Here is a 288,358-nt window from a genome sequence, read left to right as displayed (position 1 = left end):
CTTAAAAACACTACCTGAAAGTCTATTTCACAAACATATTCCACAGCTAGTGCTAGAGGACAACATTTTATAGCTGCTCCATTCTACTGTAGGTACGCATGGACATTACCTATAACATGGAAGCAAAATCTTTTATTTGGAAGAAGGGATGCTTACTTATTGCTTACTGGTAGAATTCCATTCCCAAAATGTGGCGCTAACTCTTTGGTTGTGCATCATACATGACTTCCTTGGGAAGAATCCACTCTGCATTGTGTGACGGCATAACATGAGGCTTCATTGTGATGGATGTGAGTGCTCAGGGTTTTCTGTGATAAAATTGTGGCACTTTTCTGACCTCCCCTACAGGTTTGCAAATCTGGCATGGAAATCCTTGTGGCTGGAGGTTTTATATCCTTGGTGAAAATACAAAGACAACATAGAAGGAAAGACAGTGATTGCTATTTTGTTAGCAAGCTCAGCAAGAATATCAACATCTAATGGCTGCCACATAACCTCCAAAAGGAGAAGAAGCAACTAAAGATGCACCAAAGGAGATTGATGAGACACCACATTTATAGTCTTTGCTGTCATCCATTAAGGATTAATGCTGATTAACGATTTCCTGGGTCATCATCACAGAATGGTTTCATTTGCTACAGCAGGCCTGTGCTCAGAAGGACTGGGTAGCAATCCCATCCTGATAGCCACCAAGGTCATGCATGCCTACTTACGACAATGGAGTGTTTCAATGAGGCATCTCCTGAGCCTCAACCCATAACTGCATCCATTTTCTTCAGAGCACATCTCTTCAAAGTTTTCCCCACAAAACGAGGAGGTGAGAAAACTGGCCTTGGGATTTTCAACCATCGTTGGCTTCCCCTAGTACAGGGTACTGCCAACTGCACCCACAGTGTTTGGAGAGCTTCCTACCACCAAACTGCAGAATTCATCAACAGGAAAAGCTTCCAAACCATCAATGTTTAAATTATACGCGATCACTGATGTATCAAGTTCAACCTCGATGGAGTGTCCATTTATTTCCAGTTTGGCATTCCAGTATTTATTTCAAAGTCACCGAGTTCACCCAAACAAGATGTGGTGGTGTTTCCACCACCAATGTATCATTGTTTGCAGGATTTTTCCCTTTGTTTTACTGTTATTTGTATTTGAAAGAACATGTTATTTTAAAGCGACCCATTTTTCAACAGATTGTGAAACCTTGCTCCCCTTGCTGGGCAATTTGCCTATTTCCCTCCACACAGAACACTTCAGAATAATGATTGGCACACTTTGCTCTGTTTTGTCAGTTTATACGTGCTTTCTACTTTGCAGCATATGGACTGAATTGCCTCTTCCAATTTTTTTCTCATAATGCATCATTTTCCCCATAAACAGACACCCTGTTCTGCTTTCAAAGTTCCAATTAGCAAAAGATCTACATCACTTTCTCTAGTGTTAAATCATCCCTGGATTTGATAAGGTTTCATTTGATTCAGTGATGAATTAATGTGGCCTTCATCCTTTCCTATATGTAGCTCTCTGCCAACTGTTAATCATCATCTGTGAACAAATCTGTGCTTTTACTGGGTTTCTGATGCATTCTATTAAACTTCAACTTCACTAAATTTATTTTTCCAAACACTGAGATAAGCATCAACATTTATAATACCGCTTCATTCAATGCTGTGTTCTTATCAATGCCCTGTCTCACGAATAACTCCCAAGCAATGATTCTCTGGCGTTAATCCTGAAAATTAGTACTTTATAAACCTTCTCTTTTCAATATCCCATTCCTGGGCCTGGTACAGTTTGCAATTCTGAGAGTGGCAGGTTATCCTTCTCACCTCACCTGTGACTGCTTGATCCACAACATAGTGCTCGGGGTAGTCTTCACTGCAGTCTAGTCTCCATGTCTGGTCTTCAGCTTTCTGCTGTGCCCCATTTTCTTTTCAGTACAAAGATGTGCAGCTTTGGTGGTTGGTCCATGCTAAATTGTCCATGGTGTCCGGGTATGTACAGGCTAGGTAGGTTAGCCATGAGAAATTCAGGGTTACAGGGATAGGGTAGGGGAGTGGATCTGAGTGGGATACTCTTCGGTGGGTTGGCATAGACCTGATGGGCTGAATGGACCACTTTCACACTGTAGGAATTCTAGGATTCTTGATGATGAGCTACACATCAGTTGCTGAATTTTAAGTTTTTTTTTGCCTTTTCTGCTGCATTTCTACTGTTTTATAGGTGGGTTTGGGATCTAACTCTCTTTAATCTCCCAGACTAAGACTTTTGGTGTCTTTGCAATGGAAGAACGCTTGATCCTAAGGGAGGATTCTCAGCTGGCCTGTTGGTGGTTAGTGGTAACAGCACTAAACTAATACTCTGAAGACCTATGCTAGTGCTCTGGGGATGGGAGTTCAAATGCCCCCTAATGGAATTTAATGCAATTAATTTATCTTATGGTCTTATGGGGAGAAGGCAGGAGAATGGTGTTGAGAAACATATCAAGTTGGGCTGAATGGCCTCATTCTGTAACTATATCCTATGATATAGCTTCAGTTTAGAAAATGGGAGGAATTTTGAGTAAAATTTGAATCTGGATTGCTACTTGAGCTGAAACAAGAAGATCTGGGGGTAATAAAAGTGATTATGAAATGGTTCTCGCATCTAGTCTGTTTATGGCAGATGGTAGGATAGGAAGCTGCATATTAATGAAGTGAGATGTGCTGTTAATAGGATTGTTTGCAAAAAAAGTTCTCTTCCAAGGCAACCTGCCACAACCTAGCGAAAATCTCAACCCAACACTGAGATAGACATCACCTGGACTTCTTGTGTGATTCCTTGCCATGACCCATGTCATTCAGGCTTCGATAAGCTTTGACCCTGATAAATTCAATCTTTTTATTTATTCAAGAAAACCTGTTTAAATTAACTCTTTTAAAGACGTATATTAATTTAGTCCAGGAGAAAGTTATCCACAATGGAGGTGACCTTTTATGCACTAAATGTGTTGTGACCAACCGAGGATTGAATGAATAAATAAAGGGATTCAGTTCCTTATCTGGCCATTTGGTGAATCTAAGTCTGAAACTTCAAGAATTTGGAGAAGCTCACTCAGATTCTGGTCGTGACAGATTGCATTGATTCAATCATCTTCACAGGGCATTGAGAGATGAGATTAAATCCTAGCCTTCCTAATGCTCCATCCCCCAAATAAATTGAAAAAAAAACGAGACAGTAAACATGACAAGTTATTTGACGTTTACGAATGACCTTGCTTTTATGTTGAAATTTTCCCTACATTCATCAGAACTATTGGCTCTGCATTTTGGTCTTAAATCCAAATCAAAACTTTGCCTTGCCAATCTAGAACTTCTTCAGTCAATCTGTCCCTCATACCAGTTTCTTTATGGTATGTCCCTCTAGTCACAAATCGTGACCTCAGGACTTTTCAACGTAGTGGATATGGACAGACAAGCTAAGAAAAACATTGGTTATTGTTAATGTTTGAGGAAGACTTTTTAGGAAGATATGTATTTAGTATATTTTGCCTTTTGTCAATTGGATTTTAAATCTTGTGGAGATAAACTTAGCTTTAAAAATCCAAACATGGAAAAATGGTAAGACACATCTGACATTTGGTAATAGTCATAGTTAAAAGAAAGAACAGAATTTGTATATTATTGTTTCTACACCATTTACGGAGGATGCTTTTATCTTTTTAAACTTTCTACATGCACATCTTTACTTTTACCTGCATTGAGTTTAAAGTGATGCTTCTCTGAACATGCATTGTTTTGATAATTTGTAATTTCTGAACTGTGTCCTTTCAGTTTCGGTACCCTCCTAATCTAGTAGCATCTGGAGGTTTGGCCAATGTGTATTTAATGTCTAAATTCAAATCAATGATGTAACTTATATAACAATAATTTTATAATTATTCACACTGAACTCCATCTGTCATATACTAGCCTAGTTTCAGAAAAGACCTGAGTCCGCTGAATTTGTTTATATTGTTCAACAATTATCCTGCTCCACATCTTCAAACATTGCTGTTTGGGGTCTACGGTTACCTGTGGGCCAGACCAGACATTTCCTTCCCTAAATGCTACTAGTCAACCAGATAGATTTTAACAACAATTGACAGTGGTTAAATGGTCGCCATTCGGTGGGCCTTTTATTCCAGAATTTTATTAAATTGGACCATCCTCCATGCTGAAATTCAAACTCATGTCTCTGGAACATTTTCTTTAAGTTTCAGATGATGGTCTAGTCATCACCCCTACTTCACCACCTCCATCCATATTAATCTCTTGTTATTTGAAACTGCCCAATTCCTTCTCCAACATTACTGAAAATCTGACTTCAATAACTTACCCCTTCATCTGAGAATAGTTGATAGTCATTGAGTCATAGAAATGTACAACATGGAACTGACCCTTTGGTCCAAATCATCATGCCAATCAGATATCCTAACCTAATCTAGTCCCATTTGCCAGCACTTGGCTCATATCCCTCTGAACCCTTCCTATTCATATATCTATCCAAATGCCTTTTAAATGTTGTAATTGTACCAGCCTCCACCACATCTTCTGTAAATATTTCCATATACGCACCACCCTCTGCATGAAAAGGTTGCTTTAGATCTCCTTTAAATCTTTCCCCTTTCACCTTATAGCTATGCCCTCTTGTTTTCCCCTACTCCAGGGAAAAGACCTTGTCTATTTATCCTATCCATGCCCCTCGTGATTTTATAAACCTCTATGAGGTCACCCTTCAGCCTCCGACGCTCCGGGGAAAACAGCCCCAGCCTGTTCAGCCTCTCTCGATAGCTCAAGTCCTCCATCCTTGTAAATCTTCTCTGAACCTTTTCAAGTTTCACAACATCCTTTCTATAGCAGGGAAACCATCTGAAGAAACAATTTATAGATTGTTTCTCATCAATTTTAGTTTTTTATTGGCATATGTAACTCGACTGACAATTTCTTTCATTCTTTTGCTTACTATGAAAAGCTGAAAAGCTCGTCACTGTTACTTGAGATGTTATCTACTTTGTAAATATATTATCATCTTATTGCTTTCCTGTTACATGCTTTTGCTTGCCTTTAGAGCTTTCCAAATATTTCTCTTTTTTTGCATATTTCAAAATATTCATGATTTACACACAAAGATAAAACCGAAATTTGTTTCCAAATTACATAACAAACCTCCAGGACAGAAGTCACGTCTGTTTCACACTACAATGGAAAGTATTGTAATGTTTCCGCATAACCTGTTGAATCTTTGATTCAGGTCCTGATTTGATAATTATGTTTCCTAGAATGCCAGTGTAGTTTTATAGCCAGAAAACAACAGTTCCAAGCCCCAAGTTTGCTCAAACCCATTAATCATCCCAGGATGGATCCTGCCAGCTCTTGGCAGGGCTACGTTATAATATGACTTGGAATGGATGAATGTTTCATTCAAGAATTCGGGCAAGCAACGTATTAAATTACAACGAGGAGTAGACTGTCTATAATAAGGATAGATTTGACTTGTAATAAAAAAATTTCAGAATGTTATACAATGTAGTTTATGTCGTGGCATGTTAAGTATAGATGAGGAAAGTCCAAATCATGAACATATTGGCTAATGGAACAAACTTGATTTAAGATCATAGCTGAGAACTCACAGAGAAAATTATAAATCCAATCTCAGGTGTGTAGTTGAGGTGAAATCATTTTATTCTGCATGGATGGTTCATAAACACCATATATTCATAACAGTATATTATTGTTCTATTGATCTCTTGTTTTCATTGCCAATTGCTTAATCTTCACTGCTGGCTTCAAACACATCATGTTGCAGCATAAAATCCAGTGATACATTTCAATGAGGTTAACTCTCATTCCTCTAAACACCGGGGACTATGATTACAGTAAGAATTCTTTGTTCTTAGGCTCCAATCTGTTTATAATAAAGGCTAATGTACAATTTGCTTTTCTAATTGCCTGCTGTAATAATGTTCAGGAACTAGCTACACAACTAATAATGAAAATAAGTGGACAAACACAGTGACATGCTAATAGACTATCACTCTTAACATTACGATAAAAATGTTATGGTTGCTATATTACTGTTCACAGATGAAAAGTGCGCATTCAACGTGTCGGTACCATTACTTGTTAAGGAATAAAATATAATACAATCTATTTCTTGATGATGTATCCTATCTTTGTGAAGGAATAATTCATAAGGATAAAGGAACAGGAGTCGGCGATTTAGTCCATGGTATTTGTTCTGACCTTCAATGCGATCATGACTGATTTGTGACCTAACACATTTGCCACATTTTCCTTGCTATTTTTGGTTAATTAAAAAATCTATGAGGCAGGAGTTGAACCCAGCTCTCTGTCACTGTGAGGCAACAGTGCTAACCACTGTGCCATCGTGCCGCCCAAAATTTACTTAAAGGCTCCGGGTCTTAAGACAGCTGATCAAAGGATGATACACAAAGCTGGAATGAGAACATCATCCAAGATGAGAGCAACACACTACTCTACTCAGCCAAAAGCCTCCAGAGAAAGCTGCTGGCGAGAATGCCACACCAGGCCATTGGATCACTGGGCTGGGGCAAGACCATGAAAGAAAACAACATGCCAGGAGGTCAGAATATTGAACTGGAAGCACTCGCTGAAGATCATGTCAGACTGCCATCAAGACCCCACACCAGGACAAAACATTAGAGATCACTCTGCAAAGGCTGAGACCAACACACTGGGCAAGACTACTACTCTGGACCATGGAAAGCAACCCGACGCACAGGAGAAGATCTCAGCCGAAGCTGTTAAATGAAGAGAGGATGAATTTGATGTTATACTAACTGAAAACATTAAAAAAAAGGAGGAAGAGAATGAAAAATAGTAAAGGCGAATGGAGTTAATGAGCAATGGGCTTTGGGCTGAGGAACCCAGATGCTGCACTGCTCCTTCACCACCGCCATCTTGGTGTTCATCCACAGGCATTCCACTCAGAAAACAATAGTGTGGGAAATCAGTCATGTATCAAAAATTGTATCATGACTATGTATTAGCAAACAACTAAAATACTCTGCAACCTATTTTCTTTAACTCCACACTTTTTGGCCAGTTCCTTGAAAACTTCAACAGTCCTTGTGAATGCATGCACTTTCCGCACAGTTCTAAAGTGTGTCTTACCTCAAACAAAGATGTCCTGGGACAATATTGAAAGGAATACATCACCTCTCCAAAAGAGGAGAAACATAACATTTGCCTCCAACCCTCATTCTTCACATCCCTCACTCCCTCAGACCCGGACACACTCTTCATGCCACACCCCCATGCAACCTTATGGTCTCTAACCATCCTCCGTAGCCCCTTATACCATTTGGCAAACTGATGCCTACTTCTACCCCACATTCCTTCCCCCTTCACCTACTGTGTCAACTCTGAGATTCTACTGCTGCCCATGGAGAAAGTATTACGCAAAGATTCATTATGCGGATGACATTCTGTTAACAAATTATTCATGAAAGCATGTTGACACTTTTTGACATTTAGGCTGTCATTTGTTACCGCTTCCACACAATTCGGTAATTTTATTACTTTAATTTTCTGCATTTGTGTTCTATGTTTTGGTTTATTTTTCTGTGTTTTAAGATGGTGTCAGAGAGTGACAACATTGTACAAAGCTTTTCATTGTATTTTGTAACAACATGACAAAGATAGGTAGACAGACAGACAGACAGATAGATGGATAGATAAATACTCCTTGAATCTTTTGAATGATTTTGACAAGTTGGACAGTTTCGAGGGATTTGTGCACCTTTTACTCAAAATCTTCTCTACAATTAACAGTATCAAAGGGCTTCTGGTATAAACCCTGAACCAGATCATTGACCCTACCCAAAGATGACTTGACATCATATCTGCAGAGGTGCCACAGCTCTCCGAAGAGGTACCCTGGTTATCCAAAAAAAAATACACTAAGATGTACTCCTTAGATTCGAACCACCAGAGGCTCCAAACTCCCACTTCACTAGGGTTGAAAAGTGTGGTGCTGGAAAAGCGCGGCAGGCCAGGCAGCATCCGAGGAGCAGGAGAATCGACGTTTCGGGCATAAGCCTGAAGAAGGACTTACGCCGGAAACGTCGATTCTTCTGCTCCTTTGATGCTGCCTGACCTGCTGCGCTTTTCCAGCAACACATTTTTCAGCTTAGAGGAGAGACTTCCTGAAAAAAGGCAGGCTCTCTATACTTTGTGAGAAGGACATAAAATCCAAATCTAGCAGATAGAGGAAAATCCAGGCATCATAGCCTTTATTTTAACTCAAGTTGTCCTCACCAAAGAGAGAAGAAGGAGCTTGTTCTAAGTCAAAATTAAGGCCCGGATCCTTTAGTTCAAGGTAAATGCTTTTTAAAGGATTTATCATTTACGATGTACAGAGGGACCTCGATTATCTGGCATTCGATTATCCGAATTTTGGATTATCCGGACAAGATCTCAAAGTCCCAATGCTTGGCTAAACTGTGTTATCTGGCATTCAATAATCCAGCATTCGATTATCCGAACAAAATACTCCCCACCCGTGTTGTCGGGATAATCAAGGTTCCTCTTCTTCCGTGGAAGAATGGAAATATGAGATACTCCAGGTAGAATCCAGAGTTATATTCAATATTTTGAAAGCTTACTCTTCCACCTCGTTAAGTTTGTCTTTCCCAGTTCCCACACTCAGACTTAACCAATCATAGTCAGAGACCATAAACTAGACACCCATAATTCAAACACCAAGCAATTGAACACAACACTGCCTGATTTTGTTTTTGAATGGCTCTTTATGTTGTATAATGTTGTCTCTTCTGGTGGACAGGTATACATTATGAATCTCCCTCTGCAACCAAACACCCAGTAATCATAGCCTCAGCCCCCCTCTGAGCTCACTAAATTTAATCCAATCAGTTGTGGCACCCAGCTAAGAGAGTGGAAAAAGAAGGAAGGAAAAACCCTCAAGTTCACATCCAAATTGCCAAATTGAAACCCAGTAAATTAAAGAATCAGGGTCAGAAATCTCATTAGCATCGATCAGCAGAATAATGAGTGTAACTGCAAATGTGTAATCAGATCGCAGGCAGTCATGTGTAGATAGTTACAGCCTCGCTTATTTTCCAGTGAAGAGTATAAGATCACCTTCAATAAATCGCTGTTGTGAGCTGGCTGGCAGAAGTAAGCAGAAGGTGGATGGATCTAACAAGGATAGGAGTGACAAAACTCGTGTGAAGAATTAAAGCCTTTCATCAGTACCCAAAGCAAATGTTAAAATATGGGTCTTGGATTCATTGGTTGTTTATGACTTTGTAGTTCTACTCATGGCCAGTTTTGGTCAGTTTTTTTCTTCATAATATGTGCATATTTTATTCAGGTAGAAATAAAATCATTCATTACTTTATGTTAAAATTACTAAAAAAATCAGGATCTATTGAATATTCAAAATCATGGCAATATAAAACTAAGCTTGCCCAACATTATACTGAACTCTGAAAGTGTATGAGGCTTTTATTGAAGTCAATTAATTAGAACTCAGATGCATAATAGAGTGAACATTTATACAATATTTTATCATTTGTTATCAATTGTTATTAATTTCAGCAGCCAGTTTACACTTGTAAAGGTCTCAAAAACATAATGTTCAATAGTTGACCAGTAATTCAATTCTTGACACTACTGTTGAGAGTAAAGTTTGACCACGAGAGCCCCCTGTTCTTAGAATCATTGCCACAATTTTATTTGTGTTTCTGAGCCAACATCTCATCTAGAAAGTATCACTCTAAAAATACAGCATTGAATCAGAACTGGGCTGATGATTTCAAATCCTGGATAGGACTTTGGTCCCATAACCATCTGACATTGAGGGAATGGTGTTAAATTAACTGGATAAAGCTGGCATTAGCATCATAGAATGTCTGAATGAACTTTTTGTGAATAATGAAGTAGTAATTAGCAATGTTTATAACTGAGATAATGGTATGGATTATAGCAGTAAATATGATTTTGTCAATAGGTCATGTGCCTGAGTTAACTAGCTGACTAGCAGACCAAGACCTGACTGATTGTAATGCTTGGATTCAGGGAAATCCTGTAAATTGTCTTTCCATTTATTCCAGGAAGGAAACTCATGGAAAATGAGAAGTTATTGTGCAGTTATTCATTTTGCAGTACAAAAGCAGAACATTTCTTAAGTGGAGAAAAGTCAGAAAGTGTAGCTGTGTGGACCTGGGTACCTTTGTTCATGATTCACTGCAAGTTAGCATGCAGGTGCAATGTGCAATTAGGAAAGCAATTGGAATGTTCACCTTCATAGGGGATTTGAGTACAGGACTAAAGATGCTTTGCTTCAGTAGCATAAATTCTTGGTGAGCACTTACCGGTATTATTGTTTACAGATTTTTTGGTCTCCTTATCTAAAGAATGCAATGGAGGTTCACAAGATTAATCTCCTGAGATTATCTTCAGCGGAGGGATTCAAGAAAGTGGGTCTGTATTCACTTTAGTTTTGAAGACCGAGGGATGACACGATTGAAACAGAACATTCTTGCAGGGTGTGACAAGGTGGATATAGATAAGGCGGTCTCCTGGTTGGTTAGCTTAAAATCAGGGGACACAATCTCAGGATATGTCTAAAATGAGGAAGAATGTCTTCACTCAGAGGGTGGAGAATCTTTGGAAGTTAAAAACCCAAAGGCGGTGTAAGCTCAGCCATTGAGCAAGTTCGAGACAGAAATTGATAGATTTCTGGAGACTAAGGATATGGTGCTAATGTTGAAAAGTGGCATTGATTTCGATAATTAGAAATTGCAGAACAAACTCTACAGGCTGATGGCCTTTTACCATTCCTATTTCCAGATAGCCCCTGCCAGAAGGTGGTATTTGGTGAAATTGGCTGTCATGCCACAAGGCTTTGGCAATTGTGGGGTCAAGGGTGTGGAGAGATTTCAGTTGGAAGGTGCAATGGTTTATTTGAGGGTCCCAGAAGTGTACTTCTGCTCACAACGAAGATGATTTCAATCTCATATTTTTGGGTTATCTCCTGCTCTGATCCTCTTCACCATTACTTTGCCTTGGTGGGAGTTGGACTGGTGCTGTCAGGCCCCCTAGTCAAGATTATAATCAAGATCCGAAGATGCCATTTGAACTCTACATGCGTAATGAAAGCAGATCTTATTGACTTTGGGTGTCTATGCAAGAGCACAAGTAAAACTCAAGCCCTGTCATCCTCCAGTGGCTCATGGGTATGCAGTTATTTTGCATGATCTAAATTATCTTGCGTGCACCTAACTGTCAAACTCAACCCCAGTTAAAATTTAAATGATTAAAGTATGTCTAGGATTGCCATTTAGATCATCTTACCTCATTGTTTGTGTATATAAGATTTTAAAGCCTAAAAGTGATATTTCCTGTAATAATCTTTAATAGGTTTAGGGATTATATATGAAAGGATTGTCATCCTTCCTTCCAATTTCGGTTGTGAAACTAATCCCTTGGCAGGGGAATGCTGCATGGTATAAGAGACCAAAGTTCTAAATAAGAAAAATGAGGAATTAAAAAATCAGGAAAATCCGATTCTCAAAAATCTTTGCACCTCAGTCACCATCTGGAATAATAGTTATTCTGCTGTAATTTTTGATCAGATTAGATTAGATTAGATTCCCTACAGTATGGAAACAGGCCCTTCGGCCCAACCAGTCCACACCAACCCACCGAAGAGTAATGCACCCAGACCCATTTCCCTCAACTATTGTACCTAACACTATGGGCAATTTAGCATGGCCAACTCACCTAACCTGCACATCTTTGTGACTGTGGGAGGAAACCAGAGCACCTGGAGGAAACCCACGCAGACACTGGGAGAATTCACATGTAGAGGTAGGCATGGTTTTGGATTCAATTGTTTTAGAATGTTTTTATCAGTAATAACTCTATAAACCATGCCAGGCTATGACCATCGCCAATTAGAGTCTAGATTAGAGTGGTGCTGGAAAAGCACAGCAGGTCAGGCAGCATCCGAGGAACCAGCACCATTCTAAACTAGACTCTGGTTTCCAGCATCTGCAGTCTTTGTTTTTACCATCACCAATAAGAGTCAATCTAACCATTGCCCCTTGACATTCAATGGTGTTACTGTCACTGAATCTTTAATTATTAACATCCTGGGCATTACCATTGGCCAGAAACTCAACTGGACTCACCACATAAACACAATGGCTACAAGAGCAGGTTAGAGGCTCTGAATACTGCAGTGAATCACTCACCACCTGACTCCCCAAAGCCTGTTCACCATCTACAAGGCACAGGTCAGGAGTGTGATGGAATACTCCCCATTTGCCTGGTGAGTGTGGCTCCATCAATACTCAAGAATCGTGACACCATCTAGGTCATAGCAACCTGCTTGGTTGGCATTCACTCTCTCCACCACCACCAATGCTCAGTAGCAGCTCTGTATACTTTCTATAAGATGCACTGCAGAAATTCATCAAAGCTCCTCAGACAGCACCTTTCAAACCCATGACCACTTCCATTTAGAAAGACAAGAGGAGCAGATAGATTGGAATAACACCTCCTGCAAGCCACTCACCATCCTGACTTGGAAATATATCACTGTTCCTTCACTGTGCACTGGGTCAAGATCCTAAAGGCATTACAGGTCAACCCACAACAGGTGGGCTGCAGCGGTTCAAGAAGGCAGCTCACCACCTTCTCAGGGGCAACTAGGGACGGCTAATAAATACTGGCCAGCTGGTGATGCCCGTATCCCACAAATAAATGTTTAAAAAGTCCTGGCTAGTTGAGTTTAGATGTGGTTCTCCATTTCTCCTGAACAGTGTAACCAGGTGGAAAGCTGAAAGCTACCCAGGTAGCAGCCTTGGTTCACTTGGAATCATTCTCATCTCTGGGTTCAAAGGTTATTAATTTGATGACTTATGCATACAACCCAGCCTGTCACTTTGGGAACTGCAACTCCAATGAAGCTGTCATGTCTAATATGAGAGATTAAAGTTCCTCAGTGAATATAAAACACTGTAAGGGGAGTTGAGTGGTTTTCAGTGTTATGGACCAGGTCAGATCCCCTTAAACCATTTCAAGAAGTTAGCTCAGACCCTAGAAGGTGAAAGTGTATATTCCAGGAGTGATGCAGCTGCCTCAACCACATTTTTTAAAACAAAACAGAATTTATTTATACATGAATAAAAGAGAACAGAATATAGAAAACATAACTTATCTGAAAACTCTATCACAGTTTAATGATGCTGTTCCAAAGCCTTGCAACATTCACATAAACACCCCCTTAGCAAAAAACGTATGTCGAACACTGGGTCTTACAGGAGATATGTCCAAGAGAGAGGATCAGCATGGGCCTGCTTCTTTAGGTCCAGCAGCTTCTCCAGGTTCCCAGCTAAAACCTGATCAGCAGATGCACCACAGCCAGACTGCTCAAACCAAACCAAACCAAACCAGAGAAAGGCTGAGCTGGGAGAACTGGCCACTTCCCTTTCATTGGACAAGTGTTTTTTTTCTAAACTTAAAAGCTTCTTCAAGTAGATAAACCCAGACATATCTGAACCTCTATATTTATGACACCTCTGAAAAATAAACAAGACAACATAAACTTATTAAAAGAGCAGCATCATCACATTGGGATGATGGGCTTTTGCCTGAAATGTCGACTCTCCTGCTCCTCACATGTCGCCTGACCTGGTGAACTTTTCCAGCACCACCCTCCCGACTCATCACATCAGGTTCCTAGCCAATACTCCGCCCTCACCACAAAAGCAAGAACAGACTAGTTGGCTTGTGGGATCTTATTGTGTCCAAACTGGTAGCTGCATTTCTTAACCTAATAGCATTTACTACTCTTGAAAAGAGTAATTAATGGATTGTGCAGTGCTTTGGAACATCTGAAGTTGAAAGTCAGAGGAGGAAATCAATTTTTAAGATGTTTTCAGTGATTGTGACTATGGTTTGGCAGCCTTCTTCATGTTTTTGATCTGGTTAAACAGATCACATTCCTCTCATGCTTCACCTCTGTTGCCCAGCTCAATGAGACACTCATTTGGTTTCACTCCAACCTTGGCCAGATTATCTCGAGCACTTTCAGAATTCTCCAAAACTTCAACCTGTAATTCCTCATCTAAAGACTGCCTCTGGTGACCTAACCGACATGTCTGCTGATGACACTGAGATCTGAAACCCCAGTTGCTCTTAAGCCCTCAATATCGCCCGCTATACTTCCTGGTGGTCAGTTGGCGAAAGATGAAATCAAGAGCAATTTCTTACTTTGAATAGAGTCAAAGAATGAATTACCACAGGTATTATCTCCAGACTCCATTCTAACCCTGTGTCAGTAAGAATTGTTATTTTCAACCAACCTGTTTGAATGTATTAAAACATATATCTCCATGGTTTCCAGATCCTGAGGTGGGACTTGAACCTACAGCTTATAGGTCAGTGCTCAGAAAAACTTCCACTTAACACCCTTCACCTGTCTGTGTGTATCCTCCATAGATACAATTAACACTGCTCCAAAATCTAATCTTTCATAAGTCATAACTTCCTTAATCTTAAAATTGGGATAAGCTAAGATCGTCTGTCCCCACACCACTTCCTCCCCATTCCATGCCATTCCCTTTCTGGGCTACTGTATAAAGCTCATGTAGAATGTTTTTAACCTGTATAGCTTCATATTACCTAAATCATAAAACTTACCTAATTCCATGTTCAAAGTCACTCATTATGGTGTTTATACTCATCCATCCATTTCCTATCCTACATCAAATATGTCAGTAATATTAGCTGAAGTCTGGGAAGAGCTCAAATTAAAAATCATTAAAATTAATTAAACATTTGTATTTAAATCAATTCTTTGCCTTTCTCCTCCTTATATCTTCAAACTGCATTACCAATCTATCATATTCTGCCCCATCTATCCAACACCAACGTTGAAATCTCTCTTCCTTAAGACCACAAAAAATAGGAACAGGAGTCAATCCTACTCCACCATTCGGTGGGATTAAGGCTGATCTGATATCCCTCATGTCAATCTTCCTGCATTTTCCCCAGAACTCTTGATTCCCCTACTGTCAAAAATCTGCCAATCTCAGCCTTAAATATACGCATGGACTCTGCCCCCACATCTCCCTTTATCAAGAAGTTCCAAACACTCTCAACCCTCTGAGAGAAGAAATTCCTCCTTCCCTCAGTCTTAAATTGGCGCCACTTTATTCTGAGATGATGTTCTGTGGTCTGAGGCTCTCCCATGACTCTCCCATCCTCTCAGCATTTACCCTTGAGAATCCTGTATGTTTCAATGAGATCATCTCTCATTCTTAAGTCCAGTGAGTAGAGTCCCAATCTGTTTAACCTTTTGTTTATAAGACAATTCCTCCATACCAGGAATTATCCTAGTGAACCTTTGCTGAACTGCCCCAATGAAACAATATTTTTTCATAGTTACAGGGACCAAAATTGCAGACACTATTCCAAATGTGGTCTCACCAGTTCCTTGTACAATTGCAGTAAGCCTTCCCTACTCTCATACTCCAACCCAACATCCCATTAGCCATCCTGGTTCCCTGCTGCACCCGTGGGTTGGCTTTCTTTGTTTTGTGCACAAGTATATCCAATTGCCTTTGAGTTGTAGCTTTCTGTAGTTTCTCTCCATTTATATAACACTCTGTTCATTTATTCTCCATTCCAAAATGAACAACTGCCCATCTTCCTCTAACTCTGACCTCTTGTGCCTCATCAATTATGTTTACACTTATATTAACAGCTCAACTTCCAGTCATGTAGACCTTAAAACTTGGAATTCCTTTTCTAAATCTTTGTGAATTTTTATCTCCCTTTTTTCCCTTGAGATCTTTCTTTGACCTTGAGACCAAGCTTTTCACCACCCTCTCAGTCTTTCCCAATTGGTTTTTACCTCATGGCCCTGTGAGTCTATAAATAAATAACTAAATGGAGCAGATGCCAAACTGGGACAACTCAGCAACTACCAATGATAGACCAGCTTTATTTTAAATTATATTTGTTTGAAAAGCCTTCATGTCTGGATCTGGAAAGTCTTTTGTGCCACCATTATCCTGCCAATTCCCCAGGTGTTAGGATGATCAACAACATCCCACTCTCACTGACACACTTCTGTTTCTTTGAAATGAGGTCGAGTTAAGAACACAAGGTTACCCAACACTTGGATTATCATTATAAAAATCTTCAACAATAATTCTATCCCTTAGCCTCCCTGAATACTCTTTGTCTAAAAGTGCTCAGAAACTTCTAAAGTTGGCATTGAAATCCACTCTATTTGAATGTGTCTTCAAAGAGGAAATGTCCCTTGTAAAACTCTTATGGCCATTGCAATGCCTAGGAGATCTCCCTGGTCTCAAACCTAAAAAGTATTTGTACTAAAATTCTCAGCTGGACATCACTGATGTGGATGTGAGAATCCGGAGTCACTCATGCCCTTGTATTAAGATCCAGAAGGGCTTTTGCCCGAAACGTTGCTTTCAAAGCTCCTTGGATGCTGCCTGAACTGCTCTGCTCTTCCAGCACCACTAATCCAGAATCTGGTTTCCAGCATCTGCAGTCATTGTTTTTACCTTTAAGATCCAGTGGTAGAGTTGTCAATTTCTGTTAAACCTTCCAGCTTTTTGTAAATGTTTATGGATACATCTTGTGTATCTAGTAGCTGATGTGTGGAGAAGCAAAACTGGAAACAGGCACAGGGTGCCATTGCCAAGCCTTCCCCTCAGGAATGTCAGCTCTTTTCCTCAATGACACCATTTTTGTTAGAGAGTTGACATTAATCAAAAATTGTCAGCTCTAGCACTTTCCAGGAAAGGAAGATAACCAATTACCTCACTTGTTGCTGTTTTCCAGTGGGCGATGGTTTAGATTACTGAGAGGAATGACTTCATTTGACATCCCCAGCATTTCGTTCAGCCATTCCTCCCACAAGAGTCAAGTTGGTACACCAAATATGAATTTATGTCGCATTCTGCTGCTGAATGTCAAATAAATATTTATTTTTAAAGTTTTGCCGTTTTGGATAGAACTCAATAGGTTTTTATAAATATGTTTTTATAAATGCATTTATATGGCACCTTGTAAGATTATCAGAGATCAACAAGCACTCTACAGCTAATGATGCACTTTTGAACTAATGTACACACTGTATAGGGGTCTGAGGGATATGGTGACATATGTGGCAGAATTAGATGGGATATTCAGCACAAAGGCGATCTTGACATTGTGATCATCTTGCTGCAAGTTTACACTTTTTTTCAAGTTGAATCGTGAGATTCTCGCTGGGCAGTGTCACCTTCCTTATGCCTTTAATTCAGCTATGCCAGATATGTTGGCCAATGTCCCAATGACTAGCGAACTGTACCTAACAGCACATCGTGTTGAACATTCGCACTGGATAGCTTGTTACTTATGCTCAACCAGCCTGTGCTTACAAGTCTTCAAGAAGGGAATCCACCATTTGATGCAATTCTGCTATCGGAAATAATTTGCTCGATAATCTGGACTATGCTAAGAGTTACAGTGGAAAGCAATTTAAGATCATCAATCGAGCTCGCAGCATGATGCATTTACACGCACTGGAAGTTACATACATAACTAAACAGGATCTCTGTTTTGTTTAGGCCAAAGGACTTTTTATGTAATTGCACCTTTTTTAAAAAAAATGAGTCAAGGGACAGTCAAATCTGCTGCATCGCCATGGCAATCTACCTGGATGGTCAGTGAATTAAGATTGGTTATTAAATGCTCTTGCTTCATCTCTATGCTAATCATGGCTAAACCGATCAGCACCCTCACTTATGCAGTACAAAAATGTCTCTTATTTCAAGTCTGTTTCTTGCATCCTGACTTTAAACTTCTAATCTCCTTTGGGCAATATTTAAGTTCTGTACTAATAAGCATTTATGCTACTTTTTAGTTAACGTCTCCCTTAACCTTCTCTCTCTGCAGCATTTCTTTTCGTAACCTCTAACCCAAGCATTCTTTTCTGCTCTGACAGATTCGGAGATGAATCCAACAGGGGCAATTCTGCTTTTAAGGACCTTTTCTCTCTGAATGAATTTTGCAAACTTGATTTCTTCAGGATGTTTCTGTTTATTTGTGTCATTGGACACAACAGCAGCTCAATTTCAATACCTTGTTTAAAAAAAATCCAATTCATGGAACTGTTAAACCCAAGATCTACTCAAAGTTTGAAAACCTTTTATTAAAAACACACATATATAAACAAACATGAAACTTACCAAAACTCTCAAACTCAAAAATGAAACTTCAAACAACATAACTCCTGAACACAGACAATGCAGAAATACAAATCAAACTTGAAGTTTGCATAATTCCTCTAATTTAGAACTAATGTTAACAAACAATAATAACGTTATATTAGTGGCATCAGATCTGAGAACAATAATAAAAATCATTATGTGTAAATGATGTCTGATTTGCCTTTTTTAAAAAAAAACAAACTTCAGCAAAGGCAGATATAAACTCTTGCCTGAAATTGCTACAGAACTCATTGATCTGAAGAGATTGTTTCTTTGTTTTCACATGAAAGCATCTACACTGGGTGGGTTTAGATTGAAAACTTGACACTAAAGGTGACACATGTTATATTTACAGCTGAATAGGATGGGTCAAATAAATAGTGCTTAAGTAAGCTAAAGAAAATATTAACCGGGCTTTGTTTTCATTTAAATTTGAAAGCACAATCTTTGGGATACTCAAAACACTAATCCTGCATCATTGTGCAATCACTTACCTTCAGCTATTTAATCTACAAAACGTCTTTGTTAATGGCACACTTGGGATTACTAATGATGTAACATTACTTCAGGTAAAGCTTATTATCACGGCTTGTGTATTTGACATGCTAGGACATTTCTACCTCTGTGTGACAGTACGTGGACTGAATAGAAACATTGTTTACATTGGAAAGAAGGCATAAATATCAGCCAGCTGTCACAGTGTAAATGGCTGGTCTGTTTTAGTTTAATGAATTAAAGCCTATTGAATTCTATCCAAAACAGCATGTTTAGCCTTGTCGAAGTAAAAAAGAAACACTGATGTTCAGCATAGGGGTGATTTATTTCAGAACCTGTTGATGATAACCTATTAGTTTATTCTTGTTTCTGACCTTTTTTATATGTGGAAAGCTGGTAGCACACTCCAAATGAAGGAGGCTTTAACACAACCTAAATATTTGACATGATTTGGAGATGTCGGTGTTGGACTGGGGTGTACAAAGTTAAAAATCACACAACATCAGGTTATAGTCCAACAGGTTTAATTGGGAGCACACTAGCTTTCGGAGTGATAGAAGGAGCGTCGCTCCGAAAGCTAGTGTGCTTCCAATTAAACCTGTTGGACTATAACCTGGTGTTGTGACTTTTAACTAAATATTTGACCTCTGTCTGCATTAGCATATTGTTAGCTCGCTACCAGACCGCGTTCTGAATTACCCAGCCCTTTCCCAACTGAGATACACTGTTTAATGATATCACTGAGATTTGTGCATCCTGAATTAGCTTGAATGGAACCACTGGGAGCTTAAAAAAAACTAAAACGTTTTATTCAATGAGACATTGGGTGGCAGCACAAGGGGCAGTTATAAAGGTCGTGATGTTATTGGAAGTACTGTAGGCAATGACCTCACTGAGGCTGAGGACATACAATCATTGCTGGCATCAGTAGCATTTAAATTTAAACCGCATTGAAATAAAAGTGCAGCGATCTGGTCAGGATGACAGCCGAGCTGAAGAATAAGAATGCAAATGTTGCAGCAGCATCGGCAGCCATGTGAGTCGTACTCAAGAGTGACTGAAAGTTTTGACTGAAACCAGACCCAATCGCAGGAGGAGAATGGAAACTTGGAAGTAGGAGACTCTGGCCTTAATCAATGCACTGATGTTGCAATCATTGGGGAGAAGAGGGAGAATCCAGCATACCAGTTCCAGAATTTGGCTCCTGGCAGGCTTGACTGACATAAGAACCAGAGCTTAAAAATGTGTTGCTGGAAAAGCGCAGCAGGTCAGGCAGCATCCAAAGAGAAGGAGACTCGACATTTCGGGCTTAAGCCCTTCTTCAGGAATCTCTCCTTCTCCTGCTGCGCTTTTCCAGCAACACATTTTTAAGCTCTGATCTCCAGAATCTGCAGTCCTCACTTTCTCCTCCTGACATAAGAACCAGCATTATTGCGAATTATCCCCCCACTTTCACAAACTCTGCACCCACATTCAACTCCACACTGGGTCCCTGCTACTCTCCTGCAGGGTCAGATCCACCTGCTCAAAGAATAGGTTAGGAGGGGTACTTTTCAGAAGCAAAGTTACAATCATTGATTTAACACTCTGCCAACTCAGCATTTAATTCAATTAAAATCGGTCCCAATTTCCATTTCAGACATTTCTAAAGTAACTGAATGTTTTGCTTCCCACTTGTGATTATGTTGCTTGAAAACCTCGTGCATTCCTCAATTTCATTGAATAATGACTAAACAGACTCGGTGGGGATATGGCATTGAAGTGGTTACATCGTACCCAGTCATGGTGATTATTTAGCATAAATAGGAATGTCAGGACTCTAAGAAGGAGAAAGTGAGGCTTACAAATGCTGGAAATCGGAGTGTGGCGCTAGAAAAACACAGCAAGTCAGGCAGCATCCGAGAATTGAATTGAATTGAATTTATTGTCATATGAACCGAGGTACAGTGAATTGTTTTGTCTTGCGAGCAATACAGGCAGATCAGAGTTAAGTAGCATAGATAAGTAAATGATAGGTAAACAGCGACAAACAAAAACACAGGTACAGGTGAATGTTAAGAGTTTGTGAGTCCATTCAGTATTCGAACAATAGTAGGGTAGAGACTGTTTTGAAACCGGCCGGTGCATGTGTTCAGGCTTCTATACCTTCTCCCCGATGGTAGAGGTTGTAGAAAAACATTACCAGGGTGGGATGGATCTTTGAGAATGCTGACGGCCTTTCCTTAACAGCGAGCCTGGTAGGTGGATTCTATGGACAGGAGGTTGGCCTTTGTGATTGTCCGGGCCAAGTTAACTGTCCCAATCTTGAATGGTACAGTTGCCATACCAGGTAGTGAGCTGAAAAATGTGTTGCTGGAAAAGCGCAGCAGATCAGGCAGCATCCAAGGAGCAGGAGAATCAACGTTTCGGGCATAAGCCGTTCAGGAATGAGGAAGGTGTGCCAAGCAGGTTAAGATAAAAGGTAGGGAGGAGGGACTTGGGGTAGGGGCGTTGGGAATGCGATAGGTGGAAGGAGGTTAAGGTGAGGGTGATAGGGAGGAGAGGGGGTGGGGGCAGAGAGGTCGGGAAGAAGATTGCAGGTTAGGAAGGTGGTGCTGAGTCCGAGGGTTGGGACTGAGACAAGGTGGGGGGGAGGGGAAATCAGGAAGCTGGAGAAATCTGCATTCATCCCTTGTGGTTGGAGGGTTCCTAGGTGGAAGATGAGGCACTCTTCCTCCAGGCGTCGTGTTGCTATGGTCTGGCAATGGAGGAGTCCAAGGACCCGCATGTCCTTGGTGGAGTGGGAGGGGGAGTTAAAGTGTTCAGCCACGGGGTGATTGGGTTGGTTGGTCCAGGTGTCCCAGAGGTGTTCTCTGAAATGTTCTGCAAGTAGGCGGCCTGTCTCCCCAATATAGAGGAGGCCACATCGGGTGCAGTGGATGCAGTAAATGATGTGTGTGGAGGTGCAGGTGAATTTGTGACGGATATGGAAGGATCCCTTGGGGCCTTGGAGGGAAGTGAGGGGGGAGGTGTGGGCGCAAGTTTTGCATTTCTTGCGGTTGCAGGGGAATATGCTGGGAGTGGATATTGGATTGGTGGGGGGTGTGGACCTGACGAGGGAGTCATGGAGGGAGTGGTCTTTCCGGAACGCTGGATAGGGGAGGGGAGGGAAATATATCCTTGGTGGTGGGGTCTGTTTGGAGGTGGCGGAAATGACGAAGGATAATACAATGTATCTGGAGGTTGGGTGGGGTGGTAGGTGAGGACCAGTGGGGTTCTGTCCTGGTGGCGATTGGAGGGGCGGGGTTCAAGGGTGGAGGAGCGGGAAGTGGAGGAGATGCAGTGGAGGGCATCGTCAACCACGTCTGAGGGGAAATTGCAGTCTTTGAAGAAGGTGGCCATCTGGGTTGTACGGTATTGGAACTGGTCCTCCTGGGGGCAGATGCGGCAGAGGCGAAGGAATTGGGAATATGGGATGGTGTTTTTACAGGGGGCAGGGTGGGAGGAGGTGTAATCTAGGCAGCTGTGGGAGTCGGTCGGTTTATAGTAAATGTCCGTGTTGAGTTGGTCGCCAGAGATAGAAATGGAGAGGTCTAGGAAGTGGAGCCTGCTCCTGCCTCACCGAACTCATCTCTGTATACCTTGACACAGTCCTGTCCCCCTTAGTCCAAGAACACCCCACCTACGTTCAGGAAACCACTCACGCCCTCCACCTCCATGATTTTCGCTTCCCCGGCCCCCAACGCCGTATCTTCACCATGGATATTCAGTCCCTGTACACCTCCATCCTTCATCACAAAGGCCTCAAACCCAACCCAACCTCCACTCCCGGCACCTTCCCCTGCAACCACAAGAAGTGCAAAACTTGCGCCACACCTCCCCCCTCACTTCCCTCCATGGCCCCAAGGGATCCTTCCATATCCATCACAAATTCACCTGCACCTCCAAACACATCATTTACTGCATCCGCTGCACCCGATGTGGCCTCCTCTATATTGGGGAGACAGGCCGCCTACTTGTGGAACGTTTCAGAGAACACCTCTGTGACATCCACACCAACCAACCCAACCGCCCTGTGGCTGAACACTTTAATTCCCCCTCCCACTCTGCCAAAGTGTTCAGCCACGGGCGACCAACTCAACACGGACATTTACTATAAACCGACCGACTCCCACAGCTGTCTAGACTACACCTCCTCCCACCCTGCCCCCTGTAAAAACGCCATCCCATATTCCCAATTCCTTCGCCTCCGCCGCATCTGCCCCCAGGAGGACCAGTTCCAATACCAAACAATCCAGATGGCCTCCTTCTTCAAAGACTGCAATTTCCCCTCAGACGTGGTTGACGATGCTCTCCACCACATCTCCTCCACTTCCCGCTCCTCCGTCCTTGAACCCCGCCTCTCCAATCGCCACCAGGACAGAACCCCACTGGTCCTCACCTACCACCCCACCCAACCTCCAGATACATTGTATTATCCTTCGTCATTTCCGCCACCTCCAAACAGACCCCACCACCAAGGATATATTTCCCTCCCCTCCCCTATCAGCGTTCCGGAAAGACCACTCCCTCCATGACTCCCTCGTCAGGTCCACACCCCCCACCAACCCAATATCCACTCCCAGCACATTCCCCTGCAACCGCAAGAAATGCAAAACTTGCGCCCACACCTCCCCCCTCACTTCCCTCCAAGGCCCCAAGGGATCCTTCCATATCAATCACAAATTCACCTGCACTTCCACACACATCATTTACTGCATCCGCTGCACCCGATGTGGCCTCCTCTATATTGGGGAGACAGGCCGCCTACTTGCAGAACGTTTCAGAGAACACCTCTGGGACACCTGGACCAACCAACCCAATCGCCCCGTGGCTGAACACTTTAACTCCCCCTCCTACTCCGCCAAGGACATGCAGGTCCTTGGCCTCCTCCATCGCCAGACCATAGCAACACAATGCCTGAAGGAAGAGGGCCTCATCTTCCGCCTAGGAACCCTCCAACCACAAGGGATGAATGCAGATTTCTACAGCTTCCTCATTTCCCCTCCCCCCACCTTATCTCAGTCCCAACCCTCAGACTTAGCACCGCCTTCTTGACCTGCAATCTCCTTCCCGACCTCTCCGCCTCCACCCCCTCTCCGGCCTATCACCCTTACCTTAACCTCCTTCCGCTTATTGCATTCCCAACGCCCCTCCCCCAAGTCCCTCCTCCCTACCTTTTATCTTAGCCTGCTTGGCACACCTTCCTCACTTCTGAACAAGGGCTTATGCCTGAAATGTCGATTCTCCTGCTCCTTGGATGCTGCCTGACCTGCTGCGCTCTTCCAGCAACACATTTTTCAGCTCTGATCTCCAGCATCTGCAGTCCTCACTTTCTCCTGGTTTATACCAGGTAGTGATACATCCAGACTGAATGCTCCCAATGGTGCACCTATAAAAGTTGACAAGGGTATTCATCATAATGCCAAATTTTCTCAGCTGTCTGAGGAAGAAGAGAGGTTGTTGGGCCTTTGTAACCAGTGCATCCACATGTAGAGTCCAAGAAATTTGTTGCTGATGATCACTCCCAGGAGGTTGACACACCCATTCGTTCCACCTCTGTGCTGTTAATGTGCAGGGGGGCATGAGTAACATTCCGCCGAAAGTCAATCATGAGTTCCTTGGTTTTGCTGGCATTGAGAGCTCGGTTGTTCTCAGTGCACCATTTTTCCAGATCTTCCACCTCCCATCTGTAGTCTGGGTCATCGCCATCTGAGATTCGACCAACTATGGTGGTGTCATCAGCTAACTTGTAAATGGCATTAGTCTGGTATTTGGTGACTCATTCATGGGTATACAGTGAGTACAATATGGGGCTGAGTACATACCCCTGGGAGGCTTCAGTGTTGAGTGTTAGTGACAATGAAATATTGAACCCAATCTTCACTAATCGTGGCCTGTGGGTCAGGAAACTGGGGATCCAGTTGCAGAGTGTGGGGCTTAGTCCGAGATCACTAACTTTAGTAATCAATCTCGAGGGGATAATAGTGTTGAAGGCTGAACTGTCGTCAATGAGTAGGATTCTTATGTCGCTGTTCTTGGTGTCAAGATGTTCTCAGGAGGAGTGAAGGGCAAGTGATATGGCATCTGTCATGGATCTGTTGTTCCAAAAGACAAAATGGAGTGGGTCAGGAGTAATGGGGAGGCTGGAGTTGATTAATGCCATGACTAGCCTTTCAAAGCACTTCATGACCACTGAAGTTAGACGCAGGAGAATTGATGTTTTAAGCATAAGCTCTTCATCAGGAAGAAGAATAATTAGCGTCAGGACTTGAGGCTGATTTATAATAACCCTGCACAAAGAGATTGTTCAACATTAGGAAATATTAGTTTTAGTGCTGCCTTCTGCAGCAGATCATGAAAGCATGCAATATGTGTGTGATCTGCCCAGTTCAAAATTACATTGGATTGTCTTTTGTTCTCAGTGTATATGGATGGGTATGGGACCTACAGTCCAAAACTTGCTGATGACACAATAGTAGGAGTTTTGGCTAACTATGAAGAAGGTTTATAACAGACAGGAAAACATTGACTGAAAGGAAGAATAGGCATTCATGCACGTAAAGGGAAGATATCAAGTATGCCAGTAACCAAATAGGCTTCAAGGTTCAAATACGTATTTCCCTGAAAGTGCAAGTATCAGTGGCCGAAACTATGAATAAAAGTAAGTCACGTTTTGATTTGTAAACAGGACCACAGAATAGAAGGGTATATTTAAATTGTGTCCAAGCATTCCTTCAGACCACAGTCAGAGAGTGAGCAGTTATCGTAGCCTGAGAAACTAGCCATGCAGTGACTGTGGCCTACTTTATGATCTTATCCAATATATATAAAAAAAGAGCTGGCATCAAAAGAAGTGACCACAAAGTTGTAAAAAGCATAATTCGCTTTTTCAGAGGAGACATTAAATTGAAGACCTATCTGTCTTTTCAGGTGAATGCAAAAGATTCAATGGCACTATTTTGAAGAAAGCAGCAGTGTTATCCCAGTGCATAAAATTTATTAAAAAAAAATCAGATAATCCGGTCATTATGACATTGCTATCTGTGGCAATGCTTATTTTGTAAATTGGCTGGCATCTTTCCAACACATTAACATCTACACTTTTTTTTTGTCCAGGTTGCAATGCAGTTACATAGAGAGGTTCTTCCTGGTCTCCCGTAGTCATGTTACTGTTACCATGGGGTGTACACACACACGACGGCAACTATCTTACTGGTGCTTCAATAAAGAATTCATTCTGAACAGACTGCTGTCTGGTGTCGAGAGTGAGGTGCTGGAAAACCACAGTAGGCCAGGCTACAGGTCCGATGAGCAGGACAATTGACGTTTCGGTCAAGAGCCTTCCATCAGGTTAAAGCAGACATGACTGTGATCGCTTGTGCTACAAAGAGAACAGGGGACTGACAACTCCCTAGTCAAGTGCAAGCCATCCACTGCAGATTATGTCCAAAACTGCAGACACATATTGTGCTTTTCCCTTTAAAGAATACACAAGGACAGGGGGTTAAAAATCAGCTTCAATTCTGCTGGAGTGCTAGTAGGATTGAATATTCTGTGTATCACCCCGGTTTAAGCAATAGCATACTGTGAAGGTCACAATTGAGGCACTATTCCCTTGTTGCCCCAGTGATGCACTTCTCACTGAGTGCGAGAAGTCAACTATTTAACAGGCCGACAGAAGGAAACTGGATAACAAAGGCTTTGTGACAGCCACTAATAACCTTTACCGCAATGGCTTCCCTCTTAACTATCTGTTCTTCGGGAACAGTTCAGAGACTTATCTGTATACTTTTAAAGTTGATCTTTTTAATGCTCACTTTTTTTTTATTTCTAATCTTTGTGTATAATTGGTGCATGAATAATACTTTCATTAAAAATGGAATAAATAAAATTTTCTCTTTTTGAAACATAATTCCATTGGGCTCTGGAGGAATGGCATCCTCAAGGGAAGACTTAATTAATTTCTTAATTAAATTTGTTTGCAACTAACCAAGGAGGTGTGTAGGGGTGTTAATAAAGCAAGAACCAGTTCACCCTTTTGCACCTAAAGAGCCTAACACTCTGGATCATAATGAACTGGGGAAAATTTTGACTGGGGCTTGGTTGTAATAATAAGCATCTGCACATGTAAATGTAGTTTAACACTGCTTGTACTCTCTGTAGTCTGATCCTGATACTCTCTTTTTAAGGGCCATTTGACCAAATTGGAGCAATGACAACTCTAACTTACAAATACAGTCTGTAATGTAAAATAAGATACCATAGCTTTATCATACATTAGAACAGATTGCCCCATATCATGGAGCCTGGAATAAGAGCATGTACCATTTGGGTAAGTAAATTTTTCTTTAGTGTAACTGAAATAGTTCCAATGAAGGAAGTGTTTGAAAAACCATCAATGTACCATCAACATGCTTTATCTCCTCCCGAAAAGGCTATGAGAGATCACACTAATGCATACCTATATCAGGAAATTTGCATTCAAAGGGATTGTGTGTATGTGTGGCTAGGTGGGGTGGAGGATGGGGGAAGTGTATGACTTCAAGATTATTTCTTCTCAATGAATAGAAGGACAGCACCAGGGATCACTATCCCAAACCTTGGTACGGGTTTTGGCGATTGCTGATGGGTTTAAGGTGTGGGGCTGAAATCTTTCTTGCAGAGGATAGTGGTCACGTACAAATTCGAGTTAAGTGGAAAATTGACAGGAAGAAATTCTGGGTCGGACGCAGTGGTGCTGGAAAAGCACTGCTGGTCAGGCAGCATCCGAGGAGCAGGAGAATCAGGAATGTGGGGGTGGGTGGGGGGAGACCCAAGGGGGCTGAGATCTCTCCGTACCCCTCCACTGCTGAGCCAGGTCAGACTACATTTGTCTGACTCCATCTCGGGAATATTGTGTTCAATTCTGGTCCTCCAGCTATAGGAATGATTTTGTTAAAATTGAAAGGGTGCAGAAAAGTTTTACAAGGATGTTGCCAGGGTTGGAGGGTTTGAGCTATAGGGAAAAGCTAAATAAGCTAGGATTATTTTCCCTGGAACATCAGAGATTGAGGGGTGGCCTTTTTTTGAGGCTTGCGAAATCATGAGGGTCACAGGTAGGTTAAATAGCCAAGGCCTTTTCCTGGATTAGGGGAATACAGAACTAAAGGGTTTGGCTTTAAGATAAAAGGGGAATGATTTAACAGGGACCTAAGGAACAAATTTTTCATAGAGAGTAGTTGCATATATGGAATGAGATGCCAGAAAAAGTGGTGGAGGCTGGTACAATTACACCATTTAAAAGGCATCTGGTTGGGTATATGAATAGGAGGGGTTTAGAGGGATATGGGCCAAGTGTTGACAAATACGACTAGAATTGGTTAGGATATTGTTCAGCATGGATTAGTGGTGCTGGAAGAGCACAGCAGTTCAGGCAGCATCCAAGTAGCTTCGAAATCGACATTTCGGGCAAAAGCCCTTCCTTCGAAATCGACGTTTGGGATGAGTTGGACGGAATGATTTGATTTTGTGCTATAGAACTCTGACTCCATGACTTATTCTTAATTATTTAATCATTGCCAGCAAATCATTTACAATAGCTTCTCTTTCTGTCCCTGTTCTGTTATCTTCAGTATCTCCAAAAGATCTATCCTTGAACTCATTTTTTTCTTGTCTAATTGCTGTCCCTCAGGTGACATAAATCTTTATGTGTACATTGATGACACCTAGCTGTATCTCTCAACCACCAAACTTGATTCGTACATGTTTGTCAAATGCCAACATTATGTATTGGATGAGCAGAAATTTCCTCCAATTGTGAAGATTAAAACCATTGTCTTCAATTCCTTATGAAGTTCCCTTCCCGTGCCACCAACCCTAACGTTGTGACACAATTAAAAACTAGAAAATATCTCATAACCATCTCTGGGGAGGCACTGATGTAGTAGTTGTGTCACTGGAAGACAAATACAGAACTCCAGCCAAATGTTCTGAGGACAATAGTTTGAATGCCACTCTAGCAGATAATGAAACTTGAACGTAATTTTTCAAAAACCTGAAATATATAGCAAGATTAATGGGAACCTTTAAACTCTGCCAATCTTGTAAAATTTGGTTCACTAATGCCTTTGAGTGAAGGAAATCTGCCATCTTTACCTGTTCTGGTGTACATGTGACTCCCACAGAACCACAGCCAACTCATTGAATTTTAACTGCCATCTAGGCATTAAGGACAGCCAAAAAATGTTGGACTGGTTAGGGACACCCAAATCCCATACAGCAAGTTTTAAAAAAAGTTTTCTTCACTGACCAGGCACCTATAATCCTCACCTGGTATTTTACTTCCTCATCCATCTTCTATCATACCTATCCATCTGTGTCCCCACCCATGTGTCATCCGACTCCCTCATCAATTTATCACTTAACTCCTGCACTTACATTTCACATTTATCTTCCTGCACTGCCTGTCAAAGTGACATTAGAACCTTGAGACATGGAATACATCAGCTACTGCCATAAAGATTTTCCATGCTTTCTGTGATAATTGACTCCACTCTTGGTGGAATGGTTTGCTGGACTGTTTTGCAAGTTCAGCCTGAAAACTCCTGGAAGGGTAATTGAGCAACATTGTGTCTGATCTGAGTTGGAAATAGGGATTCTCAATCTGAGGATCAGAAGCCTATGAAATATGTGTTGCTGGAAAAGCATAGCAGGTCAGGCAACATCCAAGGAGCAGGAGAATCGACGTTTCGGGCATAAGCCCTTCTTCAGGGCTTATGCCCGAAACGTCGATTCTCCTGCTCCTTGGACGCTGCCTGACCTGCTGTGTTTTTCCAGCAACACATTTTTCAGCTCTGATCTCCAGCATCTGCAGTCCTCACTTTCTCCTCCCCGATCAGAAGCCTATGCCAATGTGATGAACCCGAGGCAAAATTAAGAATGAGTCATCAAATAAGTGAAGCTTATGATACACATGATAACCTGAATGCTAAAACCAGAAAAAAAAAGCACATCATAAAAAGTTAATGGGATAAGATGAAGCATTGAAAAGATGAAGAATTTGCTCTTATGCAGCAGGTCAGGATGGCCCTAAGAACATTACAGTCACAAAAACAGAAATTGTTGGAGCTTATCTTAAAAATAATGGGCTCATTTTTACCAGTAATATTGGGATCAAAGTTTAAAGCAATAAGACAAAGTTGGGAGAAGGTTCAAATTCCATAGGAAACTTTTTTTGATTAAAAATTACAATGTACTTAAATGTGAAAGAGTGTGAAATGCCACTTTGTAGAGGAATGAAAGCGTGAATCTGACCTTATGTTGTCCGGAAGGTTATCAGTGAAGCAGCTGAAGATGGGCCAAGGAATTTACCCTCCAGCAACTACAACCATCTTCCTTTGTGCAAGGAGTGACTCCATCAGTCAACTGAGGCCTTGACATCAAGGGCAGTCACTGTCACCTCACCTCTGGAGATTAGCTCCGTTTTTTACTGGACCAAGGTTGCATTGATACCTGGAGCTGAATGGCCCATATGAAACCCAAACTGAGGAGCAGTGAGCAGGTTATTGCTTTGTGAGAGCCACTGGATAACACTGTCTATAATCCCTTCCATTACCTTGCTGATATTGAAAGCAGACTGATGTCGTGGTAATTAGCTGGGTTGGATTTGTCTTGCTTTTTGTGCATTTGAATAACTTTCCATATTGTCAGTTAAATGCCAATGTTGTTGCTACACTGGGAACAGCCTGGCTAGGGGCACAGCCAGTTCTGGATCACACGTTTTCAGCACTATTGCTGTAACGTGCCAAGTCCCATGGCCTTTGCTGTGTTCAGTGCTTTCACTTATTTCTAGAACTCACTTGGAGTGAATTGAATTGGTTGAAGACTGGCATATGTGTTGCTAGAAACCTCTGGAGGAGGCTGAGATGTATCATCCCCATGGCACTTCTGGCTAAAGGTTGTTGCAAATGCTTCAGCCTTAGCTTTTACACTCATGTGCTGTGCTTCCCCATTCACAAAGTCAGAGAGTTGTACAACAGAAACAGACCGATCGGTCCAACCTGCCCTTGCCAACCAGATATCCTAAATTAATCACGTCGCATTTGTCACCATTTAACTCATATCGCTCTAAATCCTTCCTATTCATATAACCATCCACATATCTTTTTAAATGTTGTTAGTGTACCAGCACTTCCTCTAGCAGCTCATTCCATACATGTACCACCCTCTGCATGAAAAGGTTGCTCCTTAGATCTCTTATATATCTTTCCCTTCTCACCCTAAACCCATGCCCTCTAGTTTTGGACCTCCCTAGCCCAGGGAAAAGACCTTGTCTATTTACCCTATCCATGCCCCTCATGATTTTATAAACCTCTATAAGGTCACCCCTCAGCCTCTGACGCTCCAGGGAAAACAGCCCCAGCCTATTCAGCCTCTCTCTATAGCTCAAACCGTCCAACACTGGCAACATCCTTGCACATCTTTTCTGAACCCTTTCAAGTTTTGCAACATCCTTCCTATTAGCAGGGAGACTGTTGTTGCATGCTGTATTCCAACATTGGCCTAGCCAATGTCCTGTACAGCTCCAGAATGACCTCCCAACCCTTATACTCAATGTACTGAGCAATGAAGGAAAGCATACCAAACGCCTTCTTCACTATCCTATCTACCTACGACTCTACTTTCAAGGAGCTATGAACCTGCACTTTAAGGTCTCTTTGTTCAGCAACACTCCCCAGGACCTTACCATTAAGTGTATAAGTCCTGCTCTGATTTGCCTTTCCAAAATACAGCACCTCACATTTATCTAAATTAAACTCCATCTACGACTTCTTGGCCCATCTGATTAAGGTCCAATTGTATTCTGAGGTAACCTTCTTTGCCATCCACTACACCTCCAATTTTGGTGTCATCTGCAAACTTACTAACTATACGTCCTATGTTCACATCCAAATCATTTATATAAATGATCTAAAGCAGTGGACCCAGCACTGATCCTTGTGGCACACCATGGTCACAGGCTTCCAGTCTGAAAAGCAACTCTCCACCACTGGCCTCTGTCTCTTACCTTTAAGGCAGATCTGCATTCAAATGAGGATATCCATCATTGTATCCATCATTGATGATCGGGATACTTGTGGAGCCTCCTCCAGTAAGTTGTTTAATTGTGCACCATCAATCACCACTGGATGTAGAAGATTTGCAAAGGTTGGAGCTGATCTGTTAACTGTGGGATCACTTAACCCTGTCAACTGTATTTTGTTTCCACTGTTTGGCTTGCAAGTAGACCTGTTTTGGAACTTCACCAATTTGAAAGCTCATTTACAGGTAACCATGTAGATGCTCTGATATGCCCTTTTGCACTCTTTATTAACCAGGGTTGATCTGCCAGCTTAAGGATAATGGGTGAGGGAGAAATGTTAGGCCATGCCATTAAAGATTGAATACAGTTTTGCTGCTGCCAGTGGTCCACAATGCCTCATGATTGTTGAGTTTTGAGTTGTTGGACCTGTTCAATATCTGTCCCACTTAATATGGTTTGTTTTGTCACACAACACAAGGAAGGTATGCTCATTGTGAAGACAGGATTTCATCTCAACAAGAACTGTGCCATACTGTCATGGATGGATGCACCTGTTACAGATAGATTGGTGTGGATATTATGATTGTTCCCTTCAGCTGGTTCTCTCACCAATAGCTATGAGACTGGTCTGTAACACTGTCCTTTAGGACTTGACCAGCCTTGTCAGCAGAGGCTAAGGTAACCATTCTTGGTAATGTACATTGTAACAGCCACCTATTGTGCGTGCTGTGTTCTTGCTACCCCCAGTTCTTCCTCCAACCTGTGCTAAATGTGGAGAATTACTGATACATCAGCCAAAAGCTTTGTAGTAAGTAGTAATCAGCAGGAGATTTCCTCATGAATCTTTTTACCTGATGCTATGTGACTTCATGGACTGAAGAAAATGCAAAGGACTCCCAGGGTAATTACATCCTGACTGTGTGTCACAGCACTACCACCACTTGGGGGTCTCTTCTGTTGATTGAACTGGACATCCCAGGGATTGTAGTGTCTGGACCATTGTCTACCAGACATGATTCCCTGCATATGACTATATTATGCTGTTTCTTGACATGTCTGTGGGACAACTCACCCAATTATGGTTCAGTCCCCAGGATCTTGGTAAGGAGGACTTTGCAGGGTCAACAAAGCTGTGTGTGCCACTATCATTTCTGGTGTCTTGCTTGACACCAGCTGATCCATTCAGATTCACTCCATTCTTTAGGTTTCTTTGCAATTTGATACAAATGAATGACTTTCTAGATAAGCTGCAGAGCTAGGTTGAGAGGTGGCAAATGGAGTTTAAAGTGGATAAATGTGAGGTTGTTCACTTTGGAAGGAGTAACAGGAATGCAGAGTACTGGGCTATTGGTAGGATTCTTGGTAGTGTAGATGAGCAGAAAGATCTGGGTGTCCAAGTACATAGATCCTTGAAAGTTGCCACCCAGGTTAATAGGGTTGTTAAGAAGGCATACTGTGTGTTAGCTCTTATTGGTAGAGGGACTGAGTTTTGCAACCATGAGATCATGCTGCAGCTGTGCAAAACTCTGGTGCAGCCACGTTTGGAGTATTGCGTACAACTCTGGTCACCGCATTATAGGAAGGACGTGGAAGCTTTGAAAATGGTTCAAAGGAGATTTACTAGGATGTTGCTTGGTATGGAGGGAAGGAAAGGCTGAAGGACGTGACGCTGTTTTCTTCAGACAGAAGAAGGTTGAGTGGCGACTTAATGGAAACATATAAGATAATCAGAGGGTTAGATAGGGTGGACAGTGAGAGCCTTTTTCCTCAGATGGTGATGGCTAGCATGAGGGGATATAGCTTTAAATTGAGGGGTGATAGATATAGGACAGATGTCAGAGGTAGTTTCTGTACTCAGAATAGTAGGGGCGTGGAACACCCTGCCTGCAACAGTAGCAAACTCGCCAACGTTAAGGGCATTTAAATGGTCATTGAATAGGCATATGGATGAGAATGGAATAGTGAAGGTTAGATGTTCTTCAGGTTGGTTCCATAGGTCTGTGCAATATCAAGGGCTGTACTGCGCTGTAATGTTTTATGTTCCATATTTAGGCCCTTGTTGTTGGTCTGGAGTCACGTAGGCTTGACCAGGTAATGATGGAAAGTTTCCTTCCTTAACAGGACATTTGGGAACGAAATCTGTTTCTCCAACAATTAACATATGTTATGTATGGTCATATTAGTCTAAATTATTCCAGTTTTACTGGACTCAAATTTCCCCATCCTCCATGATAGGACAGTAAGCTATGTCCCCAGAACATTAGCCTGCGACTATGGATTATCACTGCAGTCACATTGCCACTATGCCACTGTCTCCCCTCATTGTAACAATGAGCACTCCACTTGAATTTTCTTCTGTCACTGGACAGAATCTCCAGCTCTCTCCCATTGCCTACCATAGCTGAAGTACGTAATGTCCACAGGATTCATTACAGCATCTCTGTGCAGTCTAACATAATGGAGACTAGGAGCATTAGTTTAATGGAAAACATATTGTCTTGAAGTTCCCTTCAATGCCATATACATTCTGAACTGAACATATTTCACTGCTTTTTACTTGTTGCTGGTTTAATCAGTAGGACTCCCAACCTTAGACCTCACAAGAAGAGTGTGATAGAGCAAGCCAAAAGGTCCATGGCCACTCATTCAGGGTAACAAGAGACAGCAAATTAATTGAGTTGTGCTAGTGTCACCCATAGTAAAAATAAGAGAAATACATTTTCTCTTTTGACCAATTGAGTTTAAGATTATTTTGTTAAATCATAACTTAGCTTTGTCACTATCACTACACTGCCAAATGAAAGTTATTTTCCTTTACCTCAATTCCAAAGCTAAGCTGAATATTGGACTCAGGGCAAATCTCAGCTACACCAGACCTCATATTGTCCAAACTCAATTTTGAACCTGACCAAGTCTTAGGAATAAAAATCAGTGAAAATTATAAGATTTGTTTAAACCACATACTTTTTATTTTGCTCTGTAGGCAAATATTTCAGAAATTCTCATCACCTTTACTCTATTTTCTCCATTAAAAATAAAACTGGATTTCTCTTCATATATATCAATACAGTCATACAATTTTTCAAAGGCAACCACCTCAAATATGTTATAGTTAACATTCCTCTCTAAAGGCACATGACAATTAATACATTTTTTGAAAGGTTTCAACAGCATACTTTTGCTACATGAGCCTGCAGCCCCTAGTTCAACAATTAAAATTGTACAAAAGTTGTGTGAAAACATTCGCTTGACAGCTGTCAGTTTTTGCCCGGACACGTTACAGTAGCAAAAACCTATATGTATTCTTGCTTTTCAGAAGAACAATTTATTGATACCAAAATGTGCACTTAGATCTGCATTTGTTTATTTTCAGAATACACTTTGATCTGGTTGAACTCTTCCTCGCCCTGATCCACTTTGCTAAGAGAAATGGTAGCAGATTCCCTGAATAAAAGCTGAGAAATCCTTTTGTAAATCCATGCCTCCAATGCAAAAGTCCACCAGCTCATTGCCTGTCTGAAATACAAACAATTGGAATGTAAGAAAAAAACCTTGCTGCTGCAAACACACTAATCAATGCAAATGTATTTACAGTTCTGGGTAGGTTACAGTCTATCAGTGAGATAGGGCAGAGCTGAAGAAGGGTCCTGCTGCTTAGTTGATCACCCCACCCCATTACTTGAGAATGCACAGTGATGTGGTGCCACTGATCAACCAAGTTATGAGAGTATTTGATTGTTTGTGTTTGATTTATGCATGCCTGTTGACAGTTGATCTCTCCACGCTTCAGGCTCACTGCCTTTATTCCTGATGAAGGGCTTTTGCCCGAAACGTCGATTTCGAAGCTCCTTGGATGCTGCCTGAACTGCTGTGCTCTTCCAGCACCACTAATCCAGAAGTTGATTGAGCAAGGTGCTCTACTAGTTAAGCCTGGGTATGGTTACTTCAGAGACAATTCTGAGGCAGGTTACTATAGGAATGTGAGCAGACATAATAAAACATTGTGGATAATGTTATAATCCCTGTGCATTAATAACCCAGAGTGTATCACTTCTACATATCTCCAGAATATGAAATACTCATCTGGACATGAGGATAGTGGAGAAAAGTTTATATTTACCATTTCCTGCACCCATCTTTCTTTGCTGAGAGATCAATGCCACAGGATTTATGATTTTCATGGTTCAAAATTACTTCCTCCCATGACACAAGAGAGGTGAGTATACACAATGATAATTACCAGAGTCCAAGCCTTCAAAGTCGTGTCCCCCACATGGGTGGAACACCCCCTCCAATAAGAGCAAGACTCTGAGAATCAGAATTGGTGAGGAGCTATTTCTGCAGCTACAGGCTGTTTCTTTCATGTGGTTGTTGCTGACAGGTTCAGTAAAGTGAACCAGCTTATCATCGGAGAAGCAGGTTAGAAGGTGAGTGCTGAGCGAGTGTCTCTAAGGTGTTTCCAAGCAGAGGCTCAGGAATGACTGAGTGCTGCACCAGCTCCCAGTGAGTAGCCAGACACCACTACGGGCCTTAGTATGCTCATGTGCGGTTGTAGGCCTCAGGGCTAGTTATAAAGTTCTGACTTTATATAAATGTAATGGAAATATTTAAGGTCACTATTTAGCAGATGATGTGTTTAGGGTGAGGATGGCTTTTATTTGTAAATTCTGAAAGAACATTTTATGTGAAATTATGCCTGTTGTCTTGTACCTGTAAATACTGTGGCTGGAAGGAGGGTTGTTAATTGAGGAAAATGATGAATTCTTCTAATTGTGTTTTTGTGTGATTCCTATTGCCAATTCAAATACGAAAGTTTTAAATTCTATGTGACTTTATAGCTGTTAAAGGGGGCATTCAAAGTAGCTCTCTAAAAATCTAAAGAAGAAAAACAATCATTTTGAAATAGCGCCAAATTCAATGAAGTAGAGAGAGTTGTAAAATATGAACAACTAAGTCGTGTATTATTGTCTGATAAAGCCGCAGATATAGTCAATGAACATTCAATGGGCTATATAAATAAAGGCGTAGAATACAAAGGCAAAGAAGTTTCACTGAACCAATATGGAAGAATTCAACTCCACAATGACAATGGTTTACAATTATTGGCATCAGAAAGGTGTATAGGCTTTGGAGAGAATTTTAAAAATATTTCCTGGACCAGATCCAGGGATGGTGGATTACAGAGAAGCTACGATAGCTCTCAAGTGCTAAGAGGTTGAGGGGATTTGGTGGAAGTGTATAAAAGTTTGAAGGATTTGGGTAAAATAAATTAGCGGGATAAATTGAAACTGTTTCCAATGTCTGAACGATCAACAATCAGGTGACCTAGATTTAACTTCATTTAAATTGATTGGCAAAATAAACTTGAGGCTTTTGGACAAAGTAACTGGTTGTTTGAAAGAACTGAAAGGGACTCATTGGACTGAACAGCTTTCTTCTGTCCTGCATTTATTATTTTTGGTTTAAAAGGCACTTGACAGAACCTGTTGAGATTTAAAAAGATGTACGGGTGGACAGGTGAAGAACAGAAACCAACTAATCTATATACTTCAAAATGGAGATCCAGTATACCCAATATGTTCATTTCCAATAGTTATCATTGGGGCGGCACGGTGGCTCAATGGGTTAGCACTGCTGCCTCACAGCGCCAGAGATGCGGGTTCAATTCCTCTGGTGATTATGTGGAGCTTGCATGTTCTCCCCGTGTCTGTGTGAATTTCCTCGGGTGCTCCGGTTCCCTCCCACAGTCCAAAGATGTGCAGGTCAGGTGAATTGGCCACGCTAAGTTGCCTATAGTGTTAGGTGCATTAGTCAGGTAAATATAGGAACTTACCATTAAGTATATAAGTCCTGCCCTGAGAGGGGAAAGATGCAAAAGGGACTTAAAGGGGCAACTTTTTCACGCAGAGTGTGGTGCGTGTTTAGAATGAGCTACCAGTGCATGGTGGAGGCTGATACAATTGTAACATTTAAAAGGATTCTGGATGGGTGTAGAATAGGAAGGGTTTAAAGCGATCTGGGCCAAGTGCTGACAAATGGGACTAGATTAGGTTAGGATATCTGATATCTGTTCGGCATGGACGAGTTGGACCGAAGGGTCTGTTTCCGTGCTGTATCTCTCTATCACTCTACAAAGAATGGGCATTGGAGTGGGACTGTTAAGAGCACATACCTTTCTCTGGCTGCATGGCTTCTGGAAGTGGAACATGTGCAGCAGTGTGACAATCAGTGTATGTATGGATGACTAAACGTAGGCAGGTGAGATTGACTGCTGGGAGATAAGCAGTGTGGAAATATAGATGGATGATGAAATTGACCGTGATTACCCAGTCAATTGTGAGCTATGTCTTAAAGGCCAAGATTCTACACTGGTTTCTTGCAGTTTATAATGCTTGTTAAGTTGTTTATCAGATTCAAACTTAGAAATTGTCCACTACACACCAAGACCTTGATGACTTATGTATACACACTATATAAGCAAAATGCCAATACCAACTCCTAAGAACTCAATTATAATCCTTCCTCCAACCCAAAAAATATCTGTGATTCTTATTGTCTCCATCTTATGACTCAGGTGTTTTGGGATCTATGTTGCGACTGTCCTTTCCATTCAATGAGCTATAACTTTTCTCACCAGTCTGTTGTGTGACACTGTACTGAAGTCAACCCATTGCTGGGGAAGTCACAATTTGTCTGAGAGAGAGCCGAGCCAGTTTTCCAGGTAGTTTCCTGCTGTGTAAGTGATAAACAATGTTCACAGAAATTAAATTCGGAGCACGTTAGTTATTGTCAGCACCCTCAGCTTAAGTGGTTCCGGGCTCTGAAAGCGATAGTGATCTTCCTGTTTCCAACTGCTCTGATGGCTTTCTGTCTCTTACGAGTACTTTCCGGCATTGTTTACAGGAGAGACAACCTTTGATTTCCCATTTGCCATTCAACATCATTAAAGTGACATTTGTATACATCACATAATCTCTGATAACGTTCCAGAGTGAACTAGTATCAGTTGGTGAATATATCTTTTTCATCTAATTGTATATGACTGTGTGATTATTGAATTAATACAATAGTGATCATTTGTAATGTGTTGCTGGCGAAGATAAGTGTTCGGGTTATGGTTGACACATTTGGAAACAAGTCGTATTATCGTTTCTTAGGAAGAGAAGGGATGTCATGTAAAGTTGTCGTCGGCCTCCTGTTTCATTGGAGAGTGATGACAGGATGTTGGTTTAACCTGCGGGTCAGCATACCTCAAGTAAGGAAAAAGGTTGAGAAGGAGAGTGCTTTGTGGTAATCTCAGCCAGTGCAGCAACAGAATCTACTCTGTTGGCATTACTCTGTTTTGTGAATCCATCCAGGCAACTTAACAAATCAACACACACTAGGATGTGGCATATTCAGGATTGTATTGAGACTTTGTCCGCCATCGTGGGGACCATTGCCAGTAAATAGAATCTTGAAGAAGAATTAAGGGAATCCACAGTTTGAACAGAATGTGCAGTTCTCTTCCTGAATGCTGCTTTCTGCTTTCTCGTACCATTACTTTCCAGAACCTTCACATGTAGCAAGATTCCATAAAATGTACAACAAATGAATAGAGCTATGGGTTCTCTAACATTCACTGAACTGGAACAGGCAATCGGACCTCTAGTGAGTATAAGTTAGATGCACAAGCACCATAGTGTTTTATGAACTCCTTATCTAACCAAATGTCAAGATTGATACTCAGTAACAAGATTGCAACTGACAACAAATTTAACATGGAATTTGATAGTGTAATAAACTAATTGCTTTAAAAAAGGGCGGCACTTTAGCTCAGTGGTTAGCACCGCTGTCTCACAGTCCCAGAGACCCAGGTTAGATTCCACCCTTGGGCAGCTGTCTCTTGAAATTTGCACATTCTCCCCATGTCTGCGTGGGTTTTCTGAGTGTTCTGGTTTCCTCTCACTGTCCAAAGCTGTGCAGTTTAGGTGGATTGGCTATGGGAATTGCAGGGTTACAGGGATAGGTAGCGTGGTGGGTCTGGATGGGATGCTCTTCAGAGAATTGGTATGGACTGGATGGGATTCTATGATTCAATGAATATCAATGTATAGGGATGTGGGTGGTGTAACACTCTGGTTGTCTACCTGGAGCAGTACCTGAGGTCTGGTCTAATAATGAGGAAACTTAAGCTCAACCTTCAGCATGGCAGCTAGGGAACTTAAAATTTAGTTCAGTAAATAAACCTGAAATGAAAATAAAAGTAGTTTCAGTAAGGGAGACTATGAAACGACCAGAGACCCATCTGTTTCAGTTATGCCCTTTCATGAATGAAATCAGACACACTTATCAGATCTGACCAATATGGGGGAATCGGATTGTGGGATGTTTTGCTCTTGGATTGAGAATCCGGCAGGTATTATGGAAAACGAGAGTGGGTGGCACAGCTATGGTTATTGGTGCAAATGAGGAAATTTCCCAAGTGAATGAGTAGGATATGCAGGATTAGTGCAGCCAGCCATTGGGATGGGTGACACCAAGTGCAGAAGATTTTACAGGAAATAGTAAGAGTGGGAGAGCATGAGGCTTAATGAGAAATGTGTGCAGTTGCAGACATAGAGTCTACATAGATCTGGCCAAAGTAAACTGGAAACAGCTGCTTCCACAGCTGAACAGTGTTGGGCGTGTAGGGCTGGGGGAACATTCAAAATGATATTGGTGACAGTACAGGCCCAACATGTTCACTTTTTTAAAGCTGGAATGTAGGAGAAACAAGCACAGACAGACCTGAATGTCCAGAAATGTTCAGAACAAGAAGGCAAAGAGAGGGTTTAAAAGGTGCAAAGAGAGCAAATTAATGGAATTCCTTGTCCCGTCTGGAAAATGCAGGAGGGATCTGAAGAAAGCAATTAGGACAACAAAGAGTGGACACAGAAAATCACTGACAAGTAAGATTAGAGAGAATCCCAAGATTTTCAATAATCCTATAAAGGGGAAGAGGATAACCAGAAAAAGAGTAAGACCCATTAGGGACGAGAAAATCTGTGCCAGAAGATGGTAAGATATTAAGTGATTATTTCACATCTGTCTTCACTTTGAAGGAGAATGTAGATACAGAATTTAGGAAATGGGCTGTGAGGTTCTTGGGCAGTTAGACATCAGAGTGAGGAGATATTGGAGGCTTTGGCTAGTTTAAAAGTAGACAAATCCCCAGGTTGAGGTGCATTTTATCCCAGGCTAGTTTGGAAGACAAGGAAGAGACTTGGAGCACTAAACTAGATTTTGAATGCCTCTCTAGCCACAGGGGAGATGCCAGAGGACTGGAAGACAACTAATGTTAGGGATAAACCAGACAATTATAGACCATGACTCTCATCAGTGATAGGGAAACTATTGGAGAAAATTCTACAGGAGAGAATGAATCTCCACTTGGAGAGGCGAGGTTTGATCAGGGATAGTCAACATGGTTTTGTCAGAGACCAGACATGTCAACCAAGCATAACTGTATTGATTTGAGGAGGTGGCCTGTTATATAGAGAGTAGTGCAGTTGATGTAGTTTATATGGATTTCAGCAAAGTCTTTGACAATGTCCCACATTGGAGATTGATACAGAAAGTATAACCATGTGGTATCAAGGGTAAAAAAATGCTAGATCCAAAATCACCTTACTGATAGGAGACAGAGGGTAGTGGTAGTGTTTGTGACTGGGGGCCATTGTGCATGCCACAAAATCCTTGATGGGTCCCTTATTATTTGTGATATAGGGTCATAGAGATGTACAGCACGGAAACAGACTCTTTAGTCCAACTTGTCCATGCCAACCAGATATCCCAACCTAAACTCGTCCCACCTGCCAGCACCCAGTCCATATCCCTCCAAACCCTTCCTATTCAAATACCCAACCAGATGCCTTTTAAATGCTGCAATTGTACCAGCCTCCACCACGTCCTCTGGTAGCTCATTCCATACACATACCACCCTCTGCAGGAAAAGGTTGCCCCTTTGGTCTCTTTTATATCTTTCCCCTCTCACCCTAAACCTATGCTCTCTAGTTCTGGACTCCCCACCCCAGGGAAAAGACTTTGTCTATTTATCCTGTATATAAATAACATGGAAGTAAATTTGGGGGAGGATGATAAGTAAGTTTGCAGGCAACACAAAGATTGGCCAAGTGATTGACAGAGACGAAGAAGGCCTTTAAAGTACAGGCGGATAAATACACATTGGTCAGGTGGGCAGATCCAGAGGCAGATGGAATTTAACCCTGATAAGTGTGAGGTGATGAATTTTGGAAGAGGGAACAGAACAAGGAAGTTCTCAATTAATGTCCAGCACAAGGAAACTCAGAGGAATAGAGGGACCTTGGGTGCTTGTTCAGAGATCCATGAAAGCCATAGGACAGGTTAATAGGTTAAGGAGGCATATAGAACACTTGCCTTTATCAGTTGTGAGATAGATTATAAATGTAGGGAGGTTAGGTTGGAAGGAAATTTTGGTTTGCTACAGTTTGAGGTCTGTGTGCAATTCTGATCACTGCACAAAAGGAAGGATAGGATTGCACTGGAGGGGGTGAGGAGAGGCTTCCCCAGGATGTTCCTGGGATGGAACAGTTTGGTTATGAAGAGAGGCTGGATACGCTCAGGTTGCTTCCTTTGGCAGAGAAGGCTAAGAGGGGGAGTTGGTTGAGGTGTATAATATTCTGAGGAGCATAGACAGGAAAGACAGAACCTAGCTGTTCCCCTTCGATAAAAAGTTAGTGGCACGGGAAATAATTTTAAGGTGAAAAGTAGGAGGTTTAGAGGGGATTTGAGGATTTTGTTTTCCTGTAGAGGATGGTGGGGATCGGGAATGCAGTGCCTGGTGTGTTCGTGGAAGTAGGGGAAACCTCACATCCTTTAAAATGTATTTGGATGAGCACTTGAAATGTTATAACCAAGTACTGGAAAATGGAAGTGGTTTAGGTTTACGGTAGGCTTTGTCAGGGCAGACTTGATGCACTGAAGGGCCTCATCTGTACTATATGATTCGAAGATTCTATAAATGAATATTAGGTATAGGAGAGAAGATGGTGACACTAGTCCTGGCAGAGTGGGGAAAGTAATTGATCTTCTTCCTGTAGTGCTGTGCATTCCCCCAGATTGACCTGGGTAGCAACCTTGGACCAGGCTGGTGTGAGCTGGTGTTGTAGCCTCTGCTGTTTGTCCTGTAGAAGAGGACATCCCACCACTAGTCTATGTCTGGGGAAAATGTCAGGAACCATGTAGGGCAATTCCAGGCAGACAGTGCTTTTCTGGGTCCGCAAACAAGTTTTGAAAAAGGACGCCTGAGCCAGTCAATTCTGGGATCTCGGGTGAGTGATGGGTTGCTCCGAGAACCACACGTGGTGTGGTGGAGTGGAAATCAGATGAGATAATCGTCATGAGATATCAATTAATACAGTGAGGCTAGTATAACATGGTAAGAAAATCACTTAGCCTCAGGATGAACATCATTCCACCAAACTCAACGTGACTTGCACTTAACCAAACAAAATCTTATCGGTCAGCCCTGTGCCATCTTTCTTTTCTTTAACTGATGTCTAGCTAATTTGACTCTTTTTTTAAAAAAATTAACAAATTTGGTAAGGGAATGAAGGAAGAGACCCTTTCTAACTTAATCTCGTGCCCAACTGAGAGAGGAATTGAGTTAAGAAAGTGAGTCACTTCCTTTTCCTTATCCAGGAGTAGAAACATTTGGGAATACTTTGTCCAGAGGGGTAATGAATTAGGGACACTTTCCCAGAGACCAATGGTAAACATTGATGCTGAGACATATGGGCCAAGTGCTGTAAAATGAGATTTGAATAATTAGATGGCTGTTTTTGACTAGTTCAAAATCGATGGTCCAAATGGCCTTTTTCTGTACTGTAGATCTCTGACTCAATTAATTTTTGGTGAAGGAAGTAAGTAAATGAAAGACAAATGCTTGTAAACTTGCAGTTCCAAGTTTAAGGTAAAATTACAGGCATTGTTTTTCTTTTCGTTTTCATATTTTGACATTTTAACAGATAGCATCTGAAGTATGATGTTGATCAAGTTTTCACAATTTTGTTTTAAGAGGCCATCCAATCACTTAGAGTCATAGAGATGTACAGCACGGAAACAGACCCTTCGGTCCAACTCGTCCATGCCGACCAGTTATTCTGACCTAATCCAGTCCCATTTGCCAGCACCTGCCCCATATCCCTCTAAACCCTTCCTATTCTTATACCCATTCAGACGCCTTTTAAAATGCTGTAATTGTACCAGCCTCCACCACTTCCTCTGGCAGCTCATTCCATACACGCGCCACCCTCTGAGTGATAAAGTTGCCGATTAGGTCCCTTTTAATTCTTTCCCCTCTCACCCTAAACCTATGCCCTCTAGTTCTGGACTTCCTCACCTTTCTGTTTATCCTATCCATGCCCCTCATAATTTTATAAACCTCTATAAGGTCACCCCTCAGCCTCCGACGCTCCAGGGAAAACAGCCCCAGCCTATTCAACCTCTCCCTATAGCTCAAATCCTCCAACCCTGGCAACAGCCTTGTAAATCTTTTCTGAACCCTTTCAAGTTTCACAACATCCTTCCAATAGGAAGGAAACCAGAATCGCATGCAATATTCTAAAAGTGGGCTAACCAATGTCCTGTACAGCCGCAACATAACCTCCCAACTCTGATACTCAATGCTCTGACCAATAAAGGAAAGCATACCAAATGTCGTCTTCACTACCCTATCTAGCTATGAACTTACACTCCAAGCTCACTTTGTTCAGCAACACTCCCGAGGACCTTACCATTAAATCTATTACTCCCGCTCTGATTCACTTTTCCAAAATGCAGCACATCACATTTATCTAAATTAAACTCCATCTGCCACTCCTCTTTGTCCATCTTTAACTAGTACAGCAAACCTCATCATGTTATGCTAGCAAATGGAGCTGAATTAGGTTAGGATATCTGGTCAGCATAGATGAGTTGGACCGAAGGGTCTGTTTCTATGCTATGCATCTCTATAACTCTAAGATAACTGTTTCCTTACTAAGATTAAATCGTCAATTCATCTAAATATTTGAGTACAATCTGTCTTATCATCATAATCCCAGAAATCTATCAGAAAGCCAGATTCTAAAGGAACAAATTTTATGAAAATAAACTTGCTGACAATTTGTTAATACAAAGAACTATTGCATGTGCCTAGCAATATAGATGTACATTTTTGCAAATGCTCGTTGTACAGGGCAGACTAGCAGAAAAATCTTTTTTCAGAACATGGTGAGCTGATTTTCTAAGTTTAAGTTTTGTTTTCATTTTGAATAATTTACTATTTGAAGTGTTCTAGCTGTTGATGTCCTCCATCTCTCTGCCAGTTATTTGCACTTCAGCAGCTGGGACTCCACAGCGATTCAATAAAGAATTCCAGAATCTAGGTTTTGTTAGAAACCATTCGGGAGACATGAACATTTCCAACTTTTTCCATCTGTGTTTGTAATGATTTTGATTACAAGAAGAAAATACTTAATAGCCAGGGAGAATTCTGCAAGTTACAGAGTACAGAACATAGTTAAATCTAAATACCATAAAGGATACACACCACCGAGCTCTTGGATTCAAACCTAATATAGTGCTGAATTATCTAAAAGGAATGATATGGTTATCTTTAGCATACTGGGCTAACAAGAGGAAAAATAATCAATCAGGTCTTGCTATTGATGAGTATTCATTGTGTACAGAAAGTGTGAATATGTAAACAATGAATGCAAAAGGATGAGCATGGTCTTGTCCAGAAAGAACTTGCTTTTTTATAGCACCTTTTACATTCATATGAAGCATTCCAAATCTTTCCCAATCAATTAAATTATTTTCAACTCTAGTTACTATTGTAATCTAGAGAAGTGCATAGAATCTTAGAACGCCCACAGTGTTGAAACAGGCCATTCGGCCTATTGTGTTCATACCAACTCTCTGAAGGACATCCCATTTAGACCAAGCCCCCTACCCTATCCCTGAAACCCCGCATTTCTCATGGTTAATCTACCTAGCCTGCACCACCCAGGACACTATGGAGCAATTTAGCATGGCTAATCTACGTAGCCTTCACATCTTTGGACTGTGGGAGGAAACCAGAGCACCCGAAGGAAAGTATACAGACACAGGGAGAATGTGCAAACTCCACACAGACAGTCGCCCAAGATTGGAATCAAGTCTTGATCCTGGTGCTGTGAGGCAGGGTCTTTGTTTCCGACCTCATCTGAAACTACATTTCTGACAGATCAGCAATCTCAGCCTGGACATGTTCTCAAAATGCAGCCGTTACAATTGAACCCATGACTTTCTCATCCAGGCATAAAAGTGCTATCAGTCAACCAAGACCAACATGACCAAGTGGTAAATGACCTGCTGACTGTCTGACCTTGAGTTTAATCCCCTTTCTCCATTGGAATGGCGTGAAAAGTGATTGACCTTACGCTGGGTCCAATTAATGGTCACTCTCTTCCAACCCAATATCATTTCATCTTTATCAAGTCAGTGAAGGCTCCCACAACAGGCATTCTGGAACTGATTCCAAATTTAAAAGTGAAGTTTGTCCTAGTTTCATATTGGGCCAATCCTGTGAGATACTGGAGTGCTTGTGTTAATTGTAGAACTGTCCCCATCATGAAAGCAGAAAATTGCAACAAGGAAATGTCCCAAATATATGAGAGAAGGAAACATTTCAATTTAAAGCCTCATACATTCAAACTTCAGAATCACTAAATGACCTCACTTATTTAATGACAAAAATAGACTGCTAACAAAAATTAAATGTGAGTATTTATTGTTTCTCATTCAAGATAGATAGTAAATTCTAACTGCATGTGTAAGAGAATGGTGTATGTACATAAAACTCATGTCAGTCCTGCTGGAAATAAAAGTTTAATTGAACTGTATTAAATATGAAATGGAAACATGAGTACAAATATATGGAGTTCCACCAATAAACCATTAGAAACTGCACATCAAATTACACATATGCAGCTTTTCATTAAATCATTAGCTACATAAAATACATATTCTGTTACGTCTGGAGTGTATTTTCGCTGTCAGACTGCAATCGTATAGGTCAGCTAGCTTCTTCTAGCATCACCCTGAAGTAAAGTTGGGAAGTTAAAAATCACAGAACACTAGATTATAGTCAAACAGATTTGTTTGGAAATACAACTTTCAGAGTGCTGCTCCTTCGTCAGGTGGGGCAGGATCTTATGATCAGCTACCTGACAAAGGAGCAGCGCTCTGAAAGTTAATACTTCTAAATAAACCTGTTGGACTATAACCTCATGGTGTGTGATTTTTAACTTTGTCCACCCTAGTCCAACACCAGCATGTCCTCATTAAAACCAGAAAGAGATCGCTGCAATAATGTTTGCTGCCAACTTTTATGTTATCAGTTGGAAATTCCAGTCACAGATCAGCACAGCAACTAGTGAAATTGCATAAATGAAAAACAAATGACCATGTGATCTTCTGTCAAGTTACGTTAGGAGATTGAGAGAATTCCATGAAATATAAGTCCTTCTTTCTTCATTATAAATGTTGAAATGGTTTGACAAATATGCAGGGGGTTGAGACCTGCTTTCCCTTAGCAACACATCAATACAGATTGGAACTAAATTGTTCTTGGACAGAATAGAACTTGCTGCATACAGAACACTTGCATTGCTACTTTGACTTCATTCAAGTAGCCATTAAAATTACACAGCAAAATAGCACTGTATTCATTAATGCTAAAGGTGTTTTGAAAGAGCTGTGCAACTATTTGTAGTAATGTGTGTCTAAAGGTGTGGATACTATGTCTTTAAGTTTGAGCAGCAAGGATGTTTTACATTAAGAAATGCTTGTTGTTTCTGAATCCACGTTATCAATCATAAATTTGTCATCTGGTGAACATGTGATTATAGTGTATGCTCTGACACTCATGCTCTTTTCAGTTAGCTAACTGAGAAAGAATTGTAATGTGCCCTCACAAAGCCAAAGGCTTTGAAATTACTCTGAGATAAGAACTGCAAACACTTATTGCACTCATTTGAAATTCCACCCTGTTGTTTTAGCACAGGCAGCAACTCTTTACTGTAAATGGGCTAAAATTACTGAGACCAAATTCAGAGGGTATTGATGCACACGTTAAAATACAAATACTGAATTAACCCTTTATATCTGTTAATATGCAGAGTGATTCCAAGTGCAGCAAGTTCTATTCTATCCAAGAATGCTCTCTTCCGTTAATCCAAAGTACTTTCATTGTTTAGGATTAAATAATTTAACTTGACAATAATTTCACTCAAGTAACAATTGATCAGAAGCTGGCTAGGTGGCAGTTGTTCTAAATATAATGGATTTTCTGTTTAGCAACAAAGTGAATCCTGTACGTAACATTTACTTGCAATTTCAAAGTTTCTATCTCGGTAAATCCTGATTCTATGACCTCTCTTGTTCTGCATCAGAACTGTTCCCAATATCTGATTGTGTGTGAACCTTGATAGTGCTGTTGAAAGCTTATTAGACTGTGCTAGCATCTCCATTGTCTCTAGTTTAACCTCTGCCAGATGTAAATTGTCAGCAGGACCAGATATTGAGCAGGAGTGACTCAATGACTGATTTCTCCTATTCCTAAACAAGGAACACTGAGGTCAGTTGTCATACCCCTTATCGCATTCCAAGATGGGTTCAACTACACGAGTATGTAGTAGGAAATATAGATAGGACATTTTAAATTGCACAATCAGATGTCTTTACTCAGAATATACTTAAAACAAATTGCATTTCAATGTTTTAAATTGTTTACTGTAATTTGTATGAATCATACAATTGAAAAACTTTGAATAATAAATTACATTTTTAAGAAGTCCAGTCTATTCTGAATTTAGTTTGCAAATTCTAATCCCTTTCATCACAAAACAAAAGCAACACTGCCCTCTTTTGGTGAAATTCAGCATTGGCTTACCCCATCCATAATTCATTAAGCAATGAATATGATTTCAGAAAACCAGAATGAGAAAGAGTGTTTGTGAGGAATTAACTGCTTAATTGCATGTTTTGGTAGCCTTATTTGAAAGAAGCACAACTAGAAAGCATACTGCACCTAGCAGATTATTTTTCATGTGGCTTGGAAAGTCAAGCCACCCATAGAAAAGCATTTTTTAACTTTGTAATTCATCCCCTAAGATTTGCAATCCTTGTTCCAGTTTTTCCAACAAAGTCACCACGCAGCGAAGCAGGGTGTTACGGGAGGAAATATTCCGGATAATATCTGCAATAAAAAGAAAACCAGAATCAATTTCCTGCCTCCCTTTAATGCCTACGTGCTCCTGAACAGTCTCATGAGTATTAAATCAATTGATTGTTACAAGACAAGCAGGATCGCCAAGCCATCGTTAACATACACATTAAAACAACTCTTTTCTTTAACCCTTTGTACAACAATAAATACATTTTGGAATTGGATTTAGGATGAAGATAACAGATTTTGTTCAGTCAAACCTGCTGTAAAGCTACAATAAGCACAGCATATCTTTTAAATTATTCACTCTCAAAATTGTTCAAAAAATTAATTCGAAAAAAATATTGCTTAATACTTTATATTTAAGAACCTAAAACCAAATTGGAGTATCTTCTGTTGTCCATTTTGTTTCACAAATCTAACCCAATGTCATAGATGTACAGCACAGAAACAGACCCTTCGGTCCAATTTGTCCAAGCCAACCAGATATCCTAAATCAATCTAGTCCCAGTTGCCAACACTTGGCCCATATCCCTCTAAACCCTTCCTATTCATCCAGATGCCTTTTAAATATTGTCACTGTACCAGCCTCCACCACTTCCCCTGGCAGCTTATTCCATACACATACCATCCTCTAAGTTGCCCCTAGTTCCCTTTTAAATCTTTCTCCTCTCATCCTAAACCTATGCCTCTTGTTTTGGACTCCCCTAACCCGGGGAAAAGACCTTGTCTATTTATCCAATCCATGCCCCTCATGATTTTATAAACCTCTATAAGGTCACCCCACAGCCTCCGATGCTCTGGGGAAAACTGCCCCAGCCTGTTCAGCCTCTCCGTATAGCTCCATATATCCTTCAAACCTGTCAACATCCTTCTAAATCTCTTATGCAACCTTTTAAGTTTCACATCATCCTTCCAATAGCAGGAGAGACCAGAATTGCACACAATATTCCAATAGCAGCATAACCATTATCCTGTACAGCCACAAAATGACCTCCCAACATCTGTACTCTATGCACTTACCAATAAAGGAAACATACCAAACGCCTTCTTCACTATCCTATCTACCTGCGACTCCACTTTCAAGGAGCTATGAACTTGTACTCCAAGGAAAATGGCCAATATTTACTTTAGATTGGTTTAGCTTGCATAAAGACATGATTATGTTAGAGTGAGAGGAGTGAAAGATGCCAGAGCTGGAAGCATGTGTAATTTGCAGAGAATTGTTGAACTGGAAGAGATTGTGGAGATAGAGTGTCTGACACCATGGACTGATCTGGACACAATGATGAGAACTTTTAATTTGTAGTGAGGGTGTACCATTCTAAGTCCTTCAACACAGGGGCAATGGATGAACAGGACTGTGTGCACAATGCTGGCCACAGAGTATTGTGTGACTTCAGCTTCATAGTAGGTGGAAGATGAAAGGCCAACTGACACTGTATTCAATAGCTGAAGCAAGATAAAACAGAAAACATTGACAAGGGCTTCAGCAGCAGACAGATTAAGGCAGAAGCAGAGATGAACAATATTGCAAAGGCATGTACACCTGGACAAATGTTGGTAATCCTGTGTTGCCCCTCACTGCAATGTGATGCCACAGCAACCATGAAGCCAAGTTACCATGGCACATGGATAACATGGTTGGCACTCCCTCGCACATACAACTGCATGCTCTCATTCTGGTCACTGTTTAACCATTCTGCATGCATTGCATATAAATGAAGAAATGATTGCTAATGAAATGTAGCTGGTGTTTGGAAAGCGGGCATCATGATTTTGCTGCCACAATGTCCTAGCGCCCAGCAGATCTGAATGCTGCACTTGCCCACACCAATGTGGAACTGACCTTGTGCGTTGCCCCAGCCATGTTTCAGATGCATTTCTCACCTGGAAAATGGCAAATGATGACAGGGTAACAGCTCACGGTGAACACCATCTGCACCAGGCTCCCCATGGTCACCGGCTTCTTTCAGAGCCTCTATGTCCCTTTTGCCGCACTCTGCCCCAACAGCCCATCTCCCTCCAACCAAAAAATATAGTTACTCCTAAACTTTGACTCCAATGTCCTTCTTGACTACTGAACCCTGACATTAAACTTCATGATGCATATAAGGTCCTCTGATCCTCATTCCTGAAGAAGGGCTTATGCCCGAAACATTGATTCTCCTGTTCCTTGGATGCTGCCTGACCTGCTGCGCTTTTCCAGCAACACATTTTCAGCTCTCATCTTGTTCCATACATCTTGAGTTTCCCTCATCATCCTCCTCGGTCCCAGTCCCACAAATATCTCTGTTTCCCTCAACAGTCTTGACTCCACCAGCTCTTCTGGAAATGATTCCCCTGCTGCAACACTGCACCCCCTCCACACCCCTCCCCCCTCCCCACCAATGCTTCATCAACCCCACAGGATTGTATTTGACCCAGACCTCTGGCTAATCTCTACCAGAAGCCCCAGGACATGACTGAGCTGATCTCTGACTGTTGTAGAGCAGCTCCCTGACTGCTATGTGACTCCCCGCCTGGAATGAACACACACACACACCCCTTGAATAAGTGAATGAATAGCCCTCAAACAGTTTCCAACATGGACATTTGGCAGAATAAGGGTTGCAATGTATTTGCTGTGCAGGCAGCTGGCACATGCTGTAGGCCAGTGTCTCAATGTGCTTTACACCAAGATGGCAGAAGTGAAGACTGCAGATGCTGGAAACCAGAGTTTAGATCAGAGTGGTGCTGGAAAAGCACAGCAGGTCAGGCAGCATCCGAGGAGCAGGAAAATTGACAGTTCGGGCAAAAGCCCTTCATCAGGAATGAATGATGTAAAGCGCTGATGAAGCACATTACAGCAAGATGTCCCAACCTCCAGGCGGATCCAACTGAGGTGCATGAGAGGCAGCCAGTCTATGTGTCTACACGAAAAGTAATGTATTAATATTATATCAATGTAACATCAGTAGGGCAGCAAGACACAGCGTGGCCTGGCAAGGCAGGGACACAGTGAGCAGCCTGGTAGGCACTGCATGCCCGAGTACTCAGAGAGCAAGCAAGCAGCCCTGAGGTGGACCCCCGTACAACCCATAAGCTGGGCACTTGTTCCTGTGTGCAAAGTGTTCTTGCAACAGCCTTTCAATGCTAGTTGCCTGTTCACTCTGCATTGATAATCTGTGCTTCCCATGTGGCATGTAAATGAATTGGAGAAGAGTGGGGGGGTTGGCAAATGTCAGATGCCAGTGTTCATGGATGAGGACTGCATGAGGTGGAATCATGGGTTATGCCCTATGAGGCTGTTTGTCTTTGGGTAACAGGGGCGCTCCTTACAGTCATTAGCAAGCTGAAGTCGCTAGGTAACCACTCTGACTTCCATATCGAGATTGTTCAACATCTAACTTATAGAGTCATAGAGATGTACAGCAGGGAAACAGACCCTTCGGTCCAACCTGTCCATGCTGACAAGATATCCCAACCCAATCTGTGCCAGCTGCCAACACCCAGCCCATATCCCTCCAAACCCTTCCTATTCATATACCCATCCAAATGCCTCTTAAATATTGCAATTGTACCAGCTTCCACCACATCCTCTGGCAGCTCATTCCAAACACATACCACCCCCTGCATGAAAAAGTTGACCCTTAGGTCTCTTTTATATCTTTCCCCTCTCACTCTAAACCTATGCCTTCTAGCTCTGGACTCCCCAACCCCAGGGAAAAGACTTTGCCTATTTATCCTAACCTTGTCCCTCATAATTTTGTACACCGACATAAGGTCACCCCTCAGCCTCCGATGCTCCAGGGAAAACAGCCCCAGCCTGTTCAGCCTCTCCCTGTAGCTCAGATCCTCCAACCCTGGCAACATCCTTGTAAATCTTTTCTGAACCCTTTCAAGTTTCACAACATCTTTCCGATAGGAAGGAGATCAGAATTGAACGCAATATTCCAACAGTGGCCTAACCAATGTCCTGCACAGCCGCAACATGACCTCCCAACTCCTGTACTCAATACTCTGACCAATAAAAGAAAGCATACCAAATGCCTTCTTCACTATCCTATCTACCTGCAATTCCAGTTTCAAGGAGCTATGAACCTGCACTCCAAGGTCTCTTTGTTCAGCAACACTCCCTAGAACTTTACCATTAAGTGTGTTAAGTCCTGTTAAGATTTGCTTTCCCAAAATGCAGCACCTTGTATTTATCTGAATTAAACTCCATCTGCCACTTCTCAGCCCATTGGCCCATCTGGTCCAGATCCTGTTGTAATCTGAGGTAACCCTCTTTGCTGTCCACGACATCTCCAATTTTGGTGTCATCTGCAAACTTACTAACTGTACCTCTTATGCTTGCATCCAAATCATTTATGTAAATCAAAAAAGTAGAGGACCCAGCACCAATCCTTGTGGCACTCCACTGGTCACAGGCCTCCAGTCTGAAAAACAACCCTCCACCACCACCCTCTGTCTTCTACCTTTGAGCCAGTTCTGTATCCAAATGGCTAGTTCTCCCTGTATTCCATGCGATCTAACCTTGCTAATCAGTCTCCCATGGGGAACCCTGTCGAACGCCTTACTGAAATCCATATAGATTACAACTACTGCTCTGCCCTCCTCAATCTTCTTTGTTACTTCTTCAAAAAGCTCAATCAAGTTTGTGAGACATGATTTCCCACGCACAAAGCCATGTTGACTACCCCGAATCAGTCCTTGCCTTTCCAAATACATGTACATCCTGTCCCTCAGGATTCTCTCCAACAACTTGCCCACCACCGAGGTCAGGCTCACCGGTCTATAGTTCCCTGGCTTGTCTTTACTGCCCTTCTTAAACAGTGGCACCACGTTTGCCAACCTCCAGTCTTCAGGCACCTCACCTGTGACTATCGATGATACAAATATCTCAGTAAGAGGCCCAGCAATCACTTCTCTAGCTTCCCACACAGTTCTCGGGTAAACCTGATCAGGTCCTGGGGATTTATCCACTTTTAACCATTTCAAGACATCCAGCATTTCCTCCTCTGTATCTGGACATTTTGCAAGGTGTCACCATCTATTTCCCTACAGTTTAAGTCTTCCATATCCTTTTCCACAGTAAATACTGATGCAAAATATTCATTTACTATCTCCCTCATTTTCTGTGGCTCCACACAAAGGCCGCCTTGCTGATCTTTGAGGGGCTCTATTCTCTCCCTAGTTACCCTGTTGTCCTTAATATATTTGAAAAACCCCTTTGGATTCTCCTTAATTCTATTTGCCAAAGCTATCTCATGTCCCCTTTTTGCCCTCCAGATTTCCCTCTTAAGTATACTCCTACTTTCTTTATACTCTTCTAAGGATTCACTCGATCTATCCTGTCTATACCTGACATATGCTTCCTTCTTTTTCTTAACCAAACCCACAATTTCTTTAGTCATCCAGCATTCCCTATACCTACCAGCCTTACCTTTCACCCTGACAGGAATATATTTTCTCTGGATTCTTGTTATCTCATTTCTGAAGGCTTCCCATTTTCCAGCCGTCCCTTTACCTGCAAACATCTGCCTCCAATCAGCTTTCAAAAGTTCTTGCCTAATACTGTCAAAATTGGCCTTTCTCCAATTTAGAACTTCAACTTTTAGACCTGGTCTATCCTTTTCCATCACTATTTTAAAATGAATAGAATTATGGTCGCTGGCCCCAAAGTGCTCCCCCACTGACACCTCAGTCACCTGCCCTGCCTTATTTCCCAAGAGTAGGTCAAGTTTTGCACCTTCTCTAGTAGGTACATCCACATACTGAATCAGAAAATTGTCTTGTACATACTTAACAAATTCCTCTCCATCTAAACCTTTAACACTATGGCAGTCCCAGTCAATGTTTGGAAAGTTAAAATCCCCTACCAACTACCCTATTATTCTTACAGATATCTGAGATCTCCTGACAAGTTTGTTTCTCAATTTCCCTCTGACTATTGGGGGGTCTATAAGACAATCCCAATAATGTGATCATCCCTTTCTTATTTCTCAGTTCCACCCAAATAACTTCCCTGGATGTATTTCCGGGAATATCCTCCCACAGCACAGCTGTAATGTAAAATAAAATAACTTAACCTTTGTACTCAACTCACTGCTATCCAGTGAAGACATGAAGACAAAGTAGAGCTGACAATTCACAAGTCTATGAAATTCTGCATTCGGAGATGCCTGGATACTGGGTTATTGAACATATTCAAGCTGAAATAAACACAAACTCAAACCAAAAGGGAGTGAAGGATTTCTGGGAACAGAGGGGGAGTTGCAGTTGAGGCCAGGATCATACCAGTCATAATCTTATGAGATGGTATAGCAGGCCCAAGGGACTTTATGAACAACTGCTGCTCCTGTTATATTCTTATTGGGAATGTGTAGCCAGTCAACAGGCAACATCATGGCAAATGGCAAATTCAGTCATTTTGAGGTTAGGTTTTTCCAGACACTTTAGGCACTAATGAGCCCAAAATAAGATTTGAATCTGAAAAACCAGTTTAACTCTCACTTCATGTACGATACCACTTTGGTAAAGAACATGTGTGCTAGGAACAAGTGCCCAGAGGATTGTAAGGCACCAGTTACCATTTAACTTGCCAGCTAGCACTCATTAAAGAGGCTGGGTAGCATTTTGATGGATAGTGATGGACCAATTCTAATAGCAACTTGCTGATTAGAAGCTCAGTAAGCAAGTCGTTCAAGATTTAATTAGAAGGTATGTCACCCTTTATTGTCCATTTGTTGTTGAAGCCATCAGCACCTCTGATTATCTCCTCAACAAATTTGAGAATAGAATTTAGAATTAGCTCTATTGTCACATGTACTCTCATGTGAAAATTTGCAAGTCGCCAATTTCTCTGCCATCTTAGTTACCAGGCACCCAGGTACAGATATTTAAGTACAAATTCTTAGGAAACAAAATTATAAAAATAAAGAAAGAAAAAGTTCACAATCAAAAAGAAATAAGAGCTCAGAATTTATCAAATATAAACTTTCAGAAACACTTTTTGTTAAGATTTGATAAAAAAAACTATATCAACATTGGACTAGGAATTCTCTGAGGAGTTTGCCTCAGGATTTTGACCCAGTGACAGTGAAGGAACAGTGTTACAATTCCAAGTCAGGAAGGAAGTTGTGTGATTTGGGATGAACTCATCGGGGGTGGTATTCCCATTCATGGAATCAACAGCTCTTTTTTTTTATATCAGGAGCCATATTTTCAAAACTTAAGTCACAAAAGGGGGAACAAACATTTTTTTTTTATTTTCACCGCCCCTCCCTTCCATTATCTCAGCAGCATACTTATCTCAGTGAGAATGGATAGCATTACTTGAATATTGTGATAGCCTCAGAATGTACAACTCAATATATGTGACATTTTCCAGTCAGAATGAAAAACATTAGCACTTTCCTGCATCTGTTGACTGCTTCATTTTCTGTGGTTGGAGAAAAGCCTGCAGATTATTATTTGTTGGATCTTGGCATGTTTGTGTTAATTCCTTGAATTTGCCTTCCAGTGAGAAGTTGTTCCTGGCAACAGCAGATGTGGTCAGTTCAACTTCTTACTACCAACAATTTTCTTTGACCATCAATGTAAATGGCTGAAAAGATCATGTACAGTACTGGGCCAAGTTTTAAATATGAGCCATTGAACTGAATTGATTCCCACTGGAAGGGCATAGCCAGACTATCAGGCAGAAGATATTCAGCAACACCTCATATTGTGGGAAACAAATGAAATTCCAAGCCGATAACCATTTTCTCAGGGCTGCTCACTCCATTCCAGTGTAATTATCCAGCAAAGTGCTAGTACACCAGTCATTGTTTGTAAACTTAATTTCTGTCTTACTTGTGGCTATGTTCTGACAGTGGAATGGGAACAGATAGAGTCATAGAGATGTACAGCATGGAACAGACCCTTCGGTCCAACTCATCCATGCCGACCAGATATCCCAAACCAATCTAGTCCCGCCTGTCAGCACCTGTCCCATATCCCTCCAAACCCTTCCTATTCATATACCCACCCAAATGCCTCTTAAATGTTACTATTGTACCAGCCTCCACTACTTCCTCTGGCAGCTCATTCCATACGCGTACCACCCTCTGCATGAAAAAGTTGCCCCTTAGGTCTCTTTTATATCTTTCCCATCTCTCCCTAACCCTATGCCCTCTAGTTCTGGACTCCCCCACCCCAGGGAAAAGATTTTGTCTATTTATCTTATCCATGCCCCTCATGATTTTATAAACCTCTATAAGGTTACTCCTCAGCCTCCAACGCTCCAGGGAAAAGAGCCCTAGCCTATTCAATCTCTCCTTTTGGCTCAAATCTTCCAACCCTGGCAACATCCTTGTAAATCTTTTCTGAACCCTTTCAAGTTTCACAACATCTTTCCAGTAGGAAGGAGACCGGAATTGCACACCATATTCCAACAGTGGCCTAACCAATATCCTGTACAGCTGCAACACGACCTCCCAACTCCTGTACTCAATACTCTGATGGATCTGAAGTAATTCCTGAGGCACATTCTGTTTTCTGCCTTGGCTGGGTGTTTAGCTTCTTCACCAACAGTATACCTGCCTATGGTTTATTTTTGGTCAGATAAGTCATTTGTATGCTGCACGCAAAAATATTTTACTGCCTTGCAAAGGCAGTCATATTTATCCTATTTGTACTATGTGAAACATTATTGGAAGTCATAATAACACATTACTGTCAGCATTAATAATTTGTTGCCTCCTGTAGACAATAATGATTACATCAAGAATTTATATTTCTGCCTGAATTTTGTTATCTGCCATGTTAGAATTAGAATTAAGTTTATTGTCACATGCACATGGGTGGCACAGTGGCACAGTGGTTAGCACTGTTGCCTCACAGCACCAGAGACCCGGGTTCAATTCCCACCTCAGGCAACTGTCGGTGTGGAGTTTGCACATTCTCCCCGTGTCTGCGTGGGTTTCCTCCGGGTGCTCCGGTTTCCTCTCATAATGTGTTTCCTCCCTCCAAAAATGTGCAGGTATGGTGAATTGACGTGCTAAATTGCCGATAGTGTTAGGTGAAGGGGGTAAATATAGGGGAATGGGTCTGGGTGGGTTACTCTTCGGAGGGTCAGTGTGGGCTTGTTGGGCCGAAGGGCCTGATTCTACACTATAAGTAATCTCAGCTAATCTACTCAGGTACAGGGATAAAGGAGTACATTAAAAATTTTAGAAAGTTGCCATTTCCGGTGCCATCTTAGGTCCAAAGGTATCTTGGTACAAAATCTTATGTACAAAGTAGGAAAATAAGTAAGTTAAAATTTAAAGATTGCAGTCCTTCTTAACATAAAGTTTGAAAAAAAGAATTACAGTCCTTTAGCCATGGACCTACACACAGTCCATGCTGGGCTTCCCCCCAAAGGCTTGTGCTCCCGAAACCTTTGTCTGGTATCTATACATCCACATTTTCCCATATTACTAAACATTGAGTTCTTAACCTCAGTGTTCCCTCCAAAAGCAGCAGGGAGGCACATTTGTTTGAGAACGTTTGCTTTAAGTAGCAAAGGAAATTGTGCTTAAGTGGATGTCAGAAAAGAATTGAGTTGAGCTGTGTTTAAGTGTTCACTGATAGTCACCACTCATGCTCACATAAGAAAAATGTAGTTTTATATGTTACTCTTTGAACAGGGTGTAACTAAATTTAAACAATGTGGTATCATTACTAATTAATCACGATGAGAAATCTAAAATCAAGTTATGCTTGACTCATTTGTACCATACGAAAGTGAGGCACGTCTAATACAGAATTACGTGGTCTGTGACTCAGAGATATCTAAGATAAGTAATGTGTGATTCAGTGAGGACCACTGAATGGCTGACAGAGAAAGTCAAATGACAGTTGAATAACTGAAGAAATGCCAACATTGGCTGTTGCCTGACTCAGCACTTCTGACATGAATGAAGATATCCTAATAGTGGAAAATGTAAAATGAACTACAAGATGTGTGCCATATGGACACGGCTGGAATGATATCTTGGTAGGATATTAGAGGCTGGGGGAATGGGCATAATCTACTTGCCATCTTTGAATTCCTTAATCAAGCAACATTGATGATACTTCTGATAATATCTCTGTGTGAGATTGTTCTTTAGACTTTGATGGGGATTGCCAATGTCTGGGACTAAATAAATGAGATGCAGAATATGGAATATAATCCACAAGCACGCAGACTGAATACTTTGGAAAAGGTGATCAAGTGCACCATCTCCAAGTCAGGATAGTGAGTTGCTTGGTGTGGAACTTGCTTTGTATTGAGCTTCTTGAGTATGATTGGAGCAGATTCAATCCATGCAAATGAAGAAACTTCCATCACACTCTTGACTTTTGCCTCATAAATGGTGGACAAGGTTTGGGGAGTCAGAAAGTAAATTATTCACTGCAGAGTTCTGTTATTGTCATTACATTATTTATATAGCTCAACCAGGTCAATTTGATAATTGGTATCACCCAGGAAGTTGACAGCAGAAGATTCAGCAATGGTAATGTTTTATGTATGTCTACCCAGCTTTTAAGACAGTGTCCTTAACAGGAAACTATGTGCCATGTGTATACAATGATAAGAATTTCTTCTTATGCTAGTGAATCTGTGGAATTTTTTTACCACAGAAGTCTGTTCAGACTGTACCATTAAGTTGTTGTGGTTCTGTTCGCCGAGCTGGGAATTTGTGTTGCAGACATTTTGTCCCCTGTCTCGGTGACATCCTCAGTGCTTGGGAGCCTCCTATGAAGCGCTTCTGTGATGTTTCCTCCGGCATTTGTAGTGGTTTGTCTCTGCCGCTTCCGGTTGTCAGTTCCAGCTGTCCGTTGCAGTGGTCGGTATATTGGGTCCAGGTCGATGTGCTTATTGATTGAATCTGTGGATGAGTGCCATGCCTCTAGGAATTCCCTGGCTGTTCTCTGTTTGGCTTGTCCTATAATAGTAGTGTTGTCCCAGTCGAACTCATATTGCTTGTCATTTGTGTGTGTGGCTACTAAGGATAGCTGGTCGTGACGTTTCTATCAACAGATTCTATCAACAAACACATCGACCTGGACCCAATATACCGACCACTGCAGCAGACAGCTGGAACTGACAACCGGAAGCGGCAGAGACAAACCACTACAAATGCCAGAGGAAAGATCACAGAAGCGCTTCACAGGAGGCTCCCAAGCACTGAGGATGTCACCTAGACAGGGGATGAAACGTCTGCAACACAAATTTCCAGCTCGGCGAACAGAACCACAATAACGAGCACCCGAGCTACAAATCTTCTCACAAACTTTGTATCATTAAGGCTGATATAGACAGGTTTTTAATCATTAAGGGAATCAAGGCTTAAGGGTATAAGGCAGGAAAGTGGTGTTGAGGATTATCAGATTAGCCATGATTTTATTGAATGGCAGAGAAAAGTATGGGTTGAAAGACTTATTTCTGCTCCTATGTCTTAGGATCTTAAGACTTTGCTTCATAGTCTGCTGTGGGTTTATTAACTACACACATAGAAATCAGTTAGGTTGTTGCATTGTTTACTTAATAACATATAACGTGTTTTACTGACTTGATTAAATTAATCCATGGAGTTGAATTAATCCCTGATAAGTGAATGATTAATAGACTATTATCAGCTCAACCCTGAATGTTGTTCAAGCTTTGCTGCATATGGACATAGTTTGCTCTGTATCTGAGAAGTTGCAAATGATGTTGAACATTGTGCAGTTATAAGTGGACATCTTTATTTTAAATTTGTAATTGAAGGACAATCACGCAATGATGACGCAGGTGAAGATGTCTGGGCCTAAGATATTATCCTGAAGAACACCAGCAAAAATGTCAGGGGACTGAGATGATGAACAATCTCAACATTTTCATTTGTACTGGGTATAATTCAAAACAGCTGACTGTTTTCCTCTGATTTTGTTAGGGCTTTTTCTGTCACACTCAGCCAAATACTGCCTTGATATCAACAGCAGTCACTCAGAGATCGTGATTGGAATTAAGCACTTTTCTCTATATTTTCACAAACTTGATAATGTGATCAGGAGTTGACAGGCCCTGACAGAACCCAAATGTTTGTTAATGAGCAGTTATAGAGTCATAGAGATGTACAGCATGTAAACAGACCCTTCGGTCCAACCTGTCCACGCTGACCAGATATCCCAACTCAATCAAGTCCCACCTGCCAGCACCCAGCCCATATCCCTCCAAACCCTTCCTATTCATATACCCATCCAAATGCCTCTTAAATGTTGCAATTGTACCAGCCTCCAACACATCCTCTGGCAGCTCATTCCATACACGTTCCACCCTCTGTGTGAAAAGGTTGCCCCTTAGGTCTCTTTTATATCTTTCCCCTCTCACCCTAAACCTGTGCCCTCAACTTCTGGACTTCCCAACCCCAGGGAAAAGACTTTGCCTATTTATCCTATCCATGTCCCTCGTAATTTTGTAAACCTCTATAAGGTCACCCCTCAGCCTCCGACGCTCCAGGGAAAACAGCCCCAGCCTGTTCAGCCTCTCTCTATAGCTCAATCCTCCAACCCTGGCAACATTCTTGTAAATCTTTTCTGAACCCTTTCAAGTTTCACAGCATCTTTCTGATAGGAAGGAGATCAGAATTGAATGCAATATTCAACAGTGGCCTAACCAATGTCCTGTACAGCCGCAACATGACCTCCCAACTCCTGTACTCAATACTCTGACCAATAAAGGAAAGCATACCAAATGCCTTCTTCACTCTCCTATCTACCTGTAATTCCAGTTTCAAGGAGCTATGAACCTGCACTCCAAGGTCTCTTTGTTCAGCAACTCTCCCTAGGACTTTACCATTAAGTTTGGGATTTGCTTTCCCAAAATGTAGCACCTCGCATTTATCTGAATTAAACTCCATCTGCCACTTCTCAGTCCACTGGCCCATCTAGTCCAGATTCTGTTGTAATCTGAGGTTACCCTCTTCGCTGTCCACTACACCTCCAATTTTGGTGTCATCTGCAAACTTACTAACTGTACCTCTTATGCTCACATCCAAATCATTTACGTAAATGACAAAAAGTAGTGGACCCAGCACCGATCCTTGTGGCACTCTGGTCACAGGCTCCAGTCTGAAAAACAACCCTCCACCACCACCCTCTATAATATTTATCAGTTCCACCCTGGATGTATTTCCGGGAATATCCTCCCTCAGCAGAGCTCTAATGCTATCCCTTATCAAAAACGCCACTCCCCCTCCTCTCTTGCCTCCCTTTCTATCCTTCCTATAGCATTTGTATCCTGGACCATTAAGCTGCCAGTCCTGTCCATCCCTGAGCCATGTTTCTGTAATTGCTATGATATCCCAGTCCCATGTTCCTAACCATGCCCTGAGTTGATCTGCCTTCCCTGTTAGGCCCCTTGCATTGAAATAAATGCAGTTTAATTTATTAGTCCTACCTTGTCCCTGCCTGCACTGACTGTTTGATTCACTTCTGTTCTCAGCTGTACCCATCTCAGATCGATCTCTTTCCTCACTATCTCCCTGGGTCCCACCCCTCCCACCTTACTAGTTTAAATCCTCCCAAGCAGTTCTAGCAAATGTCCCTGCCAGTATATTAGTCCCCTTCCAATTTAGGTGCAATCCATTCTTCTTGTACAGGTCACTTCTACCCCAAAACAGATTCCGATGATCCAAAAATGTGAATCCTTCTCCCATACAGCATATCCTCAGCCATGCATTCATCTGCTCTACCCTCCTATTCCTGCCCTCACTAGCTCGTGGTACTGGGAGTAATTCAGATATTACTACTCTTGAGGACCTTCTTTTTACATTTCTGCCTTAACTCTCTGTAATCTCCCTTCAGAATCTCAAGCTTTTTCCTTCCTATGTTGTTGGTTCCAATGTGGACCATGACCTCCTGCTGACCCCTCTCCCCCGTGAGAACATTCTGCACCCTCTCTGAGACATCCTTGATCTTGGCACCAGGGAAACAGCACACAATTCTGCTTTTTCTCTGCTGGCCACAGAAACGTCTGTCTGTACCTCAGACTACAGAATCCCCTAACACAATTGATCTCTTGGAAGCCGACGTACCCCTTGTTGTATTAGAGCCAATCTCAATACCAGAAACTTGGCTGTTCATGCTACGTTCTCCTGAGAATCCATCACCCCCTACATTTTCCAAAGTAGCATACCTGTTTGAAATGGGTATAGCCACAAAAGACTCCTGCCCTAGGTGCCTACCTCTCTTGCCCTTCCTGGAGTTAACCCATCTATGTGACTGTATCTGAGACTTCCCCCCCCTTCCTATAACTGCCATCCATCACATACTGTTGCTGTTGCAAATTCCTCATCGCTTCTATCTGTCTCTCCAACTGATCCACTCGATCTGATAACATTCGCATCCAACAGCATTTATGGCAGATATAATCCGCAGTAACCCTTAAACTCTCTTTAAACTCCCACAGCTGACAAGAAGTACATATCACTGCAAAGGCCATTTTTGCTCCTTCACAATCTACAGACCCAGAAAATAACACTGTCTTATTCCTCTACAAAACACTGCACCAGGTTAAATTAAGAGCTATGGCTTATATTTTAAGTTTAATCAAGAGACTTATCTCCAAAAACATATAATCAAGAAAGAACCCACTGTACTCACTAATACAGCCTTTCTCTTGGACAGACTTAAAACAACAATTAACTTATCTGATTCTGTGTTGTGAACTTCGCCCAAACCAGTTCCTCCAAGATTCGTTGTAAAATTCACTGTTTGTTAATTTTCCCAGATGCACTCCGATGTCCAGCGGCACATTAATTCAAAAACAGCAAAGGCAGTAACTGTGCAGGCTCGCTCTCTCTCTCTGTCTCTCTGTGTGTGTGTGTGTGTGTGTGTGTGTCTGCTGCACTGTCCTCACCATGTGCTTCCTTTGTCTGCTCTTCTCCCTTTTAAAACTGTTGTCGTTTTGACTTTTTTTTCCCAAAGTTCCAAAACAATGCAACAGCATATAAAACAGTAATTGCTGCTCCTGGAATTCGAGGAAATCACCTCCAACACCTAAAATACCTCAAAAAAAGGAGCAGCTCTTACAGCCAGAAATTTTTTCCGTCCTCCATCTTGAATTACCCAGAATTCTCTTATTGCTGAGCAAGAGCCACTTGTTAGTACTATCTGTGATACCTTCCATCACTTTGCTAATGCATGACGGGGGTGGGGGGGGGGGTGGTGGGGTGGGGGGGAGGGGGTGCAATCGTATAGAAACATATAAAATTATGAAGGAAATCAATAAAGTAGAAATAGATAGGATATTTCCACTAGAAGGTGAGACAAGAGGGCATGGCCTCAAGATTAGAGGAAGCAGGTTTAGAACTGAACTGAGAAAGAACTTCTTCACTCAGAAGTTTGTTAATCTATGGAATTCCTTGCCCAGCAAAGTAGTTGACACTACTCCAATAATTGCTTTTAAAGCTAAGGTAGATACTTTTTTGAAAAATAAGGGAATTAAGGGATATGATGAAAAGATCAGCCATGATCTTCTTGAATGGCAGAGTGGGCTCGAAGGGCCAGATGGCCCACTCCTGCTGCTAGTTGTTATGTTCTTCTGATTGACAATGGACTGATGACGTGGTAATTCGCTAGGTGGGATTTAACCTGCTTTTGCCTGAATGTTTTCAGGGTCCATAGCTTTTGCAGGATTTAAATTCTGCTGCATGGCCGAATTTTATCAATACCATTGTGATCCAGGTCTGCAGTTTGAGAAAATTAGATTCACGGTTTATGGTTTGGATGCTGAATGATAGACTCTGTGATATAACAGGAAATGACAAAGTTACCTGGATACCTAGTACCTGGAGGCAGTGACAATACTTAGGGTCTTCTAATTTAGTCAGTGGTCAGGGACATTGGAGTGCTACCATAAGAGAGGCAGGTAAGAAGACATGGGTAAGGAGTGCACCAATGTCAACCACTCCAATTATTCAATAGGTTTGAGGTTCTCTCAGCCTGTCTGGCTAACAGTAGAGTCTGGACAAGTTAATTACCATGGCACTTGGATACAGGAGGTCATTCAAGCAAGCAATAGGAAATATAGTAGAAAGAGGGGATATACCGGGATGGACACCATTCTCTACAATGAAGAGCGAGAGCCCAAATGGATATGCTGTGTGTTTGGTGTCAGGGCTTGAAAGGAACTTGCAGTGGGAGGGGAAGGATCTTGTGGTTGTTATCCATGTAGATACTAATGACACAGACCGAACTAGGAAAGAGTTCTGCATAGATAGTATGAGGTGTTAGGCACTAAATTAAAATAGAGAAATTCAAAGACTATAATCTCTGTATTGTTGTCTGAGCCACATGCAAATTGACATCAGGTACAAGGCTGGGGAACTTGTAGGCTGTAATGTTCCAACAGTCGACACCTGAATCATGTTGGAGCCAGTGGCCTTGTGAACCACATAACTAAGGAACTTGAAAGGGGTTCGAATGTAACAGTGGGGGCAAGAGATTAAATATTCAAAGGCATGGTATATCAAATAATAGAAACAAGGAAGGAGCAGAAAATAGTAATGTGGGAAATGAGGGTCAGAGAATGACAGGAAGGGACAGAGGGAAAAAAGTGAAAATAAACCAACAATCAAGATGACAGGTTATAAAGATAATAAAACACAAAACTAAAGGCTCTGTATCTGAGTGTGTGCAATATTCATAGGAACGTAAACAAATTGAAGTAAATAAATATGATCTAATAGGCATTACAGAGACATGGATACTAGATGTCAAGGATTAGGTGTTAAATATTGTGTGATATATGACATCTAAGAAGAAAGGAAGCTATGCAAAGGTGAAGGGGTTGCACTGTTAATCAAGGACAGCATTTGTGTAATAATTAGAGATTACCCTGTTCAGCAGCTGAGGATGTAAAATTGGTTTGAGTTTGGATGAGGAATAGGAAGAGAAAGATGCCACTAATTGCATGGTCTGCAGGCCCCATAAGAGTAACCACAATATAGAACAATGTTTACAAGATGAAATATTGGGTGCTAGTAAGAAGGGGACATCGGTGACTTTAATCCACATATATCAGATTGGTAATAATAACCTGGATAGGGAGTTCATAGAATGCTTTGAAGTTGATTCCTTGTGCAGAATGTTTTTCAGGAACTTTTCTTTTCAATTATTCATTTTGGGGACATGGGCATCACTGTATGGACCAGCATTCATTGTCTATCCCTCGTTGCCCTTGAGAAGGTGGTGGAGAACTTCCATCTTTAACACTACAGTCCATGTACTGTACATTGACCCACAATGCTGTTAAGGAGGGAATTCCAGGAGCTTGAACCAGTGACAGTGAAGGAACTGAGCTATATTTCCAATTCAGGATGGTGAGTGTGCTTATGGGGAACTTGCAAGAGATGGTGTTGCCATGAGGGACATAGATAGGGTAAATAGACAAGATCTTTTCCCTAGGGTAGGAAAGTCCAAAACTAGAAGGCATAGGTTTATGGTGAGTGTGGAAAGACTTAAAAGGGACATAAGGGGGAATCTTTTCACGCAGAGGGTGATGTGTATATGGAATGAATTGCCAGAGAAAATGATGGATGCAGGTACATTTATAACATTTAAAAGGCACCTGGATGGGTAAATGAATAAGAAGGGTTTGGAAGGATATGGGCCAAGTGCTGGCAAATGGGACTAGATTAATTTAGGATATCTAGACAATATGAATGAGTTGGACTGTTTCCGTTCTGTACATCTTGATGACTCAATAGACAATAGACAATAGGTGCAGGAGTAGGCCATTTGGCCCTTCGAGCCAGCACCACCATTCATTATGATCATGGCTGATCATCCACAGTCAGTATCCTATTCCCCATAACCCTTGATTCCACTATCTCTAAGAGCTCTATTCATCTCTTTCTTGAAAGTATGCAGAGACTTGGCCTCCACTGCCCTCTGGAGCAGAGCATTCCATTTATCCACCACTCTCTGGGTGAAGAAGTTTCTCCTCAACTCTGTTCTATATGACCTACCCCTTATTTTTAAACTGTGTCCTCTGGTTCGGCATTCACCCATCAGCAGAAACATGCTTCCTGCCTCCAGAATGTCCAATCCTTTAATAATCTTATACGTCTCAATCAGATCCCCTCTCAGTCTTCTAAACTCAAGGGTATACAAGCTCAGTCGCTCAATGAATCTACTCTATGAATCTATATATCTGCTACCCTGGTCATTCCAGGTGGCAGTAGTCATGGGTTTGGAAAGTGATCTCAAAAGAAATTTGGTGAATTTCTACAGGGCATTTCACTGATGGTACACACTGCTGTTATTGAGTGTCGATGGTAGAGGCAATGGATTTTGTAGTTGTGGTGTAAATCAAGCGGACTGCTTTGTCCTGGATGGTGTCGAACTTCCTGAGTTTTGTTGGAGCTGCACCTACCCAGGCAAGTGGGGTGGATTCCATCACACACCTGACTTCTGCTTGGAGATAGTGGACAGAGTTTGGAGAGTCATGAGGTGAGTTATTCACTGCAGGATTCCTAGCCTCTGATCTACTCTTGAACGGCCATAAAAATGCAATGGCTGCCAGTTCAGTTTCTGGCCAATGGTAAATCCCAGGATGTTGATAGTGGGGGATTCAATGATGTCAAGTAACAGTGGTTAGATTGTCTCTTATTGGAGATGGTCATTGCTTGGCATTGCTGCGGTGTGAATGTTACTTGTCACTTTTGGATAGAAAATTCACTGGCTGGCAGAAAACAGAGTTTTCTTTAATTTCTTGTGGGGTGTCGGTGTTGCTGGCTGCACCAGTATTTATTGCCCATCCTTAGATCCTTAGTTGTTCTTGGGAAATTGGTGGTGTGTTCTATTCTTGAACCACGTCACATATGTACTGTGGCTAGACCCACAATGCTATTAGGGACGGAGTTTCAGGATTCTGACACCGCAATAGTGAGGGAAGGTTGATAAACTTCCAAGTCAGGATGGTGAGTGGCTTGAGGGAAACTTGCAAGTGGTGGTCTTTCTATATACCTGCTGCCTTTGTTCTTCTGGATGGAAGTGGACATTGGTTTGGAATGCCAATCAAGCAGGCATCTTTGCCCTCAATGGTGTCAAGCTTCTTGAGTATTGCTAGGGCAAGTGGGGAATATTCCATCATGCTCCTGACTGTGTGCACTGTAGATAGTGGGTGGGCTTTGGGGAGTCAGAAGGTGAGTTACTCACCATAGTATTCTGAGCCTCTGACCTGCTCTTGTAGCCACTAGGCTTATATGGCTAGTCCAGTTGAATTTCTGGTCAATGGTAACCCAAGGATGTTGATAGTGGGGATTCAGTGATGGTAACACCATTGAATGCTAAGAGGTGGTGGTTAGATTGTCTCTTATTGAAGATGATCATTGCCTGGCATTTATCTTGCACCAATGTTACTCACCACTTGTCACCCCAAGCCTGCATATTGTCCAGATATTGTTGCAATTGAATGTGGACTTCTTCAGTATCTGACGAGTCATGAGTGGTGATGAACATTGTGTAATCATTAGTGAACATCCCCATTTCTGACCTTACGATGGAGGGAAGGTCATTTTTGTAGTAGCTGAAGATGGATGGGCCTAGGACATTACCCTAAGGAGCTCCTGAAGTGATATCCTGAAGCTGAGATGACTGAACTCCGACCAGCACAACCAGCTTCCCATGTGTCAGGTATGACTCCAACCAGCAGGAAATGTTCCCTCGATTCCCATTGATTCAAGTCTTGCCAGGACTCCTTAATGCCACAGTTAGTCAAACATGGCCTTAGTCAGTATGCATAAATGGATAAATGAGCCATTGCCTAATTGGCAAGATGTGATGAGTGGAGTTTCACGGGTGTCTGTGCTGGTGCCTTAATTTTGAGTGATTCAAAGGTATCACCATTTTAGGACAGAGATGAAGAAAGTAATTTTTTTCAAAAGGTGATGTGACTTTGGCATTGTCTGACTTGGAAGGCAGTGAAAGTGAGGCCAAGGAATATTTTTAAGTCAGATACAGGTAGATTCTTCTTAGACAAAGGAATCAAGGATTTTCAAGGGTAGTTGGGGTGTGCAATGTGAAACATATACCGATCTTCTTGGTTGGCAGAGCAGGTGTAAGGGGCCAAGTGGAGATTGGAGTGGTGCTGGAAAAGCACAGCAGGTCAGGGGCCAAGTGGTCTACTTCTGCTGGTCCTTTGAATGTTCATGCCTGCTGCGCTGAATGTGAAATTGCTTGGCCTTGTTTATCCCAGCTTAGCACGCATGTAGTCCTGTGTTGTAACTCCCCCCAGGTTGACAACTTCATTTTTATGTATGTACAATGTTGCTCCTGACTTGCACTGCTGCATTCTTCATTGGACTAACCTGATCTCCTGTCTTGATAGAGTGGGGTATATTCTGAATCACAATGTTACAGATTATGGTTGAATAATATTCATTGGTTCACAATGTCTTATAGATACTCATCTTTGATTTGCTATGTCTGTTTGAAATCTATTCCATTTGGCATGATGGTAAAAATTAGAGGCAACACAATAGACGATGTCCTCAAAGTGAAGGTGGGAATCATCTCCACAAGGACACTATCTATACTGTCAAGGACAAATGTTTGTGAAATATGTAGATTGGTGAAAGTGACCAAGTAAGGCTTTCCCTCACCACCAGCTGCAAACCTAATCTAGCAGCAATGTCCTTTAGGATTCAGCTAGCTCAGTCAGTACTGGTACGACTGAGCCACTATTGGTGATAGACATTGACATCATGTAACCAGAGTACATCCTGTGCCCTTGCCATCCTCAGTACTTCATCCACTTAGTGCTCAGCATGGAGTAGTAATGATTCATCAGCTGAGTATTGATCAGCAGGAGGGTCCCTTGCTCATGTTTGCTCTTATGCTGTGAGATATCATGGGATCTGGAGTTAATATTGCAGATTCCCAAGTTAACCTCCCCAAATGTGTACCCCAGTGCTGCCACCTCTTGTGGATCTATCCAGCAGTGAGTCAGGATTTACCTTGGGATGATGATGGTGGTTTCAGATATTGAGTGTAAGTTTGAATGTGTGAGTAGAACTACGTCATTCAGTACCCTGGCCCAATAAAATGAAAAGTGAATTCAAATCTGGTCAGGACAGTTTGAGAGCTTGTATCCAGTTCCTTTTCCACCAAAAAATGAAAAACTGATGTTGTATTAGTGATCATGAAATTGTTGTATTGTTACAAACAACTAACTAATTAATTAATGACCTTTAGGGAAACAACATTGATTTTATTGATCTAGCCTAACCAATCCCATGCGAACATGGCTGACCCTTTGTTTTCCTTTGTCATTTTGGATGGAAACTCTCAGGTGTAACAAATAAAAGCAGAAAATTGTGGTAAAAACTTAGCAGGTCTGGTAGCATCCATAAAAAAAGAGGAACAGTGTTAATATTTTGAGTCCAACATAATCTTTATTCACCAGCACATTAGAAATCTTAGGGTTGATTAGAAGCTGGTTTAGGAGCATTGGTGTAGAGATGATTGAAGAGAGTTGCCAGAGAGTGTCGGTGAGGTTAGGTGTAAATGAAAACAATTGCAATTGTTAGGAAAAGAAATACAAAGATTTTAAGAAGGAGAGATAGGAGGAAGGTTGAGAGGAAAGACTGAAAGGGGCAATGTGGGAATCTGAGGGTTTAATGAATGGAAAGGGTGAAGAGAAAAAGGAAAGGATGGGAAATATGAAAGATAGGAGCAGATAATTAAAGTGTGAATAATACAAGACTGAGGGAGAACATAGAAAAGGAATGGAGCAGAGGGTTGGACAAGGGAAAGACATCAGGAGCAAAGAAGAGAACAAGAAAAATAAGAGAGGAGAGGGAAAGAGGATTTGTCGTGCAAACTAAAAACAGAACTGAGGAAAATGAATTTGATGAAACTGGATGATTCATTAATTTAAAACAGCCTTTCAGAGAATGCTTAGAATTGGCACCACAGAGATAAAGACCACTAGTGTTGAGGAGATAGTTTTAATTAAATAAATTGAGAAGAAATTGATACAAGTAACTGAATAAAAATTAGCTGTTTGGTAGTACAGAACTTGAGTATTACCGTACCAAGCCACATTTTGCAAAAGATTTTCATCTGACACTCATCAAGACAATTTGTAAGAATATCAATTCAGGTGGAGAACTAACATTTATTCTGCAGGAAAGGAGAGTGCTGATTGGTTGGCAAATGAAATTTGATTTGTTGAGCTGCTGCTACTTATTAAATGTTGAATAGCAATGGCAACCAATCAGGACTCTCTTCTCATGCATTACAAATGTTGGTTTTCTCTTGGGGGAAAAAAAAACAAATCTTGGTTTTTGAATAAAGATTTGTGCACCTTGTGTCTTTCACTGTGTCTCACACCTGCACACACACAGCATGGGTGCTGGGGTGAAAAATAAGCACTACCACAGTTAAGCGGTGGTGTGGGGAAGAAAAAAAAAACAAATGTTGGTTTTCCTTATGCACTGGTATTCTTGAGAATTGTCCTCAGAAGTAAAAGGCAAAAAGCTTTCACAAAAATGTTAACTACCATTGCCATCAATAGAGAATTAGTACTATACAAAGTAATACTAGCAGTTAGCACTGCTGCCTCACAGTGCCAGGGATGTGAGTTCGATTTCAGCCTTGGGTGACTATCTGTGTGGAGTTTGCACATTCTTCCTGTGTCTGAGTGGGTTTCCTCCGGCTGCTCCGGCTTCCTTCCACAATCCAAAGATGTGCAGATTAGGTGGATTGGTCATGCTAAATTGCCTGTAGTGTTCAGGGATATGTAGGTTAGGTGCGTTAGTCAGGGATACGGGTCTGGGTGGGTTACTCTTTGGAGGGTTGGTGTGGACTTGTTGGGCTGAAGGGCCTGTTTCCACATTGTAGGGTTTCTAATTCTAATCTAATTCTAATGGGACTAAAGGCAAACAAGTCCCCTGGCCCTGAGAGCTTGCATTGTAAATAGCTTCAAAGATAATGGGTACATTGGTGGTACTTCTCCAAAAGTTTTTGGATTCTGGAGAAGTACTGGATGATTGGGAAACTGCCAATGTGAAACCCATGTTCAAAAGGTGAGGGAGGCAAAACACAGGTAACTGTAATCTGATTAGCCTAATACCGCTGTTGGAATCAATTATTAAGGAAGTAGTAACAGCACATTTGGAAAATCAGAATCTAATCAAACAAAGTTAGCATAGCTTCATGAAAAGAAAATCAGAGTTTTTCGAGGAATTCTCAGCCAGAGTGGAGCCAGTGGATGTGCTGTATATGGGCTTCAAGGAGGCATTCAACAAGGTAGCTGGCAAAACATTAAGTCACAAGATAAGAGCCCATGGTGGTGGAGATAAGATTTTGGCATGGATATGGAACTTTGGACAGAGAATTGTCTAATGGGCAGAAAACAATGAGTGGGGATAAGGAGTGTTTTTTCAAGTTGATGATCAGTAACCAGAAGAGTTCCACAGGGATCAGAGCTGGGACTGGAATTGATTGCAATATTTATTTATGACTTGCAGGAAGGAAGCAAATGTACTAAAGCCAAATTTGCAGACCTCACAAAAATGGGTGGAAAGACAAGTTGCATAATGGACACAAACAGTTACAGAGAGATATTGATGGGTTAAGTGGGCAGAAAATTGGCAAATGGAGTATAATTTGGGAAAATGTAAAGTTATTCAATTTGGAAGGGTGAACAAAAGAGTAGAGTATTACTTAAATGGAGAGAAAAATCTGCAGGAAGTTATAACCCAAAGAGACATGATGATATTTATGCACAAAACATAGAAAGCTGCCACACAGGTGCAAGAAGGTGAATGGAATTTTGGCCCTTATTTCAAAGGGATTGGAGTAAAAGCGAAATCTGACTGCAATTACACGAGGTGCTGGTGAGACTACAATTGGAGTACTATGAAGTGTTTTAATTCCCATATTCAAGGAAAGATATCGTTTCATTGGAGGCAGTTCAGAGAAGGTTCACAAGTATGATCCCCATATGGACATAGTGACTTATGAGCAAAGGCTAAACAGGTTGGAACTCTACATACTGGAATTTAGAAAAATAAGAGTTTATTTCATTGAAACATATAGGATCCTAAAGGGGCTTGACAGAGTAAATGCTGAGAGGATGGGAGAGTCATGGGAGAGAGTTGGACCAGAGGGCATAGTCTCAGAGTCAAGGGACACCAATTTAAGACTGAGATGAGGATGAATTTCTTCTCCCTGGTTGTGAGCGTTTGGAATTCCTCGCTTTGGGGGCAGAGTCCTTTTGCATATTTAAGGCTGAGAGAGATAGATTTTTGATCAATAGGACAATCAAAGGGAAAAGGCAGGAAAGTGGATATGAGGAATGTCAGAACAGTCAAGCACTTCTTGAATGCTGAAGCAGGCTCGAGAGGCCGAATGGCCTATTTGTGTCCCCATTTCTTATGGTCTTAATTACACTTCATGGTTTATATATTGTCATGATGAAGGTTCAAGCTAACATAGGAGTGGATGAACAGTTCAGCAACACATTAACTCCTTATATGGACAAAATCATTTGGAAATAGCAGTCTTAGTAGTGGTGCAGATGTATGAGAGGATCATTTTAGCGTCACCATGATATGAAGCCAGGTTTGCAAAAGGCTTACTTTAGCCTCTGTCACCTGCCATGGCGAGGAATGAAGAGTGTGGTGAGGGAATATAGTTTACAATGTGGTCGAAAGTCAATGGCTTCTCTGTTGTCAATATTTAAGTGGAGGAAATGTCTGCTTAGCTAATATTGGAGGTTGGCAGGCTGTCCGACACTGGGGGAAATGGGGTATGGTCAGATAGATGGAGGAGAAGTAGAGTTGGTTAACAGTAGTATACCTCTGAAAACTAATGACATGATTTCTGATGATGTCTGCAAGGACAAGCATCATGATGAGCAAAAGGAGGAAACCAAGAGTACACCCTTTGGGGACATCAAGGGTATTGGTGCAGAAATGAGAAGCAAATTATTAAACTGGTTCAGAAAAGAGTTCCCAGGATGTTGCTAAGAATGAAGTGTTTGCGTTAGGAAAGGAGGTTGGATAGGCTGGGACATGTTTCACTGGAATGTAGGAGATTGAGAGGTAACTATATAGAGGTTTATAAAATAATGATGGGTATAGATAAGATGCATGGCAGGTCTCTTTTCCCTTGGGTGGAGGATTTCAAGACTAGGGGTCATATTTTTAAGGTGAGAAGGGAAGGATTTACAAAGGACACGCGGAGCAATTTTTTTAAACAGAGAATGATTCATGTGTGAACTTTCGGATGAAATGGTGGTTGCAATGTTTAAACGATATTTGAAATGAATAAGAAATGTTTGGAGGGATATGGGCCAAGCAGAGGCAGGTGGGACTAGTTTAGTGTGGGATTATGTTCAACATGGACTGGTTGGACCAAAGGGTCTGTTTCCGAGCTGTATGACTTTATGATTCTGTGAGAAGCCATTGTAAGCAGTTCTCTGGATGTAACAGGATATGCACAAATGAACACAGACAAGTTGAGTGCAACATGCCAGGAGCTGATAAAGAGGAATTGCAGCAAAATTTTATGACAAAGCAGATCAAATGTTGCAAGAAGGTCAAGGAGGATGAGGAAGGATAGTTCACTTTTATTAAATCAATTAAGATACAACTTGAGACTTCAACAAGATTTGCTTCAGTAATATGATGGGATGAACATTTAATTTGAGTAATTCAAACAATAACTTTTGGAGTTTGGGGATCCAATTGTGTGAGCCAATTTTAGGCTCTGAAATATTGCACTCATCCTCAATGGGTGAAATCTGAACTCATGTCAGGATATGTTGTCCCATTTTTTGAAATGCACTATTTTACCTGTCTGATATAGGAATAAAAATATTAGGCAGATTCTGTAGTAAAGATAATTGTTTGGCTATCTACCCGTACTGCGATTAAAGTGTAATTTGGAAAGCAGCTTCTAGTGAGCACATGTCGAGTTAAACATGTTCCAAGTTTCCACATTACTGCAGAGTCTCTGTTAAATGAGTATAACACAGAGGAAATCAGCATTGAAATACATGGAGGGTGTGAATCTGCTGTACTAATCACTAGATCTACACTAAACATCCCACAAATCTCAGCAATTGTCCCTTCAAGCTCAATCCTGATTTTAGTGGCATGGTACATGGTAACTAAAGAAAATACATTCGGTGGTACTGAAAATTTATGTGAGGAGTAATGTTCCTTCATATTTTAATGCTTGTTGGAGACATTTTACAAAAATAATACGTTTGGTTTTGTATTTTATTCTGTTTCTTTCTCTTGCTTAAAGCATCTTTCTTTCCTTCATGCTCATTTTGTTTTCTGTAAATGTGTTATGTATTGAATTAACTATTCTAACTTGCAACTCTAGTTCAGGTTATAAGATGCATTAAAAAAAAAATTCAATCCAATTGGTTAAGGAGATACTCAATTATTTTCCTTGTTCACACAAGTCCCAAAATCCCTGGAAAGGGCATCGTGGTAACTGAATTTCAGATCACTGCAATTTCTAATCCAAAAGTTCACAGAACGTCTATGAGTGATTAGAAGCAATTATAAGAGTTGGTAGATTCTGGATTAGTGGTGCTGGAAGAGCACAGCAGTTCAGGCAGCATCCAAGTAGCTTCGAAATCGACGTTTCGGGCAAAAGCCCTTCATCAGGAATGGGTAGGTCATGCGGCTGTGCAGGACATTAGTTAGGCCACTTTTGGAATACTGCATTCAATTCTGGTCTCCTTGCTATAAGAAAGATGTTGTTAAACTTGAAAAGGTACCAAAGAGATTTACAAGGATGTTGCCAGAATCGGAGTGTTTGAGGTACAGGGAGAGGTTGAACAGGCTGGGGCTGTTTTCCCTGGAGCGTCAGAGGCTGAGGAGTGACCTTATAGAGGTTTATAAAATCTTGAGGGACGTGGATAGGTTAAATAGACAAGATGTTTTCCCTGGGGTGAGGGAGTCCAGAACTAGAGGGGATAGGTCTAGTCTGAGAGGGGAAAGATTTAAAAAGGACCTAAGGACAATGCTTTCACACAGAGGATGGAACATGGATGGAAAGAACTGCCAGAGGAAGTGGTGGAGGCTGGTACAATTACAACACTTAAAAGGTGTTTGGATGGGTATTTGAATAGGAAGGATATCGAAGTAAATGAGCTAAGTGCTGGCAAATGGGACTAAATTAATGTAGAATATCTGGTTGGCATGAACAAGTTGAACCAAAGGGTCTGTTTCCATGCTGTATGTCTCTGTGACAAATGTAATGAAAGGCTGGTGGCATTAGTTTTGCCACGGAACACATTGATACAAAAAAGACATATTCTGAATATTTAAACTTTCTTTGCTTTTGCATGAGCCAGGGAGCTACACTGCACATCAGAAAAATTAGACTGAAAGCATGTGATAAATGTCTTCTTTGGCCTTTTCAGTTACTAACCTCCATGGGTGGAACCATTTTTATTATCTCAGCTTGATCATGTAATTTTATAAACAAAACTGAACAGAGAGAGTGACTAGTACTACATTTCACAATCAAAAACCAGTTGCCACAGCCGAATTTTCCATTCAGAATGCTAATTGAATCCAATGTATAAATGTCTAGGACATGTCAAAACTGACAAGAGTTCAGTCTGAAGAGCAGATCTGCCTTTGGCTAAGAAACAAAAGTATTAAGTTATTCTGAGCAAGCTGCATAAAGCACTAATTGCCAGAAACTTGGCGGGGAAGTGCTTACCAGTAAAACATGTACCTTGTACCTGCTAGCGGTTCAGTTTATAATTGTAGTAAAAACACTCAGGGTTTATGCATACGTGCAGATTTGCACACAAATCTTGTGTATATAAATGATAGACTTGTAATACACTATTGGTATTTCTGCAATCACACTTAGAGCAACCATCCATTCGGCTAACGTTTAACAGAGCTTCCTGACCGTTATCCCAAGTTCTGTTTGCAGCATTTCAGACGTTGGCTGTGATTATATGACAAACCTTTTCCACAAACCCTCTTCCCCATCAGCAATACTGATGTGCTACAGCATAAACAGGCAGCAGACTGAAACTTTGATACCTCTCCTCTCATCTAGATCAGAGCTGAAAATGTGTTGCTGGAAAAGCGCAGCAGGTCAGGCAGCATCCAAGGAGCAGGAGAATCGACGTTTCGGGCATGAGCTCTTCTTCAGGAATGAGGAAAGTGTGTCCCAGAAGGCTAAGGTAAAAGGTAGGGAGGAGGGACTTGGCGGAGGGGCGTTGGGAATGCGATAGGTGGAAGGAGGTTAAGGTGAGGGTGATAGGCCGGAGTGGGGGTGGGGGCGGAGAGGTCTGGAAGAAGATTGCAGGTTAGGAAGGTGGTGCTGAGTTTGAGGGTTGAGACTGAAACAAGGTGGGGGGAGGGGAAATGAGGAAACTGGAGAAGTCTGAGTTCATCCCTTGTGGTTGGAGGGTTCCCAGGCGGAAGATGAGGTGCTCTTCCTCCAGCCGTCGTGTTGCTATGGTCTGGCGATGGAGGAGGCCAAGGACCTGCATGTCCTTGGCGGAGTGGGAGGGGGAGTCTAGCATCATGATGGCTGGAGGAAGAGCGCCTCATCTTCCGCCTAGGAACCCTCCAACCACAAGGGATGAACTCAGATTTCTCCAGTTTCCTCATTTCCCCTCCCCCCACCTTGTCTCAGTCAAATCCCTCAAATTCAGCACCACCTTCCTAAGCTGCAATCTTCTTCCTGACCTCTCCGCCCCCACCCCCACTCCCGCCTATCACCCTCACCTTAACCTCCTTCCACCTATCGCATTTCCAACACCCCTCCCCCAAGTCCCTCCTCCCTACCTTTTATCTTAGCCTGCTTGGCACACTCTCCTCATTCCTGAAGAAGGGCTCATGCCCGAAACGTCGATTCTCCTGCTCCTTGGATGCTGCCTGACCTGCTGCGCTTTTCCAGCAACACATTTTCAGCTCTGATCTCCAGCATCTGCAGTCCTCCCTTTCTCCTCTCATCTAGATTATTACATTTCAACTGAAATAGGAAGTCGGCAAAAAGCTTCACATAAAATTAGGTTAGTTCTATATTTTCTCATCAACTTTGGTGAGGGGTTCGGTGGTGGGGAGGAGGAGGGGTAAGGAGAGATCTTCTCCAATCACTTTGAGAACGAAATAATTGTATTATTTTCTTTGGCAAACAGGAGACCATCTTCACCAGGGAAAGAGGTGTGGCAGCATGAAAGTGTTTATTCCCACTCAGTCTCACTTTCTCACATCTGGATGTCACTTCTAAGTGATTGTCTCTGCCAACTTTCCAGCAACGATACTGAATAATTGTGCTTCAGAATTGGCCGTGAACCTAGCCAAGCTATTCCAGTGCAGTTACAACATTGCCAACTACCCAGCAGTAGGGTTAGGGTCAGGAAAATTGCCCAGGTATATCCTGTATTCAAAAAGTAGGACAAACCTACCCCAAACAATTGATGTCCTTTCAGTCCATACTCAATCAAGAACAATGTGATGGAAGGTGTTATTAACAGTGCACTCGTTCAGCAATAATATGCTGATGGACAAACAGTTTGAATTCAACCATGGCTAATCAACTCCGAGACTTGTTCCTGTTTGGTCCAAACATGGATGAAACAGCTGAACTCCAGAGGTGAGGTGAGAGTGATTGCCTGTGACATTGAGGCCACATGTGATCAAGTGTGACATCAGGAGCCCTAGCAAAGCTTAAGTCAATGGGAATCCCCTGATTGGTTGGGGTCATAGCTGGCACAAAGGAAATTGGTTGTTGTTGGAAGTCAATCATTTCGGTCTCAGCAGACATCTGCAGGAGTTTCTCAGGGCAGTGTCCTAGAATGGACCATCTTCAGCTGCTTCATCAATTACCTTGCTTCCATCATAAGTTCAGAACTGGGGATGCTTGCTGATGTTTGGCCAATGTTTAGCACCATTCATGACTCCTCAAATACTTAAGTAATCTGTGTCCATACTCAGCAAGAGGTGGACAACATTTGCACTGTGCAAGTAACAAACAGCAACTATCTCACAGAAGGGAGAATCTAATCTTCTCCTTATCATGCTCAATGGCATTACAGTCACTGAACCTCCCACTATCACAGCCTAAGCATTACCTCTGACTCAAAGCCATGTGGAAGGCCACCATGAATAGGTATGTGTACAAAGTAAGATGGCAAGTGAGTGAAAGGGCTGAGTACTAGATGAGTGGGGAGAGGGTGGACGTTATGTGAGGGGTATAGGTGCCAGGTGGGTGTTGGGAGGAGGCTAGAGTGCCATATTGGTAGGGTGACACATAGGTAAAGGACTATGGTGATAGGTGAGTGGCGTGGCATGTAAGTGGGTAAGACTTTGAGATGGATTGCAACCAATGAAGGGAAGATGGGCAGGGTGGATCTAGAGGCAAGTCAGGTTAAGTCAGGTCAGTTCATGGAGGCATTTGTTGGGGAGTAGCTGAATCTGTGAGCAATGCTGGGGAGTTGAAAGTCAGTTTTAGGAGAGTATCGGGGGAGGGTATGGTTGTGTTTGTGGTGGTCAGTTGTCCTTAGAGGTTTGGTGAGTGGGGGTTGGGTGTCCATGGGTTGGTCCAGTTCACCTGGAGTGTTGGATTTGGGACAGAAGAGGCAAGGGGTGGGTGTCTATATGGAGTGGGATGTATGTGGTCAGTAGAAGAGTTGAATTTTGGATCGGGGTGTGAGGAAGTGGCCAGTGGTGGGTCAGGGAAAGGTGTCACTTTAATAGTTGACCAGCAGTTAGAGTACCTTTTAATTGTTCTAACATTTTCTGGCTAACTATTAACTTAAGGAAGTCAGATCCCTCTGAAGTCTCTAATTTCAATTTAAAAATTGGAGAGTTCCTTGGAGGTTTCCAGACACTAGATAAATGTCCATTGGGAGCTTCTCCATGCCTTGCAATTCCTTTGCAGTAAACTAGCATGGTCTTGATTCATAACTTCAGTCTGCACTTCAGCAACAACTATCTTGCTATCAGAAAATCTGGGCCATTAGATTTTCAACCACCTTCTTCCTAGTGATGGTGATTGTTAAAAGGTCCTGCCTCCTGTTGATCTTCATATTATTTTGGAGGGATTTTGACATCTTCTGCAGTGAAGGAAGGCTGACACCACATACCTGTTCAATGCCTCTGTCAATTCCTTGTTATCCCAGATTTACCCTCCAGAGGACTAACACTAGGGTTAATTACCCTTTTCCTATTCATATATTTATGGAAACTCTTATTATTTAAAAAAAATACTGTTAGATTGTATTCTGTCATCTTCACTTCCATTTATTAGCTATTGTTTTTTGGTTTCTAACATCTGTCCAATCTTCTGATCTACAATTTGCAAATTTAAGAGTGTTGTAGTGTTTTGATCCTACTCAGAATTTCCTTGATTGCCCATAGATGATACATTCATCTGTAGGAACCTTTACTTTTTACTGGGATAAATCTTTGCTTTGAGATATTAAATAGCTTATTAAAGTTCTGCAATTCCATCTGTATTATCTATGGTTAACTTAGTTTCACGTTAGTTTCCTGATGAAAGGCTTTTGCCTAAAACATCGATTTTCCTGCCCCTGAGATGCTGCCTGACCTGCTGTGCTTTTCCAGCACCACTCTAATCTTGACTCTGATCTCCAGCATCTGCAGTACCCACTTTTGCCTTAGTTTCACTTTAGTTAAATCCTTCATATATTATTACTTATATTCAAATTTCCCTTAGAAAAAGCATGAAATTCTATGATGTTATGATCGCTGTTAACTCAATGTTCCTTCACTATCAGGTTATTGATTAATCCTTCTCAATGTTCATGACTAGGTCTAGAATAATTTACTCCCTGGTTGACTCTAGAGCATACTGCTTTAAGTAATTGTCCTGAATATATTCAATCAATGTGTTTCAGGCTACTTTTGCCAACCTGGTAAATTAAATTCACCCATGATTAATGTGGCACATATCCTAAAAGCTCCTGTAAATTGCATCAGTAACATTGATGAAATGCCCATGAATTTTGATCTGCTCAGCTGTAGAGTGGAATAGATTGAAAATGACAGGACAGGAAAAGTCAAGATTCCCAGTGATGCCCACAACACTTGACGAACAAACTTAGTCGATGAGAGTTTTCAAATGTAACACCATACTGACTTCCAAGTACACAAAAGAGTTTTTGTTCATGTCGATGATAATGGTTGGATGGATGAAGGTGGAGTGAAGTTATAGACCCATAATTTATGGAATGAGGGATCCAGTGTCGTTCATAAATGATGCAGTTTATTGGTGTGGGACATGTTCAGATCTCATACAGCCAATGAATTTGTAAAGTGCCTGAGAAGAAATAACATCCATATTGCAGTTACACTGGGAACTAATTTTGGATTAGTGGTGCTGGAAGAGCACAGCAGTTCAGGCAGCATCCTGATGAAGGGCTTTTGCCCGAAACGTCGATTTCACTGCTCCTTGGATGCTGCCTGAACTGCTGTGCTCTTCCAGCACCACTAATCCAGAATCTGATTTCCAGCATCTGCTGTCATTGTTTTTACCACTGAGAACTGATGCCTGTAGTGTTATCATTGGATGTGTGTCTCTGTAAGCCATTCAACAACTATATTCTCATTGAATGAAATAGGTAGGTGGCTGATGGAGCAAAACCCTGTATCAAGATTAGAAATATGCATGCTTCCCCACTGACTGGCCATGTCAAGTTAGAATTAGATTATTGGTGAGCTCTTACAAAGAGAGCACCAGCGACACTTATAGTTGAGGACTGAGAGGTGGCACATAAATCCCTAGTAGCTCCCTGAAATGATCTCTCAAATTAAATGTTAGCTGGAACATTTAGGAGTACCAGGATAGGATTGCCATTCAGTTCTTGTGACCGCAAGTTGTTATCCAGCAGTGGGTGTAGGTATGCAGCAATGGTTCAGGATACCATCAGTCTTCACCTTTACCAGGTCTCACTCATATTCAGATAGGTGCACTGAAGCCTCTAGACCCTATTCCAGACCAGAGCTCTCCTCCTCTATACTGGATTTTAATCTGCTGCTCCTTTTTCTGGTGATGATGGAGAATGTGGGGAAATAAATAGTGACATCCTGAAAAATGCCTATATTATAGAGGAGGAGGTGCTGGACATCTCAAAGTGCACAAAGGTGGATAAATCCCCAGGACCCGATCAGGTGTACCCTAGAACTATGTGGGAATCGGGGGAAGTGATTGCTGGGTCCCTTGCTGAGACGCTTGTATCATCGCCAGCTTCAGCTAAGGTGTCAGAAGACTGGAGGTTGGCTAACATGGTGCCACTATTTAAGTAAGGTGGTAAGGAAAAGCCAGGAAACTAGAGACCAGTGAACCTGACATCAGTGGTGAGCAAGTTGTTGGAGGGAATACTGAGGGAATGTATTTGGAAAGGCAAAGGCTGATTAGGGATATTCAATATGGCTTTGTGCATGAGCAATCATGTCTCAATAACTTGATTGAGTTTTTTGAAGTAACAAAGTGAATTGATGATGGCAGAGGAGTGGATGTGATCTATATGGGCTCCAGTAAGGCATTCGATAAGGTTCCTCATGGTAGACTGATTAGCAAGGTTAAATTACATGGAATAGAGGGAGAACTAACTATTTGGATACAAAACTAGCTTGAAGGTAGAAGACAGAGGGTGGTGGTGCAGGATTGTTTTTCAGACTGGAGGCCTGTGACCAGTGGTGTGGCACAAGGATCAGTGCTAGTTCCACTACTTTTTGACATTTATATAAATGACTTGGATGTGAACATAGCAAGTGCTGGTAGTAAGTTTGTAGATGACACCGAAATTGGAGGTGTAGTGGACAGCGAAGAAGGTTACCTCAGAGTACAACAGGACCTTGATCAGACAGGCCAGTGGGTTGATGATTGGCAGATAGAGTTTAATTTCGATAAATGTGAGGTGCTGCCTTTTGGAAAGGCAATCAGGGCAGGATTTATACACTTAATGGTAAGTTTCCGAGAGTGCCGCTGAACAAAGAGACCTTAGAGTGCCGATTTATAGTTCCTGGAAAGTGGAGTCTCAGGTAAAGAGGATACTGAAGAGGCATTTGGTATGCTTGGCATTATTGGTCAGAGCATTGAGTAAAGGAGTTGGGAGGTCATGTTGCGGCTGTACAGGACATTGGTTAAGCCACTTTTGAATTACTGTGTGTAATTCTGGTCTCCCTGCTGTAGGAAGGATATTGTAAAACTTGAAAGTGTACAGAGAAAAGTTACAAGGATGCTGCAAAGGTTGGAGGGTTTGAGATATAAGGAGAGGCTGAATAGGTTGGGGCTATTTTCCCTGGAGTGTCAGAGGCTGAGAGGTGATTTTATCAAAGGTTATGAAACCATGAGGGGCTTGGATAGGGAGAATAGACAAGGTCTTCTCCCTGTGTTTGGGGATTCTAGAACTAGAGGGCGTAGGTTTAAGGTGAGAGGGGAAAAATTTAGAGGCAACTTTTTCATGCAAACATAGTGTATGCATGGAATGAACTGAAAGTGGTGGAGGCTGGTACAATAACAACATTTAAAAGGCATCTGGATGGATATATGAATAGGAAGGGTTTAGAGGGATGTGGGGAAAATGCTGGAAAATGGGACTAGATTAATTTAGGATATCTGGTTGGTGTGGATGAGTAGGACCGAAAGGTCTGTTTCCATGCTGTACATCTCTATGATTCTATGAGTGTGCGGCGACTAATGCTATCTGCTGTTGATGTTGCAGATGCAGTAGTTTCTGATTTCTCCCAGCAGTTTCTTTGCAGTAACAGGAGAATAATTGCTGGATTGATCTCTGCCACTTTTTTTTTAACATGCAGCAGATCTATGAGATTGATGAGAGAAAGTAAAGTCTCAGTAAAGACCTCCCATCCCATCCTGGCACCTTCCCCTGCCACCGCAGAAATTGCAAAACCTGCGCCCACACCTCCTCCCTCACCTCCATCCAAGGCCCTAAAGGAGCCTTCCACATCCATCAAAGTTTCACCTGCACATCCACCAATATTATTTATTGTATCCATTGCTCCCGATGTGGTCTCCTCTACATTGGGGAGACTGGACGCCTCCTAGCAGAGCCCTTTCGGGAACATCTCCGGGACACCCGCACCAATCAACCACACCGCCCTGTGGCCCAACATTTCAACTCCCCCTCCCACTCTGCCAAGGACATGGAGGTCCTGGGCCTCCTTCACCGCCGCTCCCTCACCACCAGACACCTGGAGGAAGAACACCTCATCTTCCGCCTCGGAACACTTCAACCCCAGGGCATCAATGTGGACTTCAACAGTTTCCTCATTTCCCCTTCCCCCACCTCACCCTAGTTCCAAACTTCCAGCTCAGCACTATCCCCATGACTTGTCCTACCTGCCTATCTCCTTTTCCACCTATCCACTCCACCCTCTCCTCCCTGACCTATCTCTTTCATCCCCTCCCCCACTCACCCATTGTACTCTATGCTACTTTCTCCCCACCCCCAACCTCCTCTCACTTATCTCTCCACCCTTCAGGCTCTCTGCCTGTATTCCTGATGAAGGGCTTTTGCTCGAAACGTCGATTTTACTGCTCCTCAGATGCTGCCTGAACTGCTGTGCTCTTCCAGCACCACTAATCCAGAATCTGGTTTCCAGCATCTGCAGTCATTGTTTTTACTCAGTAAAGGTCTGTTTCACCACTGACATCTTTTCCAATTGAACTGCAGTTTATGCCCTTTCAGAGGGTAATGTCACATCTGGTCAAGGTCTCAAACAAAATGCACACCAATCAATTCTGCTTTGTTGTATATGTTGAGAGATCTGGTCCTTGCCACCCACTGCATAGGAGCCTGGACATACTACTGCAGGATTATCTTCAACAATCAATCATCCATCCCAGGGGAATTATTGATCCTGACCTCATGTATGGTGGCCCAAGGAAGTATGCGTGTGGTCTTAGTGTGAAGCAGCTGTCTGGAGGGGCCCCCTCCAACATTAACCCCTCCAACTCCAAACCTACCACAATAATTCTGATCTAGCAGGTTTTGTCTTTTGTGTGAAGATATCGCAAGTGTAAAGTGATCTCTTGAGACTGTGTGTCCGAACCAATTGATCTCTGCCACTTTTTTTTAACATGCAGCAGATTCGTGGGCGGCACGGTGGCACAGTGGTTAGCACTGCTGCCTCACAGCGCCTGAGACCCGGGTTCAATTCCCGCCTCAGGCAACTGACTGTGTGGAGTTTGCATGTTCTCCCCGTGTCTGCGTGGGTTTCCTCCGGGTGCTCCGGTTTCCTCCCACAGTCCAAAGATGTGCAGGCCAGGTGAATTGGCCATGCTAAATTGCCCATAGTGTTAGGTAAGGGGTAAATGTAGATGTAGGGGTATGGGTGGGTTACGCTTCGGTGGGGCGGTGTGGACTTGTTGGGCCGAAGGGCCTGTTTCCACACTGTAAGTAATCTAATCTAATCTATGAGATTGATGAGAGAAAGTAAAGTCTCAGTAAAGACCTCCCATCCCATCCTGGCACCTTCCCCTGCCACCGCAAAAATTGGTGAGGTATTCAGTGAATGTGCCTTTGTCTTGTTGACTTCAGAGATCACATGATGTATACCAGGGGAACTTCATAACAGCAGTTGAGAATTGGATGTTAGGAGGATTGTTCCCTTTGGATCCATTTTACCAGTGCTATTTTCCTTCACAGCCTTGAGTCATTTGCTTCTTTCTTGTGAACATTTGGGTAATTGCGATTAATCACACAGGACTGCCTTGAAGCTTGACATATTTGGCTTTGCATCAATACACATTCATCCATTGCATTCAGAGTCACCTCTTTGAAAGAATTCCATAGTTCCTCCATTCTCATCATTCATATTTGAGTCTTCCATGTCCACACCAACAATCATTTAAAGGTTGGCTATCCCAAAGACTGGGAATGTTGTTTGGGTTTTATTTTCCTCCCTGGTTACTGTAATGTCAAACATGATCACGTTACAACTACTGGAGTTTAAAGCCTTTTTGCTGGAGAACTGATTATGCATCTTCCTCATAATCAAATCCAGAATGATTTCTCTCCTTTTTGGCTCTTTTACAAACTGAGTCATGAAACAGCCTCTAATCTTCTGTTAACTCTCAAAATACTTTCACCATTATACAAGTTGAGGTATTAATGTATCAGTGCTGAGCTGAAATTTTCAACTACTGGATGTTTCTAATCAACCCTGTTGAGGCATATTACGCCACACACCTGGAACTAGGTCGGACTGAACTCAAGCCTCCTGGGTGGAGGTGGCTACTGCAGATGTTGGAGATTACAGTCAAGGTTAGAGTGGTGCTGGAAAAGCACAGCGGGTCAGGCAGCATCCGAGGAGCAGGAAAATTCGACGTTTCAGGCAAAAGCCCTTCATCAAGCTTCCTGGCCCAGAGGTACACCACCAATACACAAGCAAAACTCCTAAATTTGCAACGATTACAATTAATCCCTCATCAGTCATCATTTGTATCTCTTTTTTGTAATGAAGATTTTCACTCTGGCTAAGTAGTCTTTAGCATACCACCAGCAATCATTTATTATGTTATTAATCATTAGCTCAACCAAAAGCAATTCTGGTTTACCTGTTTTGTCAGGTTTCTCTTGATTGAACCTCAAATTCATACACAACACCAATCACCTCCTTTTCTCTCAGTGGTGACTTTTCTGAACAACGTATATCTATGCAACAGGAATCATTTTGCAATGTTTCTGTGATGCTAACATTGTCCAATAAATGCCTAAAGCTTCTTCCAGATCATGTACATTACTTTTTAAACTTGTTGCACCAATAAAAACACTGTTTACTGTTATTTTATCTGTCAAAACATGTCAGAAGGGGAGTTGTTTGTTTGCTGAAAGCACAGTGTTCAGCTCTTTTTAAATGTCTCCGATAATGAGACTGACTGTGTTCACATAGGGCACAAGCCAGTGGAAGTCTGATATGATGCAGATTAATGTGCTGTGAATTCATTTATAATGCAGAGTCTCTCAGCTCTCTGGCCTGCCCTGACCTGACCACCTCCCCATCCTACAGCCCCTTTCCAACCAGACTCCCTGCACCCACTCCCAATCCTGAACTCCTTTCGCCTCAACTTCAGCCCCACTCCCTCTCTCAGTCCAACTTGACTGGATCCTGATCCAACTACACCCTGGAAACATCTACCCACGCACCCACCTCTGCCTAATAAACTTACTTTACATACATGCTATCTCTCTGTGGATTTTCACATTGCATGAATGGGACATTGTTTGTATTTTAGTCCATTTCACTCTAAGAATATGCATCCTTTGTAATTCTAACATGCCTGCAAATCAGAAATGTAAATATGTAGCTGTGCAAGTAAACAAACCTCAGAGTCTGATCAAGATACATCTAAAATCTTTAGAGGAAATTGTAGAGAAAATTACAGGAAGTCTGGCCTAATCCTCCTAAAGATCACCAAATATTAGGAAGGTGCCTAGCAGCTAAAAGAAGGCAGATACTACATCTATTTTTATTTCTGTCAAGAAAGAAAAAATGTTACCTAGGAACAAGGCACCAACGAGTTTGGAATACATTTTGGGTAAAGTAATGGAAACCCTTACTAAAAATATGATCATGAAAGATTGGGATAGAAATAAAATTCTAAAAGATTTGGGTTCACAGAATCCCTACAGTGTGGAAACAAGGCATTTGACCCAACAAGTCCATACCAACCCTCCAAAAGTAACCCACTCTCCCATTACTCTACATTTACCCCTGACTCATACACCTAATCTACACATCCCTGAACACTACGGGCAATTTAGCATGGCCCATTCACCGAACCTGCACAGCTTCGGGTTGTGGGAGGAAACCAGAGCAAACAAGTGGACAAAGTGCAAACTCCACACAGACAGTTGCCAGAGACTGGAATCGAACCCAGATCCCTGGCACTGTGCGGCAGCAGTGGTAACCACTGAGCCACCGTGCCAACCATGGAAGGGACATAGTTTTCTTTGAAGAATTTGATGAAGGAGCATAATAGGAATAATGAAATGGATGTAGGAAACTTGGTTTCCATTAGGTATTTAATACAGATCCTCTGGAAAGATTGCACTGAAAATATAAAATCAGTCCAAATATTAACAATGTAATATTTACATGTAATTGATTGACTGGTAGAATGCAGAGGGTAATAGTTGACAGATTGGTATCAGCATGGGACATTGTTGGCAGTCCTATTCCACAGGAGGTCTGATTTAGATTGTCTCTTGCTTAACATTTTCATAAAAGACCCACAGACACAGCAACAAAATTTGCAAATGATACAAATCTATAGATAGTGATGGGCTCTAAAGCGGAACAGAACAAGTTTGAGGAAGATTTGAAAATATTTGGGATTTGGATTGACAGGTGACAAGTTCAATTCAGTACAGAGAAGCTGGATTTTATACAGGGACAGAAATTGAAGAAGAGGTTATAATTTAAATAGAAATAATTGTGCACAGAGAAATAAAACAAAATCCTCTGTTTTCTGATTGGCGTTAAATTGAAACTATCCCAACAATATATGCTGGGGTTCTAAAACATATATCTATTTTTAGGGTGTATTAAAAGGCTTAAAAAGGTAACCTTGACAATTTATAAATCCTTAGTCTAACAAGCATTGCAAATAGCTCTGATTACCACAACGCAAATAGAACGTTTCAACTGTTGAAAGAACACAGGAAAGAGAAACCAGAATGGAGAGATTGGATTGTGAACAGTGTTCATATGTTCTCATTGAAAAAGGGAAGGGTGAAAGGTGACATGATTGCTGTTTTAGGATTTTAAAGGGATTACACATTGTCGACCACAATTTGCCTTTTTTGCTTTTTTTTATTTTGCAGAACCAGATGATGCTCAAATAGGGAGTCAATTGCAGAATTATTATCAATGTGAGATGGTAAGTGCATAGTGATTGAGTCGATGCAGTTGATAACAAATCATTGAATGCAAATTGAATACATTTATTTCAGAAAATAATATTTTAGGACACAAGATATGATACATGATAGCTAGTAAGTGTATTATGCTTGGGACAAAAAGAAGAGGTGAGTTTGGATTGATTGTGCCCAAAGCTTTCCGCCATCTTGTCTCTTGTCTTGTTCTCTGGGAACCTAACAGTTTAAAGTTTGATCTCCATGATAAGTGAACAACTCCATTATTATTGTTCTTTTTGTATTGTACAAGGCAATCTAGATATACACTGGCTTTTTGAAAATCTGGTAATTTCTCATAAAAGAAGGCCATTATATTTAGCTTTGCATTCTGTCTTGAGGAAGTCATGCAGCAATATTCTGAGACTGGGATAACTGGCCTCCAATAACTCCATCTCCAAGTTTGTCAATGAAGAACTTCCTCTTTTCTCTTTGATATCAATTAAATTAGGTGAGGGGGTTGTGTTTCAGAATCAATACTGGCTTCCTGCAGGAGGCAAAAATGTTTCTGGGTATGCAGTTGGTGAATGACAGAATTAGGGTTCTTGCCTTGTTTCTCTTAAAGGAGAATTTGGAGAGGTCCATTATACTGCCATGTCATGGTGCCCATTGAGCACTGCTGGTATCCAGGTGGAATTTATGTTGCATGTTGTGACTGATGATGTTTGTTAGAGATGCTATTAAGTTGATTGGAGGAAGTCACCAATAAAGCCACATGTTAGCTATCTGCCTTTATATTGTTCTGCTTTTGCTAAGGATCTTTTAGGGAATTTATTCAGTTATGTAGATGAGTAATTTGGATAGGGATTGTGGTGCGCATAGTGGTGGTGTCAGCAACTTGTACAGTTTTTACTGTTATTTTGTATAGTGATGAACTACAAACATTTTATTTATTTACATGAGGAAGCTCAAATGTATCTCCCTCTGGCTGTTGGCATAAATGACGTGGAGGAAGCTCATGGTTTAATGCCGATCCCAAAGTTCAAAGATCCAGGCCATAAGCTCAGTCTACAAACCTAAGAATGACCTCATGCCTATCAATTCTGAGGCTTTTAAGATTCTTTGTTCTCTGCCAACTCACCTCCAGGCTGAAAGCAGGAACAGGAATCGAGTTGGACGATCGGTGATTAGATTGAATGGCAGAGCAGACTTAAAGGGCCAAATGGCCTTGTCTTCATGTTTTTCTATGATCTGACTTTATGCGGGGCTTAGTTTATGAGAACTGTCAAATTAAGGAAAAACCAACTCCAAAACTGACCACACCCTGTACAAATTCTTATTCTTATAAGAGACATTGCCATGCTCAGATCTGGCTTCTTGCAGAAAGCACAACTGATTTCCAACAGCATTGAGGGATACCCAGTGCAGGTTAGATTTTACTTGCAGCCCTTCTACTATTACTTTGATCAGTAGTGAACATTGATTGGCCACCCAATAGAGATCTCTTTCAATTTATAGTCAATTCAAATGAAAATGAGGAAAGATGCATAATCGACAGCTGATCCAATATCTCCAGTTTTTATACTTTCCGGCAATTTTGTGAACGGAAGGAGGAGGAGCAGAAGTACATCACTCATCCTCTCACACCTGGCCTGCCACTTAGTAAGATCATGAATGATCTGCTTGCAGCCTCAAGTTCCTGCCTATCGCCAATTATTTACCCTGTTGCCTACAAAGAATCTATCTGCCTTACAAAAAATTCAAAGACTCTGTTTCCACCCTTTATGAAGAAGTGAGTTTGAACACTTACAAACCTGTGAGAAAAAAGACTTCACCGACTTTCAGTTTGAAATAAGTGAGCCCTTATCTGGAAATAATGACCCCTTATCCTTAATTCGCCCATAAAGGGAAACATCCTCTGCCCATCTACCATGTCGTGATCCCTCAGAATCAGCCAAGTTTCAATCATGTCAGCTTTTACTCTTCTGAATTCTACTGGTTATAAGCTTACCCTGTCCAACCTTTCCCCATCGGACAACCCACCCATTCCAGGTATTTGTCTGGTGAACTTTATCTGATCTGTTTCCAATGCACTTAAATTGTTCTTTAAATAAGATGACCAATACTGTATGCAGGCATCCAGTTAATTGTTGGAATTAATTTGAATTGTGGGAAAAAAAGTTAATACCATCCTCATTGGAGTTGTGTCAGGAAGATACTGAGCATTAATTTCTATAGACTTTGATGTCAAGCATGTTGAAACTACTCTGACAAAATATAGATCTCGAAAGAACTCACTATCTTGAAGTGAGAGTAACAGTTGAGTACAACTTAGTGATGAGGTTTTGGCCTGGGTGATTCGGAGACAGCTTAAGATGGCACAACCTCGTTTTATACAGTATTGTCATAAATAACATAAATTGGATTCAAATCCTAAGTCTGGGAATGAAAGGCCATTGTAACAATTCACCTCATCAACTAGCCTTCCAAAGCGTGTGAACATATATCCAAGTCCAATAATGAAGTAATGGATTTTCTTTTGGTTACTTTTAATTTTATGAATGAAAAGAATTTTTAGTCGTATCACAAATACTAACATCTCTGCCATGAAATCAATTGAATATTTGAAGAGGATTGGCATTGTATGAGAGGACATTTTTGTGGCCTAGATTATATACACAACATAAGGCCAGAGGCAATTTTAGTTTTGATTGAAATTAGTGTATTGATTCTTCCATCTCTTCTGCATCTCTTCCACATTTCACTGAATTAAAATCAATATTATCCTAGAGTTCTAAACTGTAATGTTTGCTAAAAATGTACTCACTACAAAAAAATTAAATGAATATCAAGTTTAGAACAAAATAAATGCATGGAATTTGAGTTTTACACAAGCATCCACTTCTGCTTACTGTAATATTAAAAACTGCAAATATTTTTTCCAAATTAATGTTAATTATTTTATAGGTAACAGTTGACAGCTTCATACTGCAGGAGCTCTCTCAGCCATGCAGTAAACAACCTCAGTTCAGCTCTGTATGAAAATTTTGGAACTCCTAAAAAAAAGCACTGGTTGCGTGCGTGTTAACAACATAGCATGCTAAGGAAGTCAAGTGCACAGTGGCAGTTATTGAGTGCTTAACCTACCATCATTGGAGCATTATAAAGAAGGAAACCAGCATTCAGTTGATCAGCTATTGCGTACAGGAGTTACTCCGAGATACTGTTGGGAATGGCCATGAGCTGTCAATGCCTTGAGGAGAGTTCCCAATGTCACCATCTAACCCCTCCCAGCAGCAAAGGGGTGAGTGAGCACCAACGAGACTCCTCCTGCCAATCCTCTGGAAAGAAAACCTGCCTCTGTGCCCTTATAGATTGCTCCATCTCCCAAAGTGACAGATGTGTAAATCATGCGGCAGACCTTACCACTTTCGATTTATTATTTTGTTTAAGTTCAAGTTGCTCATGGAATATAATCATTGTTGGCTGGGCCAGCATTTATTGCCCACCCCTAATTGCCCTTAACTTGGTGGTGGTGAGTTAGTTTACTGCAGTCTTTATAGAGTCGGTACACCTACTACTGCTGTTAGCAATTGAGTTCTGGGATTTTGACCCAGTGACAGCAAAGGAACAGTGACGTAGTCCCAAGTCAAGATGGTATGTGACTTGCAGGGGAACTTGCAAGTACTCGGGTTCCCAACGATCTGTTTCCTGGTACTACTAAATGCTGGTGGGCATGAATTTAGAAGGTGCTATTGAAATAGCCTTGGTGGATTGTGGAGGGTACAGACTCACCATCCCAGTTGTGTTTTGCACTTCCTACATATTCAATCACCTGCAGTCATTATTGAACTGTGTTTAACTACACCTCATCAGCAAGGACAGCAATGTAATAAAATGCTCAGGTTTTCCATGATGCTACAGCCTAGTCTCCACACCAATAATAATAGGATCTGCTGGAATGGAGACTTGATTTCCCCATCTAGGACCCGGCTGCAATTTTTAGAAGTCTCTTGAGTTAACCTGACTCCATTAAAAAAAATCGAACCACAGCCAGTAGTTGAAAGATTACAGCTTTAAGTGACCAACTTCAATCATGCCCAAGGTCAAAGGTTGAGGACAATATTCCATCTGCTAATTATTTCCTCCGTTAACAAAAAAAACAATGCACATACTGACAGTACTCCTGAGCAACCTTAATGCAATAAACCCTTCAGACTCCTACCTTTCTCAATCCAGCGTTTATGTTTGTTTATTTTTAAAAATTAAGATGGCAGACAATATCAAAATTATTCATGATATAGAAATTAGATTAGATTAGATTACAGTGTGGAAACAGGCCCTTCGGCCCAGCAAGTCCACACCGACCCGCCGAAGCGCAACCCACCCATACCCCTACATTTACCCCTTACCTAACACCATGGGCAATTTAGCATGGCCAATTCACCTGACCTGCACATCTTTGGACTGTGGGAGGAAACTGGAGCACCCGGAGGAAACCCACGCAGACACGGGGAGAATGTGCAAACTCCACACAGTCAGTCGCCTGAGGAGGGAATTGAATCCGGGTCTCTGGCTCTGTGAGGCAGCAGTGCTAACCACTGGCCTAAATGAATGGTCCAGTGTAACTGGACATTGAACAGATATGATTTGTTACCATCAGTAAATGAAAAGGAACCTGGACTTTTTCAAACTGGCGATCTTGGCAGTCATCTTCCGAACTTTTGCATAGTTGACAAAGCCTCTTGTGAAAAGCACAAACCCTGTAAGACAGAAGAGGAAGGGTAAAGGTACACGTATGACTCACTCTTCAAAAATCACAAGAAGTACATCAACAGCGTGTGAGGCATTTTTTATTTTCTGCTGGTTACCATGCGTCCAAGGTGGCGCTCTCAAATTGAAACGATAGCTTTACCCATACGTAAGTTAAGACATTTTTTAAACAGGAATTGAGGTTTATGTGAGGAACAGTCACCTGCTGGAGCATTTAACAGCAGATTGTCACCTACATTGCCTCCCAGCACTCTGTAATGAGCTTGCACAGCTTTTTGTTGACTGATGCTTTATCTAATGCCCCCTCCTAAAAGTGATCAGCTGCTGAGGGATCTATATGTTGCAGACAATTTTGAATGCTATTTGAAGGTACGTGACAATCACGGTTTATTTACTGTTGGAGATTTAACACATATATGGGAAGCCTTGTCAAGACTAAACCAACAATCTATCAACATTTATTTGAGTATTTTTCTGAACACTTCACCTTTAAAGAGAAGAAGATGTGCTACTCCAACATTTTCAATGTCTTTGCAGAGTCACCAGGAGAAAGGGGAATGGTGAAGGGAGGATTTGTGGCTAAGCTGCTTCAGAAGAGAGGGGCTGTCCTCAGTTTGGGTACAGAACATCCTTCATCCTCTCGATCTCCTCTTCCAGGGCCTCCCATCTGAGAAACTGTGTGCCATCTGCCCTTGCAGAAACATCCCTGAACATGTCACACTTTTGGTGAAGTGAGTGAGTGGAGACCACATGTACTGTTCCATAAACATTGAATTGAATTGAATGAGCTTCATTGTCACGTGCACTCGAATGAGTGCAGTCAAAAGTTTGCAATGTCGCTGCTTACAGTGCCACCTTAGATAAAAGATACCTAGGTACAGATTCTTAACTGTTTGGTACAAAATTGTAAGAATAATAAATAAAAGTGCAGCATGACAGTAAAAAGGAAAAACAAAAGTACTTGGTTTACAATCTTTTCACCCCAGTCCATTCCAGCACCTAGCTTCCAAACGATAAGTCTCCAGATATGCCAGATTTCAAAACTCAAGGTTTCACCTCCAGTCCATAAGGGCCTCACCTCCCCATGCTGGCCTCTAGTCTGGGTCTCACCTCCCTGGGTTGGCCTCCAGTCAGAGACTCACTTTCGCCTATGCCAGCCTCCAGTCCACAATGGCTTCACCTCCCCATGCTGGCCTCTAGTCTGGGCCTCGCCTCTCAGTGACTTCCTCCAGTCTGGGACACACCTCCATGTGATGGTCTCCAGTCTGGGACTCTCCTCCATGTGATGGTCTCCAGTCTGAGACTCACCTCCATGTGATGGTCTCCAGTCTGGGACTCACCTCCCTGTGATGGTCTCCAGTCTGAGACTCACCTCCATGTGATGGTCTCCAGTCTGAGACTCACCTCCATGTGATGGTCTCCAGTCTGGGACTCACCTCCATGCGATGGTCTCCAGTCTGAGACTCACCTCCATGTGATGGTCTCCCGTCTGGGACTCACCTCCATGTGATGGTCTCCAGTCTGGGACTCACCTCCACGTGATGGTCTCCAGTCTGGGACTAACCTCCCTGTGATGTTCTCCAGTCTGAGACTCACCTCCATGTGATGGTCTCCAGTCTGAGACTCACCTCCACGTGATGGTCTCCAGTCTGAGACTCACCTCCACGTGATGGTCTCCAGTCTGAGACTCACCTCCACGTGATGGTCTCCAGTCTGAGACTCACCTCCACGCGATGGTCTCCAGTCTGGGACTCACCTCCATGTGATGGTCTCCAGTCTGGGACTCACCTCCACGTGATGGTCTCCAGTCTGAGACTCACCTCCATGTGATGGTCTCCAGTCTGAGACTCACCTCCATGTGATGGTCTCCAGTATGGGACTCACCTCCATGTGATGGTCTCCAGTCTGAGACTCACCTCCACGTGATGGTCTCCAGTCTGAGACTCACCTCCACGTGATGGTCTCCAGTCTGAGACTCACCTCCACGTGATGGTCTCCAGTCTGAGACTCACCTCCATGTGATGGTCTCCAGTCTGAGACTCACCTCCATGTAATGGTCTCCAGTCTGAGACTCACCTCCATGCGATGGTCTCCAGTCTGGGACTCACCTCCATGTGTTGGTCTCCAGTCTGAGACTCACCTCCCTGTGATGGTCTCCAGTCTGGGACTCACCTCCATGTGATGGTCTCCAGTCTGGGACTCACCTCCACGTGATGGTCTCCAGTCTGAGACTCACCTCCATGTGATGGTCTCCAGTCTGGGACTCACCTCCATGCGATGGTCTCCAGTCTGGGACTCACCTCCATGCGATGGTCTCCAGTCTGAGACTCACCTCCCTGTGTTGGTCTCCAGTCTGGGACTCACCTCCATGCGATGGTCTCCAGTCTGGGACTCACCTCCCTGTGATGGTCTCCAGTCTGAGACTCACCTCCATGCGATGGTCTCCAGTCTGTGACCCACCTCCACGTGATGGTCTCCAGTCTGAGACTCACCTCCATGCGATGGTCTCCAGTCTGAGACTCACCTCCATGTGATGGTCTCCAGTCTGGGACTCACCTCCATGTGATGGTCTCCAGTCTGGGACTCACCTCCATGTGATGGTCTCCAGTCTGGGACTCACCTCCACGTGATAGTCTCCAGTCTGGGACTCACCTCCATGTGATGGTCTCCAGTCTGGGACTCACCTCCATGTGATGGTCTCCAGTCTGAGACTCACCTCCATGTGATGGTCTCCAGTCTGAGACTCACCTCCCTGTGATGGTCTCCAGTCTGAGACTCTCCTCCATGTGATGGTCTCCAGCCTGGGAGTCATCTCCATGTGATGGTCTCCAATCTGGGACTCACTTTCTCCCACGCCTGCCTTCCTCCCATCTTGGACTCACCTCCCCATGACTATCTCCTGTCTGGGACTCACCTCCAAGTGACAGCATCCAGTCTGGGACTTGCCTCCAGGACATGCTTCCCACACTGACCTACCGTTTGGGACTTGCCTATCCGCCTCAGCTTCCAGTCCTGGGCTCGTTTCTCTGCAACAGTGGGCGGCACGGTGGCACAGCGGTTAGCACTGCTGCCTCACAGCGCCAGAGACATGGGTTCAATTCCCGCCTCAGGTGACTGTGTGGAGTTTGCACATTCTCCTTGTGTCTGCGTGCGTTTCCTCCGGGTGCTCCGGTTTCCTCCCACAATCCAAAAATGTGCAGGTTAGGTGAGTTGGCCGTGCTAAATTGTCCGTAGTGTTAGGTGAAGGGGTAAATGTAGGAGTATGGGTCTGGGTGGTATACGCTTCGGCGGGTTGGTGTGGACTTGTTGGGCTGAAGGGCCTGTTTCCACACTGTAAGTAATCTAATCTAAAAACAGCCTCCAGTCTGTTTATTAAACTGTGTAAGTTTCGTGCTGCCTGAAGAGCTCATAATTAAGCTGTGGAATATGAATGGTCTGTACAGTCTGTGGAACTGGATATTATCCTGTGAACTTTGCATTTTGTGGCTGTTCATTGCTTGAATAGTAAACTTGTAAGGCGTCTATAAAAGCTGATCCAGACCAGTTTAAGATTTGATAATTACCAATCACATTACAAGTAAATTAAACCAGAATTTTAAACAGGTGAGACTTATTAGCACAGTGACAGGTTGATTAGGAAAATAGGTTTAAATCTTTTCATCAAAATAATCCCTAGTGTTTAAAATGACACTATTTTAATCTTTATAATGAGGGAGTTAAATGAATCTTCATAAAAGGTACACAGCAAATATGCCTAATGTAGAGGTAGATATTATACAATTACTCGGAATCTTTATTGCTCAGAGCATTGAGTATAGAGGTTGGGAGGTTATGTTGTGGTTGTACAGGACATTGGTTAGGCCACTTTTACAATATTGTGTACAATTCCGGTCTCCTTCCTATCAGAAGGATATTATGAAACTTGAAAGGGTTCAGAAAAGATTTACAAGGATGTTGCCAGGGTTGGAGGATTTGAGCTATAGGGAGAGGTTGAATAGGCTGGGGCTGTTTTCCCTGGAGCGTCAAAGGCTGAGGGGTGACCTTATAGAGGTTTATAAAATCATGAGGAGCATGGATAGAATAAATAGACAAAGTATTTTCCCTGGGACTGGGGAGTCCAGAACTAGAGGGCATAGGTCTAGGGTGAGAGGGGAAAGATATAAAAGAGACCTAAGGGGCAACTTTTTCATGCAGAGAGTGGTGCGTGTATGGAATGAGCTGCCAGAGGAAGTGACGGAGGCTGGTACAATTGCAACATTTAAGAGGCATCTGGATGGGTATATGAATGGGAAGGGTTTAGAGGGATGTGGGCCAAGTGCTGGCAAATGGGACTAGATTAAGCTGGGATTTCTGGTCGGCATGAACGAGTTGGACTGAAGTGTCTGTTTCCATGCTGTACATCTCTATGACTCTATAATAAAAGTCCCTTCAATTGTGTTGCATAGTGAGTTAGCTTGTCAAAGCACCTTTCCTGAAGACAATGGAACAGGGTTCATGTGCATCAATCAAAAGCAGAATTATAAACCTGGCACCTGGAGGTGCCAATGGGAAAGGAAGAACTTTTCAAGACAGAAGGACTGTTGTTTAATTATTTAGTTTGCTTTTCTCTAAACAGAATATACTAAAAGTAGCCTTAAAATGTCCTTAATGTAGTCCATATCAGAAAAGCAGTTTAAAACTCTCTTTTTCCAGGGAGGAACAAGCCTATCTCACAAAAGTAGCTAATTTCAAAACTACACTTCCTTGGATCTGAAAAAAATAACAATTTAGTCTTAAACTATATTCACTTTTTGATGTACACAAGACATTGACAGATGGTACCGTTAGTAATTTGAAGTATGAGTTGGTCAGATATTTATAAGACAAAAGATTAAAATCAAAAGAAAATTAAAGAGAGATTCGGATATTGACGTTGCCACATGTGTCTTCTATGTTTTGCTTATTCCAATGTTCCTTCAGGAAAATTATGCAAATAAAAATTACAATTTAGAGGAAAACCCATTATGGTTGAGAAGCTCTGATGATCAGAACGTTGCAAAGTCGAGTGAATGTTAAGAATAAAGTGAATTTAGCAAACACTGATACTGAAGGAGTTAACTTCCTAACAGAAGTAGTAAAGCTGAGCTAAAGATACAATTGATAATGTGCAAAGCAGAATGAATCTTCATGCATAAGTCTTTAATCTTTTTCAAACTGAGAACTTGGCTTGGCTTTGTGAAATCCAGAACCCGAATCACCCCACCCTCCCAATACCTGAGGCTGCCTACAAGATGATAGAGCCTCCCACCAATACGGGTGACATTCAGTCTAGATTTAGGTTTTATTGTCACGTGTACTCAAGTATGGGATACAGGAGAACAGTGAAAAGTGCACAATGTCACCACACTCAGCGCCATCTTAGATACAAAATACCTAGGCACAAAATCTTAGTTACAGAAATAGAAAAATAAAGATACAAGTGAAAAAATTCAGCACCACAGTTTTCTTTGTATAGAAGTGGAAAAATAAAGAAATAAAGTTTAAGAAGTCAAACATGACAGACCTATGTTAAGCCATGGGCCTGCAGATGCTCCCAGCTGGACTTTCCACAACAGGGTTCACTCTCCCCTGTGCTGGCCATGCTTTCCCACACTGGGCTGAGACCTGCCTGTGTTTGCCAGCCACCTTCACCTCCAACCACTGCTGCTGGTCTCCATCTGGCAAGGCTTCGACTCTGACCGCCACTTTGCCAATGACCACTGCTGCCATCATCCTTCACTGGGCATGGCCATACTCCATTGCTACATTATATGCCTCACTACAAAGTCCTGCTCTGATACTGCAGTAGGGCACCTCTTACCTTTATCGATAATAAAACAGAATGCCAGCAAGTCAGCAGTGTATTTCACACTTTTTTTAAACAATTTTAATCTCAATTAACATCAAATTTCCTTATTTTTTTCGAAGAGAAGTGAGTGTTAACAGTGACTGGTCAGCTCATTGAGGTTGCAGAGCAGGTAAGTGATCTGGGCAATTTGGAAAGCTCACCTGCCTGGTGTCCAGTGTGTGGATAGGGTTAAAATGACCAAGTACTTGCACGAACTCATGCAGAAATGGACAAGTTGAAAAGGGTTGTGCGTGATGTCAGCTGAAAAGCAGGACGAACCTCCCCATAAACCAACCCCGGTTCAGTTTGTGTTTTCAATCAAATCCAGAATTTTTTGGTATGTAATAAGCAGCACATCTATTGAACACATGAGTCAGCCAACCGACAGCAGTTGATTGTTCGCCAAAAGACACCACAAGATGTGTCATCTAGGAAACTCCAAATCAAAACCAGCGCAAAAAGGAGGAAACCACAAATGACTATTTGAGAACACAACCACAAATTGGTAAGTAGTCACCCACAATAATACTGACAATCACCTTCATTAAATGAAAACAATTTGTGCTGGAGGAAACCACGGTTTTAAAAAAAAATCACAGTGCAATTTTTTCCTAATAAATTGTTCCCAGTTTTGCTCAGATTGCAGCCAACATTCTTGTTTTCTTAACAAGTACAACAACTTAATAATTTGAAAAATATTCAGAATCCCCAGCAACAGTGAATAATATGATGACACAGTGAACCATGATCATGAGCTGGTCCAAGGTTACAGATGTGGTACATTAGCAAGAACCATATTTTAAGATGCAGAGTGGCAAGCACTTATTGTCAAGGATTCGAATTCACCGAATTTTTCTGAAGAGTATAGTGCAGAATGCAACCTGCTGTGTCAAAATACGAGGCCGAGTGTGACTTGAAATACTTCAATGCTGTAAGGTCAAAGTAGATATAAGCCTTAGAGTAGCTAGTTTAGCCATGGTGAAACAGAGAACCTACTGAAATCAGTAAAAAAAAATTTTGAACTGCCGTGACTTTAGAGCATGAATTTGTCAAACCAGACACAGCATCAGTGCTACTTGACCTTCAGTCTCAGCTTTCATTTAATCTGTTTGGTTCAATATGACAAGGTGCATGCACATTCAATTCGTGTTTTAACGAACGATGCTAGTGTTGTGGGTGTTAAGTAACTGAAAGTGGGGGGTTGGTTTGAAAAAGTCAAAATGGAAGGCAGGAGAGATTAAATGATAAAGATATCGATGATGCATGGTCCAAATAGAGGGATAATAGAATTAGTAAAACTAAAGAGGTGTCTCAATGAGATGTCAATGGCAGAATCGTGAACAACACAATGAACCAAGTATCTTACAAGGCATCACACATCCTTTTCTCACGTGCCTGCTTTCCACTTTATCAGAGATGTTACCTTCCTTCTGTTTCCCACTTCTCATCCTTGCATTTGCTTAAAGCTTATTACATCTCAATCTTTCTCCACTCCTTAAGATTGTCATTGTGAAATGTTAACTTTCTCACTCCTGCCACAGATGCTGCCAGACACACTATTTCCAGCATTTTCAGTTTTCGTTTCAAGACACATGTTAAGAGCCTATCTGCTGATGAGATTATTAATTTCTAACAACCATAACCATCTTCCTTTGTGCTAGTGAAGACTTTCTTCTGATTCCACTCCACTTAGTTTTGCCAGCGAGGACCCTTTAATGTCACACTTTGTGAAATGTTATCTTGATGTCAATGGTCATCATTTTCACTCCAGCTCTAGAATTCAACTCTTTTGTGTTGAAGCTGAAAGAATTATTGACTAGTAATAATGGGCAACCTGAGCTGACTCGACAATGACTGAAACAGTAGTAGTGTAAAGGGTAGAGACAAAGATGAGTTTCTAAAGTGTTTTCTTAGACACCAGTCACCAGTATCCCAGTGCACATTCCATGGACAGAGACTGGGTATACCCATGTCCACAGATGCTAGCATTTAACATGTGTTAGTCTCTCTGCATCATCCTTGTATACCTCTGATCCACTTGAGGTGCACTTTGGAACATGGGCATCGAGCATTGAAATGCTGTAGCAAGGATACTTTACAAGAGGAGAAAGTGAGTACTACAGATTCTGGAGATCAGAGTCAAGATTAGAGTGGTGCTGGAAAAGCACAGCAGGTCAGGCAGCAGGAAAATCAAATGTTCCTGATGAAGGACTTTTGCCCAAAACGTTGATTTTCCTGCTCCTCGGATGCTGCCTGACCTACTGTCCTTTTAAAGTGCCACTCTAATCTTGACCCCCACTTTACAAGAGGGACAGGCACCCAGCTCATGTGTTGGAACAGGCTGTATCTCAGAGCTGCTCACTTGCTCTCTTTGTACTTACTCACTTGGTGCCTATCTAGAGGCCCATAGCCTTGCCTTTTTTGTGTTCAGACTGCACAGCCAGAAATTACACACTCACAGTACGTGCCTTACAGTTTAGTGCAGGAAGAACACCAGCTGGATTACAATGCAGGTCAGCAGCCATCAAAGGCTGGACATGTTACTTTATGATGCTATGCTATACCAGCCTCACACCTGGACTATAAGGCAGCCGTGCACACACCACATTGCATTGGCATCAACCAAATGGCTATGGTTGTCAGATTGGGGAGAGTGGTCCTCAGTCAAATCCGGGGAGACACCCTTCAGTCAAAATGTCTGGACACAGTCAGTCAGGGGCAGACTCCAAAATCAGTCCAGGGGTTGATTACAGTCAGTCAGATACACGAGGCAGTGATTACAGTCAGTCATCCACACGAGGCAGTGAATACAGTCAGTCAGCTGTACGAGGCAGTGATTACAGTCAGTAAGTCGCACGAGACAGTGACCACAGTCAGTCAGCTGCACGAGGCAGTGAATACAGGCATTCAGTCGCACTTGGCAGTGATCACAGGCAGTCAGCCACAAGAGGCGGTGAATACAGTCAGTCAGTCACATGAGGCAGTGAATAAAGTCAGTCAGCTGCATGAGGCAGTGATTACAGTCAGTCAGTCACATGAGGCAGTGACCACAGTCAGTCAGACGCACGAGGCAGTGATCACAGTTAGTCAGCCGCACGAGGTAGTGATTAAAGTCAGTCAGTCACATGAGGCAGTGAATAAAGTCAGTCAGCTGCACGAGGCAGTGATTACAGTCAGTCAGTCGCATGAGACAGTGACCACAGTCAGTCAGCTGCACGAGGCAGTGAATACAGGCATTCAGTCACATGTGGCAGTGATCACAGTCAGTCAGCCACAAGAGGTGGTGAATACAGTTAGTCAGCTGCACGAGGCAGTGATTAAAGTCAGTCAGTCACATGAGGCAGTGAATAAAGTCAGTCAGCTGCACGAGGCAGTGATTACAGTCAGTCAGTCACATGAGACAGTGACCACAGTCAGTCAGCTGCACGAGGCAGTGATTACAGTCAGTCAGTCGCACGTGGCAGTGATCACAGTCAGTCAGCCGCATGAGGCAGTGAATACAGTCAGTCAGCCGCACGAGGCAGTGAATACAGACAGTCAGCCACACGAGGCAGTGATTACAGACAATCAGCCACACGAGGCAGTGAATAGAGTCAGTCAGTCGCACGAGGCAGTGATCACAGTCAGTCAGCCGCATGAGGTAGTGAATACAGTCAGTCAGCAGCACGAGGCAGCGAACACAGTTAGTCAGCCGCACGAGGTAGTGATTAAAGTCAGTCAGCCACATGAGGCAGTGAATAAAGTCAGTCAGCTGCATCAGGCAGTGATTACAGTCAGTCAGTCGCACGAGACAGTGATCACAGTCAGTCAGCTGCACAAGGCAGTGAATACAGGCAGTCAGTCGCACGTGGCAGTGATCACAGGCAGTCAGCTGCAAGAGGCGGTGAATACAGTCAGTCAGTCACATGAGGCAATGAATAAAGTCAGTCAGCTGCACGAGGCAGTGATTACAGTCAGTCAGTCACTTGAGGCGGTAAATATAGTCAGTCAGCCACAAGAGGCGGTGAATACAGTCAGTCAGCTGCATGAGGCAGTGATTACAGTCAGTCGCACGTGGCAGTGAACACAGTCACTCAGCTGCACGAGGCAGTGAATACAGGCATTCAGTTGCACGTGGCAGTGAACACAGTCACTCAGCTTCTCGAGGCAGTGAATGCAGGCATTCAGTTGCACGTGGCAGTGATCACAGGCAGTCAGCCGCAAGAGGCGGTAAATATAGTCTGTCAGTCACATGAGGCAGTGAATAAAGTCAGTCAGCCGCATGAGGCAGTGATTACAGTCAGTCAGCCACACGCGGCAGTGATCACAGTCAGTCATCCACTCGAGGCAGTAATTACAGTCAGTCAGTCGCACAAGGCAGTGATTCCAGTCAGTCAACTGCACAAGGAAGTGATTTCAGTCAGTCACAAGAGGCAGTGATCACATTCATTCATCCACATGAGGCAGTGTTTACAGACAGTTAGCTGCACGAGGCAGTTCTTACAGTCAGATCATCCACACGAGGCGGTGATTACAGTCAGTCAGCCGTACGTGGCAGTGATGACAGTCAGTCATCCACTCAAGGCAATGATTACCAACAGTCAGTCAGATTATGAAGCAGTGATCACAGTCAGTCAGCTGCACGAGGCAGTGAATGCAGTCAGTCAGTCAGTCACACAAGGCAGTGAATGCAGTCAGTCAGCCACACGAGGCAGTGAATACAGTCAGTCAGCTACACGAGGCAGTGATTATAGTCAGTCAGCCACACGAGGCAGTGAGTACAGTCAGTTAGCCACATGAGGCAGTGAATATAGTCAGTCAGCTACACGAGGCAGTGAATACAGTCAGTCGGTTGAATAAGGCAGTGAATACAGTCACTCAGATGCACAAGGCAGTGATCAAAGTCAGTCAGCCGCACAAGGCTGTGATCACAGTCAGTCAGCTACACGAGGCAGTGAATACAGTCAGTCAGCTGCACGAGGCAGTGATTACAGTCAGTCAAGTCAAGTGAGGCAGTGAATAAAGTCAGCCAGCTGCATGAGGCTGTGAATACAGACAGTTAGCCGCACAACGCAGTGATCAAAGTCAGTCAGCCGCACAAGGCTGTGATCACAGTCAGTCAGCTACACGAGGCAGTGAATACAGTCAGTCAGCTGCACGAGGCAGTGATTACAGCCATTCAGCTACACGAGGCAGTGAATACAGTCAGTCAGCTGCACGAGGCAGTGATTACAGCCATTCAGCTACACGTGGCAGTGAATACAATCAGTCAGCTGCACGAGGCAGTGATTACAGCCATTCAGCAACACGAGGCAGTGAATACAGTCAGTCAGCTACACGAGGCAGTGATCACAGTCAGTCAGCTGCATGCGGCAGTGACTACATTCAGTCAGCCGCAAGATGCAGTGATCCCAGTCAGTCAGACGAGGCAGTGATTACAGTCAGTCAGCCGCACGAGGCAGTGATTATAGTCAGTCAGCCGCACGAGGTAGTGATTATAGTCAGTCAGCTACACAAGGCAGTGAATACAGTCAGTCAGCGACACAAGCAGTGAATACATTCAGTCTGCCACACGAGGCATTGAATACATTCAGTCAGCTACACGAGCCAGTGAATACAGTCAGTCAGCTACACGAGGCAGTGATTATAGTCAGTCAACGACACGAGGCAGTGAATACAGTCAGTCAGCCGCACAAGGTAGTGATTACAATCAATCAGTCAGTCGCTCGAGGCTGTGAATATAGTCAGTTAGCTGAACGAGGCAGTGAATACAGTCAGTCAGCCGCACGAGGCTGTGAATATAGTCAGTTAGCCGCAGGAAGAAGTGAATACAGTTAGTCAGCTACAGGAGGCAGTGAATACAGCCAGTTAGCCGCACAAGGCAGTGAATACAGTCAGTCAGCCGCACGAGGCAGTGATCACAGTCATCGCACGTGGCAGTGATTACAGTCGGTCAGCTACACGAGGCAGTGATCACAGTCAGCCAGCCACACGAGGCAGTCATTACAGTCAGTCAGTCACACAAGGCAAGGATTAAAGTCAGTCAGCTGCACGAGGTAGCGATTACAGTCAGTAAATTGCACGAGGCATTGAATACAGTCAGTCAGTTGCACGTGGCAGTGATCACAGGCAGTCAGCCGCAAGAGGCGGTAAATATAGTCAGTCAGTCACATGAGGCAGTGAATAAAGTCAGTCAGTCGCATGAGGCAGTGACTACTGTCAGTCATCCACACGAGGCAGTGAATACAGTCAGTTAGCCGCACAAGGCAGTGATTACAGTCAGTCAGCCGCACGAGGCAGTGATCACAGTCAGTTGCACGAGGCAGTTATTACAGTCGGTCAGCTACATGAGGCAGTGATCACAGTCAGCCAGCCACACGAGGCGTGATTACAGTCAGTCTGTCACGCAAGGCAAGGATTAAAGTCAGTCAGCTGCACAAGGTAGCGATTACAGTCAGTAAATTGCACGAGGCATTGAATACAGTCAGTCAGTCGCACAAGGCAGTGATTACAGTCAGTCAGCCACAACAGGCGGTGAATACAGTCAGTCAGTCGCATGAGGCAGTGACTACTGTCAGTCATCCACACGAGGCAGTGAATAAAGTCAGTCATCCACACGAGGCAGTGAATACAGTCAGTCATCCACACGAGGCAGTGAATACAGTCAGTTAGCCGCACAAGGCAGTGATTACAGTCAGTCAGTCGCACGAGACAGTGACCACAGTCAGTCAGTCGCACTTGGCAGTGATCACAGACAGTCAGCCACAAGAGGCGGTGAATAAAGTCAGTCAGCTGCATGAGGCAGTGATTACAGTCAGTCAGTCGCATGAGGCAGTGACCACTGTCAGTCAGACGCACGAGGCAGTGATTACAGTCAGTCGCACGAGGCAGTGAACACAGTCACTCAGCTGCACGAGGCGGTGAATACAGGCAGTCAGCCGCAAGAGGCAGTGAATACAGTCAGTCAGCTGCATGAGGCAGTGACCACAGTCAGTCAGCTGCACGAGGCAGTGATTACAATCAATCAGTCAGTCGCTCGAGGCTGTGAATATAGTCAGTTAGCTGAACGAGGCAGTGAATACAGTCAGTCAGCCGCACGAGGCAGTGAATACAGTCAGTCTGCCGCACGAGGCAGTGAATACAGTCAGTCTGCCGCACAAGGCAGTGAATACAGTCAGTCAGCTACACGAGGCAGTGAATACAGTCAGTCAGCCGCACGAGGCAGTGAATACAGTCAGTCTGCCGCACAAGGCAGTGAATACAGTCAGTCAGCCGCACGAGGCAGTGAATACAGTCAGTCAACGACACGAGGCAGTGAATACAGTCAGTCAGCCGCACAAGGTAGTGATTACAATCAATCAGTCGCACGAGGCAGTGAATACAGTCAGTCTGCCGCACAAGGCAGTGAATACAGTCAGTCAGCCGCACGAGGCAGTGAATACAGTCAGTCAACGACACGAGGCAGTGAATACAGTCAGTCAGCCGCACAAGGTAGTGATTACAATCAATCAGTCGCACGAGGCTGTGATCACAGTCATCGCACGAGGCAGTGATTACAGTCAGTCAGATGCATGAGGCAAAGATTACAGTCAGTTTGCTACACGAGGCAGTGATTACACTCAGTCAGCCACACGAGGCAGTGATTACAGTCAGTCAAGTCAAGTGAGGCAGTGAATAAAGTCAGCCAGCTGCATGAGGCTGTGAATACAGACAGTTAGCCGCACAACGCAGTGATCAAAGTCAGTCAGCCGCACAAAGCTGTGATCACAGTCAGTCAGCTACACGAGGCAGTGAATACAGTCAGTCAGTCGCACGAGGCAGTGAATACAGTCAGTCTGCCACACGAGGTAGTGAATACAGGCATTCAGTTGCACGTGGCAGTGATCACAGGCAGTCAGCTTCTCGAGGCAGTGAATGCAGGCATTCAGTTGCACGTGGCAGTGATCACAGGCAGTCAGCCGCAAGAGGCGGTAAATATAGTCAGTCAGTCACATGAGGCAGTGAATAAAGTCAGTCAGCGACACGAGGCAGTGAATACAGTCAGTCTGCCGCACGAGGTAGTGAATACAGTCAGTCAGCGCACGAGGCAGTGAATACAGTCAGTCAGCTGCATGAGGCAGTGATTACAGTCAGTCAGCTGCACGAGGCAGTGATTAAAGTCAGTCAGCTGCACGAGGTAGTGATTACAGTCATTCAGCTACATGAGGCAGTGAATACAGTCAGTCAGCCGCACGAGGCAGTGAATACATTTAGTCAGCTGCATGAGGCAGCGATTACAGTCATTCAGCTGCACGAGGCAGTGAAAACAGTCAGTCAGCCGCACAAGGTAGTGATTACAATCAGTCAGTCGCACGAGGCTGTGAATATAGTCAGTTAGGCGCAGGAAGAAGTGAATACAGTTAGTCAGCTACAGGAGGCAGTGAATACAGCCAGTTAGCCGCACAAGGCAGTGAATACAGTCAGTCAGCCGCACGAGGCAGTGATCACAGTCATCGCACGTGGCAGTGATTACAGTCGGTCAGCTACACGAGGCAGTGATCACAGTCAGTCAGTCACACAAGGCAAGGATTAAAGTCAGTCAGCTGCACGAGGTAGCGATTACAGTCAGTAAATTGCACGAGGCATTGAATACAGTCAGTCAGTCGCACAAGGCAGTGATTACAGTCAGTCAGCCACAAGAGGTGGTGAATACAGTCAGTCAGTCACATGAGGCAGTGAATAAAGTCAGTCAGTCGCATGAGGCAGTGACCACAGTCAGTCAGCTGCACGAGGCAGTGATTGCAATCATTCAGCCGCACGAGGCAGTGTTTACAGTCAGTCGCACGAGGCAGTGATTACAGTCAGTCAGACGCATGAGGCAAAGATTACAGTCAGTTTGCTACACGAGGCAGTGATTACAGTCAGTCAAGTCAAGTGAGGCAGTGAATAAAGTCAGCCAGCTGCATGAGGCTGTGAATACAGACAGTTAGCCGCACAACGCAGTGATCAAAGTCAGTCAGCCGCACAAGGCTGTGATCACAGTCAGTCAGCTACACGAGGCAGTGAATATAGTCAGTCAGTCGCACGAGGCAGTGATCACAGGCAGTCAGCTTCTCGAGGCAGTGAATACAGTCAGTCAGTCACACAAGACAGTGACCACAGTCAGTCAGTCGCACAAGGCAGTGATCACAGGCAGTCAGCCGCAAGAGGCGGCAAATATAGTCAGTCAGTCACATGAGGCAGTGAATAAAGTCAGTCAGTCACATGAGGCAGTGAATACAGTCAGTTAGCCACACGACGCAGTGATCATAGTCAGTCAGCCGCACAAGGCAGTGATCAGTTAGTCAGTCACATGAGGCAGTGAATAAAGTCAGTCAGCTGCACGAGGCAGTGATTACAGTCAGTCAGTCGCACGAGACAGTGACCACAGTCAGTCAGCTGCACGAGGCAGTGAATACAGGCATTTAGTCGCATGAGGCAGTGATCACAATCAGTCATCCACACAAGGCAGTGATAACAGTCAGTTATCCACACAAAGCAGTGATTACAGTCAGTCATCACACTAGGTAGTGATTACAGTCAGTTACCCACACAAGGCAGTGACTACAGTCAGTCACCCACAGGAGGCAGTGAATACAGTCGGTCAGTCGCACGAGGCAGGGATTACATTCAATCATCCACACAAGGCAGTGATTACAGTCAGTTAGCCACACGAGGCAGTAATTATAATCAGTCATCCACACGAGGCAGTGAATACAGTCAGTCAGATGCACGAGGCAGTGAATACAGTCAGTCACCCGCACGAGGCAGTGAATACAGTCAGTCAGCCGCACGAGGCAGTGATTACAGTCAGTCTGCTACACGAGGCAGTGATTACAGTCACCAGCCACACGAGGCAGTGATTACAGTCAGTCTGCTGCACGAGGCAGTGATTACAGTCAGTCAGCCGCACGAGGCAGTGATTACAGACAGTCAGCAGCACGAGGCAGTGATCACAGTCAGTCAGCCGCACGAGGCAGTGATTACAGACAGTCAGCCACATGAGGCAGTGATTACAATCACTCATCCACACGAGGCAGTGATTACAGTCACTCAGCCGCACAATGCAGTGATCACAGTCAGTCAGCTACACAAGGCAGTGATCACAGTCAGCCAGCCGCACAAGGCAGTGAATACAGTCAGTCAGTCGCACGAGGCAGTTATCACAGTCAGTCAGCCGCACGAGGCAGTGAATACAGTCAGTCAACTGCACGAGGCAGTGAATACAGTCAGTCAAGTCAAGTGAGGCAGTGAATAAAGTCAGTCAGTCGCATGAGGCAGTGACTACTGTCAGTCAGACACATGAGGCAGTGATTACAGTCAGTCACACGAAGCAGTGACCACAGTCAGTCAGCTGCACGAGGCAGTGATTGCAATCATTCAGCTGCACGAGGCTGTGATCACAGTCATCGCACGAGGCAGTGATTACAGTCAGTCAGACGCATGAGGCAAAGATTACAGTCAGTTTGCTACACGAGGCAGTGATTACAGTCAGTCAGCCACACGAGGCAGTGATTACAGTCAGTCAGACGCATGAGGCAAAGATTACAGTCAGTTTGCTACACGAGGCAGTGATTACACTCAGTCAGCCACACGAGGCAGTGATTACAGTCAGTCAAGTCAAGTGAGGCAGTGAATAAAGTCAGCCAGCTGCATGAGGCTGTGAATACAGACAGTTAGCCGCACAACGCAGTGATCAAAGTCAGTCAGCCGCACAAGGCTGTGATCACAGTCAGTCAGCTACACGAGGCAGTGAATACAGTCAGTCAGCTGCACGAGGCAGTGATTACAGCCATTCAGCTACACGAGGCAGTGAATACAGTCAGTCAGCTGCACGATGCAGTGATTACAGCCAGTCAGCTACACGAGGCAGTGAATACAGTCAGTCAGCTGCACGAGGCAGTGATTACAGCCATTCAGCTACACGTGGCAGTGAATACAATCAGTCAGCTGCACGAGGCAGTGATTACAGCCATTCAGCAACACGAGGCAGTGAATACAGTCAGTCAGCTACACGAGGCAGTGATCACAGTCAGTCAGCTGCATGCGGCAGTGACTACATTCAGTCAGCCGCAAGATGCAGTGATCCCAGTCAGTCAGACGAGGCAGTGATTACAGTCAGTCAGCCGCACGAGGCAGTGATTATAGTCAGTCAGCCGCACGAGGTAGTGATTATAGTCAGTCAGCTACACAAGGCAATGAATACAGTCAGTCAGCGACACAAGCAGTGAATACATTCAGTCTGCCACACGAGGCATTGAATACATTCAGTCAGCTACACGAGCCAGTGAATACAGTCAGTCAGCTACACGAGGCAGTGATTATAGTCAGTCAACGACACGAGGCAGTGAATACAGTCAGTCAGCTGCACAAGGTAGTGATTACAATCAATCAGTCAGTCGCTCGAGGCTGTGAATATAGTCAGTTAGCTGAACGAGGCAGTGAATACAGTCAGTCAGCCGCACGAGGCTGTGAATATAGTCAGTTAGCCGCAGGAAGAAGTGAATACAGTTAGTCAGCTACAGGAGGCAGTGAATACAGCCAGTTAGCCGCACAAGGCAGTGAATACAGTCAGTCAGCCGCACGAGGCAGTGATCACAGTCATCGCACGTGGCAGTGATTACAGTCAGTCAGCTACACGAGGCAGTGATCACAGTCAGCCAGCCACACGAGGCAGTCATTACAGTCAGTCAGTCACACAAGGCAAGGATTAAAGTCAGTCAGCTGCACAAGGTAGCGATTACAGTCAGTAAATTGCACGAGGCATTGAATACAGTCAGTCAGCCGCACGAGGCAGTGAATACAGTCAGTCTGCCGCACGAGGCAGTGAATATAGTCAGTCAGCCGCACGAGGCAGTGAATACAGTCAGTCAACGACACGAGGCAGTGAATACAGTCAGTCAGCCGCACAAGGTAGTGATTACAATCAATCAGTCGCACGAGGCTGTGATCACAGTCATCGCACGAGGCAGTGATTACAGTCAGTCAGACGCATGAGGCAAAGATTACAGTCAGTTTGCTACACGAGGCAGTGATTACACTCAGTCAGCCACACGAGGCAGTGATTACAGTCAGTCAAGTCAAGTGAGGCAGTGAATAAAGTCAGCCAGCTGCATGAGGCTGTGAATACAGACAGTTAGCCGCACAACGCAGTGATCAAAGTCAGTCAGCCACACAAGGCTGTGATCACAGTCAGTCAGCTACACGAGGCAGTGAATACAGTCAGTCAGTCGCACGAGGCAGTGAATACAGTCAGTCTGCCGCACAAGGCAGTGAATACAGTCAGTCAGCCGCACGAGGCAGTGAATACAGTCAGTCAACGACACGAGGCAGTGAATACAGTCAGTCAGCCGCACAAGGTAGTGATTACAATCAATCAGTCGCACGAGGCTGTGATCACAGTCATCGCACGAGGCAGTGATTACAGTCAGTCAGATGCATGAGGCAAAGATTACAGTCAGTTTGCTACACGAGGCAGTGATTACACTCAGTCAGCCACACGAGGCAGTGATTACAGTCAGTCAAGTCAAGTGAGGCAGTGAATAAAGTCAGCCAGCTGCATGAGGCTGTGAATACAGACAGTTAGCCGCACAACGCAGTGATCAAAGTCAGTCAGCCGCACAAAGCTGTGATCACAGTCAGTCAGCTACACGAGGCAGTGAATACAGTCAGTCAGTCGCACGAGGCAGTGAATACAGTCAGTCTGCCACACGAGGCAGTGAATACAGGCATTCAGTTGCACGTGGCAGTGATCACAGGCAGTCAGCTTCTCGAGGCAGTGAATGCAGGCATTCAGTTGCACGTGGCAGTGATCACAGGCAGTCAGCCGCAAGAGGCGGTAAATATAGTCAGTCAGTCACATGAGGCAGTGAATAAAGTCAGTCAGCGACACGAGGCAGTGAATACAGTCAGTCTGCCGCACGAGGCAGTGAATACAGTCAGTCAGCTGCACGAGGCAGTGATTACAGTCAGTCAGCTGCACGAGGCAGTGATTAAAGTCAGTCAGCTGCACGAGGTAGTGATTACAGTCATTCAGCTACATGAGGCAGTGAATACAGTCAGTCAGCCGCACGAGGCAGTGAATACATTTAGTCAGCTGCATGAGGCAGCGATTACAGTCATTCAGCTGCACGAGGCAGTGAAAACAGTCAGTCAGCCGCACAAGGTAGTGATTACAATCAGTCAGTCGCACGAGGCTGTGAATATAGTCAGTTAGGCGCAGGAAGAAGTGAATACAGTTAGTCAGCTACAGGAGGCAGTGAATACAGCCAGTTAGCCGCACAAGGCAGTGAATACAGTCAGTCAGCCGCACGAGGCAGTGATCACAGTCATCGCAAGTGGCAGTGATTACAGTCGGTCAGCTACACGAGGCAGTGATCACAGTCAGTCAGTCACACAAGGCAAGGATTAAAGTCAGTCAGCTGCACGAGGTAGCGATTACAGTCAGTAAATTGCACGAGGCATTGAATACAGTCAGTCAGTCGCACAAGGCAGTGATTACAGTCAGTCAGCCACAAGAGGTGGTGAATACAGTCAGTCAGTCACATGAGGCAGTGAATAAAGTCAGTCAGTCGCATGAGGCAGTGACCACAGTCAGTCAGCTGCACGAGGCAGTGATTGCAATCATTCAGCCGCACGAGGCAGTGTTTACAGTCAGTCGCACGAGGCAGTGATTACAGTCAGTCAGACGCATGAGGCAAAGATTACAGTCAGTTTGCTACACGAGGCAGTGATTACAGTCAGTCAAGTCAAGTGAGGCAGTGAATAAAGTCAGCCAGCTGCATGAGGCTGTGAATACAGACAGTTAGCCGCACAACGCAGTGATCAAAGTCAGTCAGCCGCACAAGGCTGTGATCACAGTCAGTCAGCTACACGAGGCAGTGAATATAGTCAGTCAGTCGCACGAGGCAGTGATCACAGGCAGTCAGCTTCTCGAGGCAGTGAATACAGTCAGTCAGTCACACAAGACAGTGACCACAGTCAGTCAGTCGCACAAGGCAGTGATCACAGGCAGTCAGCCGCAAGAGGCGGCAAATATAGTCAGTCAGTCACATGAGGCAGTGAATAAAGTCAGTCAGTCACATGAGGCAGTGAATACAGTCAGTTAGCCACACGACGCAGTGATCATAGTCAGTCAGCCGCACAAGGCAGTGATCAGTTAGTCAGTCACATGAGGCAGTGAATAAAGTCAGTCAGCTGCACGAGGCAGTGATTACAGTCAGTCAGTCGCACGAGACAGTGACCACAGTCAGTCAGCTGCACGAGGCAGTGAATACAGGCATTTAGTCGCATGAGGCAGTGATCACAATCAGTCATCCACACAAGGCAGTGATAACAGTCAGTTATCCACACAAAGCAGTGATTACAGTCAGTCATCACACTAGGTAGTGATTACAGTCAGTTACCCACACAAGGCAGTGACTACAGTCAGTCACCCACAGGAGGCAGTGAATACAGTCGGTCAGTCGCACGAGGCAGGGATTACATTCAATCATCCACACAAGGCAGTGATTACAGTCAGTTAGCCACACGAGGCAGTAATTATAATCAGTCATCCACACGAGGCAGTGAATACAGTCAGTCAGATGCACGAGGCAGTGAATACAGTCAGTCACCCGCACGAGGCAGTGAATACAGTCAGTCAGCCGCACGAGGCAGTGATTACAGTCAGTCTGCTACACGAGGCAGTGATTACAGTCACCAGCCACACGAGGCAGTGATTACAGTCAGTCTGCTGCACGAGGCAGTGATTACAGTCAGTCAGCCGCACGAGGCAGTGATTACAGACAGTCAGCCACATGAGGCAGTGATTACAATCACTCATCCACACGAGGCAGTGATTACAGTCACTCAGCCGCACAATGCAGTGATCACAGTCAGTCAGCTACACAAGGCAGTGATCACAGTCAGCCAGCCGCACAAGGCAGTGAATACAGTCAGTCAGTCGCACGAGGCAGTTATGACAGTCAGTCAGCCGCACGAGGCTGTGAATACAGTCAGTCAACTGCACGAGGCAGTGAATACAGTCAGTCAGCTGCACAAGGCAGTGAATACAGTCAGTCAGCCACATGAGGCAGTGAATACAGTCAGTCAGCCGCACAAGGCAGTGAATACAGTCAGTCAGCTGCACAAGGCAGTGAATACAGTCAGTCAGCCGCACAAGGCAGTGAATACAGTCAGTCAGCCGCACGGGTCTGTGAATACAGTCAGTCAGCTACACATGGCATTGATTACATTTCGTCAGCTACATGAGGCAGTGAATACAGTCTTTTGAGCTTCCTGAATGTTGGAATGGCATTTTTCCAGACACATTCGAACACACTGACTTTGGTTCTGTATGTGGTGAAGAGTCTTTGGTCAATCAGAAGGTAACTTAATTTCTGTGAACTCCGACCTGCCCTTGCAGCCACAGTTTTGTGTGATTGTTCAAATTAAATATCTGGTCAATGGTGACCAACAGGATATGCTGGAGATTCATTGCTGGTAACACAGTTGAATGTGAAAGGGACCGATTAGATGACTTCTTAGACTGCTTCATTATTGAAGAGTATGCAAGTGGAACCATGCATTGTGTGCTCATGAATAAACATCCAAAGCTCAGCCCTGATGATAGGAGTGGTCATTAATGAAGCAGTTTAGCTATAATTGGGCCTAGAGCACTGTCCCAAAAAATATCCTGCCACAATGTCCTGGGGATGAGACGACTGGCCACCAACAAATCAGAATTATCTCCTTTCATTCTAGGTATGACTTGCACCAGTGTGTGCTTTTCCTCCTGATTTCCACTGACTTTGATTGTTCAATTAAAAAGAGCCCTGTAAAAAACAATGAAAAGCTGGCTTGAAGTCCAGAGCAGTTAATCTGGCTTCATACAAGAAGTCAATGCTTGTGCCAAGTTTGGACCGAAGCTGTAATGAAGTCTGGAGCAAAGTTGTCTCCACAGAACACAAACTGGACCTTGATGAGCAGGGTTTTGAAGTGTTAATAGCAATCAAACTTTCTATCAAATGTAGGTAGTCATTGGCTAGATTGGATTGGCTTTACATGGACTGGACATACTTTGCAATTTTTTTACTTTGTTGGTATAGCATCAGTATTGATGACATACTGGAACAGTTTTGCTTGGCATCTGTCTCGCATAACTGAAGCACAAATCTTCAGCATTACAATCAAGATGTTGTTGGGCCTCATAGCTTTGTTGTATCCAATATGTCTGCCATTTTTTTTGGCATTACACAAAGCCAATCAAATTGGCTGAGTACTGGCTTTTGCTTATAATGTGCATTTTGCGTGATTGATTGCACGAGTAGCACTAGCCAAAGAGATGTTTGTGTGCATATGTGTATTTAAGAAGTGCTAGGATGTGCTATAAATAGCATTCTTATATTCCTAATAAATCACTTTGATGTCTAAAAGCCTCTGTAGAATTTTATATGGCTCCTTTTAATACCTTATGCTTCCAAAGTGCATATAGCGGATGGTGTCATACTGTAAACCAGAACCATGTAAAAAACAGAGAAAAGGGTGGCACCTTTCCATCTGCCAACTATCCATCAATTCTTCTGCCTGAGGAAGTCCAGTTGTTGCTTAATTACTACACACTCAAGATCCTTTTCGGATAATAGTAATTTGCCTCTAACAAGTGAGTTTTTCCTGGTTTAAATTGTCATGCTGCTGGAACCTGAAAACCAGCAATCAAGTAACCTTCCTGACCCATACTGTCTTACACTCATTCTAGTTTGTTCACAAATTGCCCAGAATGCAAAGGTACAATAGCTCCCTTCATCAATCAGTCAGGAAATCCCACAGCTCATACTTTTGCAGGATGTGCAGTGAAGAGCTATACTTCAAACCGGTCAAAAGAGAAAGATAGCGTTATCATCAATGTTAATGGGTGTTTCTCTAATAAAATGAATCAAGTATTTGCAACAGAATACAGTAATAATTCTTCTACGCGCGAAAACCTGAACAGAATAATAATATACGCAGCAATATGGGAATCATCAATCAGCTCTCATTACTCAGGGCTAGTTTATCCTGAACACATGGCAAATCACAATACTTGGTTTTGATCTTCAGTTAAGGAAACTACAAATCATATCAATAACAGATGTTAATGGGTGGAGGAACGTGCACTGGGCTGGACGAACGCATACTACTGTAACAACAGGATCTGTTGTATCATTGACTCGGTTTTTCTTACTTCCCTTTGGCATAACTGCACCCTATAACTATCCATCAACCTGTCAATCTTCTTGCACACACAAAGACGATCCTAGCGCCAAAGACTGCAGGTGACAAAAGAAAGGGAAGAAATATTTATGTGATACAACACCTGCTTTCACAAGTTAGCTGGTTAGAAAGTGAGAAGAAATATGACGCCACACTAGTTTCCTGAATACACAGCTACATAAACAAGAGAAATCGATTCTGGAACAAAAGCAACAACAAGAGTAAGAGTGACCGACAACTGGGGCACAGTTTAACTTGAAGATATTAATGGGATACAATAGTATGTTAGGTTTATCTAAAATTGGATGCAAAATCATTGAATTTCAGTGCCACACATAACAAAGCTCTGAGGCAGACTAAAACTTTAAATTCAGAAAAGAAACTTCAGCATTTGTGGGTAGAAACGTGGCGGAACCAATCCACTTTCCATGGCGAGGTCGAAGGGCCCGTTCAATGATGGAGTCTCTTCATAAGGAAAGTCTCTCATCTTTGTCAGATCTTGTTTGTTGCATGACAGTGGTCACATGAGCTGATTAGACATTGTGACGAAGGGTATTGGAAAACTGAGGTGATACATCTATCCTCTTTGAGATCCCAAGCTGTTCCTGCAATTTCCCCACCCAAAATTGTATATCACCATCAGACTGGGTGGAGCTTGAAGCAGTTTCCAGCATTAACCATTTCAGAATTATTACCTTATAAAAGAGAAACCCGCTTTGGTTGTAATGGTTCCATGTGGACTGTGTATGTAATTCCATTGTAGATACTTACTTTTGTAATATGATCTTGTTCTATAGTTTGAACCTAAGATTATCCCTTTTCATATAAAAATATAACACGGCATTTAGTAAAATTCTTTACTGCGATGCTATCAACTCTTAATCAAGAGATTAAACTTTTACTTACCTTTCCAATTTATTGCTCATAATCAATATTGAAACCATGTCATTAAACACAAATTATCATAGTAACTGCAAAGCTAAAGTTCAGTTATTCACCACCTTAGACGGTGTGGCTGAAGCTTATCTTGAAAAGACTAAAATCTCACTGAGTTTGTGTCTCACGTGTTTAAACAGGCCAGCTGCATTCCTGTTGATCTTTCCTGAGGCTACGCATTGTCTTTAAATTTTGCATAGTTATGTACCATACAAATACATTGAACTAATAGAATGCAAATGCACTAAGTTATCTTGCTGTTCCCAACGGTTGTTTGAGGAAGTGCAGCACTATAGTGATTCTAGATTGAACTTCTAATACTAACTTTCATTCCCATCCCAGAAGTCTAATGAGCAGCAGAATTAACATCACCTATAATACAGTACACAAAATCTCAATTATCCCAGTAACCAGTATCTAATGTACAGGAACACATCTATAGGAGTGGCACGGTAGCTCAGTGGTTAGCACTGCTGCCTCACAGTGCCAGGGTCCCAGGTTCGATTCCAGCCTCGGGTGATTGTCTGTGTGGAGTTTGCACATTCTCCCTGTTTCTGTGTGGGATTCCTCGGGGTGCTCCGGCTTCCTCCCACAATCTAAAGATGTGCAGGTCAGGTGAATTGACCATACTAACTTGCCCATAGTGTTAGGTGCATTAGTCGGAGTAAATATAGGGTCAGGGAATGGGTCTGGGTGGAGGGTCAGTGTGGACTTGTTGGGCCAAAGGGCCTGTTTGCACACTGTAGGGAATCTTATCTAATGAGTAAAGAAATTGATAAGTTGACTTGCCTCGTTTTTAAAATGGTCCCACCCACAGTAAAGTATTTGTATGTTTAGAAAATACAGTTTGGAATATTAGTGGATAAATATTTTACATATTTGTATAACATTGCTTTGTCCATTGTTTACAGTAATGGGATATCTGTAAATATCTTGAACAGAGCAATGTGGTATAGATGGATTAAATGTATGTTCACTAATACTGGCAGCAGTGTTTTCTAGCTTGAAGTGACAGTCATTTTGGAAGAAACCATATTATCCATGTAATTCGAAAACAGACAGCTAGAAAAACATCAGCGTCCAATCTTGGGCACAAAGGCAACAATGGGCCACACTAACTATTTGAACAATTAGACCTGAGCCTGTTCAGAAACAAGACCTCTTGTCTCATCAAAAAATTCTGGATGAATATCTATTCGGAAGCTCATCCTTGTGCAGGTGCGCATCAAGCCGTCTTCTGATCTTCCGATGAATACTGAGGAGGTGATGGGAAGACCGAATATGGCCAGCAGCAGTTGCCAGGAGTGAGGTGGAGGCAAAGGGAGCAATCCTGCCTCAACCTGGCTACACATTGATTTTAATGACTTACTTGGTGCAAAACAAAATACCATCTGTGGACACACTGTTGGCAACATTCCTGACTTGGAACGAAATTGTGGTTCCTTCACAATCCTGGGGTCAAAGTCCTGGAACTCTGTAGCCTCACTGTGGGCAAAGCTACACCATACAAACTGGTCAAGGAAGCTTACTCGCACTTTCTCAAGGGCAATAAAGGTTGGGTAATAAATGCTGGCCAATGCCTTTATACACATTAGCTATTCTCATAGTAGTGAACTATGACCTGGTGACATCAGATTATTTAGAACTGGAGTTGGAGTCTGTAGGGTTCTAGAAGATGTCCTCTTTTAACATACCTTGTATATAATTATGCTGAATAAAACCTGTTACTGTTCACTCACTAAGCAAGCCTAGACCTGGTCTTACTACAGCCAGTGATACCAACACCCCATGAAAGAATAACAAAACCTGAGAACAGATAGCAGATACAGCAGCAATAATCTGACCATGTGATTACCCACTGACCCTGACAAGGTTTTCATTTCATTCACAAAAGTGTAACCGAATACATTTGTCTTAATATCACTGAAAAATAGAGTGTAATTTTAGACAAGTGGCTTTTCAATACCAAAGCTTATGCATTGGATAACAACAGAGTGTAACACTTGACATTTATGAGAGAGCAGTTCAGGACATTTCAAGGAGAGTGCATTTGCTTTTCCAGGAAGTGACTGTGAAGTTGATCATCAGCTTTACCTGCAGAATCAGGACCTCAAATTCATAAATCTTAGCGGCATCTCTGCCAAATCTTAAAGATGACTTCTGCACAGACGGAAAATTGATTTGCCTTGCCAGACTTCTCACATGACTCTGCCACAAATCCCACCATAGCTCATGTTATTCAAGCCCCAAGAAAATTTTGCCCATTGTGTTCAATTATTTGGTGTTTGATTATCTATGTCTGTTGACTGTTTTCTGTTCTGTTCGCCAAGCCCGGTGTGTCTCATGAGAAAGACAATCTAGAAGTTAACCGTAGAGTCTCAGCATGAGTCATCAGACATTTTGAAAGCATTGTAAGTAAAGCTCCTGTTTAGACACAGAAATTGTTGTCATCGGTGTATATATCGCAAGCGTAAAGCATACCACCCCCTTGAGCCTAATCAGCAATTCAAGGAAATTTTGATTGATCCGCGACCTCATTCACATTCTGGCCTTTGTCCCATGCTAGATAAGGCCAAAGATATGAGAATTGACATGAGACTTTACAATGGACTGGAACAAGTTAGCTGCAAGCTACACAAAAGACATTGTAGAAAGCAAAGGTAAGTAGGTTACCGAACCCAAGTTCCAGCTGCAATTAGGAAGAATGACATTCCAGTGGCAGTGAAGACTAATCAAAGGGTCAAGTTACAATTGAGACCATAGAAGGGGGAAGGATTTGCAGGAACCAAAGGAATTTGACAATTGCTAGTTCTGGATGGTAAAACCGTTCGGAATTGAACAAGTTTCACAAGCAATTCCAAATGAGGAAATCAGAAGCCAACTTAGAAAGTCTGAACTATACAAACAGCAGTTTGGGAAACCTCTGAAACTAATAACTGTGAAGCGGTACCCTACACAAGGTGTGGTGATGACACCGAGAAGATTCCCAGCCTGGCCAGTTACCACCTCTCCTGGGTAATAATGTCATAGAGCCCAGGGTAGGAAAGGACAGTGATTGATATGTCTCTAGTAGTTAAAGGCTTGCGTCATTTACTTAAGCATTTAATAAATTAGTTAAGATTTTATCGACCTCTAAGTGTCTCTGCTGTATCTTTGTCTCTATGCCTCCTGTTGTCTCATTGTGACAGGCCACAGCCATATCCTTAATGCTTTCAGTTAATCAAATCTGGCAATCTCAGAACTGAAATATGTAGCATTTCTTACCTTTTGCAGTGGAGGGTTCTAAACATCTATTAACCTTTACGTGCAGCACTATTTCCTAATTTCACTCCTGAAAGATCTGCCTTCTTTGGTCTATAGCTAATCCTCAAAACCCCAAAATCTGGAATTTTTTTTGTCTTACTGCATTCGCAGTTCTTGATATCTTGAAAGCTTTATTCAAATCAGTGCTTGACCTTTTGACCAGCAGGGCACCCAACTCTCTTTGTGAAATCTCCAGTCATAATTTAGCCCCAGTGTCATTCTAGTACATCTATGTTGTACTGTGTCCTTCCTGAGGTGTTTTACATTGAACTGCACACAGGACTCCAAGTGTGGTCTACACAGGTCTTTGTATAATTGAGACATGATTTGTACCTCCTTATATTCTCATCCTCTGGTATTAAGTCCAGCAGCTCATTAGACATGGTATTACAAAGCCTCTTCTTTAACACAGCAGATTTGCCGTGACTTGGAATGCAACTTGTGAAAAGGTGTGCATAACTGATTTCACAGTAACATTCAAAAAATTATTCAATAAACAACTGAATACAGTGAAAATAAAATACAGGGTGACAGGAACAGAACAATGGAGTGGGATTAATTGGATGGCTACATCAATGGTCTGGCACAAGCACTAGGGGTGAAATTGCCTTCTTTATCTTGCATTCAATGATTCAAAGTAAGAACCGTCAGATGTAAGTTTCCTGGCAGCAGCTTCTCACCTACAAATGCACCTCCATTGTTGTAGGCATCCAACTATTTTGTGGAAATACTCCGACCCTTTGAGGAATTTGGGTTTCTGGGAGCAGTGGACAAAAGTCTTGCTGACCTGCTTTTTTTTAAATTCCTTTTTGGGATGTGGGTATCTCTGCTGGCCAGAATTTATTGCCCGTCCCTAGTTGCCCCTGAGAAGGTGGTGGTGAGCTGCCTTCTTGAACTGCTGCAGTCTATCTACTGTGGGCTGACTCAGAATGCCCTTAGGGAGGGATTTTGACCCAGCAACAGTGATATATTTCCAAGTCAGGATGTAAGTGGCTTGGAGGGGAACTTGCAGGTGGTGGTGTTCCCATGCATCTGCTGCTCTTATCCTTCTAGATGTAAGTGGTCATGGGTTTGGAAGGTGCTGTCTGAGGATCTTTGGTGAATGTTGCAAGGTATCTTGCAGATAGTGCACACTACTACAACTGAGCATCGGTAGTGGAAGGGGTGAAGGTTGGTGAATGTGGTGCCAATCAAGTTATGGTGGTGGAGCAGACTCCAAAAGTTTAAGGCTGGAATATTCAAACATCATCTTAGTAATGAAAAAGGTGCAAGTATATTTCAACAGAACTGTGTTGATAGTATGTTCAATGGGGTCACATTAATTCTTGACGAAAATTTATCTGTTGTGTTAAGCATTTAGTTATTGTCCAATAGAAATACAGCATGGCTATACCATGGGTATTGTAGTTCCCAAAAAGGAAATGCCAGTGTGCTATTAATGGATGGGTAAGTGCAATTTAGGTCCTCATAAAAACTGTCAGTGAAAGTAGTGAATACCAATTCTAAAAAGGAGTGTTATGTCAAAATGATAATTTTTAGCTAACATGCAATGTGATTTTGGCTATGTTTAGATTAGATTCCCTACAGTGTGGAAACAGACCCTTTGGCCCAACAAGTCCACACCAACCATCGAACGTGTAACCCACCCAGACCCATTTCACTCTGACTAATGCACCTAACACTATGGGCAATTTAGAATAGCCAATTCACCTGACCTGCGTATCTTTGGACTGTGGGAGGAAACCGGAGCATCCAGAGGAAACCCACTCAGACACGGGGAGAACATGCAAACTTCACACAGACGGTCACCGAGGCTGGAGTTGAACCTGGGACCCTGGTGCTGGGCTGCAGAAGTGCTAACCACTAAGCCATCATGCTGCCCCAATCAGGTTTCAACATGTTATTTCGAATTCTGTAAATAAAGGGTTAAAACAAAGTTAAGTAATAGAAAAAGAAGCTCCACTGTATTTTATTATAAACTTAATTTCTGCCAGACATTTGAGGAAGAAAGAAACCCACATATTAAACAGACATATTTTGTGGGATTTGCTTGAATATGTTTGATTAGCAGTTTTTTTTCTAAATAATACTTAACAGGCAGCAATTTCAGTTGATTTGAACCTTAACTTTTCTAGCAAATGTAATAGCACTGTGTCCCTTCCAAAGTCACCTGGTCTTGGATTTTGGGGTGGGTTGTGATTAAGACTAATAAGCTGAAACAATATGAAGGGAATTCTTTGATCACGATACGGCAAATGCTCTTGAATAACCAGGTTGCTGAAAACAGATACGAACATAAGGAGACCGTACGTACGTAAAGGGAGTGGCTGACGATTCCTAACCCCAAGAAAAACGTACAGTTTTCATAAGGTACCTGCCACGTTGTAGTATAGTCTTTTTTTTCTAAGTCTGGAATTTTAATGATTTTGTCCTGAACTATCATTATAATTTCATAAATTGTAATTATTTGTGCTGTTCCTCCGGTGGCTCTGCCAGGATTCCTGCATTAGATTAGGAGAATTATAGGGTTATTTAATTTAAAAGATTCAAAACCATTTTGTATATCTATATCTCAGGGTTTTTGTCTACATTACACAACAAAATGATTAACCAATTATGAATAACCTGTAGACATTCCAGCATTGTATGCAAACGTTACAAAAGTGCAAGATTTTCCATTCAAGTGTATTAATTTCAATGGCTTATATCAGAATCTAATTGAGGGAGTTTAAGGGGCCAAGTATGAACTGGACTCATTTCAATCTGAAACCACTGTTTGAAGCCTAAAGCAACTGTGAAGACAATTTGCCTGGGGTAATAGAGCCAGTATAGTCTTCTGTCTTGGCCACTTTAGCAAACTACTAACAGTGCATAAGAAGTCTGCAGCTTGTTAACATATGTTTATGTCTTTTTTCAAGACAAAAAGATGGTTTACTTCTCTCAAAAGTTAATTAATACCAAGGAAGAAATCAAAGATTTCTTTCATGACCACAGTGTTTGTTTTGCATATGGGCTTATAATTACAGCTGAGACTGTCTCCACCATTGTGTTTTGACTCTAATGGGAAATGGAGGCTTTTTAAGCATTTGGACGCAACTGTGATGAGCAAGTTCCTGGCTAAAAGTTTCCTCTACTACTCCCCCCCCCCCCACCACCACCCCAACCCACCAACCCCAGAAAATAAACATTTCTGAGAGGGAGGAAGCTAGTGAACCTGAGATATTTTGAGAGATTTAGGACACACTAAAATATGAATCATTTGAAGTTGACGTTTTACATCAGTTTATGAATAAGAAGGTGATTCTAACTGATGCCATGATCATAGAATTGTAGCAATTTTGGAGGAGATCATTCAGCCCATCGTGCAATCACCAGCTTTTGAAATGAGCTATCCAACTCAGTACCATTTTCCAGCCTTTCCCCAGAAAGAGATCATTATTTCTATTTACATGGTCATTTGTTAGCCTCTCGAATGTCTCAGTTAAACCAATTGATTGATGCTTAGTGGTGATAAAATGATATAAAGCTATGTCTGAAGCTCAAAAGTGACACTGGTCAATACAAACATTAGTCCTGAAATCATGCCGTCTTCTCCCATTCTTCTGCTGTGATTTTCAGTGTAAGGCTAAACACTACTCCTTTTGTGGGAACCAATAAGTGATTGTTGAAGTTTGTACCACGTTTCTGAGGGATTTCACCAGTCTGCTGCTGATCTCACTGTGGGAGACAAGGGTAATTTCCATATAACTTCAGGGCAGTTCATTATAAGGCCTGCATATTAAACAGTGGAAAAATATTATTCAACTAGTGACTAGATGTTGTTTGGTTTGTTCACTGTACTGTTACATCTCAGATTGTGGTTTCAGCTCCCACATCTAGTTAAACACGTAATCAAGTTCATTACCTGAGTGAGTATTAGCCTCAAGAGTAGATGTGGCACACAGAGACCATTATTTGTGACTTGCATGCTTCCAGTTGACATGTGAACTTGTTGTTGGGGTTTGATTAAAATGGGAAAGTGTGCAGCTAGTGCAGACTATCCACTGACTGCCTGCTTGTTTGAGGAGACCAGAAATCAGACAGGACCTCAACTAAAAAGCCACACTCATCTCTTAAAAGGGATGTGCTACCTGACTTCACAGAGCAGAACAAACAAATGGCTGAAAGTAGTGTGAATACGGCATCCAGACTACTTGATGCTGCTATGAACCTTCGGTATTGGGAAACAACAGAGAATATCCTCTACCTTCCCCAGTAGCCAGAAAGGCCTCCTGGTAGATTTGCACCACCAAGAGGTGGTATTAATACCTGAATTGCCACAGCATGCCTAAAATGCAAGTGGTTTAATGACTTATTCAGAGTTGTCAATGTATCTTTATTCAAACTTCCACTAAAATGACCTTATAACTCTTGGAATTCTATTTCCTACTGATTTTCACTTTTTTACAATCACTACACTACGATTTGCTACAGCACTTTGTCTTCACACCACATCCTAATCTCACTGCTCTACCAACCTTCATCCAACATCTCATATACAATACACTACAAATGAACAATTTGGCAGGAACATGTCCTATCCACCCGAGAAGGATGGTAAGCTTTCCATTCTTTCAGGAGACGATTGACCACAATTGGAGAAGAGGTCACCATTACAGAGGGTACATCTCCACCCTTCATCATTGAATAACCCTTCATCATTGAATAACAACATTCAAATGCAAAGCTATTGCTGTGGTGACCGGCAACAATGGGGGAAATAGTGTGCTTTTCCACACTTTTATATATTTTCCCCCATTTATTTCTTTGTTGGTCAATATAGCCTGCATGAGTAACCAAACATTTCTGACAAATCAACGGTGACTACACCTCAAAAGAATGGAAAGATTATTGATGATATCCTTATGAGGGGAATAGGACCCACTTGTGCCTGCCAAGCTCAAATATCAGAGGATAGTAGTTAAAAACAGTTGTGGTACCAAATGTTGGTGTTTTGGGGATGGGCAAATGGCTCAATTGAAGCAGTCTCCAATGAACTAGGGCCACTTTGTTGCATTTGTTGCTCTCCAGGTGCTGGGAAGGTACTATCCCTTGTTACAGCAATCTTATGGAGCATACTACAGATGACCACAAATCCATGACACCTATTCAGTGACATACAATACTTTTGTACTGAAAAAGCTCCTCCCATGAGTGTCAACCATGATTTAGTTGATAACACTCACAACTCTAAATCAGGGAGTTGTGAGTTCAAATCTCATCACAAGATTTTAACACAAAACTCAACTTGTCTTTGACTCAATAGGAGATGTTTTTGAATGAGACATGAAACACAAACTCCAACTGCCCTCTCATAAAAGGTACCACAAAAGAGCAAGGAGTTTTAGTCAGTTTCTTGGATACTACTTATCCCTTAATCAATATTACAAAAAATTATCAGTCATTATCAGATTTCAGCGTATGAAATTTTGTAATGACCGAATTGGCTGTTACCTTCCCTACATAAAAACAGTAGCTACATTTCAAAAGTACTTCCTTGGTTATAAAGCACTTTGGGACATTGGCTGTCATGAAAGGCACGAAATAAACATGAATCTTTCTTATCTTCCTTTCATTGTCCTGAATATAATAGGGAATGAAAGCAATGCTTGAATTTGCCAGATGACTGCTCAATGTCGTTCCTGGTGGCGTGTTGTTTCTTGTTAGAGCTCTGCAGTGATGCCAAAGTGCTGACAAGTCCTCCTTTTGTTGTACTGTAGCCAGCCTCTGACCCGATGCTGAACAGGAGGAAAAGTGGCACCCGGGACTGGCGCAGGATAAATGAATTGTCGGTGTTACCAGGGAACCAGCTACACAGCAGCATGCAACATTGCCTTCAGTTGCAAACTAACTTGATATTGGCGGAATGAAATACTTTTCTGTTGAGAAAAATGTCCATAAGCTGAGGTTCTTCCATCTGATTTCATTCTGTCCATTGAGCAAGAGTTGTCTTTGTCTAGACAGCATGACTAACTAATTGACACAAAGGGGTTCTTTAGCATGAAAAATATGTATCTGATGTTCCTTGCTGCACCTTGGAAGGAGATAATAGCAACAATGGTCACAAGCAATGTGGATCCTGTTTCCAGTGAGGTTTGAGTTGCGGCTGCATGTAGGAGGTGATAGAGTTTTGTACAGCCTCATTGATGAAGCAGAGGTGCCAAGATATTTGCTTCTCTATGAAGTTCACAAGTGAAGGGCTGCCTGGAATGTGACATGTTCGTCCTCCTGTTTTCCTCACTGCTGATAGGACAGCCTTTGGTGCTAGGAATGGCACTATCAGACCAGCAAAGAATGTGGTAAAGCTATTTAGAAGACAGCCGAAAATAGTGCAGCAGCAGCAAAATCTTCTCATCCATCAGAAACAGGCTCATAAAAGTCCAGAGGAAATGTGAAACTTGAAAGGGTTCAGAAAAGATTGACAAGGATGTTGCCAGGGTTGGAGGATTTGAGCTATAGGGAGAGGCTGAACAGGCTAGGGCTGTTTTCCCTGGAGCATCAGAGTACCTTGTAGAGGTTCACAAAATTATGAGGGGCATGGATAGGAGCATGAAAAGACAAAGTCTTTTCCCTGGGGTGGGGGAGTCCAGAACTAGAGGGGCATAGGTTTAGGGTGAGAGGGGAAAGATATAAAAGAGACCTAAGGCGCAACCTTTTCACGCAGTGGGTGGTATGTGTATGGAATGAGCTGCAAGTGGTGGAGACTAGTACAACTGCAACATTTAAGAGGCTTTTGGATGGGTATATGAATAGGAAGGATTTGGAGGGCTATGGGTTGGATGCTGGCAGGTGGGACTAGATTGGATTGTGATAGGTGATTGGCATTGATGGATTGAACTGAAGGGTCTGTTTCCATGCTCTACATCTATGACTCTATAACTTGAATACAGAGGATGAGTCCTTTAAATATTACTGCTGATGGCTCTTATTAGTTCAAAGGTTTTCTGGGTGTCTTAGATGTATATTGAAGTAGTGCAATTCATATGGTGGCTGTTGTACTTCTAGATGTCTGGTGAATGCTGACTGTCTGCTTTACTTTTTAATGAGTTCATGGGATATCAAAAACACTGCCTGGGCCTGCATTTATTTCTTGTTTTTAATTTCCCTAGGACTGAGTGACATTTCAATTAAGAGTCATTGTTGTGGGTCTGTGAGTCATGTGTCGGCCAGATTTTCTTCTTTGTAATGCAACAGTGAACCAGATGTTTTTTTTAAACACAGCTGGTTGTATATTTGCTATTGGATCAGGTTTTAATTCCGGATCAGTTTGCTAAATTCAAATGTCACCATCTGCTAATGGTATGACTAGGACCCATGACCCTAGAACATTAGCCCAGGGTTCTGGAGGCAATGGGATAACGTTTGGCTTGGGGTAATGCCACATCAGGGAGTCCATGTTGCTGTTTTTATTAAACTCAAAAATTTAAAACCATAGTTTCGAACTTTGAAATGCTGCTTGAGTCAGATTGGCTATGAATTCTTTACTCGCTACTGCTATGGAAATGGAAAATGAAATATGAACGTGACTCTGAATTACAGTTTATCCACACTCTGTGGAAAACACTATGAAGTAGCTACAAAATTACATAAAGAAGAAAGTCAGTACAAATATGAATATCAACGATCACATTGAGGAGTGAGGAAACCAGAGGGGTTTTAAACATTTTGAAGGCATACCTTCATGGGATGTGCAAGAGTGGTGAGTGCCTGGAGGAGGTGGTGGAAGCAGATACATTAGCAACATTCAAGGAGCATCTGGATGAATACAAGAAGAGGAAGGGAATAGAGGGATATGGAGCCTGCAAGTAAAGACAGTTTTAGTATGGAAATGTGGCAGCGCAGGCTTGAACGGCCAAAAGGCCTGTTCCTGTCCTGTATTGTTCTTTGTTCTTTGGTGAAAGTGAGGTTGATTAGAATGAACAGACAGTCTTGTTAATGAGTGGTAATTTTCTTTGTTGGTTGCATGTGTTGGTAACTGGAGTAACCTGTAACTGCAAACGTTAGTGAGTGAAATTTTTATCAGGGTCTTTATCTGAAAAGTTCAGAGGGGTAAGGGTATCTGGAGCATTGTATTTCAAAATAGTTTGCTGGCTGATAAAACTAGAGGCTAAAATGTTGATCAGAGAGAGAGAGAGAGAGAGAGAGAGAGACACAAGGCATATGCTTTTCCGGCCAGAGCTTTATTCCAACTTATACACCACCAACTCTAATAAGGCTGGTTACTTGTTCTCCTACATATATATACCCAATCAAGTTCTCACCTAATTACCCTCAATTAACATATTACCATCTCCTGTTGCCTGGTTTCATATGGCCTTAGGCATCCCTGCCAAACCGTATTAGATAATACCACTGGCTGACTCCCCATACTCATACAACTCAGACGGTGCTTTAATTGTTTTCCCCTTCATTTATTGCAGCATTTAAACAAATCATTTAAAACAAACATTTATGCTGGATTTGAGTGGGAAATAGAGCCGATATAATTCAATAAGAATGAACCAGCACCTCATTGTGACCAGCCTGAGGTTTCCCTGCTGGCCACATATCTACCCACAATTAAAGTCAGCTTTTAAGGTTTTTTTAAATGCTTTTGGTCATAGTGTGAGGCATTTATTTGGATTATTCCCCCTCAGTTTATTCTTCTTGTATTTATTTAAGCCAGAGATCTGCTAAACATTCTCATTATTGATGGTGCTGCGCTACTTTTCAAAGTCAGTTTTACAGCCAGCCTTGCAATAATAGATTCAGTGTGGCTTCAATATTCACTGTAGGCCATAAAATAGGAGGTGAAGCAAGCACATGGAGAAGAAAGGAGCAAAGGGATTGCATAGATTGAAGATTGCGACTGTTGTCTTTGGACAGAAGACTGAGAGGAGAATTGGGTAGAGGAATTCAAAATCACGAGTGGGCTGCACAGGGTAGATAGAGAGATGTACCGTCAGTTCACAAAAAAGAAAAGAATGAAACCACACAGATCTAAAGTGATGTGCAAGCAAAGCAAGGGTGGTGTGTGGCAGCATCGTGAGGATGGAATGTACTGCCTGATAATGTTTGGAGGCAGTTTGATTGAGCATTGGATGACAACTCGGGCAGAAATGGTGAACCAGGATAAGAGATTGGCATTGGGTAACAGATCCAGTGCAGGCACAATGAACCGATTGGTATCCTCCGGTGCTGTGACAATTCCATGTTTTTGTCATTGTATTTATGGTCCCGACTATCTATGTTTACTCTATTGGCTTAAATTGACAAAATTAATTCTAACATTACAAAACAGCTTATGAAGTTTTCCAGCAGTTTTAAAAGTGTCTTTGGGACTGTTATTTTTTTCTTGACTTTATTCATTTTTTTCCCCACGAAAGCAGCGAATCAGTGGCCTTGCTCCTGACAGATAGTGAACCATGATCACGTAATGTCATTAGCAGTACTTTCCTGTCTGCACAAATTGTACAAAGCAGTTCTTTGCATTGGAAAGCATAATTACATTATTTTATGTCTTAAAGATGCATTCCATAGACAAAACTTACACTGTCATAATTCCTTGTGTTGAAAACATAACATAAATAGCAATGAATGATACCCACAAACAGCACCCTCACATCAAACAAAAGGAGGAGGGGATTTCATTACTGCTTGCCAACTGTCCTTTAATTATTTTCTCTAATGTTAAAATCAACAGAGTTGTCAGTTTGTGTTATTTTTCCCAAATACAAGTTCTGTACAGCTTATGATTATTGTTGTGTCAAAATGCCTAGTTAGCTGCAGGGCAAAACAAGGTGTGAGGCAGTGCTTTGTGAACGTGAGGTTAGAATGCAGGCAATGAATATCTGTGAATACACTTCAGTCACTGAGATCGGCTTGAGGTAAGTTTGATGAACATACGATCACACAAAATGGGAGTAAGAGTGGACCATTCAGACTTTCAAACCTGGTGGCTATTCAATAAGATCATGACAGAGCAGTCTGCATTCCAAATTCCACATGCTCATCTTTCCACAATAACCCTTGATTCCATTGCCTGACAAATAACTTATCTGCCTCCACCTTAAAAATGTTTAATGACCCTACCTCCACTGCTTTCTGAGGCAGAGGATTCCAACGTTGTGCAAACCATTGACAGAAGGAATACTCCTCTCTGTCCTTAAAAAAAAATGACCCCATATTTTAATCTCCTGATTAGGGACTCATCCACAAGAGAAAATATCCTTTCCACATCTACCTTCTCAAAACCACTTAGAATATCATAAACTTCAATCAAATCACCCCTTGCTCTTCTGACCTCCAGTGAAAATCAAGTCTAGCCTGTCAAACCTATCATCATAAGACCATCCCCTTATTATCAACATGAATCCAGTTGAATAATCTTTTGAATAATCTCCATTGCATTTACACCCTACCTTAAATAAGGGGACCAAACCTACATATAGTATTCAAGATGTAGTTTCTATGCACTATACAATAGAAGTACAACATCCACGTATGTTCATAAGACCATAAGACCATAAGACATAGGAGTGGAAGTAAGGCCATTCGGCCCATCGAGTCCACTCCGCCATTCAATCATGGCTGATGCGCATTTCAGCTCCACTTACCAGCATTCTCCCCATAGCCCTTAATTCCTCTAGACAACAAGAACCTATCAATCTCGTCCTTGAAGACATTTAGCGTCCCGGCTTCCACTGCACTCCGTGGCAATGAATTCCACAGGCCCACCACTCTCTGGCTGAAGAAATGTCTCCGCATTTCTGTTCTGAAATGACCCCCTCTAATTCTAAGGCTGTGTCCACGGGTCCTAGTCTCCTCGTCTAACGGAAACAATTTCCTAGCATCCACCTTTTCAAAGCCATGTATTATTTTGTACGTCTCTATTAGGTCTCCCCTTAATCTTCTAAACTCCAACGAATACAATCCCAGTATCCTCAGCCGTTCCTCATATGCTAGACCTGTCATTCCAGGGATCATCCATGTGAATCTCCGCTGGACACGTTCCAGTGCCAGTATGTCCTTCCTGAGGTGTGGGGACCAAAACTGGACACAGTACTCCAAATGGGGCCTAACCAGAGCTTTATAAAGTCTTAGTAGTACATCTCTGCTTTTATATTCCAACCCTCTTGAGATAAGAGACAACATTGCATTCGCTTTCTTAATCACAGACTCAACCTGCATGTTTACCTTTAGAGAATCCTCGACTAGCACTCCCAGATCCCTTTGTGCTTTGGCTTTATTAAGTTTCTCACCATTTAGAAAGTAGTCCATGCTTTTATACTTTTTGCCAAAGTGCAAGACCTCGCACTTGCTCACGTTAAATTCCATCAGCCATTTCCTGGACCACTCTCCCAACCTGTCTAGATCCTTCTGTAGCCTCCCCACTTCCTCAGTACTACCTGCCTGTCCACCTAACTTCGTATCGTCGGCAAACTTCGCTAGAACGCCCCCGGTTCCCTCATCCAAATCATTAATATATAATGCGAACAGCTGTGGCCCCAGCACCGAACCCTGCGGGACACCGCTCGTCACCGGCTGCCATTCTGAAAAAGAACCTTTTATCCCAACTCTCTGCCTTCTGTTAGACAGCCAATCCTCAATCCATCCCAGCAGCTCACCTCGAACACCATGGGCCCTCACCTTGCTCAGCAGCCTCCCGTGTGGCACCTTATCAAAGGCCTCTTGAAAGTCTAGATAGACCACATCCACTGGGTTTCCCTGGTCTAACCTACTTGTTACCTCTTCAAAAAATTCCAACAGGTTTGTCAGGCATGACCTCCCTTTACTAAATCCATGTTGACTTGTTCTAATCAGACTCTGCTCTTCCATGAATTTAGAAACCTCATCCTTAATGATGGATTCTAGAATTTTACCAACAACCGAGGTTAAGCTGATTGGCCTATAATTTTCCATCTTTTGCCTTGATCCTTTCTTGAACAAGGGGGTTACTACAGCCATCTTCCAATCATCCGGGACCTTTCCTGACTCCGTTGACTCTTGAAAGATCTCAACCAATGCCTCTGCTATTTCCTCAGCAACCTCTCTCAGAACTCTAGGGTGTATCCCATCGGGGCCAGGAGATTTATCAATTTTAAGACTTTTTAACTTTTCTAGCACTATCTCTTTCGTAATGGCAACCATACTCAACTCAGCCCTGTGACACCCTTTAATTTTTGGGATATTGCTCATGTCTTCCACTGTGAAAACTGACGCAAAGTACTTGTTAAGTTCTCCTGCTATTTCCTTATCTCCCATCACTAGGCTCCCTGCATCAGTTTGAAGTGGCCCAATGTCTACTTTTGCCTGTCGTTTGTTTCTTATGTACTGAAAGAAACTTTTACTATTATTTCTAATATTACTGGCTAGCCTACCTTCATATTTGATCCTCTCATTTCTTATTACACTCTTTGTTATCCTCTGTTTGCTTTTGTATCCTTCCCAATCTTCTGATTTCCCACTGTTCTTAGCCACTTTATAGGATCTCTCTTTTTCTTTAATACATTTCCTGACTTCCTTTGTCAGCCAAGGTTGTCTAATCCCTCCCCGGTTAATCTTTCTTTTCTTGGGAATGAACCTCTGTACAGTGTCCTCAATTATACCTACAAACTCCTGCCATTTTTGCTCTAGTGTCTTCCCGGTTAGCCTCTGCTTCCAGTCTATTTTAGTCAGTTCCTCTCTCATGCCTTCATAATTACCTTTATTCAACTGTAACACCATTACATCAGATTTTGCCTTCTCCCTTTCAAACTCCAGACTGAACTCTACCATATTATGGTCGCTACTTCCTAAGGGTTCCCTTACTTTAAGATCTTTTATAGAGTCTGGTTCATTGCAAAGCATTAGGTCCAGAATAGCCTGCTCTCTTGTGGGCTCCATGACAAGCTGTTCCAAAAAGCCATCCTGTAAGCATTCCATGAATTCCCTTTCTTTAGATCCACTAGCAACATTATTTACCCAGTTCACCTGCATATTGAAGTCACCCATGATCAATGTAACCTTGCCTTTCTGACATGCCTTCTCTATTTCCCGGTACATGTTGCGTCCCTGGTCCTGACCACTGTTAGGAGGTCTGTACACAACTCCAATTATGTTTTTTTTGCCTTTGTGGTTCCTCAATTCCACCCACACAGACTCCACATCATCCGACGCTATGTCATTCAATACCATAGATTTAATTTTGTTCTTAACTAACAAGGCAACCCCACCCCCTCTGCCCACCTCTCTGTCTTTTCGATAAGTTGAAAAACCATGGAGGTTTAACTGCCAGTCCTGACCCCCCTGTAACCAAGTCTCTGTGATGCCTACTACATCATAATCATTCACTATTATCTGTGCCATTAGTTCATCGGCTTTGTTATGAATGCTACGAGCATTCAGGTAAAGTGCCTTCATGCTAACTTCCTTATCATTAGAGATGTTGGAAGTCATATGTCCTAAGTTATCCTTGCTTTTTTCTGCATTCTCAGTCTGCCTCAATTTTAAATCCGCCTGGAAACATGCTATCCTGCTGCTTATCTTTCCATTTACCTCCATACTCCCTGTCGCTTTCACTTTCCCTTCCCCCCAACTCAGAAGTTTAAAGTCCTACTGACCACCCTATTTATCCTCTTCGCTAGAACATTGGTACCTGATCGGTTCAGGTGGAGACCATCCCAACGGTACAGATCCCCCCTGTTCCAAAACTGATGCCAATGCCCCATGAAGTGGAATCCCTCTTTCCCACATCAATCCCTTAGCCACGTGTTTACTTGCCTAATTTTCTTGTCCCTATGCCAATTGGCATGTGGCTCGGGCAGTAATCCGGAGATTATGACCCTTGAGGACCTGTGCTTCAATTTCCTGCCTAGTGCTTCGTAATGCCCAAACAGGTCCTCCACCCTAGTCTTGCCTATGTTGTTGGTACCAACGTGGACCACAACAACTGGATCCTCCCCCTCCCGCTCCAATATCCTTTCAAGCCGGTCAGAGATGTCTCGCACCCTGGCACCGGGCAGGCAACACACCATGTGAGACTCCCGATCCGGCTTGCAAAGGATACTATCTGTCCCCCTAATTATAGAATCCCCTAGAACCACTACTTGTCTATTAGCTCCCCCCTCTTGAATGGCCTTCTGCACCATGGTGCCTTGGTCAGTTGGCTCATCCTGTTCAGTTGCTCTCTTAATAAAGTCTAGCATCTCATTACCCTTCCTTATTACATGCTCTACATCAATGCTAATCTTTTATGACTCCTGCTCTAGAACACATAGATCCTGCAACTCGGAATTCCACAGTCATTCTCCTTTTAAACAAAACCTGTTTTTTTTCTATTCTTCCTGTCAAAGTGAACAATTTCACGGTTTCTCACTTCGTATTCCATCTGACAGATTATTTTATCCACTCACTTAACCTATCCATAATAGCCTGCATCTTTGCCTATCATCTTCATAACATGCTTTCCTACTAATCTCTATGTCATTTCCAATTTTAGCCACTATGTCTTCAATCCGGTCATCTAAGTCATTCATATAAATTGCAAAATGTCATGGGCTCAGCATTGATCCCTGTGGGATCCTATTTGTCATATCCTACCAATCTGCAAAAGACCCATTCATGCATCTTTAGTTTTCTGCCTACCAATCTAACTTCTATCCATACACTATGTTATTCCCTATACTGAGAACCTACTTTGCACAGTATGTACAAAGGAACCGCGATTATCCGAAGTACACAGGCGGGGAATATTTCATTCAGTTAATTTAAATCCAGATAATTGGAGTGCCGGACAACAGAGTTTAGCCAAGCATTGGGTTCTTGTGATCTTGCTGGATAATCTGAAATTCAAATAATTGAGGTTCCTCTGCACATCAATGGGCTTTTGTTTATTTGCAGAACATCTACTCTTTCAAAGAATTCTTAGAAAGTAATTCAACAAGATTTCCCTTTCACAAAAGCTTGCTGACTCTTCCTGAGCACTCAGATTGTTTTATTTCCATTCTCCACAATGATCAATTTTAACATCTTATCCACAGAAGACATCAGGCTGAGTCACCTACGTTTATTTATTATCTGCTTCCTTTTAGTTTGAATAGAGGGGTTATATTTGCTGCTTTCTATCCAATCAGAACCTTCCCAGAATCAAGCAATTTTTTGAAAGTTAACATCAATGCATCTCTTTCTTTATCAGGCATCTCTTCTAAGATCCTAAGATAGATTCCATCAGGACCTGGAGACTTATCAACCCACAGTTTCAGGGCTTACTCAGCACCGTAGTAAATATAACCCATCAAATTCCTCTCGACAATCAGTCTCCTGATTTAGTTATTACTGAGATTTTTGTACCCACAATGAAGGCAGAAGCAAAATATTTATTTATTACTTCTGCCACTTGATGAACATACGTTCAATAGTGATTGTACAAGAGTTTGTTCCTCACAGATTTATAACCAAACTAACCAGCAGTGATTAATCAATGAGATGCTGATTAACAACATTCCAAAACATTTTTCAGCTCCACTATCTTGAATAAATTAGTTTACTCTGAGAGATGGAGAATGCAATGGAACTGCTTTATTGAGTGCCAAGTTAAAGAGCACTGATGCTGCAGATGGACTGACAGAATCAATAATACATAAAGGGAAGGAAGTAGTCCTAGAGACAAGATAAAATGTAGCTGAGTATTGGACAGCAGATCTGTCACCAGGAATATAAACAAACATTAACCTCTTCTTTCTTTTTACAGGATCCTGATTAAGCTATTATTAATTTTCATTGTTTTCTACTTTGTTTCAGAGTTATGGTACTTACTATTTTTCCCCTTCGAGGTAGCACAAGGGCTCAGTGGTTAGCACTACTGCCTCACAATGCCAGGGACCCAGTTTCGATTCCACTGTCGGGTGACTGAGTAGAGTTTGCACATTCTCCCCCATGTTTGCATGGGTTTCCTCCCACAGTCCAAAGATGTGCAGCTTAGATGGATTGGCCATGTTAAATTGTCCGTAGTGTCAATGGATTTGCAGGCTTACTAGATTAGCCATGGGAAATGCAGGGCTACAAGGATAGGGTAGTGGGAGAGTTTGGGTCGGATGCTGTTTGAAGGGTTGGTAATAACTTGATGGGCTGAATGGCCTGCATCTACACTGTTGGTATTCTATGGCTCTAATGCTAACTAATTAAAGATTGCTACAAAATTCTGCACTAACCAGATGACAATAAAATCCCAATTTCTCTAATAAATGATTTGGATGTGAACCTAGGAGGTATAGTTAGTAAGTTTGCAGATGACACCAAAATTGGAGCTGTAGTGGATAGCGAGGAATGTTACCTAAGAGTACAACAAGATCTATAACAGATGGGCTAATGGGCCGAGGAGTGGCAGATGGAGTTTAATTTAGATAAACGCGAGGTGCTTTTGGAAAAGCAAATCAGGGCAGGACTTATACACTTAACGGTAAGGTTCTGGGACTGTAGGTTCATAGCTCCTTGAAAGTGGAGTTGCAGGTAGATAGGATAGTGAAGGAAGCATTTGGTATACTTGCCTTTATAGGTCAGTGCATTGAGTATAGGAGTTGGGAGACCATGTTGTGGCTATACAGGACATTGGTTAGGGCACTTTTGGAATATTTTGTGCAATTCTGGCCTCCTTGCTTTCGGAAGGATGCTGTGAAACTGAAAGGGTTCAGAAAAGTTTTATGATTAGATTAGATTACTTACAGTGTGGAAACAGGCCCTTCGGCCCAACAAGTCCACACCGCCCCGCCGAAGCGCAACCCACCCATACCCCTACATTTACCCCTTACCTAACACTACGGGCAATTTAGCATGGCCAATTCATCTGACCTGCACATCTTTGGACTGTGGGAGGAAACCGGAGCACCCGGAGGAAACCCACGCAGACACGGGGAGAACGTGCAAACTCCACACAGTTAGTCACCTGAGGCGGGAATTGAACCCGGATCTCTGGTGCTGTGAGGCAGCAGTGCTAACCACTGTGCCACCGTGCCGCCCATTATCAGAATGTTGCCAGGGTTGGAGGATTTGAGTTTGAGGGAGAAGCTGAATAGGCTGGGGCTACTTTCCCTGGAGCGTCGGGGGCTAAGGGGTGACCTTATAGAGGTTTATAAAATCATGAGGGGCATGGATAGAGTAAATAGACAAGGTCTTTTCCCTGGGGTGAGAGAGTCCAGAACTAGAGGGCATAGGGTTAGGGAGAGAGAGGAAAGATGGACTTAAGGGCACCTTTTCACGCAGAGGGTGTACGTGTATGGAATGAACTGCCAGAGGAAGTGGTGAAGGCTGGTACAATTGCAGCATTTAAAAGGCATCTGGATGGGTATATGTATAGGATGGGTATGAAGGGATATGAACCAAATGCTGGCAAATGGGACTAGATTTATCTAAAATATCTGGTCAGCGTGAATGAGTTGGATTGAAGTTTCTGTTTCTGTGCTGTATATCTCTATGATTCCATGACTCTATAATATCGGGGAAGAGTAGTTGCTACAATAAAGCCAGTGTTGTAGCAATAAGTGGCAAAAAGTAGAAAATAACATGTCATACCTTACTAGTTTGTCCAAATCCTGAACTGAATTTGATTTGTTATTTAAATTATATTGCACACACAAAACAAAGCACAACTAGCAATAGATGACCCAAGGTGCCTCACAGGGGAGGAAGGAGAAGATGGAAATGCAGACAAAGGTACTAGAAAGGGTGACAGAAAATCTGCTCAAAGAGCTGGGCTTCAGGGAGGTTTTAAAGGGAGAGTAGTGAGAGAAGCCAAGAGGTTTAGAGAGAGAACTTTAGGACTGTGTCAAGAGAACCCATGGAGTTCACAGAGGTTGAAGAAGTTGCAGTAGGTTCCAGAAAGAAATCAGACAAGGAAGAAATTTCTTTAAAATGATGAGAATTCAAATTAATCATCTTATGCCCTGTAGAATTGGGTAAAAAGGATGGATGAGCAAGACATGGTGCAAGATGGGATACAAGCAGTGGATTTTGGCATAATTTACAGATTTTCAGAGATTTAGGGGAGAGAATGGGTTTATGGTATTATCACTGGACTGTTAATTCAATGTAGTTGGTGGAATTTGAATTTAATAAAAACTGGAATTAAAAGTCTAATGTTGACCATGAATCCATTGTCGATTGTTAGAAAACCCGCCTGGTTCACAAATGTCATTCTGGGAAGGAAATCTGCCATCCTTACCTGGTCTGACTGATATGTGACTCTAGACCCTCAACAATGACTCTTAACTGTCCTCTTGGCAATTAGAGATGGACAGTAAATGCTGGCCTAGCCAGTTTCACCCTCATCCTGTGAATGAATCTATAAAAAGGATTTGCATAAATTGAGATTATTGGAGGGTGGGAGGATGACCAGGAGAACATTGAAATAATCAAGGCTACAGCTTACTAAGGCAAAGATGGAGCTTTCATCAGCGTATGAGTTGAACCAGGGATGATGTTACAGACGTGTTAGTAGGCAGTCTTGGTTGACCTGAATCTTCTGGAACCATTGGATTTTTGAGTGCAGGTCCCAATCCTGTTCATTACGATAACAGAAGTTTGGATGCAAAAATTTGATTGGCAACCAGTTTAGAATTTACTCTCTGAATGCCAGGCACTAAAGGATGACGGGGAACCTGAGCAGGTAGAAAGGCTAATCAAGACCAAAAAAGTGAGAGAAACTGACAGATTTTATTGTGTTTGCAATCCAATTGCAGCCGCAGTGACTGGGACAAATATCCCAACGTCAATCATCAGTTACAATCTATCCATCCAAATGTTAGGTCCTTTTATCAACTCTGTCAAAGAACAAACAACAGTGGAAGGCCTTCATCCAACCAAGACTGCACTAACACATGGTACCTATCTAAACTAAAAACCTTTTATCTCTACGTGGTCTGTATCCCACTATTTCCTGCCTGGACACATATCTGTCAAGATACCTCTTAAACATTGTTATTATGTCCCCCTCTACCACTTCCTCTAGCAGTGCATTCCAGGCACTTACCACCCTTTGTGTAAAAATAACTTGCCTCCCACATCTCCTTTAAACTTATCCCGTCTTAGCATATACCAATGTCCCCTAGCAATTCTTCCCCAAAAGTAGACTCTGACAACCAATTCTATCCACACCTCTCATAATTTTGTAAACTTCTATCAGATTGCCCCTCATCCTTCGACGTTCAAATGAAAAAAACACAAGTTTGCCTAATTTCTCCTCACAGCTAATACCCTCCAAACAGACAACATCCTGGTAAACCTTTTTTGTACTCACTCCAAAGCTCCATATTCTTCTGACAGCGTGCCAACCAGAACTGTAAAGGATATTCCAAATGTGGCCTGACGAAAATTCTGACTGCAACATGACTTGCCAATGTTTGTATTCTATGCCCAAAAGACAAATACAGATTTCTCCGGCTTCCTCATTTCTCCCCCTCCCACCTTATCTCAGTCCCAAACCTTGGATTCAGCACCGCCCTCTTGACCTGCAATCTTCTTCCTGATCTCTCCGCCCCCACCCCTTCTCCGGCCTATCGCCCTCACCCTCACCTCCTTCCATCTATCGTATTCCCAGCGCCCCTCCCCCAAATTCCCTCCCCCTACCCTTTATCTCAGCCCGCTTGGCACACCAGCCTCATTCCTGAAGAAGGGCTTATGCCCAAAACGTCAATTCTTCTGCTCCTCGGATGCTGCCTGGCCTGCTGTGTTTTTCCAGCACCACATTTTTCAACTCTGGTACTCCAGCATCTTGCAGTCCTCACTTTGCCGAAAAGACGAAGGCAAGCATGCCATATGCCTTCTTGACCATGTTATCCATTTGTGTTGCCACTTTCATGGAACTTTGGACCTGTATGTCTAGATCTCTATGTGTGTTGACACTACCAAGGGTCCTGCCATTTACTGTGTAACTCCCTTTTGCATTAGATCTTCTAAAGTTACTATTGTAATAACATCTGTTCCTGAGACTCTGGTGTTTGTTTCTGCCATTCCCATTTGTCCCATTCCTGATTTTCATCCCCAACTTTTTCCCTATCTTTATTCCCATAGTGCTCTACCCACTCTCTATCCCCATGCCTCTGGCATGTTGGCTTCATACTTTTCCCTTTGAAAATTTAACAAGAATATAACCAACAAATGCCACTCTAGCTTCATAAAACAATATAAGGCACTTCAAGGGGAAATGTTAAGGGAGAATTTGAAACCAAGCAACAAAACTGGATATTAGGTCAGATGGCTGAAAACTTGGTTGAAGAGTAAAATTTTAAGGAGCTTCTTAAAGGGAGAAAGAGACGCTGGAGAGAAAAGGAAAAAAAAAATATTTTGTGTGATCTGGGTATTGCTGCCAAGGCCTGAACTTAATTGCTGCACAAATTGTTGTTGAAAAGATGGCAGTGAACCTTGACATTGCAAGGTTGGAGTCAGTGAGGGGTAGGTATACCACAGTGCTATTTGGAAAAGGGTTCTAGGATTCTGGCCTGGCAAGAGTGAAGGAACAGCAACTTAGGATAGTTTGTGACCTGGAGATGAACATGCAGGTGGTAGTGTTCCTATGCATTTGCTGCCCTAGCCCTCAATGGAAGGGATCACAGATTTCAAAGGTCATGTCAAAAGAGTTGATTTGAGTTCTACAGTGCATCTTACAGATGGTTTACACTACTGCGACATCGGTGATGGTGGAAGTGAATATTGGAGATCGTGGATGGGTTGCCAAGTGGGCTGCTGTGTCCTGGCTGATGTCAAGCTTCTTGAGTATTTTTGGAGCAGCAGTCATCCAAGCCAATAAAGAATTTTCCATCACAATCCTGACTTGTTCTGCATTGGTAATGGACAGGCAATGGGGAGTCAAGAGGTGAGTTACTCACCACTCAATTCCTAACCTTTAACCTGCTCTAGTTACCATTTATATGCAGTTGATGCAGTCAGTTCAGTTCCCAGTCAATGTTAATTTCCAGGATGTTGATTGGTGAGGAAATTCAAAGATAGTGATAGTAATGCTATCATGAGAGATTCTGACACTTGTGTATGCAAAGGTTTCATCCAAATTTTCTGCTTAGCTGAGCAAACTATCATCTAATGTTGGAATCATTTAGATAGAAATTGCTCTTGGTGAGCTTTCACTAGGAATGTTTTAACACACATTCCAAGTTCCTTCACAGCTATTTGAATACATGTTTTTAAAAGGATCGGCATTTATCATTGTTAAAATAGAGGCAAAAAGGTTTTTGGTATATTAATTATTCATATATTAAAATCAGCACTTGACACTTCTATTGTTCCATCTTTAATACTTGTATCAAGATGTAAATGTTATGAAGAACTGAGATCCCAAGCTGAAAGGCTGGTGTACTCTCTATTAAACGTTGTGGATACGGCAGATCTGAATTTTTTTTTAAATGTTGGAGAAAATCAGCAAGTCTGGCATCTCTCTAGAGAGTCAAAATTAACATTTTGCGTTTGATATATGACTCTTCTTTGGAACATTAACTTTGTTTCACTCTCCACAGATGTTGCCAGATCTGCTGAACTTCTGCAGCACTCTCTGTTTATTTTTTTTTAAATTTCAGATCTCCATCTGCAAAACTCAGCTTTACAATTCAAATTGGTAGCACTGCCTTCCCAAAGTCAACAATAAAGTATCCATCACATTATTCCCACTTACCATTAATGTCTATATGCTGAGTCGTTGATAGGCTTGAAGTTGCTTTTGCAAATTTGTGCAGATATCATTATACTACCTTTCTTGTGAAGGGGTCTTGATTTGCTTCTTTTATAAGAGACTGTAGTTTTTCTTTTTCCTGTACTACATCATGCCTGAAGCAATGAGATTTCTAGGAGCACCTTTGGAAAATTGGAAACATAACTGTTTTGCAATTCTCTGCTACTTTAAGTGTGATGATCAAGAGAAAATTAAAGTAATTACTTCTAGCCTCAATGTCTTAATTTTTTTTTGATGCTTACTAATTGGTCAGGCTTTCTTATGAATGAATGTTCAAGCACTTCAGTTTCGTTATAATATTGGCCAGCAATTTCTTCAAAGCTATTCCAGTTTCGAAGGTCAGGCCTGGGTGGTTGGTAGAAGGTAGTGCAAACCATTGTCAGTGAATGCCAACAATTTTTATTAAGAATATAAACTATACTCAGGAGACAGTAAGGGAGGACAGTCCTGAGGTGTAGTCGGGTCTTTTCTCCACAAGCTAACCTTCACTAGAAGTCTTTCTCCTAAACATTCAGGGCAGAAGAAGACAGGCAGTTCCAAGTCCACGCCCAGCAGTGTAGGAGGTAAGAACCCAAATCTTCCAAGATCTAAAACAGCAAAACACTAACTTGCATGTCTATGCACTGAGAGCACCTGGGAGATTTAAGCATCCAACAGGCTGTTTTCACTGTCTGGACACAGCACATTTCTTCAACACTGAGCTCAGGCCAAAGACTTAGGCCATTTATAGGGAACATACCTGGATACTTACCCTGGAAAAGTTACACTGGATAATCTTTGGTATAACTCGGAGGTTAGCTAACATGACTCAACTGAACAACACAGCCAATTCCCATAATCAGCAGCAACTCCCACCTCAGTCTGGCCTGTGTGTCTCTCTCTAATGCCATATCATCACCGAACTGATTCGACTAGCCATCCAAACTGATAACTAGCGCTAACCAACCCCTTACCAATCTAACTGCACGCCTGACCAACTATCCCCAATATGACTATCTATTACCCTGAAGTTGCTCGCGTATCCAAGCCAAACAGACAATCCCTGTCAGATCATACATCATTTAAACATTGATTTTTGTGGGACTAAAACATGAGCCCCAACCAATTACATGATGCAAATTGCCAGATTTAATGAAATCTGACCAGAAAATCCTCCTCATTATCACAAAATACAATACAATATTTAGCCCACAAGCACAAATATTTTCTGCTGTTATTGCTATTGGAGGTTGAAAAATAAAAGGGCTAGAAACTGATTACATGATGAATATAAAAGAATAGTGAAAATGGTACTGGACTAGCGATCTAGATGATCGAATTAAATTCAATAAATTGGGTAATTTGTGAAGAAAGTCAATTGGGTAATCACAGAAGAAATCAACATAAGCTGCTGGTTTGTTGTAAAAACATAACTCATTCACTAATGTCCTTCAGGAAATGGACTCCACCATTTTTACCACATTTAATCTACAAGTGAATCCAATACCACAATAGGTGGTTGATTCTCAATGCCCTCTGAAATGACCTAGTAAAATAACCCATTATAAACAATGATTGTTGTACATAGCTATTAGAGGCACGTCAGATGAACTAATTAGCAATTATTCTGGCAGAGGTGAAGAAAAGTCAATCCTGCAAAGTTCTTCTGACTAACATCTGTGAACCAGAGCCCAATTTGGAAATGCAGATAAGTGACTTTGATATAATCGTACTCACAAATTTGCATTTATTGGCTGATCCATCTGAATGGCACCATGCTGTACAATTGAATGGGTGTGCAGTTGGAAGTCTTCAGTAGTGCTCAAACTAGTCTAAGGGAACATTCTGCTGATTAACATTAAATACTTCTAAACATCCCCTACGCTCCAACTAACAAATCAATTCTCCTCCAAATTGAATATCAAGATAAATAGTTGAAGAATGCAAAGTCACTAAGTGTACTTTAAAATTCCCCCATAATTGGTAGTATTGTAATATTCCAGCAGATGGAGTTAGGCATGCACATAGCTGCCAGAACTGGACCTGTATCATCTGGTGAAGACATGGACCTGTCTCAGCTCCTACCAATATACAGGTCACACATACATTTTTCTGCGATGGATCTGCAAAGGTTTTTTTAAAATTCATTTGTGGACTGTGGCCATTGCTGGCTGGCTAGCATTCATTGGCTGTCTTTAATTGCCTTTGAGAAGGTGGTGGTGAGCTGCCTTCTTGAACCACTGCAGTCCATCTGCTGTGGGTTGACCCATGAGGGAGGGAATTCTAGGATTTTAACCTAGGGACAGTGATATATTTCCAGGTGAGGATGGTGAGTGGCTGAGATGGGAACTTGAAGATGGTGGTGTTCTCAAAACTTGCTGCCCTTGTCCTTCTAGATGGAAGTGGTCATGGGTTTGATAGACGCTGTCTGAAGATCTTTGCTAAATTTTTGCAATGCATCTTGTAGATAGTACACACTGCAGCTGCTGAGCATTGGTGGCGGAGGTAGTGGATGCTTGTGGATGTAGTGCCAATCAAGCAGGCTGCTTTGTCCTGCTTGTGTGATGTTGGGGTGTCATTCATCCAGGTAAATGGGGAGCATTCCATCACACTCCTAACTTTTGCCTTGTAAATGGCAGACAGGCTTTTGGGAGTCAGGAGCTGAGTTATTCGCCGAAGTATTCCTAGCCTCTGAAACTGCCATTATGTATATGAGTCCAGTTGAGTTTATGATCAATGATAACCACCAGCTTTGCTGACAGTGGGGGTAACACCATTGAAAGTGAAGGGGCAGTGGCTAGATTGTCTCTTATTGGTGACGGAAATGGCCTGGCATTTGTGTGGCATGAATGTTACTTAATGCTTATCAGCCCAAGCCTGGATATTATCCAGATCTTGTTGCATTTGGATATGGACTGCTTCAATATCTGAGGAATCGCAAGTGGTGCTGAACATTGTGCAATCATTGGCAAACATCCCCACTCCTGACCTTATGATGGAGGGAAGGTCATTGATGAAGCTGCTGAAGATGGTTGGGTATAGGACACTACCCTGAGGAACTCCTGTAAAGATGTTTTGCAGCTGAGGTGACTGACTTCTAACAACCACGACCATCTTCCTCTTTGTTAGGTATGACTTGAACCAGCAGAGAGTTCCCCCCCGATACCCTCTGATTCCAGTTTTGCTCAGAGTCCTTGATGCCACACTCGGTCAAATGCAACCTTGAGTCAAGGGCTGTCACTCTTACCTCACCTCTGGAATTCAGCTCTTTCATTCAAAGCTGGAATGAGATCAGGAGCTGAGTGGCCCTGGCAGAACCTAATCTGAGCGTCTCTGCATGTATTATTGCTGAGCAAGTGCTGCTTGATAACACCTTCCATCACTTTACTGATGATCAAGTGTAGACTGATGGAGCAGTAACTGACATGGTTGGATTTGTCCTCCTTTTAACATTCAGAACATACTTGGGCAATTTTCCACATTGTCAGGTGTTGGAATTGTACTGGAACGGTTTGGCTAGGGGAGCAGCAGGTTCTGGTGCACAAGTCTTCAGTACTATGACTGGAATGTTGTCAGGGCCCAGAGTGTTTGCAATATCCAGTGTCTCTAACTATTTCTTCATATCGTGTGGAGTGAATCAAATTTGCTGAAGACTGGTGTCTGTAATGCTGGGCACCACGGGTGGAGGCTGAGATGGATCATCCACTTTAGAGTGGCTTACTCTCCTGTAAGTAAGCACCTCCTCTCAAAACCTCCGCTATATTTACAGGAATGTGATGAAATACTCATCACAATGGCTGAATCAAAATAGTATTCACGAGGTTTGATACTATCAAGAACAGAGCTGTTAGCAAATTGACTATTGCACAAGATAATGGTTCTGAAAAGATAAAGCTGAAGACTGCTTAAGGCTCGACCCAATCTGATAATATCATAAGAATATGAGAGGGGCAAGTTATAGTAACTGTGAATCTCCAAGAAGATAATCATATTACCTAAGTCAAAAATCCAAGCAATGTTGGAAATCTGAGACAAAAACAGAAGTAGCTAGAGAAACAGAACACAATTTTGTAGAATGGTCACTTGATCTGAAACGTTGACTTTCCATTCTCTCAGTCATAGATTATACAGCATGGAAACAGACCCTTTTTTCTAACTCATCCATTGCTGACCAGATATCCTAAATTGATCTAGTCCCATTTACCAGCATTGGGTCCATATCTCTCTAAACCCTTCCTATTCATATACTCATCCAGATGCCTGTTAGATGTTTTAATTGTACCAGCCTCCACTAGTTCCTCTGGCAGCTCCTTCCATACATGTACCATCTTCTGCATGAAAATGTTGCCCCTTAGGTCCCTTTTAAATCTTTCCCCTCTGACCTTAAACCTATGCCCTCCAGTTATGGACTCCCCTACTTTGGGAAAAAAGACCTTGACTATTCATCCTATCCATGCCCTTCATGATTTATAAACCTGTATAAGGTCACATCTCAACCTCCAATGCTCTGGGGAAACCAGCCCCAGTATACTCAGCCTCTTCCTATGGCTCAACACTTCCAATTCTGCCAACAGCCTTGCAAATAATTTCTGAACCCTTTCAAGTTTAACAGAGTCTTTCCTATAACGGGGAGACTAGAATTGAACACAATGGTCTAAAAGCAGTCTCTACAGATGCTGCCAGACCTGCTGAGTTTCTCCAGCAATTTCTACTGTTTTGTCATTCAAGTCTCATCTGTCAGAACTGCATTGCCATCATACAATAAACTATACCTTGTTTAAAACAAAACCCTTTTCTTATTGGGTTATATAGTGCTTTTCCTGTACCATCTCCAATCCTGTCGATCCCAAATTAAAAAGAGAATTGTGGCTGCAAATTTACCTTGTGTTGACCAAGAGTCCAGCTAGCTCATAACATTTGAGGCCAGTAGTAATCAGCTGATGATTTAGTTTCATTGCATTGTTGGAACAGGCATTCCAGAACAGATGCAATTTCATCCCTTCATCATTCGTATTCTGTAGCTGATGTATGTACTGACTTCTGCCATGTTCTGTAAGAACTCACCAAGCCTAGTTGAAATTATCTTCCCACTCCACAGCCCTGACCTCTGAAAGATTGAGCGAACATATGGAGTGAATTTATGAGGAGGCAAGCGACACAGAGAGGGTATAATTGATACACACACTAATTCGCAGGATGTGGCAAGTGATATTTCCAGGAATCTGTACTAAAGCCTCTGCTTTTTGCTGTGATTGTCAATGACTTTTTGACAAAAGCATGAAGGTGGATATGTGTACCTAAGTTTGCTGATCTCATCGAGTTTAGTGGTGCAGTAAATGGGAGCAAAACCTGCAAAGGGAAATTGATAAGAAGTTAAAAACAGAAGAAATAGGAACAGGGAAATTTATTTGGCCATTCGGTCCCCAAGCCAGAATCACCAATTGACAAGATCATGGCTGATCTACTCAGAGAATCCCAAAGGAATAAAGCATGACAGATTGAGTTTCACATGAGATATGTGGATTAATCCAATTTGGATCTAAAAATGATAGTACAGAATTTCTAAACAGTGAGAAGCTAGAAACTGTAACTTATGAAGCAATTTAGAAGTCCATGTGCAGAACTTATTAAAAGATAGAGGACGTGTAAAAATCTATGAATGGATTCCATCTGGACTACTGCATTCAGTTTTAGATATTAAATTTCAGCAAGGTTATCGTAAACCTTGGACAGTTGGCATAGTATGGGCTCGCATTGCTTTAACTGCAGAAGGTTCAGTCATCATGAATTGAAATGTTTAAGATAATTAACAGATTAAATAGAGCAGGTGGAGAAAAACTATTATCTCTAAAGAGAATGTTCAGAACAAGAAGGTTTAAAGTAAAATTTAAGCAGTTTCAGGTGATGATAGGAAGTATTTCTTCAAACGAGAGGGTAGCTGAAATCTCCCTGCTAAAACAGAGTTGTTGAGTCTTTCACAAACTCTTAACATTGGCCTGTACCTGTGTTTTTGATTTTGCTGCTGTTGACCTTTTATTTACTTGTCTATGCTACTTGACAATGTCATCTGCCTGTATTGCTCGCAAGACAAAGCTTTTCACTGTGCCTCGGTACATGTGACAATAAATTCAATTCAATAAATCAATTGAAAGTTTCAAAACTGAGTTTGGTAGGTGATTGTAAGGATTTTATGGTTACAGAAACAAGTTATATAAAAGTGGACTTGAGAAAGAAATCAGCTATTGTCCAATTGAATGGGTGAAAAGGGTAGACAGACTGATTGTCCTCCTATCAATTCCACTCGGAATTCTAGTCAGATGCAAGTTCAATGTACATCTGCACATTCCTAATCAATACACAAAACTCGTAATGGGCTCATTGAGGGAGCTTTTACCTGAAAGCAGGATGTTGACAGATTCATTGAGGTACTGGATTAGTGGTGCTGGAAGAGCACAGCAGTTCAGGCAGCATCCAACGAGCAGCGAAATCGACATTTCGGGCAAAAGCCCTTCATCAGGAATACCAGCACCACTAATCCAGTATTTGGTTTTCAGCATCTGCAGTCATTGTTTTTACCAGATTCATTGAGGTATCAACTGAAAAAGGAAATGAAGTAGTTCAAACCACGTTAATAGTTCAGTTGTGATTCTTTTCAAATTATGTTTTTAGTATACTTATCATGTTAGAAATGTAATTGTCATGTGGATTTATATGCTACACCAGCAAAACTTTGCCAGTTGAGTCAAGTTTGAAAATACAGGGGACACCCAGCTTTTCCTTAACAAGCCAAAGTTCTACCAATAACGAAAATCAACAACATTTTTTACTTAAGTTTACAAAAAAGGAACAAGCCCGCCCCAAACCTGCATGCACCTACCAGTTTAATCAGTATATTGAATGATGTTACAACTATTCTAACAATAATAGTAAATTCTTTATACATCATGAGAAATGTGCCAGTGAAATATTTTTCAATGTACGCGATGATTGTGTAGGATTGCCAAAAATAATTTTAAATTTACTTGATGTTTATCAGAAGCAGCTTTAACAAATTTAGATCATACACAGCTTCTGAATAACATTGAATGGAAGAATCATAGCATCACCTAGTGGCCATATAGTGATACAAGAACGAGCTGACACAAAGTTCTGTTCAATGAATTGTTGCTGTTTCCCTTCCATCAGCATGGTGGAAAACCCAAGCCCGTTATGTTCATGTAGTGTCATCGGTCATTTTGCAGTCCCAGGATGGTCAGAAAATGTGTAAGGCCAGCCTGACTTGATATTCCACTTTAGGACTAGCCTTTAATTCATTTTCTGAGGTGGGGTGAAGTTCTCAGGATTTTAGTTTAACTTTAAGCACCTTTTGGGATGTAGAAACGTCCCTCCATCTATCTGTCAACACTAATACACTAACAGTCCAACAAATTTCATTACCATTGTCCTTGTCTCCAACTTCATCCTGGCATCCATCATTGAATTGTATTCCTTTAATCTAATTTTATTATATTTTTATGATAAAATAGAAATGAAGGAGATTCCACCGTGTACAGCCTTCTATATTTGTGGACATATGCTCACCCTCCTACAAAGTGCTTTCTTGCTGGTGACAGCTTGAGAAGTAAAAGACTGTCAGCTTCCATCAAGCGTGCTTCAGATGGCTATGGTGGGTGATCTTGAGTAATCCTGGGCCTACAGGACCTTGCTGCAGACTTTAACCTCCCGATGCATACTAGGGTGCTCTAGTTGCAGTGGCTGTGTAGGACCAAGACCATTGGTGATGGGTGGCAAAGGAGAAAACTAACTGCCCTTCTGGGAGAGGCCAGCAATTGTCGAACTCAAGTACCAAGGTCAATCGACAAGGACTTTGATTCATCCATCCTCTAACTGTGCGAGAAGGTGATAAGATGCTTTGGCTAAAATCTTCTGTGGTCAATGCACACAGTTTTATTCTTTTGACACTTTCTTTCTCATGGTTTGACAATTTAGATGAGCTTAGACAATCTAAGAAGTCACACTGTGTTAACCTAAAACCAGTTCAGTCCAGAAGTGTTATGTTGAACCACATAAACTTTAAAATACAAATGGCTAAAACAGTCATAAGTGGAAATATTTTAAAAATAAAATCAAACACCTTATATGAATCTGGTGTCAAATGCCGGCCACACCATGTAAAGAATACACATTTCCTTCTCTAAAGGATATCAGTGAAAAGATAAGTTTTTTTAATAATAATCCGGTATTTCCATGGTTATCGTTACTAAGGTTAACTTTTTATTCCATGTTTATCCAGGCATTTCAGATAAATGTACACATGCACATTTCCTTGACAAACTTGTTGCTGAACAAAGAGACCTTGGAGTGCAGGTTCATAGCTCCTTGAAAGTGGAGTCGCAGGTAGGTAGATAGTGAAGAAGGTGTTTGGTATGCTTTCCTTGATTAGTCAGAGTGTTGAGTACGGGAGTTGGGAGGTCATGTTGTAGCTGTACAGGACATTGGTTAGGCCACTGTTGGAATATTGCCTCTAATTCTGGTCTCCTTCATATCGGAAAGATATTGTGAAACTTGAAAGGGTTCAGAAAAGATTTACAGGGATGTTGCCAGTGTTGGAGGATTTGAGCTGTAGGGAGAGACTGAATAGGCTAGGGCTGTTTTCCCTGGAGCATCGGAGACTGAGGGGTGACCTTATAGAGGTTTATAAAATCATGAGAGGCATGGATAGGATAAATAGACAAAGTATTTTCCCTGGGGTCGGGGAATCCAGAACTAGAGGGCATAGGTTTAGGGTGAGAGGGGAAAGATATAAAAGACACCTGAGGGGCAACTTTTCCACACAGAGGGTGGTATGTGTATGGAATGAGCTGCCAGAGGAAGTGGTGGAGAATGGTACAATTGCAACATTTAAAAGATATTTGGATGGGTATATGATAAGGAAGGGTTTGGAGGGATATGGGCTGAGTGCTGCCAGGTGGGACTAGATTGGGTTGGGATATCTGGTCGGCATGGACGGGTTGGACCGAACGGTCTGTTTCCATGCTGTACATCTCTATGATTCCATGACTGTATGACTCCTGTTCGTAATGATTTTCTCACATATATAACAAACTCCATCCCTTAATACTTTAAGAAATATGCTCACCTTGATTTCTTTCCAAATAATGAAGTATTTACATTTTTTAGCAAATATTTACATATAACCATGTTATATTAGATGAACAGATACTGCAGCCTTATTGTCCTTACGTGGCAATTCAGATTAAAACATAAATAGGAGGGAATTTAATTACTGCAATTTTTTCTAATTCTGTCAACCACAAAGTCCCTTGAGAAGTTTGGCAGCTTCTGCAGCTCTGCACGACATTCTAAGTGGAAGGCTTCAATTAAAGTTCAGTAATCTACCGGCTCCACACTGGCACATTGTCTGCCATAAATCTGGCTGCCTCGACAATTCATTCAATACCTCAGGGAAACACAGAGCTGTTGACTACCAACCTGTCAGCAATAGTACAGTAGTTACTGACAGCAATCAGGACAGTTTATTAAAGGTACCATGTCAGAACATAAGTAGGGTGAAGCCGGGGGCTTGTAAAATGTAGTTACACAATCCTGTAGTTTATTGTTACTAAGTGATTTACTATTGACTGGTAATGCATGGCTTGCAAGTACAAAGTGATAATATCTAACAAGTCACACTGTGTTAAACTGAAGTTGCCACCCATCTGGTTCTGGACTGGACTGGTTCTATGTTGATCCACAAAATTTAGAGCTGAAAATGTGTTGCTAGAAAAGCGCAGCAGGTCAGGCAGCATCCAAGCAGCAGGAGAATCGACGTTTCGGGCATGAGCCCTTCTTCAGGAATGAGGACAGTGTGTCCAGCAGGCTAAGATAAAAGGTGGGGAGGGGTGTTGGGAATTCGATAGGTGGAAAGAGGTTAAGGTGAGGGTGATAAGCTGGAGTGGGGGTGGGGACGGAGAGGTCAGGAAGAAGATTGCAGGTTAGGAAGGTGGTGCTGAGTTCGAGGGTTGGGACTGAGACAAGGTGGGGGGAGGAGAAATGGGGAAACTGGACAAATCTGAGTTCATCCCTTGTGGTTGGAGGGTTCCTAGGCGGAAGATGAGGCGCTCTTCCTCCAGCCGTCGTGTTACCATGGTCTGGCGATGGAGGAGTCCAAGGACCTGCATGTCCTTGGTGGAGTGGGAGGGGGAGTTGAAGTGTTGAGTCACGGGATGGTTGGGTTGGTTGGTCCGGGTGTCCCAGAGGTGTTCTCTGAAACGTTCTGCAAGTAGGCGGCCTGTCTCCCCAATATAGAGGAGACCACATTGGGTGCAGCGGATGCAGTAAATGATGTGTGTGGAGGTGCAGGTGAATTTGTGGCAGATATGGAAGGATCCATTGGGGCCTTGGAGGGAAGTAAGGGGGGAGGTGTGGGCGCAAGTTTTGCATTTCTTGCGATTGCAGGGGAAGGTGCCGGGAGTGGAGGTTGGGTTGGTGGGGAGTGTGGACCTGACGAGGGAGTCACAGAGGGAGTGGTCTTTTCGGAATGCTGATAGGGGAGGGAAGGGAAATATATCCCTGGTGATGGGATCCATTTGGAGGTGACGGAAATGACGAAGGATGATACGCTGTATATGGAGGTTGGTGGGGTGGTAAGTGAGGACCAGTGGGGTTCTGTCCTGGTGGCGATTGGAGGAGCGGGAAGTGGAGGAGATGCGGTGGAGGGCATCGTCAACCACGTCTGGGGGAAATTGCGGTCTTTGAAGAAGGAGGCCATCTGGGTTGTATGGTTTTGGAACTGGTCCTCCTGGGAGCAGATGCGGTGGAGACGAAGGAATTTGGAATATGGGATGGCGTTTTTACAGGGGGCAGGGTGGGAGGAGGTGTAGTCTAGGTAGCTGTGGGAGTCGGTCGGTTCATAGTAAATATCCGTGTTGATTCGGTCGCCCGAGATAGAAATGGAGAGGTCTAGGAAGGAGAGGGAGGAGTCTGAGACGGTCCAGGTAAATTTGAGGTCGGGTGGAAGGTGTTGGTAAAGTGGATGAACTGTTCAACCTCCTCGTGGGAGCACGAGGCAGCGCCGATACAGTCATTGATGTAGCGGACGAAAAGGTGGGAGGTGGTGCCAGTGTAGCTGCGGAAGATGGACTGTTCCACATATCCTACGAAGAGGCAGGCATAGCTGGGGCCCATGGCTACTCCTTTGGTTTGGAGGAAGTGGGAGGATTGGAAAGAGAAGTTGTTCAGAGTGAGGGCCAGTTCAGTCAGTCGAAGGAGGGTGTCAGTGGAAGGGTACTGGTTGGTTTGGCAGGAAAGGAAGAAGCTGAGGGCTTTGAGTCCTTCGTGATAGGGGATGGAGGTGTACAGGGATGGGATGTCCATGGAGAAGATAAGGCGTTGGGGACCGGGGAAGCGAAAATCATGGAGGAGTTGGAGGGGGTGGGTAGTGTCCTGAACGTAGGTGGGGAGTTCTTGGACTAAGGGGGACAGGACTGTGTTGAGGTATGCAGAGATGAGTTCGGTGGGGCAGGAGCAGGCTGAGACAATGGGTCATCCGGGGCAGTCAGGTTTGTAGATTTTGGGCAGGAGGTAGAAACGGGCGGTGCGGGGTTGTGGGACGATGAGGTTGGAGGCGGTGGATGGGAGATTCCCTGAGGTGATGAAGTTATGGATGGTCTGGGAGGTGATGGTTTGGTGGTGGGAGGTGGGGTCATGGTCAAGGGGGCAGTAGGAGGAGGTGTCCACATAAAATTTAACAAAACAAAAGGCAGGAGCAGTCACAAGGGAGAATGGTCCCTGATGATTGCACAATGTTCAGTACCATTCATAACTGTTCCACGACTGCAATAATTTTTGTCATACACAGTAAAACCTGAATAACATTCAGGCTTGGCTGATAAGTGGTAAGTAGCATTCACTCTAGGCAATAACCACCTCCAACAGGGGAGAAACTAACCATCTTCCCTGACTTTTAACGCTGCAGCCAACGATGCCCTGAGGCACGGTATATGGGTGAGACCGAGCAGAGCCTAAGACAACGGATGAGTGGACACCTCACAACAGTCGATAGACAAGAGTATTCCCTCCCAGTCGGAAAACACTTCAGTGGTCTGGGACATTCAGCCTCAGACCTTCGGGTGACCGTCCTCCAAGGCAGACTTCGAGACAGGCAACAATGCAAAGTGGCCGAACTGAGGCTGATAACCAAGTTGGGTACCCATGAGGATGACCTCAACCGGGACCTTGGGTTCATGTCACACTACAGGTGACCCCAGTATGCTATACACACTCACACACATTCACACCCCCTGCGCGCGCGCACACACACACGTACACATACACATATAAGTTTGTGAAGTGAATTTTACTTGCAGAATTACATTTTATTTTGCTCAAAAACTGTATGAATCCATGTAAGATTCTTAAAACTTCTTTTTAGAAATAGAATTAGTCTGAACATTGGGGCACAGACAGACAGACTTTAACCTTACACCTTCAATGCATTATCTGAGCTGACATGGCACCTGTTGTTAAAGATCACTTGAAAATGTAAGTTTAAAAAAAATTCTAGGATCTACGTCTGAAAGAACCAAAACCAAAATGGACATTCTAAAAGATGGGATGCTTAACAAACTGTCCAGGTCTTTTTCAATATATCATTTCAGTTGCCTCATACTATAAACGTTTGCTATAAATTCTGTGTCTTATACTCCACAACCACCTGATGAAGGAGCAGTGCTCCAAAAGCTAACGCTTCCAAACAAACCTGCTACACTATAACTTGGTGTTGCGTGATTTTTATCTTTGTACAGCCCAGTCCAACACCTTTTAACTTCTCGATCATGGACTCTCTCTCTCAGTATTGGACTTTCTCTGTAAGTCTTAATCTTGTCTCTCTCTCTCTTTCTTATCGCTGACCCCAACTGTGTACATCCTAGTGGTTATTACTGACCAGAAATTGACTGGACCAGTCATATAAATATTGTGGCTACAAGGTCAGGTGAGAGGCTGGAACTCTGTGATAAATAACTCAACGCCAGGCTCACCAAAATCAATCCTCCATTTCTAAAGCACATGGAGTATGACAGAACACTCTCCACTTGTCCCAATGAATACAGATTCAATAATACTCAAGACTCTCAAAACACCATTCAGCAATGAGTAGAAGGATCAGTCAATATGGAGGTTCAGAATGGAAAGGTGTGTCATTGGGAGCGCTGGCCTGTGGGTCTTACAGGTGGGAAGATTATGTTGCTGGGAAGGTCAGGGCACAGATATAATAGGTTGGCTGGAAAGTCACGGCACAGGAGATTTGGGAGGGAGGGCCAAGGTGGCACTAAGAGTTGGAGGGCAAGAGGGTTGAGAGACAGGACAGTTAGGTTGTAGGAGGGCTGGGAGTATGATCAGTAGTGAGCCTGATGCTGGGAGATGCTAACAACTATTGGGATGGTGAACATCAAGGATAGGAAAATTAGCATGGTTCTTTTAAATATTTAACTCTTAATTATTTTAAAAGTTATTTTGGTTATGAATGTCATAATTTAGCAATGTTCAGTATTTAAACTTACAGCATGTGATATTTCATTGTTTATTTTTTTTCTTTCAGGAAATGTCCTTCAGATCCTAACTCTAATTACATTGGTTGTAATGGGAAAATCTGATTCACTTAATGGTTTTGAATTTGGACACAACATGAACACAACAACAACAACATTAAGTGAGTCCTTACGGTCTATCTGTCCTTAGCTATGAAGACCAAGCAGTGCACAGTACTCAGTATATGACCTCACCAAAACTCTACACAACTGTAGCAAGACTTCCGTGTCTGTGTACTCTAGTCCCTTCAACAGTAAATATCAACATACTATTGCCTTCCTGATTGCTCTGTAGGTTCTTCACATGAGTATACCAAAGCCTTGCTGAACATCAATCTTTTGAAGGTTCATGCTTTTAAAACGAATTATGCTTTTCTTTCTTACAACCAAAGTGAAAAATTCCATACCGAAACCTCCGAAGAGTAACCCACCCAGACCCATTCCCCTCCCCTGTATTTCCCCCTGACGAATGCACCTAACACTACGGGCAAGTTAGCATGGCCAATTCACCTGACCTGCATTTCTTTGGACTCCAGAGCACCCGGAGGAAACCCACGTAGACACGGGGAGAATGTGCACACTCCACACAGACAGTTACCTGAGGCAGGAATTGAACCCAGGTCCCTGGTGCTGCGAGGCAGCAGTGCTAACCACTGAGCCACTGTGTCTATCACCTTGGTGCCCACTCAGTTAGCCTGTCCATAGTCTTCTGCAGTCTCTTTCTATTCTCCCTACAGCTTGCATTGCTACCTAATAATGTACTGTCAACAAACTGTGATTTTAGAATAAAATAGTAATTTATAGTAAAAAAAACAGTGAAAAGTGTAAGTTGCTATACTCTGGCACCTATATTAGGTACAGAAATCATACATAAAAATAATTGCCTGATGCAGCAATGCTACGTTATCTTCTGTAACTTAAACTAGGCATGGATTTTGTGGTACTGAAAAATCCAACGTGCATTTATTATAGCCAACTGTTATGCATTAAAATTACATTCACAACACATAATTTCTTGGGCTAACACTAAGCTCCCAGTACAGAGTTCTGTGAATCGAGTACTGTAGTGAGTCATGCTTCAAGTGTTCCTGCGGTAAGGTAGAGAAAGTGATCTTAATATGTTCTGGTGATATGCTGTGATACAGTGATGAAATCAGGAGCATATCTTGTAAAGCTACACTGACATATAGGCTGTAAGACAGAATACAACACTCAGATATATTACTCTCTGCCTTTTTGTCTAATTCATTAATATTGATCATGAATAGCCTAGACACTAACTCTTACAGCACACCATCACTTGAAATTCCCTCATTATCACCACAGTCTGCTTCCTGTCCATTAACCTCCATTCTAACAGTGTATCTATCTCCTGCCACTGCACTTGAACAGGAAATTAGAGTTATTGATGTCATAATTACGTGCTGATATGACACTGGATTCAAAAGCTGGAACTGGAACGAGGGGTGATGTTCCTGTTGGTGCTGTCTCTGCCACACCCCTCCATTCTCTGCTCCCTTTAGCAGCCCAGGAGCTGTCCCATTCTCTGGTCCCCTCACAAGCCAGCTGAGTGCTATGCCAGACATCCCCCTTAGCAGTCTGTCCTCCCCATCTTACACTACCTCACTCACAGCACCTTTTACCACTGCCTTTGCTATCTATAATAACTTAGGAAGCCTAACTTGAAAGAACATCATTTATTGTATCACCAAAATACAGCTTACTCATGGCTTACATAGACTGGTTCTAGCCTGGGACAGACAGTTCTGCAGAACCAGAAATGCTATCATATACAACTGAACGACTTTCCCACTACTGAATCATCATGACTTTTTTCATTGTTTTTTTTAATCAAACTAATAACCACCACCCGTAATCACATATGTAGCCAATTGAATATTTACAAGCAAAACTCATTATATTTTTTGGAGGCAGAAATAAAGCACTGTATCTCCTGGGGTCGGCTTTACATTTTGCTATAATTTTCTGATTGACCTGTTCAGGGATGTTATTTCATGCCTGTGGAGCAGGTGGCACTTGAACTTGGGCCTCCCAGTCAAGGGGTAGGGGCATTACCACTGCACCCGAAGGCCCAGCTGTAATTCTTATATTTTTCTCCAAATCACTTGTGGCTGTGCATTTTTTTTTTACAGTGACACAGTAAAATGACACCATTGTGTACACACTTTATTATCCATTTTTTCCACCACCATGAAAACACATGGGGGGCCAATTGAATATTGCCGAGCAAAGCCTGTTAAGCGTAATACTGCCCTTAAAATGTGAAAGGGGGTTAGGGAGAGAAGAAAGACAATAAATTAAAATGGAGTTGGAGGGGGAAATAAAGCACTGTTTCCCCCTGTGGTGCCCACCTCTCCCTAAATGCATTGGAAGTATTTATGGACACCACATGTTCCCTCTCCAATGACACCCAGGCACTGAGTCTGCTTTTATTTTTCAATACCTAGAAGTGCTATCTCACACAACTGAGCAACTTTCCCACCACCAAATCACTGTGATTTTTTTTTTGTTTTCTTTTACTTTTTGATGTTTAAACTATTTTTCTAATCACGCTGTACAGAGATGTTATTCCGGAACAGGTGGGACTTGAACCTGGTCTCAGGGTCCAGGGCAGGGACGCCACCTCTGCACCACAAGGGGGCCCCACCACCATCAGTAAAAGTGTTCAAGTGATGAACTGCAGCTGGGCAGGCCATTTCCTGGTACCAAGGCAACTCAAACTCAATCCTTGAAGGGATTGTCCACGATGATTGCCCATGGGCCTTGTAGGGGTTATGACACCAGCCCCATACCGACTCCCTTCTTCACCAGCTCACCCATTGCCCTGTTCTTAGCTCTCGCCATCCTGCTTGCCCTATATTGGACAGCAATGTCCCCTTTAAATCATGCTGTCAAGAAGCTGCTCGGAGAATCTGCTCATACCCATCGGCATGCCAGACACATTGACATCTGGTTCCAGATGCTGCTACCACACGTGGACCTTGGAGGATCACACAGCGGCAGGAAATATTAAAGGCAATACAGGTGGAGACCCCAGGTACTTTGTTTATTGTAACTGACTTACTGTTATTAAGCCATTTCCCAATGAATCCAATTGAAATCAGATCATAATGAATAATCAGATCATAATGTTTTGATTCTGAAATATTGCCTTTTAATGCTGGGCTTGCATGTGCTGTGACTCTGCCTCCTGCAGTTATGTTGGTAGCACACACAGATTTAGTGTATTACCTCCAACTCCAATAGCCTTTGTTTTGAGTACTAACTTTGCAAATCTTTTTAAGTTCTTCTTAAATCTGTCCTGCCACCTTTAACAATTTGGGCACATATTTCCCTGGATCTTCTGTTCCCTTTTACAACAGTACCCTTAATTTTATAATGTTGCTGCTCGCTCTGCCTACCAAAATGCAACACATTTCACTGTACGCATTAAATTGAACCTGCCACATCTGTCTATTACACCAGTCTATATATGTCGTCTAGAAATCTGTCACTGCCTCATCACAGCTCACGATACTTCTAAATTTAATGTCATCTCTAAACTTTGATCTTTTTGCCTTCACATCCAAGTACAGGTTATCCATTTAGATCTGTGGTAAAACATACAAGGACAGGACTTATACAAGGTGTAGGTTTGCTCGCTGAGCTGTAGGTTTGATATCCAGATGTTTCATTACCTGGCTAGGTAACATCATCAGTGGCGACCTCCAAGTGAAGTGAAGCTGTTGTCTCCTGCTTACTATTTATATGCTTGTCCTGGATGGGGTTCCTGGGGTTTGTGGTGATGTCATTTCCTGTTCATTTTCTGAGGGGTTGATAGATGGTATCTAGATATACGTGTTTGTTTATGGTGTTGTGTTTGGAGTGCCAGGCCTCTAGGAATTCTCTGGCATGTCTTTGATTAGCCTGTCCCAGGACAGATGTGTTGTCCCAGTCAAAATGGTGGGTTTTTTCCTCCATGTGTAGGGCTACGAGGGAGAGAGGGTAGTGTCTTTTTGTGGCTAGCTGGTGTTCGTGTATCCTGGTGGCTAACTTTCTTCCTGTTTGTCCTACGTAATGTTTGTGGCAGTCCTTGCATGGAATTTTGTAGACGATGTTGGTTTTGTCCATGGGATGTACTGGGTCTTTTAAGTTTGCCAGTTTGTTAGTAAACAAACACATAGATCTAGATACCATCTATTAACCCCTCAGAAAACGAACAGGAAATGACATCACCACAAATCCCAGGAACCCTATCAAGGACAAACATATAAATAGAAAGCAGGAGACAACTATTCGCTTCACTTGGAGGTCACCACTGATGATGTTACCTAGCCAGGTAATGAAACATCTGGATATCAAACCGACAGCTCAGCAAACAAACCTACACCCTAAACCTCAACCTGAGCTACAAACGTTCACAAACCTTGCAGGACTTATACAATTAATAGTAGAGCCATGGGTAGTGTTATAGGACAGAAAGACTTAGGGTTCAGGTACACAATTCTTTGAAGTTTACGTCATATGTAGACATAGTGGTTAAGCATATGTTCAGTTTGCTTGCCTTCATTGCTCAGATCTTTGAGTATAGGAACTTGGACATCATGTTAAAGTTGTACTGTAGGGAATCTAATCTAATAAATTTAATTTTATACCTAGGTGGTTCCAGTCAGAAAAGTTTAACAGATCAGGGTTAGGATGATGCCATTACTAGGCACATCCTCCTCTTCTGTTTCAGTATTCTAGGGACTAATGAGTTCTGATGAAAAGTTGGACAGAATTTAAACTGGAAAATATTCTGACAAACTTAGGTCCTTAGTTACGCTGTTAAACCGTCAGAATCTGTTAAAATAATCCAAAACCACTTCTAACCCCACTTCAGCTTTCAAGCTAATAGGTGATCAGCCCAATTCACAGAGGCAGGTTACAGCTTTAATACAATAATGACGCTTCCTACTTTCATTGTCATTCTGCTTTAGACTTTTTACTGCAGCTAATTGGATTTACCTCATCTCAATGTTTCAGGAGATTGAGTGCATTCACAATTACCCCTTGGATTCAGGTAAATGGATCCAAGATCAGGGCCTCCCCACTAACCTACACCTGAAGCCTCGAACCTCTCCTATCCCAAAGCAGGCACCAGGCCCCAATATCACACCACACCATCAGGCCCTGATATCCCACGCCTCCACCCTACCTTTAGGACCTGAGCACCTCCCTCCCCCCCCCCCCCCCCAATCCCCTACTTCACTATAATCTCTAGGACCACCATCCAAGAACTTTGATCTTCCTATCATAAAGGCTCTTGCCCTCTCTCCTTGGGATCCATCCAAGTTCCAGCTTTGGGGGTATAAGATCAGGGAAAATTGAGCAGTTGAGAGGAGAACTGCCAAGCCACCAGAGAATAGCTCTCTTAAAGGTACCTTTATCGATCAGTGACCTGTGAAACAGAAATCCCTAAGAAGAAAAGAAGACTGAGGAAGAGAAGATTTGACATCTAGCTGGTTTTGAAAACTTGAATTTTTGGTAAGTTTTAATTGGGGTGGGGGGGGGTTATCAGACCAGTGTTGTAGAAGGGGAAGGAGTTATAAATGGTTGTTAGTTAATTATTCTCTGTTTTACTTTAAGGAATAAAGTTGTTAAATTTTACTTTAAATAGTTCTTGGCTTCTTGAATTTTCACAGGTTACTGCACAGGATAAATCTTTTCTGTGTTGCTGGTTTAAATTAAGCAGGAGGATTTACCCCATGTTGGAACAGTCACCATGCTTGGTAACATCACCGTGGTGCCTCTGGTGAAGCATTGATGATCTGACACGCTTGCTATTTGTGTGTCTTGGTTTGTTGTGGTGGATGATTTTATTTCGGTTCTGTTTCTGAGAGGCTGGTAAGTAGGGTCCAGGTCTATATGTTTGTCAATAGAGTTCCAGTTTGAATGCCAAGCCTCAATGAATTCCCGTGTGTGTCCTTGTTTAGCCTGTCCCAGCTGGATTCATTGCCCCAGTCAAACTGGTGGCCCTCTTTGTCCGGATACCAGTGATAGTTGGTCATGTCTTTTGGTGGCTAGTTGGTGCTCGTGTATCTTAGTGGCTAGGTTTCTGATCATTTCTCCAATGTAATGTTTGATGCAGTCCTTGCAGGGTATTTTGTATCTTACATTCGTTCTGCTGGCTGTGGTATGGGATCTAATAAATTCATCAGTATTTGTTTCAGGGTAGTAGTGGGTTTGTGGGCTACCATGATTCCTAGGCACCAGAATTGTCTGGTGGTCACCTTTGCAATGTCTTTGATGTATGGTAGGGTGACTAGAGACTCTGGGCATGCTGTGTCCTCCTGTTTTGGTCCGTTGTACAGGAATCGGTGGACTGTGCTTACTGGGTAACTGTTCTGGAATACATTGTGTTGCTGTTTCTCCTTGGCTTGTCATACATCTGGGGTGCTGTGGTGTGTTGTGGCTTGTTTAAATAATGTCCTGATACAGCTCCAGTTGTGGCTTTTGGAATAGTTGCTTCTGTAGTTGAGTATCTGGTCAGTGTGTGTAGATGCTGGCTTGTAGTTCTCCATTGGCTTTTCATTCTACTGTGAAGTCCAGAAAGGAGAGTTGGTTATTGTTCTCTTCCTCTTTGGTGAACGTTATACCAGTGAGGATGTTGTTTATGTGTTAGTGGGTTTCTTCTAGTTTGTCGGCTTTGTGATGACAAAGGTAGCATGCACATATCAGACCCAGAGCTTAGGCTGGATCGAGGGAAGGGCTGATCATTCTAATCTCTATATAAGTGCCTCTGTTATAAATCCTGATATTGGTGATCCCATAGGCATCCCATTGAGTTGTTTGTAGATCTTGTCGTTGAAGGTGAAGTGGGTTGTGAGACAGATCTATGAGTTGGAGGATGCTGTCCTTGCTGATGGAGTTGGCGCTGTCAGGTGTTTGTATCCCTGGTTTTTCTAGCAGTGAGGCCAGTGTTTCTTTGGCTAGGGTGATGTTTACTGATGTGAATAGTGCAGTCGCATTAAAGGAGACCATGACCTCATCATCCTCTTCCTTGGTGTCTTTGATGATGATGAGGAATTCCTGGGTGGAGTGGATGGAGTGGGTTTAGTCTTCCACCAGGTATTTTGGTTTTCGCTGCATTTCCTTTACCAGTCTGCTGTGCCGGGGAGTGAGACTATGGGTCTGAAGGAGGCCCCTTGTTTGTGTACCTTTGGTAGCCTGTAAAATTGAGGTGTGTTGGACCCTTCTGATTTCATTCTTTGGAGCCTGTCTTGTTAATTTCACCTGTCTTGTGTAATTTCCTCAGGGCCGCTGTAATGCGGTTTACTAGCTGTGGAGTCAAGTCCATCACCACCTGTTGGTAGGTATCGGTATTGGTTCACTTTTTCAATGTATGGAGGAACCTTGATTATCTGAATTTTGAATTATCCGGAGAAAATTTCAAGGTCCCGCAACAATGTTACATCAAAGAGGGAAATGCATTTGGATTACCCGAAGAACACGTGAAAACGCTGGCAAAAACAACGAAACACAAACACAGCTGGATTTTTTTAGGTGAGGGTTATTACACAGCCCTTTGCAAAAGTAAGTGATCTCCACTATTCCTGTCACTTCACTGGGCCATTCATGAAAAAAATGGCTGAGAATGTAAACACGTGCATGAGGCAATGCTTCTGTCTTTCTGTTGGGAGATTGATTCCCTGAAACTGACAAATGCTCTTGAGCTGCTGTGTGGGACCTTGTTTAATGTTGTCTTCACCATGCCTTGCCAAATGCTGACAATTGCTGCATTTTTAAAAAGTTTTCCTGTATTATCATTGCTTTTATGTTTGTTCATGATATGAAATCGATGTCTCCTTGCGCTCAATACACTAAAATTATAGATTGAAACAAATTCTCCGGTAGAGCACAGCATTAGATCAGCATGGCTTCCCTTGTTTAAGGTAAAATCGATTATCCGAATAATCAATTATCTGAACGAAATAGTGCCTGCCCATCTCATTTGGATAATCAAGGTTCCTCTGTACTGTGTTCTATTTAGGAGGATGGTCATGCGCCCTTTGTTCACAGGTAGCATTACAATATTTCTGTCCTTTCGGAGTCCTTCGAGGACTTTCCTTTCAAGTGTGTTGAGGGTGTTTCCTTCTTTCTTTCTGCTTAATGTTGGTACTATCATGTTGATGTTGTGCCGACCTTTTATCCTATTCTAAGATCAAACTAACCAACACACCCTTCATTTTACTATCATCCACCTGCCTATCCAAGAGTTGCTTAAATGTCCTTAATGTCTCTGACTCAACTACCACCGCTGGCAGTGCATTCCATGCACCCACCACTCTCTGTGTAAAGAACCAATCTCTGACATTTCCCCTAAACCTTCCTCCAATCGCTTTAAAATGATGCCTCCTTGTGATAGACACTTTTGTAATGGGAATAAGTCTCTGGCTATCCACTCTATCTATGCCTCTCATCATCCTGTACACCTCGATCAAGTCACCTCTCATCCTTCTTCGCACCTAGCTCCCCCAACCTTTTTACATAAGACATGTCCCCCCAGTCCGGGCAGCATCCTGGTAAATCTCCTCTGCCCCCTCTCTAAAGCTTCTACATCCTTCCCATAATAAGGCTATCAGAGCTGAACACAATATTCCAAGTGTGGTCTAACCAGGACTTAATAGAGTTGCAATATAATCTTGCGGCTCTTAAACTCAATCCCCCTGCTAATGAAAGCCAGCACCTCATACACCTTCTTAACAAGCCTATCAACTTGGGTGGTAACTTTGAGGGATCCATCAATCCCAAGATTCCTCTATTCCTCCACAATACCAAGAATCCTGCCTTTAGCCTTGCATTCAAATGTGACCTTCCAAAATGAATCACTTTGAACTTTTCCAGGTTGAACGCCATCTGCCACTTCTCAGCCCACCTTTGCATCCTGTGAATGTTCCGTTGCAAATGACAACAGTCATCCAAACTATGCACCACTCCACCAACCATTGTGTCATCAGCAAACTTACTAACCCACACTTCCACTTCCTCATCCAAGTCCTTTATAAAAGTCATAAAGAGCAGAGGTGCCAGAACAGTTCCCTGTGGAACACCGCTGGTCACCAAGATCCAGACTGAATATTTTCCATCTACCACCACCCTCTGTCTTCTGTGGGCCAGCCAATTCTGTATCCAGTCAGCCAAATTTCTCTATATCCCATGCCTCCTTACTTTCTGAACGAGCCTACCTTATCATTTGCCTTGCTAAAATCCACGTACACTACATCCACTGCTCTACCCTTCAATGTGTTTTGTCACATCCTCAAAGAAATCAGTAAGGTTTGTGAGGCATGACCTGCCCCACACAAAGCCATGCTAACTATGTCTAATCAAGCTCTGCTTTTACAAATAATTATAAATCCTGTCTCTCAGAATCCTGTCTAATAGTTTGTCCACCACCGACGTAAGACTAACTCATCTGTAATTCCCATGGTTATCCCTATTCCCTTTCTTGAACAAGGAAATAACATTTGCCACTCACCAATCATCAGGGATTACTCAGTGGACAGTGAGGATGCTTCCTGTAGGAACCGTGGGTATATCCCGTCTAGCCTAGGGGACTTATCTATCCTTATGTTTTTCAAAATTTCCAGTATACCCTCCTTAATATCAACCTGTTTGAGCATATCAGCCTGTTGTGCGCTGTCCTCACAAATGACAAGATCCCTCTCAATAGTGAATACTGAAGCAAAGTATTCATAAAGGACCACCCCCCTATTTCCACTGACCCCAGGCAAAAGTTCCCTCCACTATCCCTGATTGGCCCTACCCTCACTCTGGCCATCCTCTTTTTCCTCACGTAAGTGTAGAAAGTCTTGGGGTTTTCCTTAGTCCTACCCACTAAAGCTTTTCCATGCTCCCTTCTAGCTCTCCTAAGTCCATTCTTCAGTTCCTTCCTGGCTACCTTGTAACCCTCTAGAGCCCTGACTGATCCTTGCCTCCTCAACATTAAGCAAGCTTCCTTCTTCCTACTGACTAGATATTCCACATCTCTTTTTGTTCTTTTTACCCTACCAGCCCTTTCTTGTCTCAGTGGGATAAAACTATCCAGTACACGCAGCAAGTGCTCCCAAAACAACCTCTACATTTTGGTCGTGCATTTCCCTGAGAATATCTGCTCCCAATTTATGCCTAATAGCATTGTAATTCGCCTTACCCCCAATTAAATACTTTCTCATGCCGCCTGTTCCTCTCCATGAGGATAATAGAAGTCAGGGAGTTGTGATCACTATCACCGAACTGGTCTTCCACAGAGAGCTCTGACACCTGATCTGATTCGTTGCCAAGCACCACATCAAATATGTCCTCCCCTCTAGTTGGACTATCTACATACTTCTCATTGCATTCTGCAGTTGTTCTGATCTGCTGTTTTCCTGGTTTGTGAGGTGTTGAGAGTTGGTTTGTATTTGACACATTGTGGTAGTACCTGTTTCCGAGGCATTCATGTAGGAAGTACGGTTGCTGGCGGAAGGCAGTCAGACAGATGGTGTTGATGGATGTCAAGAAAGGGACAGGCCAAACAAAGGCATGCGCGGGAATTCCTAGAAGCCTGGCACCCATCTTGGAACTCCATTGATAAACATATAGATCTGGACCCCATTTAACAACCTCCCAGAAACAGAGCCGGAAATGATAACACCCACCACAACAAACCAAGACACATAAGTAGCAAACAGGACAGAACACCAATGCTTCACCAGAGGCTCACTGATGATATTATCTAGCATGGTGACAAAACATCTGAAATAAAACCCACCAGCTCAGCGAGCAAACAGACAACCTGATGCACAAACTTGGCTACAAACCTTCTCCAAAGTCTAAGTGTTGTCAGACTATCCTTTAAGGAAGGAAACTGCCATTCTGGCCTACAGGTGACTCCAGACCCACAGGAACATGGTTGACTCTTAATTCTGGGCAATTTGGGATGACCAATAAATGCTGGCCAAGCCAGAAACATCCACAAGTGATGAATCAATAAACAAAAGCTCTTTCTCTCTTCATATTTATTGCCTCGCCTCACCTGCTGAAGTCTGTCTAAGATTTTCTGTTTTAGAGCAGGTTTGGCCTTGTTTAGTATTCCACTCAAAAGGAGGTCACTTCCATCAATGCAGCACTCCCTCAATACTGCACTAAACTATTAGCCTAGAAAAGGTGCTCCATTCTAATGTGCTCTCAAATACAAAGCTTTGAATTCACATAGAATAATACGATGTAGGAGGAGGCTAATTGAACCACCCAAAAAGCCATCCAGTTAGTTAAACTCACAAGCACTTTGCCACTAATTCTGCAATATATCTATCCCTTTCTGAGTGAATCCAGATCGCTCGTGGAAATTACTACTGTAATTGAATCTGTTTCCATCAGCTTTTCAAAGAATGCATTCCAGACCACCAACTCAGAGTGTAAAATCATTTGTCGTCATCCGTCCTCAGGCTCTTACAAAAGAGCTACTAATGATTTTGATTTTTGATTTTATTGTCACGTGCATCTTACTGTATTTAGGAATACAATAAAATATAGTGAAAAGCTTCCATTTGTTGCGCCATTTTGAATAATTCAAGAATAAGGACATTGGTTAGGCCTCTTTTGGAATATTGTATATAAGTTTGGTCTCCCTGCTCTAGGAAAAATGTTGTGACACTTGAAAGGGTTCAAAAAAGATTTACAAGGATTTTGCCAGGGATGGAGAGTTTGAGCTATAGGAAGAGGTTGAGGTTTATAAAATCATGAAGGGCATGGATAGGGCAAATTGACAAGGTCTTTTCCTCGGGGTGAGGAAGTCCAAAACTAGGGGGCATAGATTTAAGATGAGAGGGGGAAAGATATTAAAGAGATCTAAGGGACAGAGGGTGACGTGTGTATGGAATGAGCTGTCAGAAGAAGTGGTGGAGGCTGGTACAATAACACCACTTGAAAGACATCTGGATGAGTACATGAATAGGAGGGATTTAGAAGGATATGGAGCAAATGTTGGCAAATGGGATTAGATTTATTTAGGATATCTGGTCAGCATAGATGAATTGAACTGAAGGGTTTGATTCCATACTGTATATCTCTATGACTCTAAGGAGAAAAGAAAGATAGATTTTGAGAAGAGTCCATCAGTTCTGAGCCAGCTCATCACTGTTGGTAACGCCCATGCCACCATCCCTCCACCAGCACTTAGACCAGACCCAACCAACTTCAAAGTCGCCAATCCTCAGGCACAATCTTTGCCACTGAGCTGATAGTCCTCTGCCATTGTCTTGCTGCCGCCTGTGCCAAACCCTCCAGCATCAGTCATGTTTCTCAATGCTGGGCCCACCTCTTCAATGTTGCCATGATGTCCTGCTGCCACCGCTTTACTGCCACCAGTACCAGACCCAGCCAACAATGAAATCGCCGATTCCCAGGCGCCACCTTTTGCTGCTGGGCCTACCTCACTGACATGGCCTCTACTGATATAGCAGCTGCCAATCCCAGGTCCTGTGCTTGCTCAGGAAATGAAAGTCAGGGCTCACCCTCCAGATTGTTAGGTCTGCTCAAGATCAGCAGTAGGCCCACCCGAGGTACATGTCCTGGGCACACTCGATATCAGCAGTGGGCCCACCCGAGGTACATGTCCTGGGCACACTCGAGATCAGCAGTGGGCCCACCCAAGGTACATGTCCTGGGCACACTCGAGATCAGCAGTGGGCCCACCCGAGGTACATGTCCTGGGCACACTCGAGATCAGCAGTGGGCCCACCCGAGGTACATGCCCTGGGCACACTCGAGATCCCCAGTGGGCCCACCCGAGGTACATGCTGCCGATGCTGTAAGAAAGAAAGAAAGACAAACAACAAAAACAAAATGAAAAGCAGTCTGAGTGGACAAGCTCTGGCACAGGAACCTTGTTCCGCCACTACCTTGGACTGACTCAACTGTTATTGAGAGTTTCATACTTTCTTTCTTAATTGAAGATTTGTAAATATTGGCAGAGAAAAGATTATGCACCTGGTGAATGACAGTCACACAATCAAAAGTCACTTAATTTCAGAAAAAGACATTTGAAAAATCATTGAAAGAAAATCCAGTCCCCTCCAGGATGTTTATGATATAATATTTAATATGAAGTGTCCCCAAAACCAGAATGAAAATATAACAGTTACCGAAGATGGATAAGAAAGTGACATGAAAATAAAGGTCCCTGATAGCAGTGGAAATGAGGTGCTCAAGGACATCTTAGTGGTAAAGCCTAGACAATGTCACAAACACTGAAACAAATCTTCAATCAGAATCCCAAGATTAACTTAAAGCCTTTAACTCACTGTCATTTTGGTTAGAAATCTTCCTAAATCTTTGTGGGAGCAAAAAATTTAGAATCCAATAAACATTCTCTCTCAAGAATTAACTTACAGTCATCGAGATGTACAGCATGGAAACAGACCCTTCAGTCCAACCCGTCCATGCCGACCAGATATCCCAACCCAATCTAGTCCCACCTGCCAGTATCCAGCCCATATCCCTCCAAACCCTTCCTATTCATATATCCACCCAAATGCAGTTGTACTAGCCTCCAACATTTCCCCGGCAGCTCATTTCATACACATACCACGCTCTGCGTGAAAAAGTTGCCCCTTAGGTCTCTTTTATATCTTTCCCTTCTCACCCTAAATCTATGCCGTCTAGTTCTGGATTCCCCCAACCCAGTGAAATGGCTTTGCCTATTTATCCTATCCTGCCCCTCATAATTTTGTAAACCTTGAAGGTCACTCCTCAGCCTCTGATGCTCCAGGGAAAACAGCCCCAGCCTGTTCAGCCTCTCCCCATAGGTCAAATCCTCCAACTCTGGAAACATCTTTGTAAATCTTTTCTGAATCCTTTCAAGTTTCACATCATTATTTTGATAAGAAGGAGACCAGAATTGCACGCAATATTCTAACAGTGGCCTAACCAATGTCCTGTACAGCCGCAACATGACCTCCCAAATCCTGTACTCAATGCTCTGACCAATAAAGGAAACCATACCAAACGCCTTCTTCACTATCCTATCTACCTGCGATTCCACTTTCAAGGAGCTATGAACCTGCATTCCAAGGACTCTTTGTTCAGCAACACTCCCTAGGACCTCACCATTAAGTATATAAGTCCTGCTAAGATTTGCTTTCCCAAAATGCAGCACCTCACATTTATCCAAATTAAACTCCATCTGCCACTTCTCAGCCCATTAGCCCATCTGATCAAGATCCCGTTGTAATCTGAGGTACCCTTCTTTGCTATCCACTACACCTCAAATTTTGGTGACATCTGTAAACTTACTAACTCTACTCATAATGCTCACATCCAAATCATTTATGTAAATGACAAAAAGTAGAGGACCCAGCACCGATCCTTGTGGCACTCCACTGGTCACAGGTCTCCAGTCTGAAAAACAACCTTCCACCATCACCCTCTGTCTTCCACCTTTGAGCCAGTTCAGTATCCAAATGGCTAATTCTCCCTATATTCCGTGAGATTAAATCTTACTAACCAGCCTCCCATGAGGAACCTCGTCGAACGCCTTATGACATACTTTTATAAGGTTTGAAAACAAACCCAGAACTGATATAATTTTTGTTATACAAAGCCAAGAATATTGTTGGAAATTATTTTGTTAAATTTGGTTCCTTCATAATAAAATATCGTACACATGCAATGTGGAAATATGTTAAAGCCAAATCAAAATTGCTGTTTTTTTAAAGTTTCTTAGATTTATATAAGATGTAACATTGCCCTCAAGTGGCAAAAGTCTGAAGTGTAGATACTTAATTGGAAAATGCAGCTGAAGTACCTAGAATTGATTAAATGGAACAATATGAATGCTCATCTAACAAAGCAAACTTGTTTAGGCATATCACATGGTCAAATCACCTGAGCTGACATTTATTCGGTTGTAAAATAATTAATAATCATAGCCAGGTGTCTAATTTCAGAATAATCAACTGACATGAATTTGTTTCCAACCAGATGATTTACCTGATGTGGCAATTCTTATGTTATCTCCCATAATACATGAAACAGAGCATGGATATAGTGATATTAGAGAATTCAAGGATGCTTATTGCATCTACCCAAGAAATATAAACATCAAATTTCTCAGATACTTAATGTCTGAACTAACATTAAGTTAACAGATGAGTGTGCTTTTAGTAGTATGGTGCACTGCATATGTTTGGAAATACAGTAGAGTATTATATCCTTCATATCACAGATTACATTCTATGACAGAGTAAGGAAATTATCACCTTGTCTCTCAGAGATGTACTCACATACTGACTGTGAGACATAACATATTTAACTTCTTCCTAGGATAAAAACTTCTCTCAGAAGGAATATACAAGTTATGCACAGGCATATGTTGTCAATTTGAGAATGTGACTAACATGTAAAACATGTAACATGAAAGGTTCAAAGTTTGGAAGAAGATTTGTAGCCCAGGTGCTCGTTGTTGTGGTTCTGTTCGCCGAGCTGGGAATTTGTGTTGCAGACGTTTCGTCCCCTGTCTAGGTGACACCCTCAGTGCTTGGGAGCCTCCTGTGAAGTGCTTCTGTGATCTTTCCTCCGCCATTTATAGTGGTTTGAATCTGCCGCTTCCGGTTGTTAGTTCCAGCTGTCTGCTGCAGTGGCCGGTATATTGGGTCCAGGTCGATGTGCTTATTGATTGAACCTGTGGATGAGTGCCATGCCTCTAGGAATTCCCTGGCTGTTCTCTGTTTGGCTTGTCCTATAATAGTAGTGTTGTCCCAGTTGAATTCATGTTGCTTGTCATCTGCGTGTGTGGCTACTAAGGACAGCTGGTCATGTCATTTCATGGCTAGTTGGTTTTCATGGATACGGATCGTTAGCTGTCTTCCTGTTTGCCCTATGTAGTGTTTTGTACAGTCCTTGCATGGGAATTTGTACACTACATTGGTTTTGCTCATGCTGGGTATTGGGTCCTTCTTTCTGGTGAGTTGTTGTCTGAGAGTGGCTGTTGGTTTGTGTGCTGTTATGAGTGCTAGTGGTCGCAGTAGTCTGGCTGTCAGTTCAGAAATGTTTTTGATGTATGGTGGTGTGGCTAGTCCTCATTCCATTGTCTTTCCCTTAGGCATCTGTTGATGAAATTGTGTGGGTATCCGTTTTTGGCGATACGCCATCCCCAGCATAATTTATACTTGGAAGTTAAGTGCTAAGGGCACTGAGCAGAAAAAAAAGATGGTCAACAATTCTGAGACGCAAGATAGTCTTATTGAAAGTCAAATGAGAATTAAAGAGATACACAATGAATGAGGAGATAGGGATCTCGTAACATTGTGTGTCAGGTGGACAATATAGTTTTCAAATTCATGTACTTAGATGCCAGAGGTTTCTAAATTATACAAGAAGAGCAGATCATTCAAAGTCATTTCTGATCATGGTGCTAAGTTGTGAAGAAATAGCTCAGATCATTGTACAAGAAGCCAATCATGCACAGAGAGAGTGAGGAGAATCCCGCCCATGATGATAATTGATACTGAGTGACAGCAACCTTTGATGAGACAATCAAGTTATCAACTAGGAGACAGTGAGGTCTGCAGATGCTGGAGATTAGATTTGAGAGTATGTTGCTGGAAAAGCACAGCAGGTCAGGCAGCATCCGAGGAGCAGGAAAATTCACATTTTGGGCCGAAGCTCTTCATCAGGAAATCATTGGCACCCTCCTCCATCGGCATTGCAAGTGCAGAAATACAGAAATACAATCTGAAAATTTTGTTTTGTTGCTTCACGCTTAAAAGTTATTAATTTGATGGTATGCATTCTGAGCTCTACTTTTTGAATTTTGATTGTGGGGTGATTATAATAGTATGGGTCACTCCCCATTTGGTATACATCTTGCCACTCAATAGCATTCCATAACCTGACACTATCTGTTCCAGATACTTAGTCAACTGAAAATAATGCTCATCATCTCATCAATGATTACACTTATTGTGCTACTAAGACATCAAATAGAATCATAGAGATGTACAGCATGGAAACAGACACTTTGGTCCAACTTGTCCACGCCGACCAGATATCCCAACCCAATCTAGTCCCATTTGCCAGCACTTGGCCCATATCCCTCTAAATCTTTCCTATTCATACACTTTTAAATGCTGTAATTGTACCAGCCTCCATCACTTCCTCTGGCAGCTCATTCCACACATGCATCATCCTCTGCGTGAAAAGGGTGCCCTCCGGTTCCTTTTATATCATCCCCCTCTCACCCTGAACTTATGCTCTCTAATTCAGGACTACCCCACCCCAGGGAAAAGACCTTGTCTATTTATCATATTCATGCCCCTCATGATTTGATAAAGTGACCCCTCAGCCTTCAACGCTCCAGAGAAAACAGCCCCAGCCTATTCAACCTCTCCTTATAGTTCAAATGCTCCAACCCTGCAACATCCTTGTAAACCTTTTCTGAACCCTTTCAAGTTTCACGACATCCTTCCTGTAGGAGGGAGACCAAACTGCATGCAATATTCCAACAGTGGCCTAACCAATGTCCTGAAAAGCCACAACATGACCTCCCAACTCCTGTACTCAATACTCTAACCAATAAAGGAAAGCATACCAAAAACCTCCTTCACTATCCTATCTACTTTCAAGAAACTATGAACCTGTGCTCCAAGGTCTATTTGTTCAGCAAAATTCCCTAGGACCTTACTATTAAGTGTATAAGCTTTGCTAAGATTTCCTTCCCAAAATGCAGCACCTCACATTTATCTAAATTAAAATCCATCTGCCACTCCTCAGCCCGTTGGCCTATCTGATCCAGATCCCGTTGTACTCTGAGGTAACCTTCTTTGCTGTCCACTACACCTCCAATTTTGGTGTCATCTGCAAACTTACTATCTATACCTCCTAAGTTCACATCCAAATCATTTATATAAATGATGAAAAGCAGTGGAGCCAGGACCGATCCTTCTGACACACCCTGACCACAGGCCTCAGGCCTGAAAACCAACCCTCCACCACCATCCACTGTCTTCTACCTTCGAGCCACTTCTGTATCCAAACCCTGTACTCCATGTGAGTTAACCTTGTTAACTCGTCACCCATGAGGAACCTTGTCAAATGGCTTACTGAAGCCCATACAGATCTCTAATCTCCAGCATCTGCAGTCCTCACATTCACCTCCATATAGATCACATCTACCTCTCTGCCCTCATCAAACCTCTTTGTTACTTCTTCAAACAACTCAATTCAGTTCGTGAGACATGATTTCCCACGCACAAAGCCATGCTGACTGTCCTTAATCAGTCCTTGCCTTTCCAAATACATGCAAATCCTGTTCCTCAGGATCCTCTCCAACAACTTGCCCACCACTGTTGTCAGGCTCACCGGTTTATAGTTCCCTGGCTTTTCCTTACCACCTTCCTTAATAGTGGCACCACGTTAGCCGACCTCCAGTCTTCTGGCACCTCACCTGTGACTGTCGATAATATACATGTCTCTGCAATGGGCCCAGCAATCACTTCGCTAGCTTCCCACAGTATTCTAGGGCACACCTGATCAGATCCTGGGGATTTATCCACTTTTATATGTTTCAATACATCCAGCACCACCTCCTCTGTAATATGGACATTTTTCAAGATGTCGCCATTTACGTCCCCACATTTTATATCTTCCATGTTCTTCTCCACAGTAAGAACTGATGAAAAATACTCATTTAGTATCTTGCCCATTTCCTGTGGCTCCACACATAGGCTGTCTTGCTGATCTTTGAGGGGCCCTATACTCTCCCTAGCTACCCTTTTGTTCTTGATGTATTTGTAAAATCCCTTTGGATTCTCTTTAACCCTATTTGCCAAAACAATCTCATGTACCCTTTTGGTCTCTTGATTTCCCTCTTAAGTTTACTCCTACTGCCTTTACACATTTCAGACACAGGGATGGTTTTAGTGGCTGCAGGATGTTCGAGAGCTAGGAAGGCTAGTACTGACTGAAGGTGGTCAGAGATAAGGAACATTGTAGTGATGGGAGTTAGTCATTCAATCTCTCCTATTTCTACCTACGCTTCCTTCTTTTTCTTAACCAAAAGTCTCAATTTCTCTAGTCATCCAGCTTTCTTTACACCTACTAGTCTTTCCTTTCACCCTAACAGGAATATATCATCTCTGGGCTCTCATTATCTCAATTTTGAAGGCTTCCCATTTTCCAGCCGTCCCTTTACCTGTGAACATCTGCACCCAATCAGCTTTTGAAAGTTCTTGCCTAATACCATCAAAATTAGCCTCCCTCCAATTTGGAACCTCAACTTTTAGATTTGGTCTATCCTTTTCCATCACTATTTTAAAACTCAGAGAATTATTAGAGAAGTAATCCATACAAGGCAGTAATCTTCCCCATATACTGTGAACAGGAGTGGATGAAAGATCATGTGGATGTAGGGGGCTCCCTTCCCTATTGAGGTTGTTACTTTTGCCATGACTCACATGCATTCAATGGTTATGAATATCCTGATTCATTCCTGATCAGTAACCAGGATCATGTGATAGCTGTCTTTTGAGTTCAATACTACTGCGTCTTTGGGATACATAGATACGATAACTTGAACGAATGTTTCTAGCATTAGCATTTGTTTGTCCTTGAAAATGACTTGTCATGATATTGCAAGTTTGTCTCTCACTGGCCAAAATCATCTCGGGGACTTCTTTAATACTGTCAGATCATCTCTGGATGATGATCTTTTGCAAAATTGTAGTTAGTTATTTTCAGCACTCCAATTGTGACTATCCAGGCTGGTTCTGGTTAAAATGTAATTTAGTGCTTCCATAAAATATTTCCTGCTGGGACACCATTTCGAGTCTTGAAACGTTTTGTGGCCCGTCAGTAAGAACTGAGAGAGTAAAGTTGTTAGTGTTGGGATATAACATTGCTGCCTCAGAGTTTCAGTTCATGACCCTAAGAGGTGCAGACCCCAGTTTGAGAAACCCCAGTATAACAGACCAGCCTTGACAGATGCTTCAACTTTATCATCCAGTGCACCAACATATCAATCAAGAGGGTTGGGTAATCTGTTGAGTGTGCCAGATGTAATTATTGTAATATGTAGCTTATATCTCATTTCAAAATCATAACCTTGGAGATCAGTTCCTTTCATGCTTTTATTTTAAAGAAAATTGATGGAGAGATAAAATTGTCATTATAGTTCAGTGCCAGTCCGCAGCATTTAGTTTTGATTGAATTTCAATTTTAAGTAAGGCATGCTTAGAAATTTCTTGTATTTGTAAATTTATTGCTTTTTGCTGGTCTTTGGATCTATACAGCCATCTGTACTCATAAACATTATTTGATTTCTCTGCTGTTCACTGATGTTGTCCAGTTGGTCTTCAATTAGTTTTCCAAATATCTACCAGCAAGATATTACAGTCTTCTTTATCGTTAACCACTGGTGCTAGCTATGATGTAATATTGCTTCCAAAAGAGTATTTATCCTGATGTGACTATGCTTGTGTTATCTTCTATAATGTAAGGAACTGTGAGTGGGTATAACAGTATTGAAGAATCTAGCAGATGTTTATTACAACTATTGTACGCAAACATTATATTTTTCACTCACCTGAGTTCTGGACTAATATTAAGTCAAAATGATAGAACTAAAATATCCAGGATGCTTCAAGTGATTGAAGACAAATTGGAGAACACTTTTACACTCAGATCACATTTTATCTTGAGTAGGTCTCTTAAAGATATGACATATAAGAGGCATAACATAACAAACACAAAAGCATAAACCAGGTGATAATTATTTAACCAATCCTTACTGCAACAAATGTTAGAATCCTGCATGTGGCCCAGTGGCAGCATCTCAACACTGGGGAAAAGACTTTTTGATTTTCTATATTAGGTTTCAACTGTTAGACGGGAATCTTACTAATGACCTAGGGAGGACCTCCCTCCTATAGTCCAAAGCTCTGAATGGACCTTTCAGGTGAAGCAGCATTGTACTTGTACTTCTTTTAATCTGGTCTACTGCATTCACTGCTCACAATGTGGTGTCTTTACATTGACAAGACCATATGCAAATGGGGGTTGCATGTTTTATGGAATCACTTCACTCACTATAGGAACGACCGTGCCTCTCTTTCCCAAGTCCCCATGCGCACCGCCCACCCCCACCACCCCCACCACCACCACCCCCCCTCCCACCTCCCGAGTTGCTTGCCATTTCAATAAACCACCTTGCTCTCACACTAACATTTCTGTACTGAGCTTGCTGCAAGGTTCCAGCGAAACACAAAGTAAAATCAAGGAACAACATCTCATTTTCCACTTACATACTTTACACAATCTAGAACTCAATATTAAGTTCCTTAACTTAAGGAACTGACTGCATTGTGTCTGTTCTACATTTTTCTTACATTCTTTCCCATTCCCCCACCCCCACAATTTATACCTTTTTTTTCTTTCTCACCACCAATAATGACCCCTTCACTATTCGCACTGTGCGTTACACTATCTACTCTCTTGCTCCTCCTCTGTCTCAGCCAAAAGTATTTTTAAAAATTCCGATATGTTTCAGTTCAAAGGAGTCATACCAGACTCCAAATATTAACTCGGTTTCTCTGTAAATAAAATGATTGATTGGGAACGTGGGGATGCTCAGACTTGATGGGATTCACAGGAATGACAAGGCAGAAAGGAACGTGAAGATTTGGAGGGTGACCTAGATTAACAGCTGAGCCTGCTACTCATTCTATGAAGTGATTATTGTGTTGCCTTCCATCCTCATCTCAATCGCAAGTGACGAGGGAAAGAAAAAAATGGATGTCACCACACCTGGACTGAGTGGGGTAAGTGCTTGTTTTTGTCTGAAGGAACCTGTTCTACTTTGAGCGATGTGCAAATTGCAGTATTTAAGCACTTACCCAGTCCACTTTAAAGACATCTGAAATCACAGAATTCTGCATGTGAACCTCAATGTTGACTAAAAATACTAACCACAGCAATCTTTACCATGTTATTGATCATTTCAAATTAATCCGGTAATGGATATGAAGTAGATGTAATGCGAGGGTGTAAAGTTGCATTTACATTCCACAGTTCCCAAATACAGTCCAACATCTCAAATCTTTCACAAAGTACAGGAGCTGCTTACCTCACACCTTGGCCTACAACATTCCTACACCGTTACCATATATGCAATGCTACTTTCCTTGGGTGATGTGGGGTGGGACTGAAGGTGCAGGAGAAGGTCTCAATCTTCTACTGTATGTGTGCCACATGGTTTATGCACCATATAACTGAATCAGGCCTAAAGTATAAAAGATCCATGTAGAAACACCCCTTTGGCCTCCTTTTTAGAGGCGTCCACGTCCTTGTGTTTGGATGATGATTGTAAAATTGTCTTTTGTGTGTGCTGCAACAGCTGACAGAACACTTTCCTAAGGTGCTGCTTTACTTTTGATTTCCTTCACATCATTCCAATGGGCCTGTCTCCAATGGATCCAGATACAGAACCTGCTGTCATCTCTCTGGTAGCTGCACTACAAGCATTCAGAGAGATTGATAAGGAATATTTGCATTGGAAGTCCAGGATCAGCAGCAGTCTGCAGTGGACGTGAAGTAGGCTCCAAATTCAGCATTTCCTGCAAAATTTACCCTTGTGATGCAATGTCCTGCAGATGGGCAAGAGGCAATGTTGCACTGAAGGAGAATCTCCCAGACACCTGACAAAACTCTGTGATCTGCTCTGGGTGCAGGGTGCTATAGTCTGTATCAAGGTATCAATCAGAATGCCATGTCATGAACCCCAGCATATATACATTCAACAACACCACCTTCCATTGTCGCTATCAAGTGTCAAACAACATCTCCTCAACATGAGATTCCCATGTTTGTTCCGGTCTGGAAGTTTGTTGCAGTACAGTACAGTCAGAGGGCATAGGATAATCCTTGCATGCTTTGCACCAGACAACTGGAGAAGCAGCTAAAGTATGCGATGGACAATGAGGATCTGTGTGAGCTGCAGCACTGTCCAGAGCAGGGAAGTGAGGGCAAGCCTTAGGAGGAACCCAACTTCCCCCATCCGACAGCACAGCAGCAGAAGCCATATCAACACTAGCGACAGAAAATGAACAAAGCCGTTGTTTGCATTTTCACACATATCCATATGTACTTATTCACCTTTCTATTCAAAGCCACAGGATTTGGTGAGTGAAACCTAAGAAAGTTACTTCAGAAAACAACTTACCGACAACAAGAAAAATCCACCAGAGCCAAATTTTCCCTTCAAAATAGCCGATGAAATAATCGGAGAACTGTGAAAAGAAATGTATGTATTAAAATTTTCAACAAAAGCAATACAGACAAGGAAAAAAGACTGAACTTTGTAGACCAGACTGATAATGTAGCTATACTATGATTACAGGCATGTAGACAGCAGTTAATCATTAAATCTGTCCTGTTTATTTGAATGTGTTGTTTGTATACCTCATCTTGCATTCACAGCTAAACCAAATCGGCACGTCACCATTTGGTAGCTTACCTACCACCATCCTCAATAAGTACAGGGATCTGTTTACTTTAGTGTGTTAGAGGGAATCGACTTACAGGGCTCGCTAGAAGGGATTCTTGTATTGAACAGAATGTAGCTCATTGCACCCTAGCAACTACAGGTTACATTTAATATAACAGACATTGGGCTGAATTTTCCAAGAAGTAACAATCCCATGGAATTTGCAACTCTGTTCAATTTTTACGCTAAGAGAAAGCTCCGCATTTCTGACAGGAGATTCTAATCAGAGCTATTTCAGAAATACAGTGCCATGTTTTAAATCTGATAGGTCTCACATAATGTAAGGTAAAGAGAAAAAGCAAACCTGATCCCCTTTTCACATTCAGTTCCCCTATTCAGCGACTTATAGGTCCAGGTGCACAGACAGCCACTTTGACAGCTCTTGTGAAATGGTAAATACAGAAAGTAAGTGTCAGGTTGGGTTGTTGGGAGAGGAGGGTATGAAGTGGATAGAGAGCAGGGTGTCAAGTGCATATGGGCTAGGGTGCAAGGTGTACCTCCTGCACAGTATTTAGGGTATGTTGAATGTACAAGGGATAGGTACGGGTGGAGGGGTGGTGTGGTGTTGGGTCACAAGGAGGAGGAAGGGGTGTTCAGTGGTGAGGGTGGGGGTGTCAATGCCCAGATGATCAGGCTAATGAGATATTGATCTGGTGGCAGGGTAAAGTGCTTGTCAGGTTCAGTAGCAAGGGAAGGGATACTTGGGTTCTCAGGGCAGAGTGGGGTGACAGGTTTAGTGGAGAGGTGGTGTTGATCCCAGGGGAGACAGGATGTCAGGTCAGTGTCTGGGGATTGTTATGTGTTGGGAAGAGTTGTAGGTGGGAGAGTGTGAGGTAGACTGGGGGGAGGGAAGGCAATGTTGTTACTTGAATAGTTACTCAGAACGTAGACTAGATTCGGAATAGTCTAACTTTTCCTGCGTAAAAATTCCTACCCATAGTAGAACCCTTAGAATTCTCTGATTAACATGCATGCATTTGGAAGGAACCAGGCATAGAGTAAATTGCCCAATGGAATCATCAATTTCATGGGCAGTTTCATAGGGCATGTAACAGTACAGCATAGTACAGTCCCTTCTGCCTTCGATGTTCTGCCGGCCTTTTATCCTACTCTAAGATCAAACTAACCTACATACCTCTCATTACACAATTATCCATGTGCCTATCCAAGAGTCACTTAAATGTCCCTAATGTGTGTGATTCTACTAACCTTCCTCCAATTACCTTAAAATTATGCTCCCTCGTGATAGACATTTTCGCCATGGGAAAAAATATCTGGCTATCCACTCTATTCATGCCTCTCATCATCTTGTACACCTCTATCAAGTCACCTCTCATCCTTCTCTGCTCCAATGAGAAAAGCCTTAGCTCCCTCAACCTTTCTTCATAAGACATGCCCTCCAGACCAGGCAACATCCTGGTAAATCTCCTCTGCACCCTCTCTAAAGCTTCCACGTCTTTCCACTAATGAGGTAATCAGAACTGAACACAGTATTCCAAGTGTGGTCTATAGAGCTGCAGCATTACCTTGCAGCTCTTAAACTCAATCCCCCTGCTAATGAAAGCCAACACATCATATACCTTCTTAACAACCCTATCAACTTGGGTGGCAACTTTGAGGGATCTATGGACATGGACCCCAAAATCCCTCTGTTCCTCCACACTGCCAAGAATCCTGCTTTAACACTGTAATCTGTATTCAAAATTTGACCTTCCAAAATGAATCACTTCATGGTTTTCCAGGTTGAATTCCATCAGCCTAGTTCTGCATCCTGTCAATGTCCCATTGCAACCTACAACGGCCCTCCACACTATCTGCAACTCCAGCAACCTTCGTGCCATCAGCAAACTGACTAACTCACCCTTCCATTTCCTCATCCAAGTCACTTATAAAAATCACAAACAGCAGAGAAACGATCTCTGCGGAACTTCACTGGTCACCAAGCTCCAGGCTGAATACTTCCCATCAACCACCATCTTCTGTGGGTCAGCCAATTCTGTATCCAGACAGACAGGTTTCCCTGTATTCCATGCCTTTCTGAGAATTACACGGGATCCCCATATGCAATTCCCATCTCTACCACAGAAGAAATTCTCTGGCTATTGGAAAATCTGGTCATTGTTCACACCTCCATATGACATTGTCATAATGGCTGGTGCTTAAGGCACTCCTCAGTGTTAATCCATTCAGACCCTTACATTATTAAATCATAATGTGGAGATGCGTATGTAACTAGCTAACTGATAAAGGAGCTCTCTGAAAGCTTGTACTTTCAAATAAACCTGTTGTTGTGTGATTTTTAAAATTAAATCATAGAATTCCTACATTTCAGAATAGAGGCTATTTGGCCCAACGTGTCTACCCCAACCCTTCGAAGACCACCATCCAGATCCATCCCGCTACCCTATCTCTCATTTCCCATGGCCAATCCACCTAGCCTGCATATCTCTGGACACTATGGGAAATTTAGCATGGCTAATCTACCTAACTTGCACATCTTGGGACTGTGGTAGGAAACCGGAATGCCAAGGGGAGGCCCACGCAAATTCCACACAGACACCTAAGGATGGGATTAAACCCATGTCACTGGCACAGTGACGCAGCAGTGCCAACCACTGAAATCCTGTGCTGCACATTATATAGCACTGCATTACTGCAGTATGGCCCAAAGCATTTAGCAGTAAATATCTAGGAAATGGAGCAGCCAATTTTCATATCTCATCAATGTCAAAGAGATAACAATTGGAATAACTTTACTAAAGAACAAATATTGCATAGAGATCCTGGAAAACATCCTCAATTCCTTTCAAATGGTGCTATTATGCCTTCCATATCCACTAGCTGAGCCAGCAGACATTTTAACGTTTCATCCAAAAGATAGCACTTCTCCTTGTAATATACCCTCCTCACTCTACTGAAGCGTTAGGCTAGATTTTTGTGCTCAGAACTTTTAAGTCAGTCTTGAAATACAATCTTTGGACTGAGAGGCATAAGTGCTACTACTATACAGTCATAGCTGATCCTTGGCTGTCTCATGTGTAGAACAAAAGCCTACCATCATTTTTAATATTCTTGAAACAATACATTGAGAAATCCACAAATAAAATTTAAAACGTACCCAAAATGAAATGCATACTCTGTGGATGTAAGTTTGCTCGCTGCGCTGGAAGGTTTGTTTTCAAGTGTTTCGTCACCATACATGATAACATCATCAGTGAGCCTCCGGTGAAGCACTGGTGGTATGGCCTGCTTTTTATTTGTGTGTTAATCTTCCTTCGGTTGGTGATGTCATTTCCTGTGGTGATGTAACTTCCTGTTCTTTTTCTCAGGGGGTGGTAAATGGGATCCAATTCAATGTGTTTGTTGATAGAGTTCCAGTTGGAATGCCATGCTTCTAGGAATTCTTGTGCATGCCTCTATTTGGCTTGTCCTAGGATGGATGTGTTGTCCCAGTCAAAGTGGTGTCCTTCCTCATCTGTATGTAAAGATACTTATGAGAGTGGTTATGTCTTTTTGTGCTAGTTGATATTCATGTATCCTGGTGGCTAGTTTTCTGCCTGTTTGTTCAATGTAGTATTTGTTACAGTTCTTGCAAGGTATTTTGTAAATGACATTAGTTTTACTTGTTGCCTGTATAAGGTCTTTCAAGTTAATTAGCTGTTTTAGTGTGTTGGTGGGTTTGTGGGCTACCATGATGCCAAGATGTCTGAATAGTCTACAGGAAAACAACACCTATGGACCAAATACTGACCTACAGAAGCAATCATCCGAACATCCACAAACGAAGCTGCATCAGAACATTATTCCAACGAGCCACCATACACTGCAGCACAGAGGAACTATGCAGAGCAGAGGAAAATCACCTATACCATGTATTTAAAAAGAACGGGTACCCAAAGAACATAGTCCACCGATTTCTTAGCAACAAACCCCGACAAGCAGACAAAACATGTCTAAAAACCCTAGCCACTCTCCTCTACATCAAAGACATCTCAGAAATGACTGCTAGACTATTCGGACCTCTTAGCATCATTGTAGGCCACAAACCCACCAATACACTAAAATGGCAGCTAATGAACTGGAAAGATGCTATACAGACAACAAGTAAAACTGAAGTCATTTACAAAATACTGTGCAAGTACTGTAACAAACACTACATTGGACAAACAGGCAGAAAACTAGCCACCAGGATACATGAACATCAACTAGCCATAAAAAGACATTGCCCAATCTCACTAGGATCTTTACATACAGATGAAGAAGGACACCACTTCGACTGGGCCAACACATCCATTCTAGGACAAGCTAAACAGAGACATGCACGAGAATTCCTAGAAGCATGGCATTTCAACTGGAACTCTATCAACAAACACGTTGACTTCGATCCCACTTACCACCCCCTGAGAAAAAGAACAGGAAATGGCATAATCACAGGAAATGATGTCACCAACCCAAGGAAGCCTAAACACATAAATAAAAAGTGGGCCATACCACCAGCGCTTCACCGGAGGCTCACTGATGATGTTACCTAGTATCGTGATGAAACATCAGAAACAAATCTTCCAGCTCAGCGAGCAAACTTACATCCAGAACCTCAACCTGAGCTATGAATCTTCTCAAAACTCACCAAATGCATGTTCTCTTTCCTTTGGGTAAATCCAGAATACTTAAGGATAGATTATTGGAAACAAGGCAAGAGGAGGATTCAATGTTTGCAGCTTCCTTCTGCTTGTCCAACTCGGATCACTGGCTCTGACAGCATTGACTTTCAGGACCATCTGAAGTCAAGTGGGAATAATCCCAGCCCCAGTGAGAGAGCCACTTTCTCCAGGTTCCATTTGTGAGACTGGCTGATCAGTAGTTAATTCCAAAGGTTATGTTAATGCTTGATGAAACTTTCAAACATTTTCAAAGAAAGAATTTTCATTTGTCGGATCTTATTGTATTTGTGAACTATGTCAAAATACCTCATGATCACATTATTTGAATTTTGGCATATACATCACTATTTTTGAATAGGGACATCGACAATCAAGTTACACACAGCAATGTCCCACAGCAAATGAATCAATAATAGATAAGGGAGAGAGATGTCAGATAGTCCACTTTATTGTTAGTGGGGTCTTTTGTATCTGCTTGTTCTAGCAGGCAGGATTATAGTTGAAAATTTCATTTGAATGGTAGCAACAAAGATTGTAGTCATATGCTCAGCTACTAGATTGGAGATAAATCCCACAACATGCTGTCCTCAAAAACCAAAAGTGACAAATTAGGCATGGTGACATTTTAGTTTCTCTGTTAATTAGCAGGAGTGGCATGAACTGATCTTTAGAACAGCAATTCGACCAAGTACACCAACTGAATTGAGACGGTGTCCAGATATTTCACTCAGAAATTAAATGCTGCAGAATGCACAAGACACATGTTAAATTATCTTTGTCACTGGCTCAGTCAGGTCCACATCATACACCATGAATCCATCAACTTCAGCATTTATTTCAAGCAGATTCAAACTAAAGCATTACCCTTAGACAACATCTCCCATTTCAACAGATAGCGAAGGGGATAGAATATATAAGGCAAAATGTAAGGTTAAATCCATGGAAATCTAAATAAGACTATAACCGGAGTTGTGGGTGCAATTTTCAGCTCCATATTAAAGGAAGATTGTTGAGGCAATACAGAGTCATTAGCACCAGTAGCTGCTTGCTTTTGGAACGTACAGATGCTTGAAATAATGGGCTGTTTTCAGTAGAGCAGAGAATATTATTGGGTGATTTAATGGACATATTTAACATTATGAAGCAATAGGATACTGTGAGAGAAACAAATTACTTCCAATTATGAAAAGGTCTGGTGCTGCTCTGCATATCAAATGCCAACATGGAACATTTGAGCTGAAGGTTCGGTTACGTATGGAATGCTGTGACACTCAGTAAATGTAGCACTTCCTTTATCTTGTTTGTCTGTGTTTCTGATTACCATAAATTCTCTGCTAGTTTAATAATAGAAACAGATTGCATAATTCAGGCCACATTCTCCAGCAGATGAAAGACACTGTGGACTGCAGCAGAATGGTTTAGAATACATTGTAAAATAAAGCAATGAGATCTGGAACATATTTTATCATTTCACTATATATTCAGCATAAGCGCAATCGAAACATCTTTTATTGAGCTTGCAGGTTATTTGTAATGGTGGTTGATACAAAGTAAAATAAAGAGCCTATTGAAAATCTGATATGAAAATAGAATTAATCAGCAGATTAGGCAACATTTGTGGAGAGAGACACAGAGAAGCAGGAACCATTGCAGTTAAATGAACTTTCAAGGCATTAACCGAAAATGCCTCTTACTACAGAGACTGCTTGATTCATTGAATATTTCCAAAATTTGCTGAGAATATTTTTTTTTAAATCCATTTTGGATGGAACTAAAATATCTTTCCTGTTTATGCTGTTCAGAATAACTCTGAAGACACCAATGTCATAATGCTTTGAGTGCATTTTCTCTGATAGGCATGATTCCATAAAGCAAAACAAACGGTAATATTGTTGTGATTTACACAGAATAATCAATTTCACCAAAAAGCTAGAGGGCACTTAAAAAACTGAAATGCTGCACCTAAGCTCTCAAAATACTTTACTGAGATTGTGATCTGTGAATGATGTTAAAGTAGAGGAAGCTTCCGTCTGCACTAACTTGCTTTCAGTTGATCCAACAGGGCTCTATGTTCTAGAGTGGTGCAAATATAGAACGTTACAGCGCAGTACTGGCCCTTTAGCTCTTGAAGTTGCACCGACCTGTGGAACCAATCTGAAGCCCATCTATCCGACACAATTCCATTTTCATCCTCATGTTTATCCAATGACCATTTAAGTGCCCTTAAAGTTGGCGAGTCACCTACTGTTGCAGGCAGTGCGTTCCACACCCCTACTGCTTTCTGAGGGTGTTTTGCTCAGCGCAGAGACACCATGGAAAGCAAATAAATCACCCCTTTCAATAAAATATGACAATAAGATCTTATGAGGTAGAAACTGATGCTCTTTGAACTCATTATCCAGGTGGAATTGGAGCAAAAAGAACAAATCTCAGTATGGAACATCCCACACTGTGTGAACAGAGATTAGCAGCAAACAAGGCAGCCACCTAAAATAGGGATTATTCTGATATCAGCAAATAAGGTCCCCAGTGTTCATGTTCCCACTGCCATTCAATTTCCTCTCCAATGTCCTTCCTGACCCTTCCAACAATGACCCTCTGATACACAGCTCCTCCTTTCTCCATTCCACTCTCCAGTTGCTGTCCTGTGATGTAGGCCTACCCACTTCACAGTCAACCAACATTTTAATCTGCCTGTAGCTCGAATTCCAAACCCATTTTCAAAATGGTACCTGATACCCACTATTAAATTTGAGAGGACCTGAGCAAAACTGACCCTTTCACAATAAGTATGCAAAACTGCCACATCATTCCCCCTCCCCGCTAACATTGAGACCATTTACATTTTGTAGCTATTTACCAAAAACAAGAATCTTAAGACAATTGAACTAAGTTCATCACTTTTCCCATGAAGTCACTAGTCTGAAACAAGGCAATCATTCAGTTTGTTAATTTTACATTTCAGATTCATTGGGCTGCGCTGTAACTCCCATTCACAATGCCTCAGCCAACCACTATCAGACTAACATTCACAACATTCCTGAGGTCAGACCTTCTACTGGAGGCTTCTCTCCCAAAGACCTCCAGACTATGAGTTCATTCACCTGTGGTTGGAAAACAGGCAGTCAAAGATTTAAAAGGGCTGCAGGTTTATTGGGAATTCTGCTCTTCTTTAGGTTTCTCAATCTCTAAACTGCAGTTATGGACATAAAGCTCCTCAGGACTACAAAACAGACGAGTGCTTCCGCTGAGGGACAATCCAGCACATTGTGCATTTTTAGATCATTTATCTTCAAATACTCTCTCAACATTTTAATCACCTAGTTCATTCATGTTATGACAATTCTCATTGGTAGGTGGGACTTGAGCCCTACGGACACTAATACTGAACTACAGGACTCAATTTCTCTAAGGTACAGTACCCAGGATTGCTCAAGAAGGCTCTAGTCGAACTAGAGGTCAGCTAAAGCATGACTTCAACCCCCTTGTATTTATTCTTAATTAACCTGTTCAGCATGCTACGACTCCTCCCCTGGCAGAGGTAGGATTTGAAGCCAGATCTTCCATCGCTGTGGCACAACATCCTTCAAGTAATCATCTGAATGAAAATAATGGGTATGATGTCTTCCACAATTACACAGTGAAACCAACAAAATACACAGTCTGAAGTACAACTGACAGTAGAAATAAAATACAGCCAAATAAAGAGATACGAATCTTCCGAAGCATTTGTGACAACGTCATAAGTCAATGAACACTTACCCTTACGATAAGAATCCACTTTATAAGAGACAACCCAAACCCCGAAATGGCTCCATATCTGCCTGCAATGGTGTTGGTTGAGCAGAAGGATAAAAAGAATCCAATCCAGTTAAATATAAATGCAACTAAAAAAACCAAAAGGAAATGAAAGTAGTCATTAATTTGGAAGAGTAAACTAAATTATTAACCATGTTAAGCTGCACTGACAATTGCATTGTTTAGTGTATATAATAATCACTTGGATTTAGAATTTCTGTACAATTGAGATTTCTTTTTCTCTTTCTGATTTGAAGTTTTGGTTCATGTTTATGCCGAACTTCATTGACATAACAAACAAGAAGACTCTTCTGAATCAGAAAAACAGTGCCATGTGAATACGCGTGAATAATAGATTAATGGAATCAAAACTAATTGGACCTCAAATATTTGGAGATGGGATTTCTATTAAAAGAAAATCATTGTGGAACTTAATTGTAACAGGGCTAAAATAACTCCACAAAGACCAGTATCTTATCACCATATCACCATTTATTTACATGTGTACAGTCTGGGACACTGATCCAGCTATCAGAGAGCCGGCACCAAGGGTAAGCAGAATCCCTGACCCACCTGTTTATTTTTTTCCTGTTTATAATATTTTATTAAACAAATTACAAAACAGTTTACAAAAAACAGTTAACATTTACAGCTGTACACAAGAGACAGCAATTTTACATGGGAGAGGAGCAGCAAAGCTAGGCCCCAAACCCTACCGTTCAACCATTTTACAGGAAGATGAGGACAAACCTCAAATCCCAGTTCCACATATGACAAGACAGCGATAATGACATTTGTACATGAGACAATCCTGTTACATAAAAAGTGCAGACAATACAGACCCAGCAAGCCCCTGTCCCTCCCACCTTCCGGCCACTCTAAAGCAGACCGCCCCTACCCACCTTCCGGCTCTCGGTCCACCCATGCCCCTTCCAGTTCTCAGTCCGCCCTGACACACCTTTCGACCACCTCTAAGACAGCCTGACCCTCCTGTTTATATCTGTCCACCAGGGCTCCCTGACTGGACCAGGGTGACAGGCCTAATCAGCGAACTCGCACTGTATGAGGCCCACTTCATTCCAGTCACTAAAGGAGCACTTTTCTCTCTGGGCAAATATACCGTGTACCTTGTCTTGTCTGATTGATTAGTTAATGTAAAGCACTGGTGAACAATGTCAATCTGAGCATTGTTAAAAATCACACAACACCAGGTTATAGTCCAACAGGTTTAATTGGAAGCACACTAACTTTGGGAGCAATGCTCCTTCATCAGGTGATTGTGGAGGGCTCGACGTAACACAGAAATTATAGCAAAAATTTGCAGTGTGATGTAACTGAAATTATACATTGAAAAATTGATTGTCTGTTAAGCCTTTCATCTGTTAGAATACAGTGATAGTTTCACTTCTTTCATGTGTAAATCACAAAATCTTTTTTTAAAAGTTGCATTCTCGTGTTAGCTGTTAACAATGGTGATAGCTAGACAATATGTTGAAGGTGTTAGCCCCCTGTGTTCTCTGTCTATGCCATGATGTTTAGATTGATTCTAATCTAAAAAGTGAGATAACAGAGTTTTACATAAATTCATGCAGTTTTTGAGCTCAGAGTTCTACATGAACGTATGCAGTTTTTGAGCAAAGTGCAATGTAACTCTGCAAATACAAATTCACCCCACAAAATATATGTGTGCGTGTGGGTCTTTGTCTGTCTGTGTGTGTGTATGTCTGGGGTGGAGGTTGTGAATGTGAGAAAGTGAGTGTATGTGTGTGTGTGTGTAGTGAGTGCAGAGTGTCTTAAGTCTGTGAGGGGCTGCATGTGTGGGAGTGTGTGTGTCTATAAGGGTGTGTGTGGGTGTCTGTGTGCACGTCTGTGTGTACCTGTGTCCATGTGTATGTGAGAGTCTGTGTGTGTTGGAATATCTGTGTGTGTGTGTAGTACAATGGTGATCACCTGTAATGTGACATGAACCCAAGGTCCCAGTTGAGACCCCCCCTATGGGTACCGAACTTCGCTATCAGCCTCTGCTCGGCCACTTTTCTCTGCTGCCTGTCCCGAAGTCCACCTTGGAGGATGGTCACCCGAAGGTCGAAGGCTGAATGTCCTGGACCATTGAAGTGTTCCCCAACTGGGAGGGAACCCTCCTGTCTGTTGATTGTTGTGCGGTGCCCATTCATCCGTTGTCGTAGCCTTTGCTTGGTTTCCCCAATGTACCATGCCTCCGGGCATCCTTGCCTGCAACGTATAAGATAGACAATGTTGGCTGAGTCACATGAGTACCTGCCATGTACAAGGTGGGAGGTGTTCCCACGCGTAATAGTAGTATCTATGTCCACAATCTGACACGTCTTGCAGCGTCCACCGTGACAGGGTTGTATGGAGTTGTCCTGAGAGCCGGGCAGTTTGCTATGAACAATGATCTGTTTGAGGTTTGGCGGTTGTTTAAAGGCAAGTAGTGGAGGTGTGGGGAAGGTCTTGGTGAGGTGCTGATCCTCATTGATAATGTGTTGCAGGTCACGAAGAACATGGCGTAATGTTTCAGCTCCTGGAAAGTACTGAACAACGAAGGGTACCCTGTCGGTTGCAGCACGTGTCTGTCTCCTGAGGAGGTCATTATGGTTCCTTGCTGTGGCACGTCGGAACTGGCGGTCGATGAGTTGAGCATCGTACCCCGTTCTTGTGAGGACATCCTTGAGTACTTCCAGGTGTCTGTAATGACCTCCTCAGGAGACAGACACGTGCTGCAACTGACAGGGTACCCTTTGTTGTTCAGTACTTTCCAGGAGCTGAAACATTACGCCATGTTCTTCGTGACCTGCAACACATTATCAATGAGGATCAGCACCTCACCAAGACCTTCCCCACATCTCCACTGCTGGCCTTTAAACAACTGCCAAACCTCAAACAAATCATTGTTCGTAGCAAACTGCCCGGCTCTCAGGACAACTCCATACAACCCTGTCACAGTGGACGCTGCAAGACGTGTCAGATTGTGGACATAGATACCACTAATATGCGTGGGAACACCTCCCATCTTGTACATGGCAGGTACTCATGTGACTCAGCCAACGTTGTCTATCTTATATGTTACAGGCAAGGATGCCCGGAGGCATGGTACATTGGGGAAACCGAGCAAAGGCTATGACAACGGATGAATGGCACCGCACAACAATCAACAGACAGGAGGGTTTCCTCCCAGTTGGGGAACACTTCAGTGGTCCAGGACATTCAGCCTCGGACCTTGGGGTAACCATCCTCCAAGGTGGACTTCGGGACAGGCAGCAGAGAAAAGTGGCCGAGCAGAGGCTGATAGCGAAGTTCGGTATCCATAGGGAGGGTCTCAACTGGGACCTTGGGTCCATGTCACATTACAGGTGATCACCATTGTACTACACACACACACACACACACACACACACACACACAGGTATTCCTAATCTCTCTCTCTCTCTCTCTCTCTCACACACACACACACACACACACACACACACTCACACTCACAACCCCCAGCCCAGACAGACAGACACACAGACAGACAAAGACCCACACGCACACATATATTTTATGGGGTGAATTTGTACTTGCAGAGTTTCATTGCACTTTGCTCAAAAACTGCAAATATTCATGTAGAACTCTGAGCTCAAAAACTGCATGAATTTATGTAAAACTCTGTTATCTCACTTTTTAGATTAGAATCAATCTAAACATCATGGCATAGACAGAGAACACAGGGGGCTAACACCTTCAACATATTGTCTAGCTATCACCATTGTTAACAGCTAACCCGAGAATGCAACTTTTAAAAAAAGGTTCTGTGATTTACATATGAAGAAGTGAAGCTATCACTGTATTCTAACAAATGAAAGGCTCAACAATCAGTTTTTCAATGTATAATTTCAGTTACACCACACCTCAAATTTTTGCGATAAATTCTGTGTTATGATCGAGCCCTCCACTATCACCTGATGAAGGAGCGTGCTTCCAATTAAACCTGTTGGACTATAACCTGGTGTTGTGTGATTTTTAACTTTGTACACCCCAGTCCAACACCGGCATCTCCAAATCAATCTGAGCATTGTGCAACTTAATTCAAGGAATGTACTTAGCTGATTGAGTTATTGATTGATGTTAATATTAATGTTACATGCTTGAATTTTAATATGCATTTAATAATGCAGAGATTTTAAGAGCAGCAATGAGTTACTATTCTGAGCAGTGTGCAATTTAGTTTCTCCCACTTCCTCCAGCCCAAAGGGGTAGCCATGGGCACACGTATGGGCCCCAGCTATGTCTGTCTCTTTGTTGGCTAAGTAGAACAGTTGATCTTCCATAATTACACCGGCACCACTCCCCACCTCTTCCTCCGTTACATTGATGACTGCATTGCGCCACCTCGTGCAACTTCACCAACACATTCCACCATGACCTTAAATTTACCTGGACCATCTCTGACACCTCCCTCCCCTTCCTGGACCTCTCCATCTCCATTAATGACGACCAACTTGACACCGACATTTTTTACAAACCCACCAACTCCCACAGCTACCTGGATTACACCTCTTCCCACCCTACCTCCTGCAAAAATGCCATCCCGTATTCCCAATTCCTCCGCCTCCACCGTATCTGCTCCCAGGAGGACTGGTTCCACCACAGAACACACCAGATGGCCTCCTTCTTTAGAGACCGCAATTTCCCTTCCCACGTGGTTAAAGATACTCTCCAATGCATCTCGCCCACATCCCGGACCTCCGCCCTCAGACCCCACCCCTCCAACCGCAACAAGGACAGAACACCCCTGGTGCTCACCTTCCACCCTACCAACCTTCACTTAAACCAAATCATCCACCGACATTTCCGCCTCCTCCAAAAAGACCCCACCACCAGGGATATATTTTTCTCCCCACTCCTTTCCGCCTTCCGCAAAGACCGTTCCCTCCGTGACTACCTGGTCAGGTCCACGCACCCCTACAACCCACCCTCCCATCCTGGTACCTTCCCCTGCCACCGCAGGAACTGTAAAACCTGCGCCCACACCTCCTCCCTCACCTCTATCCAAGGCCCTAAAGGAGCCTTTCAATTCCAAAGTTTTACCTGCACATCATTGTATCCATTGCTCCTGATGCGGTCTCCTCTACATTGGGGAGACTGGACGTCTCCTAGCAGAGCACTTTAGGGAACATCTCCGGGACACCCGCACCAAATCAACCCCACCGCCCTGTGGCGCAACATTTAATCTCCCCCTCCCACTCTGCTGAGGACATGGAGGCCCTGGGCCTCCTTCACGGCCGCTCCCTCACCACCAGACGCCTGGAGGAAGAACGCCTCATCTTCCATCTCGGAACACTTAAACTTCAGGGCATCAATGTGGACTTCAACAGTTTCCTCATTTCCCCTTCCCCCACCTCACCCCAGTTCCAAACTTCCAGCTCAGCACTGTCCCCATGACTTGTCCCACCTGCCTATCTTCTTTTCCACCTATCCACTCCACTCTCCTCCCTGACCAATCACCTTCATCCCCTCCCCCACTCACCAATTGTACTCTATGCTACTTTCTCCCCACCCCCACCCTCCTCTCACTTATCTCTCCACCCTTCAGGCTCTCTGCCTGTATTCCTGATGAAGGGCTTTTGCCCGAAATGTCAATTTTACTGCTCCTCGGATGCTGCCTGAACTGCAGTGCTCTTCCAGTACCACTAATCCAGAATGCAATTTAGTTTAGCTGTCTCTGCATTGACTAGTGAGTAATTGTAATGTTTCTACTGAGCTTTTTTGCTCAGTCAGAAAGCACTGCATTATTTCTCATTTCCAGCAGACCATTAATGGAACACTGCAAGAAAATGGCTATAAAAAGGCTTTTGTCTTTGTGGATGGGACTTCTGACAGAACAGGTTGTCTCTCCTGAATCAGGAACCAAGTCTGTAAGGACATGGCAGAGGTGCTGATAAGGTCCATGTTAATTACTAGATGACTGATCAATGGCAAAAGAGATGCAATGACCTGCTAAGTCCAGGACAGGTGAGAAATGAGTTTTCTTCTGATATGTTCAATATTACTAACTCAGTAAACGTAATTGAACCAGTATTGTGTCCTGTGCTCACCAGGGACACCTGTTCAGATAATATCACCCCACTTCCTTCGTCCTATCCCCTCACATATTTTAAACCAGATCCCTCCTAACCCTTCTCCCCAAGGTGGACAAACTCTCCTCACCCAATGTTGCCAACTTACCTGGGCTGATGATATATTGAGGACTTCTCCTTGGGACTGGATGCAATTTCAGCAGTGTCCACTATGGAGTGCTGGCACGGCAATGACCACTGGAGTCGCTGATCAGTCTGTCGGACAATCAGATTGGCCAACACAACTCCAGAGGGCAGGATTTCTCTCAAGGAGGGGCAGAAGTCCCACTCAGCACTAATTTAGCCGACATTCCATGGAATAAGGATGGGTTGAACCATCCGCGTCCTCCCACCCCCAGACCTCCCTCAAACCTGCACAAGATTTAAGTGCTCCTTCCACAGAAGTCTTAACCTGACTACATTTGACACAGTCCTGTCCCAGGTGCACTGAAAAGCCATGACCTACTTTTGGGTATAGGCCTGGATGTGTGGGGCCCATTGGATGAGCAACCCCCCCCCCCCCCCCACCCCCCCTCCCTCCCCCACCCAACTCCGCTTCACTGCTCCTGGCTAGCAAACCTTTGTTTGTTGGCTCATTAATGTTTTATCGGTTGTACTGGATCCATAGATGAAGGAGTAAGCAAACCGTCATTTCCAGGTCACAGTCCCACCCACAGCCGTGAAGTGCCTGGTTTTATACCAATGTTCAGAAATGCTCTTCGAGCCAAACAGCACATGACAGAACTTGCTTATAATTGGAATGAGAAACCTTTTATCAATGTTTTGCCAATTTGTTTGCGCAGGCTCTGTTTTGGCCAAGATTCCGTTCTAAAGAATATGCCAGTACTTTATTTTAGCTTTATTCAATCATTGGCATTAGCAGTTCTGGCAGGCCCTGTAATTAGTGACCACTCAAATGTCCTTGAGAATGTGGTTGTGAACCTACTTAATGAACTGTAGCAGTCATCCTGATATGGATATACTCTCATGTCCTAAATTTCTCCTCATCTCAGTCCTAACTGGTCTATCCTATCCACTTAGATTGAGAGCCCTAGTTCTGGACTCCCCAGTCATCAGCACCATCATTCCTGTACCCAGTCATCAAGACTATCCTTCCTGTGTTTAGCCTGTCTCGTCCTTTTGGAACTCGATAGGTTTCTGTGATGCAACTCCTCCCCCATTCTTATAAACCCCAGAGAACATGGTCTTCATCAATCCAACCTCTCTTCGTACATCAATCTGCCGTTCTTCCTCAGAATAGGAGACCAAATCTGCACACATTACTCAGGGTGTGGTCTCGCCAAAGCGGATATAATTGCAGCAAGACATCCTTACCCCTGGACTCAAATTCCCTTGCTATGAAAGCTAACATACCATTTTGCCTTCTCCATCATCAGCCTGCTTACTTTCAGCAACTAATGTACAAGGATACCCAATTTTGAATGCATCACCCCTTTTCCCAACCTATCACCATTTAGACAATAATCCGCCTTCTGTTTTTGCTTCCAGAGTGAATAACTTCACATTTATCCACAGTAAACCTTATCTGCCATGCTTTTGCCTACTCACTCAACTTATCCCAAATGACTCTGAATTATCTCTCCATCCTCCTAACAGCTCACCCTTCTCCCCCCCCCCCCCCCCCCCATCCCCCCCTCCCCCCAAGCTTTGTGTCATTTGGAAACTTGGTGAGCTTTGGCTCTTTCAAAAACCAAGTAACCAGCAAACATTTCAGGCGGGAAGGTAGGAGAAATGGAGAAGCATGTCATAGAATCATAGAAATGTACAGCAGGGAAGCAGAGTCTTCAGTCCCCAGGGATGCTGGGGGGAGTAGCAGGCCAGGTGGACAAAGATCATCAGGTGTCACATAAAGGAGGAAAATCTATCAAATCCCATAGATTATGAATTAATTTCACCCTTAGACTTTAAATTTCATATTTTATACTCTTTCAAAAGTTAATTAATTTTAGATATTTCTCAACAGGAAACCTGTTTAAAAATCTGCTGAATATCAATGTTACAAAATGAAATTTATGATCTTTAGTATAATTGACCACTTCTCAAATATCGCTTTTCAAAACTCTTGCTGATTGAAATTATGATACTTCCCAAAAATGTTAAATTTTTAATGTTGTAAAATGAATTATATCTATTAAAAATGTAATAGTGCAATGTCTGTTTGGTGTGATTTTTCATGGCTTTTTACAGCAAGGTCTATTTCCCGGTGCTTGTGATCAAATGACTAAAACTCACATGCATAACTCCCTGTCATTATCACTCACTTTAGCCTGTATTGGACCTCACTGCAACCCATACTGGAAGAGAATCCTTTCACAAAGTAGCCATAATTCTGACCACCAGGATTGTGGGAAATTCATACAGAGATTTATGAATCCATAAAATCCAAACTTTTAAGTTGCAGTAGATGGGCTTAATTATGAAAACAGTTACGATGCTAATTGGAAAATTTAGACATGAAAGTTTTTCAAGTACTTTACTTTGGTCTGTGCATAGTTTTATGAAGTTGCCACACTGACAAGATAGGTGGAGAAAATTACTTCCACTGGGTGTGAAGTCTAGAACTAGGCAACATCATACAAAAATTAGACCAAGAATTATCAGAAGAGAAGTAAAGAAACTTTTGCACTTCTTGGGTGGAAGCGTCCATTGACTGAACAGATGCCAAAAGATCCATGGTGCCTCTTCTAAGGAAGACCTGCCCATATCCTCTGTTAATCAGACAGTTCCATGGACACTAATGGGGCTTCCTTGAGAATGAGGGCAATAAGAAGCTCTTGCCCTCAGTAGTATCAAGGTTATGTCGTGGCTACTACTGGAGGAGAAAGCCTAGAGTCACAGCACACAGGAGTAGTTAGTGATGGGATTTTTTTTAAAAATTATTCACAGGATGAGGGTGTTACTGATTAGGCCATTCCAGAGGGCAGTGATCAACTATATTGGTGTGGGTTCAGAGTGACACGTAGTCCAGACCAGATAAAAATTGCATATTCCGTGCAAATGGTTTTTCCTAACAATCAACAATGGATTCATGGTCATCATCAGACTCTTAACTTCAGAGTTTTATTGAATTCAAATTCCACTATTTGCCATGGTGAGATTCAAACCCAGGTCCCCAGAATGTTATCTGGATTAACATCCAGGCAATAATACCACTAAGCCATCTCAGAGTTTAGATTGGGGAGGAGGGTGTGGGCATAGAAGAAAGAGAATGGGGTTGGGAGGGCTTTAAACAAGAGAAGGGGAATGGCTTTCAGCGGGGACCTTCTGCCAGATGTCTATGCTGTCCATCATGCCTTTTTTTGAGGGCCTCCACCCCCATCAAAAGAGACAAGAATTCGATTTGCTTCCAGAATGCTCATGCCCATAGGTCCAGCTGCTGCTGGGCTAACCTTTAAGTGGTTCTTCATTGTCAGCAAGGAAGGTCTTTCCTTCCCAGACAATGAAGGTTAGCATCAGGTGCACCACACTCCATCTTTTTCAACAACCTTCAACCCTGTCACCACCAACAACACGAGACTCCCCCTAAAAGAATTGGAATCGTCTTCCACAAACCACAAATGTTATGAAATACTTGTTGTATTTAAATCTGAGGTGGGCAATATTTTATAATTGAAAGTATTCTGGATATGGCACCAAAACAGACACATAAAATTAGGTTACTGGTCACTTGTTGTTCCATTTTTGGAGGGAGAAGATCGAGGATGTGAATAGTGTACTCCTGTTCGATGACAGCAATTTGCAAAAGCCAAGTATTTGGAGAAATTAGACACGACACATTGGCTGGTTTACTGCCGTCTATCTCTGATAAAAGTGTCTTTGTGTGTGCGTTGTGGCAGCCATTAAAGATCTCACCTGTAACACGAGAGACAGGATTTTGCTGACCTTGAGGTTGCACACACAGAAGCCAGGAAATCTGGCCTTACCCACTGCTGATGTTTCCTGGTGGTGGGACTATGCAGAACAGCTGCTTGCCTAATGGAGGGCACACAGCCTATTCTAACATTGAACCGCTCTGCTGGAACTCATTCTTTGCAGCATTCAATCAGCCGCCATGTGGCAGCCTGGAGGAGGTGGAGGTGGTGGTGGGAATGGTTTGCAGAGGCCCCATGTCCAAAACAGGGCCTGCAGGAAGAACCTGTGGTGGGTCTTTCACAGATGCCTGTCTGCCTGCTTAGCCTTTCTGAATAATACTTTTATTTCAAAACAATATTTTATTCATAAGAATCATCTATAAATACTTGTAAAAGTTTGAACCCAGTTCAGTGCAGTCCTTGCACAGAGATAAAATACAAAATAAATTGGAATTTTGACATTTCTCAGAGCTTTTCCATAGACACAGGAAACTACCCATATTCATTCTGAGGCATCAAGAGGACCTGATACCTGAATGGATCCTCATTATACTTTGGCAGAAAGATGTCAGATAGTGGTCTTTCCCCATTGCGCTTGGCACCTTGTCCCAGGCTTTAATACGTCCCTCAGCACATCGTCCTGGACCTTGGAATGTGCCAGTCTGCACCAGTTGGTCAATGTCAACTCTTTGCACTGGAAGACCAACAGGTTTCAGGAAGACCAGAGAGCATCTTGCACCAAGTTCATGGTCTACCAGGCGCAGTCAATGTTTGTCTCAGTGTGCATCCCAGGGTACAGACCGTACAGCACAGCGCCCTGAGTCATGGAGCTGCTCAGGCTAAACCTTGATAAAACCTTCTCGGAATTCTTTTTCATTTCAAAAATGCACTTCATTCATAAAATCATGTATAAGTACATCCAAATGTTCTAAACCAGTTCTGTACAGTCTTTGCAGAAACAAAAGGGAATTTTGATATTTCTCAGAGCTACTGCCAAAACAAAAATGGCATTTTCTGCAAACCCTTGCTGGAGGTTAATCTTAAGTTTACCTCAAAGGGCACCTCTACGTTGATAAGCCAGGTCAATCTGTCCGGCCTCAGTGGTGAGCTCCCCTCTTTTCTGCCCAGACTCTGGAGTTGCCAGCCCTTTGATTAAGCAAGTCAGATCAGGAGCACAGCCACATGACTGTTCTGGGACGCTGCCTCTGGGATAATCGTGGAGCTAGCCCCACTGCTTCCACATGCAGGCTCGGGTCCAGGTCAGGGTGCCGAAGCTCGTGTTAACATCCTGCCCCAAGCAACAGTTATTTTCTGTGTGAAGCCAGCACAAAATAAGTACAATCTCCTGAATTTATAACTCACGGACACGCCCATTCACACCACCACGAAGAAACTGTAACAGTTTTACTGCTTCTTCCTGTGAGAAGTTGCTTTCTGCCAGCTTTTGTTCAGCACAAATGATTGCAAATGTTGCATGAAACTACCCTTCATGCTCTATTTTCAGAAGATAGCAGAACAATGCCATTTTGATAAAGATTATTTGGCAGTCCCCAGACTTACAATAGGCTGTGTTATAAATATCAAAAGAAATTAAATAACAGTTAAGTTTTGTCAAGAACTTCTCTCCTCAGGGAGTTCTATGACAGAACTGATAGTACGCTCACATATTGTCAAGAGGAGTTCTACTTCTATATAAATTACTGGGCTAATCCCCGTAGAACCGCACTGTATTAACTTACAGTAGCGAGCAGGTGGATAGTGACCAGAGTAGCTTGCCACCTGCTCATTCTTGCCACAGAAGGTCTGAGTCATTTAGAAGTATGGGGTTATTTACAAAGTTGTTGGCTGACTCAGCTACCTTTGTCATTTCTAATGCTTAACTCGTAATTTAGTGCTTGAATGGCTTTTCTACATAAACCTGGGAGATTGCCAGTTTCAAAGCATGCACTTCCTTCACAGAGTGTGCACGATTACAGTCTTCACTATTCATTCATCTGATTGGGCAGAACCCATAACAAGTGTACACTGCTCCCATTTCTGTCCTCCATCTTTATGTTTTCTGGATCTTGCACTCTGCTTTCTATATACGACATTGTCCATTTAATATTTGATTATGATTCATGGATTCGTATCCACAGAGTGCTCAAGTCAATCTTGTTTTGCCTCAAAGCTACCAATCCCATGAAATAATCATTGAATATGGTTGTTACAAAAAATAGATCTGTTAGCAGATTATGATCTGAGGCACAATTTATGCCGGAGTGGAGGGGCTTCCATGAAAACGCTGGAAGTCTCCACAAGTCCCACACATCATTCCCGACTTTCACAGGGGCAGGTCCTTGGATGTTACAAGATTCATGCATATGTGACGTCTGGAGACAGTGGATCAGATAACTGGGCAGTTGCTTCTATTTATGTGGGATTTTGGTATCACCACTGTCTGGAACCTGTGAGGTGTCAAGCAGATCAGGTCAAGATTGACCTGATTGATTTAGTTTAGATAACCAGGATGGACATGTGAGATATCCTCGTGGACACCTTAGTGCAGTGAGATGCAAGGTACACTTTGGATTGTGAAAAGTAAACTCTTTGGAACTGTCAAAGCTGTCAGAGTACTGTCAGAGATATCAAAGAACCTAGATAATAATAGTCTATCCTTATTTGGGATTAGTTTAAGGAATTGGGACATGATCAAGTTTGTCAAAGGCAAGCTGAGGGGACATAAGAGGACTTGACCTCAAACTTTGTGTCCTTTCTCTCAGGGAGACAAGGTGGTTCCAGTAGGCCCCATTCAGGAGGAGAATCTAGCACAGCATGCCCAGAAACTGCTTCTTAGGACACTGCAGTCCCTCCCTGTCTCCACTGACTGTGATGCACGTTACAGTTGGAGAGGGCAAGCTTGCATCTGGGCAAAACGTTCATGAGACCTGGGTCCTCTCGGCATAAAGGTAATTGGGTATTACTGTCAACAAGGCTAGATTGGGGATAGAATTCTGACAGTAAGATACCATTAACCACAATAATCCCCAGCCCCCCAAGGAAAAGACTCCCTTCCACATCATAGATTATGTGCTTGCATACCTATATTTCCAAGTGAGAATCCGGCAGCTACAAAATGTTTTCCATTGCTCCCTGTGGAGTGAGTTTGGGAACTAGAAAGTTTAAGTTTCCCTTGTGACGATGTAAACTTCACAACTTCAATAATTTCATGGATTGAAACAGTCAGCGATACCTCTTTCTGGAATAAATTGTTTCACGAGATGAAAGGGATAAGGAGATGCTGTTATAAAGGAATTAAAAGCAATACACTTATTAACCACCCCTGGGAAAGGGTTGAAGGAACATAAACAAGCTGTTTCCTGGGAGAGAGGGGATAATACTGCTCAATACCCTGCTGACTCATGACAAATGGACAATTAAGACCGTCTGTAGAAGGAAATGCCCTGAAGTAAAGGGGTTAATTGCAGGACAGGCTATGACAAACGGACTCCTAACCCTGAATGTAACAAGGAACAGGGGAGCTACATCTGAACAGAAGGCAAACTACAGACTCCAAAAGTATAATCAATGTTGCAGATGAAAGAATATAATCAATCGTCAATAATGTCACACCACAAACTTGTAAGAGAGAAAATTCTATAAGAATTCAACATCAGAACAATTCAGGAGAATTTTGAAGAACAGCACTGCACAAGGATTGAACCCTGGACACTTCCAGAGACAGATATTGTTGGTTGAATCATATCTTGATTCCACCATTAATCAGGTAACAGCCAAGTTGAGTTGTGAGGCTTAACTTGCCCACCCAAGGGGTCTTAGTTGCTACATGTAATGAAGTTTAAATCATGGTTTCAGTATTTGATTGTCAATGAGATTTTTAATAAGTAGCTGAATTAAAGGTAACTTATGAGGATTTACCCACAATGCCTGTGTGTGTGTCTTGGACCATTAACAGTTGTTTGCTGGCATGACAATGAGGGAATCAATTATTTGACAATGAAAGTCCTGCTGATGAAGTACAAATTGAAGCCAGGTGTGTGACAGTCCTGAACCAGTAGAGATATGGGGGTGAACTTTCTCACCCCTGAATCACGTGGGCAATAACCAAGTCAATTGGGAAAAATGGAGTAGGAAAAATGAAATTCTCAATGTTGAGAAAAAAGTCTGATTTCCTATCCAAGGTTTGAAAAACAGAATAAAAACCTTACTCACAAGTGTTGAGAGGCTTACATGCAACATGCACATATTTAAATCTCATTAGTACTCAATCTTGCCTCATTTCTAAATCATTTCCCATTCTTCCACACGATGGAGAGAAATTAGATGGAAACAGTTCCCTACATGCAAGTCAGTGCAGGTACTCGGTACCTCCATTTTGCCACTTGTTCACCCAGAAACATGAACAGCAATTCCCCATCATCTCAAAGTACACTCTATTGGCATCAACTGCCTGCATCCATCCCCACTCCCACTACCTCAATCCCCCATCGATAGAGGTGGGCATTGTGCACACATGACCCTCACCACATCATCATGGCACATCTCTGCACTTTGAAAGTAATTCTCCATTTCAAAGCTGCACTTTGAAATGCACCAATGCTGCTGTCAGGACTCTTAGCACAGAGATAGGTGCTGAACTCATCCTTTAGAGCAGGGTATATATCCAGGGCCTGCTTACTTAGTGCCCACTCACTTCATGCCTACTTTCATGTTCACGACATCTCGGTCTTGCCTTGCCTTTTAGCAAAGACATAACATCAGGCAGCTCGCCATGTTTGTCAGTAGTGACCAGTCAAGGGGGTGAATGTGTTGCTGTGCAGCATCATTCTACATCAATCTCACATCTGCAACATGTGATAGCAGCCTCACATGGCAAACACTTTGCATGTGCTACAGCCAAATGGCAACGTGTCAAAGTCTAAGAGGAGCAAGACTTTGTCAATTCAAAGAGGACTGCTGATAGTCCCAGCCACAGTCAGTTAATGGACAGTGGCTGATCATTTTTCTTTCATTCATAATATGAGAACATCACTGGCATTTAATTGCCCACTCCTAATTCGCCAGAGCGCAGTTAAGAGCCAACAATATTGCTGTGGGTCTGGAATCACATGTAGGCCATAACAGGTAAGGATGGCAGCTTTCTTCCCTAAAGGACATTAGTGAACTGGATGGGTTTTCCAACAATTAGCAATAGGTACATAGATACCATTAGACTCTTAATTCTAGATTTTTATTGAATTCAAGTTCTCACCGTCTGCCGTGGCTGGATTCAAACCCAGGTCCCCAGAACATTATCTGGGTCTCTGGATTAACAGTCCAGCAATAATACCATGAGGTCATTACCTCCTCATTTCAATCTTGGGGCTTGGATATGGTCAGTTGACTGCTTGGGTTAGCCAGGGTCAGAGGTTCTGTATTACTGCAATCCGGGAAGTCAACCTTCAGTTCAAATCCACACACAGTCTGAGGAATTACCAATAAGTCAATTTAGTAAATCCTTCTAATTTAGTCAGGCGTATATGCCACTGACAATCTTGAGAGGCTGCTCACTGAAATGGAAGTTATCAGGGGCCATTGCTACGATAAAGAAGTAGAGGAAGTCACTTGGAGGCAGCTTGCTGGATGTAAAGGGGACAATAATTGTGAAGGGGGTGTCCTTCAACACATAAGGGTGGAAAATGATAGAGCAATGAATAACAGAGGTTACTGCAGAAAGAGTTGTTATTATTGGATCCACCAAACAGGGGGACTATGCATTTCGATTGCTGTCATGGCTAAGCTGCAGCTGGGGGCTCAGGGAGTAATGTTAGGTGAAGAAGTGACATAGTTAGTGTAAAGCATGGAAGCTCAGAACTGATGGAGTTGACAGGGAAGAAAGGAATGTGAATGTTTGGGAACGCCTCTAAATTACGAATCTGTGACTTATTCTGTAAAGTAGTAATCATGTTGCCTTCAATCCTTATCCAAATCTGAAATGTACAATGGAAGTGGAAAATGGCTGTGACCACCTCAGGAGTGTGTGGAGTAAGTGGTTTGAGCACTGTCTGAGCACTGTGGGTGACGTGGCTCTTCAAGGGGCAATTATATTAATCAGGTACTTCCACGCTGCAGGTTGAAGGTATCTGTAATCATTCCACCCTGTTTGTGAAACGTAAGCAATATCCAACTGTGTGCGGTACAATTCCTGATGACAAGCCACCCTGACCATATGACAGATCGATCATAGGTCATCCCTGTGAAGCAGACCATAGTCACAGGTGATCTTCAAAGTGTCAGCTGTGATAATAATTCACAAAAACAACCCAAGATCTCATAACCCGCTCAAGGGTCTGGGGTTAATATCCTTTCACCTTAGGCTGTAAGCACTTGACAATATGCTCCTATATGCAATGCTGCCTTTCTTACACGATGTCAGGGTATGAGGCAAAGTGTCAGGAATCTCAGCACACCAACAATCTCCTCCTATAGTTGCATGGGATGACTTGTGCTGCATACATTAGAATACAATCATTTATTTATCAAAGGTCCATGTAAAGGAAAGCATGGCCGTCTCTTTCAAAGATTTTTTTAAATTCACGGGATCTGAGTCAACATTTATTGCCCATTCTTAGCAGTCCTTCAGAAGGTGGGGATGCAGTGCCTTCTTGATCTGCTACAATCAATTTGCAGTTGGTAGACCCACAATATTGTTAGGGAGAAGATTTCAGCATTTTATCCAGCGTAATTGAAGGACCGGTGATACATTTCCAAGTGAGTGTTGTAGTGGTTTGGAGAAGAACTTGCCAGTGGTAGTGCTCCCAATAAGCATAAACTCTAGCTGATATTCTGTCCACTACAAACAACTCCACCTCTTTAAAATGAAACGATATCCACCATCCTTAAGCCCATCTTCAGCTGAAACCCTCATTTGTTTTTTGTCACCCATCTGTTCCAATTCTCACCTAGCTAGTCTTCCATAATCCATCCTTCATAAAATAAAGCTGATCCAAAATTCTACCATCCATAGTGACTCACTTCATCAAGTCCTACTCACCCATCAGTGCTGAGCTCACTGAAGAATATTGGTTAGTGCTCTGTCAATACCTTGATTTCAAAATTGATCTGCTTCTTTTCAACTCCCCCCATGGCATTCCTCTTTCCTATCTCTATGAACTCTTCTAGTCCGCCAAAAACTCTCTCTTCCACTAACTCTGATCTGTACATACCCCTTGCTCCATGCCCTAGCACTGGTGATCAAACTGACATTGGTTTTGATCAAAGATCTGGGATCCCTTCCATGCGTCTCTCGGTCTCTCTTTCTCTTCTAAGGTGCTGTTTTAACTAATTTTCAACTGGTCTTAATAAATTCTTTTGTCATCCAAATCAATTTTGTCCAGTTATGCTTATGTGAGGTGCTTGGACCATTTAACTAGCTGAAATGCAATATGAAAACGTAAGTCATTGTTGGGATGACATTTTGTACAATTTTGAAAAATAAACTACTCTTCTCTTTGTCTGTGACAGATTAAGAACTCAGTCTAGGGGAAAATTGCATGAGTAGATCCATGTACTGGAGCATTCAATGGCTGCACTTCAGTTTTTTAGTTTTTGTCTTCTTTGTTTATTTTCCACCTTATTTCTTAGTTTTCACCTTCTCTATCTTCTATGGGAAATTGTGACTATGATAACTTTGTCATGGATAATGGTGTAAAATGGATGAAATTGCCCTTGATTTTTGTACCTCATTGAATTCAGTTAGGAGAGTTATTTAACAGAGCCAATATTACAGTTTACACAGTTGCCCCAACTAAAACAAACACTGATTGAGTCTCCCTTTCACTGATCCTCCTCATATTCATCTTGGTCTAAGCTTCTTTCCATCTCCATTCTGTTTGTCTGTCTCATTTCTTCTGTCTATTGAGTGCAAAATGTATTTGTGTTTAAACTGCGTTCACTGATGTTTTGACTAGAAATATAACTTTAAGCTGTTACTGAACATTGCAACGAGTGGGAGATGTTTTGACACGAAAAGAGGTACATGATAATGATCAGAAGTATTCTCTACGAACTTAGCACATCAACTGAGTGTTGATTCAACCATCACTTGTTGTAACCTTTTCACTGCAACCAGATATTGCACATCAACTGGAAATGTCATTCTATACAAAACATCAACAGCAATACAGTGGAAAATTGGTCATGATAATGGCTGTGTGCATCTGACCTTTTTTAAAGCAATTCTGAAAATGACATTCATTCACTTCAGTTAATTTCTGAAGGCCTTTCATCTATGCTCATCCCTCTGCCACTTCTGTCATTTCAAATGCATCTGGATAGGTATAGAGGGATACGGACCAAATGCTGGCAAACTGGACTAGATTAATTTCGGATGGCTGGTCAGCAGATAAGTTGGACCGAAGAGTCTGCTTCCATGCTGTACATCTCTATGACATCTAAGTCTTTGTGTCCATCACTTTCTTTGAACAGCAGGCTACATGCCATGCATGCATTTGAACAAAGACTTTAGTAGGAGTGCAGAAATAATAATAAAGGAAGTTGAAAGGTGACTTCACAGCTGCCAGTATTTCATGCTGTATTGGGTGCCATTTACGAAACATAAGCCTTTGAGTGAAGAGCTTCATGCAGAACACATCTGACCTGTGTTATCACCTATTTAAATTCCTTGCAATTCTCTATATCTGTCAGTGGAATTAGTTTAAGAATTTATTGTGCTGCACCACAGCTAACACAGGATACACACAAGTGAATGTTCTATATGTACAGAGCAATTTATAACTGGACGTTTTGTTTCCAACGTCTAAAGTTGTGCACACATTTCAATTTGTAAAAAAGCTAAGATAATCAATATCTGTGAGAAATCAATTAAAGGTGAACTCACTGAAAAACGTCACCAGAAAAATCCCGTCATTTCCAAGGCTGAGCTGATTGCCTTCATCGTAGCCATCTCCTAATGTGAATTCATCATCCTATTTTCATCAAAAAGACAAGCATATTATAGTGTGAATTGCTTCTTTCAAGATACCATTTTGCATTCATAATCGGCCTACCTATCAGTTAGTTTACTGCACACTGTTACCATGTGAACGAATACTCTAAGGCTGCTTCTCTCCCTCCTACATGCTTTTTAATCTGCAATTAAGAATTGTCCTGACATGAGGATTCCACTGTGAGCTAGCAGACAAATACAACTGAATTGTGACACAGCTTGTTCAAATAAAACACTCACATATTCGCAGAAGATAATTGGCTTTCCATTAAACTCCATCACCTAGAAGTCACCTTGTCAAGTTTCACATCATCTTTCTTCACAAGAGAAGAACAGCCATATTGGGTCAAACTAAGCTACATTACAATAGGGGGTGGAAAGCAGAAAGACCAATAAAAATGGACCCCACCCCCAAAATCATTAGCTAAGTCTCACAGCCTTTATTTCTAACCTCAAGAAAAAAAACCCTGTCATTAATCTCCCCTGCAAGGCACATCTGCTCACCGCTAAGAGTACACCGTCACTTAAAAGAGCAAGTTATTTCAGGCACAGTAAAGTAAAAAGCGCACACACTCCTTGCAGTTGGATTCAATCCATGTCTGTAGTGTTGAAGCTTTCTAACATGTTGCACTGTTATTTGATCCTGAAACATCACGTGAAGCTGACTTGGTTACAGTTGCTGAATTCTTGGCATCCTTGTTTTATACCAGCCCAATTTGACAGAAAAAGGATGTTGATGGCAAAACAGGAGAGAATTAAATCGCTTAAACACGAAGAGAATACATGGCTACCCATTTATATCTACAACTCATTTTCTATAATGTGTTCTATATTTCAAATGCATACGTAGCTCAGAAGCTCATATAGTGCATTCAGAGTAGTATGAAAACTGATGGCTTGGAAATAACTTGCTGCTCTGTAGGCAAAGCACCTTTTCACATTCATTTCAAGGCTTGAACTGGCTGGCTTTCACTAGGTAAGAATGATATGCTGTATAATGGTGACCTGTTCAGATTAACTATGTAAAACTGATCATTGACCAATTTAAATGTGTACTGTACATGTGGATTCTACAGCTTCAGTTTTACAATGAAATATTTTTTAAAATTGTCTTAGCTGGTGTTTGCTGCAACAGTGCAACTCAAAGAGCAGCCATATTGCGATTTGTCAGGAACTGTCCTAATCTTTGTCGGCTTTGACACTCAACAAGCTTGTCTGGGGAGTCTGGATACTCCAGGGAGGAAAACAGCTTTGAATGGGATGCAGCTTATTTGGAAAGTGGGAATTGTAGAACTGGCAAAATGATGCAGCTCTCACACAGTTCACTTTGATACCATTACAGGAAAAGGCATGAATGGTCATATTTGGGACTAAATATGTGTCAGCACTTTCCCGTGCATGTCAGTATTCTTATAACTTTGGGCAAAAGAGGAAAGAAGAAATTAAGTACTTCTCTAAAAAAAACTCTTTCAACACTGGAAGCAATCTCCTTGGCCGCAGTAAAAGCTGTCAGGAGAAGAACCAGGTTACTTCTGATTACAACAGGATCTTGATCAGATGGGCCAATGGGCTGATGAGCAGCAGATGGAGTTTAATTTAGATAAATGCAAGGTGCTGCATGCAATTCTGGTCTCCTTCCTATCAGAAAGATGTTGTGAAACTTGAAATGGTTCAGCAAAGATTTACAAGGATGTTGCCAGGGTTGGAGGATTTGAGCTATAGGGAGAGGCTGAACAGGCTGGGGCTGTTTTCCCTGGAGTGACGGAGGCTGAGGGGTGACCTTAGAGAGGTCTATAAAATAATGAGGGGCATGGATAGGATAAATAGACAAAGTCTTTTCCCTGGGAGAAAGTGAGGACTGCAGATGCTGGAGATCAGAGCTTAAAAATGTGTTGCTGGAAAAGCGCAGCAGGTCAGGCAGCATCAAAGCAACAGGAGAAGTCTTTTCCCTGGGGTGGGGGAATCTAGAACTAGAGGGTATAGGTTTAGGGTGAGAGGGGAAGGACATAAAAGAGACATAAGGGACAACTATTTCACTCAGATGGTGGTACCTATAAGGAATGAGCTGCCAGAGGAAGTGGTGGAGGCTAACACAATTGCAACATTTAAAAGGCATCTGGATGAGTAGATGAGTAGGAAATGTTTGGAGGGATATGGGCCGGGTGCTGGCAGGTGGGACGAGATAGGGTTGGAATATCTGGTCGACATGGACGGGTTGGACTGAAGGGTCTGTTTCCGTGCTGTACATCACTGTGACTCTATGACTCTATGACCCAAGATGGTTGTTGCAGTTATTCAATTGATCTTCCATGTTTGACATTAAGGTTTCCATGTTGCTGCATAAATGTAGAGTTTTCAGTGCTCTTTATGTAAAATTTTGCTGGCAGGTTGCTGAATGCATTTACTGTATCCAAAATGCACCATTATTCATCGTTAGTCTAGGCTCACTCAAATGGGAAATTCCAGCCCCATGGGATTGCGCTGTGGTTCATCTTTATGATGCTGGGCTTCCTCTTTCACCATTGACAGAAGGGCTTCCATATTATCAACACTGAAAAGGAGAATGAGAATGCAAATTTGTTTTTGAAATAAAAGGAACAACAAAGGGAGAAGTGGTTGGCGAAACCAGCTGCAGTTTTTCTTGGGTAATGTGCAGGGAACAGAAACAGAGGAAAGATGTCCAGAAAGCCTCCGTGGTATCTCCTGGAGCATGGTCTTGCCTCTTTCCTGCTCATGATAGCCACCATTTCTGCTTCCATTGTGGGTACAGTGCACTGATGGACTTAGTTCCACTGTTGGCAGTGAAGTGGGGAGTAACCTTTTGCCTGCAAACAGGAAGGGATTGTGTGCAGCAGCCTTGAGAGTTTTTAAGAAGTATACTCAATATTGGAAAATAGATGGCAGACAGGTGTGAGATTGAATCTAAGGCATTAAGGTTGCAATCCTGTGAGCCTGGGGAGAACAGGAACTCAATTAATGTGATGTGGTAACCATGGGAGAGTAAAAGCAAGTTGTGAAGAGGAGTCTTGCAAGTAATAAGGCTTTAGATGGTGAAGGTGTGAGCAGAGATTATGAGAGCTGTGTTGTTCCACTGACAATTCTAGTGTGGTTATTGATTTCAGTTTCTCATTACAGCCATTCTCCTGGTATTGATGTCCTCACTGATGTCTTCGCACATATGATGGAGTTATTTGCTAGATGGTCTTCTGTTCATGAAGTGGAGGATATTTCCCTCCCTCTGTCCACTGGTTGCACCAGGGTCATGTAGGTAGCATGACCAAATTGTCCATCAGAGCCATCTTGTTGTTCAGGACTCTGTTTCTTTCCTCAGCCAGAATCAAAATCTCCTATAACGGGTATGTATGGAGACAGAGATACCAAATATCCAGCCCTGAATAGGCATACAGCCAACAGATAGTATTCATGTTCCTGACTGCTCACTATTCACATGAACCATGATTAATTAGTAGGCTGTATGAATATTATCTGCTATCTGGGACAATGTCAACAACTGTTGCAGTGTGCCACTCAGTTCCTATTTTTGGGTGCTATTAAATTTCTAGGCCACGTATTATTAGATGTATACTCCTTGAAGTATTGCAATGAGCTGGTGTTATGACGCAGACATTGAACCCCTCTGTTAATTAAAACCAAAACCCCAGAAAAGCTCGCCTTACCACATAATCTGTTAAAATGTGAGTGAATGACAGAGAACTCCAATTTCCACTATTTAAAGAAAAATAACAATTTTACTAACTCTAATTGTGAACATCAAACAAAACTATTAACAAACTAAACACTCCTTCCCTTAACTGAACACAATCCTGTTAACATGATGTTCCAATAACACAATTATTAAACTTGAAATTAAGTTAATGTAAAGTCCACACAGTCCCTGTCTTCTCCACTGTCTTCAATCTTCCATCTGCTAATCTCTCTGGGTCTTCTTTCTTTTTACTGCTTGCACAAGAAACGGTACTCTTTGATAGAGAGAGTGGCTTTTTATTCCTTTGTGAGCAAGATGATAGATAGGCAATTAGCTCTCCAGTTCTACAGCAGTTGTTCTGCTGATTGATGGCAGTTGCTCTGACCAATTTTCAAAATGCCCACTCTTTTTATACGCCCCCAGCATCATATCTTCTTACTGGTACGATATTGTCAAAACAATAAATTCAAACTCAGTTGGGTTTTAGTATTCTTGGTATCATTGAAATTAATTGGTTAAATTTGAATTGTTGTCAAAACAGCAACCAAAACTCAGGTATCCCTTTAACAGCCAATCCTTACATGTATCCATTTTGGAACAGTCGTCTCCCAGTTGTTCCATTTGGGTAGTTGAGCCTGCACTTTAAATTCACTCCAAAATTCAGAAAACACTCTCCCTTTTAAAGTGAACATATACTCTTTCAACTTTGTAACAGCTGAAGGTCTGATATTTCCTTCCGATTGATGAGCAGATCCTGTGGATTTAAAGCTCGACATGACTCACGATCTTCAACAAAGGAAATGGAAAGTGCAGTGGAAAGAAATGTCCACCGTAGAATTAATTTTCAGGCAATCATTCGATTAGATTCCCTACAGTATGGAAACTGGTCCTTTGACCAACAAGTCCAAAGAGTAACCCACACAGACCCATTCCCCTACATTTACCCTTAACTAATGCACCTAACACTATGGGCAATTTAGCATGGCTAATTCACCTGACTTGCACATCTTTGGATTTTGGGAGGAAATCAGAACACCCGGAGAAAACCCACTCAGACGTGGGACGAATATGCAAACTCCACACAGACAGTCGCCTGAGGCTAGAATCAAACCTGGATCCCTGGTGCTGTGAGGCAGCAGTGCTCACCACTGAGCCACCATGCTGCCCTTCTGCATTATCTAAGAAAGCAGCACACTCATGCAATTAGCGTGCTACAATCAACAACCACATATTCAACTTTGCACAAGATTTTTCATACTGCAACATTTCTTCTTTGAACTTGCCTTCCACCTGCAAAGAAGATTCCCTCCTTTCTTTCCACAGGAATTTCAGAATTGCTTCTAAATATGTAAAGAGAAACTTTGTGCTGTGTCTAGCAGGTGAGCACTTTGAGTGTGAAACACACAGAGGAAGTAGTCAATGATTGTGGGCCTGCTTCCACCACCTTCCATTTATTAAAATTAATGGACTGAAAATGATGGGAATCCACCTGAAATCTCGGAAATGTTCTGATATATGCGCTGAAACTGGAAAGAGCAAGGCTGCCAACAGGTCTCTAACATACAATTGGACCTATTTGTGGGCGGCATGGTGGCACAGTGGTTAGCACTGCTGCCTCACAGCGCCAGAGACCCGGGTTCAATTCCCGCCTCAGGCGACTGACTGTGTGGAGTTTGAACATTCTCCCCATGTCTGCGTGGGTTTCCTCCAGGTGCTCCGGTTTCCTCCCACCGTCCAAAGATGTGCAGGTCAGGTGAATTGGCCATGCTAAATTGCCCATAGTGTTAGGTAAGGGGTAGATGTAGATGTATGGATATGGGTGGATTACGCTTCGGGGGGGCGGTGTGGACTTGTTGGGCCGAAGGGCCTGTTTCCACACTGTAAGTAATCTAATCTAAAAAAATGGCTGCGTTTGTTATCGTCTACCTGGGTGTTTATGCCCTCAAGGTTGGAAGACGGTTGCATAGAGATCAAGTAAAACGGGAGTTTCTAGTTTCATGGATAATCTGGATTTATTTAAATCTCATATGAGGTTTCTGAATGAACTCTGCACTAACCTAATTTATAAATGAGATTGTCAATAGTTCAAATGAGAGACAATTTTGACTGACTGTTTTTCTACGAATCTTCTCCTTTTCTTATGGTTTTACCAATACGGTCAAGAGTGCATCTTTTTGGTTGTCATATCCTTTAAATGTGAGCTTGGAAAATGAGTATTAATTGGTTTTCTCATCAAGAGGAAGCCTAGGTTCATCCTTTATTCACCAAATGGCTATATGCATGCTGAGAGGTTTTACTTGCACCTAAATGGCTTCAGGGTCAGTGAAACCTCACAGCCATGCCAGCTTGCAGTCCAGCACTAACCAAATGACACCAAAGAAACAGAATACAAAACAGGCATTGAAATGCAACCTGGTAAGATGGAACATAGGGCAACTCTCTACACTGGATCTAATGTAAGGCAAACAAATCCAGGAACACGTCAAAAACACTGGCAGAGCTACAGTGGGAGTGTTATTTTGGATGTAAGAAGGGTATTCCTACTTTCCCCTGTTTATTTTCTCAACTATGGTACATACAAGAGGAAACTATTGACTGCTAGTTGTTTAACCAGCTTGAAAGATGCTGACATAGGAGTAGAGTGGAGTCAAGGGATAGATACTTGTAGTATCTTTCACTCTGTGAATCAATCTATTTCAAGGAAGAACTGGCTCTGGCATCTAACATCACCAACTGGCTGTCAGGAGTATAGCATTCTGGGCCCAAACAAATTAAAGTTAGTCCTGTTTTTAGAGAAGCCTCTAGCACCAGATCTCTTTAAGAATCATTGGTTCAGTTGCTTGATGCCTGGATTCAATCGATAACTATCCAAATTTTGCATTCGAGGTACTATACCTGGTAAAAATCTTGACCTATATATTTAAGTTGTTAGCATTAGTTTCATATGGTGACTCTAAAGGACTGTGGAGCTAATAAATCAGCCTGTACATTTTGGATGTTGATTGACTGTGAAGACTTATTGTGTAAAATACAATGGTCTAATATTAAAACACCAGAAAATTAGTTGGCCATGATTTGGATTGATCTCCCAAAGACATTTTCCATAGCAAGAATTGATGGTGCAGTGGTAATGTGTAATGGTAATCCTGAACAATTCTGGGTTGGATCACACCCTTGTGTGTGGTGAAATTTGAATCAACAAAATCTGGTCTAATGGTGATGATGTAAAAATTGTCATTTTAAACAAAATCTGGTTCACTTATGTCTTTCAGGGAAGGAAATCCTCCATCCTTACTTCATCAAGCTTATATGTGACTCCAGACTCACAGCAAGATGGTTGACTCTTAACTGTCCTTGGGACAATTGGAGTAAATAAAATTTAGCCTCGACAGCGAGAATCATATGCCGGGAGCAATTTTTGCAGAGCTGTTGGACAATCAACACACCAGGAGACATACAGACCAAGCCAATGTTTCAGAGACAGCACATGAACCAGCAAGCACCTCACTTGCTCAACCCTTCATCTGTACATTTATTTTTCATGTTAAACATTCACAGCTGTATATATCCCAAGGAGTTTTTAAAAAGGCCCACAGTATCTTTAAACATCATCCAAAAACTGAGGCTATAGAACCAGAAAGAACAAGAATGTACCACGCAACACAATATTAAAATTACACACAGACCGCTACCAGCTACTACTCCACCCCAATTTCCCCCATAACCCAATAATTTTTCACTGTAGCCAAACTGAATTCTGCTTCCCTACCAATCCCTACCTGCACCAACTTTCTTTGAGCTATATTCTTTCCAGCTAATCCAGAATACCAATATTTCCACTCCGAGACACCAGCACGCAGCCTCCCAACTGCTTTCATTTCCATCCGAAAACCCTCGGTGAACCAAACCCATCTACTTAGGTTCCTTCTTTATAGTGGCTGCTTTTGCCTGGGTGTAGTTCCAACATGGACGTCACTTCTGGTGGTGACTTCCAATTGGCTAGCACCTTTTTAGGATGAAGCCTTGTCTCTTAAAGGGTTGGAAGGCCTGACTTTAGGCAATTAATTGTCTGATAGCCGTAAAATGCAGTCAGGGCTCCATAGACCATGCAAGAGGGGGTTTCACCTAACTCTCCTGCCTTTGGATTAGGCCAGCACTGGCCTGCAAAATTCTGGATGATGTTTTTAGTTTTCATGTGTTTATTTTGTTTTATTCTGTAAACCACCTTGTATAATTATTAACCATTACCAGAGATGCCACCTCTTTAGAGAAAGGGCCCACATTTTTCAGCTTAATTTTATCACCTTGATGCAGACAATGACATTGAATTATCAGTATCGAAGGAAAATTTAAGCATTAATCTGAAAGCACACCCTATGTCCTGCAAGGACTCCATCCCATTCTGCCAGTTCCTTCGACTACGTTTCATCTCATGATGCCATCTTCCAAAACAGCACTGCTGACATGGGCTTGCTTCTTCCATGATCATGGTTTCCCACCCACAGTAGATGACAGGGCCCTCAACTGCATCTGACCTCTCACCTGTGCTTCTGCCCTTGCCCCTTCCCATCACTAAGCGACAGTGTGATCGGGTTCCCCCTGTTCTGACTTTTCATCCCACCTGCCTCCGCCTTCAAAAAATCATTCTCCGCCATTTCAGACAACTCCAGCAGAACGCCACCACCAAACACATCTTCCCCTTACTCCCCGTCTGCACTTCATAGGGATTGTTCTCTCCGGGACACCCTAGTCCATTCCACAAAAACCAACATCACACCAGTTTCCACAGCATCTTCCTATGTAATTGCTGAAGGTGCAACACCCACCCCTTTACCTCTTCCCAGCTCACCATCCAAGGGCCTAACAGTCTTTCCAGGTGAAGCAGCATTTCACCTGTACCTCCTCCAATCTTGTCGATTGTATTGGCTGCACCCAATATGGCCTAGTCTATATTGGAGAATCCAAACACAGACTGGGTGTCTGATTTGTGGAACACCACCAGTCTGTATGCTAGAAATACCCTGACCTCCCTGTAGCTGATCATTTTAACATGACCCACATGTCTGTCCTCAGCATGCTGCAGTGTTCCAGTGACTTACAGCACAAACTGGAGGAACAACATCTCATCCTGAGACTAGACATTTTGCAGCCTTTTGGACTTAATATTGAGTGAATCAACTCCCATTTCTTTGAGCTTGTTACATTCTGCGATCATGTTCTCTCACCCCTCCCCACCTCCTAGTGGTACTGTGTGTCCTTTCAAGTCTGGTAGTTAGATACACCACTGTTGTGTCATTCTTGCATTCTGATCACTTAATCTGAACTGTCAATAACTTTCCTCCACTAACACCCTATACCCACCACACCCAGCATCCCAGCATCACCAACAACCCCCCCCCCCCCCGCCGCAAATGATAGCATAGTCCCCTCCACCCTTCTCTTCAACTCAACTGAAGAGTCATCCAGATTCAAGATGTTAGCTTCCTCTTTCGCCATGGATGCGAACTGACCCATTGTGATCTCCTGCTTCTATTGCTTTCGATACAGGTTCCAGCATCTGCAATAATTTTCTCCAACCTTTCAAAAGTCAGGCTGTCCAATCAGTGTGATCCTTACCCAAACATGTCCATTTTAGCACAACTCAGTTATGTTGCTATTGCTCTGGTAAGCATCTCATTGTCTGATTTGAAACTTGTGACCTTTACCTTCCCTTATTATTTTGCAGATGGATAGGATAATAGGATGCTGTTTGCATGATTATATTACATAGTCCTTCCCTTATGTCTTTACTAAGTCTGGGAAACCTGCAGCTCAAGCTAAGCTTTAACATTTAAAATGGCCATTTGTCTCAGATGCAAAAAAAGACAAGTCAATTTATTACCTTACTTCAGATAAGCAAGGGAATATGTATTTTCTTCCAAATGCAGCACAAGTAGAAATCAATGAATATCTGAGTGCTGCAGCGAAAGTTAAGATTCAGGTGCTGCAGTGTTAACTTGATGTCAAACAAGTACCATGCAGGCTCAAGCTGCATCCAACAGGGCTGCAAATGTCTATGCCCAGTAGGGCTTGCCAGCTTCTAGTAGTTTGTTCTCCAGCAGATTACTAGGATTGCTAAGATGCAGCTCCTCGTCAAGAGTGTGGTGCTGGAAAAGCATCCGAGGAACAGGACAGTCGACTTTTCAGGCATAAGTCCTTCGTCAGGTGCAGCTCCTTGACAGTAACATGGAGCATGGGCTGTTTGCCCTCTCCAAAAGTGACAGCATTTGACCTGATACCACTGCCACTTCACCAATGCCTCTTCTGTTACCTGTCTGGGGTTGCCACCACCCATGTCTAGGTCATGTCATACAAAGCTGGTCCTCCTATGGGCAAAGTAGCTCAAGGACATCTACAGCCTACCGCACTGAAGCTCAGCAGCAACACTGCAGCCATTGGGATGGTTCCGTATGGCACCATTATGGGTGAGGCAGTCACTAAGGAAATGCACATGTTAAATCATCATAAACTTCTCTTTGAAATGTTGAATGGCTTGTTTGAGCTTGAGTTGGACCAGACCCATTCAGCTCTTGACCCATTCATAAAGTCACAGACATCTACAGCAGAGAAAAAGGACCTTCAGCCCACTGACTCTATGCTAGTCAAAAGCAACCACCTAACTATCCTAATCCCATTTTCCAACACTTGGCCCATAGCCTTGAATGCCTTGTAATTGCAAGTGCACATCTAAATACTTCTTAAATTCTGTGGGAATTGCTGCCTCTACCACCCTTGTAGGCAGCGAGTGCCAGTATCTTGCTACTCTGTTTAAATCTGTACATGCTGGTCATTGATCCCTTCACCAAGGGAAAAGTTCCCTCCTGTCTACCTTGTCAATGTCCCTCATTAGATTATACATCACAATCGCTGTCAGAAATATGGTGAATTTTTGGTGTGTGTCCAGGATAGTTTCCTATTGCATTATTTCTGAATGCAACAGCGGGCAAGCAATTTTGGATTTGGTAATGAGTAATGAGCCAGATTTAATTAGTAATCTAATTATGCAAGGACATTCAACAAATAGTGATCATATCATGATTGAGTTCAATGTAGCATTTGTAAGCAAAAGACATGAATCAGCATCCAAAGATTTTAATCAACTTTAATGAGAGGAGACAAGACTATCCACAGGAAACTGGGAAAATCTGTTCAGGGACAAAGCAACTGATGAATATTGGAGGATACTTAAAGAGTTATGTAACACAATACAAAACCGTTTTATACCCCTGAAAGAGAAAAACTCCACTTCACACAAAAAAAAGCCATGGATAACTAAAAAGCTAAGTATAAAACTAAAGGACAATGCAAAAATACAAATAAAATGTTGAATGGGAAAGATAAAAAGATCAGCAAAGAGTCTCAAATCAGCTAATAAGAGGTTACTTAAAGGGATTATGAAGACAAACTTGCAAAGGACTTCAAAATCAACATAATGACATTTTATAAGGAAAGTAGGTGGTCAAGACCAATATTGGCACATGAAAGACTGAAAGTAGGGATATTGTCAATGGCTATGGGGAACTCGCAGACATGTTGAATAATTACTTTACTTTAGTATTTACAGTAGAAGATAGCCTGCTGGAAGTCCTGAGGAATTTAATAACAGATCACGGACAGGGACTGAATTAAATTAACCTAAGTAAAACATCCGTCTTTTATTTATTCACTCTTGAGATGTGGGCACTACTGGCTGGGCCAGCATTTATTACTCAACCCCAGGTGCCCTTTGAGAAGGTGGTGATGAGTTACCTTCTTCAACTGCTACTGTCTACCTGCTGTGGGTTGACCCACAATGCCCTAAGGGACGGAATTCCAGGATTTTGACCCAGTAACAGTGAAGGATAGACAATATATTTCCAACTCAGGATGGTGAGTTGCTTGGGCAGGGGGGGAAGCTTGCAAGAGATGGTGTTCCCAGGTATCTGCCACCCTTTTCCCTCCAGATGGAAGTCGTTGTGGATTTAGAAGGTCCTGTCTGAGGATGTTTAGTGAATTTCTGAAGCGCATCTTCTAGAAAGTATACACTGCTACTACTGAGCTTCGATGGAGGAGGGAGTGGATGCTTGTGGATGTGATGCCAATCCAGCAGGCTGCTTTGTACTGGATGGTATCATGCTTCTTGAGTGTGGTTGGAGCTGCACTGATGCAGGTAAGTAGGGAGTATTCCATCACACTCCTGGCTCATGCATTGCAGATGGTGTACAGGCTTTGGGGAGTTAGAGGGTGAGTGACTCACTGCAGTATTTCTAATCTCTGATCTGCTCTTGTAGCCATTGTGTTTTTATGTGTAGTGAGTCAATTTGAGTTACTGAGCATTGGTAAACCCAAGGATGTTGATAGTGGGGAACTCAGTGATGGTAACACCATTGAATGTTAAGGGGCACTATGTAGATTGGCTCTTACTGGAAATGGTCATTGCTTGGCTTTTATGTGATGCCAATGTTACTTGTCACTTGTCAGCCCAAGCCTGGATATTTGTAGCATTTGAACAAAAACTGCTTCAGTGTCTGAGGAGTCATGAATGGTGCTGAACATTGTGCAGTCATCAGCAAACATCCCCAGTTCTGACCTTATGATGGAGGGAAGGTCTTGATGAAGCAGCTGAAGATGTTTGGGCCTCATACACTATCCTAAGGAACTCCCGCAGAGATGTCCTAGAGCTGAGATAACTGACCCCCAACAACCATCTTTCTATATGCCAGCGATGACTCCAAATGGTGGAGAGTTAGCCACCTGATGCCCATTGATTCCAGTTTTGCTCAAACTCCTAAATGGCTCATTTGGTTGATTATAGCCTTGACATCAAGGGCAGTCACTTTTACCTCACCTCTGGAAGTCAGCTCTTTTGTCCACGTTTGAACTAAAGCTATTGTGAGTGGCCCTGGCAGAAGCCAAACTGGGCACCACTAAGCAGGTTATTGCTGAGCAGATGCTGCTGGATAGCACTGTTGATGATACCTTTCTTCACTTTATTGATGATGGAGAGTAGACTGATGGGAGCGGTAATTGGTCCAGTTGGAGTTTTCTTGCTTTTGTGTACAGGACATACCTGGGCAATTTTCCACAGTGTCAGATAGACGTCAATGTTGCAACTGTACAGGAGAGCTTGGCTAGGGGAACGGCAAGTTCTAGAGCACAAGTCTTCAGTAGTATTGCTGGAATATTGTCAGGACCCTTAACCTTTACACTATCCAGTGCCTCAAACCATTTCCTGATATCACATGGAGTGAATCGAATTGATTGAAAACTGGTATCTGTGATGCAGTGGATTACTAGAGGAGGCCAAGTTGAATCATCCCCTTGGCACTTCCCACTGAAGAGTTCTGTGAATGCTTCTGCTTTGACGTTTGCAAAGATGTGTTGAGTTCTTCTCTCACTGAGATTGGGGATATTTGTCGAGCCTCCTCCTCCAGTGAGGTGTTTTAAATGTCCACCAACATTCACTCCCAGATGTGGGAGGGCTGCAGAGCTTAGTTGTGGAATCACTTAGCTCTATCACTTGCTGCTTATGCAATTTGGAATGCAAATAGTCCTGTTTGATAGCTTCACCAGGTTAACACCTCACTTTCAGATAGGCTTGGTTCTGCTCCTGGCATGGCCTCCTGCACTATCCATTGAATTAGGATTGATCCTCTGACTTGATGACAATGCTTGAGTGGGGACTATGCACAGCCATGAGGTTACAGATTGCACTGGACTATAGTTGTTGATAGGCCACAGTGCCTCATGGATGCCTAGACTTGAGTTGCTAGATCTGTTCAAAGTCTGTCCCATTTAGCATGATGATAGTGCCACATAACATGTTGGAGGATATTCTGAATGGAAAGGCGGGACTTCATCTCCTCAAGGACTGTGCTGTGGTCGCTCTTACCGATACTGTCATGGACAGACACATCTGCAGTTTAAGTAAGCATCAGATCAAGTATGTTTTTCCTTCTTGTTGAATTCTTCACCACCTGTCTCAGATCTCACCGGGCAGTTATGTCCTTTAGGATCCAACCAACTCGATCAATAGAACTACTGCTGAGCCACTCTTGGTGGTGGACATTGAAATCTCCCCACCCAGAGTACTGTTTGGAGAAGTTGCAGAGAAAATTTACCGAGATGTTGCCTGGCCTGGAGGGTTTTAGTTATGAGCTGAAGATAAATAAACTCGGATCGTTTTCACTGGGAAGACGGAGGGTCAAGGTCTACAAAATTACCAGAGGATTGATAGGGTGGAAAGTCAGAGGCTTTTTCCCAGGATGGAAAGGTCAACTACAAGAGGGCACAGGTTCAAGGTGAGAAGGGTGAAAGTTTAGGGAAGGAGTGCAGGGAATTTCTTTTTCACCCATAGTTTGATGGGTACTGGAACACACTGCCAATGGAGGTGATAGAAGCAGGCACTTTAGCAATGTTCAGCATGTATCCTGATAGACACATGAACGGGAGGGATAGATATTTTGCATGGGCAGTAAGGAGCAAGTTTAAATAAGGATTAGGAATCAGCACAGGCTTGGTGGCCTCACGGCCTGTTCCTGTGCTGTATTCTATTGTATTATAAATACAGTGAAGGGGCAAAGCGACTTGCGGGTTCAGGTACATAAATTTTAAAATGTCATGAACATGTTTAGAATCTAGTCAAGAAAGCTAATGAAATGCTGCCTTTGCATTTAGAGGAATGGAGTATAAGGAACCAGACCTTATACAAAATCTTGGCTAGACGTCACTTGGAGTACTGTGCACATATCTGAGTGTCACACCTTAGGAAGAGTATGCAGGAGAATAGGAAGCCTTGGAGGGAGTACAGCAAGGTTTACAGAAATGATTCCTAGGGGTTAAGTTATGAAGAGAGATAATAGAAATTAAGCTGTTTTCTCAAGGATTTAGAAGATTAAAGGGAGATCTGATCAAAGTCTTCAAGTAACAGGAAAAGACATGGCAGACAAAGATAAACTATTTCCATTGATTGGGGGGTTCTTGAATTAGGGGGCATAGTCTGAAAATAAGGCCCAGACTATTCACGAGAGTTGCCAGGAAGCACTTTTACACACAAATTGTAGTAGATCTTCGTAACTCTCTCGGACAAAAAGCAATGGATGCTATATCAGCCGTTTGCTTAACATCTGAGATAGATATTGTTTGGTTAAGTAAAGGTATCAAGGGATATGGGCCAAAGGCAGGTGTTTGGAGTTAGGCCCCAGGCCAGGTATGATCTTACTGAATGGTGGAACAAGCTCTTGGGGTTGAATGGCCTCTTTCTGATCCGATATTCTTATGTCTCACACTCAGTCTCCTCTGCTTCAAGATAAACAATCCCAGTGTATCCAATCTCTCTTTGTAATTAAAACTATCCAGCCCAGGTAACATGCTGATAAATCTCATGTTCTTCAGGGCAATCACATCACTTGCAATCACATTTCAGAACTAACCATGATACTCTACCTGTGGCCTAACCAACATTTTGTATGGCTCCAGCATAACCTTCCTGCTCTCAAACTCTATCCCTTGGTTAATAAAGGCAAATAGGCATTCCATATGTCTTCTTAACCACTTTATCTGTCTGTCCTGCTACCTTCAGTACACTGATCCTCTGTGCTTCCCAAGGTGCTATCATTCATCATGTATTCCCTTTCCTTGTTTGTCCTGCCCAAGTGCATCACCTTAAACCTATCTGGATTGAATTCCATTTGCCATTGATTAGCCCATCTGACCAATCCATCTGTATCACCTTGTAGACGAAGGCTATCATCTTCACCAATTACTACTGCATTAATTTTCACATCATCTGTGAACGTACTGAGTAAACCTCTTATATTTAAGTCTAATTCATTTATATATACCACCAACGGCTGGGCCCCAACACTCACTCCTGTGGGAATCCGCTGGGCACAGGCTTCCAGTCACAAAAACACCCCTCAACCCCTCAGCTTCCTGCCACTCAGCCAATTCTGTGTCCAAAACAGCTGACCTTAAGATGGAAAGTGAGTGTCAGGGTCAGGGTTCTGCTGTGCACTTGACCTATGTTACCCAAAATTGGTTCTTGCATTTCTCTACAGGTCAAAAGTGCTTTATTGTCTGAGATACACTTTGTGATGTCCTACGGTCATGAAAGAGTTTACTTTCATGGCCGCTCTTTCTTCCATGTCTTGTGAGTTATTATTGCTATTTCAAAACCACATTGACTGTTCCTTGGTGCTAGCTATAATCAAGACAAACATAATTTGTAACAGTTGACCCTCAGCAGCACCTAATGTGATTTTGAATCAAAGTGCAAACTCCTATGACCAGTGGGGATCATGGTAGCACACCAACCCACAGCCACACTACACCAACTACTCAACAAGGATGAAAGACCTCATACCCACAACATGCAGGACCAACATAATATACAAAATCATGTGTAATGACTGCCATAAGCACGACATCAGACAGAGTGGCAGAAAACTAGCTATCCAGAAACACACATCATCTAGTAGCAAAATGGCCTGACCAACTCTTCTTCATCTGAATACATGCAGACGGTGTGGGGGGGAGAGGGGCGATGCGCATCCATTTGACTGGGACAATGTAACCATCCTAGGATAAGCTAACCAGAGACATTCTTCGAGGCCTGGTTTTCAACCCAGAATGCCATCAACAAACATACAGAAATAGACCCCATACACAAACCACAGCAGAGAAAAACCATAAATGACAACACCCATCTTAATGGAAGAGATCATATAAATATCAAGCAGAGTAGAACAGCAACGCTTTCATGGAAGTCGTAATGATGATGACAAAACATCTGCTTCAGAACCCACCAGCTCGATGAGCAAACCAACAACAGCATTAAGCACCCAGGCGAAAGTGATGGTGAACTAACATTTTTAACTGCTTGGGAGTCCATGGGGTGTAGGACACCCGCAGTGCTCAGAGGAAAGGAGTTCTAGGATCTTCACCCAATGATTGTAGAGGATTAGAATTATTGTTCCAATGGTGTGTAGCTTGGATAGGATCTTGTAGATAGTGATGTTCCCATGTATCTATTGCTCTCCACTTTCTAGGTGGTAGAGGTCATTAAATTTGGTACATTTCCTTGAAGGATGCTTTTGAGAAAGACAGTTTCATAGACATATGACACATACAGAAAACTTCTCATATCTGTCTTAAATGGGTGCCTCTTATTTTTAAATCCTGGTTCTAAACCTTCTCACAAGAGGAATATTCATCTCTGTGCCTACCTTGTCAAACCCCACAATCTTGTGATTCAATCAAATGACCTAGTGAACTGAGGGGCCAAGGTGTGGCAGATGGAGTTTAGTCGAGATAAATGGGAGGTATTACATTTTGGTAGGATAAATCAGCACAGGACTGGTGCACTTAATGATAAGGCTCTGTGGAGTGTTAGTAAACAAGAGGGACCTTGGAGCACAGGTTCATAGTTCCTTGAAAACTGAGTCACAGTTGGACAAGGTAGTGAAAGTGACATTTGGTACACTTGCCTTCATTGGTCAGTGCTGTGAGTATAGGAATTGGGAAGTCATGTTGCAGTTGTACAGGACATTGGTTAGGCTACTTTTGGAATATTACATTCAATTTTGGCCTCCTTGTTATAGAAACGACATTGTGAAACTTGAAAGGCTTCAGAAAAGATTAACCAGGATGTTGTCAGGATTGGAGAAGTTGAGGAATAGGGAGAGGCTGAATAGGCTGGGGCTATTTTCCTGGAGCGTTGGAGGCTGAGAGATGATCTTTTAGAAGTTTATAAAATTATGAGGGGAATGGATAGGGTGAATAGCCAAGGTCTTTTGCCTAGGGTCATGGAGTCCAAAACTAGAGGGCATAGGTTTAGGTTGAGAGGGAAAGCATCTAAAAAGGGATCTAAAAGGCAGAATGGGCTGCGTGTATGGAAAAAGCTGCCAGAGGAAGTGGTGGAGGCTGGTACAATTACAACATTTAAAAGTCATGTGGATGGGTACATAAATAGTTTAGAGGGACATGCGTCAAATGGGACTAGATCCATATAGGATGTCTGGTGGGTATGGATGAGTTGGATTGAAGGGTCTGTTTCCGTGCTCTATATCTCTGTGACTCTATGACTTTATCCACAAAGTAGAAAAAATGCTTACCGAACCAAACAGATTATCATATATCAAGTTAAAAATCACACAACACCAGGTTATATCCAACAGGTTTAATTGGAAGCACTAGTTTTTGGAGTGCCACTCCTTCATCAGGTCATTGATGAAGGAGTGTCGCTCCGATAGCTAGTGCTTCCAATTAAACCTGTTGGACTATAACCTAGTGTTGTGTGATTTTTAAACTTTGTACACCCCAGTCCAACACCGGCATCTCCAAATCATGACTATTATACATCACTTCATCAAGCCATCCTATCCACCATTTTTTCACTGCTAAAAGATGGGATAAACTTGGAATGGTAGCAAATTCTAGAAAGATCTGACAATCACTCCTGTCATTTTACTTCCAGAAGGGCATTTTGTCTGATGTAGCAATACTTCTGTTAACTCCCATAACATTATTTAAAAACTGGTTGAGGCTATCATGATGCTGAAGAATCCAACATTTCTTTAGTACCAAAATGTCTAGCTGATGTTAAGTTATTAACTTACTGCAGCAAAGCTTGTCGTAAATAGCATGGTACACTTCAAATGATCCTGGGGTAGATGAAGTATGGCATATTTACAAACTCTGGTTACATGCTGAGATACAGTGATGATATACCTCTTAAAACTCTACTGCATTACTGGCCATAAGGATAATGTAACAAAAAGCAATTCCGTCACATTCGGTGTTCTGTTGCGTTGCAGCACGTGCGCTTATATCATTATATTTAATGAGGTTGAAGACCTGCACAGTGATTCTAGTTTGAGCAAAGTTCACAAGTTTCTTCTTGTTAGCCAAAGGCCACATTAGCCTTAGGTTTTCTCATTGTATGAATCGTAAAATTCCTATAGTGTGGAAGCAGGCCATTCAGCCCAGTGAGTCGACATCAACCCTCTGAAGAGCATTCCACCCAGATCGTATTCCCATAATCCAGCATTTCCCATGACTAATCCACCTAACCAACATATCCCTGAACATTATGGGTGATTTAGCTTAACTTAACCTGCACATCTTTGGATTATGGGAGGAAAATGGAGGAAACCCGCACAGACATGGGAAGAATGTGCAAACTCCGCACAGATAGGCACCCGAGGCAGGAAGTGAACCTGGGTTCCTGGCGCTGAGAGGTGGCAGTGCCAACCACTGAGCCACCATGCTGCCCTTGAGTTCAGGGAAGGTGAGAGGTTTTATTTACCTTATTAAGACCCCTTTGACTATGACCAGTTCTTTAGAGAATTCCCCTAAGAGTTTAGATTTACTCTACAGCAATCTTGCTGGTTTCCCTCTGAACCAGATACATAGTGGCTCCCGGGGGTTCTCCAATGAACAGCTTGACAACTGGCCATTGCATATGTGATTTGATGGTGTCGTGATCCACAACACTCTTCTTCAGCATTTTGTGGAGTTCTAACTCCCACAAACGGCTTGGGTTCGATGGTAATGGGAAGAATCAGGGCGTTAGAGTTACTGGAGCTGAAGATGTAATTCATAAGCTTGAACCATTTTCCTGTTTCTTTCATCACTGTATCTTTTTTTAGCCTGTTTGTTTGTTTGTGGGAAAGTGACTGGAAGGGTTTTCCAGAAGCTAATCACAGGAGCAGGAATAATGGAGGCCTGGTAAACTGCTAAAGCCTGGGAAAGTTTCAAAACCAGCTGTTTTTGGTCTTTTTATTATGTACAAATAAACATTACTAATGTCAGAGGGAGGCTAAGGGATTGAGAGAAAGATAGAGAGGGAGAGAATTGGAGATAATCAGCATTTGAAGTGGCATTTTAACAACTGGGATGTTAAATATCTTGAAAGTAATCACACCCACTTCCACTAGTAGCAAGTGGTTTGTTGGATGGATATAATCAACCCATTTTCAGGTCTGAATTCTTCGAGTGTTCAGGTTCCCCAGAACTCAAGAAACCCAATGGCTCAAAGCAGTCAAGGTGTGCAAAAGTTGCTCTGGAGTAAATCTAATCCATATTTTTGGTGTAAAGCTGGTAGAGCAGCCAACAAGCAAGTTCTATCAAAGCAACCTTCCTTGAAACAATTAGGAAGTGAAGAGGGCACTTGCTTTTACCACAAGATGGTGCAGTCAGCCCAGAGAGTGACAAGAAATCATCATTTTCTCTTAGTTCAGTGAAAATTAACAGTCCAAAAAACTGAACATACCACATACAGTTCTTTTATAATGCAATGGTTACATTCTTGTGCAACCCTGCATTATAGAAAAATCACGCTTCAGAAACAGTGTTTAAAGTGCTGGTGATGTAATCGCATCGTGCTTTAGAAGCAGTGTTCCCAATTTATCAATCGCGTGACAGTGAATTTGCATTAATGAAACACACATTATTGCAGAATGACCTGTATTTGGAACAATGATTCACAGGGACTATTATAACAACATAAGGAATAGGAGAAGGATAGGCCACATGAACTCTCAAGTCTATTATGCCTTTCCGATAATTCTGGGTATACTCTTACATCATTTTCTTGCCCTGCATCCAATTCTTATTCCCTTCATGTCTAACAAGGTATCAGTCTCAGCCTTCAATGTGCACAACTGAGCATCCACAATTCAGGTAGATCATTCCAAAGATTCTGAACCCTTTGACCTCTCAGCCAGGGGAAGACTCTCAGCATCTTTCCTCTTTATGTTTTCTAAAAATGTCATGTTTCAGTGAGGTGATTGCTCATTTTCTCAAATACAGGCCTGTTTGATTCGATCTTTTCTCTTAGGACAGGCCTCTCATCTTACAAATCAATCTAGGGAACCTTTGTCACATCCTATGCGGCATGTATATCCCTCCCTAGTTCGAGAGACTAAAATTGTACACATTATCCAATTGTGGCCTAACCAAATCCATGGGCTGAATCTTACAGTTCTTTTGGCTAAGTCTTTTTTTAAGATGCTTTTTACTGCAAGGCCTAGCAAGTTTTCTCATCATATCAGACCAAACTTGCCTCATTAATTAGCAACCATGTCCCTATGGCTGTCTCTCACGCCTGAATTCTGGGTCCTTTAACAAATGCTATTCTCAAAACAACTCACCCCTCAGAAGATACTCACCAAAAGACTAGCATCCCTTGCACTTGTGCTATCTTCAGAAGACAATGTGCACCTGGATGAGCACTGGCATTCTGATGCTTCCCTGTTTGTTGACAAAGTTGGTACATGAAGGCCCTGGTGGATGGAGTCATCCAAAAGAAAGGAATCCTCTTCCAGGAGAACAGGTAGGTGAGGTACACTATCAGATCCTGGAAACCTGGCCTGAGATCGTTATCCACTGTGTTGTCTTCTGGATACAGAGGAATGGCCAATAGGGCCACAAGAAGGTCATTGACCTTCTCCACTCTGCCAGGATAAGAGTTACCCTCTTCTCTCTGCCATCTCACACCCACTCTACCTGTGCTACTGCGCCCATCCCTTATCTGCCACCTTCATAATTGCATGCACCATTTTCCCTCACTGACTGTCAATCACCACAGCTCCTTCCCCAACTCCCACACAACTAATCCTGCATGCCCTCAGTGCTGCTGCATCAATCCTTTATAACACTTTACTACCTTTCCCCCACACTCACCAGCACTAACAGTTGTGTTAACCATTGCGATCTCACTCAGTCCCTCCCTTCCTCCCCACTTTCTGTCATCATAGAAGACAGACCATAACTGAATAGATTGAGGTCAGACAGATGGGGGGGTGAGTTGCCCGACATTCATGCCCTCTACCCCATGAAGAGAGTGCTGGCCCTCACAGGAGTACACCAGGGCCCTCCTACAGGGATGCAGAAACATCCACGTCCTACTGAATGAGTAAGGTACCATTCTTTGTCCCACTGCCACTCTACCAGGTACCGCACTGGCACTGCCACTCTTTGCACACCACTTTTAATCCCTGGCCATGATGTCTTCACTCTTTCTCTCATGTTTGGCAGATTCTGTTAGCCTCCCGACAGTCTTTGCAGGGGAACACCCAGCTCCCCAGCCACACACTCTGAGGATGAGAGTATGGAGGCCTCAGAGGAAGCATTGGCAAGACTGTTCTTGTACCTGGCACCAGCCCAGCATCTGACACCACGTGAGAAGAGTATAAGCATGGAGAGTGTGGGTACACAATCTGGTGAGCAGCTCACCTTGAACAAACTCCCAGGCCACTGGCATTTGAGGGACTGCTGAAGAATCGGCACTTGCTCAGTGCCAGCCTTGAGGGGATTCTATGGTATCAGCATTCAGCCAGTTCAACCAAAACCCACAGTCTGCTTGACATTCCTGGGGTCACGTTACCAAACCTCCAGAGCCAAGCAGGCTCTCTGTACCTCAGCTGCAGTAGCAGGAAGTGCACTAAGATGGCATGGTAGGGAGACAAAGAAGGAAATGTAATGAGGGCATTTTGGTGGCATCAGTGAAAAAGACTTGTACAATACTCTTAGTTAATGCATTAATGTTTCTGATGGTAACTTACATGTGCTTGTGAGTCTCTCCATGATATTAAATACGGTTTCACACTACCCAGAACCAATCCATGGCCACAGATGAGGTTCAATGGATAGCAGTCTGTACTAAGAACCTATTATATCATCTGGAAGTGGGAAAAGATTGTGTATATATGGCATTAGGTAAACCTTGGACCTCCTGGTTCAACATCCCTAATGTCTTACTCCCTCTGTGCACCAAGATTTAGCTGCCAATGTCTTGTCTGGCAGTGCCTGTGCCAGGAAGATGCAACACAGAGTGGGTGAATCCTCTAGGATGGCCAGAGAATAGGCAGTTTGTGTGCTGTATATTACCTGGGCCGGTGGCCAGTATTCTTCCCCTTTAAATCCCTATGATCCATGTTGGCTGCAGCCCCCTCCCTCACAGATTAAGTCTCATACCCCGCCCACTCCAAATGCCATTTTCCTCCTCATTGCGCACTTTCAACTTCCTGTATGATCGAAGGTGAAACTGAGCGATCCTTTGTCAATGGCTTCTAGCCTCACTCCAAGCCCTTAACCCCACAGATTTCACACTTTCTTACATCCCCAACCACACCAACTACTTTGCCAACCAGCCCCTTCTATATGAGGTGAAGAATCTAAGAATGGACCACTTTGCTGTGGATACGAAGTGAGAGAGTCAGACCAGTTAAGAATGGCAGATTTCCTTCCCTAAGCCTTGAGAGGATGGCTTATTGCAACAATCAACAGTGTTCACCATTAGACTTGTGTTTTAATCCAGATTTGTTTTCATTGAATTCAAATTTCATTCTCTGCCACTGATTTTACTCCATGTTCCAAGAACATTAGCCTGGGGTCCGGGTTACTGGAGTGACATCACTTACATGCCACTCAATCTTGTAGCAGCGGCCAGACATCCATCCACTCCATTCCCCCTTAGTTTCTGTGGAAGGAGCTGACTGATTCAACGTGGCACACCCCTTGACTCACATGACCAGACTGTCTTCGGCAAGACATGCCCAGACCCTTGACTAGTGCCTGTACATCTTCCTGGCTGCATTATCCCAAAGCAGGGACCGGCTGCTATGGAGCTACAGCACTGACTGTGACCCACTTCCATGGCAGCAGAGGCACTCCCGATGAAAAACCCCTGACCCGATGTCTGAACGTGGCCAATGCCCTTGGCTTAGTGAGCCAAGACTCACTGAACGAGTCGTTCCATGTACTTCATTGAGGACTGCACCCCTACAGTTGGATACATAGCCGTTTGCCTGCTGCCTACAAAATGTGTTTGCTGAATAAGCTGCTGGCACATCGAGCGACTATGACATTTATATAACACACTGCTGTTCTATAAGATGTGCATCTTCTAAACTTAGGATTGTTTAGAAATAGACAAGTTGGCCCAGCAAGGCAGGACAAGACCAGGCAGTGATACTGTGAGCATGTAGGAAGCCACTAAATGTGTGAATGCTGAGAAAGGAAGCAAATACCCTGAGATGCAGCTTATGTGGATTCAAGAACTAACCATAATACTCTACCTGTGGCCTCACCAACATTTTATACAGTTCCAGCATAACCTCCTGCTCTTAAAGTCTATCCCTTGGTTCATAAAGGCAAGTAAGTATTCCGTATGTCTTCTTAACCACTTTATCAGTCTGTCCTGCTACCTTTAGTATACTGGCGGACTTGCATACCAAAACCCCTCTGATCCTTAAATGAGCTGAGATGCAGCCTAGTGTTTGTACAAACTGCCCCAGCTACATCATTTTAATGCCAGTTGCCAGTGTGTCCTGCAATGCAAGTCTGTGTCCTGCCAGTGCATCACTGAAGTGCCAGGATGTCTGAGAGGGTTTGGCAGATGCCATGCACCAACATGGGTGGCATGGTGGCACAGTGGTTAGCACTGCTGCCTCACAGTGCCAGAGACCTGGGCTCAATTCCCACCTCAGACAACTGTCTGTGTGGAGTTTGCACATTCTCCCCGTGTCTGCATGGGTTTCCTCCGGGTGCTCCGGTTTCCTCCCACAGTCCAAAAATGTGCAGGTCAGGTGAATTGGCCATGCTAAATTGCCCGTAGTGTTAGGTGAAGGGGTAAACGTAGGGGAATGGGTCTGGGTGGGTTGCTCTTTGGAGGGTCAGTGTGGACTTGTTGGGCCGAAGGGCCTGTTTCCACACTGTGGGGAATCTAATCTAATCTGTGGACTAGGACTGCAATTTGCCTGCAGGTAACATGGAAGTTGTTTGGAGCAAACATGGAACAAAATCTGGCATGTACATGCTCTGGTTTCTGTGTTACGTTTTCCTGAGATCTATTTTGTTTGGTTAAATGGGAGGCTGAATAGTAATGAGGCAAGTTGTGCTGTTAACAAGGCATTTAACAAACAACAGTTAGTGTCAATTGACATGCCACTGCTACCTCACAAGAAACTCATCATACTGCTTGTACAAAGTGGAAAGGATGGCACAAATTGCTCCTGGTATTGACAAGTGTGGTGAGGCCCACTTTTCACTCGATTGTGCCACACATCTCGCTATAGATCACAGCAGAGTGGGACGGGAGATGAAATGCTCGGCCACGGGGCGGTGGGGCTGATTGTTGTGGGTGTCCTGGAGACGCTCCCTGAGGCGCTCTGCGAGGAGGCATCCAGTCTCCCCAGTGTAAAGGAGACCACATCAGGAGCAATGGATACAATAAATGACATGTGTGGAAGTGCAGGTGAATGTGGAAGGCTCCTTTGGGGCCTTGGATGGAGGTGAGGGGGAGATGTGGGTGCAGGATTTGCAATTCCTGCGGTGGCAGAGTTAGGTGCCAGAAGGGGAGGGTGGGTTGCCGGGGGTGTATCCACAAAGACCATTCTCTCCGTGACTACCTGGTCAGGTTCATGCCCCCTACAACCCACCCTCCCCTGCCTACGCAGAAATTGCAAAACCTGCGCCCACACCTCCCTCCTCACCTCCATCCAAGGCCCCAAAGGAGCCTTCCACATCCATCAAAGTTTTACCTGCACATCCACCAATATCATTTATTGTATCCACTGCCCCCGATGTGGTCTCCTCTCCATTGGGGAGACTGGGCGCCGCTTAGCAGAGTGCTTTAGGGAACACCTCCGGGACATCCACACCAACCAACCCCACCACCGTAAGGCCGAACATTTCAACTCCCCCTCCCACTTTGCCGAGGACATGCAGATCCTGGGCCTCCTTCACCGCCGCTCCCTCACCACCCGACGCCTGGAGGAAGAGCGCCGCATCTTCCGCCTCAGAACACCTCAACCCCAGGGTATCAATGTGGACTTCACCAGTTTCCTTATTTCCCCTCCCCTAGCTTACCCCAGTTCCAACCTGCCAACTCAGCGCCATCCTCACGATCTGTCCTACCTGCCAATCTTCCTTCCCACCTACCTGCTCCACCCTCCTCTCTGACCTACCACCTTCATCCCCACCTTCATCCACCTACCGCACTCTTAGCCAACTTCTCCCCAGCCACACCCCCCCTCCCATTTATTCTTTTATTCTCCACCCCGAAGGTTCCCATCCTCATTCCTGATGAAGGGCTCCTACCGGAAATGTTGATTTTCCTACTACTCGGATGCAACCTGACCTACTGTGCGTTTCCAGCACAGTCTAATCTTGACTCTGATCTCCAGCATCTGCAGTCCTCACTTTCGCCGAAAAGAAACTGTGTCCCATTCTCTGCATAAAAATAGCATTATTCAGCAAGAATATTGTCAAAATATCTCAGTTAAGTTTAATCCACCCTCTCAGTGCAGCAGAAATAAACCTAGAAATTGAACAGATTTCTGAGGGCGGCTCTGGTTCAATTAGACTACACAAATCTGACAAAAAAAAAAGATAAAGTAATTGAAAAGTGATTAAATGGTGTCTCAAAATATACATTTTTGCACCTTCTGTTTCATGCACATCCTGTTGATTCAAAATTGCATAAACTTACACAAACTACACAAAACATTTCACATGGCATCTGAGAGCATAGAGTGCAGTTGGTTCAGAGGGAGATTGGGTGAGGAGGCAGAGAAATTATGGTGACCAATGTCATGTTGCCAGTTTTCAATGAACAGCTTGAGTGTAAGTTTAAGGCCAGAGGGAAGGGGCCAGGTGGAGGGAGAGTGAAAAGTTCTGTAGGATGGGGAAAGGACAACTGTCCAGAGAAAGAGACTAGGAGGCAAAGATGATGGAAGAAGAGATCAACATTACATTATGCCCAAAATTCATTGAAGTGGGGGCACAGAGGGATAAAACCGAGACCTTTGCCGAGTACAGGACATTCAGCATTAGCAAACAGAAGGTCAGGAGGGATAGTAACTGTTCAACAATATATAGACTTAGGAGAATGGATTGAGACGAAGGAAAAGGGATGGCAGGAATGTTCGGAGGGTCATGGGTATCTCTATTTCTATTTCACTTCTAATCTCCTGTCAGAGGTACAGTGAGAAACTCCTAGGATTCAGTAATGAATTAGCAAGGGAAAAGAAAACAGTATCCTGGAAAGTTAGGAAGAATTAAATCATGGCCAAGTGATGCCCAGATATCCTCCAGTTTATTCCAATGTAGGGCACATGGAAAATCCAAGACTATTAGTATTCATGCATACAGTCATTGGTGCATACGCTGTTCATTGGCTTTTGGGGCCAGGGTGAGTGTGGAGTAATGGAGCAGAGTTAGGGGATGGGTGTTGGGAGAATGATGGGGGGAGGGGCAGTAGCAGAGGGCCGTTATGCTATATGCAAAGAAATGCAGCACTCTTTAAGGGGAAGGTTGAGTTTGGCTACAAATGCAGTGTGCTACAATTTACATTTGTAAAGACTGCAAAGGGGTATAGGCACCGATACTTTTTTAATACTGTTTTGAAGATCTTGATACAGGAAGTGGAGAGAAAACAGGATGATGAGGAAGTGTTTGAGACACCCGAGAAGGCGGCAACAGGAATGAAATATTCACAAAGTCAATGCCAGGGACAGGATTCAACTGGAGTCATTCATGTAAAAATGGTGTGTTCAAATGCCTTCTTATCGCAAGTTTTTTTTCTCATTCCAGTCTATCCACTTGACTTAGTACCCTACTGTCTGCACCTTTTCAGTACACCACCCTTCACTGCACAAATGTCATCTCATTGTCACATTTACAGCATTACTGAGAATTTCACACCCTCGTCTCACAAGCAGACTGTAAGCTTTATTCTGCAGATATCTCACAACCCTCTCAATCGCACGTCACACTCTCACGTCGCTTTTTCAGACAGGGGAAGATGAGGTATATGATACAAATTCAAATGTGGAAGATAGCTCAGCGTGTCAATTACGCCTGCTACACATCTCAAGCTGACAAAGCCCATCATATTCACCTTCATGTTCACCTTGCACAACCCATCCACAATCATGTATTCTCCAGGAAAAGCCAAAAAAGGCCAGAGGGAAACCAGAGCCAAAAAAGGATAGTCTCTGGGAATTTTTTCCCGGATACCTACACGCAATGAAAACCACCAATTCACTCCCCATGGCCCCTCTTCTTACTCTCTCTCTCCTCCTTCCAGGTTGGTGAGGGGAAGGGTGCCATTTGGGGTGCCAGCTAACAGAGAATCAGACACTAGGTGGGCGAGTGAGTTAGAGGGATAGGTTGTGGACGAGTGCTTTAGTTAAGTTGGGCTGGGGTCTTTGGGAGCAGTTAGGGTTGCATAATAAGTAGATAGGGCCTAAAATGTATTGTCTGGAAATATGGTGGAGGAAGGTTCATTTGAGATGCTCAACAGGGCACTTGATGATTACTTAAATATGGTGCTGTGGGGAAAAAGCGGGAGTTTGGCACTAAGTTAAGCCTCAGAAAGTTAGAAAGTAGAAAGTAGACATGATGATCCAATTAGGAGAAAGTGAGGACTGCAGATGCTGGAGATCAGAACTGAAAAATGTGTTGCTGGAAAAGCACAGCAGGTCAGGCAGCATCCAAGGAGCAGGAGAATCGACGTTTCGGGCATATGCCCTTCTTCAGGAATGATGATCCAATTGCTGTTTTTCTGCTGTGTAACAATTTTGTGATTTTGTCCAGCAGGGGTGGGAAGCTCTAGTCAAGGAATCAAGGATGGGGTGGTTTGGGGAAATAGGGTATAGGGTAGGCAGGTCCAGAAGGGGTTTGGGGGGGAGTTAGCTGTTGGGTCAGCTCCAAACTGAGCATGGACGTTCAGGCCCAAGGAGTGTCACAGTGAGACATGGGTCAAATCTGCTGTGGGTGGAAATTAACTGTCTGTGAGAGAGTCGAAGCAGGGGGGCAGCAGTTAGTCAAAGGTTTCAGTTTCATAGTTATAATTGGGTGGAATCAGGCCTGAAGTTCAATGAGGGTTATTTTGATGTTGGGAGTATCTCATTCCATCTTTGATGCTTTTCACAATTGGTGGGGCGAGGTTCTTACTAAAGAGCAGGGAGTTGTCAATTAAGTATAATGTAGCTTGTTAAATGCCTTGTCAAAAGCACAACTCATCTCATTGATATCCAACAATCTACCTTACAAAATGGACCAGACAAGTTAGGCACTGAGAAACTTTGAAATGGAAGTCACAGTGGGAACCTGGTTACTCCAGCTCACTGCTACCTATAAAGAGCCTCCATGTTGAACAGCATCTCAGGATACGGTCCACGGGCTGCACTCACCCTTCGTCCACGAGCATTGAAACTGACTTTCACTAACCCTTTGTGACCATTGTATTCAATGCTACACTGACAGGCTGCTCAGGAGACTGCCGCTGGGCCATATACTGCACAAGGACACATACCCAGCTCGCAGTTTGGACCAAGCTGCATCTCGGGACTACTCACCTGCTCTCAGACTGCTCACTCACTTAGCATGTGCTTGCAGCATTTCTGCCTTGCCATGCCTGATAACATGTTGGCATTTCAAACAGAGCCAAAGGCTATTCATACCGTCACAATGGCATACAATGTACATAGGCTGCTGGTATTGGGGGGCGGGGGGGGGGGGTGGGGGGTGGGGGTGTGTGTGGAATGGAGGACCTTTTGATTTATAGTATATCTAAATATTATCTTAACATTTACAGCACATGTCAGCTAACTGTCCATCACTGCATGTGCATTCAATCAAGTGGCCACTTTGGGAAGTGGGTGGGAGTTAGTCCTCAATCCAATCACAATCCAGGTACCATACAGTCAGTCAATCATATGAATAGTCACACACAGACTAGGGGCTTGACTATGGTGAGCTTGACTTTGGTCCAGATGATCTATCATACTACAGTCCAGAGTCTATACAGGAGGCAGTCCAATAGGTATAAGCAGCCAGTGGATTGATCAGTCAGTCAGGGAGCTGCAGGGACAGCGGTCTGGGCTAGGTCAGTTATGCCTAGGGGCTGCTCATCGAAGGTATTCAGAGATCGGGGTGAATACCGTCCTGAAGAGCTGTCTGTCAAATCTCAAGGCCAAAGCACTGATTCTTGTCGAGGCACTGGGGGGAGTGACTGCCAATAGGGCTGAGATAAGCATGGCTGGATTTGGGAAAGAGAGTCATTGAGAGAAGTGGGAATAAGAAGAGTGACAGATGTATCAGTGCTTGAGGAACAGTTTCAAAGGAGGCTATGAGAGGGGGTTATTGGCCATGACAACTATGATGTAATAGAAACTGGAGTGGTTGAGGGGGTAGGACCATTTCAGACGGTCCGTTTTGGATGTAAAGTGTTGGTTACTCAGTCAGTATAGAAGCTTCACCAACGTGATACAAGGTGAAGGATGGTGGTAGAGCAGGACATAGGGCTGCTGAAGGCGTGACTCTACAGCTTGGAGTTGTCTGAGGTTGTCTTGCACCTCCTGTATAGTCCGAACACAGTGTGCCCTTTTGCTGGCTCTGAAAACAAATTTGGGCCTGTCCAAATGTTTGAATGTGAGTGATGTCCCCCTACTGGACAATGACAAGATTGCAGGTGACCACAATGCAGTATTGGGGGAACAGGAACTGGACTCAGAGAGGTGTTTCATATGGAACATATCTAAGGACAGGAAAATGTGTGGAATAATGGTTAAACAGAGACTAGGGTGACGAATGGGCTTTGTATGCATGAGGAAATGTCAGCATTGTCAGTATGTGTCAAGTGACTCTGTCTGTTATGTCTTAACATATTCAGTGTGGTGCAATGCTGGATTGTCAACACAGCAGCCTGTTAAAGATGCCATGTACACAAGGGATGGTTTTTTTTGGTGGATATCTACTGTGTGACAAGTTCTGTAAATGTGGGTCTAATGGGGATAGAATGAGACGTGAGAGTTAGCATATAGGAGAAGGTATAATCCACAGAGGCCGATATACTATCACCAAGTCACATGAACAGTCACAGAGTCATTGAGATGTACAGCACGAAAACACCCTATGGTCCAACTCGTCCATGCCGACCGGATATCCTAACCTAATCTACTCCTATTTGCTTGCACTTGGTCCATATCCCTCTAAACCTTTCCAATTCATATACCCATCCAGATGCCTTTAAACATTGTAACTGTACCAGCCTCCACCACTTCCTTCTGGCAGCTCATTCCATAAACACACTACTTTCTGTGTGAAAAGGTTGCCCCTTAGGTCCCTTTTATAGCTTTCCCCTCTGTCACTCTAAACCTATGCCCTCTAGTTCTGCCCCCTGCCCACTCCTCCACCCCATGGAAAATACTTTGTCTATTTATCCAATCATGCCACTCATGATTTTATAAACCTTTATAAGGTCACCCCTCAGTCTCTAACGCTTCAGGGAAAACAGCCTGAGCCTATTCAGTATCTCCCTGTAGCTCAAATCCTCCAACCCTGGCAACATCCTTATAAATCTTTCCTGAACCCTTTCAAGTTTCACAACATCCTTCCAATAGGAAGGAGCCCAGAATTGCACACAATATTCCAAAAATGGCCTAACCATTGTCCTGTACAGCTGCAACATGACCTCCCAACTCCTGTACTCAATACTCTGACCAATAAAGGAAAGCATACCAAACACCTTCTTCACTATCCTATCTACCTGTGATTCTACTTTCAAGGAGCTATGAACCTGCACTCCAAGGTCTCTTTGTTCAGCAACAAAGTGTATAAGTCCTGCTATGAATTACTTGCCCAAAACGCAGCACCTCACATTTATCGGAATTAAACTCCATCTGCCACTTTTCAGCCCATTGGCCCATCTGATCAAGATCCTGCTGTACTCTGAGGTAACCTACTTCGCTGTCCACTACACCTCTAATTTAGGTGTTATCTGCAAACTTACTAACTATACCTCCTATGTTCATATCCAAATCGTTTATACCTTTGAGCCAGTTCTGTGTCCAAATGGCTAGTTATCCCTATATTCCATGAGATCTAAGCTTGCTAATCAGTCTCCCCTGGGGAACTTTGTTGAACGCCTTACTGAAGTCCATATAGATCGTGTCCATCACTCTGCCCTCATCAATCCTCTTTGTTATTTCTTCAAAAAACTCTATCAAGTTTGTGAGACATGATTTCCCACACACAAAGCCATGCTGACTATCCCGAATCAGTCCTTGCCTTTCCAAATACTTGTACTGCCCCATTCAGAGTCATCTCTTAGAATGCTCATAACTTTCACACTCACCCTTTTTTATCTGTCAGCCAGATTAATAGTCCCATTCAGGGAACTCATATTCTATGCTGTCCACCTGGCCTGACCTCATTACAATCACTACACAGGGGCAGGTAGTCAATGAGATGGGTCTTGACACAAATATATGTCAAGAAATTGCAGTAGGCCTTTCAGAAAAAAAATTATTTTGAAAGAGTTGACTCATCCCTCACTTAACCAAAAAGCATAAGATTCAGCCAACAGAGTTAGAACAGGTTTTAATACCTCATATTTCTTTTCTTGTCTTATTACTGAGCCAAGTTGGAACAGTCTGAAGTGTGACTCTTGTTCAGAACTGGGAACAATTTCAGAAGCTTCCAGACACTGCATAATTGCCATTGGAAGTTCTGGGCAAGTTAGCTGTGTCTGGGTTAGAGAGTGGTTCCACTGCACAGCTCCTGTCTTCACTGCCTCAATAGTGACAGGCTGGTATCTTCCCATTGGCATGTCTGCTTCCTAATGAGCTTCTGCCATTTTCATGTCTATGTAAGCTGCTTAAAATGTGAAACATACCCGCTACAATTTCCTGGCCATTAACCGAAAGCTCAAAGAATGGGTGTACATGAGCATTGTGAGACATTTTTTGCACACAGGCCAACTCCTTTGATTTACCCAGGGAATCAGTATTTTGGTTCCAGCATTGAAGGGTCAGAACAAAAAACAGCCCTCCGTATTTAAATGTTCCAGATTTTTCACCGAAATCATTCCATGAGTCAAATTGTGTCTACAAAAGTGCTGCACAAAGGAAAGAAGATGAGTCATCTGGAAAGAATGGCATGGTTATTAGGTGCCCTGCTTACATTCAGTTCTGTTAGCTGGAGGTGGTAGTACATTCTAAGATCTGTACATCTTATTATAATGGCCTCTCTGATGCCCTTACTGCTGGGGAAGAGCAAATAAATTTAGTTTAGTCTTGGCTGCCTGAAGTTGAGTATACCTTAGTCTTGGTGCAACACACAACAGGGTATCATTACAAGAATATTCAGTTTGAAGATAGACATTTTCTAGATAACTCAATCTCTTTAGATTCTGTTCTTTCATGTTGTCAGTCACTACAAATGTTATTCCAGTATCTGCTTCACTGAGCTTTAACTCAGATTTGGTAGGTCATTTATTGGATCTTTAAGGTTCTTCAATATAATGTTGTTTACTAAGAATTAACACTTATGATAAAAAAAATTACAGAGCACATGTCAAAGGTATTAGTCTATATTTTCCAGTTGGCTGTTCTATTGCATTTCTTTATGTGAATAATTCTAAAGGCCTTATCCCTAGCACTTCCACATGTCATTAACTGTGTCCATTGCTCCCGATGCAGTCTCCTCTACTTTGGGAAGACAGGACGCTTACACGCAGAGCTCTTCAGAAAACATCTGCGGGACACCTGCACCAGCCAACCGCACTGCCCATCCAACTTAGCCAAGGATGTGCAAGTGCTGGGCTTCCTCCATCGCCACTCCTTCACCACCCAATGCCTGGAGGAAGAATGCCTCAACTTCCACCTCAGGACCCTCCAACCGCACGGCATCAATGTGGATTTCATCAGTTTCCGCATTTCCCCTCCCACCACCTTATCCCAGTTCCAATCTTCCAACTCAGCACTGCCATCATGATCTCTCCTACCTGTCCATCCTCCTTCCATCTCTCCATTCCACCTCTCCACTCTGACCTAGCACCATTACCCCCACCCCATCTACCTATTGCATTCTCAGCAACCTTCACCCCAGCTCCACCCCCCTCCTATTTATCTCACCATCTCCTCGGCTCACAGCCTCATTCCTGATGAAGGGCTTTTACCTGAAACGTGATTACCCTGCTCCTTGGATGCTGCCTGACCTGCTGTGCTTTTCCAGCACCACACTCTCAACTCTTATTCCTAACACCAATCCAGTTGCTTGCCTGGGAGGATGGAAACAGAAAATAGAACTCATGTGACCACATACAGCTTGTAATTTACATCTTATTGTGTAATTTATTTTGGAGATAATAAAACTGTTTTTGTATATCTTGTAGAAATCTACTCAGCTGGTGAAAAGTACATCAGAGTACATTTCTGACATTGTTCTCTCAATGTACTACAATAGCTTTGACAAAAATGAAATTAAAAACTCCAGGGAAATGGCATAAATATCCTGACACTGTTTCTTTAAAGCTTTTTCACTTATTTTGTGAAGGGATTAGGAGAAACCTCTGTAGACCTTCTATTCTCATATGTAGTCTATAATTTATAATGATCTGGAAGGTTTATAAAAATAGACCTCCTCCACAATCCCCTTGGAAAATCAATTGCAGCTCCTATACTCCACTTTCTAAAACCAGTGCAGATTTTAACCATAAAGCGCCATTGTTGTCGGTGGAACTGCATTGATTTTGGCAATCCTGTTATCTATGCTCAAGGCCAATGATCATTTTCAAACATTTGGAAACAGTTTGTGCATTTTACTGGCTCTTCTGAGCCTGAATTTAAATGTAGTGATTGTTCTTTCATTTTTCTGGGACACAAAGGGATTCTATGTATGGATCCCACTGATGAAATTCCAAAAGGCTATGTACATTGTGTGAGATTGTGATAGTGATGTGTGGGTAAATGGATGCTGCTACAAATCCTCTTTCCTTGACTGTGTCTAAGGGTCTCTTTGGTCAACAGTGGAAGAACAATGACCAGTAAGTCTTAATAAGGAGAGGTTCTCGTCTTAACAAGATGTTGCTTGTTGTTTGATAGCAATGGAACATAAGTTAGATTATCTAGCTGTATAAGGGCTCTTGTGGTGCAGTGACATTGTCCCTATCTCTGGTTTAGGAGTCCCCGGTTCAAGTCCCACACACTCCAGATGGGTATAGTAACATTTCTAAGCAGGTTGATTTGGGAAATATCTATTTTAGGTCTTATTACTAAAACTACTGGAGCACATAGATTGCCTGTTTTCCTTTTCATGATCCAGAGCTAATCTGTACATTTCCCCACCCAAGATCATCATGTTGGGTGGAGTTTAAATATTAACCCTTACAGAACTTTAACAACAGTGATCTAGATTATACTCTGCATGCCACACGTAAGAAATTCCAAGTGCAATCAGAGGAATTTGTTTATATTAATTGTTTTAATATAATTATGATATCTAAGTAGTTCAAAAACAGAAGGTACTTAAGCTTCAGGTAATTAGCTAACTACACACTATTGTTGAATCTTGACCATATCTGAAACAGTAAGACTTTAGAGGAAACAAGAGTATTAAAAGGTGGAGGTGAAAATATAATAGAACATTCCAATCTGCAGAAGTGATTAATAGATGACCAAAGAATAGCCAGATGGAAGATTAACATGTGATTCTAACTAGATGTAGGCATACAATATATGTAAGATATTTCAGATAATTTTCAAGGGGCAGAAAGAAATGTTGTGCAAGGAAGAATAGGACAGTATGTGTTGAGGGGGCAAGAGAAGTGATCAGAAATGACCTTGGCTGTGAATGATGCAAAAAGAATAGAAATTAAACCACATTCCAATGGTGTTCTGTACAAAGGAATAGATATGTATTCTCCACTAATTCCACTTATGGCTTTTAATGTACTCTTTGGAGGAGGAAAATTGTATATTTTTTAATTTGCTCATGGGATGTGGGTGGCTGTGGCTAGGCCAGCATTTATTGCACATTCCTAATTGCCCAGAAGCAATTAAGAGTCAATCACATTACTGTAGGTCTGGATTCACATGTAGGCCAGACCAGGTAAGGATGGCAAGTTTCCTTCCAAAAATCGTTAATGAACCAGGTGGGTTTTTCCAACAATCAATTATGGATTCATGGTCATCATTAGATTCTTAATTCCAGATTTTTAAAATTGAACTCAAATTCCACCATCTATTATGACAGGATTTGAACCTGGTTTCCCAAAACATGAGCTGAGTTTCTGGTTTAATAGTCCAGCAATAATAATGCTAGGCTATTTCCCCAGCAAAGAAAATTTTGTGGAGCTTCTCTACCACTTAATTTAGTTGTGAGTTTAGCTGCATCATTTGAGGAAAATCCTTTTTGTCTCTCACTTGTCCTATTCACCTCTCCTGTATTCATAGAATTGTTCACCTTCTGTCTGAAGAAGGATTCCTAGAGCATTCCCAGCTTTCCCTTATTTATTTTGGCTACTTGCCTTCTTTCACTCTGTCAATTCTCTCTTTCCAGGGATAATTGGGGGTGATGGAAAGTTATATTTTTGGATCAGCTCATCTCTGCTGTCTGTTGAACTGTTGCAACCCTTTGATCTTCAACATGTATTCTAATTTCTGGAGGAAGCAAATTCTCCTCAGAGGATAATCTCCCTGAAAGATTCATAGTTAGTACTTATTCATAATTCCCACAGTCAATGAGCAAAATTGCTTTGCTTTACCCTTTTAAATTCAATGTAGATTTACTCGGGCTGTTTCCTTAGGCTTCAAGCGTTTTACCTGTCTGCCTCAGGAACTAACCCAGACAGATCAACAGTAGCTTTTTCTTACTGTGTCATAATCCATAGAAACTTCCTCTGAAAGTGATGTATCAAATTTGTGAGCTTTACCTGCCAAGCTGCTTTGATAAGCAGTGCTCAGTTGTCCTTTGGCCAATGCCTTTGTTTTCTGCCTTTTTGAAAGAAACAAAGAATATTTCTACATTCTTCCCACAAACCTTGGTACAGCTTGTACATATTCCAACATCTGCTTGTTGGAATTTGCGTGAGGCTCAGATCTTTCCTTTTCAGAACCTTCCTTGGCGTCTGAGATTTTTTTTTTGCTTTTTAACTCCATCCTTCTCAGCCAATATTTCCTTTCTGTCTCCTTTACTCTGGTCTAAAATACACTTTGTGTTCCTTTTCTCTCAATTTCAAGTTATTTTAAATTTTCATTATTTTCAATTCCAATTTTAAAAATGTTCTTGGCTTTTTGAAATTCAATTTCTAAATGCTTCATTTCTTATTCATGCTCAATTCATCAATTAATTCTGATGACTCAATACTTGGAATACATGGTTGTTTGTTTTTCTAACTATCCAAAATATTGTGCCAATGCAAGATAACATTATGTTCTTAGCTTTTGCAGGAAACTCCACCTTTAAATCTTTTTGCCAATTCTATTAGCTTAGCATTAGTTAAGTCTTGTATATCAGACAATAATACCTCCTCCATCTGCAGGAAAGTTTAACCACTTCTAATGCCATTATATCTTCAAAATGTGATAACCCAGCTTTCAATCCTTTACCCATTATTATTCATCAATTACCCATTATTCATCCATAGGAAAAAAAAAGTCGAATCAACAGCAGTTTTAAAAGGGAGAAGTGCAGACAAAGGAAGCACATGGTGAAGACAGTGCAGGAGAGAGAGAGAGAAAGAGAGAACCTGCACAGTTACTAACTTTGCTGTTTGAATTCGTGTATCGCTGGACATCGGAGTGCATCTGGGAAAAGTAACAAACAGTGAAATTCACAACTAATCTTGGAGGAACTGTTGGGCGAAGTTCTCAGCACAGAATCAGATAAGTTAATTGTTGTTTTAAATCTGTCCAAGAGAAAGGCTGCAGTAGTGAGTATAGTGGATTCTTTCTTGATTATATGTTTTTGGAGATAAGTCTCTTGATTAAACTTAAAATATAAGCCATAGCTATTATTTTAACCTGGGGCACTGTTTGTAGAGGAATAAGACGGTTTTATTTTCTGGGTCTGTAGATTGTGAAGGAGCAGTGATGTGTACTTCTTGTCAGATGTGGGAGTTTAAAGAGAGTTTAAGGGTTACTGCGGATTATATCTGCCATAAATGCTGTTGGATGCGAATCTTGTCAGATCGAGTGGATCGGTTGGAGAGACAGATAGAAGCGATGAGGAATTTGCAACAGCAACAGTATGTGATGGATGGCAGTTAAAGGAAGGGGGGAAAGTCTCAGATACAGTCACATACATGGGTTAACTCCAGGAAGGGTAAGAGAGGTCGACACCTAGGGCAGGAGTCTTTTGTGGATATACCCATTTCAAACAGGTATGCTGTTTTGGAAAATGTAGGTGGTGATGGATTCTCAGGGAAACATAGCACGAACAGCCAAGTTTCTGGTATTGAGACTGGCTCTAATGCAACGAGGGGTACGTCGGCTTCCACAAGATCAATTGTGTTAGGGGATTCTGTAGTCCGAGGTACAGACAGACGTTTCTGTGGCCAGCAGAGAAAAAACAGAATGGTGTGTTGTTTCCCTGGTGCCAAGATCAAGGATGTCTCAGAGAGGGTGCAGAATGTTCTCAAGGGGGAGAGGGGCCAGCAGGAGGTCATTGTCCACATTGGAACCAACGACATAGGAAGGGAAAAGATTGAGATTCTGAAGGGAGATTACAGAGAGTTAGGCAGGGATTTAAAAAGGAGGTCCTCAAGGATTGTAATATCTGTATTACTCCCAGTGCTACAAGCTAGTGAGGGCAGGAATAGGAGGATAGAGCAGATGAATGCATGGCTGAGGAGCTGGTGTATGGGAGAAAGATTCACATTTTTGGATCATTGGAATCTCTTTTGGGGTAGAAGTGACCTCTACAAGAAGGACAAATTGCACCTAAATTGGAAGGGGACTAATATACTGGCAGGGAAATTTGCTAGAACTGCTTGGGAGGATTTAAATGAGTAAGGTGGGAGGGGTGGGACCCAGGGAGATAGTGAGGAAAGAGATCGGTCTGAGACGGGTACAGCTGAGAACAGAAGTGAGTCAAACAGTCAGGGCAGGCAGGGACAAGGTAGGACTAATAAATTAAACTGCATTTATTTCAATGCTAGGGGCCTAACAGGAAAGGCAGATGAACTCAAGGCATGGTTAGGAACATGGGACTGGGATATCATAGTAATTACAGAAACATGGCTCAGGGATGGACAGGACTGGCAGCTTAATGTTCCAGCATACAAATGCTACAGGAAGGATAGAAAGGGAGGCAAGAGAGGAGGGGGAGTGGCATTTTTGAGAAGGGATAGCATTACAGCTGTGCTGAGGGAGGAGTTTCCCGGAAATACATCCAGGGAAGTTATTTGGGTGGAACTGAGAAATAAGAAAGGGATGATCACATTATTGGGATTGTGTTATAGACCCCCAAATAGTCAGAGGGAAATTGAGAAACAAATTTGTAAGGAGATCTCAGATATCTGTAAGAATAATAGGGTAGTTATGGTCGGGGATTTTAACTTTCCAAACATTGACTGGGACTGCCATAGTGTTAAAGGTTTTGATGGAGAGGAATTTCTTAAGTCTGTACAAAACAATTTTCTGATTCAGTATGTGGATGTACCTACTAGAGAAGGTGCAAAACTTGACCTACTCTTGGGAAATAAGGCAGGGCAGATGACTGAGGTGTCAGTGGGGGAGCACTTTGGGGCCAGCGACCATAATTCTATTCGTTTTATAATAGTGATGGAAAAGGATAGACCAGATCTAAAAGTTGAAGTTCTAAACTGGAGAAAGGCCAATTTTGACAGTATTAGGCAAGAACTTTCGAAAGGTGATTGGAGGCAGATGTTCACAGGTAAAGGGACGGCCGAAAAATGGGAAGCCTTCAGAAATGAGATAACAAGAATCCAGAGAAAGCATATTCCTGCCAGGGTGAAAGGGAAGGCTGGTAGGTATAGGGAATGTGGGATGACTAAAGAAATTGAGGGTTTGGTTAAGAAAAAGAAGGAAGCATACGTCATCCAGAATAAAAGAGATTTTTGTTGCATTTCTTTTGGTGAATTCATAATTAATCTGCTTTTTATAATACAGAACACTTTTAAAGTAAGTGGTAAGACTGGTTAACAACTAAATTATTATGTGGAATTAATCCATGGAACGTGATCATAATTTAGATTTTCAGAATATGCAAGGTTGTTAAGATACCACCATGTGAAACCTTTAGCAGCTTCCCAAATACTTCAACCCACAGAAATTTCTGGAGATTATTGGAGGTTTTACCTTCCCTTTTGACTCCCTAGGATTTTGAAACAGAACAGCAAGACCATCAATACAGGGATCTATAGTCTCTTCCAATCAGGTTTTCTAGCCATGCAAGGTAATATAGTCAAAAGAATGGTGCTGGAAAAAGCACAGCAGGTCAGGCAGCATCTGTGGAACAGGAGAATCAATGTTTCAGGCAAAAGCCCTTTATCAGGAAGCCCTTCCCTTTTGACATGAACACATAAACAAACATATGAACAAGGTACAAGTATCGGCCATTTGGCCCTTCAAGCTTGTTCTATCAGTCATTAAGTTCATGGCTTCCTGCATAACACTGATAATCTTATATTCCCTTGGCAATCAAGGATGTATCTACATCTGTCTTAAAAATATTTAAAGATTCTGCTTCCATTGCGTTTTGAAAATGGAATCCCAAAGGTTCTCAAAACTGCCTGAGAGTCCAAAATATTTCTTATCTTTGTTTTAAACAGATGTCCCCTTAAGAGACCTAAGGGGCAACTTTTTCACACAGGGGGTGGGTACATGTATGGAATGAGCTGCCAGAAGAAGTGGTGGAGGCTGGTCAATTGCAACATTTAAAAGGCATATGGATGGGTATATGAATAGGAAGGGTTTGGAGGGATATGGGCCGGGTGTTGGCAGGTGGGACTAGATTGGGTTGGGATAAATGGTCGGCATGGAAGGGTTGGACCGAAGGGTCTGTTTCCATGCTGTGCATCTCTATGACTCTATGACAACAGAAAACGTCCTTTCAACATCTATCTGATCAAATACCCTCACAATCTTTTATGTCTCAATTAAGTCTCATTTGGCTCTTCTAAACTCCAGAGGATATGGACCTAAACTGTTCAGTTTTTCTTCATAAGGCAATCTGCTCATTCTAGTTATTACTTAAAAAAAACTTTCCCTGAACAGCTTCCAGCTTATTAACATCCTTCTGGAGGTACGGTGACAATACGTTACATATCAGGTCCAGTTTCACCAATGCAAGGCAACCTAGAGACAATCTGGACTGAACTGAATTTTTGAAAAAAATTTTTCAGAAATGAATCCTTTTAAAATTGCACTTTATGTATTTAGAATCACTTGATTATACAAATACAATTGTCCTTTATTATGATAAGAATGTTTGATTCAGGATGAATCTCTTTGAACTGCTAACTTAGAACACAATAAAGCTATTTCTCTGGCTCTGCTGTACTCTAAATTTAAAATTTGAAATGACTGTTAATGTAGAGAAACTGGTTTGTACAAACTATTATGATTTCCTGATGTTAGTGCTTGACAAATCAGAGCTCAGAATGAAATCTGGAATAATAGATTTTTTTTTAATGTAGCAGTCTTTTGCTGAAACATAAGCACACAAGGCTGCAGGTTAAGTTTCAACAATAAGAGAAAAGTCTATTATACAAAGTAAATAACAAAATGAAATAAATCAATTTGGATCTCAAAATAATTTGAAGATTTCAGAGCATACAACAAAACAAAATCCCATCTACTCCCCAACATAATCATTTTACAATAACTCTACAGTAACTTGCAAAAGAAATTACTTCCCTATCAAATCTCTAAGTTTGACCTATTTGTTCTCAGTTCTAGTCCTGTGACCTATAAGATATATTCACTTAACCACTCATCAAACTGAGAGCTTAGAATTTCTCAGTATTTTAATAATATCCAGAGTTCTTGCCTAACATTTCTGGTCTGGAAGTTTCACAAGCAACACTCTTCCATTGTGGATAACTTATTTCCTAACTGTGCTGGAAAAAAACCTCCTTGCTTCTGACTCTAGCCAGGTCTCCTTGAAATGGTTAAAAACTTTTGAATTTTTTTTTAAAAAACTTGCTCATCCTAGACTCTACTAACCTGATATTTCCTCTCTCCAGCGTAAACCCTCATGGTATAAATAAATTGTTAATACTCCAGGAGGTATTGACTTATTTAAGCTTATGACTCCAAAAAGACTGACCTAGTCAATTTTTACATCTTCACAAAAATAGACTGATAGCCACATGCCACTAGTTTAAAACACAAGGCTAAAAACAAATGATATTAATATATATAAATTCTTTTGTCACCTTTCATCACAAAGCCTCTGCGGTATAAAGCAAGCACATTGGAGGCAGAGTTGTTGAGCTCTGGTGAGAGTCCCGTGTCATATTTTCAGAAATGTCCACATAATTAGGCACATGAGAAAAGAAGGCTTGCTCCAGGGTCAGTATCTCAAGGGAATAGGCCCTGCTTACTGAGAGTTGCCAGCCTCGGATTGTTGATCATTTGATTCATTTTTGACAAGTCACAGAAGAGCAATGACTGCACCCAGCCAAGGGCCAGAACGATTGGAAGACCCTAAGCCACAGGATAGTAGTATGGCAGGGTAGGAGGGGTTCAGAGGGAGGGGAGGGCATGGTTGGTGACTAAATGAGGCTGATGGCTCTAAGCAGCCTCCCTGTGCCAATGCCAGGTCACTTGATCAGGCACTGAGTGTCTTTGAAGTAGAGACTCTTCCTTTCCTGTCCCCAGAGGTGCAGGCAAACACAATAGTTTGCTTTCAGGGCTTCCCATATGGAGATACCCCTTCTGATGAGACCTCTAGTGAGTGAATAGCAATGGCAAAGGGGTGAAACTCTTAGGTAGTCACTTATTGCCCACTTAAAAACCTCAAATGGCCATGAGGTAGAAGGTTCATCCACATACCTTCCTTCTAAGTACGTAATTGAAACAGAGCAATGCAGGATCCTCACCTTCCAACCTGATTAAGTACTACTCCTGCAACAAAACATGCCGTGAGGAGGGTGTTAAATTTCATTGCTAGTGTCTTGTGGATAAAGCCTGTGATATTACAATGGAATGCAATAATGGACTGATACAATCTCATGTTGAACAATCATATTTTCTGTCATAGAGTCATACAGCATGGAAATAGACCTTCCAGACCAGCTTGTCCATTCTGGCCAAGTTTTTCAAGCGAAGTTAGTTCCACTTACCCATGCTTGGCCCATATCGCTCTAAATCTTTCCCAGTCGTGTACCTGTCCAAATGCCTTTTCAATGTTGTAATTGTATCTGCATCCACCACTTCCTCAGGCAGTTCGTTCTATATAGGTATCATCCACTGTGTGAAAAAGTTCCCCTCAGATCCCTTTTAAATCTTTCACCTCTCACCTTAAAGATATGCTCTCTAGTTTTGGACTCCCCTTCCCTAGGGAAATGACCTTTGCTACTCACCTTACCTATGCATCTCATAATTGTATAAACCTCAATAAGATCGCCCCTCGCCCTCTTATGCTCTAGCGGAAAAATGTCCCAGTCTGTCCAGCCTCTCCTTAAAATTCAAATCCTCCAGTCTCAGCAACATCCTTGTAAAATCTCTTCTGAACCCTCTCCAATTTGATAATATCCTTCCAGCAGCAGAGTGACCTGAACAGTACTTCAAGAGTATGCTCATCAATGTCCTGTACAACCACCATATGACGTCTCAACTCCTGTACTCAATGGTCTGAGCAATGCAAAATGCCTTCTTAACCATCCTGCCTACCTGTGACACAACGTTTAAAGAATTATGTAACTGAATTCCCAGTTACCTCTGTTTGACAACACTAGCCAGTGCCCTATCATTAACTGTACAAGTCTTACCCCATTTGCAGTGAGGCAGCACTGCGGTTAGCACTGTCACCTCACAACACCAGGGACCTGAGTTCATTTCCAGCTTTGGGTGACTGTCTGTGTGGAGTTTGCACATTGCCACCATGTCTGCATGGGCTTCTGCCGGGTGCTTTGGTTTCCTCCCACTATCCAAAGATGTGCAAGTTAAGTGGATTGGACATGCTAATTGTCCTGTAGTGTCCAGGGATGTGCAAGCTAGATGGGTTAGCCATGGGAAAAACCCCCATTCAGGAATGAGGCGGGTCTGGGTGGGGTGCTCTTCAGAGGGTCTGTGCAGACTTGAATAGCTGAATGGCCTCTTTCTGCACTGTAGGGATTGTATGAAATCAGTAGTCTAGTGCAATAACACAGTTTTTGAAATTGCAGCATCAGATGCTCAATTTGCATTAAACCTTTTGTTTGGCAGCTCAAAATGAAATGCTTTTTTCTTAACTGCATTGGCGTGCTTGTAGATGCATGGAATGTCCAACACTTAGTGTCCCTGACAGCAATCACTTGGCAACTCCTTTCAAATATCTCACCTATAATGTCTTCTGACAGGGCTACAGTGCTAACTGGCTCCACATCCATCAACAATGAAGTTCCATATAAGGATATATCACACACTAAAAAAGTGGCTTACTCTTAGCTGATGCAATAGCCAAATGGTGGAAAAGTTTTCAAATATGTTTTATTGGCCATTGACAGCAATATTTTAAATCCCATCTGTCTGGCTGTTTTTGTTCTGCCAAGATACAAAATAGGTGCAAGATATTAGGAGCTGAAAAGGTCATTAGTCTTTGAAACATTTCATGAACTGTTTGATTTATTGGCCTTATCAGTTCGAAACATGATATGCCAATTCTTGGTTCAGATTTTATTCACTGTATTGAATACAGTATTTAATCTATTTAAACATGACAGCATCACTGTCAGGTGAAAGGAGCATACTATAAATTTGAATTTCCACAAAGATAAAGGTATCAGCAAAACTGAACCCGAGATGGAAATATAATAATCTTGTTTATTGTTAGAGATAATGTTAACTTCAGATGTGAGTGAAGACTGTGCACTAAAATTTAAGATAATATCTTTCACAACTTAAGTTGAACAATCCGCTTCAAATTTCATCAGAGGTGGAATGAGTGACCATCCACTCTGAACGCGTGGGTAGGTCAGGAACAGTTATAAAGGCCATCAGTCTGTGTTTTAGCAATTGTTCTTTATCAATTTCAGTCCTCAGGAAACTCAGCAGGGAAAGGAGGCGAGCGTGGATGTCTCTGTATGTGGCTTGCGTGCAAGGAAAGTGAAACTAGTTCCTGCAGACCAAACAATCTAATTTGTACACTCACCACAATCTGTTCCTGCCCTCCATAATCTTGCACACAACTAATAAACACCTTTCCCAGCCACTATCTCAGCATCCAGACTGCCCAACCAGACCTCCATGTTGACCCTACTGAATGTGCAACATCATCAAGCTCAACCCTCATTGCTATGGCAATTGTATCAACAAATCTGTTTTTTCCAGATGGCATCATTATGAATGTCTGACTGAGCTCCAACAATGACTAATGCATTCAGTTTCGGAGGCAATATTCCCACATCCTGCAGTGAAATCTTGGTTTGATTAACACGTCCAATCCCTTATAAAAAATTAGTCTTGTTTTTACTTGTATTTATTTACATAAGATTACAAGCTCTAAAATGGATAAACCCTTTTTGAAATTGACACTATGAAGGCTGTGATTGGTTAAGACTTTCAATAAATGTCAAGTGAACCAACAGTACTCAACTGTGTTCAGTTCATTGTGATGTTATGTATTTTTCTGCCAGAGTTAAGTTGGCTGGTGGTGAAAAACAGAAAGAATAAAAGATAGAAAGGAGTATAATTTAAGACTAAACAACATTAATGACAACCAAGATAAAGTACACAGTGAGTAAGAATATCGTGGGCAAGGTAACCCATTGTGCAGTGGAACGCTCGCAGTACTGACTTAACCATTCAGTAAGCATCCCACACCATTTTCCTTGTAATGAATTTAGCTGAAGATTATCCCTTGTACATCTGAAATGGGACGATTCAAATGGGTATTGGCAGAGAACCATTTTTTTCAAGAGAAGAGCATTTGGTATTGAAACCTCAAGCATCTGCACACAAAATATTTTTTTTTTAAAAGTTACATGAGGAAATAAGGATGGCAGGGAAATGCACCCAATAAAAGCTTGGAAGATCAATTGTGAGGTTCACAAGTAATGGAATGCAGTAAGCCAGGTGAGATAGGAAATGGACATCCAAAACAAAACAGGCATTACTTTTCTTTTACTTCTCTTCATATATCAAGAAATTTAAAATTTTGGTGACAAGCACAGCTTTGCATGCTGCACATTAATTGCAATTTGTGCTTTGGTGGCCGGCCAAGCATTGACAACAGTTCTAAAATAGCTAGACTCAACTTTTATTAAATTTGAATTGTCCTTAGATACAAGGAGTAGCATTATTTTTGCCAGTGTTGTGCCGTTGTCAAGTCTATAAAGGAACACAATCATGAAGTTGGCTGACTTGAATCAATGACCTCATGCAAACATTGACATATGTACCTATAAACAAAATGAAGTTTTGGAACTCCATTTCAAAATCTGGCAAACATTGTCATTAACTAGAATTATGAAATCACAGATTTGAACAGCACAAAGGGTCATTGTGACCATGCCAACATGTTGTCCCATTCCACTGTTTTCTCTGCCTAACATTTTACATGTTCCTTTTTCAAATACTTATCCATATCTTTTTAAAAGATGTCACAGGTTCTGCTTCTACCATTACTTTATTGAAGAATTCCATGTTTTTACATAAGACAACTCCATTTGTCTTTTTCTGTTCTATTGCTGATGATCTTACATTTATCTCCTCCAGTTACAAAGTCACTGACCACTTGAAATAACTTCTACTGAATTATCTTGACATATTTTTGAATGTCTTTGTAAATTATTTCTTTACTTCTTCTTTAAAATTGGGAAAGTTCCAATTTCTTGATTATCTCCTTACAACTAAAGTCACTTTATTGATCTGTGCTTATTAATTATTTTCCATTATATCCCCAAGGCTACACGATCATAAAATAACATACCCAAAGCCAAGTGCACTATTATAAATAATTTTATATATTTGACTTAATCATGCTTCAGTTTTCCACATCAAGAATAAAAAGAAAAGAATCATGAACATATCACGTTGATTCGATAACGTGCCACATCAATGGGAAACTTTAATGGTATGCGACGTGAGTTGGCTATATGGATTGGAAAATATTACTGAAAGGAATGACATTGGACAGGGAATGGAAAACATTCAACAGCGAATGGATGAGTTACAAAAACTGTTTATTTCCATCTGGCACAACAATGACCAAACCTCGGCTTACGATGGAAGCTAGGGATAATATTAAATGCAAAAAAAAAGAGGCATACAAATAGGCAAAAAATAAACAACAGAGCTGAAGATTGGGAACAGTTTAAATGTCAGCAAAGGAGGACTGAGGGATTAGTTATTAGGGGGAAAATAGAGTGTGAGGTTAAGCTTGCAGAGAGCATAAAAACTGACTGCGGAAGTTCCTAAAGGTATGTAAAGAGATAATGATTGGTGAAAACTAATAAAGGCCTCAACTGTCAGAAATGAGAGAATTCATAATTGGGAACAAATAAATCCTAGTGAGTACAAGCCCAGTTGGTCCAATCTTCCTTCATGTGTCAGTCTTGCCATCTCAGGAATCAATCTGGTGAGCCTTTGCTGGACTCCTTCAATGGCAAAATTATCCTTCCTCAGACTAGGAGACCAAAACTGCACTCAATACTGAAGGTGGGGCCTCACCAAGGCCCTGTGTAATTGCAGCAAGACATCCATACTCTGATACTCAAATCCTATCACTATGAAGGCCAGCATACCATTAGCTTCCTTCACCAGTTGCTGCACCTGTGTGCCAACCTTCAGCGACTGTCCCACCATGACACCCAGGTCTCATTGCACCTTACTTTTTCCTAAACTGCCACCATTCAGATAATAATTTTGTCAGCTATTTCTTTATTACATGAAGATATTCCTGGATAATGATGTTTTGCAACTCTTGCAGTAACTTATCTTTAGCAATTGCTAATTGGAACTATGCATACTGGCTGTGGCCAAAATATAACAGATTAACCTTGAAATCATGTTTAATATTCATGGTCAAGAGCAGCAACAGACAGGTCAAAAGGAATGCCTTGGTCTGTCTTGGGGTGGGTAATCTATTCAGTATGTCAGATATAATCATCCTGGCTTTGGATTCATATCTCAACTTGCAGTCATACCCTTTGAGATCATTGACTGATTCAGTTATATCATGTGTATTCTAGGTTTCTGCCAGTGTGCGGAATTGATAATCTATTGTTATGGGATGGTCTCTCATAACTGTCGAAAAAGCACCAATTGCTGAGGTATATTGGTCTCAAGATGCACTGTAGCAATATGCCAGTTCTAGCTTCCATGGCAATTTTATCTTCTAATATATGTTGTCCTGCCTTTTCAAGGCATACGATGTTAATTAATGCAGAAGTCCTGATCATATAATACTATCAACATGGTGTTAGAGGTTACTATTATGGAAAACATTATGTCGTGAAGTTTGCCTTTAGCTTTGTTGACTCTGAACTGCAATGGTGTGTTTGCATTTACACACATTCTTGAGACTTTCCTTGCTGACAGTGTCACAGTATTGCAACATCTTATTGATCAATTCTGTTATGCTGAGGGTCTGACTTGGCCTTTGGAACCATACCCAATATCCCTTGGTGCTACGTGCTTTACAGAAATCAAGAAAAGTGAATAGTTGTTTGGTCGTTATTTTAACTTTTGCTAATTTTAGCATTAGTGTTGACTGCATCTAAAGCATTTAATTGTTGTCAGAGCAATGATTTCATATCTATGCCTGAGGTCAAGTAATGCATCAACAGTGTCTTAACCATAAAATCCTTTCGAAAGACTTGTAATAAAGATAGAATACTAACTCAATGAGCATCTCTGACAGTTCATCTTTGGAAAGGTCATACTCATACTCTTGGTGCGGCTTCTTCTGTCAAACTGATCAATAGATTTTTGGGACTTCTGTCGATATGACATGAGTTTAGGGTCTATTCACCCCGAGGTCGATTCTTCCCTTCAACTGGTCTTTGATAGCTTTCCTAATCTTTTCTGGATCTTTCTGACTGCAAGTGAAAAGACCAGAAGTTTTAATTGCATAAAGCCCTTCCTTGCCAAAAGGCAAAAGCTTTTCTCTCAGGGTTAGCTATCATTTAACGAGTACAATAGGACTGCGCATCTTTCTCCAACTTTAGTGAAGATGTCAGTAGATGTCGCCTAATCCAGAATGAGTTTCGGCTAATCATGATTCTGCATTAAAAATGTTCCACTATACCAGCGTAAGACAGGTGTAAATTGAAACACCGATTTAAAATTATTGCCTCATTGTCCTTGGCCCCATTAAAACCATTCCTTTAAGAATTGTCGGCTTGCACTAGCAAGTTTCTGTTTATAAATTGCATTCATGCCTAATAAGGAATGATGACACCAAATGGACTTTTAAAAGAAATTTGTACTAATTTGGAGAAAGTAAATGGTGGAATTTATTGAGATCAGGACACAGGTAAGCCTTATTCTTGTAGAAAACACCATTTTGCCGTTTGAGTCTACATGTTTCCTCTGCCTTCAAGACCATCTAACAGCCTTTTGTTTTTAAAATATGAATCATCAGGCTCTTTTTTTTCCATGAGAAAGAGAGAAGTAAGATGTTCACAATGCTTCAGTACAGGTATGTCACAATCGTTTTGCTTGGAGTCACTGAGTCATGGAGATATACAGCACAGTCCAACTTGTCCATGCCAACTAGATATCCTATCTAAATCTCATCCCATTTGCCAGCATTTGGCCCATATCCCTCCAAATCCTTCTTATTCATATATCCATCCAGGTGCCTTTTAAATGTTGTAATTGCACCAGCCTCTACACTTCCTCTGGCAGCTCATACCAACTTTGACATGACAAAGTTGCCCCTTAGGTCCTTTTTAAACTTTTCCTCCTCACCCTAAACCTATGCCCTCTAGTTCTGGACTCCCTCACCCCAGGGAAAAAACCTTGTTTAGTTACCCTATCCATGCCTCTCATGATTTTGTAAACCTCTAGAAGGTCAATCCTCAGCCTCTGGCACTCCAGAGAAAACCTCTAGCCTATTCAGCAATTCCCTGTAGCTCAAATCCTCCAACTCAAGCAACATCCTTGAAAATCTTTTCTGAACCCTTTCACATTTAACAACATCTTTCCTGTAATAGGGAGACCTGAATTGAAAGCAGTATTCCAAAAGTGGCCGAACCAATGTCCTGTACAGATGTCGCATAACCTCTCAACTCCTATACGCGATGCTCTGACCAATAAAGGAAAGCATAGCAAATGCCTTCTTCACTGTCCTCTCTCCCTGTGACTCCACTTTTGTATTTTAATTTTAGCTTTACTTCTTAGATAAAGCAGTCTTGGAATTTTTTTGCATTCCATAATAACTTACTTTCTCATGTAAAGAGCTATTTTCAGTAGGGTGTTCTTGAGTGAACCTATATTTGCCATAATATCTATAGAAGTGTCGCAGAATTGCCAAGATAGTGAATAGACAGTTCAGTATAAGCACCAAGGAGTAGATGTATACCCATGTAGACCTGAAAACTGTCATTAAACTTGGTTTGACAATCCAAAATGACAGTCTTATATCTAAGCAGTATATCTGCCCTGCCTTTTTTCATTGCTTCAGATGTTAATTTGACCCTCTGTCTCCTTGCAAAAGTTGACTCTACATGGCATTGCTGAGAGACATTAGATAGTTTCACTGCCACCAATCCTTTTTATTGGTATTCGTCTAAGCTACAGATATCATGTAGGCACAGATACCCCAAGGTGCAGTCATAACAAACAGTAATTGTTTTATTACTTATGAATAAGTTAATAACTAGTTCCAATGCATCTAAGATGCATGATGGTCTCATATGAGACATCGGACTCAAATTAAGTGTATTTAAGTGTAATTAAGGGCTGTGTGGAATACTCTGCCCCAGAGGGCAGTGGAGGCCCAGTCTCTGGATTCATTTAAGAAAGAGTTGAATAGAGCTTTCAAGGATAGTGGAATTAAGGGTTATGGAGATAAGGCAGGAACAGGATACTGATTAAGGATGATCAGCCATGATCATATTGAATGGTGGTGCTGGCTCGAAGGGCAGAATAGCCTACTTCTACATCTATTGTCTATTGCATTATGCCATTACAAGTTTGAAACATTCTCGCACAGATTTGGCAAGAAAGAAATCTTTGTGCTGGTTAGCTCCATAAAAAATTTGTTATGTTGCGATGGACTGCACTTATCTTGAGATTTCAGTTAATCCTTTTCAGGTACTAACTGCTTCAGGCAACATACGAGGTATATTTTTGGGTTTTCATTGACAAATTTATAAACAGAAAAAAACAAATAACAATAGTAATCTGGTTGATTAATAATTAAGTACACTAATTGTACATTATTATGTTACACACTGAACAAAATGTACCTTTTAAACCTGCTCTGAATGATTTTTAGTTGTCTCACTCAACATTTACATGTGGGTCGGAGGTGATGCAGATGAAACAGACCATTGACATTATAAGGGGTTAATAGCTATGAGGTTAATGGTTAGAGTGGACCATTAGTGATATCAGGTGGTGCCAGATCACATGTAGCTGGAATTGAGAAGGGGAAGTTCCAATGAGGTCCTGTCTACACTGTAAATAGTTTAAAGAATAAATATGTTTTTATGAGTTGGTTGCATTTGGAGCCAATGCCATTGCCTGCAATAGCCTCTCCCTTAGCTCAGTGCCTTTCTTTCTCATCGAAATTTGAAATTAATGGAAGTGTGTGACCTGTAGTGGCACAGTGTGAACCTCTTAAAATAACTGTACTCTTAACATGTGTGTGATAGCAAGTAGCACATTACGACTCAATCTCCAAATATTTAGTTATGCACTTTGAGTCGTAGAGATGTACAGCTTGGAAACAGACCTTTTGGTCCAATTCATCAATGCCAACCAGATATCCCAAACAAATCTAGTCCCATTTGCCAGCACTTGGCCCATAACACTCTAAAACCTTCCAGTTTGTATACCCAGCCAAATGCCTTTTAAATGTTGCAATTGTATCAACCTCCACCACATCCTCTGGCAGCTCATTCTATACACACACCACTGTGTGTGTGAAAAAGATGCCCCTTAGGTCCCTTTTATATCTTTCCCCTCTCATCCTAAACCTATGCCCACTAGTTCTGGACTCCCACACTCCAGGGAAAAGACTTTGTCTATTTATCTTATCCATGCCCCTCATGATTTTATAAACCTCCACGAGATCATCCCTCAGCCTTCGACGCTGCAGGGAAAACAGCTCCAGCCTATTCAACATCTCTCTATAGCTCAAATCCTCCAACCCTGACAACATCCTTGTAAATCTTTTCTGAACCCTTTCAAGTTTCATAACATCCTTCCAATAGGAAGGAGACCAGAATTGTATGCAATATTCCAAAAGCGGCCTATCCAATGTCCTGTACAGCCGCAACATGACCTCCCAATTTCTATACTCAATACTCTGACCAATAAAGGACAGTTACCAAATGCCTTCTTCACTATCCTATCTACCTGCGACTCTACTTTCAAGAAGGTATGAACCTGCACTCCAAGGTCTCTTTGTTCAGCAACACTCCCTAGGACCTTACCATTAAGTGTATAAGTCCTGCTAAGATTTGCTTTCCCAAAATGCAGCACCTCACATTTATCTAAATTAAACTCCATCTGCCACTGCTCAGCCCATTGGCCCATCTGGTCCAGGTCCTGTTGTAATCTGAGGTGACTTTCTTCACTGTCCACTACACCTCCAATTTTGGTGTCATCTGCAAACTTACTAATTATATCTCCTAATTTCATATCCAAATCATTTCTATAAATGATGAAAAGTAGTGGACCCAGCACTGACTCTTGTGGCACTCACAGGCCTCCAGTCTGAAAAACAACCCTCCACCACCACCCTCTGTCTTCCACCTTCGAGCCAGTTCTGTATCCAAATGGCTAGTTCTCCCTTTATTCCATCAGATCTAACCTTGCTAACCAGTCTCTGATGGGGAACCTTGTCGAACGCCTTACTGAAGTCCATATAGATCATGACCACCACTCTGCCCTCATCAATCCTCTTTGTTACTTTTTCAAAAAACTCAATCAAGTCAGAGAGACAAGATTTCCCACACACAAAGCCACGTAGACTATCTCTAATCAGTCCTTGCCTTTCCAAATACATGTAAATCCTGTAAGGATTCTCTCCAACAACTTGCCCACCAACAATGTCGGGCTCACCAGTCTATAGTTCCCTGGCTTGTCTTTACCATCTTTTTTACATAGTGGCACCACATTAGCCAACTTCCAGTCTTCCAGCACTTCACCTGTGACTATTGATGATACAAATATTTCAGCAAGGGGCCCAGCAAGCACTTCCCTAGCTTCCCACAGAGTTCCAGGCTACACCTGTTCAGGTCCTGGGGATTAGTCCACCTTTATTCATTTCAAAACCTCCAACACATCCTCCTCTATAATGGTGATATCTTGAAAAATGTCCACATCTATTTCCCTACATTCTCATCTTCCATGTCGTCCTCCACAGTAAACACTGATGCAAAATACTCGTTTAGTATCTGCCCCATCTCCTGCAGCTCCACACAAAGGTCACCTTGCTGAGCTTTGAGGGGCCCTATTCTCTCCCTAGTTACCATTTTGTCCTTAATGTATTTGTAAAAACTCTTTGGATTCTCTTTAACTCTATTTGCCAAATATATCTCATGTCCCCTTTTTGCCCTCCTGATTTCCCCCTTAAGCATAATCCTACTGCCTTTATACTCTAAGGATTCACTCAACCTCTCCTGTCTATGCCTGACATATGCATCCTTCCTTTTCTTAACCAAACCTTCAATTGCTTTAGTCATCCAGCATTCCCTACACCTACCAGCCTTTCCTTTCATCCTAACAGGAATATACTGTCTCTGGCCTCTTGTTATCTCAGTTCTGAAGGCTTTCCATTTTCCCACCGTCCCTTTACCTGCAAATATCTGCACCCAATCAGCTTTTGAAAGTTCTTGCCTAATACCATCAAAATTTGCCTTTCTCCAATTTAGAACTTCAACTTTTAGATTTGGTCTATCCTTTCCCATCACTATTTTAAAACAAGTAGAATTATGGTCGCTGGCCCCAAAGTGCTCCCCCACTGACAACTCAGTCACCTGCCCTGCCTTATTTCCCAAGAGTAGGTCAAGTTTTGCACCTTCTCTAGTAGGTACATCCACATACTGAATCAGAACATTTTCTTGTATGTGTTCAACAAATTGCTCTCTGTCTAATGTCTTAACACAATGGCAGTCCTAGTCCATGTTTGGAAAGTTAAAATCTCCTACCATAACCACCCTATTATTCTTACAAATAACTGAAATCTCCTTATAAATTTGTTTCTCAATTTCCCTCTGACTATTAGAAAGTCTATAGTACTACTTCAATAAGGCGATCATCCCTTTCTTATTTCTCAGTTTCACCCAAATAACTTCCCTGGATGTATTTCCATGAATATCGTCCCTCAGTACAGCAGTAATGCTATCTCTTATCAAAAATACCACTCCCCTTCCTCACTTGCTCCCCTTTTTATCCTTCCTGTAGCATTTGTATCCTGGAACATTGAACCACCAGTCCTGTCCATCCCTGAGCCATGTTTCTGTAATTGCTATGGTATCCCAGTCCCATGTTCCTAACCATGCCCCGAGTTCATCTGCCTTCCCTCTTAGGCCTCTTGCATTGAAATAAATGCAGTTTAATTTATTAGTCCTACCTTGTCCTTGCCTGCCCTGAATATTTGACTCGCTTCTTTTCTCAACTCTACCAGTCTCAGATTGATCTCTTTCCTCACTATCTCCCTGGGTCCCACCCCTCTACCTTACAAGTTTAAATCCTCCCGAATAGATCTAGCAAATCTCCCTGCTTGTATATTGGCCCCCTTCCAATTTAGGTGCAATCAATCCTTCTTATGCAGGTCATTTCTACCCCAGAAGAGATTCCAATGATCCAAAAATGTGAATCCTTCTCTCATACACTAGCTCCTCAGCCATGCATTCATCTGCTCTATCCTCCTATTCCTGCCCTCACTAGCTCGTAGCACCGATTGTAATCCAGATATTACTACCCTCAAAAACCTCCATTTTAAATTCCTGCCAAACTCTTTATATTCTCCTTTCAGAATCTCATCCTTTTCCCTTCCTATGTTGTTGGTTCCAATGTGGACAATGACCTCTTGTTGGCCCCTCTCCCCCAGGAGAACATTCTGCACCCTCTCTGAGACATCCTTGATCCTAGCACCAGGGAGGCAACACACCATTCTGATTTGTCGCTGACAGCAGAAACGCCTGTCTGTGTCTCTGGCTACAGAGTCCCCTAACAAAATTGATCGCTTGGAACCCGATGTCACCCTTCATTACATTCGAGCCAGTCTCAATACCAGAAACTTGGCTGTTCGTGCTACATTCCTCTGAAAGTCCGTCACCCCCTACATTTTCCAAAACAGCATACTTGTTTGAAATGGGGATAACCACAGAAGACTCCTGGACTATCTGCCTACTGTTCTTGGAGTTAACCTTTCTACTTGACTGTATCTGTGGCTTTTCTCCCTTCTTATAATTGCTATCCATCACACCCCCTTGCTCTTGTAAATTCCTCATTGCTTTTAACTGTCACTCCAACCGATCCATCTGATATGACTGGATTTGCAATCAATGACATTTATTGCAGATATAATCCTCAGTAACCATTAAATTCTCTTGAAACTCCCACATTCAACAAGAAGAGCCAATCACTCTACTAAAGGCCATTTTGCTCCTACCAATCTGCAAACCCAGAAAACAGCACCATGCTATTGCTCTACAAAACACTGCTCCAGGCTAACTTAATACTTATGGCTTATATTTTTAAAATTTAATCAAGAGACAGATCCCAATAAAAACATGTAATCAAAAAAGAACTCAATCTACCCACTATTGTAGATTTACAGCAAGGCTATACTCAAAACTATTTACTTATCTGTTTCTGTGCTGTGACTTCTCCCAAACAAGTTCCTCTAAGACCAGTTGTGAATTTCGCTGTTTGTTTAGTTTTCCCAGGCACACTCCACTGTCCAGTGACACATGAATTCAAACAGCAAAGGCAGTAACTGTGCAGATTCAATCCTTTGTCAGTTAGCAATGTGGGTTTCTTTCTCTCTCTCCCTTACTGCCTTTGTCTGTCTTTCTCCCTTTTAAAAGTGTTGTGTATTGCCTTCTTTTTTTCAAAGTTCCCAAACAAATTGCAACAGCATATAAAAGAGTAGTTGCTGCTCCTGGAATTTGAGGAAATCATGTCCAACAACTAAAATACCTCAAAAAAGGAGCAGCCTATTACAGACAGAAATTTTTGCTGTCCTCCATCTTGGATTACCCAGAATTCAAGGGGCTTCTGAATTAAAAGCTTACATGGGCCGGGAATCAGAGTGAGCATGATATCATGGATACAACTGAGTATGTATGCAAATATAACTGAATAAATCACAAAGGGTGTTCCATTTAAGATGACTAGGTTGTCTCCTCACTCAAGCAATGACTAGTAACAACTAAATAATCATTACAATCCTATAAAGATTTAAACTTGAGTATTGAACCTCTTTGATGCTTAAGAAGTTAAGAAAAGCTGAAGTCAAAATAATCATTAACATGAAACAAAAATGGTTATACATTCTCACAGTAAGCATTTGGAAAATCAGTTATTACAGAGGATTGGGGCCAATGTGATCTCATCTACTTTAACCAATATAATATTTTTTTCCCCAGAAATGAAGTAGGCATGCCAGGAACTTAATTTCTGTTATATGAATCAAAATATTAAAAAATGGAGCATATATAAGCTGTTGTACCTTTATTCTTAAAGTTAAATTCTTGCAAAATGGTGTGCCGTCTTTTTTTTCAATTCATTCACAGGATGAGGGCATTCCTGGCTAAGCTAGAATTTATTGCCCATGCCTAATTGCGCAGAGGGCAGTTAAGAGCCAACCATACTGCTATGGGTCTGAATCGCATGTACACCAGACCACATAAGGATGGCAGATTTCCTTCTCTGAAGGACATTAGTGAAGCAGATGCGGTTTTCCTAACCATCAACACCAGTTTCATTGTCATCACTGGACTGCTTAATTCCAGATTTTTAATTGAATCCAAATTCCCCCATCTGCCAGGATTCAAACCTAGTTCCCCAGATCATTACTGGGGTCCCTTGCTTAATAGTCTAGAGATAATACCGATAGACAACACATTCTGATGGCTTGTTAATAGCTCTGGGTCAGTTCTGCTTTATTACGCATTAGTTCTGATGACAAACATGAATACGCAAGTGCTGTGAGCTGCTTTTAACAAATTACAGTTAGTAAAATTAGAGATTGTGACTTGATGGTGATGTCCTTATCTTGGGACAGATGTCTGTGTTCAATTCCCAACTGCTCCAGAGGTGTGTAATTACATTAAATCATAGAGTCAGAGAGGTCTACAGCACAGAATATGGTCCTTCACCACACTTAGTGTGCACAGTCAAAATCAACCACCTAAAAATTTTAATCCCAGTTTCCAGCTCCATAGACTTGTATGTCTTGATATTGCAAGTGATGACAACTTAAGTGCTTCTTAAATATTATGATGGTTTCTCCCTCTACCACCTTAAAAGGTGTTGAGTTCCAGATTCCTACCACCAGTTAAGTTTGTTTTCCCTCAAGTTCCTCTGAAACTGTCTATCCATTATCTTAATCTATGCCCACTGGTCATTGATTCATCTGCCAATGGGAAAGGTGTGTACTATTTACAAGATGTACTACATTCACCAAAGATCTGTGGACAGCACCTTCCAAACCAACGCCACTTCCATCCAGACGGACAAGGGCAGCAGATACGTGGGAACACGGTCAACTGCAAGTTCCCTTCTAAGCCATTCGCCATCCTGACTTGGAAATATACATAGGGACCTCAATTATCTGAATGTGATGGTCAGGCAGTATTTCATTCAAATAATTGATTATTCAAATCATCGATTTTAACTTAAACGAGGGAAGCCATGCTAACCTAACTTTGTGCTCAAGCAGAGAAGTTATTTAAGTTTATAATTTTAATGTATTGAGCGCAAGAGGACACAGATTTCACATGATGAACAAAATAAAGCAATGATAACATGAGAAAACCTTTTAAAAATACAGCAGGAGTCAGAAATAGGCAAGGAATGGTGAATACAGCACTAAACAAGATCCTGAACAGCTTCTACAATCACAGCAGCAATTGTCAATTTCTGAGAACTCAGTCTCGCGATAGAACGACAGAAGCATTGCCTCACACATTTGTTTACATTCTCGATCATTTTTCTTTAATAAATGGCCCAGTAAAGTGATGGGAATACCTGTACAGTAATGTAAAACACTTACTTTTGCAAAGGGCTGTATAATAACCCTTACTTTAAAAATATCCAGTCGCTGATACTTGAGCTGCTTGTGTTTTCTTTGTTTTTGCCAGCATTTTCACATGTTCTTCAGTCCAAGTAAATTGCCTCTTTGATGTAACATTTTTGCGGGACATTCTTCAGATAATCTGAAATTCGGATTCTCGATATTCGGATCATCGAGATTCCACTGTATTGCCATTCTTTCAGTGTCTGTTGGTCAAAATCCTGGAATTCCCTCCCTCAGGGCATTGTGGGTCAACGTACAGCACATGGAGTGCATTGGTTCAAGCAGGCAGCTCACCGCCACCTACTCAAGGGGCAACTAGGAACGGGTGATAAACACTGGCCAGGTCCCAACAACCACACCCCACAGTGGACAAAACAATGCTCCTTCCTGTCGACCCTGTCTATTAGGGTGAGAGGGAAAAGATTTAAAAGCGACCTGAGGGGCAATGTTTTCACACAGAGGGTGATACGTGTATGGAATGAGCTGCCAGAGGAAGTGGTGAAGGCTGATACAATTACAGCATTTAAAAGGCATCTGGATGGGTATATGAATAGGGAGGGTTTAGACGGATATAGGTCATATGCTGGAAAATGAGACTAGATTGATTTAGGACAATTGGTCAGCATGGACGAGTTTCTATGTCTCTATGACTTTATGTCCCTTATAATTTTATGCATGTCAATCATATTCGCCTTCAATTTCCTCTACATTAACGAAAACAACCCCAATTTTCCTTCATAACTAAAATTCTCCAATCTAGGCAACATCCTAATAAATTTCCTCCGCATCCTCTCCAGTGAAATCTCATCCCTCCTCTAGTATGGATTCCAGAACCCTACTCTCCTCTAGCTGCAGCCTGATCAACATTTTATACAGTTTCAGCATAATCTCCTGGCTCTTAAACGCGATGCCTGGGGCAACTACATAAGAATTAGACTAAAAAAAAAACTGAAGGTGCTGGAATCCAAGGTAGACGAGCAGGAGGCTGGAAGAACACAGCAAGCCAGGCAGCATCAGGAGGTGGAGAAGTCAAAGTTTCGGGTGTAGCCCTTCTTCAGGACTGGGGGTGGGGGTAAGGGGAGCAGCAGATAAAGGGGGAGGGGGTGGGAGGGGAGAGGGGCAATTTGGTGAGGTAGGGATCACATAAGGATGGCAGATTTCCTTTCCTAAACAACGTTACTGAACTCGATGGAATTTCTTTCCAACAAACGGCAATTATTTCACGGTCATCATTAGACTCCTAATTTCAGAGTTTTATTGAATTCAAATTCCACCATCTGCCTGGGTGGGATTTGAACCTGGGTACCCAGAATATTATCTCAGCCTCTGGATTAACAGTCCAGTGATAATACAACTAAGCCTTCACCTCCCCCCTAATTTGGAAAGTACACAGTGAGCACACAAGTTTCGTATGTACGCCGATGGCTCCTGGAGCAAATGTGAGATTGACATAGTGCAGAACTGTCTTGCAAGCAAATTGGGAATTGTGTATTAAGGGTGGGGTGAGGCTGGTACATGTCTGATGTCAATGTCTATGGATGGGAGGGGTTAGAAGCTGCCACTTACTGCCCATGGGGCATGTGCTAAAATGTTGGTGCCCTCCAAAGTGGAAACACAAACAAACAGCGATGAGCGGGAGTTAAAACAGAAACAGAAACTACTCAGCAGGTCTGGCAGCACCTATGGAGAGAAAACAGAGTTACATTACAAGTCCAGTGACCCTTCTTCAGAACTGAACTCAAAACGTAAATGCTGCTTTCTCTCCACAGATGCTGCCAGACGTGCTGAGTTCCTCCAGCAATTTCTGTTTTCTTTTCAGATCTTCAGCATCCACCGTTCTTGGTTTAATTTTCGTGAGCTGGAGTTGCCAGATAACTGCTCCCATTTTCACGTCAGAAATTATCACTGTCTAGTTTCTTTCTGGTAGAGAATGGGAAACTGCACGTCAATGAAGCAAAATCAGACCAAAATTCGATATTAATGCATGCAAACGGGAATCAAAGGGCCCCATGCCACTCCCTGGTGAAATTATCATCTTGCTAGTTGCTAACTTGTTTAGAGAAGGTGACATTTTGCTTTCTCATTACTGCAGTTACAAACTGCTTGGGAAAATACATTGATTTGCCACTTTCAGAGTCTGGTCAGAAGTTAATAATCTTACCAAAGCCTACAACATCCCCAATTTACTGTCTACTGCAATCATGCTAAGAAATAAGTACTGACTAAGTTCCTGTACTTAGCAAGAATGACCATTTTCTTTGAAATTAACCTGTTCAGAAATGTTATGACATACCTCCTGGCTCAGACATAGGGCCACTATTACTGCACCACAAGAGCTTCTAAGGATTCCTATTTTTTGAAAATTAATAAATTCTAATCACAAGTATACAGCTATAAACTATTAACCTATCACTAATAAAAGCACTAACCCCTCCAGCCATACAGACAGACAGAGTTGGATAACAAAAATGGTTTTATGGGCGGAAGGAGATAAAAATGGGAAACTCAGTTAACAGCACTGAGTCCACTGAGGTTTGCTGAGATCAGAATTTTATTCTTCAATATCAACAGGAGGTACTGGGCAATTGGTACACTAGCGGCAAAGTATCTTAATTACTGATTAAAGATAACAGTTTACACTAATTGGTGGGTGAAAATAATTAGTTTTATTTAAGCTTCAGATATTTTACTACAGAGAGGCAGACATACACCCTGTGCTCTGAGAGCTATGAAGGTGTTGTCCCCATATTGTTTACGCCCATGAGCTACATAAGAATCAATTGAGAAGTTGTCATCAGGCTGATGACCTTTGGCATCCATGACGAGGTAAAATTGCACAAGCTAATCAGCTAGTTGTTTCCAGCTAATCTTGACTGCCGATCTTATCCTATCTTGCCAAATTGCTAGCCAATACCTACACTGTTCAGGGGTTGGGAAGATATTATCCATGATCACACTGATCGAAAATGCCTGCGACATTGCTTCTAAATCAATTCTCTGATCTTGTGGCATCAGTGTCATTTAAAAACATGGAGAACATCATTCGCGATTTCCTTGCAATGTACTCAACTGCACAATCACAATTAGTTGTTCTTTCTGAGTAATGTTTATCATAATTTTTGATATATCAAGGTGCATTTAGCCAGCTTTATAAGAATGAAAAATTGGGTTATCTTGAACTTGTAATTGAATTGATGATGAGCAGTTAAGCTGTGCACATCACCTAATGTTTTAATTATGATTTTCTTTTTAGCGGAATGATCAATGAGCTGTAAAGAAAGAGAGTTGGTACTTGAAACAGCATGTACTGTAAAGTCTGAATGATATGCAGATTTTGTATTGGCATGGTTCTGCGATAACAAGACCAATTAGCCTCCCAAAGAACCTTAATATCGAACTCCCTGCTTTCAAGAAAGAAAAGCATTGATATTTCAGGAAAAACTGGAATCTGGTGTACTTAGATAACAAACTATACGGAATACTATTACACCAAATTTGACTGTATAAGGCAAAGCGACAGAGGAACAGGAGATCAATCAACTCAGCTGACAGTTTCACTAAGTCTGAATATATAAATCCTAAATTAGGGGAAATGGATGTTAAATGTTGGAGAAAGCATCTTTTTTAAGACACACTCTCTTTCACATGATCCTAGTTTGCTTTCACAGCAATTCACATTTGTATAGCACGTTTAACAAAGCAAAATGTCCCAATGTATTAGGTAGTGGTGCAAAGCAAAACCTTGCTAGGTACATTTATTGCTCCTTTTCCATGTGCAAGTAGTGCTTTGAAGTGAATGAGGTAGCAACCAAATTCTCAACTGGTGTTCACACAATATTGCATGAATAATGAGTCCCTATCATTTTCTGTTTTTAAAGCATAACACTCACAAAAATACTTTGCGATCATTTTCACGCACAGAATTACTGCCCTGCTTTCATCATGCAATAGAACCTTGGGCCCAGAGTTCACAGAAATTGAGACTTAGGCTTGATTAAAAATTGCTTTTAAGTTCTATTTGCCTCCTGTGTTTCTGGAGGCAGCTCCATTTGGTGCAGGGTTACACTGGTCCAGCTGCCTGCCAGCAGCAGCCCTCCTGTACATTCCAGGCAACCAAGGGGCAGGACAGTGGCAAGATAAGGCATGCTATCAGAGGCCCACCTGTCATGCTGTGGAGCTGGGAGGAGCATTCATGCTCTTCCTGATTCCACACAAGTGTAAGCGTAAAAGAAAAGACTCCTATTTTCACTGCTGCCTTCCATGGTCACATTAAGGAGCGATGCTTCGACTGCACGTGGACGCCCACATTCTGCTCCTCGGAGTTGCACTGCTGCCTCACAGTGTCAGGGACCTGGGTTCAATTCCAGCCTTGGGTGATGCCAATGTGGCGTTTGTACATTCCCCCATGACTGGGTGGGTTTCTTCTGGGTGCTCTGGTTTCCTCCCACTGCCCAAAGATGTGCAGGTTAGATGGATTGGCTGTGGGAAATTCCCCATAGTGTCCAGGAATGTGCGGGGCTAGATGGGTTAGCCATGGGTAATGCAGGGTTACGGGGATAGGATGCGGGTGTAGTCTGGGTGGGATGCTCTTCAGAGGGTGGGTATGGTCTCAATGGAACAAATGGCCTGCTTCCATACCATAGGGAGTCAATGATTTGCTTACACAAGAAGCCAAATATGTGTTTCACTTGGGGATCAGTAACACCTGAATAGTGTCCGTAACCAACATGGTGATGCCCTAAGGCATGCGCAGAAAGGGCAAAGGGTCATCCCACTATAAGATTGATCCTTTCCCCCAGGATTTCCACCCAGATAATCATGGAAAATGAAGACCAAATTCCATCTTTTCTACACTTCATTAATGTATGCAATAATGAACGGTGGATTTATGTTGTTTGTGTTGAAAATGACACTTTAATTGATGGCTAATCAGCAACCCATGCTGAAATGTGAATATATGTCAACTTTGGTTGAGACTTGACCTTGGCTGGATTCACCCTTCAGTGTAAGAGCCTGTCATTACTCAATTCTGGTTAACAAATGAAGAACGGTCTCCTGGGTCATTTAAGAGAGGGTTAGCAGGCAGACACTTGTAAGAGAAGCAGCAAAAAAAAATTGGAGAAAGAATAAACAAATAATCTGGTTGTACAAGTAGTACGTGTACAAGTGGTACGTGTACAAGTGGTACGTGTAAAAGCATGTTGCATATGCTTTCATTTTGCCAAAATGCAAAGGTCTTTGAAATTGGATCTTGACTTTTAAAAATCTATTTCTAAATATAAAGGAGGAAAAAATATTGCTGAAGGGAACAATCTTTGCTCCAAGATCACAATAATACATTGATACTAATTTGCATGGCCCCAGAGAATGAGTGAACTCAGCAAGCCTGCGACAATTCTCAGTCTTCTGTTCTATCTCTGTAAAGTAACCCTGACCAAGATTTTTTTCTCTCTCTCTCTGGCAGGATCAAACAATCAGTAAAGGAGAAATTCAAGCATCTTCCTCTTCAAAATGGAATGGTTCTGTGAGCCTCCTTTACTGAGGTAATGTTTTGTTGAAGCACTGGAGCACATGTGGTAAGAATTAAAGATTGACGGCAGAAACCAGCACAGTCTGCAGCATTAATGATAGCCCCAGGCTATTCTCTGGGTAACATTAGTAAACTAAACCAGCCGGGGTCAAAGATCTTAGAGGTGTTTGTAGTTCTACACTGAAGACCTTAATGTCTTGTTCTTTTCCTCCATTTTATTCAGTAAAGTTTTTTCCAATAAACTCAGATTTTCCAAGGGTTATTTATTTTTTTCTCTGAGGTAGTCTACACTTTTTGTTAATTAATGTATAAGTTGAAGAAAAATGAGTTTCCTGAGTAGTTAAGAAGCATTTTGATACATGTTTATTTCTTCCTTCTGAGCTGTCTGACAGATAGGATTGTACTTGTTTCCCTTTACACAGGACATGTGTAGATTGACAGGTATGAGTGATGTACGAATGATTAAAACACAATTGATTTAAGCAGAGCAGTAAAAAGATTCTTTTCACCCCACAGCTAAATTTGTACTGTGAGCTTCGGCATATTGGAACAGGGAAAAAGAAATGTTTAGCCGCAAGGTAATTCTTTGTTAACAGCTGTTTGCTTGGATGTAGAATAATAACATTCCACAAACACACATAAATGTCTTCTTCAGTTGTTGGCCAGTCTTCAGAGATAACTGTTGCAAACTAAAATTTATACCCTCATGATAGTTTTGTACAGCTTCTAACTATCTTAAGTTTTTCACATTTACATGGATTAATAGAAATAAGAATCACAGAGTGGAATTTCTGTATCGTCAGTTAGTGTGTTTCAAGTGATTTTCATATCCAGATTGTGCACAAAAAGAACTGGTTCCAAGGCAAGGCACCAATCTCTTCTCTTCCCCTCATTGATTATGCAGCTTGGGTGCCTTACTTGTGGAATCACACAGTTAGAGAGTCACCCACTGCCAGCTCCTTCCAGCATTCACACTCTGAATCACAGAAACCCTGCAGAGCAGAAAGAGGCCATTCAGCCCACCGGGTTTGCACTGACCCACTGAAGGGCAACCCACCTTACCTCTGTATTTTACCATGGCGACTCTACCCAGCCCACACATCCCTGGACAATTTAGAATCATAGAATCCCTAAAGTGTGGCCCAACAAGTCCGCACCGACCCTCTGAAGAGTATACAGCCCAAACGCATTCCCCTACAGTATATTTCCCCTGACTAATGCACCTAAGCTACACACCCCTGAACACTGGGCAATTTAGCATGGCCAATTTACCTAATCTGCACATTTTTGGTCTATGGGAGGAAACCAGAGCACCCAGAGGAAACTCATGCGGACATGGGAAGAACATGTAAACTTCACACAGAGTTACCCAAGGCTGGAATTGAACCCAGATTGAACTGTGAGGCAGTGATGCTAACCACTGAGTCATCTTGCTGCCTTAATTCAGGCTCTATATTTCAAGGCTAGGTAAACAGACCAGAGGCTGGTACTCACACTGTGGTGCTGAGCCCCAACATTGAAACAATGCACAGAAGAAAGGGTTGTCTGCTCTCAACTCTCCCAAGAGCAGGGACCTGGAGGTGAGGGTGGATGGGGTGATGGAGACCAAGGCAGTGGTTTATCCAGCTGACCACCACAGAAGGCCACACTACTTAACACTGCCAACCTGGACCTGAAGTTGCAGCCTGGGTCAATGTTGTGTCCCAAATGAAGTGGGATGTCCAGCAGTGCAGAAAGCAGCTCAATGATCTTCTGCCCTCAACAGGAGTAAATGCCACTCTCTCTACTAATGCACTTTCTTGGGCGCAGAGCTCCCTCTAACTCTGCCAGCAAATAAACATCCCACCAGAACTCCTGGACTCCAGCTTTCAGCTTTGCAAGCATCAAGTCTTGCCCACCTCATTCTCCCAAATTCTTGCTCTTCGTGCCCTCTACACTTCCTAAACACTAACTGGGAGCACCTCACCACCTCTGCTGCTCATGCATCACCACTAACTGCGCTTGCGAAAGTGAATACTGCAAATGCTGGAGATTAGGGTCAAGAGATGCTGGAAAAGCACAGCAGGTCAGGCAGCATCCGAGGAGCAGGAAAATCGATGTTTCGGGCAAAAGCCCTCTTGCACCCAGTCCCATCACATATGATTCCTCCTTTTGTCTCACTGTAGGAAAAATGGACTCCCCTCACAATAGTACCTGGATTGACCTGCCTGTAATCCCCAGACTTTTTGTATTTGACCTGCAGGACTAACCAAGCCCTGAACTGCAAGGTCATGGCTCTTTGGACTCTGTACAAAGTATCTGGCTGACCGCAGCCACCCTCCTGAACTAGAATAGTATAAGCCCCTTGAAAGAGTGTTGCATTACTCCCTGTTTGACTGTCACCACCTTTTAGCCCACTAGATGCTGCTGCCGTTTGGCTTTCACACATAGCCATGTGCCTGAAAGACATGTAGTCCTTTTGGCACGTAACCTGCCAGCACAGGCAGCTGCTGTGACACTGCTGTGGCCCAGTGCTTCACAATGGCACATGAAGCCCATATCTGACGGATAGACTGACAGGTCCATCCTTCTCCTTCCCTCAAGCTGCCTTCCTCTCCCTTTTGCTAAAATTTACAAACCACAAGATGCGAGTAATCATTCCTGATGAAGGGTTTATACCTGAAACGTCGACTCTCCTGCTCCTCGGATGCTGCCTGACCTGCTGTGCTTTTCCAGCACCACACTCTCAACTCTGACTCTCCAACATCTGCAGTCCTCACATTTTCCTATGAGAGTCTAGCAATGTGTTTGAGCTCTAAAGACCATGTGTGCTGAGAAAGCAATGTGAGCCACACAGAGGCTGACAGACTCCAAATAAATATTAAATTGAGCGAGCATGAAGAAAGCAAAAGCGCGAAGATGCAAGTGTCCATGTATCAATGTATGAGCTATGTCTCTACCATAGCATGCAAAGCAACCTGGCAGAAGCAGGGATGTCATAGGTGTCCCTGAGTTCAATAGTAAAGTGATGACTGGTTGAATTGGTGTCCCAGTTGATCTGGGAACAGGCGTGATGATGTGCTGAGGCTAGTGATTTGTCAATGTTGACTTGTTTGATGATGGATTAAAGGATTAAAGAGGCTGGTGTCCATGGGACATGCAGGGATGTGGTTGGCAGGACAAGTGAGCACTAGTCACTAGGTCCCATGCTAATTTCCATGTTGGAAATTTGCATTGTCTACTTCCTCAGTGAAAGAAAGGATGATTCAAAATGCTATACAAACATGGCAAGATGGGGCTTTATTTCAAACGTTTGAACATTAAGCAGTCACAACTCATCAATGAATTTCTGAAGTCACCATTTAAACTTTGATGGGAAAATTGGGGAAGTGTTTACCTTCTTTCTTCCTTCTGAATACCATATAGCCAAGAACGCTATGATCCCATTCCTGTCCTTGTTGGAATCAGATTAATGCAGCCATGATGTTTCCATGAAATAGCCAGTGAAATCAAGCAACTTGTTAATTTGAGGAATGGCAGTTGAGTTCAGATCAAACAGCACCATTTTAGAGACTCTTAACATCATGACACTTGTTGGAGGTAAAAAGTGAGCAATAGAAAATCAGAATGAAATAGCTGGCATTAAGTTCACTGACAATAGTAAATAACAATATTGGATGTAATCTCTTTCAGTCATAGAGTCATAGAGATGTACAGCATGGAAACAGACCCTTCGGTCCAACTCGTCCATGCCGACCAGATATCCCAACCCAATCTAGTCCCACCTGCCAGCGCCCGGCCCATATCCCTCCAAACCCTTCCTATTCATATACCCATCCATTTGCCTCTTAAATGTTGCAATTATACCAGCCTCCACCACTTTCTTTGGCAGCTCATTCCATACACATACCACCCTTTGCGTGAAAAAGTTGCCCCTGAGGTCTCTTTTATATCTTTCCCCTCTCACCTATGCCCTCTAGTTCTGGACTCCCCAACCCCAGGGAAAAGACTTTGCCTATTTACCCGATCCATGCCCTCATAACTTTGTAAATCTCTATAAGGTCACCCCTCAGCCTCCGACGCTCCAGGGAAAACAGCCCCAGCCTGTTCAACCTCTCCCTATAGCTCAAATCCTCCAACCCTGGCAACATCCTTGTAAATCTTTTCTGAACCCTTTCAAGTTTCACAACATCTTTCTGATAGGAAGGAGACCACAATTGCATGCAATATTCAAACGGTGGCCTAACCAATGTCCTGTACAGCTGCAACATTACCTCCCAACTCCTGTACTTAGTACTCAATAGATACATCTTTGGGAACACTGACACTGAAAATATGCTTTCCATGACTTTGCTCTCCGGGTCGGTGAGGTTATTTGAACTATACAATCTGTTAATTTTGCTATGTTGCATGTTTATCAATATATATATCATATATTCTTATATTTAAGATTCTTACTGGGGTCTGAGTAATGTGGACTATGCTGAGATGTATATACTAGATTCTTCTTGGGATCTGAGCAATGTGGTGTTATCTGGTGCAGGGTGTCTCTAAGAGTCTGCAGACTACTCAAACAGCATACACAATATTATTCTGCCCAGGCACCTTAGCGTATATCAGGAAAGGACTACACAGCACCAGGTCGCAACTTCATTTGAAGACAACAAAGGTGAAGAGTTAAACTTTACACCTTGAACAAGTCTATTTCTAAATATCTGATTCTTTATAAACTTACAATGCTTCCCAGAGACTCTAAAATTCTATAATACTTCTAACTTTTGCTGGTCTGTTGAATTGTCTGGTCCGTTTCTCTCTTCACGGGTTGGTTCTCTCTCTGGTCGGAGGGTGAGCTGCCCCGGTCACTGCTGTATCTCAACATACCTCTAGGTCAGCTGGACAGTCAGGGAGTATCTGAGTTAAGATGAGAGTGCCGCTGGAAAAGTGCAACAGTTCAGGCAGCATCCGAGGAGCAGGAAAATCAACATTTCGGGCAAAAGCCCTTCATCAGGAATGTCTGATTCTCATTCCTGATGAAGGGCTTTTGCCCGAAACGTCGATTTTCCTGCTCCTCGGATGCTGCCTCACCTGCTGTGCTTTTCCAGCACCACTCTCATCTTGACGCTGATCTCCAGCATCTGCAGTCCTCACTTTCGCCTAGGCTGGGTTCTTACACTATCCTGGTTACCTTCCAGAAGTTTCCAAGAACTTGACCGATCTGAGCTATCAACGTAATTGGCTTTATCACTTTGAAATGCTGCTGGATGGCTTGACAGTGACCCATTTGATGTGTCTGCTTTTGGGGTCTGGAAGTCTGGTCATATCCCAGAATATACACCCAGCCATTTGTCTTACTGAGGCATGTCTACCCAATGCATCTGGTGTTGTTTGTTTGTTGGGAGGGTTGAATTCACCTTTCATACTTCCTCATGTGATCTGGTGTCTCTCTGGTTTTCAATTAGATTACTTACAATGTGGAAACAGGCCCTTTGGCCCAACAAGTCCACACTGACCTGCTGAAGCGCAACCCATCCATACCCCTACATTTACCCCTTACCTAACACTACGGGCAATTTAGCATGGCCAATTCACCTGGCCCGCACATCTTTGGACTGTGGGAGGAAACCAGAGCACCCGGAGGAAACCCACGCAGACACGGGGAGAACGTGCAAACTCCACACAGTCAGTCGCCTGAGGCGGGGAATTGAACCCGGGTCTCTGGCGCTGTGAGGCAGCAGTGCTAACCACTGTGCCACCGTGCCACCCACCAATTGCCTGGACTTAGCTCGTACAAAGACTTGTCCCAATGCAGAATTGCCTCTTTATGTTTGTTTTGGCTCAGGCATTCCCAGCATACTTTGCTTTTTGGCCAATTGTGATGTCCTGTTGTTTTCAGTTGCTGTGCCTGTATTTCTGCCTTCCCTGACTAATGATTTTAATTTCATTTGAGTAGCCCCAGGTTTCAAGGTGGGCTGTGGTGTTATATATTAGATTCTAGTACCTATCCCAACTAGCAATATCTCCAGGACCCTGCCTAGAAAGAAGGATGCTAATTTTCTCCTGTCAGCAATGACCAATGCCAGCAACTGTGTAGGCCAACTCTCTGCTGCACAGCATCCCTTACAAGATGGCGTGGAGATACCAGAGTTGGACTCGGGTAGACAGAGTCAAAAATCAAACGACACCAGGTTATAGTCAAGATTAGAGTGGTGCTGGAAAAGCACAGCAGGTCAGACAACATCCGAGGAGCAGGGGAAAAAAAAAAATCGATGTTTTCATCAAGAAGGGCTTTTGCCCAAAATGTTGATTTTCCTGCTCCTCGGATGCTGCCTGACTTGCTGTGCTTTTCCAGCACCACTCTAATCTTGACTTTGATCTCCAGCATCTGCAGTCCTCACTGACACCAGGTTATAGTCCAACAGGTTGATTTGAAATTGCACGCTTCAGAGCTCTGCTCCTTCCTCAGGCATGGTATAATAGGGAGGTGTAAGACACAGTGTTTATAAGCAACAAATTAACAATTTTAAAACTAGCTGCCCTTGTTGAATCCTTTAATCAGTTAGGAGGTAGACTGCTGATTAAAATGCAAAATCCAGATTCCTTTCGAGTCTTTGTCCCTAGATAATTAAAGGTTTTATCAATGCGCAAGAGGTGATATCTCTCTAGACAATGCACTTTAGGTTTGAGGTCCCACTTTGAATCTATGTTTTCAGTTAAGGTCTGGTTTTATTTTTTGACAAAAAATCTTCTTGAATGAAGTAATTCCCCCCAGAATGTGTGCAAGAGAGAGAGTGTCTGTCTGTTTGTGTCCGTGCCTGTGTTAGTGTGTGTATGTGTCAATGTGTGTGTCCATGTGTGTGTGCGTGTGCACACTCATATGCAAGAGAGAGAGAGAGAGAGAGAGAGAATGCATGACTGCATGTGTGTGTGTGTGTGAGAGAGAGAGAGAACGTAGTTATGTCCATGCCTGTGTGTGCGTGAACATGTGTTTGCGTGTGAGAGAGAGTGTGTGTGCACGTGTATGTGTCTGTGAGAAAGAGAGAGAAAAAGTGTGTGTGAGAGAAAGAGTGTGTGTGAGAGAAAATGTGTGTATTCACGCATGTGCATTTGAGAGTGTGTGAGTGGTGTATGTATCTGAGTCTGAGTGTGTGTGTATGAATGTTTGAACTGAGGGTCTGTGTAAGTGTGCGAGCATCTGTGTGTGGGAGTATGTAGTGTGATGAGATTGCCTGTAGTGTGACATGAACCCAAGATCATGGTTGAGACCGTCCTCATGGGTACGGAACTTAGCTATCGATCTCCACTCAGCGATTTTGTGTTATTGCATATCTCAAAGTCTGTCTTGGAGAACGTTCACCCAAAGATCAAAGGCTGAATGTCCTGGGCCCTGAAGTGGGAGGGACAATATCGATCATTGTGCGGTGTCCATTCATCTGTTGTTGTAGTGTCTGCATGGTCACGCCAAAGTACAATGTCTTGGGGCATCCTTGCCTGCATCATATAAGATAGACGACATTGGCTGAATCACATGAGTACCTGCCGTGAGTGTGGGTGGTGTTCCCACATGTCGATGATCTAACATGCCCTGCAGAGTTTGCCATGGCAAGATTGTGTGGTGTTGTGGTCGATGCTGTCCTGAAGGCTAAAAGTCACACAACACCAGATTATAGTCCAACAGGTTTAATTGGAAGTATTAGCTTTTGGAGCACTGCTCCTTCATCAGATCGTCGTTCCCCAATCACCTGATGAAGGAGCAGCACTTAGAAAGCTAGTGGTTTCAATTAAACCTGTTGAACCATAACCTGGTGTTGTGTAATGTTTAACTTTGCACACCCCAGTCCAACACCGGCATCTCCAAGTCCTGAAGGCTGGTTAGTTTGCTGCAAACAGCAGTCTGTTTAAGGTTCGGTGGTTGTTTGAAGGTGAGAAGTGGAGATGTAAAAAGGTTGTGGCAAGGTATTCATCATCATTGATGATGTGTTGAAGACTGAAGAGCATAGAGTAGTTTCTCTTCCTTGTCTTACACACACGCATGCGCATGTGCGCACACACACTCTCTCTCTCTATATCTCTCTTCACAAACACACACACACACACACTCTCTCTCTCTCTCTACACACTCTCTCTCTACACACACACTCTCTCTCTCTCTCTCTCTACACACACACACACACACACACACACACACTCTCTCTCTCTCTCTCCACACACACACCAGGGCGAGTTATTTCACTCAAGATTCTTTTCTGTCAAAAAAAAGACCTCAGCTTAAAACATAATCTCGAAGTGGGACCTCATACCTAAAGTACATTGTCTAAGCTGAAATATCAGTCCTTGTACATTGATAAAACCTTTAATTATCTGGGGACAAACACTTGAAAGCAATCTGGATTTTGCATTTTAATCAGCTGTCTACCTCCTAACTGATTAAAGGATGCAACAAAGGCAGCTAGTTTTAAAGTTGTTAACTTATTGCTTTTAAATACTGTGTCTTACACCTCCCTACCATACCATGCCTGAGGAAGGAGCAGAGCTCTGAAAGCTTGCAATTTCAAATCAACCTGTGTTCGATGATAATCTGGTGTCTGTTGTTTGATCTTTCAAAGATGAGACAGGCACAAGAGCTGCTGGTGAATTCTGAATTATGTGCTGACTGGTAAGTTGTTCCAGGAGCATGGCTTGGTTGGGTGGCATAGGAATGTGTAATACAGGAGGTGAATTTGTTAAGATACATTGAGGAACGTCAGGAGACTTTGCGGCTGAAGGGTCTGTTTCCATGCTGTACGTCTCTATGACACTATGATAGGTCCATGGCTATCCCTCTTGAAATGTTCGGATGGTGTTTCTCGAAATTGTGAATATTCCAGTCATGCCGCAATAACTCAGGCAGACAATTATGACAGTGACTCCCTGTGTGGGCTTTGAAATGGTGTCATGTTGGGGACAAAGCAGAAAGTGAAGTTCTAACTTTCTGGATGCTTAATAATGTTGCTGGGCTGCTTCAATAATACAGTGAAAACACTTACAAAGAAGAGGAGAGAGCAGCAAGTGCAAAAATAAACTAACAATTCAGATTTTATCTCTGAGATTTGACAGGATGGATGTTTTCCTTTTCTTATGACTTTCATGGTGCTGTGTGAAACAATCTTGAGTTATCGCAAACAAATTCTTTCACGAGCAAAAATATGTCCTACAGTTGAGGAGAACTCATTATTAAATGTACATTTCATTGAAAAAGACATCCAACAAGAAGAATGTAGCGATTAATGGTTGGAATTAATTGAATTGACACATTATGAGTAATTTATTTAAATAGAGAAGTTGGTGATAATAACCACGAAACACCTGACCCTTTTGTCAGACACCTCCCCCCCCCCCCCACCCGTTTGTTATATTAATTAATACTTTAACCGATTAACTGAACAGATTAATATCACCACCAAAACAAACCCAGAAAGGTCACATTAAGATTTTCAGCCTTTGTGAACTGTTATTACTTGCAATAATTTTTAATTATTGTCAGAACAGAATCGTGGAAATTTTGCTCTCATGAACTGTAATATATTGACCTTAGATCCTTGAAAAAGGTACTTCATGTTTGGACCTTTCTGCGATGGCAGGATTGTCATCTGAAAGGGATTTCAAGCCATTGTTGTGACAACAATGACCTTGCTCTGTCTCTTATTTATGACCAGGGATTGGATTTTCAGCAACACACCCATGGGTTCTTGTGTTGCAGAGATCAAAATGGTGCAGTTGATGACAGAGGTGCATACCTTTTGTCAGTTCAGAGATTACATATATTGAAAGGCTGTACAAATTATTGAGGGAAATGCAGGTTCTCAGGGTTCAACAGTAGCCAGTATCTCAGATTTTCTGCTACATACTTGGATGTTCTACTTGCTGAACTGAAGGCTGGACTGGGTGAAATCTTGGAGTCTGTCTGGGAACAGGAAACTGCACAAGAGGAAGTAGCAAACTTAATGGTGGAAGATAACAACAATCGCAACATTAAAAGACATCTGGATAGTTACATGAATTGGAATGGTTTAGAGGGAGATGGGCCAAATGCTGGCAAATGGGACTACATTAAGTTTGGATATCTGCTCAGCAAGGATGAGTTGGACCAAAGGGTCTGTTTGCATGCGGTGCATCTCTATGACTCTATACAGCAGGAAATCAGTTCAATCCCATTGACACACAGAAAGTTAAAGTAGTAGTTGAAGGGAGTTTCTTGAAATGGAGAAATGTGCCCAGTGGTGTTCCACAGGGATCAGTGCTGGGGCCACTGTTATTTGTGATATACATAAATGATCTGGAAGAAGATATTGGTGGTCTGATCAGCAAGTTTGCAGATGACACGAAGATTGGTGGAGTAGCAGAAAGCATGTGGGACTGTCAAAGAATACAGGAGGATATAGATAAACTGGAGAGTTGGGCGAAGAAGTGGTAGATGGAGTTCAATCCAGGCAAATGTGAGGTGATGCATTTTGGGAAGTCTAATTCTAGAGTGAACTATACTGCAAAGCCTTGGGAAAAGTTGCTGAGCAGAGAGATCTGGGAGTTCAGGTCCATTGTACTCTGAAGGTGGCTGCACAGGTGGATAAAGTGGTCAAGAAGGCATATGGTATGCTTGCCTTCATCGGATGGAGTATTGAGTAGAAGAGCTGGCAAGTCATGTTAAAATTGTACAAGACATTGATTCGGTCACATTTAGAATACTGTGTACAGTTCTGGTCACCACATTACCAAAAGGATGTGGATGCTTTGGAGAGGGTGCAAAGAAGGTTTACGAGGATGTTGCCTGGTATGGAAGGTGCTAGCTATGAAGAGAGGTCGAGTGGGTTAAGATTGTTTGTTTTTTTTTAGATTAGATTACATTACATTGCAGTGTGGAAACAGGCCCTTCGGCCCAACAAGTCCACAATGACCCGCCGAAGCGCAACCCACCCATACCCCTACATTTACCCCTTACCTAACACTACGGTGAATTTAGCATGGCCAATTCACCTGCCCTGCACATCTTTGGACTGTGGGAGGAAACCGGAGCACCCGGAGGAAACCCACACAGACACGGGGAGAACGTACAAACTCCACACAGTCAGTTGAACCCGGGAATTGAACGCGGGTCTCTGGCGCTGTGAGGCAGCAGTGCCACCGTGCTGCCCTAGGAAATGGACACTGAGGGGGGACCTGATTGAGATCTACAAAATCATGAAGGGTATAGACAGGGTAGATAGAGATAAGTTTTTTTCCAGGATGAAAGATTCAATACAAGAGGTCACGCTTTCAAGGTGAGAGATGAAAAATTTAAAGGGGGATACACGCGTAAAAGTACTTTACACAGAGGGTGGGAGGTGCCTGGTACGTGTTGCCAGCCGAGGTAGTAGAGGCAGGCATGATGGATTCATTTCAGGAGCGTCTAGACAGATGCATGAGGAGGTGGGGAGCAGAGGGATATATTTGCTTAGGAATTGGGTGATAGGTTTAGACAGTGGATTTGGATCAGCTCAGGCTTGGAGGGCTGAAGGACCTGTTCCTGGGCTGTACATTTTCTTTGTTGTCAAAGAAGCTGACTGACCTGTTATTGTTGTCAAAGTAAAGTAGTAAGATAAGAAAATGATGAAAAGATCTTCACTCTAAAATATTTATTCTCCCCATAGAGAATGCCTGACCTATTGAACTATTCCAGCTTTTCTTGTTCTTATTTCAGATTTTCAGTATTTGAAGTATTTTGTTCTTTGTGTAAGTAATGACACTATTCATATATATTCAAAAAAGGTTAGAGGCATGACTCTTTAATCTTTAGCTATTACAGCCTCTCAATGTTATTAATTTGGTGAAAGAAAATCATAGATAACCTCTGAAACAAATAATTCATCTCGTTAACTCCATACCACATTACCTGCCATTAGTGAATTGAAAAGGAAAATACCACATTGGTAGCCTACAAACACACCGACACATTAAAACAGCAGCTAATGAACTTGAAAGACCCTATACAGACAACAAACTAAACTAATGTCATTTACAAAAACACCTTGCAAGAACTGTAACAAATACTACATTGGACAAACAGGCAGAAAACTAGCCACTAGGATACATGAACACCAACTAGCCACAAAATGACATGACCCTCTCTCACCTAATATCCTTACATACATATGAGGAAAAGCACCACTTCGACTGGGACAACACACCCATCCTAGGACAAGCCAAACAGAGACACGCACGAGAATTCCTAAATTATGACATTCCATCCGGAACTTTATGAACAAACACATTGACTTGAACTCGATTTTCCACCCCCTGAGAAAAAGAACAGGAAATACATCACCACAGGAAATGATATCACCAACCCCAAAGAAACCCAAACATATCAATAGAAAGCAGAAGTCATCAGTAATGCTTTGGTCCAGAGGCTCACTGAAGATGTTACCTTGTATGGTGATGAATCATCTGAACATGAACCTTCCAGCTAAGGGAGCAAACCTACATCCAGAACCTCAACCTGAGCTACAAATCTTCTCAAAATTCGCTAACATGAAAATACATAATTCCTATGTTGACACAAGATGGGATAACATCTCTTTGGGAACACATCCCTTGATCAGGCAATGCTAGAGATTCGAGGGGGGAATCCAACCATGTGAGAGTGATTTTCATTTGCCTTCTTGACCTCAGTTGTGATTGAAACTAGATCTCTCTCTTCTTTTTCTGCAGGCTGATAGATTTCTTGTTTTAACTGCTCTTCCTCCAGTATACATTTGAACTGATATAATGATAGAGGACCAGATCCATTCCTCACCATCATAGACTTTCTGTGCAACACAGAGTACACAGGAAGCCACAACAATTCTGGACACTTGCTATGGCATACGGCTTCAATAGCTTTGCCCATGCACCTAGCAAGAGGTTTCAGCGCATGAATGCTCTCCCATTTGTCTTGAAGTGCCACAGGCCTCTTTCTGCTCTTAATATTATTAGGAGATATTTCTGATCCCCAAGCAACATCATTCTGACAAAGTTTTTGATTTGATTTACTATTGTCACATAAACCTTGGAACAGTGAAAAGTATTTTTTCCTCATGCAGTACAAAATGCATTTGGGTAATAAAACAGACCAAATAATGCAATGCCAAGGGCTGTAGAGAAAGTGCACAAAGAGTGAGATTGATATTAAATTTAAAACTTGAGTGGTCCGTTCAGTAGTCTAATAACAGTGGTGAAGAATCTCTTCTTAAATCTGTTGTACATGTGTTTAAGCTTTTATACCTTCTGCCTGAAGGAAGGGCTTGGAAGAGAGTATAACCGGGGTGGGAGGGGTCTTTGATGATGTTGGCTGCTGCCAGAAACAGTGAGAAGTATAGGTGGAGTCAACGGATGGAAGGTTGGCTTGTGTGATAGACTGAGCTGTGTTCACCACTCTGTGGTTTCTTACAGTCCTGGGTAAAGCAGTTGCCATACCAAGTGGTGATGCATTTAGATCGAATGCTTTCTATGGTGTACGTTTAAAAGTTAGTAAGATCAGCACAGCGGATTACTGCACGCCTGAAATTTTACGACAGCTTTCGATGTAGCAAGTGGTAAATTTTAAAGAGCAGCATAAAATGAGTGGCATCACACGCTAGAAATACAGAAGGGTTGAGTCTGCACCAGTCAACAGCAATGGGCCAAAGGACCTTTAGCTATGCTGCAGATCTCGAAGACTATAAATGTTTCAGGAGTCATTCCCTGAGCCTTTGGTTACCCTGATAGTTGAAAGATGTTGATAACATTTTCTCTTTCGGTTTGCATGTTCATTAAAGATAGTTTTAAACTGCTTTCCAAGTTGACCATTACTAAATTTTAGGCATTAATGACTTTTTCCTGACCAATTTGACAGGAGTCACTCAACGATGCAAGGAAAGAGCCAGCACTGAAACTAAAAACAAAACATTTTAACTGCAGCAAGTCATGCAATGGGGTGGGGGTTTTCAAACAGCAGCTGACGAAAGCTCTTAGCTAACAGCTGAGAAAATTGCAACGCTCTGAGACATTGACAGAGAGGACCAAGTAACAATCTCAAGAGCTATCAATCCATTGGAGTCATTGCAGAGTATTGGAAACAAAGATCTGTGATACCTTGCTTATTATCTCTACTACTTGCTCCTAAACACATAACACTTGAGGAACATTATTTCCAGATTCCATGATTTAAACATATGCAGGAGTCATGTTAAATGACAGGGAATGTTTCAGTAAATCTCCAGAAACAAATGCAACAAAAATCATCACATTTAATTTGTATTAGTGGACAACATGATCTGAAACAATTAGACCATAAGGCATAGGGGCAGCAATTAGACCATTCAGTCCATAGATTCTGCTCCGCCATTCAGTCATGGCTGGTAAGTTTCTCAACCCCATTCTCCCACTTTCACCCCATAACCCTTGATCCCCTTGATGATCAAGAGCCTATCTTCATCTTAAATACATTCAATGACCTGGCCTCTACAGCCGTCTGTGGCAGCGAATTAAAGCAAGAATTTCAAGAAGAAATAAAATAAATTTTAGAAATTCAAACCGCCTATCGGAACCATTATCCAATTTATCAAATTGTTATCGGAATTATTATCAGAGACTATTTAACAGAAAAATAAAATTTAATCTTAATTTTATTTCATTTTACTTGTGAACTGGGATACTCTAGTCAAAAGGGAATTTGAATTTTTTTTGTTAAAAATTAAGAAATTGCTAGTCAAATGTTCGGCCAAGTCCACCGAAAGGATGTGCATTTTAAACCAGGATTTTCTTAGTTTTTAATGTTTGTGAGCCGAAGATCCCAGACACACAAATCAACAGAAAAAAGTATGTTTCATAAACGTAATATTTGTTACTTCAAATAACTTGCAGTTACAGAGATCAATGCTACTCAAATTATACTTTAAATGTTTCTATCACTTCTTTTATGCAGTCTGATTTGCATTTAATTTACTTCCTTCTTTGGGCAATGGTATTTGGGCATTGTGGATGGCACGGTGGCACAGTGGTTAGCACTGCTGCCTCACAGTGCCAGAGACCCGGGTTCAATTCCCGCCTCAGGCGACTGACTGTGTGGAGTTTGCACATTCTCCCCGTGTCTGCGTGGGTTTCCTCCGGGTGCTCCGATTTCCTCCCACAGTCCAAAGATGTGCAGGTCAGGTGTATTGGCCATGCTAAATTGCCTGTAGTGTTAGGTAAGGGGTAGATGTAGGGGTATGGGTGGGTTGAGCTTCAGCGGGTCGGTGTGGACTTGTTGGGCCGAAGGGCCTGTTTCCACACTGTAAGTAATCTAATCTAATCTATATACCACCCTCAGGACAAAGACTGATTATTAAATATGAGCAGTAAATTCAATGAGAAGAAGTGAAATTATTACACTTTGCAAGAAATTGTGAATATTGTGAAGCAATTGTTTTTTATATAAAGTGTATTACATGGCTTCACAGAAAGACTAAATATTCCAACATCTCTACAATCCGAATCACACGCCACAAGCAGCAGCATTCCAAATCCCCGATTAGGTTCTGGCTGCCTGCCTGTCAACATTGTCCATCATTTATCTGATCAATTTCTGGCCAAAAGAAACAGACTTGATGAAACCCATGGAGTGAGCTGTTCATTTCTGTCTTATTTAGGGAAAGGCAGTTTGCATTTGGTTCCAATAATGCATCAACTGTTGCGAATGAAATGTGTTGATGATATATCTCAAGCCTTTGTCAATGGTTCTGTAAGACAGTTTCGAATGATAGTGTAGCTGATCAGTTATGCTTCAAATCTTGCATTGCTGGAATTCGGTTAGAACTGAATCTGTACAAGTTTGAGGTTCAGTTTCATGTGAGACATTACTCTCAAGCAGTAATCTCACAGCATTGGAAACTCAGGATGTGACAACATCAATCAAGATTAACAATGCAAGTTCTAAACATTTCCAAGAGCATCGAGCTGAGAATGAGCAAGCATTTAATCCATGTAGTCACTAACTTATCAGTGCTGTGAAACCAGCAGTATAACTCAATATTTCCAGCTCATTCGATAGCCTGAAAATGAGGCCCTTTTATATATTGTCATAGTCATAGAACAGTACAGTATGGAAACAGACCATTTAGTCCAACTCACCCATGCTGACCAGATGGCCTAAAATAATATAGACCCATTTCCAAGCATTTGACCCATATTCCTCTAAATCCTTCTTATTCATATACTCATCCAGATGCCTTTTTCAACATTGTAATTATACCAGCCTTCACCACTTCCTCTGATAGCTCATTCCATACATGCACTACCTTCTGCGTGAAAATGTTTCCCCTTAGGTCCCTTATAAACCTTTCCCCTTGCACCCTAAACCTATGCCGTCCCGTTTTAGACTCCCATACCCTGGGGAAAAGATCTCAGCTATTCACTCTATCCATGCCCCTCATGATTTTATAAACTTCTATAAAGGTCACACTGCTCAGCTTCTGATGCTCCAGGGAAAATAGCCCCAGCCTATTCAGTCTTTCCCTATAGCTCCAGACCAGCAATATCACTATTAATCTTTTCTGAACTCTTTCAAGTTTAACAAATCTTTCCTATAGGAGGGAAACCAGAACTGAACACAGTATTTCAACAATGGTCTAACCAATGTCCTGTACAGCCACAACATGACCTCCAAAATCTTATAGGTGGTAAAAACAATGACTGCAGATGCTGGAAACCAGATTCTGGATTAGTGGTGCCAGAAGAGCACAGCAGTTCAGGCAGCATCCAAGGAGCTTCGAAATCGATGTTTCGGACAAAAGCCCTTCATCAGGAATCCAATATCTTATAGTCAATGGACTGACCTATAAAGGCAAGCATAGCAAATATCTTCTTCATTATCTGACTATGACTCCGGTTTCAAGGAATCAACTCTCCGAGGTCCCTTTGTTCAGCAACACTTCCTCGGACCTTACCATTAACTGTATAAGTCCTGCCTTGATTTGTCCTATCAAAATGTAGCACCTCACATTTATTTCGATTACATTTGATCTGAAACTCCTCTGCCCATTGGCTCATCTGATCAAGATTGCACTGTTCTCGGAGGTAACCTTCTTCGCTGTCCACCACACCATTAATTCTGGTGTCTTCTACAAACTTACTAACCACAGCTCATATATTCATATCCAAATCATTTTTATAAGTGACAAAGAGCAGTAGACCCAACACCGATCCTTCTGGCACTCCACTGGTCACAGGCTGCCAGACTGAAAAGCAACCCTCCACCACCATCCTCTGTCTTCTACCTTCAAGCTAATTT

At 42.4% G+C, this 288,358-nt stretch overlaps 1 protein-coding gene across 3 annotated transcripts; it reads right to left on the bottom strand.

Annotated features, from left to right (window-relative positions):
- Positions 1-46,792: 46,792 nt before the first annotated feature.
- LOC140485722 (NEDD4 family-interacting protein 1-like) lies at positions 46,793-207,837 on the bottom strand. 3 transcript variants are annotated; one of them, XM_072584182.1, is made up of 6 exons: positions 207,683-207,837; positions 207,335-207,422; positions 188,433-188,557; positions 179,686-179,752; positions 93,699-93,804; positions 46,793-49,179 (listed from the first exon to the last, which is right to left on the bottom strand). In XM_072584182.1, exons 1-5 carry the CDS (start codon positions 207,719-207,721, stop codon positions 93,701-93,703), a joined length of 423 nt encoding a protein of 140 aa, XP_072440283.1. In that variant the 5' UTR covers positions 207,722-207,837; the 3' UTR covers positions 46,793-49,179; positions 93,699-93,700. The 3 variants fall into 3 exon arrangements, with proteins under 3 accessions (XP_072440283.1, XP_072440280.1, XP_072440281.1); XM_072584179.1 differs by having other exon boundaries at positions 93,720-93,804; XM_072584180.1 differs by having other exon boundaries at positions 93,726-93,804.
- Between the last annotated feature and the right edge of the window lie 80,521 nt (positions 207,838-288,358).

This window comes from Chiloscyllium punctatum, chromosome 14 (assembly GCF_047496795.1).
Source record: "Chiloscyllium punctatum isolate Juve2018m chromosome 14, sChiPun1.3, whole genome shotgun sequence".
Taxonomy (NCBI): domain Eukaryota; kingdom Metazoa; phylum Chordata; class Chondrichthyes; order Orectolobiformes; family Hemiscylliidae; genus Chiloscyllium; species Chiloscyllium punctatum.
Note: the sequence above shows the minus strand (reverse complement) of the source record. Positions and strands in the feature narration are given on the sequence as shown.

What these genes read in the sequence shown, in the direction of transcription:
- LOC140485722 (XM_072584179.1), bottom strand. Translation starts at nt 207,721, where the DNA reads ATGGAGTTTAATGGAAAGCCAATTATCTTCTGCGAATAT. An exon ending in TTTTCTGGTGACGTTTTTCA is followed by an intron (nt 188,558 to 207,334) that starts GTGAGTTCACCT and finishes TGGTTTTTTTAG; the next exon opens with TTGCATTTATATTTAACTGG. An exon ending in GTGGATTTTTCTTGTTGTCG is followed by an intron (nt 93,805 to 179,685) that starts GTAAGTTGTTTT and finishes TCTGTCTTACAG; the next exon opens with GGTTTGTGCTTTTCACAAGA.